Source organism: Balaenoptera acutorostrata, chromosome 11 (assembly GCF_949987535.1).
Source record: "Balaenoptera acutorostrata chromosome 11, mBalAcu1.1, whole genome shotgun sequence".
Taxonomy (NCBI): domain Eukaryota; kingdom Metazoa; phylum Chordata; class Mammalia; order Artiodactyla; family Balaenopteridae; genus Balaenoptera; species Balaenoptera acutorostrata.
In genome coordinates, this window is record NC_080074.1 from 20,008,763 (window position 1) to 20,297,120 (window position 288,358).

General features: G+C 36.5%; 5 protein-coding genes, 1 non-coding gene and 1 pseudogene across 11 annotated transcripts; 5 read left to right on the forward strand and 2 right to left on the reverse strand.

The window, feature by feature from the left end:
- Positions 1 to 36,102: 36,102 nt before the first annotated feature.
- On the forward strand, positions 36,103 to 38,630 carry LOC114238046 (reticulon-3-like; annotated as a pseudogene).
- Positions 38,631 to 74,935: 36,305 nt separating this feature from the next.
- Positions 74,936 to 155,884, reverse strand: PARPBP (PARP1 binding protein). 6 transcript variants are annotated; one of them, XM_007165786.3, is made up of 11 exons: positions 155,687 to 155,865; positions 152,076 to 152,231; positions 141,558 to 141,791; positions 136,227 to 136,334; positions 110,265 to 110,435; positions 108,821 to 108,975; positions 95,431 to 95,614; positions 92,258 to 92,436; positions 89,884 to 89,965; positions 78,348 to 78,483; positions 74,936 to 77,873 (listed from the first exon to the last, which is right to left on the reverse strand). In XM_007165786.3, exons 2-11 carry the CDS (start codon positions 152,226 to 152,228, stop codon positions 77,533 to 77,535), a joined length of 1,743 nt encoding a protein of 580 aa, XP_007165848.1. In that variant the 5' UTR covers positions 152,229 to 152,231; positions 155,687 to 155,865; the 3' UTR covers positions 74,936 to 77,532. The 6 variants fall into 6 exon arrangements, 5 of the variants coding, with proteins under 5 accessions (XP_007165848.1, XP_057412964.1, XP_057412965.1 ...); XM_057556981.1 differs by lacking the exon at positions 141,558 to 141,791; XM_057556982.1 differs by lacking the exon at positions 155,687 to 155,865 and having other exon boundaries at positions 141,558 to 141,786; positions 152,076 to 152,214.
- Positions 76,030 to 76,828, forward strand: PMCH (pro-melanin concentrating hormone). Its single transcript, XM_007165785.2, has 2 exons — positions 76,030 to 76,278; positions 76,622 to 76,828. The coding sequence occupies exons 1-2, from the start codon at positions 76,030 to 76,032 to the stop codon at positions 76,826 to 76,828; spliced, it is 456 nt and encodes a 151-aa protein (XP_007165847.2).
- Positions 155,815 to 198,769, forward strand: NUP37 (nucleoporin 37). Its single transcript, XM_007165787.1, has 10 exons — positions 155,815 to 155,895; positions 157,158 to 157,373; positions 167,628 to 167,752; positions 169,225 to 169,297; positions 171,466 to 171,560; positions 188,311 to 188,401; positions 194,822 to 195,003; positions 195,487 to 195,537; positions 197,930 to 198,023; positions 198,506 to 198,769. The coding sequence occupies exons 2-10, from the start codon at positions 157,218 to 157,220 to the stop codon at positions 198,617 to 198,619; spliced, it is 981 nt and encodes a 326-aa protein (XP_007165849.1). The 5' UTR covers positions 155,815 to 155,895; positions 157,158 to 157,217; the 3' UTR covers positions 198,620 to 198,769.
- Positions 198,770 to 208,030: 9,261 nt separating this feature from the next.
- Positions 208,031 to 279,069, forward strand: WASHC3 (WASH complex subunit 3). Its single transcript, XM_007165789.3, has 7 exons — positions 208,031 to 208,160; positions 208,747 to 208,845; positions 219,122 to 219,187; positions 221,087 to 221,194; positions 224,950 to 225,060; positions 257,063 to 257,127; positions 278,818 to 279,069. The coding sequence occupies exons 1-7, from the start codon at positions 208,110 to 208,112 to the stop codon at positions 278,900 to 278,902; spliced, it is 585 nt and encodes a 194-aa protein (XP_007165851.1). The 5' UTR covers positions 208,031 to 208,109; the 3' UTR covers positions 278,903 to 279,069.
- LOC130709212 (ankyrin repeat and SOCS box protein 11-like) lies at positions 261,627 to 265,205 on the forward strand. The gene has a single exon (XM_057556547.1). The coding sequence runs from the start codon at positions 263,414 to 263,416 to the stop codon at positions 264,263 to 264,265; it is 852 nt and encodes a 283-aa protein (XP_057412530.1). The 5' UTR covers positions 261,627 to 263,413; the 3' UTR covers positions 264,266 to 265,205.
- TRNAW-CCA (transfer RNA tryptophan (anticodon CCA)) lies at positions 262,649 to 262,721 on the reverse strand. Its single transcript has one exon. It is a non-coding gene; the product is annotated as a tRNA-Trp (tRNA).
- Positions 279,070 to 288,358: the final 9,289 nt, after the last annotated feature.

The window sequence follows — 288,358 nt, forward strand, 5'->3', positions numbered from 1 at the left end:
AAAGCTGTCACTGTTTGCAGATGACATGATACTATACATAGAGAATCCTAAAGACTCTACCAGAAAACTACTAGAGCTAATCAATGAATATGGTAAAGTAGCAGGATACAAAATTAATGCACAGAAATCTCTTGCATTCCTATACATTAATGATGAAAAATCTGAAAGAGAAATTAAGGAAACACTCCCATTTACCACTGCAACAAAAAGAATAAAATACCTAGCAATAAACCTACCTAAGGAGACAAAAGAGCTGTATGCAGAAAACTAAAAGACACTGATGAAAGAAATTAAAGATGATACAAACAGATGGAGAGATATACCATGTTCTTAGATTGGAAGTACCAGCATTGTGAGAATGACTATACTACCCAAAGCAATCTACAGATTCAGTGAAATCCCTATCAAACTACCAAGGGCATTTTTCACAGAACTAGAACAAAAAATTTCACAGTTTGTATGGAAACACAAAAGACCCCAAATAGCCAAAGCAATGTTGAGAATGAAAAACAGAGCTGGAGGAATCAGGCTCCCTGACTTCTGATTATACTACAAAGCTACAGTAATCAAGACAGTATGGTACTGTCACAAAAACAGAAATATAGATCAGTGGAAGAGGATAGAAAGCCCAGAGATAAAGCCATGCACATGTGGTCACCTTATTTTTGATAAAGGAGGCAAGAATATACGATGGAGAAAAGACAGCCTCTTCAATAAGTGGTGCTGGGAAAACTGGACAGCTACATGTAAAAGAATGAAATTAGAACACTCCCTAACACCATATACAAAAATAAACTCAAAATGGATTAAAGACCTAAATGTAAGGCAGGACACTATAAAACTCTTAGAGGAAAACATAGGCAGAACACTCTATGACATAAATCACAGCCAGATCCTTTTTGATCCACCTCCTAGAGAAATGGAAATAAAAACAAAAATAAACAAATGGGACCTAATGAACCTTAAAAGCTTTTGCACGGCAAAGGAAACCATAAACTAGACCAAAAGACAACCCTCAGAATGGGAGAAAATATTTGCAAATGAAGCAACTGACGAAGGATTTATCTCCAAAATTTACAAGCAGCTCATGCAGCTCAATATTAAAAAAACAAACAACCCAATCCACAAATGGGGAGAAGACCTAAATAGACATTTCTCCAAAGAAGATATACAGATTGCCAAGAAACTCATGAAAGAATGCTCAACATCACTAATCATTAGAGAAATGCAAATCAAAATGACAATGAGGTATCACCTCACATCAGTCAGAATGGCCATCATCAAAAAATCTACAAACAATAAATGCTGGAGAGGGTGTGGAGGAAAAGGAACCCTCTTGCACTGTTGGTGGGAATGTAAATTGATACAGCCACTATGGAGAACAGTATGGAGGTTCCTTAAAAACTAAAAATGGAACTACCATACAACCCAGAAATCCCACTACTGGGCATATACCCTGAGAAAACCATAATTCAAAAAGAGACATGTACCACAATGTTCATTGCAGCACTATTTACAATAGCCAGGACATGGAAGCAATCTAAGTGTCCATCGAAAGATGAATGGATAAGTGGCACATATATACAATGGAATATTACTCAGCCATAAAAAGAAACGAAACCGAGTTATTTGTAGTGAGGTGGATGGACCTAGAGTCTGTCATACAGAGTGAAGTAAGTCAGAAAGAGAAAAACAAATACCGTATGCTAACACATATATATGGAATCTAAAAAAAAAAAAAAAAAGGTTCTGAAGAACCTAGGGGCAGGACAGGAATAAAGATGCAGACATAGAGAATGGACTTGAGGACATGGGGAGGGGCAAGGGTAAGCTGGGATGAAGTGAGAGAGTGGCATGGACTTACATATACTACCAAATGTAAAATAGATAGCTGGTGGGAAGCAGCCGCATAGTGCTTTGTGACCACCTAGAGGGATGGGATAGGGAGGGTGGGAGGGAGATGCAAGAGGGAGAAGATATGGGGATATATGTATATGTATAGCTGATTCACTTTGTTTTAAAGCAGAAACTAACACACCATTGTAAAGCAATTATACTCCAATAAAGATGTTAAAAAAAAAAGTCACCAGAGGGGCTCAATAGTAAATTTGAACTGGAAGAAGAGGGAATCAGCAAACTTAAAGATAGATTGATAGTGATTATGCAATCCAAATAACAGGAAGAAGGAAGGATGGAGAAGAAATGAACAGAGCTTTAGAGATGTATGGGGCATCCTTGAATATACCAACATATATGTAACAGGAAAACCAGGAGAGGAGAGAGAGAAAAGCAGAAAAAATATTCAAAAAACAGTGGCTGAAAAGGTCCTAAATTTATTGAAAATATTAATCTACACATTCAGGAAGGTCAGTGAGCTCCAAGTGGGATAAATGCAAAGAGATCTACAAACATACACATGATAGTAAAAATGCTGAAAGCCAAAGATTAGGAGAAGATCTTGACTGCAGCAAGAAAAATAATTAGGAAACTGCAATAAGATGAACAGCTAACTTCTCAGCAGAATCATTCGAGGCCAAAAAGCAGTGGGATAACTTATCCAGAGTGCACAGAGGGAAAAAAAAACTATCCACCAAGAATATTATTGATATATCCAACAAATACAAGGAAAAGTAAAGACATTTCCCAATAAACTAAAACAGAAGTTGTTGCTAGCAGACCCACCTTACACAAAATACTAAAAGAAGTTCAGGCTGCAAACAACTGGCCCCCCAGAGTAATTCAAATTTATATGAAATAACAGAGTACCAATAAACATAACTATGTAATTACAAAAGGCAGCATATTTTTTCTCCTCTCTTAACTGATTCTAAAAGTAACTGTATGAAATGCAAATCAAAACTACAGTGAGGTACCCCCTCACGCTGGTCAGAATGGCCATCATTAAACAACTACAGATAACAAATGCTGGAGAGGGTTTGGAGAAAAGTGAACCCTCCTACACTGTTGGTGGGAATGTAAGTTGGTGCAGTCACGGTGGAAAATAGTACGGAGGTTCCTCAGAAAACTAAAAATAGAACTACTGTATGATCCAGCAATCCCACTCCTGGGTGTATATCCAGACAAAACTGTAATTCAAAAAGATATATGCACCTCTATGTTCATAGCAGCACTATTCACAAGAGCAAAGACATGGAAACAATCTAAATGTCCATCAACAGATGAATGGATAAAGATGTGGTACATATATACAATGGAATACTACTCAGCCATAAAAAGATGAATTAATGCCATTTGTAGCAACATGGATACAACTAGAGATGATCATACTAAATGAAGTAAGTCAGAAAGAGAAAGACAAATATCATATGATATCACTTATATGTGGAATCTAAAATGTGACACAAATGAACCTATCTATGAAACGGAAACAGAATCAGGGACATAGAGAATAGACTGGTGGTTGCCAAGGGAGTGGAGGGTGGGAAAGGGTTGGATTGGGAGTTTGGGATTAGCAGATGCAAACTGGTATATATAGAATGGATAAACAACAAGGTCCTACTATATAGCACACGGAACTATATCCAATATCCTGTGATAAACCATAATGGAAAAGAATATGAAAAAGAATGTATATATATGTATAACTGAGTCACTTTGCTGTACAGCAGTAATTAACACAACACTGTAATTCAACTATACTTCAATTAAAAATAAATTTTAAAAAAGTAATTGGGGCTTCCCTGGTGGCGCAGTGGTTGAGAATCTGCCTGCCAATGCAGGGGACACGGGTTCGAGCCCTGGTCTGGGAAGATCCCACATGCCGCGGAGCAACTAGGCCCGTGAGCCACAATTACTGAGCCTGCGCGTCTGGAGCCTGTGCTCCGCAACAAGAGTCCACGATAGTGAGAGGCCCGCGCACTGCGATGAAGAGTGGCCCCCACTTGCCGCAAGTAGGGAAAGCCCTCGCACAGAAACGAAGATCCAACACAACCATAAATAACAAATAAATAAATTAATTAAATTTTTATAAAAAAGTAATTGTATGAAACAACATGTATACAATGTGTTGTTGAACATATAACATAATGGAAATGTAATATATTTGCCAATAACAGAACAAAGGAGATAAGTGGGAGCAAAGCTGTATTGGGCTAAGAAAATGACCCCGGATGAACAAATGATGAAAACCAGAAATCATAAATAAGAAGGCTAATATTACTAAAGATACATACATATATAGATACAATATACTACATATAAATAGCTTGTTCTCTCTCATGAGAGTTGTCACACACACACACACACACACACACACACACACACTTTCATTTCTTTCTTCTCTCAGCTTCTTTAGAAAGAAGACATAATATATTCATATTGGTATATCAATACAATGGAATAATATTCATCTTTAAAAAGAAATGAAGTACTGATACACCCTATAACATGGATGAAACCTGAAAACATTTTGTCAATCACAAAGACCACATGTTGTGTGATTCTGTTTATACAAAATGTCCAGGAAAATCTACATAGACAGAAAATAGATTAGTAGTTGCTTAGGGCTATGGGGGTTGGAGGAATAGGGAGTTGATAGCTAAAGTGCACAGACATCTTTTTGTGGCAATGAAAATGTTCTAAAATTGACTGCAGTGATGGTTGTACAAATCTGTGAATTTTATACTTGAAATGGATGAATTTTATGATAGAGAATTATATCTTAATAAAACTGTTAAATCTTTATATATAACATTACACTGATGTATTAGTTTCCTATGGCTGCTGTAACAAATCACAACAAATCTGATGGCTTAAAACAACATAAATTTATTTATTCTCTCATAGTTTTTGAGGCCAGAAGTCTGAAATCAGTTTCACAGGGTAAAGGTGTTGGTAGGGCCTTGTTCTTTCTGGAGGCCTTAAGAGAGAATCTTTTTCCTTGCCTTTTCTAGCTTTTAGAGGCTACTTGTATCCCATAGTTTGTGGCCCCTTTCTCCATCTTCAAAGTGCATCATCTCAATCTCTGTTTCCATCATCACATGGCCTTCTCTCGTGAGGACCTGTATGATTACATTTGGACCCACCTGGATAATCCAGGATAATCTCCCCATCTCAACATCCTTAACTAATCACATCGTCAAAGTGCCTTTTGCCATATGAGGTTAACATTCACAGATTCCAGGAATTAGGATATGGACATCTTTGGGGAAGCCAATTATTCAGTTTACCACAACTGGTAAATTGGAGACAAAATGGACATTGTAAATGTTGGATCTAGTAGTTGAAAAGGAAAAGCACACACACACAACATTTTCAACACCTCTGTGACCAAATGTTTAGGTTTTTCTCCCACAACAATTCAATTCAGTTTTCTGATGAATACTAACTGGGTATTCTGCAATTCAACTCAATTCTGACATTGTCTACCTTGAGTTAGCATCAGATCCCATAGGTTAAGGGCTCAGTCTCACGAGACTGCTTTCCACTTCACATACCAGTCTCAAGTAGTACGTTCCCAGGTTACCCATACTTCTGGCAGACTTGACTACAAATGAGGAATTCCCATGACACCTTCCTTCTATAATTTACTATGACAGCTCACATAACTCACAGAAATACTTACTTATATTTACCAATTTATTATAAAGGATATGATACAGGATACAGATGAATAGCCAGATGAAGAGGTACATAAGGCAAGGCATATGAGAATGGGTATGGAGTTTCTGTGCCTTCTTTGGGCACACCACCCTCCCAGAATCTCTATGTGTTCTTGTTCACAAAACTAGAAGCTCTCCAAACACCCTACTTTAGAGATGTTTGCAAAGGCTTCATCACATAGGCATGATCAATAATTAACTCAGTCTCTAGCTTCATTCCCCTCCCCAGAGGATGAGGGGTGAAACTAAAAGTTCCAAGCTTCTAATCATCGCTTGGTCTTTCTGGTGAACGGCCCTCATCCAGAAGCCTCTAAGAGATGCCTTGTTAGAACAAAAGATGGTCTTATTGTCTAGGAAATTCCAAGGGATTTAGGAGCTCTATGTCAGGAAACAGGTCAAAGACCAAATATTAGAACAAAAGATGCTCCTAGCACCCCCCTCACTTAGGAAATTACAAAGGTTTTAGGATCTCTGTGCCAGGAACCAAAGGTGAAGACTAAATATATATTTCTTATTATATCAGAATATCACAGAAGTATAAACCCTGAATAGACCAATAATCTTAAAGAAACTGAAACTGAAGAATTATCTCCTTCAAACTCTTTGGGTCTAGCTGGTTCTACTAGAAAGTCAACTAATGTGACCATTTTTTTTGAGATTTCTTTTGTATGAATTGCCACACGGCTTTCTAAAAATCTTTACCAAAGACTCTATCAGGTGTCACTAACTTCCTAAACATATTTCCTACTGGACATTTCCACTCTTACTAAGATGCCTCACAAACACCTCAAACTCAACATAACCAAGACTAAACTCATCATCTTTCCCCTCAACTAGTTATTTCATATATGGTTTCTTATCTTTATCAGTTTTTGAATATATATTTAAAAAAAAAAACAAAACCAACCCCTCTGGCTTAAGCCAAAAGACAACATACTAGTTGCCCGTAAATGAAAAAGTCCAAGGGATAGGATAGCTTCAGGAATGGCTGGATTCAATACTTAAAGGATATCATCAGGATTTTGCTTCTGTCTGTGGGCTTTGCCTTACATTGTGTTGGCTCCATTCTCAGATAGACATACCCTTAGCGCGTTCAAGATAACTACAGTAGCTCTGCAAATTTCCATGTCCATGTCTATTTCAATAGGTCCCACAAAAGCTCTGAGATTCATGCTGACTGTTAACAGCTGAGTTGCTGTAATGTATCTTGAAATGTGTCTAGAAGAATGGGATACACTGATTGGCTCTGCCTGGATCTTGTGCTCCACTCCTGGAAATGGAGGTAGAGACAACTCCATCTAGGAACACATGGATTGAAATTGAGGAGGGGCCTACTCCCGGTTGAAAATTGGGACATAATTACCAAGAATATATGCTGAGTGGCAACAACAACCATTGTCCATCCACTGCAGTGAGTGTTTCCTGTCTTAGCGAATGGTACCATTCACGCGTTCAAGCAAGAAATCTGGGAGTCCATCTTTAGGTCTTCTTTCTCCCGTTTGCTCCACATCCAGCACCCTACTATTACCACAACCTCCTGATTCTCTCCCCATAAATGTCTCTCTGATCTCTCAAGTTCTCTTTATTTTCACTATTACCACTCTAGTTCCAAGCCTCCAACATCTCTCTCCTGCATGCTCTACTGGCATTTTAACTGGCCTCCCTGTATCCACTTTTAATTCACTCTAATACACGATCTACACTGGAATGAGAGGGATCTTTAAGAAACTAAAATCTGAACATGACACCCTCCTCTTCTGTCTCTTCAGTGACTCCTTGTCCTTCTCAGAATAAAGTGGCCTTGTGCACCACCCCCTACCCCCTGCCCTGAACTGTATAGTATATTTGACCAAGCCTCCTTAAGTCCTTAAATGTGCCATGTTCTCTCTCCCCTGAAGAAATTCCTCATAATAGGTCTACTTGAAACTCTATTCGTCCACCCTGTCCACTAGCACATGGCAAACCCATACCCATCCTTCAGATCTTGGCGTAGACATCACTTAGTCCAGAAAAACTTTCCTCATCTCCTTAGTCTGGGTAAGGGGTCCCCCAGTAGGCAACTGTGGCACCCTACCCCACCCCACCATAGTAGTTTTTGTACTGTATTATAACAACCTGTGTATTTGTCTGAATCTTCCACTAAACTGTAAATTCTATAAGAAGAGTAAATATGACTATCTTGTTTGTTGTGGCATCCCCAGAATTTCTAGCACAGTATCAATGTAATAAGTGCTTGATAAATACTTGTTAAAAATAATAGTTAACATTTACTAAGAATTTGCTATGTGCCAGCTACTATTTTAAGTGATTTACATGTGTTAATTCATTCAATCCACAAACACTTAATGCAACTCCCAGTTTATAGATGAGAAAACTGAAGCACAACAGGTTTGAGTGAATTGCGAAGGTTATAGAGCTAAAGATTATAGAACAAGACTTGAATCCAGGAAGTCTGGCTGCAGAATCCAAGTTTTTAACCACTATGCTATATTCTTATGTATATGCAAGCATGCAAAAATGCTGTTCTAGATATTCTGTGGAACACAAAAATGACAAGGGGAGTGGAATAAAAAAGTACATAGATACATAAAATACCCGATGGAGTATTATGTAATACAAGGCTTTCTCTCTTTTAAAACACACAAACAGTAACAAAATCTTTGTTTGGTGAGATGGGATTTGTTCACAGAGAAATATTTCAGTATAAAAATTCCCGAATTCAAAATGTGTTTGTGACTCAATTATACAGTGGCAGTTGATATTTATGTTAAAAATGAAAAATAAAACCAACAAGTTATTCTGGGCACTAAACCATGTTTAAAACTGCTGCATTTATGTTTTTTAAATATTTTTCTATAACTACTAACCTTTCCAACAGGACTAGCTCTGACATTTCTTAAGAATTTCCATGCAAGGCCTATGTTTTTCTGCTTTAAAAGAAACAAAGAGATATTATGACTGTCTGGTACTTCAGTCTATAAATAATTAAAATAAAGGAGACTTCACTCAACATGCCCCCAAATTAAGTTAAATCTTAGGAGAAGTATTTTATAAGCGTATTTAATAACAAAAATTGTTATTATTTAAGCATTACTGTCTGCTTCAAATGTGTTACTTCTCTATTAAAAGAACATTTAATGATTTTTAACTTATTTCATTATAACGCTGTACAAGGTAGTTAATCAAACATATAGAGAATAAAAACACACTTAACATATTCAACTGAAAGAAATGCTGTTGGTGGTATAATTTGTGGGTCTCTGAACCCAGTTTAATGAGCTGTGGTTAAAACAATACACTTTTCAGTGACCAGGAACATCTTCCAAAAGGAAAAATAGCCACTTGCTGATGACAATCTAAAATGCTCTTGGTTCTTTCAAGTTTATAGAACTTTCCTAATAAGTGTAAAATAATAATACTATCTGCTTACATTTGTGGAAAACGATAAGTTAATAGCCTGTAGCATATTCATGATAAATGTAATGTGAGCAAGCTCGATTTCCTCTCTGAAAACTGGAGAGGTGAATGGATTTAATGATACTTAAATAATATTCTTAGAATAGTAAGTGTTAGGATAGTCTGCAGAGGAAATATATATAATCTCATTCTCTAAGAAGTACTTAAAATTGGTCCAACCACTCAAGAGTGAAAGAAGGCTTACCTTAGGGACTGAATTGGATGACCGCCTTTGAAGCTGTAATGAATATAGCAAATGATTAAAAACTTATTTACTAGAGTAAACTTCCAATTAGGGCCTATTTAGGGAAAGATCAATTTGAAACAGATAAAAGGCTGGACTTTAGGATAATTTGAAATAAAGTGCTAGTATTCTGAAGAAATTTTTAGTAATTTGAAAGAATATATTTAACAAAATTTTAGTGAGTAGAGATTCTTAGAATCAAGATTTAATAAAGAATGTAGCAAGGACCCACAATTTGCTTTTCCATTTTGGAAAAGAGTTTATTGCCAGGTTTAAAATGCTCTCTATATTTTTGTTTTAATAACTATTTCCTTAGGAAACCCTTTGTTCATACGTAGCCCAAAGTTAAACTTTCACTCTATCTTACACAAATGGTTACAAATTTTTAATGAATAGAATTTCTATGCATTACAAAATTACCACATGACCATTTCAACATATATGCATGTAATGTCCGCAAAATAACTGGTTCCAAATAGTTCAAGAGTATTACTCTCTAAAACAAAAATGCAAATTCTCAGTAAAAATTATATTTTTTCCTAAGGAAAGAAGTAATGGCTGAAAGAGAAAACAAAATGATCAGGAGTAACAACAAAAATTTTAAACATTACTGTCTGAGTGTTAAACTTGGATAATTTATTCATTAACTTTGTTAGCTGAAGAAAAAGTAATTTTGAGTAGTTACTGTAAAAGGTCAGATGGAAAACAAATTTCTTCTGTGTCAATAGGTTAACAAAATGTTATGCTTGCTGACTCTGTATAAAGAGGGCAACTCAGAGAACACTTGACCTGATTAGCTCATCAGCAGCCCATTAGGAGGTTTTTCTTGGAAAAGAAATGGGGAACCCATTTGCACCATTTTTATTACCTTCCAGATTTTTGTATGCTATTGTATAGCACATGCTTAGCTACTAGTAGGCATTTGATGTGCAATTATTGGAATATCTGAGTTTTGGTTTACAATTTCAGGAATCCTGATGGCTTCTGGGTTCCACAGGAAATAAAAAGGGCAAAATATTTCACACAAATGTTATCTTTGAGATCGACTTCCTTATGTATATACAGATGATTCATTTTCCTCTGTACATCCCAAGATATAAGATAAATGGTATAAGTATTTATTTAATGTTAGTGCTTATCAGCCCCCAATGAGACTCTGAGCTTCTCAAGAATAAAAACTTTGCACCCCAAGTTCTAACACAGTGTCTAACACATTGTAAGTTCAATAAATGTTTTCTGAATGCATTTTTCTACTAACTGGATATTCACAAGTACTTTCAGAAGGAATTTATTCTTCTTAAAGTGGTATCAACAGGTATATCCACATGTCTCTATTTTGCTTTAATCTTTCTCATTTATACACATTTCTCTACTTCTTTTAATGAATAAGAATTAATTAGAGGGGCAGAAAACATCTAAACATCCACACTCCTAAGGCTTGCCTTAGGAATTTTCACTTCTGACGTCTTTTTTGATCCAAATGACTTCTCACGTTTATATATGTGTTAAATATGCTTGTGTACAGGGACTTCCCTGGTGGCGCAGTGGTTGGGAAGTGGTTGGCTGCTCGGGAAGATCCCACATGCCTCGGAGCAGCTGGGCCCGTGCGCCACAACTACTGAGCCTGCGCCCTAGAGCCTGTGAGCCACAACTACTGAGCCCACGTGCCACAACTACTGAAGCCCGCGTGCCTAGAGCCCGTGCTCTGCAACGGGAGAGTCCACCACAATGAGAAGCCCGCGCACTGCAGCAAGGAGTGGCCCCCACTCGCCACAACAAGAGAGAGCCTGCGCAGAGCAAGGAAGACCCAATGCAGCCAAATAAATTAAATAAATAAATTTTTAAAAACAAACAAAAGAAAAACAAAAAAAAATGCTTGTGTACAAATAAAGGGCTAAGGCTTAAGTAGCTTCTTCCTGATGTTTAGGTTAAAAATAAAAATTGTTTGCATGTTTGAATGCTTCAGTTCAACTACTTTATCTTTTATTGTATAGTAGATGCTTACATTCATTTCCTTGGCTAATGCTTTTCAATGGAATTCACCATTTAAATGTTTATTGTTATCTAAGTTTTTTAAATGACTATTAAAATTTTGGAAAATATATCAAATCACAATGGACCAATACAAAGATTCTGAAAACAAGGAAAGATATAAGTACAGTGATTAATAATAGAGATAAAATCATTTTCATAAAAGATTTATACCAGGAAGTAATAGCCAATAAAACCACAAAAATCATAGATTCTAGATTCTATAAGTATATAAAGAAACATGACTTAAAAACAACTAACTACTGAGACAAAAGAGAAGTGGAAAAATAAAGAAAAGCTATAATGAAGTAAGTAATGTCATATAAATACCTTATACATTACTAGAAGTAGAAATTAAAACAGCAACAACACTGCAGGGGGAAAAAAATTACTTATGAGGTGGATAAGCTTGAGAACTCTGAGGACATCTGCTGATCCAGGTAAGATGGAGCTGCAATTTAGATGACATCAAGGGGTGTGGAGAATATAAGTCAAAGGCCACACTCCACCTGACTTGAGAAACCAAGTAGAAAATAAGCACATTAAACTGAAACTCTGAAGTAAGTAAATGCACCTTCCTAACCATAACCCACACACGGGGAACTTGAGGAGGGTGGGATTTCATGCTGAGCAAAGTAGAGAGAGAAAAATAGAATAAGAAAAACCTATCTCTTAAAAATGGTAACCACCAGTGAGCTCTTGCATAGATTTTTAGCCTTAACTCATATCAATAGGGTAGCCCAGAAAACCTCAAGCTAATTTAAAATTTAGTTTAAAGTGGTCCTGGACTGTTTATGCCTCTGGGGATCTGACAGAAACAAATGCAAATACTGACTAGAGGAGACAGCTTCACCCTAAGCCTTAGGGAATCCATACAAATAATATTTCAAGGACAATTGATAGTACATAGTCAAAATAACCAAGCCCACAAAGAAATATGATACCACGAGTGAGAACAGAAACACAAACAGCCAGCAAAAAGAGATCCACAAAAATATCACATAGTGGAATAATCAGGCAAAGATTATATAAAAAAATAGGCTTGCAACATTTGAAGAAATAAGGTCAAGATTGAAAATATCTGAAGGGAAGTAGAAACTATAAAATGTGACCTGCAAGATATGAAAAAAAGTGAAAATATAATATCTAATTTAAAAAATTAAGTTAGATGTATCTAGCAACAGACTGAATAAAGCAAAAGAGAGAATTACTGAATGGGAAAACAAACCTTAAAAATTCACCCAAAATGCAGCATAGCAAAAAAGAGACATACAGAAAATGTGAAATACAAGTAGAGAGACAAAAGAAAATAGAGAGGGCAAAGATTAATTTGATTGGAGAAGGAGAAAAGAGATATATAACAAAGACAATATTTGAAGAAACAGATGACAATTTTCCAGAGATGATGACAGATACACATTTTAAAAACTATAATAAACAATAGGTCTGGATAAAAGAGTTGCAACACAAATAATATGAAAGGGATTAATATCTGGAAAAACAAATAATTCTAACAATCCTATAAGACATTAAAAATTGAGATTGAAAAGGAGTCCAAGAGAAAAATGGGCAAAGGATATGAACAGGCAACTCACATATAAAGAAACCTGAATGGCCAATATACATATAAAAAGATAATCAACTCAGTAGTAATCATCACGATGCAAATTAAAATAATAAGATACTAATTCACACTCACCAAATTAGCAATAATTGTAAAGTTTGAAAAAAACAAGTGTTGAAAAGATTGTGGGGATATCAGTTATTCTCATACACTGCTGATGGAAACATGAATTAGTACAAGCCACTTCAGAGGAATTTGACAGTATCTATTAAAAGTCAAAATGCTCATACCCTATAACCCCAAAATTCCAATTTGAGGACTCTCTCCTAAGAAAAAAATCATCGTTGAGGCATAAGGAGACATTTACAAGCATATTAATTGCAATTTTATTCATAAACAATGAAAAACTGAAAGAAAAGAACATGTCTATTGATAGAGGAATATTATTGTGTATGCATGTATTTGATGGAACACTATGAAACAGTTGAAAGAAACTAACAAGATCTAAAGGTTTCAATCTCAATAGATCTGAAAAGCATACTGTTGAGTGAAGAAGTAAAAAGTCTCTAGAAGCATAAGCACCAAACTCATAACAGTCTGAGGCTGGGGTTTTGAGGAGAGAAAAACAGGTGAAGGAGTAGAGGCAAAGGGATTTACTGTTTCCAAAAGTGAATGTATTCATATTTTGTTGTGTATTAAAAATTAAATTTTTTAAAAGTTTAAGAATGATTAAAAATTAGTAGGCATTACAACAGGAAGTATTCTTGCAAGAGTTTTCAACAATTGTTAAATTTAAATTCAAAGTGCCATCTTTTGCAATGTCATATAGCTTAAGTTCATTATTTGTTATCAGTTAAAGTACATTAATCTGTGCCCAAGGTCTTTGATTCAGCCTTGATTACAATAATAGTTGTAGTGATAGCAATGTGTTTCAATGTTATTTAATGAGAAACTTGGAGTTGTTAACATAAGTGCTTTTAAGAATGCAAAGCATTGAGCTAGCCATTACCCTTTGTTTTAGCTAGGTAATGAAGGAGTTTAGAGAATATTTATATACCAGTTACCATAAAACTGAAATTAAAGCTATACTTATTCTGTATCATGTTATCTTAAAGTGGAATTTCTGCCTAAGTTTACAGAGTAAGACAGCTTTCCTATAATATTCAAAGGTTTGTTTTTAATAATTTCAAGGACTGTTGATTTGTAAAATGTTGAGAATATAAATTCTTGTTATAGGAAACTACATTTTTTACAATGTTGGCCCTAGAGAATTGTCTTTGTTCACATAAAACTGTAAACCATGTTTGTCATAGTTTGCATTTGCTCACTAAGTTTACAATAGTTAAGCACTCCCTCTGACCTTCTCCCAACTCCAATCTTGTTACAATTAACTCAACCAGACTGGATGGCTTCTTTTGAAGAATGAAAAAATATATTTAAGACTTTCTTTCTTGCAGAATTTATTTTTGCGATTAAATAAAACAGCTGATTCAAACATTACTTTGAAGGTACAAAGCAGAATCTTATTCCATTGCACATGATTCATCAGGAACATAATTTAACGTAAAAGTTATAAATGGAATATCAGGATGGCAATTAACAGCCTGCTTTTCTCTTTACAACAGTAAGATTTAAACATAAAAATAAAAACAAAAAAATACTAGGGAAAGCATGAGGTTTAAAAAGAAAATCTCTTGAGTAGGAAAGGTCTGACTAAAACCATAAAAAAAAAGATTGATGAATTCAACTATATACGAATAAAACGTCTAAATTGTCTAAAAAATAAACAACACAAAGTACAAACAATAAACTGAAAGGAAACATTCACAATACAAATTACAAAGGGTTAATTTCATATAATGTATAAAGAATACAAAAAAATCAATAAGAAGAGTGAGCAAAGGTCATAAATAGATAACAGAAAAAGGAATACAGAAGAAAATACAAATTAATTTTTTAATAAAAAGAAAAACTACAGTGAGATACTAATTTTCATTTATCAGATGAGAAAAAAATTTATGTTTGATAATAAGAGAAATCAGGCACTCATACATTGAGGTGGGAATTTCACTTGGTATAATCCATATGAGAGCCACTGAGGAATGTCAAAATTTTAAGTGCACATAATTGTCATTCCTATATTGTCTTCTAGAATTAGTATTCAGGTATATTCAAATAATGTGCAAAGAAGTATGTACAAACAATTCATTGTAGCACTACTCATAATAACAAAAATCTGGAAACAAGCTAAATTCCCATCAGTAGAGATTACTTAAACAAATCATGGAGCATCTCTAGAATGGAATGTCAAACACAGCTATGGAATAATATCCAAGACATCTTGTTATATGGATAAGGCAAGGTACAGAGCCGTGTGTAAAATATGATTGTGGGTCTGTTTTTAGATTATATATACATATGAGAATATGTACACATGATGTCACAGGAAACAAAAAACTGATAGCAGTGGTAGGACTGAGGGGCAAGGGGAGGAGGGAGACATTTTTCATTGTATACTAGCTGATGACTTGAATTTTTTATCAGGTACACATATTACCTGTTTTAAAAATTAATTAATTAAAATTGGAGGGGTGGGGAAAGAATATGTAAGTACATGTAAATGCTTGATAAATTGGACAATTTGGGTACAATATAATTTTCTAGAAGGATTAACTAAAGAATAGCCAAAACCCAGAAACTTTAGGGACATCTAGATAGGGTACATCTGGATAAATAAGAATACATAAATTCATCAGGATAGCAGTATAATTTTATAAATCTGGAATTGCAGCTACATTTCTGTTTATTTGTGTCTAAGCTCTGGGGAGTTTACAAAGTACCAAGATATTGGTGGGGGAGGGAACAGAGAAGATCTAGTGATGGAATCACCTCACTACACAGATATCCACTGAGACATCCACTACCCCAACTGATGTTCAATCATCTCCATACAGCTTAGTAAGAAGTTGTCCTCATTCCTATCTAAATGGCCACTTCAGGATCTGCAGTTCCCTCTGCTTTTTCCATGCCAGGCTGAGAATGCAACAGTCTTCTTTTTTCTCCTGCTTTCATGCCATGCCAAGAAATATGACTCTCTGTGAGACGGGCATGGCTCTATCTTCTTGCACACCAAGGGCAGAATGCCCAAGTCACCTTAGCCATCCTGTCCCCAAGCATCTCTAAAGTCTGACACCTCCCCAACGGTTAGCCTAGAGAATAGGGAGCAGGGGCCTTCTATCCAAGACCCTCTAGATGCTCTGCTTTCATCAGCTCTCCTGCATATAACCTCTCTCCTCTCAGCTCTGGGGAATCTTTCTCTTGTCTGGTACAAAAAGAAGAAGCCATGTTCTTTCTCAATGTTTCTCAGAAATATTTTGTCTATACCCTGGATCTTCTAACTTCACCTAAGGCTTAGTCTTTTAGAACACATAGTTTTTTCTACCATGTTACATCACTTACCTGTGGAAAGGGTCTCAGGGCTGACTTTCCTCTTGGTAATAGAGATTCTAAGAAGAGAAAAAGAACAAAGGTTAGAAGTTCAATATTGACTATTAAGCCACCCCCAAAACAATGGGAGACAAAGTGGTTAGGATGGGGACTTGAACCAAAGCAGTCTGGCTCTAAGGCTTCATACTATGCATGCATTTTTAAAGTGACAATAGGGCTTCCCTGGTGGCGCAGTGGTTGAGAATCCGCCTGCCAATGCAGGGGACACGGGTTCGAGCCCTGGTCTGGGAGGATCCCACATGCCACGGAGCAACTAGGCCCGTGAGCCACAATTACTGAGCCTGCGCATCTGGAGCCTGTGCTCCGCAACAAGAGAGGCCACGATAGTGAGAGGCCCGCGCACCGCGATGAAGAGTGGCCCCCGCTTGCCACAACTAGAGAAAGCCCTCGCACAGAAACGAAGACCCAACACAGCCATAAATAAATAAATAAATAAATAAATAAAGTGACAATAGCCTTTCAAAGCCCCATTGCCTTTAGCATTCTTATTAATCCATGAAATCTGAATGTGTAGCACCTCATACTTAAAGTATTCTGTTCTCATGACCATTCCAGTTTCTGCTCCTTCTTTCTACAGGGAGGCAGCAAAACATAGTGTTTACACTGTGGACCCTGTAGTCTGATACCTATATTCAAATTCTGATCTTCCACTTTTCAGCTATGTGACCATGGGTAAGTTATTCAACCTCTCTATGTATCAGTTTCCTCATTAGTAAAATGGAAATAATAATAGTACATACCTCATAGGATTGTTGCAAGGATCTGACAGGTTCCTAAGTGAGTGCCTGCTACATACTACAGGCTCAGTAAATGTTAGCCACTATTGCTATTAGTAATAACAGCAGTGGCATTATATATTGTCATTATTATTACAGTCTGCACATGGCTACTCAGAAAATACCACTGGTTGTCCACTGCGCCTGCTATTGTCTATTAGAGCAAATTTTCATCTTCAAATGAACTTAGAAGTACTATTTGATGGACAACAGGGAAGTCAGTTGGAGATAAAGACTAATCCCCTGGGTGGTTTTAGAAAACAGATATAGAAGGCAGAATGTAAAAGACACTCTCTTACTTACTTTTACCCCCAGTCAGTGGAAGTTCCCTGTCTCCAAGGTAAATGACACAGTGGGAATGGGTAGAAATATGCTACCATTTACCAGCTCAATCCCACATTCTTCCTCAGGGCTCTTTCCACAATTTGATTACTAGAAATTCCTCCTGGTATAGGCCAGATCTTTGGCCAATATGTCTGGGGTTTAGTGCTACTATAACCTCATATTTCTTCTACTGTCTTCATTAATATTTTAAAGGGGAGTTGGGAGATTGTTTCTCCCCACCCTTCAGTTAGGAGGTTTTATAGGGGAGCAATAGTTATAACCTGAAATTTTTCACTAACGAACTAGACACCTATGAAATTAGTTACCACTCAACATTTCTTCCCACATGTTACGCTAATATCTGCCAACACAGCAATTCAGCCTTCTCAACATTTAACAACACAAAGCAAACAGATTGAAAAGGGAAATTTAGGTCTTGCAAAATGAAAAAGGAAAGATAGTCACCTCAAAGAGAATAATTTGAATATAAAATATGAAACAAGCCTGTTGGGAAAAGTGGTAAAGCCTTTGAAAATGTTTGCCAAAAAAGACTCTATATGATCGCACTAAGAAAAAAAATAAAAAACGTGAAGAGAAATATGTCATATCCTACCAACATAATATTTGTCAGAAAATGTATGCCAAAATACAAGTACTTGATCCATTCCTTGTTTTAAATCAATGCATAGTAATAAGCTAAATTTTGTAATGTGAAATAAAATAAATTAGCTTTAATGATTTTATTTCTTTTTCAAGCTTACGCCCTAATTAAATCTTTTTTCACTATTTATCTTAAAATTTTTGTCACTATTTAAAATGGACTCCTCTTAAAAGTAGGGTTTTTCTAGTACCCATTTTGTACTGATCATGGGGAGTTACTGCGTAACAAATGTGGAATCATAGGGCTTTCAAATGCAAACTAAGTCCCTATTCCTTGTTCTCATTTGAGAATCTCACACAAAATGAAAGTCTTCACTATTTTTCCAAACCTCAAAAAACATTGCACATAGAGAATTAGGTACAATGTGTTCAACTTTTGAACAATGTGTTCAATTTTAAATTATAAGGATGGCCTCAAAGTCATAATATTTGGAAGAAACACTAGACCAAACGTTGTAAAGCTACTTTCCATTAAAATGATTGTTACTATATATATCTCAATTATACATATCTGAAATGTATATGTTTAGAAAACTCAACATAGATTACAGGATTAGGGTTCACTATGGCTTTCTGGCTGGATCTAAGCCTACAGCAGAAATAAAGTTTCTTTTTTCCCTACACACTATCTCCATTAACACGAAAAAAGAAACTAAACAAATCCAGACTAGTTGCTTTGATTAAAACCATAAATTCAGAGTATGCTTTGCAGGCTAACTCTGCTGGGCTAACTATACCTCTGGGGGCCAGACATCATACCACGTGTCTCTGATTCAGATCTTTCCTTGTGGTTGACAAAGAAAAAGGCTCAACATAGAAACAAAAATGGGCTCAACCTTTCTCAAGTCCTGAAGAAAAGCAGGGCAAATTTATTCTTACAGCAAGTCACTTTTTAGATCTGAAAACAACCAGACTCCATGGTTTCTGGCCTAGTTCACTCCTCTCAGATTTCACCATCTAGAATCAAACATCTTTGCCAAAAACACCTTCTTCAATACCGATTAAATTAAAGCAGTATAGCAGAGAAGGAACTGAGATCAGTTCCAATGTTATTGTCTAAAAATTCATGACTAATATGGTAGAGGGTCATGAGTGAGACTAGAATAAAGAATCTAAGACAAACATGCTCAACCTGGGGTCCAAGGGTAGAATTTGAGAAGTTTGTAATCATGGGTGGGAGAAAAAAATTATCTTTTCTTTTTCACTAGACTCTATCTTGACATTTCCCTCAAGTATAAATACAGGCAACACATCACAGCAACATTAGCTGCATCTGTAACTTTGTTACCAATAAAAATCACAAATATTTTATATCACATTATATTTACTACAGATACCTAAAAATATCATTTACTTCAAACTATGGTAGTAGCTAACTTGTTACTAGAATTGCATGGGATGACTGTCTTCCTGCTCACAGATGCTCAGCATGAAACATGGATAACTAACTATTGAGCAACTCTGCAGTTCACAGTAATTCAGCCACCATATTTTCCAAATATTTTCCCATGAAAGCCACATGTTTTCACATAGGAGACCCAGATCCATGTTGCTTTTCAGTATTCCCTACCTATAATTATTGGCCAATCACTGAAAGAGATGAATCAGGTAGTACACCAGAGTTTAATGTTCTCATTTAAGCTAAGCAACAAAAGCCTTTATACTAATACTGTCTTCAATAAATAAAAATTAACTTTAACTTAGCTATATTTTAAATGCATTGTTTTATAATTTCATGTGTTAATAAAGTACATATACGTTGATGCCATGAATTTAATACTTTGATAACTGTATATAAATATAATGTTCTCTTTGTAATTCAGTGTATCTTATTTTATTCATTTAAATTCCACCAGATGGCAAAGAGGCCCTTTGGTACTAAAAAGGTCAAGAGATGTTGACTAACAGATCAAGGCCAAATCTGCTTTTCTCAAGGAAATTTGGGTCAACCAATACAGTCAATTCATATGATATAGGCCAAACATGTTTTTTTCATTGAAATTTTATATAGACTCATCCTCTCCTATACTTCAAGTACAAGCACTAAACTTTTAAATCTGGTAGGTAATTGCTAATAAGCTTTTTCTTTGTTATCACTGCAAGCACTATGAACCAAGGTTGGAACCCTAGAGAATATCTCATTTAAACCCCCTTCTCTAACCATCACCCAACATATTATATAGAATTGCAGACACCAAATTACTTTATCAATATAGAAATACAGGAAATCCCTGTCCATCCATCCTCAGTCGTGCTCAGTAACAGACAGCTTCATTCAATGCTGCCCATACCACCAGGTCTCATGTTAAATCATAGCTCCTAAAAGAGATAGTAAACAGCAGGAAGAATTTTTGAGGCTCAGTTTAGAATGGAATGAATCAAAGAAGAATTCACTGGTATGCTGTTTACAGGACTGTTTTCCCATCTAAGGTCATTTACTGGTTTTTCCCCCACAATGCAATGCACATGTTCCTTTTACTCAGTAAAAGCCTTTCCCTCATTCACCTCTGATAAATGCTCCTGAACTCTTTTCATGCCACTTTCTGCCCTACCTCTCAATAAACCTTAGATTGTGACTTTAAAAGTCTTCAATTTACTGTGACAAATTTTCCCAATTTTACAAATTTTTTTCTTCATTTCTTCTTTGTGCTTCTTCATCTACTCAGTAATCTCTCTAAACCACACTCTGTTTCACTTGTTCATTCCACTACATATATTGACTGCATAAAATGTGCCTCAAGGGATTTACAGTCAGGGGAGAAATATAAAACAAAAATTATTTGGCAAAACACTGTGATGGGTGTTATTACACAGGATTATTTAAAGTGCTATGGAAATATAGAGAATGTACAGATTGGCTCTGTTGGGGAAGGTCACTCAGATTTGGTTCACAGGGAAGGTAATCTCAGAGATAGATCTCAAAGAAAATGGCTTGAAAACACAGAACATACACTGTAATCAGTGATATAACAGGAGAAATATTTTCTGTGCTAAAAAGACATGTCTAAGGTTGAAAGGGCTCTGAAATCAGAGAGAGCGAAAGGTAGTTCTATATAAGAATAAAACTCAAGCTAGGCAAAATAACGTTGAACAGAGAAGACAGAACTTGGTGTTAATCTTGACTCACTCCTCCTGAAACCTCACTAAAATGGGATTAAAGGAGTTTAAGATAAAAAAACTCACAGATATAGAGAATAGCAAAGGAGATGAAAGCAACATGAACTTGGAAACAAGAAAGCAGATGGACAAGTAGAACTGACTAGCAGACCAGAGAAAACTGAAACCAAACTGCCCATGAAGGAAGCCCAGAACTAAAATAATTTGGGCTGCAGAATCCAAGAGAGTCTTAGTAACTGGATTCCTCAGGTATCCCAGAAAGTGAATGTATTGGTGGAGCTAAATGTGGGTGAACTGATTGAAAAGTCGGAACAAGAAGCAGTAGGATTCCTGGGCCACCAGCTCACTCCACCAGTTGAATGACTATTTTTCCCCAACCTTGGCAGAAGTTTGAAGGCTTTCTTCTCTTACATACTGAAATAGACCCTGGACTTAGGAACACCAGGCTCATTGAGAATTGAGGTAAGCTGTGTTACTAAAAGAAAATAAAAAAGGGAAAATAATGGAAAGAACATACTGAACAGTGAAATGTGGGAGCTCCCATTCATAACTTGGTTCCCAGAATACTGGTAGCCAAGATTTTACAACTGTCTGGTAGTGAATTAAAGAATTTTGCTCTGGAGAAATTGATGCACTGGGGGAAAAAAATCATATATCTATACATGATTTTTGATTCTCCCAAAGAAATAGCCCTTTTCTATCACCCAACCATGACGCACACCATTTAAAACCTACACACAAACACACAGATACAGAGCCTCTTAGCTCTTAAATATGATGGGACTACCAAGTTCAACAGACATTTGAGGAAAGACTATAACAGTTAAGGGAAAAACAAAAGCAAACCAAAAGGCAGATGGAGAAATTTGGAGGAACAGGTTCAATAGTGGAAATACAAGAAAACTTCAAAAATAAATTAATATCTTCCATAAGGTAAGATGTTGTAACCATAAACAAAAACAAGATGATAGAAAAAAATTCTTAGAAATTAAAAATATGATAGGACAAATGAAAAATTCAGTAGGATATACTTGAAGAAATCTCCTAGGAAGGATGCCACAAGGTTTTTTGCAATGTTTTCAATTTAGTCTTTCTTCTGCTCAAGCAGACTTTTAAATGTAGAAGGTCCTATTCCATCTTGTGTGTATATCTCATAATCAATACATTAGAAGACAATTCTATATTCATACTTCTTGTATAACATATAGTTTGTTTTTGACAGAAGAGTGATGAAAGTGGACCACCATATTTCTGCTTTCAGCAAGGATTTCTTTTATATTATACTGTGTTATAATTACTTTATTTTCACCCAAATGAAGGGAGTAAACAAAACTTTGTACATTTGTGATTCCTAAGTAGTTCACAGCACTTGTCATGTTTTCTCCTTTGAAACAACCTAAGATAAATGAAGTGGATAATTTTTCAGGAAAATATAAATTGTTAAAGCTAATCCAAGAATACGTAAAATAAAAATCTCAATAAAGCAATAATAATACAATAAACTGGAAAAGATGACCAGATACTCAGTGATATGCTGACCTCTTGAGAGTGGATGGATGGATGTCTTCCCAACTCTGTGTTCAGTGACATTACATTAGTAGCTTGAAATATCCCATGATGGGAGTATTTTCATCACAGAAATTGGCAAAGGCTACAAATCAGGGCTTTTTCTTTTCAGAGAGCCAGTTATTGAACATTTACCGGAACATGCCTGGAATTATCCCTCCATCAGTTCAGGTCCAATGGTTTCCAAGAAAAGTTCTATCAAGCATTCAAAGACAAATAATTACTGTATTATATTTCTTATTATCTATATTTACATTCCTTTCCACATAATCTTCTTTTTTTTAACATCTTTATTAGAATATAATTGCTTTACAATGGTGTGTCAGTTTCTGCTTTATAACAAAGTGAATCAGTTATACATATACATATGTTCCCATATCTCTTCCCTCTTGCATCTCCCTCCACATAATCTTTATATTCATAATTTTATAAGGTCTCCATACTCTCTACCTCCAATCCCCCCTCCCCCCATTCTGATTTGAATTCACTCCAGTTAGGTTTTCATCCCCACCACTCCACTGGAACTGCTGGTGTCAAGGTCATTATGACACCAGTGTTTGATAAATCCAATGATCAGTTTACATTCTTACCTTACTTAACTAATTAGCACAAGTTGACACAGTCAATCATTACCTCTTCCTTGAAACATCTTCACTTGGCTTCTAGGTCATCACATGACACTAGTTTTGCTCCTACCCACTTGATGTTTCTGAATTTGTTGATTCTTCCTCATCTCCCTGATATTTTAAAACTGCCCAAAGGCTCAGTCCTCATATTTCCTCTCAATCTATACCAACTCGTTAGGAGATATCATCCACTTCAAAACTTTATATATATTATTTATGCTAATGAATACCAAATTTATGTCTCCAGCGTGGACCTCATCCTTGAACTCCAATTTCATGTATTCAACAGCCTACCACACTTTGCTATCTGGTTACCTTATAGACATCTCAAATTTGACATGTTTAGACATATAGTTCTCATTATGATGAAGTAATTAGTATCATATCAATATTTATCCTCCCACAATAAACAATTCAAAAATTGAACACAAATAATTATGCAACATATACAAATATTGAATCATTATGTTGTACACCTGCAATTAATATGTCAATTATACTTCAATAAAAAATTGAACAAAAATAAGTGAAGAAACTGCTTTAGGCATTAGACAAAACAATACAAGTGTTGTTCTTGAGAGAGCAAAAATGCATGAGGTGAACATTATATCTCTCTGGCTTTCTGCCTAGGAACACTTTATCAATACAAATAGCAGCACAGAGAGTGGATCACAAATAAAGAGGAGAAATCTTGACACGTAGACAGCAAAGTGAAATTTGTGAGCAAAGGTACCAAAGAAGAGAGAGCTATATAGACTAACCCCTTATATGTGCACAGAGATCCCTTTTAGTCTCTGGATGAATACTAAGTTGTGCATGCACAGAGCAAGACTCCAAAGGGTCTTATAGGAAACAGCTACTTCAGGGCCATGAGATTAATGCAGATTCCAAAGCTCTTACAATACTGAGAGATGTTCCTATTTTCACAAGCCAAATGAAGAGACTTGCCTGAATACCCCAGGCATTTAGTTGCAACCCTAGAATGGACAGATGTTAAGTGAAGACTTATTCTATCACTAGATTAAGGACTATTCTAGACTCTCACAAAGAAAGCTTAAAATCAAGTAGGATCAAGCTGATTGAGTAAATTTCCTGTCAGCCAAAACAAACCTCAACACTGTTTAATGGAAGACATAATCTCAAACATACTCTCGCCAGATTTTCAACAACTTTGCAGCAAAAATGTCTAGCATACAACAAAAAATTACCAAACTGATGAAGAAGCAGGAAAAACTTATTAAAACCCAAAACCAGAAAGAAAAAGTCAGTAGAAACCCAGAGACTGCACTAATGTTGGAATTAAATGACAAGGACTTTACGATAGCAACAGTTGACCCTTGAACAACAGGGCTTTGAACTGCATGAGTCCACCTATACACAAACTTTTTCAATAAATATACAGTCGGCCTTCACACCCGTCTGTTCTGCATCCACGGATTCAATCAACTGTGCATCATGTACTATGTTTACAGTCTGCAGTTGGTTGAATCCGTGGATACAAAACTTGCAGATACAGAGGGCTTACTATAGGACTTGAGCATCTGTGGATTTTGGTATCTACAGTGGAACCAATCCCCTGTGGATACCAAGGGAATACTGTATTATAAATATGTTCAAGTGCTGAGTGAATAGATGTAGAATCTAAAAAGAGAAATAAAAATTAGGGAGAAAAACGGAATGGACATTCTAGAACTCAAAAAAATGTATCTGAAATGAAAAATTCACTGCATAGGCTTAACCACAGACTATTCATTGCAGGGGAAAGATTAGTTTTGGAGATTAGACAAAAGAAAATATATCTAAACCAAAGCTCACAAAAAAGAAAATAAGACTAAAAAAATGAATACAGCCTCAGTGGCCTGTGGAACGATATCAAGTTATCTAACAAATATGTAATTGGAATTCTAGAAGGAAAGGGAAAAGATATTGGAGAAAAAAAAATTAAAGAAACAATGGCCACAAATTCTTCAAGAAGCTCAACTAACTCTAGCCAGATAAACCTAAGAAAAACCACACCTAGGCACATCACAGTCAAATTGCTGAAAACTAAAAAGTAAGTGAAAATATGTAAAGGGACCAGAGAAAAAAGGTACATTACATACAGATGAAAAAGAATGATTGCTCACTTCTCATTAGAAATAGTGCAACCAGGGACTTCCCTGGTGGCTCAGTGGTTAAGAATCCACCTACCAATGCAAGGGACACGGGTTCAAGCCCTAGTCCGGGAAGATCCCACATGCCATGTAGCAGCTAAGCCTGTGCACCACAACTAGTGAGCCTGCGCTCTAGAGCCCACAAGCCACAACTACTGAGACCACATGCCACAACTACTGAAGCCCACGTGCCTAGAGCCTGTGCTCTGCAACAAAGAGAAGCCACCACAATGAGAAGCCCACACACCACAACGAAGAGTAGCCCCCGCTCTCCGCAACTAGAGAAAGCCCACGTGCAGCAACGAAGACCCAACGCAGCCAAAAAATAAATTAATTAGTTAAAAAAAGAAATAGTGCAACCAGATGACAATGAAATGACACCTTTAAAGCACTGAAAGGAAAACATCATTGACCTAGAATTCTACATCCAGAAAAAATATGCTTTGAAATTGGAGGCAAAATAAAGACATAGTCAAATAAAATCTGAGAAAATTCATAAATAGTAGACCTGCACATCAGGCTTGAGGAAAATATCAGACAGAAATTTAGATCTGCGAGGAATGAAGAGTGCCAAAAAATATATGGGCAAATATAAATGACTTTCTAATTTCTCAATTTCTCTAAATATTTGACTATTTAAAGCAAAGATAATAGTTTCCTGTGGGGTTTATAAGATATGTAGAACAATTCATCAGGGAGACATAATTTAAAATGTGTATGCAACCAACAGCAAAGTTGCAAAAGAAATGAAGCAAAAACTAGCAGAACAAAATGAAGGAATGTGTAAGTCTACACTCATAGTTTAAGATATTAGCCCTCTTCTCAGTTATCAATAGAGCAAAAAAAGAAAGAAGCTGGTATTATAAGAAAAAGATTTGAACAATACTGTGACAAGTTTTATTTTCCAAAAATGTCCTCAGCAGTATTTACAGCCTCACATGCTCTTCCAGAACCTCGTCACACCCCCATCAAGAGTTGGAGTCTATTGCCTCTCTTCTTGACTGGATAGACAGTATTCTGTGACTGCCACTACAAATAGAACATGGCAGAAGTAAGCTGTATGACTTCCAAGGCTTAAGTCAAAAAAGGCAATATACCTTCTACCTGGTTTTCTCCCTCTCTCATAACATGCAACTTGAGTGCTTTAAACCAACAGCTTCCCTGAGCCACCATGCTGCAGAGGCCACATAATGAGACCACATTAAAATAGAGAGAGTTGCCTAAGTAGCTTAAGATGATTCCAGCTTCCAGCTTCCAACCCAGCCCCAACTAGCTGATACTGAGTGGAACCTGCCTTTGAGATGTCCGAGCTGATGCTGGGTGGGACATAGTAAACTGTTCCCACTAAGCCTTGCTGAAACAGCAGAATTTGAGCCAAGTAAATGTTGTTGTTTTAAGCCACTAAATATGGGGGACATATGTTGCATAGCCATAGATAACTGAAACGTCTTTACCAGCCAGCATGATCTGACATTTATAGAACACCATACCCAAACAACTACAGAATATTTTAAGTACTCATGGTACATTCATCAGTATAGATCATATATTGGGCATAAACAAGTATCAATGAGTTTAGAAGGATTAAGTCATACTAAATCAAAAATTAATAAAGAGGGAATTCCCTGGTGGTCCAATGGTTAGGACTCTGTGCTTTCACTGTCGTTATGAAAGTCATAACGAGGATAATACCTCATGACTAAGAGGGTTTTATCCCAGGAATGCAAGGTTAGTTGCATTGAAAAATAAACCAATACAATTCACCACATTAACAGAATAAAATGATTTCCTCAATAATTTCCTCGATAGAAGCAGAAAAAGCATTTGACAAAATTAACACTTTCTTGATAAAAAACTCTCAGCAAAATCATAATAAGAGGAAACTCCTTAAACTTATTTCCTTATATTTCCCCTATATTGGCAAGTCTCCCTACTTTAGCCTTTATACTCCTAGAGTCTATTCTCAAGAGAGCAACAAAGTTATCTTGTTAAAATACAATTAGATTAATTTAACTCTTTTGCCCAAAACACTCTGTGGCTCCAAATTTTGCTTCTGCATTTTGCTTGAATTAAAAAGGTATTAACTTAGTTATGTATATCATAATCTCTAAAACAAGCACTAAAAAAATACAAAGAGATATAGCAAGTCAACAAATTAAAATGGATTACCAAAAAAAAAAAAAAAAAGAAGGTAGGAAAAGGAAAAAGGAACAAAACTAGAGGGGACAAGCAAAAAAACAAATAATATAAAGGAGACTTAAATACAACCAATAGTTACATTAATGGTAAATGATTTACATACCAATTAAAAGACAGTGATTGTTAGATGGGAAAATCAAAATATTTTTAATAGACCCAATTACTCATTCTCTACCAAAAAAAAAAAAAAGTCACTTTAACAGTAAAATAGAAGCATTCTTATTATAATCAAGAACAAGTAAAATATGCCTGCCAATTTTGGAAAACTTTGCCAATGCAATTGGGAAAGAAAGCAAATTTAAAAGTACGAATACTGGAAAGAGGAAGAAAAAGTAACATTACTTACAGATGACATCATTGGGTACGTATAAAACTCAACAAAATAATCTGAAAAGCAACTAGGATTTATAAGAAAGATTAGTAGAGCAGTAATTACAAAATAAATAATGCTCAATATTTTCCTACATTCCAGCAACAATAAATTAGAAAATAAATTGAGTTCCTAATAGCAAAACACATATCACCTAAGAGTTAAACTCAAGAGAAATGTGCAGAATCTCTGTGAATAAAACCACAATATTGTTATTGAAGAACATAAAAGAAAGCTTGTCTAAATGGAGAACTATATCATGTTACTGGCTCAGAAGACTTAATATTATCAAGATGTCAATTCTTCCCAAATAAATAAATAAACTCAGTGCAATCCCAGTGGGTTTGAGGATTTATTTTTGGAAACGCAACAAATGATTCTGAAGTTCATCTGGAAGAATAGTAGATGAAACTAAGTGGGAGATTTCAGAAATTATAGTAATGATAGGACTTTGTCCTACTAGACAGTAAAATATATTAATATATAAAATAATAATTAAAATATTGTAGTACTTCCATAAAAACAAGTAAGCAGTGGAAGAAAATTTAGAGTTTAGAACCATTTCTTCATAAGCATAAGATTAATTTGTTAATAGTGGCATCTTAAATCAGTGAGAAAAATAAATTAGTCTATAAATGGTGATGGAGTACTTGACTATCAGTTGTGGGGAAAATAAGCTACATTAATATTCATACTCAATTCAAAACAAATTCCAGACTTATTTGAGATTTAAATAGAAAAACAAGATCTATACCACTAAAGAAATATATATGTGAATATATAATCTTGGTGTGGTAAAGAAAATGATACCCAAGGTATACAGGAAAATATTAAACTTGCTTTATATTTATTCTTATAAATATATTTTTATTTGGCAAAATAGTACATTGAAAATAAAACTAAAACATGCAAATGACTAACTGAGAAAAATACACCTTTAAGAAAAAGCTCGTATTAATCCATAGGAAGTTGACAATGGCACCAAAAGAAAGCAAAAATCACTAACAGACAATAATAGAAAATTCTCAAAAGAAGGTATAATTATTTGCCATGTAATAATGAAAAGTGCAACTTAAGGGGCATACCATGTTAGAATATCAAATAGGCAAATCTCTATATATGTATTAGTAAGGGTACAGGAAAACAGACTGTACTAGTGGAAGAGTAGTATAGATTTGTATAACTTTTTTGAAAAACAGATTGGAATTCTTGAAATTTTGTAAATGTACCATTTAAGGGAGTTAATCCTAACAAAACAATAATGGAGTCCTCTAAATGGATATTCATGGTACCTGATTATAAAATGCCAGAGAAAAAATGGCTCTACCCACATTTTTTTAGAAATCAAAGCAGCAATGAAAAAGAGAGAGAGGTGATCTTTGGTAAAGCTAGGAGATACCAGTAACTTTGAACTATAATATTTGAGAAGGAGCTACCAAATGTAGGGAAAGTCAAACAGGGATGCAGGGAAATGCCTAAAGAGACAGCTGTGGGAGAGGATCTCAAACAAATCAGGCAGAGCACAGTTAACAAGGCACAGGGCACAACATAAGGGGCAACACCACAAGTCTTGTCTGGAACAATGGGAACAGGAGGCCTGGTCTTTAGAGGAAGCTTCTCCAAACCCCATAGAATGGGCAGAGGAGGTAGAAATGAACAAGGAAACACACATTTTTGAGAGAAGCAATATGTCCTTGAGGAAGGTTGAAGGAAATAGATCTTGAATTGTGAGCAGTCCAGAAACTGCTGATTTCTTTGCACTGGGGAGAAATGAAGGTTAAAACAGTATACACACACATACACGCACTGCTGAGCCATAAAGAGCTTTGCTGTGAACCAAAGAAAGTTACTGCTTGCCTGGAACACTGCTCTAGTCTCTTCCCTGAAGAAACCTCTCAAAAATAACTGGAAGAATTCACCTCATTCACAAAAGTAATAAGCAAAAAAGAACCAGCCAAGTATGTATGCAAAGTTATTTCAGGAAAAGGAAGAAAAATGTGGGAAAAATACATGGCAGGTGATGAACACACACCAGAAAAATATGGCTACTGTTCAGATAAAAATGATGACCAAATATATGGTCATAAATATAAGGCACCTAATGAATCAAAGAGCTTAAAGCAGAGAACTGGAGGAGATGAAACACAAGCTGGCAGACTTAAAAAATAAATGAAAAAAAATCCATCAAGAAATCAGGATACATTAAGCAGCACAAAGAGCCATCATCAAAATCACAATAAAGGATAGAAGAACAGGATAGAGAAAAGCAAACAAAGTCATAGATGTGAATTAGAGACAAAAACAAAATCAACACAAAATGAAAAGAAGAAAAAAATAATTTAAAGACGTAATTTTGAAAAACCTAGAAGACTTAAATCTGTAACTTGAACTAGCAATCTGTAACACCCCCCTGCAAAAAAAACCCTTCATGCAATACGATCTACACTAAAACATATCCTAGTGATAGCACTGGACCTCAAAGATGAAAAAAACAAAACAAAAAACTTTGGGCATGCAGGCAAAATGATTCAGTAACCTACAATTTGAGACACATTCCTATTTGTTACCCCTAAATTTCCTCTTATTTCTGGCTGTATAACCACCCAGCTAGACACTGCATCTCCTAACTTTCTTTGCAGTTAGTTAGGGTGGCCATATGAGTATGTTCTGGACAATTGGATACACACTAAAGTGAAGTGTGCAAAATCCTCCAAAATTTAAAGAAAAGCTGCTTTCTCTGAATTTTGCCCCTCTGCCTCTTTTGCAAGCTGGAATGTAGATGTGCCAGCATCCCACCTTTAATCTTGGGGGTGAGAATAATGCGCCCGGGGACAGTGGAGCAACAAGACAGAATAAACTGCTCCCTGGCTAACTATGCAGCAGTTGCTCTGATACCTTAGACCAGCCAGATTGATAGATGAGAGAGATATAAAGTTCAATCTTATTTCAATCATTGTATCTTATACTTTGTTACAGTATCACATTCTTTCTCATACCTAATACAAAGAGAAAAATTAGAGTGGCTTCATACTTCACAACAATATTCAATGCTGGAAGACTAAGATACGATACTTACTGTCTTAGTTAGGGTTGCTCTAGCAGAATATCATACACTGGGTGGCTTATAAACAACATAAATTTATTTCTCACAGTTCTGAAGGCTGGCAGTTCCAAGATAAAGGTGCTGACAGATTTGGTGTCCAGTAAGGGCCTGCTTCCTGGTTTATAGATGGCCATCCTTTCACTGTGTCTCCCTATGGCAGAATAGGTGAGGGAGCTCCCTGGGGTCTTCTTTACTACAGTAATCCCATTCATGAGAGCTCCACCCTCATGACATAATCAACACCCCAAATCCCTACCTTCAAATACCATCACATTAGAGATTAGGTTTCAACAAATAAATTTTGAAGGGACGCAAACAAGGTCCAATCAAAAAGCTATTACAAGATGCAAACTATTATATATAAAATGGATAAACAATAAGGTCCTACTGTATAGCACAGGGAACTATATTCAATATCCTATGATAAATCACAATGGAAAAGAATATGAAAAAGAATGTATATATGTATACCTGAATCACTTTGCTGTACACCAGAAACTAACACAACATTGTAAATCAACTATACTTCAATAAAATAAAAATTTTTTTTTAAATCTATTACAGACAATAAGAGAATTTAATAAAATGCCTAAGTTAAAAATTAATATAAAAATTATTCCAGTTATGGCTTTGATAGACATATTTATATCAAACCAAACCTCCCTACAAAAGCAAACAAACAAAAACCTAGAAAAGTTGGATAAAGTAAAAACTACATCTGTTTGAAAGCATAAGAAACGATCAAGGCAGCCAGGACTTGAGAGGTAAAGCTCTCCAAGAACCAAGAAGTATGTTGAGATAAGCCCCAAATTCTGCTCCACTCTTCCCCTGAATGCATTTGCTGATTCACAAGCAGCGTAGAGTCTAGCATCTGAGAATTGAGCAGAAATGGGCAGGGGCGGCTATGAGGCTAGAAGCTGAACAGAACTTTCTGTGGTCTCACAGGACTAAAGGAAAAAACCTGGAATTCAACAAGACAACTAAGACTTGAGAATCCAAGATCTTCAGAGGGAATGGAAATATATTAAGATGAACCCAACATTCAGCAATGCAATTAACCTCCAGGAATTTGCTCATTTGTAAATAATATGGAGCTGAGAACATAAGAAGCCAAGCAGAAAGTTGCAACCAGGATCCTATATCAGTTTGGTAGGGCTCCCATAACAAAGGACCTCAGACTGTGTGGCTTAAACAACAGAAATTTATTTTCCCACGATTCTGGAGTTTGGAAGTCCAAGATCAAGGAAGGTATTGGCAGAGTTGGTTTCTTCTGAGGCCTCTCTTTTTGTCTGGTAAATGGCTATTTTCTGCCTGTGCTTTCACATGGTCTTCCCTCTGTGCATGGCTATGTCCTAAGCTCCTCGTCGTATATAAGAACGCCAGTCATATTGGATTAGGGCTCAATGTAATGAGCCGTAATACAATATCTTCTAGCCAAAGTTTATATAGGAACATTTAATATTTGCTTCATAAAATGCAATATATTTTTACCAAAATAATGAGCAGGAAAAGCCTCCAGTACTGTGAGTTGGTAAATTCCTGTTAAGTCACGCAGTTTGTGGTATTTTGTTACATCAGCCCTAGCAAATTAATACAGCAAGGTATTACAAGAAAGAGATGAGCTCAGAAAAGAATTGACCACAGTGCAAGCAGGAATAAAAGGGAATATGTCCAGGAATTTGAGGACTTACAGGATTAGAGAAAGCAACTGCTTCTTGATCCCAAATGGTAAAATACATGATTGAGCAATAAATGCTGGTTAAAACTCAGCCTCAAGGCAAGGATCAAACCAAGGGTATGGCCATCATATTCAATTGTTATCTTTGCTGAATAGGTTAAGGTGTCCCAGAGCAAGACTGTGATAACCAGTCAATCTTTTCAGTGATAGCAAATGGCTTACAAAAAAAGAGATTCAGAGCATGATCTCTTTCATCTGAAAAGTGGAGAGACAGCTCTACGAATCCTCAGCTCTCCTCACACCCATAACCCAGACTCAAAGAACAAGCATCAAAACCTTCAACAAATGGGTTATTTGGTAAATAATAGCAACAAGAAAGAGAAGGGGTGGTATTTTTATATGCAGCATAAACTTCAAAGGCAGTATTTTAATCCAAGGAGTTAAAATGATTACAAAATAAGTTCATGAGGAGAGGTCTGTTTTGTCTGCAGTTGCATTCCTACCACCTGACCCAGAACACCTAGACTAGTAGCTGCTCAACAAATATTTGCTGATTGAAAGAATAAGTGCTGAAAATGCAGCCAGAAGAATAATGGCCTTTTCTTTGCTTGCTCCTTCTGGTCCCATGATGGGGAAGGAGGGGGAAAATGGGAAGCCCATTTGAGCAGTATTCTCGAAAAGATTTGGATTTTGTGACAGTAAAATGTGGAGTGAGCTTTTATTTGAAAAGTTTGCATAAGACTAGAGGTTCTTTGACCTTAGCCACTCATAGGCAGCCTTGCCATTCATTTATCATTGCCTCCCTAGTTTACTTCTCCCAGAACTAGTCTGTACATCTTGTGAAGCCCACAGACTTCTATAGTCCAAACCCTTATTTTTCAGCAGATGATACTAATTCACTTTGTTACCGAGAGGATTGAAATTATTCAACATAAGTGTTCTTATCGAATCCTGTTGTCATCTCAGCCCCTAAATTGTGAAGAAGATTGGGACTCTCCAGTATCCATACCATGAATAAGGACATGGCCTTATTTCTAAGGCAGCATATCTGGGTTCACATTTCTCTGCAAAGAGGACATTTTTACTCCTTACATTCATGTAAAATGTCTGTTCTTTTCTGAATTGAAAATTAATGCTCTGGGACTTCCCTGGTGGTGCAGGGTGTCCGCCTGCCAATGCAGGGGACATGGGTTCGATCCCTGGTCCGGGAAGATCCCACATGCCGTGGAGCAACTAAGCCCATCCTCCAGAACTACTGAGCCTGCGCTCTGGAGTCCGTGAGCCACAACTACTGAGCCTGCATGCTGCAACTACTGAAGCCCACACACCTAGAGCCTGTGCTCCAACAAGAGAAGCCACTGCAACGAAGGGTAGCCCCCGCTCTCTGCAACTAGAGAAAGCCTGCGCTCAGCAACAAAGACCCTACGCAGCCAAAAAAAATTTTTTTAATAATTAATTAATTAATTATTTTTAAAAAAGAAAATTAATGTTTTGGTTCTGTGCGTTGCACCTCCCCATCCTCTGCTCCTTCAGACTAAGAAGTCTTTCTCAAGATCTTAAAGATTTCCAGATATAGAAAATTCCCCTTTTTGGCCCTGGCTGTTAGATTAAAAGCATTAAAAGTCCATGTGAACTACCATTACATATTGCATAGGACAGGGAACAAAGGCACTAGAACTTAGTTAAAATCATTCTGCAACATGGGCCGAAGCTGGAACTGCATCTCAAGGTTCTTAATCTTTCACCTACTCTGTTTGCAAACATCCTTGTTCACATTCACTTTCTTGATGTGCACCTTTCTTATGACATCTCTAATCACGTCCTAGTTCTTCTAAAGCCATGAGAGTATTCCAAAAATAATAATATTTTCTATAATGTCTTCATGCTAACTATCATGTATTCACCCAGATATCACCTGGTCATATCCATCCCACAGGTAGCAAGGTGCAATGAATTTAAGCCTCAAATTCTAGTCTGCAGAAATCCAAACTTCTTAAGATCTCTTCTGCTCAGTTCCCCATTATGTCAATTCAGAAGTAAAACTCATCCTCTTCATTAATTCTCATAGAAAAGCCTCCATTCACATAAAACACAAGTTTTGCTGAATATATAGGGACCACAAGGAAGGATCATAGCCTGCACCACAGAGCAAACATCTTATCAACCATTCCTCTTCGCCAGAGTCCTTTCTAGCAATCCCACCACTAGGGATTCCCCTGCTGGCCCTTAACATAAGCAGCACCTAACTTCACGTCTTTCCATAAATTTCTCTTTATTCTTACTCTTCTCCCTCTCCAGAAAACTCAGACCCTGGAGGTTTCACTTGCTCCCTCCAAGGCATTTTTTCCAGACAAATCCTGCTTTGTCTTTTTGTCTTTGGGGGGCTGCACCTTTGATCTACTGAACCAAGATCTACTGAACAATCTCCCCAAATAATTTTTAGGCACACAAAATCACTGCCTTATGATTTAAGGACTAGGGGGAAAAAAACCCAAAAACACTAAAGCTGTTACAAATTTAATTAAATCCAAGCTGTAAGAATGACAGTTTGGTTTCATGCAGCACCTGAAAAGACTTTAGAATTATTTTGACACAGGACAAAGTAAATACTAGTGTCATTTTAGTGGAAGGAACACCAGACTAGGAGTCAAGGCTAATGTGTGACCTTGAGCAAGTTACTTAACATCTCTGGACCTCAGGTTCCTAGGGGAAAATACTGCTTTCCCTACTTAACTCCAAGGACTATTTGAAGGATAAAATGAGATCATGTATGTGAAAACACTTGTAGGAGGAGGGGAAAATAAATAGCTCTCTACAACTGCTAGGTATTATTTCAAAGTCCTGCTTGGGCCTGGAAAATATCAATCTTCTGCATGTTACCAGTGTGCTAGTAAGGCAGCCTGTGGAGTTTCTCAAGAAGCCTGTAGGATCCAAGTTAGGCAGCTCATTGCTCAGGCTGAGTAGCCAGAGAGGGGAATTCTTAATTCAGAGCAGCATCTGTTAGTGATTAAGGTTTCAGAGGCATGTGCCTGAACTGAAGGCAATGCTACAGAATTTGTCATAGCAGCAGTCCCAGTTGTAAAACAGATTCCATCCTTAAAGTGGATATGAAAGGTAAACACGAGAGCATTATTCTGCAAAATCACATGAAACAAGACGGTGCTTGTTTAACGTCCCCCACGGCACACGCACAAGCCCACGTGAGGGGAAACAACAACAGGCAGAGGCTTTGGTGAAAGAAAGAGATCCCCAGGCAACAACCACCACCATCAAACTCAGAAGAGCTCACTTGTATTCTATTAACTGCACATTATATTTGCAAAGTGGGTCTCTTTGGCATTCACTCTCTGACATGTTCTTCCTTGAAGACTCAAGTTTGTTCAAAAAAAAAAAAAGAATCCCCATATCCAAAGATCACTATGAATTCTGTCTGTCAGAGATCGAACTACAGTTAAAGTAAGCATGTTTACTATAACTCAGAAGACATGATGGACTTTGAACAAAGTCCAAAGATCTAGGCCTGGTGTGAAGATTGATCCTAGCACTTCTAGGTGGGCCAGGTGACTGAGAAGTTCTGAGAGTGATTGGGGTGAAAGAAGGGTGGAGGTAGAGTGAGACACCAAGGTTTTTATTAGTGTTATTTTGTGAAAGTGTGCATTTTCTATCTATAAAAGGAGATGTATGTGTGTGCTCGAGTTGAACTTAGAAAGCTTGGAGAGGGGTCTGTTTAAAAATGTAAAGAAAAAGTCAAGACTAGCAGTTTAAGGGGGGTCAGAATTTACTGGTCAAGCTATAAATTTCAGGTACAGAAGGTACGGAAAAAGAAACATGATGTCCCACACCAGGGGAGAGTCCTGGTTTTTATGGGGAACACCTTGAACATACCCAGAAAATCAGCAACTCGAATGGCCTGGCTGGTTTAAGTTCAGTTTTTCTGGAAGCACTTGAAGAGAAAGCAGGGAGAGCTGTACCTATGCCCAAAGCAAGTGACCAATAAGAAAACAGAATAAGAAGCAAAAGCTGACTGTATGATAGATGGATCTAAGGATGATCTTAGTACAAGAAAGCTGCTCCAGGAAAGCAGAGCACTGAGCCTGTAGGCCAGTCACTGAGACCAAAGGAGGAACAGAGGAGACGAACCATAGCCAGTTCTATTTGGTTAGAAGGTTATTTGTTGGTTTGTCTGTTTGCTTGTTTTCCATCAGGAAATGAATGGTCACCTTGTAAACTAAATCTGGCCATAAACCACTTAAATCCATCTTACAGAAACTGCTTCTTTAGGTCATGAAACAGGCTAAAAACTAAAGTTGTGGAAAGCAGCAGAAAGATCATTTAACTAGGACTGAAAAGACCTGGGTTCTAGTCCAAGTTCTGCCAATCGCTGGCTGAGGTGGTGTTGCAGGTCGGGCATTTAGCTTATGTATCTTCTGGAAGCCTGCAGTGGTTGGGGGGGGAGGTTTAGTGGGAGGGGGTAAGGAGAGATGGAAAGATGATCTCCAAGGTCCCATCCAGTGAAAACAGTCATGGTTCCAGTTAGCATATAAAATAATTGAGGAAGTCTGGAAGGTTATATATCAAAACATTACTAGAATCTACCTCAGGGGAATGGGATTAGGGCAGGGGCAGAGAGACAAAAGAAAACAATTAGGGAACCCTTTCAGTGGGGAAAAATGCAAAGGGATAAGGGGTTTTTAAGTGAAATATTAAATAAGAAAAGTTCCAGTTAGCATATAAGATAATAGAGAAAGTCTGGAAGGCTATATATCAAAACATTACTAGTAGTCAGAGTATAAGCACGAACCAGAAGGAGTGAAGGGACTCGGGAGAGCCGACAGTATTTTATTTCCCCTCTTTCTCCCCTGCCCTCCTTGGAAAAGCCCATGGTAGAGCCATTGGAAGCCAGTCAATTCCATCTAAATCCCTTTGTCCTCTGGGGCCCAACCTTCCACATCTAGTGATAGGGGGAGGGGACACGGGAGGGAGTTACCTGGGAACCTGCTCTGTAGCCTCCTTTGCAATACACCATCTGATTTTCTGGCACAAGGTGAAGAAAGCTGAGCTTGGTTCTTGCCCCACACTGATAGTGCTACTTACCCTGGAGATTTCAGCATCATCACTGTGGCTTCTTACATCATCCTGGCTCTCCTCTTTGTCACCATCAGCTTCAGGGTCTACAAGTCTGTCATCCAAGCTGTACAGAAGTCAAAAGGCCATGCAATCAAGCTATTTTGAGAAGTTTTCCATAATTAAGAGAGTGACCCCATCAACAGGGACCCAAAACCCATCATGTGTTTCTTTCTGGTGAAAGATCTGGCTGTCTTCATGTGGCTAATGACCAACGTTAGTGCAGTTCCAGTGGAATCACCCTTCTAATCTTTGCTGAACTGTAAGTTTTCAGTGTTCCAATGAAAAGTACAGACCCCAGACTGATTACTACGTTGTGTCATGAGAATCAGACCAAGTCAGTTGTTGAAGGACCCAAGCAACATTCTCTGGCATTTCAAAGAAAAAAAAAAAAGGAAGAAGCCCATGGAAATTAAAAATTCAGCAGTTACTAAATCACCATTGAACAGTTATAACACTGCACTTGTACCATGAGGGAATATGTCCAGGGTTCACTTCCAAACCCTTTTAATCTGATGTTTTCTCACCTTCTTTCTCTTTACTTTCCATACCAACCTCCAGAATGTGTTAGATTGAAAAGGAATTGATATCTTTGAAATTAAAAGAATATGATTCAAATTAGTAAGTAACCAGAATCTCTAAGGATGGTGGAGCTTTTGCCTGTGGCTTGAAAAGGCAAAGGGTGAAGATAAACACAAAAATGAAAGACAAAACACACCTCTCCAGCTCGTCTATCTAATACCCAAGTATTGGGTTTTAAACCAATTTCTCACAAGAGTTTTATCCTTATTTTCAATTTAAGGAATTATGATTACAAAAAAATTTATTTGGGAGTGGAATAATGACTATCTAGTTAACTTTTATTTATTCCTTGGACTATTCTTACCCTCCTCTGACCTCATCTCCCTGTCTCATATAATATGAGCAACTATACCTATTATCATCTGTCTTCTCCCACCTCACTGATACAAATAACTTTCAATTCTATTAATAACTCATAGGTGATACTGATAATCCCGGAATCCCAAAATACCATCTGATAAATGAGATCGGAAAAAGAAAGTTGGCCCACTGAGCTGACCACCACTCCCTTCCTGCTCCCAATTAGGAAATGAAAAGCTCCACCATTTGGGAAGGTGGTTTCTGTTTCGTTTCCTCTGGACATGAGTTCTGAGCTTGAGTACGAGAAAGGTGCTTCCTACCTTCTTCCCTACCTACCTCAAGCTTAACAGACAAGGCTGTGCTTTTCTTAGGAAATTAAATGTCTGTAATTTCTATAAAAATAATATTAGTAGTTGCCTCTGGGTAAATGGACATGCACGCAGTTCACTGAAAGTTATTTGAGAGGGTATATGTTAGTAATTATAGTCAGGTGATTCATGATTTGGAAAAGGGCTTAGAGAAGAATTTCTAGATGCTCTGTCCCTGATAAAGAAAAAATAGCTACAAAGTGAGAGAAAAAAAAAACCCATAAAAAGATGTAGAGAAAAGGTGGAGTAGATCTAATAAAATAAGTAAATACATTCTCAGCCTCTTTGAGTTGATGATGTTCTTATGCCTAGTTTGAAACTTCATTTACCTTTGAAGCCCAAGGGATGAGACTAAATAAAAAAGACAAGGTCAACATTCTGGTCCACACCAACACTAACTCTGAATCCAAGATGTTGTATGTGGTTGATTAAGGGAGATGTAATTTAAAGATATGAATCCCTAAGCTTATCAAGCCTAGAAAAACAATAATTAAACACATGTTCTGATAACACTAAAAGGAAAAAAATCTCATGAAGTCCATGTAGCTGAGCACTGTCCTAATCTAACTTTCTCCTTTTCACGGGGTCACAGAACCCACAGAGGCAGAAACGAATGGGTTTTGTATAACCCTGGCCTTCATCTAGAGCCTAATTATTTGTTCTCAGAAACTCAAACCACTTCACTATACCCAAGCAGGCCAGAAAGTTTGCAGGTAGAGCTGAGCCAAAGAGTCTGGTTTGGTTATGTGAGCCAAAACACGAGTCGACCCATTTGAGCTGACTAGACACATAGGCAGAAGAAAATACAAAAATTTATATATGTGTGCTGTGTACTTGTACATGTTGGTCTGTGTTGTGTTTGTGTGAATGGTCACTGGGGCTGACAGGGGGTAATGACAGAGTCTTTTCTCTGGCTTGTCTTTTCCTTGGCTCATCTTTACTGTCAGAGGCAGAGCAGCAGTGCTAGATCCTGACTGCCTTAAATTAAATGCCTACCTCATTTCTTGACAAGCAGGAATAGAAATTGCAGTACTCTTTGTTATTTCTGCTGCTGATGAAACTCTTTGAGAGGTGCCCCACCCCCACTTAAAGCATCCTTCTTCTAACCCAAACAGGCTTCCAAGATTCTGTGTAGTACCTGCACCAAGAAAGTTATTATTCATTTATTCAATAAATTTATTAAATAAATGCTTGACCTTTCAGTTACATTGAACTGTGCTAGGCACTGTGAGAATAAAATAAGCAAGTAAAAAAAATGAATAACACAAAATTATAAAATCTAAATGTAGGATAAGAAAACTTTGTTAATAATCTAATGTTTCCTTTACAAAAGCACAATACAAATCTCTCTTTCAAATATATATATATATATACAGACATAGGTATAGGTATAAATATAAATATATAGGTACAGATGAGAGATACAGATAAATAACTTTCCCTGCTACATAAGGATTTTCTTTCTGTAACCATTTAGAAGTTTTTGCACACAGAGGTCTGGCCCTGGACAAAATAGTGAAGTGGGTGGCCTTCACCTTCAGGGCTTCCCAACATTCCTGTAGCTTTTCTGTCCTCTCAGGGTCCATTTTCCTCATGATTACCCTGGCTGCCAAGGGTACTCAACTGTACCCCTTAACTCAGCAGTCCACTGTGGTCCTTGCAAATTCCCTTTCTTCCCATCTCCACTTTCTAAAGTGTGCAGCTCTGTGAGGATGGTTATTCAGATATACCAATTTTGCTAGATTACCAGAAGGCAGCATGGTGCGGTCATAAGCATTGATCCTGGATTGAGCTAAGACAACTCTGTGGAATCCTGGCTCAAATACTTATCAGTTCTGTGATCTTAAACAGCTTACTTAACTTCATGTCCCAGTTTTCTTTTTTTTCTTAAATATTTAGGCTGCGCCAGGTCTTAGTTGCAGCACGTGGGATCTTCGTTGCAGCATGAGGACTTCTTAGTTGTGGCATGCAGTCTTCTTAGTTGCGGCCTGCATGCGGAATCTAGTTCCCCGACCAGGGATCGAACCTGGGTCCCCTGCATTGGGAGCACAGAGTCTTCCCCACTGGACCACCAGGGAAGTCCCCCAGTTTTCTTTTAGGTAAGATTGGGTAAAGAGGGATGGTGGCTAATATCACATTTCATCTAATCTATGATGCCTTCTATTGTCAGTCTCACCATGATTTTACAAGCCACGAGGAAAGAAAAGAATGTTCTAAATTATGCTTGTAAGACACCACTGATTCTAAGATACATCCCAATTTCAATGTCAAAATGTGAAAAAAAATGTACATCTTAAAAATGATTAAATACAATAGTATCAACCTCATAAAGGTATGCTAAGTATTAACTAAGATTTAAGCACTAGAATATTAGCTAATATTATTAAGGTGTTACTCCTGCCAGATAATAAAGTTCATTTTAACAAGGGCTCTTTAAACACAATATACAAAGAGTCACTCAGGGCAGGGTCTGGGGGCTTAGAGCCAATGGAAACATACCTTTGGGGTGGCTTAGACTTTTCGAGGCCCTCATTCAGGTCACACATCTTGAAAGTTATTTGTAGGATTGTTCCTACTCAAAACCTAGTGACACAAATCTGGGATCAGAACTTTTATCACAGTTTAGACAGATTTATCCCTCCATTAAACAGTCAAACTTTTCAAAGGCTTTCCTAATGAGCTGAAGTTTATAGCTGCCCCCCAACAAATCACTTTCCAGGCTTACTAGCTTTCTGATACTCTTTAAGTCTGGAAGTTTAGTCAAAGCACCTATGACTATTTATCCTCAATATTCTAATTTCTGTCATTTGATGTGTTAAATTGAAAAAAAAATGTACAAGTACAAAACAGGAAAGAACATCTTTTTACCACCAGAAAACAGTTATCTTTCAGATGAGTAACATTATAGAACAAGAATAGTTTAGCAAGCACTCTGAATGACATAAATGCCATACATTGATTTATAAATCTAACTTTGTCACCTTTATGTTAAATTCAACACAGAAAATCTATAGATGACACTCATCCAGAAGTTGGATATGATGTACATAACAAATGTAGTACCCATAGAACGTTCTATAAAGCATCGTTCCTTTATAGGTCTTCAGTTTAGTCTGCAGCTTGATAACTTGTTTATGCCAACATGCCTGTCTACTAAGTAGCATACTGACAATGTTGATGTGATTTTTCCAATGATCTGCATTCTAGTGCAACAGTTGACAATATCTTGCCACAACTGTATAACTTCACAAAAGCTTTCATCTCCATCTTGCCAAAAATTTAGTGTCTATTTATAACTAGTCAACCATTTTCAGTGAGTTAGTCCTTTTGCATGTCTTACAGGAACAATATGCTATGATCTAAGTTGGTTAATGAGATAGACTAAAACCCTTCATAGACCTTTGCTCAAAATAAGTCGATCAATTACTTAAGACCCAAGACCTGAGTGATACTGACTAACATCCACCTGCTCAGGCAGAATTTAGGAATAGCACATACCAAAAAACAGTTATTCCAATTTGCAACACAAGTCTGGAATCTTAGTCATCCTACACTCAGCACTTCCTTCTGCTGTACTACTCACGTGGAGTATTTCTTTATATTCTAGGCTCTCCTATTAAACAATATACTTCCTTGAAGATGGAAATTGTACCTTATTCATCTTGGTACATTTATTTACCCTTTCTTCTTCCTTTCCACAATGCTTCATACCTGGTGGAAACTTAAAATTTGTTAAATTGTACATCTCAAACCTTCTACAAATTGATTGTACAGCAGACCCTTGAACAATGCAGGGGTTAAGGATGCTGACCCCCCATGCAGTTGAAAATTCATGTATAACTTTTGATTCCCCCAAAACTAAACTACTAATAGCCTACTGTTCACCAGAAACCTTATCAATGACATAAATAGTTGATTAACATATATTTTGTATGTTATATGTATTATATACTGTATTCTTACAATAAAATAAGCTAGAGAAAAGAAAATGTTATTAAGAAAATCATAAGAAAGAGAAAATACATTTACAGTACTATACTGTATTTATTGATACTATAAGTTTACTTCATCTGTGTACAAGATGAAATCATATGTCAGTACGTACATCAATATTGTCTTATATAATACAAAACATTGTAGATATTATACGTATTACTAACGCTAGATATCAAAAATAAAAATATAATATGAAAAATAAATTCATATTTACTTACAGGTATAACTGAATTCATGAATTGATAATGAAGCAGCAATATGATTGCTTTATGTTAGCCTAGTATAATCGATAAGATTGCTTCACAGTAGCCTAGCCTCTATGCTAATGAATGAATCATTATAAAATTTTTATGGCATACAGTATTACAGTTATATTCATAATACAGTTTTGGAAACATTGTTATATTTTTTTAAAAGCACTTACCTGTTATAATAGGCTGATATGTAGTTTCTCCAGTTACGAGAGAGGCATGCTGTACGGTAATATAATTCTTTGAAAGCAAAGTTATAAAACAGTAATGAAACTAACACTTTATTAATTTTATATTAAATATCACTCACCTTATACCTATGTAATGATAGACTAGTATCTATATATATTTTATGCTTTCATGACATAACTTTTTTCTTATTTTTAAAAATATTTCTAGTCTATGTGGTTTATCTGAGAGTTTTTCAAATTCTTGCAAATTTCCAAAAATTTTTCAATATATTTATTGAAAAAAATCTGTGTGTAAGTGGACCCATGCAGTACAAACTTGTGTTGTTCAAGGGTCAACTGTACGTCCAAAAAAAAAAAAATACTCATTAGTCTATACCAAGTTCTTGCAATTAAAGGTCTAGAAGGACACAACAATGAATCTACTTTCAAGCTTCTGGTAGAGAAGCCTTGAGAGAAGAGATCATGCCATGTAGAACTATAACTAATTCGTCAGAAACAGCTTTCATTAACTCAAAGATTTTTTTCTTGATACCCAGCTATTGTAGACTGAAAAAGTCCTCTAAAAGGACTGTAAATATAAAGCACTTTCCAAGATAATGTGGGTTTAGGAACGCTACTCAGAACTCCCCCTAGACCGTCAGTCCCCCAAAGAGATAGCTATGCCCTCAAGAAACTATGGAGCAGTCTGCTCCCTGCTGGTAAGACTCAAGTCAATCAGCTAAATTAGAGAAATACCCTAGAAATTGACACTGGGATCAAGGAACTGGAAGGACCTTAGAGATCATCTAATGATTCTAGCCAACACCCTCATTTTACAAATGAGTCATTTAAGCCCCAAACTAGCTATATGACTTGACCAAGTTCAGCAAACTTATCAGAGGCAGAAACATGGAGAACCCAAGGGGCTGAATTTATAAAAATATTTTTATTGGGGTGAATTTTTAACCCTATTTGACCAGGACACAAATTGATAAAGTTATCTCCCGAACATGTTATATATGTCAAAAATAATACCCTCTGCTGAGTTTGATGTCACAGAATAACATATCAATCCAATGTCAAATAATAGGCTCTGCACATAAACCTACTCACAATAACAGGGCTCCAGGAGATAATTCCTCAACTCTTGCACTACTTGTGCTGATCCTACTCTAAAGTATATCTCCGCAACTTCAACTATTACTTACATACAGATGATATCAAAATCTTTATTACTAGTCCTGAACTTTGTCAGTCTGTCTATCTCTCACAAAACTGAGCTCTGCATTTTCAACTGCTTACTAAAGAACATGCCATCACCTCAAGAGCAATTAACCTAAAACAAAACCTATTTTTCTCCCCCAACCCCAACCTAAGCGATTTTCCACATTTCTCATTTATGATAATGTTTTGCAACCATTCTCCCTGATACCCAGGTCTCAAATCACACACTAAACCAAAAGATGACATCTTATGTTGTCCCTTTCTTCCCACATCGAATAATCTCACAGTTACATTGATTCTTGCTTCTCTTCCTAATGATGTTTTTCTTTTACATTTCCTTTCCGCTACTGTACACTAGACATTATCATATTTTTTTAGGCAAGTGAAAAACTTTTCTAATCAATTGTCCTACCTTCAGCCACTCCCTTTTCCATCTATTCTACCTATTACTACCAGCATTATCTTCCTAAAACATTATTTCACGATTTCATTCCCCATTTCAAAAATTTAGAATCACTCCTTATAACTATCAGATAAAACCCAGAGTCCTTGGCTAGACTTCCAAACTCTGGTTTCATCCTACCTTTCAAGCTCTAATTCTTCTATATTAATTCTCCCTGTATAAACTGTGTATTTTCAAGCCTCTGATGCCTCGATTCCTCACATCTGAAACAACCTGCTTACTTTACCCCAAATTTGTATACCTTTCAAAAGCCAAGACAAATCTCATATCCTCCATGACTCCTCTGACCATCTCCATCTGGAAATGATTATTTCCTTGTTTGGGACTGACTGCCCCTGACACTTAGTAGGCATTTAACACTCAGATTTATTTCATTTCTTCAACCATTGGTTCACTCCTTAAGCACAGGACTCTACACAGAGTATTTATTGATTGCCCCATTAATAGCTTTGATAAATATTCAGAACCAAATTTTTAAATGCTAAGTTATTAAAGAATGTTATGCTCCTATAGTTCCACTGTTAACTGTAATCATTATGGCATCACTATTTGTTTGGAAAATAGTTCTAGGGAATCTCCAAATTTTGAAAAGTTAACTAGATATATTTACATTCTAAGAAACAGACCCGCTTCCTGTAGTTCTAAAGTTCAAACATAAAGAAGAAAAGGAGTTAATTGTTGATGTCATTAAAGCATAATATTTTAATAATATTTTAACAGAAACACAAAAAAGAAAAATTTCAAGTTATAACAGATATCATTAACCACAGTTCATCGGCTTGTGACTCATATCTGATTTCATGTGAATTAGTTCAAATTTCATAGTAACATGATTCCATGTAATAGCAGAAACAATCACTTAAAAGGATGGTGAATGCTCAATATAATCCAACTAAAATCATTAAATAAATGTATTCCCAATTAAGAGAACCAGCCAGTTTGATAAGAATATGGTTACTTTCAGGAATATTTATGCTATTTGCCAACTGGAACATTGTCAGCTTAGTCACTTAATGGGCCAAATCAAAGTCTCTACCTAAATAAGAAAATGCATACTTTATTAAATTCTCAGTATCTCTGAGTACTCTGAGGCCCCAAATCTTTCTAAAATCCTTTGAGATTGTGTGCTTCAGAACTTCAGCAGGTCCCTGTGATTCTTTACCCCTCCAGGCTGTCTTCCACATCTGCAGAGCTTGAGGCTTGACCTCATTTTGCTCTGCAGTATTTGTTAAGTGAACATCTATAAACAAGGTGAGATACTCTATTGGGTATGTTTAGAAATCAACTGATTTCTAAATTATTTCAGAATAAATCCTTTTTTGATTTCTAAATTATTTCAGAATAAATCCTTTTTTTTCTAAATTATTTCAGAATAAATCCTTTCCAATAATTCCTTTTTTGTATTTTTGTTCTAAGATGTTTTCATTGTTGATTATAGACTGGTCCATAAGATATTTGAGGACAATTTTTTTTTCTATGTTGTATACCCCTGCCTGAAATATATTCTCCTGTGCCAAATATAATGAAGGCACTCAAGAAACAGTCATTAAATTGAATTCTTATCCCTGGAATAAATAAATGGTATCCAAGGAGGATAGGGTCTAAATTATTGGGCTCTCTTTGAAGTGGAAAATTTGTTTCAGAAGTCAACTAGGTAAAGAACTACAGTTGTTCTCCTGGGATGACTTTTGAAATGAAAGCTGACCACGAGGGAGATCACTATGACAGGCCTTAACCCTGTTGGATTTAATCACCTATGAAAGATCTTTCCCTGTTGTGCACATCAGGAGGCTTATAAATTGGATGCAGGCAACTCAATTGCTTTCAAAAGTGAGCTCTCTCTCAAGAAATTGGAAAGAATGGTTTCGTAATTCCTATAGTAAGAGGAGCTGCCACAGTAAAATAGCAGTGCTTGGGGTTAGGTAGGCCCCCTTTCCCAGGCAGATTCCCCAGTAAGTGTTTTTGTTTTTTGGTTTTGTTAAAATAAGATCCAAGTTATGGTTTCATAATTTCCCCGTCACTAGCCCTGAAATGAAGTTACTACAGCCCTTAAACTGGAATGGCTCCACTAGCTGCATAGCAAACCTTTGTCCAAGATTCAAACCAAACTGAATGTTTGAGGGTTTGGGTTGTTTTGAGTTTTCTAAACTTCAAGCTTAAATTTTCATGAACCTTATTGCACTTCCTGATCTTTTCTGGGAGAGAGAGTGGAAAAACTGACCTCTTTGGTGCCAGTGTGAGAAGCGGCCCTCCAAGCGTTGTAACAAGCTGCAGGGAGAGAAGACAGGCCTAGATAGGAATATAGTAAGATGGTCAACTCTGGAACTAATCTTTTAAAAACTTTCTCTGAAGGCTTCTCTTACATTCTATTCTCCTAATACCTACCACTTGATTAAAACATTCAGTGGCAAAACTGAAGTGCAAAGTTTCTAAAAACCATAGCATAATGAAAAAAGCAAGCCAGCAATTTTAGTTCAGACCTGAAATAAAATAGCTATTACCTATCATAACAATCATAAGTAAGAATTAAACAAACATGGCAACATCCTCAATGTCACCTTGGAAAAAGAACTGAATAGAAAAGAGAGGGGTGCCCAGATTTAAGCCTTTGGACTTGGAAGACTCATGGAAATCTACAGACCCCTGGAAACAGAGTAGAATTGTATGAGGAAAAGAAGTGCAAAGAGTAAAGGAAGTAGGAGAAATAAGACTTCATGGCAGAATTATTTGCTGTGGTGAAGACAATGTAAGCCATGGATCAGACATGCAATCAAGAACTGTGTCATTCTCAGTAAGTGTACTGTAGTCTATTCCTGGCTTGGGTGAACGCCAACTCAGGGATCAACCCCATCAATGAGAGCTCCAGAGTTCCATAATGATGGTCAAGAGAGAGTTTCAAGGAAGATTGACCCCCTCCAAAATCAAGGATGAAAAGGGCAACTGTAACCACAACATCCCTAGTACTGTCTCATTTTTCATCACTATGATGATAAGTTGCTCATACAGAAATCCACACTGTGGCTAAATACAAAGTCAAATGCATCTGAAGTTGCCATGAACTTTTGCTTAATAAACAAACATCATACTGACCCAGCCAGAGCCTCTCCCTTAGGAATTGTAAAGGGAGTCATTTGCAAGCAAGCCAAATTCAGAATGAGATGCTCCACAAGCCCTGCTGAACATCCTTATCTTGGAAGTACTGGGACACAGGTCTCCTCACATCTCCTGATAGAATCCCCATAACCAAATATAAACTAGATATTTCTCCAAAGAGCTTAACTAGGGCACGGCTGGTGCATTAGATTCAGATTCTTAATCTCCCTCCCACCACCAACATTAAGGAGATAAAAAATTCTTTCATTCAAATCTTTGTATTATCTTGAACAGTCGTAACCATCTGTAACTGCTCTCTGAAGGAGAGCATGTCCAAACAAAACTGACCATAGGGCAATCATCAGGTGTGGGGAGTTCTAGCATCATGAGGAAAGGGAAAATGCTAGTCACAGACAAAACAGGAATATTGACAATCTAGGAAATAGATTAAATTATGCATCAGTACAAGAGGAGGGAAGTCTCTATCTGGAGCTATGGAATCATCAAGAATCAGTAACAGGATGGCCAGGAATAAAAATAAACTATGTGAGCTACCAATCTCTCCATTAAAGCATATCCCTTATATGAATCATGATATGATTAAAGCCAATAGGGGTGAGTTGTTTTGTTTACAGTTCATTATTTTTATATAACAAAGTTTAATATAGAAAATTTAGAATACAGATAAGCACAAAGAAAAGTAAATATATATAAATACTAAAATCCTACTACCCAGAAATAACACTTAATAGTTTATTTTAGTGTATAATCTTTGAGACACACACACAAATAAACGAATATATGCTTGATGTTTTTAAAAGGTATCCTAAAATGGTTTTATAATTTTTTCATTAAATAACATACTAAAAACATCTTTCCATGTACACAAATGCATACCTACAACATCATCCTTAGTGACAACATAGTATGGCTGTTCCATCATTTGTTCAGCCAATTTCCTATTTATGGTCATTTAAATAGTTTCTAATTTTTCAAAACACATTTTTTCAGAGATGAAAAATAAAAGTGTATTCTTGAGGTAAATTTCATGTTATATGTGTATTGTACCACAATTTTTTTTTCATATTCTTTTCCATTATGGTTTATTACAGGATATTGAACACAGTTCCCTGTGCTGTACAATCGGACCGTGTTGTTTTTCCATTCTATGTATTGATATAATAGTTTGCATCTGCTAGCCCTGAACTTCCAATCCAACCCTCCCTGGCTCCCCCCTCCCCCTTGGTAACCACAAGTCTGTTCCCTATGTCTGTGAGTCTGTTTCTGTTTCATAGACAAGTTCATTCTGTCATATTTTAGATTCCACATATAAGTGATATATGAGATTTGTCTTTTTCTTTCTGACTTACTTTGCTCCATATGATAATCTCTAGGTCCATCCATGTAGCTGCAAATGGCATTGTTTCATTCTTTTTTATGGCTGAATAATATTCCATTATATATATACCACATCTTCTTTATCCATTCATCTCTCAATGGACATTTAGATTGTCAAAACACATTTTGTATATACCTCTTGGCATATTTTCTGGTAATTCCCTTAGAAAGGATTTCTAGATGTGGAATAGTAAAAAATACATATTGGTATTTGGTACAGATTTTCAAATTACCCCCCCAGAAATGTTAGATCAATATATATTTTCACCGGCAGCATATGAGAGTTCTTATTTACCCACATTTTCACCAATCTTAGCTTTTATCATTATTCTAAACCATTGCCAATCTAATAGGAAAACTATAGGAACTTATTGGGGTTTAACTTGCATTTCTTTATTGGTAGGATGGCTTATTTTGAGTTTTGTTGTTGTTCTGCCATATAGGAACCAGATTTGAATATTTACAAGGTATAAATATATTCTCTAATAGTATACATTTGGGATTATATATAGGTCTTTTCCTATCATAAGATCATCTAACCATTTTTATGTTTCCTTCAAGTCCTTTTATAGTTTGGTTTTTCCTAATTTAAATACTTATACATGGACTGGATTTTCCCAAATGGACTAAGAGTTCTAACTTCACTTTTCCCCAAATGGTCAGCCCATTTTCTTAACACCAGTCATTGAATAAAACAAATTTCCTCATTGATTTGAATGCAGTCTTTAGCTTATACTAAATTCTAATAAATATTTGGGTACATTTCTGAGCTTTCCATTAAATTCATTTAACTATCTATTCCTGGCTCTGTAGGTACCCTACTATTTTAATTATTACAGCTTTTAAAAAAAATAAGTTTTATTATCTGGAGGTAAGGCCTTACTCATAACTCTTTTCTTCAAAATGTATAGGCTATTTTCTCCAGTGATCAAGCTTTTTAAAAATTATGGTTTTAATTAGGACTATGTTAAGATTTTTAATAATCTGGGGAGAATTGATATTTTCATAAACCCTCTCCATTTATTCAAGTCTTCTCTTAAATTTCTCAGTAAAAATTTGTCTTTTGTTTTAAGCTTACTTAAAGTTTTTTTTAGGTATTTCATAAGTAGAATATACATTCTAAGCATACTGTTTTATCACTCTGATAAATGGGATCTTATTTTCTATTGAGATATTCCCAGTATATAGCGATGTCAAGAGTCCCCAAGATCACCATCAAGCTCAATGGTTCACTAGGACTCCTATATAGGACTCAGAAGTTGTTATATCCATAATTCTGGTTTATTACAGTGAAAGAATAGAGAGTAAAAGTAGCAAAAGGAAAGCATACGGGGCATTTCCAGAGGAAACCAGACTCCAACTTTCAGATATCCCCTCCCAGTGGAGCCACATGGGACACACTTAATTCCTCCAGTGACAATGTGTGACAATGCAAAGTGTTGCCAACCAGGGAAGCTCTCCCAAGCAGGCTTGAGTGCTTGGGTTTTTTACTGGGGTCATTCATGTAAGCATACAGCACTTGCATCACAGACTTCAGTTACCCAAGCTCCAGATCCCAGAAAGAAAGCAGGTGTTCACCCTAAATCACACTGTTAGCATAAACTATCTGGACAAACTGGTACAGCATGGCTCAAGGCCTCAGGTATGGAAAAACATTATTAGACAGAACATTCCAAGATCTCAGCTCCTAGGAGCCAGCCAAAGGCCAATCTTGAAAATGGGCCTTTCATAGGAAAGTGTAGGGTTTAAGCAACTCAGGCCTGCTGAGTTAACCCTTTCCTACATAATAGGAAAGCTAATGACTTTGTATATTGACATTGGCCAGCTATCATGCTGAAAATATTTGTTTCCATTTCTTTTTTGTTGGTTTTTGTAGTCTTTCTAGCTAGACATTCATATCATCTGTGAACCATAGCAATTTTGTCTCCTGCATTCTGGTAAATACCAAAATATATTTTGTTTCTTGTTATTAAGGCATTTACTGGCATTTCGGGAACAATGGTGAATAATAGTGATAACAATGGGCATCAAGTCTTGTTCCTGTCTGTTTTGGAAATGTTTCAAAGTTACTCATCATATTGGTGTTGGTTTCTGACATATGTTCTCTTTCATGTTGTTTCTAATTTATTTAAAAAAAATTTTTCCCTGGAATTCCCTGGTGGTCCAGTGGTTAGGATTTGGCACCTTCACTGCGGGGGCCTGGGTTCAATCCCTGGTTGGGGAACTAAGATCCCACAAGCCACACAGCGCGGCCAAAAAAAAAAAAAAATTCATGAACAGCTGAGAAATTTAGTCAAATGCTTTAGGGCTATCTGTCAAGATACCCCTAAAGTCAATCACACCTAAGATACTCAAGGAAATAAAATGTGAGCTGAGAATTTTATATCCAGTAAAACCGATCTTCAATGATAAGGGGTACAAATGATTAATAAGATGCAAAAACTCAGGGAACATTATTCCCACAAGTCCTTATTGAGGAATCTACCAGAAAATTAGCATCCTACAACCAAAATGAATAGAGACCCACCAACATAAGTCTAGTAATGAGCATTAAATATACAGTTATTTGTAAAACTAATACTAAATGAGTGTTAGAAGAACAGAGACAGTATGTAATGGTTGTATGTTCAGGTAACGGTCAATTTGTGTACAACTCCAAAAAATGGAGGGAGCATATGCAAAAAATCACACATCTTTAAAAACTCTTCTCAGTAATTATATTGGTAGTGGAAATATTAGTAATGGATTAATATTTTGAGACTGTTATATATATAATTTAAAATAAATAAGTAACTATGAGATATTCTAATATCCTCTGTGTCCTTAAGAACTAGGATTTTTAGCAGGTAGAAAAAAGACAATACAGATAAATACAGAAGAGGTATAGCTGAATTTGAACTGGAAGCATCAATATGACTTCATCACATATTTTATTTAACATGCTGTTTTTATTTCCTCTGTCCCCTGAAGAGTCTTAGGAAAAACGATCAACCCATTAGCAATGAGCATCTCTGCTGCTCAGATTGTGGCACTGAAATTTCAATTCTCACTTCAAGACTTCTTGAAGAAATGACAAATTCCAGGTCTGGGAAAGAACTATACAAGATGAACCTGGAACTTCGTGTCATATCAGATAGCAAGAAAGCTATCAAAGACTCAGGAGTCCATGTAAAAAAGCTCCCATTGGCCAAAAAATGGGACAATTTGAGCTCCAAGTTGGATAATAATCTCAATGGATTGAAACACAGCAAATACGCTTAAATCCATGAATTCATATTGATACTTAGAGAAAAAAAAGTAAATGACCATCTTTTGGAGGATGAAAGGGAAACAACTCATTATTTTCAACATTGTAAATGAAGGAAAATAATCAAGCATTTATCCTATATTTCTTATATACACTGTACCACTATGTAACAAAATATTAGACAAGAGGAATCATCTCTAATAAAATTATTCCAAATAATAAATGAAATAATAAAATTAGAATTAGTGGGCTTCCCTGGTGGCGCAGCGGTTGAGAATCTGCCTGCCAATGCAGGGGACACGGGTTCGAGCCCTGGTCTGGGAAGATCCCACGTGCCGCGGAGCAGCTGGGCCCGTGAGCCACAATTACTGAGCCTGCGCGTCTGGAGTCTGTGCTCCGCAACAAGAGAGGCCGCGATAGTGAGAGGCCCGCGCACCGCGATGAAGAGTGGCCCCCGCTTGCCACAACTAGAGAAAGCCCTTGCACAGAAACGAAGACCCAACACAGCTATAAATAAATAAATAAACAAATACTTTAAAATTAGAATTAGAATATCACCATTTTGAGCCCCCAATTAACTGACCATCAATACCCAACAATAACACAAATAATTATGCGACTCTTGATTAGAAAAAAAAAAACCTTACCCTCTTGCCAAAGGGATCAAACGTGAGTCTTATTAAGTCTCTGGATCCAACAACCAATTTGCATGAATAAGGAGGGCAAATAAATATGTTGAACTTCACCATGAGTACATAATCACCAAAATGCTGTCTGTGGGAAATTCTACAGATCAAATATTTTGGGTTTATCAACAGATAACTGTAAGAAAAAGAAAAAGATGGGGAGGAAATCTATATACTAAAAAAGACTTAAAAGACACCATTTTCTTCAATAAGCAAAGACTAAATGATGATGTATAGTCATGCACACCTGAATATTCAAAGTACACAGAAATTCAAAAAACTAGTTACTGTAAAAATAATAATAGTGGTTACTTCTAGGGGCTCACTGGGGGTTGAGATTGAAACTGGGCACACAGGGGCTTGTGAGATGTATGAAAAAGTTCTATTGCTTTGCCTGAGTGGTAGTTATTTTATCTTATAGTTCATTATAAATGTATAATTTGTATGGGTTCTCTTTTCTATATTTGTGTATTATTTTACAATAAAATAGCAAAAAAATTCACTAAATGTGTTACTTGCATATATTTTACTGGTCAAATATGAATTGCCTTTTTAAAACAGGTACTTAGCAAATGTTACTGTTGTATTTTAAAATGAGGAACTGAACTCTATAAAGAAATAATTCCAGTTTGCATGATGATTTCCTTCATCGAATGGCATTAATCATTCATGCTAGTATAATGTTATCCTGGATTAATATGGACATGATAGACTTCTACTCAAGAAAGATAAGTCAATACGATTCATTTCATTAAGACTTACTGGATACTTACTATGTGCTTGATTTTTCTTTCCTGAATGAATGATACTTCAGGTCACAGGAAATATTTGACTAGCTATGGTCAAACAAAACTGACCAAAAATACTTCATTACCTTAACCAGTTTTCTCTTCATAAAAGTAGAAAGTATATTTTCTAGCTTCCCATATAGCTACATTTAAGTCACATTCATGAAAGCTGACTCATCAGCAATTTCACTCTTAAAACAGCAGGGCTTTTCCACCTGCCTACCTTTCACCAACAGTAATAGTTGCTAGGCAGTGGGCAAGACTGTAAGCCGCCAGTACAATACCCACACTCTCAACTTTCCCTACTAACAGAATTTCAATACTATTTGGGGTGCCAATTGGATCTAGCTAAAAATTACTTCCTGGCTTCCCTTACAATAAGGAGTGATTGTGTGAGAGGTAGCCAGACCACCTTGTGGGGCTTTCAACTCACATGTGCCCTTTTGCCTCTCCCCACTTCCACCTCCTTCCAGTCAGGAATACATATGTGATGACTGGAGTTGCAACAACTACCATGGCAGCCTTGGGGAAGGAATCCAGTACTAATCATAGCCCAGATGAGAGAACCTAGTTTCTGGTGACGTCATGGAGCCGCCACAGGGGCCCTGTTCTGATTATCCCCAGACTCCCCTTTGCATAGGAAAATAAATCCCCCAATTTACTTAAATGCCTCTATTGTGAATCTCTGTTACTCAGCTAATTATTAACCAAAGCAATAATCCCTGATTATTATGAGTATCAGCAGTGTCAGTGTCCAACAATAAAAAGTACATACAGATCCACCACTTTAGAGAAGTCCAAATGAAGTTGCAAAAAATAATAATAATAATAATAATCCTCAAGAGGTGGAAATTACACTTCATCTCTCCTTCCATATTAAAGAAGGGGTACTAGGACTGAACAGCATAAGCAAGATGTGATAATTTGAAGGGGAAAATGGAATTTAAATAATCAACAATGATAAAGTACCAATCTTCATGGTTTAGCTTCTAGAACTTTCTATTGAATGTCACTGGCAACATCAGCAGTGGCATCAAAAATATTTATTAGGTATCTGATTAACTGCAAATTACACAGAGTTAAGTACTGTTTCAATGAATCTGACAGCACGATCTCTGCCTCCTAGGGAACGTTCATGTGTGCACATGTCACAACATCTGAAGAGCTTCAAAGACACAATGATTGCCATTAACAAGAAAAACATACTTTCTGGCAACTTCCAGGACACATCATTTCTTTCCATCATTGGCAAGACCTTGGCTGGAATTCTTTTGGATCAGCTACTGCTCAATGATGGCAACTGTGTACTACCGGAATAACTGTGGCTTTAAACCACAGGGCAACTGACATAATCTTTGCTCTATGTCAGAAATAAGAAAAATACAGAAAACAGCCTGAATATTACTAAATTTATTGACTGCACTGAAAATTTTGATGTTGTCTGTAGACCTCAACTATGAATTACTATGTAGCTTTTTGGGACTGCAATTTGTCAGGATCTAAGAAGCTGGTGGTACTGTGCACCTTAATTAATCAACAGTCATTTAAACAGCTACTATACACCCAGCACTATGCAGATTACAGTTATTTTTATGATTGTCTATTTAATGAATATCTCTCCCACTAGAATACAAACTTCATATAGAAGAGCCTGAGGCTATCTTGTCCACTACTGAATTCTCAGTGCCTAGCACAGTGCCTGGCATATATTATTAGATACACAATAACCACTTGTTGAATGAATAAATGTACAAGGAAATTACAAGACACAATACTTTCATTTCCCCACTAGAGAGACAAAACATAAAATAACATCTTATTATCTAGATTAATCTTCACAGTTCCCACTGTCTAGGGCAGTGCATCCAACAGAACTTTTTTACAATGATGAAAATGTTCTATGACTACATTGTCCATCCAATATGATAGCCACAAGCCATATGTGGCAACTGAGCACTTCAAACGTGGTTAGTGCAACTACACTACGTTACCCTGTCCTCATCTTATGCTATATAGCCTCATTTGGTTTTTATTAAAATTTCAATTAAGAATTTGTGGGAGTTTGAAATAGCAAATGGGGAATTCTAACTTATGCCCTTCCAATAAACAATGTCCCTTTTCCCCTGGTAGTACTGCCCCCAAAATATACACAACTAAATGAAATCCAAGAAAGATGGTTAACAGGTTGTTTGCCTGGGAATTCCACTCCACCAAGTTGTGGTTAAAGAAAGGGTAGAAGAGAGTTTAGCCATCTTTAACTATACAGAGAACTAACAACATTTCAAGTACACAATATTAAAGTTATAAAATCAAACATTTAGAATACAAATAAATCCATGGAAATAATATCTCCATAATAGTGTTAGGTAGGCAGGCTGTATCCCAGCTCAGTCTGTGCTGGATGGTTAATGGGACTGTCACATTGCAGCACATTTATTCAATTATTCAATATATGTTTACCGAGCGCTAACTATGTACCAAACCTATTTAAAGCACTAGGGATACAGCAAGGAACAAACTGATATAATCCCCGTCCTCACGGAATTTACATTTTGGTGGATAGAGACATCCAATCAACAAAGAAATAAGTAAAATATATAGCATGTCACGTGTTACTAAGTTCTATGGAGAAGAAGCAGGTAAAAGGGGCAGGGTGTAGAGGGAAATGGCTGGCTAGGGAAAACCTTACTGAAAAGATGACATTTGAGACAAAATTTGGAGATAAAGGGGCAAGCCAGCAGATACCTGAGGAAAGAGAGTTCAGGCAAGGAAAGAGCAAGTTCAAGGAACTTGCATGTTCCCAGAACAGCAAATAATAGGCTAATGTGCCTAAAGATGAGTGAGCAAATTTAGGAGTGTAGAAGAAGAGATCAGAAAGTCAGAGAGGGCACCAGATCAAGAAGCGCTTGGAAAGCAATATAAGGACCTTGAATATAATTCTAAGAATGATGGGAAACCTTCAGAGGATTTTGAAGAGGCAAGTGAAGTGATCTGACTTGCATTTTTAAAGGTGTACTCTGCGTGCAATATTGAAGAGACTGTTGAGGTCCAAGGTGGGGTACAGAATGGAACAAAACTGACAAAATTCCGGGCCCTCAGTTCCCTTACATTCTAACAGACCTGAAGCAGCTACTTCTCAATCTTACAAAGGACTTTTCTTAATTCATTGTTTTAATTATGCAATATATACAACTGGTTAAAAGCTGATCTCATGGATACTTGCAACAACAACAAATGGTAGATAAGCAGTTGCTTCTACTAAAAGCTTCTAAAGGAGATTTGTCAAGTATATTCTGCACTGAGCAAGATAACAGGAAGAGGCTAGCTAGCTGGTTCGACATACATAGATATCTAAAGAGGGGGTGGGTGTCTCCATAATCTTTCCCAGCCAATTCATGTTTCATAAAAAGGTCTTGACTACCAAACTATTATATTACCAAAAGAAGGTCTACTTAAAATAAGACGATACATTTGCAGCAACATGGATGGACCTAGAGATTATCATATTAAGCGAAGTAAGTGAGACAAATATCATATCACTTGTATGTGGAATCTAAAAAAATTATACAAATGAACTTACTTACAAAACAGAAATAGACTCACAGACAGAGAAAACAAACTTATGGTTACCAAAGGGATAGCGGGGAGGTGGGGGGAGAGATAAATTAGGAGTTGGGGATTAACATATACATACTACTATATATAAAATAGATAAACAACAAGGACATACTGTATAGCACAGGGAACTATATTCAACATCTTGTAATAACCTATAATGGAAAAGAATCTTAAAAAGTATATGTGTGTGTGTGTGTGTATGTGTGTAACTGAATCACTCTGCTGTACACTTGAAACTAACACAACATTGTAAATTAACTTACTTCAATTTAAAAAATGGTTAAAAAAAAAAGGCTATAAAGATTCATGATTTCTACTCTGATTCACATCATCCAGAAATCTCCGGTTTTCCTGGAAATGTTAATAGCCAAAAGAAATCTCACAGCAATTATTTTAAAATAACAGCAGCAGCAGCAGAGAAACTATATATGAAGTGGTTAAGAGGACAGACTCATGAGACACTGTCTGAGTTGACTCTTACCCTAACCACTTTCTAGATGTACGATCCTGAGAAAGTGGCTTAGTCTCTACCTCATAGGGTTGTTGTGAGGATTAAATTAGCTAAAATACAAATTGTGCTTAGCACAAAGCTTGGCACATTGGAAATGCTCAGTAGGTATTGCTTTACAAATGTAATGATATTTACTGAACATTTACTATGTCCCAGGAACAACTAAGTGCTTACATATCAATTCTCACAACAATCTTCTGCAGTAGGTACCAACATTACCTGCATTTTGCAGGAGAGAAACTAAGCAGAGAGGTTAAGTAACATGGTCACATGCATACAGTAAGTGGCAAAACTTGAGATGCAAACCCAGACACTCTGGCTCCACAGCACAGGATCTTAAACGATGCTATTCTGCCTCCCACATGCTAGAGTTTATCATATCTATACTTGTGGTAGGCCAAAAAATACTGTCACCCCCCCCCCCCCCCCCGTAAATGTATTCATGTCAAATCTCTGAATGAAACCTTATTAGGGGAAAAACCATCTTTGTAGATGTGACTAAAGTTAAGGATCTTGAGATTAAGAGGTAATCCTAGATTATCCTGGTGGGCTCTAAATGCCATCACATGAATAAAAGAGGGGCAGAGGGATATTAGGGACAGACACACAGAGGACAGACACAGAGAAGACCATGTCAGAGCCTGTGGAGGGAGTGTGGCCCTGCCTACAGCTTGACTTCAGACTTCTGGCCTCCAGAACTATGAAAAGCACATTTCTGTTGTTTCAAGCCATCAAGTCTATGGAAATCTGTTACAGCAGCCCTAGGAAATCAATACAATACTCTATCATATTCTAGAACCTATCATACCTTGTCCCATCTGTCCTCTTAATAAAAATTTATTCATACATTTATCTTTTACTTATTGAAAGTCTATTATATGCCAGACTCTATTCTTGATATTGGGGATAAAAAAACAAGGTCCCTACCTCAGGGATATTGGGGGAGATGGACAATAAACATGTAAACAAATAAGTTTAGAAAATAATAAGCACAGTGAAGAAAATAAAGAGTGAAATGGAATAGGGAATAACTGGGAAGAAGGTTCCCCTAGGCAGTGGAGACAAGGAAGCAATCTCAGAAAGTAGGACATTAAGAACCTCCTGACGATGCCCACACAAATAACAGGAGGAAGATGCTCCTGACAGAGGGGACAGCAGGGCAAAGATCTTAAGCCAAAAGTTATCTTGGCATTTAAGAGAACAAAAAGAAGGCCAATGTGGCTGGAGAGTAATGAAAGAAGTAGGGAAGAATAAGAAATAAACTTAGCAAGGGAGGCATGGGCCAGGCCAAGTAGGACATTTGCATCAATTATCTACTGCTACAGTAATGCTATGTCACACACAAAACTTCATCCTATAGCTTGTGCTTCTGGAGTCTGCTGGGAGTCTGCCAGGAAGCACTGCTGACCTCAATTGGACTTGCTCTAAAGTCTGTTATTTGAATGGATGTCTGCTGAGGATGGCCTCAGCTGTGACAACTGGGGCTCTGCTCTGTGTGGTCCTCTCTGCAGCAGGCTAGCAGGGGAATGTTCTCATGGTGATGGCAGAGGTTCAAGAGGGAATCCCGCAACGTGCAAGACTGCTTCATTAGTTAAAGCAAGTCACCTACCTGAGGCCAAAGTCAAGGAGTGGGCAGGTCACCCTGCCCAAGATGGGAAAGCAAAATTACATAGTACGGATATAGGAAACAATGAATGATTGAAGCTATCGATGCAAGCTTCTGCAGATATGTAGGGCCTTGATAAACGAATAAATATTAACTAACAATTATTTTCTAAATGGGATGATTATGCATTACAAAAGTAGGAGTTAAGAAAAAGAGAAAGGTCTTGAAGAATATTTGAGATTTAGATGGGTGGAGAGACAAGATGAGGGAGTTCTAAGAGTGGAGAAAAACATGAACAAATTTGTGATGGCACAAAAGAGCACTGTACCTAAATAGAAAGAAAAGAATGGCATGTAAATCAATATCAAGATGCTTCTATCTTATCTAATCTCTACCACAAACAGAAGAAAATGAAGTAGAAAAACTGAATCTCATATTCATCCTACATAGGAGAAACCACTGCATTTCAAAATGTTGTGAGAGTCTAGAGTTCTCAACACGATAATCAGGAATGTCTAAGGGCTTGAGACAGTCATGAGAGTACAAACACTAGGATTCCTAACATGTGCGACAATGAAGATTCAATGCAGTATTTACCAAAATGGTGAGGAAGCCTGAAATTATGAATCAGTGTATACAATGTAATAATCCTTTTTGGTAACCCAATATTAAGAGCTATCATCAGATTGTTATTTTGGAAGGATGCTATCATATGACACCAAAATTGCCAAGAATCAAAACAATATCCAAGAATCATCTTGGCAAGAAATTGAAAAATTTGGCCAGAAACATAATCTCAAGCATGTTCATATAACTCTTAATGTTACTTATATCTTGATTTGTTGCATTAAAGTTGTAAGGCAATTATCAAGATATTAGTCTAAGCTCTAAAAACTGGTAATGCATAATTCACTAGAACTGGCTCTTCATTTGGCTCTTTAAAAAATGTTATTAATTGTGCTTATATGACACTAATAGCAACATATCATCTAGTTATGAGACTCAGGGAAAAGCCAGTCCACTAGCCTTTGTAGACGGAGATGAATTCAAATGTTTACACAGTTAACTAAAAGGAGGAAAGTGTACGCAAGGCAGGCCCATAACTCAAATACATACTATAGCAATAGTATTTAAATCAATTAACCCACATTTAGCAGCTGCAACAGTGGAACAAACCTTGAGGATACCAATGTTCCCACTCACCTGGTCTCATATTCACTGGACTAATTCCTGTAGAGCATCATCAACTCCCCACATCTCCCACCTACCACCCCACAAATCCACTGCACTAAGCATGGTGGGAAGAACCCCTACCCAACCCCACTGTTAGAGCAAAACTGAAGAGCTTTATGGTCTCCACAACTCTCAGCTGAGCCCCATATACATGAAGAATCTCTAAGCACTCCCTGCAAGGCTGGGTTCTGAATCCAGCCTTGAATCTCTCCTCTGAACCCTCAAATTAAAGACAGACTAAAACTGATTTTTCCTGGAAAGAATGGAGACAACTCAGCATACAGATTCAAACTCTTTCAGAAGTGTAACCTCCTAATTCCAACTGCTGAATTTTGAGTGGCATAAATGCCCACCAGGAGATATCCTTCCCTGCCAACTACATAAACATGAGCGAGAGAGAGAGAGAGAGAGAGAGAGAGAGAGAAATCCCCTTCTAAGGAAACACCTGGACTAATTCTCTTGCCAGACAAATCTACCACTCCATATACCATTATCCTTGCTCTCCATCCAAATATGAGCCACTCTAGTCATCTATCTCCCCCACACTCTCATCTCCAAATGGCTCTGTGCTTCCCCTCTCCTCCCTTTCCACTCTTCTGCGTAATCAACACCCTTCTGGCCTTCTCCACTTCAGTGATCTTTTTAGCACCACACATACTTAAGTGTTGGGAATGGGAATGAATCTCATTTTTACTCCAGTCAATAGCTTGTAAAACCTCCTGTTAGTTCAATCCCACAAATTCAGTATGCCACTTCTTTCTCTTGCTTATCACCATGCTATAATGTCTTCCATTTTAAAAAGAAATCTTCCCTTTGCACCACAAGCTTTTCTGCCCGCAGCCCAATTTTTCTGCATTCCTCAGTGTAAACTGTTGGCATATTGCTTATATTCACCATTGCCACTTATTCTCTTCCCATTCTTTCTTAAATCCTCTCCTACTGGGATTTGGTCTCTACCAGAGTCACTGAGAAACTTCATTAAGGTCACCAGTGGCTAGCGCGCGTCCAAATCAAAGATAAATTCTCAGTTCTCATCTTACTCACCCAGCAGCACTGGACACAGCTGATCACTGTGCTTTTCTTCATTTATTGAGACGATCATGTCTTTTCTCCTTTATTCATTTAATGTGATGAATTTAATTGACGTTTTCAAAAGTTAAACCACTTTACATTGCTGAAATAAACTTCATCTCGTCGTGAAATGTGACCTTTTTCATATAACTGGATTGTGTTTGATAATATTTTGCTTAGAATTTTTACATCTATGTTCATGAGAAAGATTGGCCTATAATTTTCCCTTCTTATAACATCCTGGTCAGGTTTTGGTACCAAGTTTATGCTAGACTCATAAAGAGAGTAAGTAAATGTATCAGGATTCAATCAGAGAAACAGAACCACACACACATATATGCATGTATACTTATATATAAACATACACGATTTGTTACAGGGATTTGATATTGTGCAACTGTGGAAGCGAATTAAGCAGTCTTCATAAGATTCTTTCATCTGATGCTGGAGTCCACAGGGCCTCAAACAGTTGAAAAGGAAAGATGGATGTAAAGTAGGGAAGAGCAAGGACAAGCTGGAATCCACAAGCAAGTTGAAACCAATAAGGACAGACTGAAACTCTTATCAGATCTTGCTGCATCTGACATTGATGATTTGGATGTCCTGCAGGAAAGTTAGTGCCCTTTATCACAGAACTACACACATGCACATATCCCAGGAGTCAGAGAAATGGAAAGTGGATTCAGGGGAATTGCAGGCCTGACTGCTGCCCCAAGCCAAACAGGTGAGCCGACAGGTAAGCAATACCATGTATGAGTTACAAAATGGTCACTGTTTCATTTCTATCCTCCAAATCTCACACAAGAATGTCTCTTGTGGCCCACTCCAACTAGGACAGAAATTTTGGAAAGTGTAACTGAGGCTAGGCAAGTTGATACATTACAGAGTTACACAGAAACTGTTCCTCTTTTCTTACTTTCTGACACTTTTTGTAAGATTGTTATTATTGTTTGGAAGAATTTATCAGTGAAGTCATTTGGGCCTAGAGTTTTCTTTGTGACAAAGCGTTTTAATTTATAGATTCAATTTCCTTAATAGATATAGAAATATTTAAATTTTCTATTTCTTCTTGTGCCAGTGTTATGTCTCTTTGTCTACAACATTTGTCTAGTTCAGGGGTCAGCAAACTATGGCCCTCAGGCTGTCTGTATTCGTAAATAAAGTTTTACTGGGACACAGCTATACCCAATCATCACATATTGTGCATGGCTGATTTTGTGCTGCAGTGGAAGAGTTGAGCAGATGCAACTGTATAATCTACAAAGCCTGAAATATTTACCATCTGGCCCTTTATAGAAAAAAGTTTTGCCAATCCCTGATCCATCTCATCTAAATTTGACAATTTCTTTGCAAAAAGTTGTTCATAATACTCACTATCTAACGTCTATAAGATCTGTAGCAATGTTCCCTTTTTACATACCTGATATTAGTTGTGTGTGTCCTTCTTTCTTGATCAGTCTTGCTACAAGTCATCAATTTACTAATCTTTTAGCTTTGTTAAATTTTTCTATTGTATGATTGCATTCTATTTTATTGATTCCTGCTCTTATATTTAATAATTCCTTATATTTTCTTTGGGTTTACTTTGCTATTCTTTCACTAATTCCTTCAGATGTAAGCTTAAATCATTGATGTTTCCAATCTTTTTTATTTTCCAAAATATGCCTTTTAGAGCTATGTATTTCCTTATAAGCACGTATTAACTGAATCCCACAAGTTATGCTGTGTTTTCATTATCACCAGTTCAAAATATCTTCTAATTTATATTGTGATTGTTTTCTTGAACCACACATTATTCAAAAGTATGTTGGTTAATATTTAAACATTTGTAGATAGTCTTAGATATTTTTCTGTTATTCATTTCTAGTTTAATAATTCCAGTGTGATAAGAGAATATACTCTACGATTTCAAACATGAAATTTGTTGAGACATAGAATATCCAAATCAGTCTTGAAAATGAACCGAGTTGAGTCATTTACACTCTTGACTTCAATATTACTCTAAAACTACAGTAATCAAGATAATATGGTACTGAGATAAGCACCAGTTAGATCAATAAACAAATTAGAGGGCCCAAAAATAGGTCTGTACTTTTGGTCACTTAATTTTTGACAAAGGCACCAAAGCAACAAAATAGGGGAAGGAGAATCTTTTCAACAAATGGTGCCTAAACAGCTTGATATCCATATGAGAAAAGGAACTTAATCCCTACCTCACACTCACACCATACACAAAAATTAATTTGAAGTGGATCAAGGACCTAAATGTAAAAGTTAAAACCATAAAGCTTTTAGACGAAGTATAGGGGGATATCTTCATGTCTCAAACATGTTGAGTGGAAGAAGCCTTACACAAAAGATTACATACTGCATAATTCCAAAACAGGCAAAACTAATTCACAGTGGGAAAAATCAGAACAGTGATTTCCTCAGAGCTGAAGGTTGGGGTGAGGAGTGGAGGTGGGTGAGTAGTGGCAATTAACTATGAAGAGGCAAGAGATAACTTTCTGGGGTGATGACAATGTCTTATCTTGAGTGTAGGTTACATAGGTATATGCATTTATCAAAACTCAGGAAACATATACTTGTGATTTGTACATTTTATTTTTTGTAAATTTTACCTTGAAAGAAAAAAACTGTAAACAAATATTAAAAGCTAGTTAATGACATGCATGTTGAAGTAATTCGTGGAAAGTGTACTAATGTATGTAATATATTTTGAAGTGCATTAAAAGAACAAGATGATTACTAGAGGGATAGAAAGATGGACAGATAATAAAACAAGTACACTAATAAATTAATGGTAGAATCTAGGTGGAGGTATATGGGTTTTTCACTGTATAAATTTGAGAAGGAATTCTAAGTTTATTTATATCTTTTGATAATATAAATGAGCAATCTTGGTTTTAAGACTCATAAAATTAGCCATTAAGAAATTCAGGGTTCTAAGTAAAATAATGACCAATCTCTAATTTGGGTTGCATTGAATTTATTGGCATCACATGGCAAAGATATGTTAATTAAAGGAAAGAGAAATTCGAAAAAGTGATTTACACATATATGGTGTTAGTAGTAGTTCTTTAGAAAATGAAGATGGCATTTGATATAAACTTTTTGCCTTTCCAAGGTTTTCTGAACCACCCAAGCCCATCTGGCAATAGTTTTTCTTCTTCAAAGTTCCTTTCTACCACTTGGGGACACTTAATTTTCAGCATCGATGGAAAAGAAATCTACTATGCTCCATTGCACATCAGAGTAACCAATGTTTAAAAAAAATTATCATTTAAAAAAATTGGAAACTATCTCCGTAATTAAATGGTTATGGGAAAACCTCATAACGTTCAGAGACTATGACAATTTAAGCAAAATAAAGGAAAACATTAACTTTTCTAAACTGTCAAAATGGTTTGGATTTGGTCCCAATTTTGGGTGAAGATCAGCCAAACCAATTCATCTGGTGGAAATTTAAAACAAAATACATAATTGTTAATATTTATTACACTTCCAGAACAACAGCTAAGAAAAAAGGTTACCATTAATGAGGACTTTTGTAGATTCAACAGCCACCTGCAAAGCAGGTTCATACCCTGGGAAACAAACCAGGGCACAATTAACAACATTAAAAAAATAAGGCAGCCCTAAGAGCAAAGAAGTCAGAGGACTTCGAAGGCTTTTATTTATAAATACACTCTCAGGAAACATGTACCTAATTAGATTTAAATAGTCCCCAAGAGAATTAGCAGCTAACTACGCCCATCTCTGATCAAATATACTAAAGAAATCAGAATATTAAACACCACCATTTAAGAATTTGAAATATAGCCCCATAAAACGAGTTTAAAAGGAAATAATTTAATATGCAATTCCATATACATTTTGTGCAAATGGATTCAAATTCCCTTGCAGAGAGAATTTTCCACTAAAGAATGAATTGAGATGTCCATTTCCAGCAATATGGCAGACTACTTGTATAGAGAACACCTCTCAGTAAAAAACTGAAAATGCTAAGTATGGCTGGACCGGTGGTAAAATAAGAAAAACCGCAGAAGGCCAGAAAAGAGAAAGTGCAATATTCCACAGGGGTTAACAAGGATTAGAGCCTGCATTTGCTCAGAGATCCTGTGAATTCCTGGTGGCTTAGCACCTGGTTTTAATGGCCCACATGTGCTGGAAGAGAAGACAGCACATGTGGGCCGTAGAAGGAAACATGCCTGTGTCAGGAATGGCTCTGAGAAGAAGTTGGGGGGGGCGGGGGGGGAGGGGAATTATATACACACACACAACTCAGAGAATTCCTAACGACAAAAGAATACTCACTAAGTTTGGTACTTGTACTAACTCTGTGGCCTGAAAAGCCTCAAGAAGAAATTTTGGTTTAAAGTGGCCCTGGAAGGACTTCCCTGGTGGTCCAGTGGTTAAGAATCCGCCTTCCAATGCAGGGGACGCAGGTTCAATCCCTGGTCGGGGAACTAAAATCCCACATGCTGCAGGGCAACTAAGCCCGTACACCTCAACTACTGGGCCCACGCGCCTCAACTAGAGAGCCCATGTGCCGCAAACTACAGAGCCCACACGCTCTAGAGCTCATGTGCCACAACTACAGAGCCCACGTGCCACAACGAACAGCCCACGCTGCAACGAAAGATCCAGAATGTCGCAACGAAGATCCCGCGTGCCTCAAATAAGACCCGACACGGCCAAAAAAACCCATAAAATAAAGTGGTCCTGGATTGGTACTGCTCCAGGCACCTGGCAGAAGAAAACACAGGAATTTCAAAAATTCCTTTGGATGCAGCTCAATGAATACAGGAACAAAATGAAAATTCACTAAACACATGAAGAAGACACTATGAGCTAGGATCAGCAGAAGTAACAAACTGCAGAATCAAATAAGCAAATATAGGAGACACTTGAATAACTAGGTACAAATATAAAATGTTTAAAGATAAAAATAAATAAATGTTTAATAGATTTAAGACAATAAAATAGATAGAAAATATGAATAAAAAATAGAAAACCATAATTGAACCAGGCAGATCTGAAAAGAAACCAACTACAACTTTTAAAAAATATAAGAAGTTAAACTAAAAGCTCAATACACAGGTTAAACAGCAGATTAAATACAAGTGAAAGTGTACTGGTGAACTGGAATACAACTCTGAAGAAATTATTTAAAGTGCAGCACACAGAGAGAAAGAGAAAAATAGGAAACAGAGGTTATAAGATATGGAGGATAGAGTGAGCAGGCAGGCCCAATATATATCTACTGGGAATTCCAGAAGAAGAAACAAGAGAACAGGGGAGAAGAAATAGTCAAAGAAATAATAACTAATACTTTTCCAGAATTCATGAAAAACATCAACCCTCATATTCAAGAATCTAAACCAGGATAAATTATAAGAAATTCATGCCCAGAAACATCATGTAAAACTGCAGAACAATGAAGTCAAAGAGAAGATTTTAAAAGCAGCTAGATAGAATACAGAGATTACATATAAAGGAATCATGATTAAAACCAATAGCTGAATTCTCTGCAGTAACAATGAAAACCAGAAGAATTGAAGCAATAATAAAGTACTAAGAGAAAACAATTGTCAACTGAGTAATTTTATAGTCATGAAAATATTTTTCAAGAACAATAGCAAGAGACATTTAATTAAAACAAAACAAAACTTAGTTTATTATTAACAGAACTTCACTAAGTTAGCATCTAACTTAGTATACTTCAGGAACATGTACTTCAGAAAGAAGATAAATGATTGTCCAAAGAAAGATCTCAGATATAAAAGGAAATGGTGAGGAAAAGAAAAGTAAACTTGTAGGTAAATCTAAACCAATGTTAACTGTATAAAATAATAAAATAATCCCTAATTTGTTTCATTAAAAAAATCAAGATAGAACTTAAATCTTTGAAAATAATAGCATACAAATTAGGAATAGTGGTGACCAGAGTTAAGGATTTTCAGGTCTTCACATTATTTGCGAGGAGGACAAAAGTACTGATTAACTTTAAATGTAAATAACTGAAGATGATATTAAAATGTCTAGGGTACCCTTTAAAAGAATGAGAAATAGATTAAACTTAAATCAGAAGGCAAGAAAGGGAAGGAGGAAACATATTAGAACAAATAAAAATCACAAAAGAAGACAGTAGTACTGAATATTAGTAATTCAGTAAACAGAATAAATGTAAATGGACTAAACTCTCCAAGACAAAGAAGGTCAGACAAAAAATTCCAAATTCAGCTATATGATATTTTCAACAGACACATATAAGACATACAGATGATACAGGAAAAGTGATAGTAATAAACACATTATTAAAGGTAGAGAGGGTCATGATACATGGTTTGGTTTATGGGAAAGACAAAACAATCTCTAATTTGAATGTCCTAATAACATAAGCTCAAAATAAATGAAGCAAAAATTACAAACTACAAATAGAATTAGATAAACCCATTATCATAGTGAAAGATTTGCAAATATCTCTCTCAGTAACTGATAGTTCATGCAGACAAAAAAATCAATAAGACATAGAAGATTTGAACAACATATTATCATGTTTCATCTTCTAGACACAAACAGAACTCTGCTTTCAAAAATAATGTATACATAGGGCTTCCCTGGTGGTGCAGTGGTTAAGAATCCACCTACCAATGCAAGGGACATGGGTTTGACCCCTGGTCCAGGAAGATCCCACATGCCGCAGAGCAACTAAGCCCGTGTGCCACAACTACTGAGCCTGCTCTATAGAGCCCACAAGCCACAACTACTGAGCCCACATGCCACAACTACTGAAGACTGCGTGCCTAGAGCCCATGCTCCGCAACAAGAGAAGCCACCGCAATAAGAAGCCCGTGCACCACAATGAAGAGTGGCCCCCACTTGCCACAACTAGAAAAAACCCACATGCAGCAATGAAGACCCACTGCAGCCAAAAATAAATAAATAAATAAATTTATAAAAAAGAAAATAATGTATACATATTCTTTTCAAGAATTTTCAGAACTTTTACACAAAATAAAGATATCATAGGCCATAAGGCAAGTTTCTGTATGTTGAACCATAAGAAATTACTATTTGTATGTCAAAAAGAGCTGAAAATCATCACTTGCACATACTTCAATCTAATACTGATTTCAATTACTCTATAATTTATAGAACAAGATTTCTGACAACAACTCAATTTGGTTGGAACTTGGTATCCTCTCCCCCAAAGTTTCAATTCCCATATATTCTAAATGCTAAAAATATCTAAGTAATTAATGGGTTGAAGAAGAAATAATAATGAAAATTATAAAAACTTGGAATTAAACATTGAATATTCTACCTATCAAAACTGTGGGACTTAGGGACTTCCCTGGAGGTCCAATGGTTAAGACTGTGCACTCCCAACGCATAGGGCAAGGGTTCGATCCCTGGTCGGGGAACTAAGATCCCGCATGCCGCAGGGCACAGCCAAAAAAAAAAAAAAAAATTGTGGGACTCAATAAAAATGATACATAAAGGGAGATGTATAATCTTTAATGCTGGTATTTTTTAAAAGTCTAAATATTAATGAGTTATTCTAAATTAGTAAGTTAGAAAAATAGTAAAATGAACCTCAAATTTAAGAAATAATAAAAAGCAGAAATTAACAAAATAGAAAAAATATATAGTGAAGATCAACAAAGCCAAAAGGTTTTTTAAAGGCCAGCAAAATTGATAAAACTATAGCAAGCCTGATCAAATTACAGAGGCAGAGGAGAGGGGCAGAGACCAAGAGATCACAAATAAGCATAATTAGAATGAAATATAACTACAGATGAAGCGAGGCTTAAAATATTTAGAAGAAAATATCATAACTAACTTTACACTAGAATATTTGAAAACAAGAGAAATGGACAAATTCTATAAAAATTTAAATTCCTAAAACAAACTAAAAAAGAAACAGAGAAGCTGAATGTTCCTACAGCTCTGAAAAAAGTGAATCAACCATTAAGCCCACCAAAAAAACACCAAGCCCACATCACTTTACAGGAGAAAAAAAAAAGGAATAAACCCTGCCCCCTGCTTCATTTTATGAAGCTAGTACAACCTTAATGCCTTGGCAGACAAAGGCAATAGAAGAAAGGGAAATTACAGATCAATCTCGCTCATGATAATAAGTGAAAAATATATAAATCAAATATTACCAAATTGAATATAATGATATTTTAAAAGATTTGTTTCATAAACACATGGTTGCTTTAACATGAGAAAAATCTGTTCATTTTCTCAATGAAACACTGAAGGAGAAAAAGTATGATTGTTTCAATAGATACAGAAAAAGTATTCAATAACATTCAACAATTCATGATAAAAGTTATTAGTAAGCCAGAAATAGAAAAGAACATCCTGCAAGTTATAAAGGGTGTCTACAAAAAAATCTAGAGCAATCATATTCGATGGTGAAAAGTTAAAAGAATTCTCTGTAAAATCAGTAATACTGCAGAGATGTCTGTTATCTCCATGTCCAACATTTACAGAAGGTTTTAGTCAGTCTGTTTGCACACGTGGACAGACACACAGATAAACACACACAAACACACACACTTGCAAGAAGGAAATAAAATGTCATTATTTTATTATTTATATCAACTGTCTTCATGGAAAACCTTAAAGAGTTAATACATTTATAAACTACTGAATTAAATAATAATAATAATAATTATTATTATTAGGGAATTAAAGACTTTAACAAGTTTTTTGTATATAAGAGCACTAAACAAAAGCCAACTGCATGTGTACAAACCAGCAATAATGTTAGAAAAGGTATTTTAAAACATACAATTTATAATAACTAAAAATAAGGAGCTTAATTATAATTAAATTATGAACAATTATAAATCTTGCAACAAAAGATAAGCAAGAACTTTATGAAGAAAAAAACAAAATGTCATTAAAAGATTAAAGAAGATCTAAATAAATATGGATAAATATCTTTGTACTTTGTATTCATGTTCGTGAATAAGAAAATAAATTATCTACCAATGGCATTTTTCACAGAACTAGAACAAAACATTTCACAATTTGTATGGAAACACAAAAGACCCCGAATAGCCAAAGCAATCTTGAGAAAGAAAACGGAGCTGGAGGAATCAGGCTCCCTGACTTCAGACGACACTACAAAGCTACAGTAATCAAGACAGTCTGGTACTGGCACAAAAACAGAAATATAGATCAATGGAACAGGATAGAAAGCCCAGAGATAAACCCACACACATATGGTCACCTTATCTTTGAGAAAGGAGGCAAGCATATACAATGGAGAAAAGACAGCCTCTTCAATAAGTGGTGCTGGGAAAACTGGACAGCTACATGTAAAAGAATGAAATTAGAACACTCCCTAACACCATATACAAAAATAAACTCAAAATGGATTAAAGACCTAAATGTAAGGCCAGACACTATAAAACTCTTAGAGGAAAACATAGGCAGAACACTCTATGACATAAATCACAGCAAGATCCTTTTTGACCCACCTCCTAGAGAAATGGAAATAAAAACAAAAATAAACAAATGGGACCTAATGAAACTTAAAAGCTTTTGCACAGCAAAGGAAACCATAAACAAGACGAAAAGACAACCCTCAGAATGGGAGCAAATATTTGCAAACGAAGCAACTGACAAAGGATTGATTAATCTCCAAAATATACAAACAGTTCATGCAGCTCAATATCAAAAAAACAAACAACCCAATCCAAAAATGGGCAGAAGACCTAAATAGACATTTCTCCAAAGAAGATATACAGATTTCCAGCAAACACATGAAAGGATGCTCAACATCACTAATCATTAGAGAAATGCAAATCAAAACTACAATGAGGTATCACCTCACACTGATCAGAATGGCCATCATCAGAAAATCTATAAACAATAAATGCTGGAGAGGGTTTGGAGAAAAGGGAACCCTCTGGCACTGTTGGTGGGAATGTAAATTGATACAGCCACTATGGAGAACAGTATGGAGGTTCCTTACAAAACTAAAAATAGAACTACCATGTGACCCAGCAATCCCACTACTGGGCATATACCCTGAGAAAACCATAATTCAAAAAGAGTCATGTACCACAATATTCACTGCAGCACTATTTACAATAGCCAGGACATGGAAGCAACCTAAGTGTCCATCGACAGATGAATGGATAAAGAAGATGTGGCACATATACACAATGGAATATTACTCACCCATAAAAAGAAACGAAATTGAACTATTTGTAGTGAGGTGGATGGACCTAGAGTCTGTCATACAGAGTGAAATAAGTCAGAAAGAGAAAAACAAATACCGTATGCTAACACATATATATGGAATATAAAAAAAAAATTTGTTCTGAAGAACCTAGGGGCAGGACAGGAATAAAGATGCAGACATAGAGAATGGACTTGAGGACATGGGGAGAGGGAAAGGTAAGCTGGGATGAAGTGAGAGAGTGGCATGGACATATATATACTACCAAATGTAAAATAGATAGCTAGTGGGAAGCAGCCGCATAGCACAGGGAGAACAACTGGTTGCTTTGTGACCACCTAGAGGGGTGGGATATGGAGGATGGGAGGGAGATGCAAGAAGGAGGGGACATGGGGATATATGTATACATATAGCTGATTCACTTTGTTATACAGCAGAAACTAGCACAACATTGTAAAGCAATTATACTCCAATAAAGATGTTAAAAAAAAATGAAGATTCTAAAAAAAAAAAAAAAGTGTCAATTCCCCTCCAAAATTAATCTATAGAACAGATGCAATTCCCTTCAAAATCCCATCAAGACTTGTCACAAAACTTGAAAAACTGATTTTAAGACTTATATGGGGGACTTCCCTGGTGGCGCACTGGCTAAGAAGCCGCCTACCCATGCAGGGGACATGGGATCGATCCCTGGTCTGGGAAAATCCCACATGCTGTGGAGCAACTAAGCCTGTGCACCACAACCACTGAGCCTGCGCTCTAGAACCCACAAGCCACAACTACTGAGCCCGCGTGCCACAACTACTGAAGCCCTCATGCCTAGAGCCTGTGCTCCGCAACAAGAGAAGCCACTGCAATGAGAAGCCCGCGCACTTCAACAAGGAGTAGCCCCTGCTCACCACAAGTACTGAGTGCCCACGTGCAGCAACGAAGACCCAACACAGCCGATTTATATGGAAAAGAAATGGACAAAAATAGCCAAGGAACTGCTATAGACGAAAAACTGGTGACTGAGTAGGGGGGCTGAGAAACTTGACTTACCAGATATCAAAAGTTATTTTAAAGTTGTAATAATAATACTGTAGATTTGGCAGTGGAATAGAGAGTTCAGAAAGAGACCTACACATGTATAGAAACCTAATATACTGCAGAGATGGCATTGCAGATTAGTGGAGACAGGATGAATTATTCAAGAAATATATAAGGACATTAAAAAAAAAAAAAGGTAATGAAGAACCTAGGGGCAAGACAGGAATAAAGACACAGACCTACTAGAGAATGGACTTGAGGACACGGGGAGGGGGAAGGGTAAGCTGGGACAAAGTGAGAGAGTGGCATGGGCATATATACACTACCAAATGTAAAACAGATAGCTAGTGGGAAGCAGCCGCATAGCACAGGGGGATCAGCTCGATGCTTTGTGACCACCTAGAGGGGTGGAATAGGGAGGGTGGGAGGGAGGGAGACACAAGTGGGAAGAGATATGGGGATATATGTATATGTATAACTGATTCACTTTGTTATAAAGCAGAAACTAACACACCACTGTAAAGCAACTATACTCCAATAAAGATGTTAAAAAAAAAAAGAAATATATAAGGACATTTGGAAAAAGTTAAAATTTCTTTCTCACACACAAGATTCTAGATGAATTAAAAATTTAAATGTGAAAGTCAAAACATTTAAACTTTTAGAATATATAGAAGTATGTTAATGATCTCAGGGTTTGGAAGGATTTCCAAATAACATATTATAAATACTAACCATAAAAAGCAAAAAAAAAAAAAGAAATTTAAACATTAAAATTAAGGAGTTTAGTTCACCAAAAGACACCATGAAGTGGTTCAAAAGATAATGAAGTGTGAGATGAAATGTGAGAAAAAATACAATATTTAAAACATATACAACTAACAAAGAATTAATATCCAGCATATATAAAGAACTCCCATGAATCAACAAGAAAAACCCAAACAATCTGATAGAGAAAAAAACAAATTTTTCTTTAAAAGTCATTTTACTTAAGCATATGAAAAGGCATCCAACGTCTTTGGTAATTAGAGAAATAAACAGTAAAAGCACAATAAGATACCCAAGTGTTAACTAGAACCTGGAGCAGTAAGAACTCTCATACCCTGCAGGTGGGAGTTTAAAGTGGTTACTACTATTCTGTAACCATTTTGGCATTAATAAAGCTGACATGTACATACTCCAAGACCCAGCAATTCCATAACTAGAAATATACCCTAGAAAAACTATTGCACATATATACCAGAAGACATATACAAGAACGTATTCTCTTACTCTACGGGGTCAACATTACAAATTAACTCTGAAATGTTTAATTAAAAATCATACAACATACTCATTATCCAAAATTAACATTTATGGAGCACATAAATATTCTCTTCATGGACTTCTTATTCATTAATTGCTAAACTCATTAATAAATATCAGTAATACCCTTTTGTAAATACAGAGATAAAACACACCTGACAGGTCAATTTTAGATATAACATGAATGACTTTTTGTTCATACTGACAGGCATATATACTTTAAACACCAAAGACTATTCCAAGCATTTATGGGAAAAAATACTTTCTGAAGATTATTTCAACTTCATCAGGATTAAATGTATTTAAACTTTGACCCTTATTATCCTGAGTGAAAGAAATAACTTTAGTTTTAATATTTTACTTAATCAGAAAATAAAGAGGAGGGAACAATATGAATAAACAAGAATATGGAGAGCCTGATGTCCTGTGGTCTTCCTTAATAACAACCCATTTTCAAGAGACTATAATCTCCTCAACAGAAGCTTTCTACCAAGGATCTTAATCAGATTCTGAGAAAATTCACACTCAAAATAAACAATACGCCACTAGAACCCAAACAGTGTTAAGTATTAGCAGCTATACAAAAAGTTAGCTTCTATCTAATGAGTCATTTTTAAAATGATGAAAGTCTTAAGTCTTTCAAGTGCTTTCTATTCAAGCTGGAAAATATATAAAGGTAGGAATCATTTACAAAGCAGGTTGAGAAATTTTACTTCAATTTACACATCCTTGTGTGACTCTATGCAAACATCAAACTAAGAATGGCAAAAATGAGTTTCTCTTCCTACATATTAATACTAACTTTTTCTTTGCTTTCTCAAGGTGTTTCGCCTTCAGCCTCCAAGTCAATAAGAAATTTAGAAGATGACATGGTATTTAAAACGCTGAGGCTGGGGAAAGCCTTTCAGAAGGAAGATACTGAAGAAAAATCAATTGTTGTTCCTTCCCTGGAGGAATATAAAAATGATGAGAGCAATTTCATGAATGATGAGGAAAACAAAAATTCAAAGGTAAGTGGCATTGTGACTTATCCTTTTTTTCAATGGAAATTTGAATGATTTTTATGAATCCTTTGGAAGTAAAGTCGATACTTTTATAAGCAGAAGTATGTGAAAAAAGTCACAATATGCATTAGGACAACTGATCAAATTTCCTACATACCAGGTTGTTCTTCCATTCTGGAAAACATCTCTTATTCAAAAGGTTTTTAATCCCTGAAAACCTTGTATCTAAAATATTTTTTAGAGTCAAAACAGTGTAGAGCATCTTTGATCAATAAGAATATTACACAATTGTATCATAGTTCTATTCCCAATAAGACAGCTAAAACACAAATCAACCTTTTCTTTACAGAATGCAGGTTCCAAACACAATTTCTTAAATCATGGTCTGCCACTGAATCTGGCTATAAAACCTTATCTTGCACTAAAAGGATCTGTAGCTTTTCCAGCTGAGAATGAAGTTCAAAATACTGAACCAATACAAGAAAAGAGAGAAATTGCGGATGAAGAAAACTCAGCTAAATTTCCTATAGGAAGGAGAGATTTTGACAGTGAGTAGTCTTTTTAAAATTCAATTCTTATATCTTAATACCATAAAATAGAACTCTGAGTTTAATTGAATTTGGGTCCAATCATGACAAAATCAAACAAGACCATGGTTCAATTTACTTGATATTAAGTGACCCCTGCAAAAGATGTGAAATTAAAAAGTATTTAATTAGTTACTATAATTAGTTATTAGTTACCATAATTTTGATTTACTCAGAATTAGCTATACTAGATCCATTCTTTCATTTCTAATCAATTTTGTGTGATACTAGTCCTTTAAACAATTTAAGCTTTTTTTTCCTTCAGTGCTCAGGTGTATGCTGGGAAGAGTCTATCGACCTTGCTGGCAAGTCTGATACCTGTTGGCCCACGTCATCATTTCAGAAGAAAACAAAATCATTTAATTGCCTGTGGGGAAAAATGCCCTTAATGTTACTATGACTTGTATTATTTTAAATGTCTGTTTTCAAAGAAAGTAGTATTAAGATATACCTAAATGATATGCTTTACCTGTGCATTAAACTTTGTGAATATTCTGCATAATTATGACTTACTAGTATTTTTTTAAAAATGCTTAACATGCTAACCTTACATACACTGCAGACCAAAATAATAAAGCACCATAATTTGCACCTTGATCTCTTAAAAATTAAGTAGATGCCTTTGGTGAATGGTTTTATATATACATAAATCTAAAGAACATAAAAGACAAATTCATAGTCTAAAAAACTGAGTTAACTTTGTCTGGCCAGTAATCAATTTGTCCTTGGCGGTACATTTGTTGCTTTTTGCAACTCTAACTAGTTTGCCATCTAATTTACTCTGCAAATTTTTTGATGCCTTAGGTATCTTAACATTTTTGTGTTGAGGTGGTTCGTTTCCATTATCACAGGGAATATTTTCATCATCCAAATCCACCTGTTTCCTTTTTGAACTTTTATTTCCTGTCTGACTAATTGATTTTCTTGCCACCTTTTCATTTTTACTTCTGTCCAGATGAACATTTCCAGAACTTGTTCCAATTGTTGGTCTTCCAACAGATGAATTTACACCTCCTGTTATGCAAGATGAAAAGAGGAAAGAAATTATATAATACTTAAAATTATTACACATGAGGATTTTACAAAAAACTTTTTAAATGGCTAAAGAATATTTTAAAACTTATGATTTACAATCAAATAATGATATAAATTACATGATGAACAAATACAGCTATATTACTATCACATTTCTTTTCATTTTACCATATCATTTTTCATCCCTACAAACAATAAATTTGCTTTGTCTGAATGCATAACACTTAATCCTTAAACGCTACAAGTTATTTCTTAAATACATTTAGTTAAATCAAACTGAGTCTTATTCCTATACATATATTTGTACTTAGATATAACTTTTTAAATAAACTCAGGTCTATAAAAATATAAACCTTTACATTGCAAAAAAAAAAATCTAGTTTTACTTAAGTTAAAACCAATTAGTACACTAGAATTGAATTGTTATTAAATTGCTCAAATAAGGTCAATTACCAGAAAGGTCATTTTCCATGTGAAGAACACACAAAGGCTTTGATGCTGAATTAACATTATTCCACTTATCCTTGCTTATCATGCAGTCATCTTTGTAAGTACAAGCAAACTGAGATCTAATTAAGGTTTGCTTCATCTGGTAACAGGAAGAAAGAAGAAAATATGCAATTTATCCTTTATTTTTATTTAGTTTTTCATATAGATAGAAATATACTCTGTAGTCACTGAGGTATCATAAAAATTTCCCTTAAATATTTCATTATCTGCAAGAACTTTTAATCCTTGATGTTTCATAGTTTGCAAACTCATTCATTGCTACAACTAGCATTTTTGTTCTTTTCAGTAATACTAGCTTTGTGTATATTTTTGATAATTTTTGTAAAAGCTTAGGAAAATCAATTATAAACTCTTCAAAGGCCTTTGTTACACATTCCTATGTCTGAGATGCTTTAGAAAGTGGTTTTATTATGTTTAGTAATGATATACATGATATATGTAATCCTAGAAAAATACAAGTTTTCCATCTTGAAGAATTACAGAGTACAACTCTTTTAGGAAAAAATAGCATATGGAATTCAAGAAATTAGAGAAATTAAGGAAGGGAGAAATGCTAGGATGAAAAAGAAAAATAAGAGAAGGTGAAAGAAACAAAGATAGGAAACTAACAAAGAAAGTGAAAGATAAAACAAAGTGGTGAATGAAAGGCATTATTTCTTAATTAAAAACATGAATATTTAGAAAATTAAGAAATATGATTTGATTATATCATTCTAAGAAGATGTGACCAAGTGATTTAATAGTTGAGTATTCAAAGTATACTCCTGTAATTATCTTCAAACATGACAAATAGGAGAAAATTAGAAAGCTAAATTTAATTCTTAAGCACTGAAAAGGATGCCAAGAAAGTATTTTTGGAAATGTATTCTGCAAACATAAAACCAGTGGCTGTTTTAGGGAGAGAACTTAATTTCAGAACAAAAGTAATCTACACAGATAATGCAAATTTCAACAATTGCAGCTGCTGTGTAATGCCATTTGGTTATAATAGGGAGATTTCTCCAAATAATTAGAAATCATCTCAAATCTTTTTCAGAAATAGACAAAGCTTATTTCAAATACATGATTAAATAAAGAGGACTTCAACAATTCAAAAATTAATACTTCAAAGTATAACTACATTATGCTGAATAATACTCACAGAGCATGTATTGATACAGTTCACGAAGTCTAAAACAGCATAACTCTATATTATACATTCAGTAATTATACACTATGCTATATATTCAGAACGATAACTACATTAACCCACTCAGATGTTTGCAGAGATACCAGCAGTGAAATCCACTGACTGTATTTTAGAAGAAATCAGAATAGTCTCCAGTCCAGCTGCTCCATAAAAGCAAGTTTTCTCAGGATGACAAATTTTATATCTTTCTGAGTAATGGTGTCTATGAGAGCCTCTAGCTCCCAGAGGACTAAAAGTTATATTTAATTTGCTTGAAGATGTAGACAATTAGAATTTATCTTCCATTTAAGCACAAAAATACACAAAATTGAAAAAAATGTGAAAATGTAAAAGATGAAAAACGATTTTTTTTAGAAGTGAAATACAGTAGGCTCTTGATAATGAATGGAGCTATAGCCCAATATCTTCATGAATCCACATGAATGCAACTACTATTATATAGTTTCTACCATGAGATGCCCTAAAATATAACTGAAGGTTTTAACTAGGCCTTTTTGGACTTTATTAATTCCATAAGTAGAGAATTAAAACAATTAATAAAGCTATTAAAATAAATTTTGTTAATAAAATAAACTTTATATTATATTACATCATATCATCACTGTAGTAAATTATCCAAAAACATTTATTACCATCTACAAAACCAATACTAACCGCTGACATCTTTTTATACATTTCTTTCATTTCGCCAGAGTGATTACTTATAGAAAATGATAAACTTATTGCTTATGGAGAGTTATAAAGAGTATGGTAAGGCCATGAAAGTAAATGGATGTTAAGTGGCTGGCAAGGATCGCTCCCGTAATATCCAGATAGTGATGGCACCTACAGGTGGCTTGGGGGACTAGAGCCTCCCACCACAAAACCTTCATCAGTACCACTCATAAAGCACGCTAAATAAAAATACAGTAATTATATTACTTAATACAGACAACTGATGCTTTCTCAATCTCATGCTGCATGTGAATAAAAATTTCTTTAGAAAGCTGGCATTTTTATTAATTTTAAACATACATCTGAGTAAAAAGCTTTCTTTGCTATGTAAATACAGTCGCAAAATAAGTTCAATAAGCCCTTCTGACAGCTAGATTTCTTATCCTTAGGCCCCCCCATAGAGAAATTCTCTAGCCCTTAGTGACAGTAGGGCAGTTTCAGAAAACTAGAGTTAGAAGGCAATGGATTCTTAAAATACTGATTATGGGTTGAGATGTGAAAGAAAATCAGTTAACCACTATATTTACCATGAAAAATATTATTTATAAACATATCAAAACACAAGAGAGAACCACAATGGTTCTATGGCAATCTTGGAATACTTACATCCAAAAGTAGTAACTGAGAGTAGTTATATTGAGGGTGTTTTTTTTTCTTTTTTGTAAAAGATTATATGTGCGTTTTTTCCCTGCCCTGTACAAAGATCTTTTTTATCAATTACCACTTATTAAGTTCCAACTATGTGACAGGCACACAGTATACTAAAGAGATTACTAGGATGGCTTCCATAATCACAAAGACATTCTACTTATAAAATTTGCTGTTGACACACAGCTGGAAGAAATAATAAATAAATTGGATAATAGAATCAAGATTGAAAAGATCTCAGAAGGCTAGAACCATAAGTAGAAAATAATAAGATGAAAATGAATGAGGATAAACAAAGTCCTGTATTTAAGTTCAAAATATCAATTACAGATGTACAGGATGAGGAGAACCTGACTTAAAAACAACATATGAAATAAAGACCTAGAGATTTTAACTGATCATGAACTTGACTGGAGCCAACAATGTGATGTCCAACTAAGAAACCCGCACAAAGAAACAAGATGATGTGATGGAAAAGGCATCAGATTTGCGGTCAAAAGACCTGGCTTCTAATACTGGCCCTATCACTTACTAAGTAGATGATCTTGGGTAAACCTCTAAACCTCTCACTTATCCACATATAAATGGGAATATTTACCTCATAGAGTTGTGAGGATTAAATGAAGTTAAAAATATGAAACAGCTATGTAACTCTAAAGATATATGTAGATACTATACAGTTATTAATGTAGTAACATATAAAGAAAGTACTCCTATAGAGTAAGAAATCTGTTGAATTAGGTTTCTCAGGACCTGGCCAACCCTAAAATGATTCTAGGAATGCAGCTCAAAAAATGAACTTACAATCAGCTTCTTCATTTTGGTTATTAAAACAATACAAGCTACATTGACTTGTATTTATAACTTAAAAGAGATTGCTTTTCCTTTGTTCATAAAAGTTGAATTTTTCTGCACAAGATTAGTGGCTGCATAGAATTGAGATTACTTCCTGTTGCAAATCTTCCAAATCTCTCTGTGTATTTGATTTGGAATCACAAATAAGCAAAACAATTCCCTTTTGAAAGTGCTTTTGAAGTACTTAACAACTAAGAATAATGTCCAGATTCATACATGGCTGTTAAAATCATTTTATGTTCAAGTCACATGAGAGAAAAAGATTCAAAGTTTTCCTTTGTAGAGTGATTTCCCCCCTTTGGAAAGATTTCTATCCACAGTAAAATTGCAATGAACTTCAAACTTGCCAAGAATTGGAAAAGTCCTTTTGCCACAAGCTCTTTTTAAATTGAAATTATTAGTAGGTTCCCAGTTTGAGGAAAATAGTACTTCACATAGGAAAGCCTGACTCCAGTTAAATTAAGACAAATGAGTCAAAATATTGAAAAGTCACAGAAACCTCAGTTAGCTGTATTAATAAGAAAATGAAATTTCTAAGCCCCCATTATAGCGGGGGCTATAAATTTTATCAACAAGTTTGGAAAAGGAAATTACTCAACATACCTATTAAATATATAACTAAAAAGAAATATTCAAAATTCACCTTTTCATTCTTACATTATCACATTTTCAAAAGAACAGAGATTTGCTACTCTTAATGGCATATGAATTTGTAAGTATATCAAATGATGACTATTATAATTACTATGCCTTCATTTACACTTTGGAAACAGCATAAACTTTGAAGTCTTACACCTGAATACAACCACTGCTCTGTTACTTACTAGGTATATGGTCTGGAAAATAAAGCCTTCTAGATTTCAACAAGGATTAATTGGAATGAGGAATATAAAATACCTAGTATAACACTTGACACTTAGAAGGTACGCAATAAATCCCAACCTCATTACTTCAGCCAAAACAAGTTCAAATTTTAGTTCAGACTAATACAAACATCCCATTTTCATTCTAATGAAAAATGCTGCTCATTCCCTTAAAGCCTTTGCTTAATGTCACCTTCTCAAAGAGACCTGTACTGATCATTCCCTTTAAAACCAAAACACACACAAAGGAACACACTCTCCTTATCCCCCTCCCCAGCTTTATTTCCCACCATAGCACTGATAACCTTCTAATATACCATATAATTCACTTGTTTGTTTTGTTTATTATCTGCCTCTCCCAACTAAAAGGTAAGCTCCATGAACAAAACCTTAGTTTGCCAACTGATGGCCTGCTCTGGCCCTCTTCATCACACAGGGTGAGGAATAAGTCCACAGGGACTTGGATATGCCCACTAGGAGACTATGACTCCTCCTTTTAGATCCTGTTCCAAGAACCTGGTACCCCAGAATTCCCTGCTTAAACTGCCTAGGCACTGGGCCAGCACTGGCCTCCTCCTCTAGAAAGGGCTGATTGTTTACGACAAGGGTGATAGGGAGTGGGATGTATACATTTCTGGGTGGAGTGTGTCTAAGAGTATGGAACAGAACCAGGATTAAAAAGATTGCGGGGGTAGACCAGGGGTTTCCATTTATGTTCTTGCACCCTAGTCCCACAAATATTGGGGGACAACTTGCCCATCAGGGCAGGGGTTTTTGTCTGTTTTGTTTGCTGATATATTTACAGTGCCTAGGACAGAGTCTGGTATCCAGGAGGCATTTAATACATGTTTGCTCAGTGCATTAATTAAGTAAAATTATAACACACTCTAACAGGTGTATGCAAGCAGAAGGTATGAGGGAACAGAAACCAAGAGTAAACAAAAGCTTGGAGGTAGAAAAAGCTGTACGGAGAGTAAAGAAACCACAGCACACAGAAATGAGAGTAGACTGGTAAAGAACAGTTAAAGCACCCTAAGGACAAAGCTCTGATATATCAATAGAAAAACAAGTACAGAGTAAACTCTACTCTGTTCAATAGAGTAAGAAAACCATTTGGTACAGAAACAAGAGAGAGGTATACACACAGTTACATCACATTTAAGTACAGAGAAGCGTGCAGCTGAAGTCCTTAAGCCCCATTATATCCACCATTCCTTTCAAGTTCTTAAACATCCCACCTTTCTTAGGTTCTCATGCACATATCCTTACAATAAGCCCCACAAAAAGTAACTGTTCCTTAAAACCACAAAAGCCACACCTTCCTTAACCTTGCCCCACATTATTTATTCACTTATTTTGTTCACTATGGAATGCACAGCCTCTTTATACTAGGTAAGACAATCTAATACTTTTTCATCAGGTTGTTTGCTCCACCTGAAATGTTCTCTTCCATCTTCTCTCCCTATTTAAATCCTATTTATTCTAATCTCTCATGGTCAGAGCATCATTTCCCCTACTTATTATGGGTCTTCAGTTATTGCATTTGTGTGTATCTTTAATCCACTAGAAATGCAACTGTTTAATATGCTGGCCATGTGTAGCTAATTAATTAAAATTAAATAGAATTAAAAATCGAGTTCCTCAGTTGCAGTACCACATTTCAAGTGCTCAAAAGTTACACGTGGCTAGCACCTACAGTACTGGATAGCACAAATTACAGAACATTTCCACAGAAGTTCTACTAGAGAACACTGCTCTGGAAAGAAGCTTTACAATCTATGTCCTGTGGCACATACATGAAGGGCAGATGAATTTTCAAAGGACTCAGGGACATTTTTTAGTTTGCTGTGTCCGTAATATTGGAACCCATATGCAACTGTACATTATTAAAGGAAACCACACATCTGTTCCTCACAGCTTCTAACTACTACCTGATGTGAAAGGACCAATTAAGCTTTGGAAAACATTACAATCATTATATCTTCAAATACTATTTCAATCCTATTTTCTCCTCTCGTTCTGAGGATCCAGTTAGGCATATGTTAGACATTTTCTGTGTCCTACTCTTCTCTTCTGCTTTTTTATTCTGTATTCTCTCTTTGCTTTAGTTTGGACTTTTTTCTAATGACTTATCTTCACGTCCACTATGCTACCTAATGCTATGTCTGGTCTACTATTAAATTCACCTAGGGACTTCCCTGACGGTCCAGTGGTTAAGACATTTGAATGCACTGAGTGCGGGTTCAACTCCTGGTTGGGAAGCTAAGATCCCACATGCCTCGGGGCCAAAAAAAACCATAAAAAAGAAGCAATATTGAAACAAATTCAATAAAGACTTTAAAAATGGTCCACATCAAAAAAATCTTTAAAATAAATAAATAAATTCACCTAATGAATTATTAATTTTAGATAATGTTTTTACAGTTCTGGAATGTCTATTTGGTTCTGATTTAAAATTTTTGATTCTTGGGAGTTCCTGGTGGTCTGGTGGTTAGGATTTGGCATTTTAACTGCCATGGCCCAGGTTCAATCCCTGGTCAGGGAACTGAGATCCCGCAAGCTGTGCAGCTTGCCAAAAAAGAAAAAAATTTAAAAAATTGATTCTCTGTTGGAATTTCCCAATTTTTCATCCATTTTGCCCTTTTCCTTTAATTACCTTTAAATGTTAAAAAAAAAATTAATTCCTTGTCAGCTGATTCCAGTAGCTGGGTCATTTGTGAGTCTGCCTCTATTGTTAGTTTTTTCTCTTGATTAAAGGACAAGTCTTCCTGTCTCTTCTCATGTCCAGTATATAAAGGAACTATAGAGGCTCCAGATGAAATCTTCTATCAAGAAAGGTTTCCCTTGTCTCTGTTAGGCAGACACAGAGAGGGGCTGATAACCGCAATGCCGCCAGGGACTGACCTGAGTCAAAGCTGGGTTGCAGTTGTCATAACTCGTATTTGACTTCTGGTTCTTAACCTCTTCTTCGGGAATGTCCCTCCCAAGCTTTCAACTGAGAGACTTGTGGATCTCTATCATCTCTGACCTGAAAGTCTGGGGGATTCAGTCTGTCTTTCAAAGGTTTTTACATTGTGTTCTTTGGTCCCCCAACCCACTTCATTTCCAAACGTGGCAAATATCTTGAGAAGGCAACAGCCATGTGTTTGAGCCAGGTCACATTCCTCAACAGGAGCCTTGTCTTCTGAGCTACTGCAAGACCACAGGTGATTTTAGTATACTGGATTGAGGCTCCTTAACCTCCCACTCAGCTCCAAAATTCAGCATAGGTGCCGTAGGTAGAAATAACTGTGCATTCAGAGCCACAAAGTTTCCAAATTGTTGCCAGCCCCTCAAGACACCAAAATATTTGTTAGTTCCTCTTTCCGTCAGTGAGTTCCTTTACATGGGCCAAGATCAATCCTTGGCTCATACCCAAAATTGGAAAAATAATCCCAGGGAAGAAAACTCTGATAATAGACTGTTCACCTCAGAAGGACTTTACCCTCTCCAGATTTTTAGTTTATTTAAATTGTTTTGCTTACATAGCTTTCTTATGCCTTTTAAATATATTTTCCCCAACTTATCTGCCTTTTATCTTGTTATTGTAGCAGAAATGGTGTCTTCCCATGATCGACTACATCCTAGTTAGAAACAGAAGCCTCCAAGTCTGAGTGATTTCTTGATTCTGTTTCCTCCTTATTTGACAGCATTTTACTTGCTCCTCAGTTACATTTTGAAGGCTGCATATTTTCTGTTATCCCTCATTTTTCTGTAGCCTGAAGAACGGTGGAGGCAAAAGTAATGTTCAGTTGAGGAGATAGGCAATCTGAAAAAATTTCTGGGTTGGTTCCTCACTTTCTTCTAAGAATTTATTATGTATTATATGTACTATAAAAAGTCCCTCTACTTAGAGGCTGTATTTCATTCAAATGGAAGAGGATCATTTGGATAATTTCCACAATTCAGTATGCAGCACTAGAGCCTTCACTGTGTCAATGTGTAAATCCGAGTTCATTTTCCACATTACTATGCAGTTGCCACTTCTACTATTTCTCTAAGAAGAAAATAAAAAGAACACACAGTTGGCTTCTCAGTTTTGGAAATATTTTAGTGATAATTCTCAGGACTTTGTCAACTCACTAGCACACTATGTGGAGACTGGGGCTAGATTAAGTTGCTAAATCATGTTGTGCCTTTTCCCTCTGAAATCTTCAGTTTCCTTCCTTGGCCATCATTTCTGAAGTTTATTGTATCCAATTAAATTATTTTCTGTTGTTTGCTCTTGGTGAATATTTTTGCTAGTTTTTGCTATTTTGTACTCATTTTAAGTATTAGGGGAAGGAAATTCTAATTGAACTCAATACACCATTTTATTTGGATATACTCAGTTTTGGAATACCCTAAAGGTTAAACATGGATGTCTAATTTTCCAACACCATGAGCACTGTACTGCCTGGCTGCTTATAATAGGTACCAGAGTTAGAGCCAGTCTATTTTTTCCAACGACCTATGTCCTAATTTTCACTGTCCCAACTATGCCAACTTTTAAAGATCTAGTATTTTTCTGATCCACTGACTTAACTTATTAAGTTAATGGTGATGATTATTCAGACATACATATAATACGGAGGAAAACACTAGACTCAGAATAAGGAAAAGATATGTATATACAACTTATCAGTTGTGTCTGAAAAGCAAAATACGGCTAAATCAAGCTGGAAGGAATAAAACTAATTAATTTACAGGGACCTAAGAAGGTAAATGTCTCCTTGAAAGATCTTATAATAAAAAGGTATGAAGGTACTTGCATAAATCGCTTGGAAACTGGGGTAAGAATGGGAAGAAAGCATTCTCTAAAGGTTCCTACCAAACCCATGAAGGTTCAGGAAGAACCTTCTAATTTCCTTCCCAGGGGAATTTATTTGACCACCATAGACAATTTTCCAAATAAGCTACAGTAGAAAATAAAACTTGAGCATTTCAAATGAGTTAATGAACACTTTCCAAAGTAGTTTCATAGGATTTGGGGATCAGGAGTGCCTATTTCTATTTATGAACAAGGAAATGAAAACCCAAGAAAAGTTAATTTGTCCCAAATAATAATGACATGGATATTTCACAATCAAGTATGATCTACAACATCAAAATTCTAGGTTCTCTAATAGTATCTACCTTTGTCTTTCCAAGACAGTTTTTCAAGTGTAGATCATATATCCTTTCCATGATTAAAAAGAGAATTAAATGCCAAAAGAGAAAAAGTAACAGGATAATAAGGTAACAAGCTGTTAAACTACTTTTCCATAGTTACTTAGTAGTAAATATTAGCAGCATTTTTTGTTATTCCAGCAAGTACTCGATCTGGCCATGGCTCAGCTGTATACCTGGCTAAACCAATTATTTCCATACTTTGCTTTCATAAAGAGTACTGTACTATAAAATATAACCATAAACACCAATTCCTTCCTTTCTCTATTGCCATTTAGTTTCAGAGCTATGTGGACTAAGCCAGCTCCACTATCAAGTAATGGAAGCAATGTAATTATAGTCTCATTAGTATTTATCCATGGCTTTGCACAATGGCATAAAATATTTCCTGGTAGTTATGATATCTTGGATACGGTGCTTTCTCAAGGATTTTGATCTCCTCATCTATAAATGAGACTGAATCAGATACTGTCTCTTCTACCTCCCAAAACTTTACAAATTTGTTCATAAATTTTACAGTAATTAGTTGACTCTTACCAATTTCTAAAAACACCTTCTCATTATTCAGACAGATCTTTTCATTTTGATTTACTTAGCTTAACAAAATATCCCAATGATCTTTATTTTTATTTTTTTAAATTTTTACCTGAATTTATTACATATAGAAGATTGCATAGGAAGATAACTTTTATCGTTAATCTATTAGGTTCCAGACAATTTTCTAAGTAGTTTACAGATATTTACTTCACTGTTTAATGGTAGTACTTGAATTTTTTTTTTAACATCTTTATTGGAGTATAATTGCTTTACAACGTTGTGTTAGTTTCTGCTGTATAACAAAGTGAATCAGCTATATGTATAAATATATCCCCATATCCCCTCCCTCTTGCATCTCCCAATGATTTTTAAATGAAAATATTAAAGTTTGTCAGTAGCCATAGCAAGGAAAAATTAAAGAATTTGTTACATTTCTGTTTCTAATCAAGTCCAAAGGATAGATGTTTTTTCAAAAATCTTACACCTTGACTACAAGTACTTAGGTTAATATAACAAAGAATTGACAAGTTTTTTCACAGAAAAATTACATAAAAATCAATGATGTATTCCATAGATGTTAACTACTAACAGCTACTAATAACCAATAAGAAGATAAGACTTATTCATCTAAATAAACTAAATGGATCTGGGGTATGTAGAAGAAACAGATAACTAAAGGCTTTGCTAATTGGGACTAACCTTCCAAATGTGAATATAAAGAACAAATTAGAGTTCTCAAAGTTATATCAAAAGATGAATAATTATTTGATAATTTAAGGATAATTGTAAATTTTACATGAAAATTTTGTTGAACAAATGAATGAATTCCCAACCATAGAACAGTGTCTGGCACATAGCAGATACCCAATAAATGTAGGCTGAATAAATCAATGAGTTAAAAACAAGCTTCTTTTTTGAAAAATAAGACCAAGAAAAAGTTAAGTGCCTAAAAACATGTTATTGACTACTTATAGGCACAAATGTTTCAAATGAGAACTGGGATACTCAGTTCAAACCAAGTGAAAATATAAAGAATAGCTCTAGTCAATGAACAATGTGAAATGTTCTCCTTGTCTCAATCCAAAATCAATTATATTCTGCCATATGTCTTCAGATGGGAACAAAACTGAAATTATATGGACTCTCAAGATTCAGTTTAAGATATTAGAAATGTAAATGAGAAAACCATGTCCTCTTTATTTTCCCCCTCATTCACTGAACACATATTTATTGAACACTTACCATAGCAGGTGCTTATTCCTTTCCTTCTTTTAGGTCCAAGGTATTGAATAAACCAGAGATAGATTAGACAAGATTGTATTAAAAGGAAAGTTTCCGTATGTCAACTGTCATAACTTATTTTCCATTTAATCCCTATTGTTCCATGTATAATGTATGTTTATAATACCCAGCTCAGCTTTATATATTTATTCTTCTAAAAGTAAACCGATTTTTATCATTTTCATGACAATACATTAAATTGTACCTTAATTGTTTTCTCTTGCACTGACATATGGATACGTTCCCTTAGGGGTTTCATCGATGAATTATTCACTTGTGTGGGAGATCTAGTCCAAAAAAAGCAAAAATTTATAAACCAAAGTAGCTTTTAAACTAGTTTACACCTCTCCGCTACCCAAAAGCAGTTAGAGAATAAAAGTTTATTCTGAACAACTGAACCTAGTTGCTTACAATACTATTTAAAAGTGTCCATATTCGTATTCTGAGAGTTCTAAATACTAATAATTTGCTTAATTAATTAATTCAGTCACTAAATATTTGAGCTTCTACTATATGTAAGGCACTGTATAAGATGTTGTGAAGAATAGAAAGTTCATTCATTCACTGGCTCTGAATTCAGGCATCTTGATCTAAGTAAGGGAAATAAGATATCCACATAACTAAAATTCAAAATAAAAAAGGACAGATGCCATAGCAGGGAAATTCAAAAAAGAAAAGCATAGTTTAGAAATAGGAGGGTCAGAGAAGACACGATAGAGAAGGAGACACTGGCAATTTGGAGCCAGACAAACATGGATTCCTCAGTAAATTCCTTTTTAGCTTAATAGAGCCAGAGTCATAACCCCTTTGAGTCAAAAGGCCATTACATAAGAATAAAGGGGGCTTCCCTGGTGGTGCAGTGGTTAAGAATCCACCTGCCAATGCAGGGGACATGGGTTGGAGCCCTGGTCCGGGAAGATCCCACATGCCTCGGAGCAACTAAGCCCCTGAGCCACAACTACCGAGCCTGCACTCTAGAGCCCGCGAGCCACAACTACTGAGCCCATGTGCTACAACTACTGAAGCCCGTGTGCCTAGAGCCCGTGCTCTGAAACAAGAGAAGCCGCCGCTATGAGAAGCCCATGCACCGCAACAAAGAGTAGTCCCCGCTCGCCACAACTAGAGAAAGCCCGTGTGCAGCAACGAAGACCCAAAGCAGCTAAAAATAAATAAATTAAATATATAAATTTATTTTTTAAAAAAAGAATAAAGGATAGTCTATTCTAAGAAAGACTAGTTTATAACCCTACACTGACTTACATTCATATACATTGTCCTTAATTTTATCATTTCAATGCAGACCATTAAAAATATACTTTACCATGGACTGGTACTTGTCTGCACAATGACAATTGAAAATGCTAAGGTAACTATAAACGTGTTTGGCCACATGATTGAGTATAGAAAAATACCTCTTTAAAATGGATGTGGGGATTAATTTTATTTAGAAAATCCTACAAACACAAAATAACTTTCTCTAAGAAAATGACAGAATTCAATCTAAGAGAAAATCTAAATCATTTATATTTCTACCTAAAAGCAAATATTGTTAAACAGAAGTAAGTTGACAGGAGGAAAAAACAAAGGTTCATTTTCTTTATACTCTTTTCTGGGATTCCAACACAGGGTATAAGTAAATCATTGATAAAATAAATTTTCACTGCAAAGGAATTAGAAGACAACACTGAATGATAGAGCATTATAAAGTTTCTCTTTAAAGAGAAAAGATAGTGAAGCACAGGAAACAATCATAGATAGATATGAACAATTTTAGACTAAAATCAGATTTCTAAAAAGTAGCTCAAGCAGAAAATAGAAAAGATCAAACAGGACAATTTTGTAAAAATCCTCCACAATGTAATAATACAATTTTAAATGGTTGTTCTAAAATTTTAAATGTTCCTATAAATGAATGTTCATTAATTAAAAATATCACCAACTCAGTGTTTGACTGAATTGTTGTTAAAACTGGTGAGTATCAATGTCTTGCACAGAATACTAACAGTAATTTAGTATTTTCTTCATAATGCGATGAAAAACAAGTAAATGTCAATTCCAGTGTTAAGTCTGGTGTATACCAACTCTCCTATTCTCAGGCAAAATAGCACAATCTTTGGAGCAGAGACCTCAGGTTCTGGAGAAAGACACCTTTGCTGCTTGCTAACTTAGACAAATTGCTTACTATCTCTCTCAAGTCTCTAATTCTTCACTTATAAATTGGGGATACTACTAAAAGAGATTGCTGTGAGGGCTGATATAAGTGAAAGCATTTAGCAAAGTTTTTGACACAAATATCTATACAAATATTTCCAAAGCAAAAAACAAGAACAAAAAAACAAAAACAAAAAACACCAGTCATACTCTCACAAAATATTACTTTTATATATAACTCCCTCACATTCAAATGTTCAATCTCCCTTTAACTAACTTTTGTTTTTTCTCTTCATACTTTTCTGTAGTTCCCAAGTTTCCTAACCATAGCATGTATTTCTTTTATAACAAATGAGGTGTTTTTTTCAAAAATTTCCTTTATAGACTTAAGTTAATATTCACATACATATAACTTCCACATTACTTACCTAAAAAGTGTAAGAATAGAAGTTCCATTATGATGAATTGTGTTTTCATCGTCATATAAAAGCTCTGCTTTGTTTTTGGTAGGAGCACTGGCTGCTTCTTCATCCAAAAGAACTAGTAAAGTTTTCACAGTATCTCTGCCACAGTATGCAGTGCCATGGTTTATGGCATGAGATTTTGGCTAGAACAAGAAACAATTTCAAATAAATGTAATAATCACCCCAGCTGGGTCAATCAGCCACTCTTTTCCATTTCATGTGCTATTGTTCTCCTTCCTCTTCTATTAAGCTATTAAAAAATCAGCCATGAGAAGTGGCTCTAAGGCATGTGAATATTTATCCCTCAAGCCATAATAAAATCAATCTTATGAACCTCCAGAAGCACAAAAAATATAGAAAATAGTATCATCAAAGGAAGACATTACATTTTCGTCAAAATAACATTAGGCTTTAAGTCAGAAAGTTTAGCTACAATCTATGTGATCTCAGCCTCGTGACTTAACCTCTTTGTATACTGATATTTTTTCTCTCTTATACCAGAAGTGAGATTCTGGCGATCTGAATACCAACCCCACAGATGAATGTAAAGATCTACTCAAATGCAAAAATAAAAAAACTAGTTGACCTTCATTCATTCAGTAATCACCCATAAGCACATACTAAGTCCCAAGAATTGTGTTTGAAGCTAAGGCTACAAAGGTAAAAACTAGTGCCTCAAGGAACCCGTAGGTTCTTTTATAAAATAAATAAGTAACCAATAATGGCATTACAGACTGCTAAGTGCTATTTCCTTTTTTTTAAATAAATTTATTTATTTATTTGTTTGTTTGTTTTTGGCTGCATTGGGTGTTCGTGTCCGTTGCTGTGTGCGGGCTTTCTCTAGTTGCAGCGAGTGTGGGCTACTCTTCGTTGGAGTGCGCAGGCTTCTCTTGTTGTGGAGCACCGGCTCTAGGCGTGCGGGCTTCAGTAGTTGTGGCGCACGGGCTTAGTTGCTCCACGGCATGTGGGATCTTCCCGGACCAGGGATCAAACTCGTGTCCCCTGCATTGGCAGGCGATTCTTAATCACTGAGCCACCAGGGAAGTCCCCTCAGTGCTATTTCGAAAAGAATGTATAAATTGTGCAGTGGGAGCACACCAAAAGGTCATGATCAATTTACCCTGGGATCAAGGATGGCTTCATAGAGGAGACACAAAGGGGTAAGAGAGAACATGGTATTTTCAGAGACTACATGGCATGAAATGGCTGAAGAACAGGGTAACAGAGAGGGAGTCATGTGAGATAAGCCTGGGAAAGCATTGTATATCAGACAAAGAAGTTGTAAGTCAATCTGTTACAAGGTTAAAATCTCTTCCTTTATTAAGCAAGGAAATAAAATGATACTATTTACATTTAGAAAAATGACAGCAATGATGGAAATGTGTCAAATATTTATATTCCAGGGTAAGACTCTTATTAAATCTGGAGACAGGACCACAAATTAAGAGACTGTAATAGTCCAGCTCAGAAATGAAGAAGGTAGTAGCAGTGAACTAAAACAGTAGCTGTGGAGATAAAGAAAAAGCAGATTAAAAGGGGGAGAGCTGGAAAAACTTAGTAACTAGATAGAAGAATAGGGAAAATATATGATAAGATAATATTACACATAGACACATGTAAGAACAAACTCTGATGGCATTTCTGGCCGGGTTCATACCAACTAACCAGTTGTATGTGCTGTAAACCTCTGGGAAAGTTGCTTAACCTCACTGTGCCTCAGTTAAATCATTGGTAAAATAGGGATAATGAGAGTGCCTAACCCATAGGGTTGTTGGACATTGTGCTTAAATATCAGAGTCGCCCTTTTGAGGGCATCTGTTATAGTTGTACCACTTTCCTCAGGTTTCATCAACATGGTCTTGGCCTCCTTTCTCTACTTGGCTGACTCAGGCTACCAAGTGAACTGTAATGTATAGCTACACCAGAATTTTAACAAATTGCCTATCACAATCTGGTGCTTGACATATATTTTTCATTAGTACCAAAGAAGTCCATACTGTTTAATACTAACTTCATTGAGAATTACTGATTCGTATTTTTCAAAGATGTCTAATTTGGTTGAAAACATAAAATTAAGAACCAGGTTGTCTGCATCTTTATTTCTTGTCACAGGAAATGGGAGAGATTGGTGCTCTTAACTATCTGAGTTGTGACAGTTCCTGATTTATACTTATAATAAAACCTGGTTGTCATTTGAGCCAAGCTGTCATAGGAAGTGTTAACACACATGAAATATGTGGGGAAATAATTCAGAATCTCCCCCATGTCCCGCCTTCAAGTTAAACTAAAAACACGCATTGTTATAGAAAATAGTGCCTGAGGGCTGCGGAAAAATAAGTGAATCATAAAAATTAAGCAAAAGTCTTTCTTCATACACGGGCTATCACAATTATACCTAATAAAAAGGGGATTTTGTTACCTGAACAATTAAACTGCAACAAATGAATTACTATAACACGTACTCCAAAATTCTGTTCTAGAACTAAAAACATGGTAGTCAATTTCTCCTATAAAACTATAGTTTTAATACTTTATAATGTCTGACTATCTATGTAAGAAAAACAAGAAAGAGGTAAATTTTCTGGAATATATAATTAAACAATTACTAAGTATAGGAAAAATTCCTAATGTCTGCAGTAAACCGGCAATGGAGGTAGTAAAAAGAGATCATGGAAATAGAAAAATTCTATAAAAGAAAAATAAACTGCTGAATAGAAACTATTTCTGCTGTTGTTCTATGGAGTGCCTAGTACTGGGGTCATAACCAGAGACACCAGACTCTTATTTTATACCTGATTAAATGGGAAAATAATTGTTTTATAAAAATAATTATTGAAAAATATGACAAAACACCTTAATATGCATCAAGAACTATAAATTTCTAGTGCTACAAGGGATACTGAAGATTATCCAATGTGCTTCTTTAACAAACAGAGACAATTTGGCTCATAGAGGTTATGATTTACCCAAGTCGAACATAATCCTGCATAATCTATTGAGAAACTTATATTTTCAACATCTTATAACAGAGGAAACACATTCTTCTGACTTAAGTAGCAATTGTAAACCACTTCTACAGCAAGTAGAAGATATAATGTTTTGTACAGAAGGATAATGAAAAATAAAAACCTCATTACCCGTGCAGGACTGATGTCAGTGGTACTAAGAGCTAAATCTCCTTGTTGAGAATTGATAATACTTTTAATCCTCAAATCCAAATCTTGAGCAACTTCCTCTACTGCTTTATAAAAAGGATCCCTGCTGTTCTGGCCTTTAATCAGCTGCATCTTTATCACTGAGAGTATCCGACCCCCTGCAATACTGAAAATAGAAATAAGATCACTTTTATAATAGTATTAGAGATATCAATATGCTTATAAGCTTGAAAATATAATTCTCAGAGTTAATCAACACTTTTCAAATAATATGGCTTTAATCTTAGAAATCAAACAGTAATACATTTAAGAAAAGGATGAGAACCATTAGAAACAAAATTTTAAAGTTTTTCTAAAAGCAAGTTATTTCAGTAAGGTAAGTTACTTCTTCCTTGATTTGAAAGCTAGGGGAAATAATTTAGTTATATATGATATATGATAAAAGATTCAGATGCAGTTATATACATGCAATATACTTCAAATACATACCTTTAGGTACAACTAAGATAACATAAACTACCTCTCATTGAATACCTAAAATCCTACATAACTTAATCTTTTTTTTTAAACATCTTTATTGGAGTATAATTGCTTTACAATGGTGTGTTAGTTTCTGCTTTATAACAAAGTGAATCAGCTCCACATATACATATATCCCCATATCTCCTCCCTCTTGCGTCTCCCACCCTCCCTATCCCACCTTTCTAGGTGGTCACAAAGCACCGAGCTGATCTCCCTGTGCTATGTGGCTGCTTCCCACTAGCTATCGATTTTACATTTGGTAGTGTATATATGTCCATGCCACTCTCTCACTTCATCCCAGCTTACCCTTCTTCCCCCTCTCCATGTCCTCAAGTCCATTCTCTAATAGGTCTGCATCTTTATTCCTATCCTGCCCCTAGGTTCTTCATAACCTTTTTTTTTTTTTTAGATTCCATATATATGTGTTAGCATACGGTATTTGTTTTTCTCTTTCTGACTTACTTCACTCTGTATGACAGACTCTAGGTCCATCCACCTCACTACAAATAGTTCAATTTCGTTTCTTTTTATGGCTGAGTAATATTCCATTGTACATATGTGCCACATCTTCTTTATCCATTCATCTGTCGATGGACACTTAGGTTGTTTCCATGTCCTGACTATTGTAAACAGAGCTGCAATGAACATTGTGGTACATGACTCTTTTTGAATTACAGTTTTCTCAGGGTATATGCCCAGCTCTATTTTTAGTTTTTTAAGGAACCTCCATACTGTTCTCCATAGTGGCTGTACCAATTTACATTCCCACCAACAGTGCAAGAGGGTTCCCTTTTCTCCACACCCTCTCCAGCATTTATTGTTTGTAGATTTTTTGATGATGGCCATTCTGACCGGTGTGAGGTGATACCTCACTGTAGTTCTGATTTGCATTTCTCTAATGAGTAGTGATGTTGAGCATCCTTTCGTGTGTTTGTTGGCAATCTGTATATCTTCTTTGGAGAAATGTCTATTTAGGTCTTCTGCCCATTTTTGGATTGGGTTGTTTGTTTTTTTGATATTGAGGTGCATGAGCTGCTTGTAAATTTTGGAGATTAATCCTCTGTCAGTTGCTTCATTTGCAAATATTTTCTCCCATTCTGAGGGTTGTCTTTTCATCTTGTTTATGGTTTCCTTTGCTGTGCAAAAGCTTTGAAGTTCCATTAGGTCCCATCTGTTTATTTTTGTTTTTATTTCCATTTCTCTAGGAGGTGGGTCAAGAAGGATCTTGCTGTGATGTATGTCATAGAGTGTTCTGCCTATGTTTTCCTCTAAGAGTTTTATAGTGTCTGGCCTTACATTTAGGTCTTTAATCCATTTTGAGTTTATTTTTGTGTATGGTGTTAGGGAGTGTTCTAACTTCATTCTTTTACATGTAGCTGTCCAGTTTTCCCAGCACCACTTATTGAAGAAACTGTCTTAGCAATGAATTTGGTAAAGTAGCAGGATACAAAATTAATGCACAGAAATCTCTAGCATTCCTGTACACTAATGATAAGGTTACATAACTTAATCTTTAAACCAATTCAATAAGCATTATTACCCATAAATTACAGATGAAAAAATTGAGTCTCAAAAAGGTTTAACAGCTTGTCCAAGAATACACAGTGTTTGTTCTGGGCTAGGAAGAAGGTGATAAGGAAGGAGACTGACCTGAAATACATGATAATGCACTCTAACATGAGAAGGGTTATTATACGGAAGAGGAAATTAAACTAGTTAATACTAATCTAAAGGAAACCAGAGACTGGACCAATTATGGCCAACAGACAAGTATTTTTAAAAACATGAAATCAACTGTTTCTTTATACTGAGCCTGAACCTCAATGAATTTGGGTTGCAGTTCCTGCTCTAGAAGGCTGACCTAAAACCAATGTGAGAAGGAGGAAGGATTTTGGTCCATTACAAGGAAGACATTAAAGGTGTCCAACAATAAAAGAAGGCTGTTTTTTGAAGTTAAGAGATCTCCATCCCTAGAGGTATCCCTGGAAAGGCTGCACAGTATCTAATGAGAAAGTGGTGTGGTCTGGCTATGGAGTCAGACAACCTAAGCACACATCACAACTCCCTCACTTTCTACCTTGAATATGCTATTTAACCACTCTGTGACTTTTACAGTAGCCTAAAGGAAATTATGAATAGTTCTCATCCTCACTGCCTTATTGCCAGGCTTTATGTTTTAGGAAAGAAGCCAGGTTCCCTAACGACACTGGAAACATGATTGTTCATATACAAATAGCTTGTCCAAATAGAGAAGGAAAGTTAGAAGAAAACTGCAGAGAGTGCATTACATCAGTATCTTCCAAATTTGCCTGATCATCAGAATCATACTCAGCATTTGTTTAAAATATCAGCTCCAGTGAGTACACCTCCACCTGGAGGGCAGGCCAGCTCTAAAAGGGAGAAAGAGGCTGAGGGAACCATACCCAGTTCTTTTAATCTTACCAGTTATGAGTCGGGAGGAACGAATGAAGGGTAGGGAGAGAAATGTAGTGTTTTGTGGAAGAAGTTCGTCCACATGGACACATGAAGCCAGAGAAAAAGGAGGTCCCCTCACTAATAAATGGGTCTAAAATATAGGAGGTGTAATGCAAATACTAACAATGTAACTGGTTAATATCTGAAAGGGAGATTAGTAGATTAGTCTCTGCTGATACAAAGAACTCACTCAATGATTTGCTAATTTCAGTGCATTGTTATCCTTCTTAGGGGTATAGGGGCTCACCTATATGTCATCTGCTGAGCTTGATGTGGATTATGGCCAAACAGCCCTATGTTAGAGTCTGGCCAGAGCACATATAATAAAAAGGGCCTGATTCGTGAAAAATAAAAAATAAGTAAAAAATAGAAAATAAAATAAAATAAAATATCAGCTCCAGATCCCATCCTACTGAATCACAATCTCCAGACAAGGATACTAAATAGCTGCATTTCTTTTGAAGATATCACAGGTGATTCTTATGACTAGACAAGCTTGGGAAACATTTCATGAAAAAATTAGCTCCTTGAGAAAGGAAACATATTTTACTAATCATCATACAAACTTGGCACACAGAAGAAATAATTGATATCTCTACTGAATAAATGACTGCTATCACACATAACAGTGTGAAGTTTTTACTTGTAAGATAAAAGATATGTATTTTACCCTTTTTCATATTATTATTATTATTTGCAGTAGAAAAGCACTTAAGAGTTTCAACTTACACTATGGCAGACTAGTTACTTTAGGGGAACATTCCACTAAGCTTGGTAAGAATCGGGGGAAATCTCCAAGTACCACCCAATTTCTTCCCTAAAAAATTGACAAAAGCTGGAATGGAAAGTTGGAAGCTGTGAGTGGTAAGCAGGATGAATGGGGGTTTTCATGAAGACAAAAATCTCTAGTAGCAACATGATCAGGATGCAAACCCTGAGTGGGAGAGAGATTTCCACACTGAGTCTGAACCTTCCAAGGGGGAAGGTAGCTAGTATAGCTTTTATTAGATTTATTCTATGTATTTTATATTTTTGAAGTTTTAAAAAAAAAAACATTTTCTGTTTGGTTTTGACGTAGAAATACAATTGCTTTTTTTAATTGATCTGTGCCCAGCAACACTGTGAAACTCTACCATTAATTTTAATAATTTGCCTTTAGATTCTTGGAGTTTACTACATATACAATCATATTATCACTAAATAGAGTTTTATTTCTTCCTTCTCAATTGTTATATCTCCTATTTCTTTTTCTTGCCTTACTACACTGAATTGGACATCCAATATTATGCTGAAAAGAACTGAGAACAGGAACTCTTGTCTTGTTCTAAATCTTAAATAATGTGCTAAAACATTTTACCAAGTAGGTTTTCATAGAAACCCTATATCAAGTTAAAGCCCTCATTCTTAGTTCATTTTATGCTGAAAGGGTAGTAGCCCTACAGGTTGGGTATGTCCCAACAGACACCTCACCTTGGGCAGTCCCTGGGCTTTGTCCCCTCAGACTTTAGTGACTATAAGAACAGACCCTCCAGATCACCAAATTCAGCAAGTTCTTTCAAAATAAAAGCTGGTTTCCCTTCTTGACTTCCCTCTCTGACTTTCTTCCTTCCCCCAGTTTCTGGCCTATTTTCATTGCATTCACCTACTCATCAATGCATTTAAGTACTTCATAAATATGTTGTCCAGCAGTATTAATTATTTTCAGTGGAAGGGTCAATCAGGGGACCTAGCCTGCTATACATCTGTAATCAGAAGTCTGAATAGACTCTTAAGAATTATTTTATGTAAACAGGCACTCTCTTTTCCAACTGGCTTTTTCTTAATTTTCAATTAAAAACACAGAAAATAATTGGATGAAATGTAGCCAAAATGAAAACATAGTTAACACTATGTGCTTTTTCTGGGAAGTAATCTCTAATGGAAGAGTTTTGGAAAAGATTCAGAAGGATAATCAAATATGAAAGAGTGCCACAGCATCAGTTATAAGAACAAAAAAGAAAAAAAAAGCTTTCAGTGCTATTGAAGGTAAAAGTCACCTTTGCCCTCTTTTCCCATTCCTTCTATAAGAACAAATATTCTAAATTTTAAAGATGATATAATCCCCTGAATGAACTGTATTTAGGAAAAATTCATAAGATTTGTATTTCAGTTGCTTGCCAAGCTCAGCATTTTGACCCTTAGCAAAATACCGCAAACACCAGTGCTATGACTAGTCTATTGCTATACGTTCACTACAAGAGCCAACATCAGCTCTTCAAATACCTGCTCAGCAACATAGCATAATTCAAATTCTTGCCTCTAGAGCCTAGAAACTCCTGAAGTTTTAACCCAAATGATGCCAGGACATTTGTCATAGGCACTGGGGATACAAAATGAATAAAAGATTTCTTTTTAAGAGGTCACGATTGATCAGTTGATACAATGAGATACCAAAGGTACAGAGGGGATTTAAGTGGGGAGGTAAGAGAAGAAGGAGGTCTTCAGGAAAGCATCCCAGAAGATATGACTACTCTGGATAAACATTAATAGAAGAATTTAGGTGAGAAAGAGGTTAACTGCAGTTCCTGACTGCTAAATGGATCACATTCCTGGTGGCACAGTGGTTGAGAGTCTGCCTGCTAATGCAGGGGACACGGGTTCGAGCCCTGGTATGGGAGGATCCCACATGCGGCGGAGCAATTGGGCCCGTGAGCCACAACTGCTGAGCCTGCGCGTCTGGAGCCTGTGCCCCGCAACGGGAGGGGCCGCGACAGTGAGAGGCCCGCGCACCGCGATGAAGAGTGGCCCCCGCAACACGATGAAGAGTGGCCCCCACTTGCCGCAACTAGAGAAAGCCCTCGCATGAAACGAAGACCCAACACGGCTAAAAATAAATAAATAAATAAAGCAGCTATTAATTAAAAAAAAAAAAAAAAAAAAGCTCTGGGGCAGAAACAGAAAAATGAAGCTAGTGAGGAAAAACACAATTAAATCCCCAAGACTGAATCAAAACATAGTGACTGAAAGAGAACAATAAGCAATAATACAAATAATGGGTAATATTTTAATGAATTACTGACTATCTTTACTATATAGAATGACTTGTCTTTTCCCTACCATCTTTAAGAATTTGATAACTATTTGCTAAATAAATTATATCTTTAAAAATTAAATGTGATTAAAGGTACTACATGAAATGTATCAAAAATGATTCTGAAATATTTTTAAATGAGAAATGTAACATTAGGATTCTGGACTGGATAATTTCAGCTAGGCTTAACATTCTATGAATACATAATATATAGTCCAATAAATATAATGCAGGTGTGTACTAAATAGTTGTTATGTAATAAAATTGAAATATAGAATTTTAAACATTTGAACAACAGGGTACTAACTGATTTATGTAACCTGAAACTCCTAATTTAAGATGTTTTTCAGGTGAAAGTACAGCATGTATTTTATGGTGGCATCTACTGGCAAAGTGTAGAAATGCAGCCATACTATAGCTAAGATGGTCTGATGAAAAGCTGGCAGCAGAGAGGTAAGTGTGATTTGGATTCCTCCCCTGACCATTCCTTGGACTCAAAGATTATTGTGATTCCCTACCACCACCACCACCCTATTATAAGACAAGTAGTACAAACTTACACTCAGCTACAAGGGTTAAATACATTTTTATCTCTGAGTTTTAAGGTTGAGGGACAGAGGCCAGGGTGAGATACAATCAGGAGGTAGAGAGTATAGAATATGTACACCATACTGAGGTTTCTGGATTTTTATCCTGTACCTAATATGGAATCACTGAAGGATTTTAATTATGGCAGTAACATCTGCTGCTTTGAAAAGACCACTGGCAGCAGTGAGGACAACAGGATGGGGCAACTCAAGACTGGAGGCAGAATTAACAACTTGGAGATAAGTAAAAAAAGTCCAGGCAAGAAAGGATGAAAGTCTGAAAACAGACTTTCCATAAAAAATGGAAATAAGATAGTAGCTATAGGAATAGAGATAAAAGAAAGAATATGAAAAATGTTAAGTAAGAAGAATTGATGGATCTTAGTGAATGAAGGCCAGCACATGGAAGCAACCTAAGTGTCCACTGACAGATGAATGGATGCGGCACATATATACAATGGAATATTACTCAGCCGTAAAAAGAAACAAAATTGAGTTATCTGTAGTGAGGTGGATGGACCCAGAGACTGTAAGACAGAGTGAAGTAAGTCAGAAAAACAAATACCATATGCTATCACATATATATGGAATCTAAAAAAATAAAAAAGGTTCTGAAGAACCTAGGGGCAGAACAGGAATAAAGATGCAGACATAGAGAATGGACTTGAGGACATGGGGAGGGGGAAGGGTAAGCTGGGACGAAGTGAGAGAATGGCATGGACATATATACACTACCAAATGTAAAATCGATAGCTAGTGGGAAGCAGCCGCATAGCACAGGGAGATCAGTTCAGTGCTTTGCGACGACCTAGAGGGGTGGGATACGGAGGATGGGAGGGAGGTTCAAGAGGGAGGGGATATGGGGATATAGGTATGCATATGGCTGATTCATTTTGTTGTACAACAGAAACTAACACAGTATTGTGAAGAAATTATACTCCAATAAAGATGTACTAAAATAATAATAATAATAATAAAAAAATATGTTCCAAATTTCTGCTTGGGCAGCTGGAGGCAGAAAGGCTTCATCAACCTGGGTACTTTGGGAGGAGGTACCCGTCAAGCAGGTACGCAGGGAAAGATGAAGATTTAGTTTGGGAGATGCTAAGTTTGAGTTTCATTTGACGTAACAACCTATAGGTACATAAATATATATTTTGGAAACTCAGGAAAGAGTTTGGATTTCACTGAAATATGGATTTAGAATTTGCATATATGCAGTCAGAGAGGTAAGTAGAAAATAAGAAAACAAAATATCAGAAGTTATGGGAAAAAGAGTTCTAAAAGAAAAAATGATCAAACTTCAGGACTCAAAAGAGACCAGAGGCTATGTCAACTAGAAGATCATAAATGATCTTTTGCAGAACAGCTTCAGTAGAGTGGAAAAGTGAGTAAGTGTGAGTCAGTTAAACACAGACAAGTAAATAAGTATTGAGTGCCTACTCTGTGCCAGAAACTGTGCTAGGGCTAGGGATACTAGTGAAGAACATCAATAACGCCCTCATAGAGTTTACAGCCTCATGAGACATATTCAAGATATTTTAAATCATTAGAAATTGGGAAGTGGAATAAAAGACAGTATTTTTTCAAGAATTTGAGCTATAAAAGGAAGGAACTGACAAAAGCAGACGATGATTTGTTGTTTTTTCTTATAATCTTTATAGACTGTGGCTAAAGGACTAGTAGAAGTTGAAATTATGAGACAAAATGAATAACCAATGAAACATTGTCCCAATAGGTTACCCATACTATAGGAAATATCCTGCCTTCTCCCCCTCTGGACTTCATTTCACCACCATTCTCCATGTCTGGTTAACTCCTTCAAGTTCATCCTTCAAGATTAAGCTCAACTGTTAACAAACATCCAGGTAAACACTCCTGACACTCTTATCCCTGACTCCCACAAACTAGGTCAATTGTCCTTTCCTCTGTACATCTTTCCATTATTACATAAATAGAATACATGTTGTAAGTTTTTGATAACTTTACTATTTATAATCATGAAATGCATATATACTTAACATATGCAAAAATCACCTTACAGAAGAAAATAGAGACTGCTCAGATGGACTATTTAAACACCCACTTCTTCAGTATCGTCCCTCGAACACAGAGTAATTGCTCATTATGACCAAACAGGATATTCAAAATAGATGGCTGCTAAATTGAAGAACTGAAGTGTACCCTAGGTGCCTCTAAAACGTACTTCTATCCTTTTGTACAAAAGTGTATGTATGGATGTACTTTTACCCTGTTAACTTACCCCAACTAGAAATTCCTCCAAAAAGGAATGTAATTATAACAAATTACATTGGATTGAATATATGTACTTATATCTGCTCCCTCCTAAAGTGCCACTAAAGTGACAAAAAGGAAAATGTTTTAAATCCATAAAGAAAAACAGAATGGGAGAGGAGACAATAGTCAAGAGCAGAGGCATATCATGAAAGTACAGAAAGACGAAGAGCAGATGGAAAGGTGATAACTGACTACCCAGAACACAGAAAGCTACAATATAAGTTAACTGCTAAGAGAGACACCAATAAGAAGTAATCTCAGAAATTGAAGGCAATACTGAAGGCTATGGTGAAGGTGTCATTGCAAATAAGAAAGCTGGTTGACAGTCTATGTGAGGAACACTTAGACCCCTGAATCTCCTCTCTTATTCTGAGCAATCAGGCTAGTGCACTTCTGTCACCTCAGCATGGAAAGCAGGATTACTCTGAAGAAACTAAGCCAGAGAGGCTCCAGACCTATAGGTACCAATGACTGAAAACAGAGGGACTGAGCAAAAGTCTACATATTGAACTGGGCAGCTCAGCATCAACCTCAAATCCCAGAATACTGCTAGCCAGACTTACTGCTTTCAGAAAGAGATTAAAGGATGCCACTGTGGAAATTTGGGGGTAAGTTGCAAAGAAAAGACCTGCAGTTATTGACATTTGGAGAATCCCCAATAGAAGAGCCAAGTGGCTACTATGCTATAATGAAGTCCACTATATAGAGCTGCTAATCAGCTTTATAGGGTCTCATTCCTAAATATGAAACAACAGTCCAGAATCACCCTACATTTTAGGAACACCTTTGACATGAAAGAGGGCAAAAGAAACAAAAAGAAAAACATTCAACTAGATACAACAAAGACTATCCAGGTAGCAGATAAAAAATGATCATATAAATTAAATAACCTTGGAGAAATAAATGAAGCATAAGATCACATACAATCAAATGTGAGAATAATGATATTTATCTCCCATTTACTTTAGAGAGCTACTTGAGCAAAATAAGGGGTTTAACCAATTAAAAATAAAGTCATGGAATCCTGGAAACAAGGTAGAGACAAAGAAAATTCACAAGGTGATGAAGCTTCATGGCTGACACTCTGAAACAGGCCTAGCAAGCAAAAGTATACAGACTGAATGAAGAAGATAGATGACTCTCCAGAAGGAATGTCTTCAATGGCAAAAATCAGAACTGATAGATGACCTAATAAAAAAGAAGAAATTGTATAGTTTCATTGGCAAACTTGATAAAGAATTGATAATAAATATATAAGAAGCAAAGCAAGAGAAAAAAGTAGATAATCATTGACTCTAGAAAAAACCAAAAATGTATACAAGAAAGGAAGTATAATAACAGTATATAACATAGCTTAGCTGTAGGCAATAATTACAGAGTTATAATAATGTAAACTCTAAAATATGATTTAACCTGATACTGTGGTATAACTATATTAGAAGGAGAGAAGAAGAGAAGTGTGTGTATGTGTCTGTGTGTGTGGTAGGAGGGGGAGAGGAAAAGAGGAGTATTGGGAGGTTGGTGAGTGGGTGGCAAATCCTCATCTTCCATGGTAGGAAGTTAATAAATAATGTCTAAAATTGAAACTCAAAATTAGCTGCATAGACCAACAAGGGCTTAATATTCAAGATACAGACAGCTCATATAACTCAGTATCAAAAAACAAATCAACCAATCAAAAATTGGGCAGAAGACTTGAATAGACATTTTCCCAAACAAGACATACAGATGCCTAACACGCACATGAAAAGATGCTCAACATCGCTAATTATTAGAGAAATGCAAATCAAAACCACAATAAGGTATCACCTCACACCTGTCAGAATGGCTATCATCAAAAAGTCTACAAATAACAAGTGTTGGAGAGGATGTGGAGATAAGGGAATCTCAAACACTGTTGCTGGGAATGTAAACTGGTGCGGCCACCATGGAAGACAGTATGGAGGTTCCTTAAAAAACTAAAAATAGGGGCTTCCCTGGTGGTGCAGTGGTTGAGAATCTGCCTGCCAATGCAGGGGACACGGGTTCGAGCCCTGGTCTGGGAAGATCCCACATGCCACGGAGCAACTGGGCCCGTGAGCCACAATTGCTGAGCCTGCGCGTCTGGAGCCTGTGCTCCGCAGCAAGAGAGGCCGCGATGGTGAGAGGCCCGCGCACCGCGATGAAGAGTGGTCCCCACTTGCCGCAGCTGGAGAAGGCCCTCGCACAGAAACGAAGACCCAACACAGTCATAAATAAATAAATAAATAAATAAATAAATAAATAACGTGAATTTCTTAAAAAAAAAAAAAAGAAAGAAATCACTTCCAAATGGAATAATTAAAATGGTTTGTTAGAATTTAAAAAAAAAAAAAAAAACTAAAAATAGAACTACCATATGATCCGACAATTCTACTCCTGGGTATGTATCTGGAAAAAATGAAAACACTAATTCGGAAAGATATATGCACCCCAATATTCAGAGAAGCACTATTTACAATAGCCAAGACATGGAAGCAACCGTAGTGCTTAATCGAACAGCTAAGAATGAAATATTGCCATTTGCAACAATGTGGATAGACACAGAGAATATTATGCTTAGTGAAGTAAGTCAGACAGAGAAAGACAAATACTAAATGATATCACTCATATGTGCAATCTAAAAAAATAAAGACAAATAAACATATACACAAAACAGAAACAGACTCACAGACATAGAAAACTAGTTTATGGTTACCAAAGGGGAGGGGGGGAGGGATAAATTAGGAGTACAGGATTAATAGATACAAACTACTATACATAAAATAGATAAGCAACAAGGATTTACTGTATAGCACAGGGAATTATACCCAATATCTTATAATAACCTATAATGTAATATAAACTGCAGAAATACTGAATCACTATGCTGTATACCTGACACTAACATGATACTGTAAATCAACTATAGTTCAATAAAAATTTTAAAAATAGCTGCATAAAAATTTCATTTAAATGAGGTAAATACAGAAATAAACACATAAAAATATTGAAAGTCAATTCCTCTGAGGATTTTATTACTATAAGTCTATAGTACCATTTGACTTCAACAAAATATATCTATTTTGCTTTGCTAAAAATACAGTATTCTTTAAAATTAATTATCTGCTATCTCAGAAGAAATGGCTGGCCAATATATTATTTAGAAGTTCAGATGTCACTGATGTTGACTATAAGTCATATTCAAACCCTCTTCCAAATTCACTTCGTTGTAATAGATATCCACATAAGAAGACAGAAGGAAACAATTCAGAATAAAATCCTGAAAAAAATTCTTCTTGGAATCTTAAAATGGAAAGACGTTTCATAGAATAAGATATAGCGATTAAGAGAATGGGTTCCTGGGTCAGAAATGAATTCAGATCCCAACTCTGCTACTTACTAACAATGTGACTAAGGTAAGTTACACCAGTGCTTCAGTTTCTTGCTCTCTAAACTGAGTATTTATCTAGCAACTACAATGTAAGGTTTTTTTAATGATCAAATGATAATCCCAATAAAGAGTTCAGTGTAATGTCTGACACATAGTAAGTGTTCAATAAATACCAGCTATTTTTATTAGTACTATGCTATGGCATACCCACCAAACTGACAATGATCTCCCATGATTGCTAGCATATACAACCCACTTCTGCCTCCACAAATTAATCTAAAATTAACTCACCATAAAATATACCAGTATTATAAATGAGTCTATCTGATTAAAAACACCTCTTAATTCCAATATCATTTAAAAACAAATTCCAAATGAATCAAAAATTTATGCATAAGAAAATGAAAAAAAAACCTAGCAGAAAATAGAATATAAAATTCATCATATTTTTTATCAATTTCCTGACTCATTCTTGGTATGAGTTTCCTTTATTGCTAAATAAAAAGTTTAAAGAAATTATCTATTCAGTCATTCCCAATCCTCAAAAATCTATTTCTTCCAGAAAAAAAGTGAATGGTAAGCCCTCTTCTCTAGTCAAATTTAATTTGAACATGCCATTTGACTTTGGCAAAAATTTTAGAATCACAGATAAGCAGAAATTTAGGGGGAAAGGTCATGTGATTATAATTTATTAATCTAGATATTTATTAATTGAAGTATAGTTGATTAACAATGTCGTGTTAGTTTCTGGAGTACAGTAAAGCGATTCTTTTCCATTATAGTTTATCACAGGATATTGAATATAGTTCCCTGTGCTATATAGTAGGACATTGTTGTTTACCTACTTTATATATAGTAGTTTGTATCTGCTAATCCCAAACTCCTAATTTATCCCTCCCTCATCTAGATATTTTGTTTCTTCTTCCTAGTTTAGTCTGATGCTTGGTCATTTCAATAGCTCTTAATTTTTAATCTACCTCTGATTCTGTGAAGTTTTAAAGACAGACTAATAACACACATTTGTCATACCTTGGATTTGGTATTTCTCCAAGAATTTCATCTAATTTGTCAATGAAATTAATAAAATTAGACAATCCTTTTATATGTGTCCTTAGAGGATCAGATGGTGATGGTGCATATCCTTTCCCTCCAAGCTCTATTGTTCTAATAAATGATGTAGCCACCTATGAATTAAAACAAATAATTTGGTTATGTTTAATGATTTAGTAAGTTAAAACTACACCTTATTTTATGAAGCTAGGCACATTTACATATTTCTAGGTACACAGGTAAAGAGAAGCACTTTTTATAACTCATGCCACATTTTCATTCAGAAGCAAATAATCAAAGAAACAACTGTCACGTAGAATTCATGCCAGCAAGGGTGATGGCAACACAGGTGGAGATTGAGACTGAGGAGCCAAGGCAGGGACAATTAAGGGCGTAAGAATATGTTCATAAGAGTATATCATTGTTGGGAATTCCCTGGCGGTCCAGTGGTCAGGACTCTGCGCTTCCACTGCAGGGGGCTCCGGTTCGATCCCTGGACTACGATCCCGCAAGCCGCACAGCATGGCCAAAAAAAAAAGAGTATATCACTGTCTATAAAGAATTAGACAGTGATATTCTATAAAAAATAAATATATTCTTAAATAGACTGACTACTGGCCACTGGAATTGTTATATGGAACAAAGGAATTTTTCTGTGTCAATTGTGTTGATTTATTCAAAGTTGAACAATTAATTCAACTCTTCCAAGCCTTAGCTTCTTTATTTGTAAAATAAAGATTTAGACTAGATTCACTAAGCCCCATCTAGCTTTCACATTTTAGGATCATTTGATCATGTGTAGTTCAAAAGGTCTTGCCTTTACAATGATAAAAATACATATATAATATGATGGCTATACATTAGGCCATCTCCATCAAAGACAAAATGTTCTAAAGCTGTATTTTCCAAAGCATATCCTAAGAAAGGAAAAATCTATGAAATTTAAATAATCTGGGGAAAGTTCCATGGTTAAATAACTTAGGAAACGACAGGTTAAATAACAAGGTTAACTTAAGCAGATTTCTTTATGGTAGGACTTCTTGGAAGAAGTATACATGCATTACACATATCCAGTAAGAGTATACACGATTTCCAACTTTTTGCCCTTGGAAACATTTATTCAAAGAGCATTGAACAGGAACTTTTGCCTCTGAAAATAATTTATTCAAGGAGAATCTAACAGGGCTAGCACTCCGCAGAACACATGTAGGGAAACAGAGCTTTAGAGAAATTCTCCCTCATGAACTTTGAAGGATATAGTAAAAAACAAAACTACCACGGATTTTCAAATACATGACATAGAACACATATTCACAGTTTAAAAGTTGCTCTATCATAGTTACAAGAATTCTATATTAAGGTACATGGATCCACTGTTCAGAGAGTCTTTAAAATAAATATTGAAAATGTAACATGTCCATACCAAAAAGATAGACATCTGTTTCTCTCGAGCAGCATGTTTCAAATGAGTGAAGGCTTCTCTTCCAAGTCCTCTATCAGGAATATTGAGAATATGAGCCAGAGCCAAGTCATTCTTTGAATTCACTAGCAGGTTTAAATATGAGTAGATAATTTTCTTTGCTAGTAACTGTACCTGTGCAATAAAATATTTTCTTTATTGAAGATTTCTAAATTCATAAATAATCTTTTTATTTATTTTTTATTGAAGTATACGTGATTTACAATGCTGTGCCAATCTCTGCTGTGCAGCAAAGTGACTCAGTTATACACACATAGACATTCTTTCATATTCTTTTCCATTATGGTTTATCACAGGATATTGAATATAGTTCCCCATGCTATACAGTAGGACCTTGTTGTTTATCCATTCTAAATGTAATAGTTTGCATCTACCAACCCCAAACTCCCAGTCCATCCCTCTCCTTCCCCATCTCACCCTTGGCAACCACAAGTCTGTTCTCTATATCTATGAGTCGGTTTTTGTTTTGTAGATAAACTTATTTGTGCCATATTTTAGATTTCACATATAAGTGATATCATATGGTATTTGTCTTTCTCTTTCTGACTTACTTCACTTAGTGTGATAATCTCTAGTTGTACCCATGTTGCTGCAAATGGCATTATTTCGTTATTTTTTATGGTTGAGTAGTATTCCATTGTATACACGTACCACATCTTTATCCATTCACCTGTCGATGGACATTTAGGTTGTTTCCATGTTTTGGCTATTGTGAACAGTGCTGCTATGAATATAGGGGTGCACGTATCTTTCGGAACTATAGTTTTGTCCAGGTATACTCCCAGGAGTGGGATTGCTGGATCATATGGTAACTCTATTTTCAGCTTTCTGAGGAACCTCCATACTGTTTTCCATAGGGGCTGTACCAACTTACATTCCCACCAACAGTGTTGTAGGCTTCCCTTTTCTCCACACCCTCTCCAGCATTTGTTATTTGTAGACATTTTAATGATGCCCATTCTGACCAGTGTGAGGTGGTACCTCATTGGAGTTGTTTTTTTTTTTTTAACGTCTTTATTAGAGTATAATTGCTTTACAATGGTGTGTTAGTTTCTGCTGTATAACAAAGTGAATCAGTTATACATATATCCCCATATCTCTTCCCTCTTGCGTCTCCCTCCCTCCCACCCTCCTTATCCCGCCCCTCTAGGTGGTCACAAAGCACAGAGCTGATCTCCCTGTGCTATGCGGCTGCTTCCCACTAGCTATTGATTTTACATTTGGTAGTATATATAAGTCCACGCCACTCACTCTCTCACTTCGAACCAGCTTACCCTTCTCCCTCCCCGTGTCCTCAAGTCCATTCTCTAGTAGGTCTGCATCTTTATTCCTGTCCTGCCCCTAGGTTCTTCAGAAACTTTTTTTTTTTTTTAGATTCCATATATATGTGTTAGCATACGGTATTTGTTTTTCTCTTTCTGACTTATTTCACTCTGTATGACAGACTCTAGGTCCATCCACCTCACTACAAATAGTTCAATTTCGTTTCTTTTTAAGGCTGAGTAATATTCCATTGTATATATGTGCCACATCTTCTTTATCCATTCATCTGTCAATGGACACTTAGGTTGCTTCCATGTCCTGACTATTGTAAATAGAGCTGCAATGAACATTGTGGTACATGACTCTTTTTGAATTATGGTTTTCTCAGGGTATATGCCCAGTAGTGGGATTGCTGGGTTGTATGGTAGTTCTATTTTTAGTTTTTTAAGGAACCTCCATACTGTTCTCCATAGTGACTGTATCAATTTACATTTCCACCAACAGTGCAAAAGTGTTCCCTTTCCTCCACACCCTCGCCAGCATTTACTGTTTGTAGATATTTTGATGATGGCCATTCTGACTGGTATGAGGTGATACCTCATTGTAGTTTTGATTTGCGTTTCTCTAATAATTAGTGATGTTGGGCATCTTTTCAAGTGCCTACTGGCCATCTGTAGGTCTTCTTTGGAGAAATGTCTAGTAAGGTCTTCTGCCCATTTTTTGATTGGGTTGTTTATTTTTTTGTTGTTGAGTTGTATGAGCTGTTTATATATTTTGGAGATTAAGCCCTTGCCTGTCATATCATTTGCAAATATTTTCTCCCATTCCAATAATCTTTTTTTAATATGCAGTAAAAATACTTATGATCATTCAATGACAATATCTCACTCAGCTCTTTGGGAAAAGAGAATTGCCATATAAACCAAAAGCTTGGGTTGAACAATGAACATGTCCTGGCTCGTGAAACCAACTTGCCACCAGTGAGAATCTATAAGTAAATAACAACTATCATAACTGTTGGAAAATGTCTCTTAGAAAATGATATAAAACATACAGCTGCATTTCTTATGAGACCTTATCTCATTTCCCTACATACATTTGCCATTAAATAATCACCAACAATGAAGCTCCCTGAAGCGTAGGGCATGGGCCAACTGGCACCATTTGGTCCTATACCCATGTCTCTTTACAGGGCAAGATATAAGGGCTGAAGTTAAATTGTTAAATTTCTGAAGAATTACTAGATACTGACTTTCACAATACCAAATAACCAACTAAGTATTAAAATAAAGAGATTCAACCAAATGTTAGCAAATAATAGCAGGTAGTTGATGTTGACATTAACTGGCCTAAAACAGAGCTATAGACTGTTCAAACACAAGATAAATAACATTTGTGAGAACTTGATAGGGGCAACAGTTCTTTCATATATACGGCACTTGTCCTTCACAGTCAAGTGATAAACTAGGGTATTCAATGATCTTTTTCTTAAAATTAGCTAACTATAGCTTTTCAAGGCCTTGCAACTTCTAGTACTACAGAAGTGATACTGTGAACTCCCACAGGTAACAACTACAAAATATTAGGTAAAATTTTTAAAACATAACTATGTAAAGACACTGGAAAGCATCCAAAAAGCAGACACAAGCTGGAGGAGAATTTAATGTTAGAAGAACTGCAACAAGAAGGGTAAGAATTGCAAGTTTGTGGTTATTCAAGGCCCTACAACTTCCAGTAATGGGGGAGATGCAACTGATCATGTGAACCCCTTAAATAACAAACATTAAAATTTTTTTTTAAATGACTAATTGGTTTTTATTGTTCAATCAGAGGAACATTTTGTTGAAATTTGCCCGATTGCCCTTTTTGTCTCTTTGACACACTGAATGGGATTAGCTGGTGTTCAGGGCATTAGATCTGGAAAGAATTTCAAAAGCCCACACAGCAGACCCCAAGGTGGTGGGGGAATTATGGTTGAAGAAAAGTATCAATATATGGACTCTGATGACTAGGAGATGACAGCAATGTTCTTCCAAATGAACAAACAAGGTGGATGCTTCAGAGTTGGGCCTCCTATCAAACCAGTTTGAGAAATCACACTACAATAATTTATACTTTACACTTGACAAATATTAAATAAAAAATTTTAAATAGTATTTAAAGACACTGGAAAGTGTCCAAAAAATAGAGGCTGGAGGAACATTTAGTTTTAAAAGAACTGCAATAAGAAGGGTATGAATTAAGTTTGTGGTTTACTGGCCCAAGTTTCATGACTATAGAAGTGACTAAAGGTGCCAGAGATTAGAATTCAGAGCTGGGAAAACAGTTAGAAATTTAAAGGAGGAAATCCTGGAAACAATTGAGAGCATAAATAGCCAAAACCCCTAGCTGACAGCAAAACTATGCAAGCATGGGGAAGATTCCAGGGGGTCCGTCAAAAACACAGACAGAAAACAGAAAGAAATATATTAGAAAGATTGAGCTATAAAGAACCAGAGCTATGCGTCTGAAGGTTTGCTAAACTGAGTGCACTCTACAACTGTGTATAGCTTAAGTGGCAGAAAACTGAAGCTGAACAGGCTTGAAATGTTAAGTATACAAAGCCAAAACCTGTCAGAATAACTGGAAAATTCATGAAAATCCCTAGGAAAAAGGAATCCACAGAAATAAGCTCCATATCTCCCCCAAATGCTTGGCTGACTGCCAAATTTGGCAGGCAGAGGGAAGGCTTACAAAAGCCAAGCTAAAAAAACCAGCAAAGGGAAACTATAAGAACAGATATCCAATGCATACCACCAAGGAAACAAACTATGAAGTTGGAATCTAGGCAAGTTACCTGCCTACTAGAAAAAAAAACCAATGTTCCTCAGAAGAACATGAGAAAAGACTTGAGTTGCTATAAAATATTACCTGAAATGTCTGGGTTTCATCCAAAAATTACTAGACAATCAAAGAAAAAGGACTGTGACCCCTTCTTAGGATAAAAAGCAGTCAATAGAAAATGTCACCAAGTGGACCTACATGTTAGATTTAGCAGACAGAACATCAAAGCATCTGCTATAAATATAGTGGAAAAACTAAACTAAAATGTGTTCAATGAATTAAAGGAAACTATGTTATCAGTGACTTAATAGAGGAATGAGAACTGAAAAGTGGACACTATAAAGAGACAATTCTAGAGATAAAAAGTACAATAACTGAAACAAAATTTGCTTGGTGTGCTCAACAGCAACTTGAAGAAAGTGAAAGAAACTATCAGTGCACTATATCAGTGATATAGATATATCAATAGAAATTACCAAATCTGAAAAACAAAAGAGAAAAAACAAAAAAGAAGAAGGAACCAAAGAGATCTGTGGGTCAATTTAAACAAGTCCAACGTACATGTAACTGAAATCCCTGCAGAGGAGTGAAAAACACAGAAAAAATATTTGCCGCAATTATGGCAAAAAGCATCCCAAATTTGGTGGAAAACATCAATTTATAGATCCAAGAAGTTACTCAAGTAGGAAAACACAAAGGAAATCACTCCTTTACACTTATAATCAAACTCTGACATCGAAAGATAAAAAATCTTAAGAGCAGCCAGAGCAAAATGACACATTACATACAGAGGAACAATAGTAAGGTTAATAGAACATCAAAAATTAAGTATGTAAGAGAGAAGACATTGAAACAACATATTATATGTGCTGAAAAACGATCTTAAAAATTACTTTACAATTACAATAGTCAAGATAGTACAGTATTGATTTCTTTCCCATGGCAGAAACTTGGAACCCAGGTGACATTCAGTCTTAATTTTCTTATTTCCTTTGAGGCACTAAGGGGTGCTTCCCTCTTATTTTCTAATATTGGGTTGGCCAGAAAGTTCGTTCATGTTGTTCTGTACCATCTTACAGACAAACTCGAACGAACTTTTTGGCCAGCCCAATAGATACATTAAACAACAGAAAAACATGTTTTTATGAACAAAGACTTCTCACAGGAGTATCCATTTTCTTGAAAACAGCACACAAATCTTGCTGTAAATTGCCAATGTTACAATTTAATTCTACGTTTCTTCTGTGAAAGAAGGAAAAAAATATTGCTTATATAATGAGTGTCAGGAAGTTTTCAGGCCCATAAAGAGAAACTTAACCTGTCTTCTTATAAACAGTAATATATAGCATTCTAATATAAAAATATTACAATTTAGTCATTCCCCTAATGAGGGGCATTTAGATTCCTCCAAATTTTATTATAAGCATTGCTGCATGTATATTCTGATACTGATCTCCCTGCATATATGTTGAGTGTTTTTATAGTACTGCTGGGATTATAGAGAATGTACTTTTTTATTATTTTAATACATACTGCCAAGTGTCCTTCACTTGTACCTATTTATACCCCCACCAACAGTGTAGGAGAATTCCCATTTTCCTATATCCTGGCCAATATTTAATGTTATAAAACTTTAAAAGTTTTACCTATTTCCTCTGATTACCTGGAAGACTAGGAATCTTTTTAAAAATGTGTTGGCCATCTTTATTTCTTTTCCTGTTAACTGACTGCTCTTTCTTTTGCATGGCTTTCTATTGTGTAATTTGTTTGCTTTTTTCTTATTAATAGTAGTTCTTTTTATATTCTAGATTTTAACCCTCATATATTATGCCCTGGCAAAGATCTTCTCTCAGTCTGTTTCTTATATTTTACCACTGTTAATAGAATAGGTCAAGAAATTTTACATTTTGTAATTATCAAATTCATTAATCTTTTCCCTAATTTTTTTTGCTTTCTGGGTCTTAAGAATCCTTCTCAACCTTAAGAATATAAACGTTTCCTTTGAATAAGTTAATATAAATTGTAAAAAAAAACCAATAAAGCACAGTATTTACAAAGGGACACTCAGATCAATGAAACAGAATAGAGTACAGAAAGAGAACTAACACAGATATTGCCATTTGATTTTTGATAAAGGTGCAACAGAAGCAATAAGGAAAGAACAGTCTTTACAATAATTGGTGTGGGAGCAACTGGTCATCCATATGCAAAACAAATGAACCTCACCTAAACCTCACACCTTTTATAAAAATTAACTCAAAGTAGATCACAGACCTAATTACAGTATAAAATTATAAAACTTTCAGAAGAAAACATAGGAGAATATCTTCATGACTTGGAATTAGGAAGACTTATTAGATATGACAGCAAAAGTACAAAACATAATAGAAAAAATAAATGATAAATTGGATTTCATCAAAATTAAATTCCTTGCATGAAATTCTCTCCTTATTCTCACCCTCTCAACTACTTTCACCATGCTCTGGAATCCTGTTTGTTTTTAATTCTTAGATGTTGCTCCCAGAATGTTCACTAGAAATCCTCTCCTTGCCTATTACCTTGAGAACAGACTCACAAATGCTAAACTCAACTTATGCTCAAAACTTATGAAATTCATAAGTCATTCACTGACTGATAACTTAGCTAAAGACCCAATAATTTATCATCTGTAAACTCTAACAAAATATTTCCCTTATTAAAATTAAGATTTCTTAAAAAAAAAGATTTCTTCATATTCTGTCTAATCACATTTAAATTAAGAAGCACAAAAGTGAGTTAAAACGTAGAAATAAAACTTACAAATCAATAGGAAGTCTCTCAGACAGTTATTAAGGAAGTTTCAAGTCCATATACATCTTAAAAGCACTTTTAAAGATAACATGCTTTGGGATTATTTAACTTTCATGTAAACAACAATTCTTAAACACGGAAGGCAGTCAGGGACAATTTAAAAAACCTCAATGGACAGGAAAAGGTTACCTTAAACATGGACTCAAAATATACTCTAAGCAAACTTCATTAAAACAAAAAGTTTGATATGAACTCTATGAAACTATTTTTCTTAAATATTAAAGATACTAAATGTTACATTTGAAGAGAGGCTCTCTGATTTTCCAGTATAAAGAAGCAATTCACATATTCTCTTTCTTATCACCCTGTTATAACTCTGCATATCAACCAATTATAATTCTCTGCATAAATATTAATACTGTCTGATACTTTGTCTATTTTATTAATCTTTCTACTATTTTATGAGTCCCCTGAGAGCAAATGATGTATTCTCAGGTCCTAAAAGAATGACTGGCATTAGAGCAGGTAATCAATCCATTCTTATTAATAGGTTCTCAATCAGCTTTTTTTCAATGATAAATGAAAGAAATATTAATACATGTATTTGCCCCCTTTAGATATTTCAAAATTGAAACTATTGATCAAAACTTATCAGGAAGTTGGGATCAAATAACTGCTCATATATTTTTATTACATTGCCTTAAAAAAAAAAGTACTAAGATACAACTAAATTAAAATAATCTTTAAGATCTTTCTTAAAATGATCAAGGGATCAATCCAAGAAGAAGATATAACAATTGTAAATATTTATGCACCCAACATACACGCACTTCAATACATAAGGCAAATGCTAACAGCCATAAAAGGGGAACTCGACAGTAACACAATAATACTAGGGGACTATAACACCCCACATTCACCAATGGACAGATCATTCAAAATGAAAATGAATAAGAAAACACAAGCTTTAATAATACATTAAACAAGAAGGACTTAACTGATATTTATAGGACATTCCATCCAAAAACAACAGAATACACTTTCTTCTCAAGTGCTCATGGAACATTCTCAGGATAGAATATATCTTGGGTCACAAATCAAGCCTTGGTAAATTTAAGAAAATTGAAATCGTATCAAGTATCTTTTCGGACCAGAACGCTATGAGACTAGATATCAATTAGAGGAAAAAACCGTAAAAACATACAAACACACGGAGGCTAAACAATACACTACTAAATAACGAAGAGATCACTGAAGAACTCAAAGAGGAAATCAAAAAATACCTAGAAACAAATGCCAATGAAAACACAATAACCTAAAACCTATGGGATGCAGCAAAAGCAGTGCTAAGAGGGAAGTTTATAGCAATACACCCTACCTCAAGAACAAGAAAAATCTCAAATAAACAACCTAACCTTACACCTAAAGCAATTAGAGAAAGAAGAACAAAACAAACCCAAAGTTAGCAGAAGGAAAAAATCAAAAAGATCAGATCAGAAATACATGAAAAAGAGAAGAAGAGCCACAATCCTGCAGCCTGTGGAACAAAAACCACATTCACAGAAAGATAGACAAGATGAAAAGGCAGAGGGCTATCTACCAGATGAAGGAACAAGATAAAACACCAGAAAATCAACTAAATGAAGTGGAGATTGGCAAAATTCCAGAAAAACAATTCAGAATAATGATAGTGAAGATGATCCAGGACCTTGGAAAAAGAATGGAGGCAAAGATCGAGAAGATGCAAGAAATGTATAACAAAGACCTAGAAGAATTAAAGAACAAACAAACAGAGATGAACAATACAATAACTGAAATGAAAACTACACTAGAAGGAATCCATAGCAGAATAACTGAGGCAGAAGAACGGATAAGTGACCTGGAAGACAGAATGGTGGAATACACTGCTGCAGAACAGAATAAAGAAAAAAGAATGAAAAGAAATGAGGACAGCCTAAGAGACCTCTGGGACAACATTAACGCAACAACATTCGCATTATAGGGGTCCCAGAAGGAGAAGAGAGAGAGAATGGACCACAGAAAATATCTGAAGAGATTATAGTCGAAAACTCCCCTAACATGGGAAAGGAAATAGCCACCCAAGTCCAGGAAGCACAGAGAATCCCATACAGGATAAACCCAAGAAGAAACACGCCAAGACACATAGTAATCAAATTGGCAAAAATTAAAGACGAAGAAAAATTATTGAAAGCAACAAGGGAAAAATGGCAAATAACATACAAGGGAACTCCCTTACGGTTAACAGCTGATTTCTCAGCAGAAACTCTACAAGCCAGAAGGGAGTGGCATGATAGACTTAAAGTGATGAAAAGGAAGAACCTACAACCAAGATTACTCTACCCAGCAAGGATCTCATTCAGATTCGATGGAGAAATCAAAAGCTTTACAGACAAGCAAAAGCTAAGAGAATTCAGCACCACCAAACCAGCTCTACAACAAATGCTAAAGGAACTTCTCTAAGTGGGAAGCACAAGAGAAGAAAAGGACCTACAAAAAAAACCCAAAACGATTAAGAAAATGGTCATAGGAACATACATATCGATAATTACCTTAAACGTGAAAGGATTAAATGCTCCAACCAACAGACACAGGCTTGCTGAATGGATACAAAAACAAGACCCATCTATATGCTGTTTACAAGAGACCCACTTCAGACCTAGGGACACATGCAGACTGAAAGTGAGGGGATGGAAAAAGATATTCCATGCAAATGGAAATCAAAAGAAAGCTGGAGTAGCTATACACATATGAGATAAAATAGATTTTAAAATAAAGAATGTTACAAGAGACAAGGAAGGACACTACATAATGATCAAGGGGCCAATCCAAGAAGAAGATATAACAATTAAAAATATATATGCACCCAACATAGGAGCACCTCAATATAAGGCAACTGCTAACAGCTATAAAAGAGGAAATCGACAATAACACAATAATAGTGGGGGACTTTAACACCTCACTTACACCAATGGACAGATCATCCAAAATGAAAATAAATACGGAAACAGAAGCTTTAAACGACACAATAAACCAGATAGATTTAATTGATATTTATAGGACATTCCATCCAAAAACAGCAGATTACACTTTCTTCTCAATTGTGCATGGAACATTCTCCAGGATAGATCACATCTTGGGTCACAAATCAAGCCACAGTAAATTTAACAAAATTGTAATCATATCAAGCGTCTTTTCTGACCACAACACTATGAGATTAGAAATGCATACAGGGAAAAAAACGTAAAAAAACACAAACACATGGAGGCTAAACAATACGTTACTAAATAACCAAGAGATCACTGAAGAAATCAAAGAGGAAATAAAAAAATACCTAGAGACAAATGACAATGAAAACACGACGATCCAAAACCTGTGGGATGCAGCAAAAGCAGTTCTAAGAGGGAAGTTTATAGCTATACAAGCCTACCTCAAGAAACAAGAAAAAACTCAAACAATCTAACCTTACACCTAAAGGAACTAAAGAAAGAAGAACAAGCAAAATGCAAAGTTAGCATAAGGAAAGAAATCATAAAGATAAGAGCAGAAATAAATGAAATAGAAACAAAGAAAAAAATAGCAAAGATCAATAAAACTAAAAGCTGGTTCTTTGAGAAGATAAACAAAACTGACAAACCACTAGCCAGACTCATCAAGAAAAAGGGAGAGGACTCAAATCAATAACATTAGAAATGAAAAAGAAGATACAACAGACACTGCAGAAATACAAAACATCCTAAGAGACTACTATAAGCAACTCTAGGCCAATAAAATGGACAACCTGGAAGAAATGGACAAATTCTTAGAAAGGTATAACCTCCCAAGACTGAACCAGGAAGAAATAGAAAATATGAACAGACCAATCACAAATAATGAAATTGAAACTGTGATTAAAAATCTTCCAACAAACAAAAGTCCAGGACCAGATGGCTTCACAGGTGAATTCTATCAAATATTTAGAGAAGAGCTAACACCCATCCTTCTCAAACTCTTCCAAAATATTGCAGAGGAAGGAACACTCCCAAACTCATTCTATGAGGCCACCATCACCCTGATACCAAAACCAGACAAAGATATCACAAAAAAAGAAAACTACAGACCAATATCACTGATGAATATAGATGCAAAAATCCTGAACAAAATACTAGCAAACAGAATCCAGCAACACATTAAAAGGATCATACACCATGATCAATTGGGATTTATCCCAGGGATGCAACGATTCTTCAATATACGCAAATCAATCAATGTGATACACCATAGTAACAAACTGAAGAATAAAAACCGTATGATCATCTCAATAGATGCAGAAAAAGCTTTTGACAAAATTCAACACCTATTTATGATCAAAACTCTCCAGAAAGTGGGCATAGAGGGAACCTACCTCAACATAATAAAGGCCATATATGACAAACCCACAGCAAACATCATTCTCAATGGTGAAAAACTGAAAGCATTTCCTCTAAGATCAGGAACAAGACAAGGTTGCCCACTCTCACTACTATTATTCAACATAGTTTTGGAAGTCCTAGCCACGGCAATCAGAGAAGAAAAAGAAATGAAAGGAATACAAATTGGAAAAGAAGAAGTAAAACTGTCACTGTTTGCAGATGACATGATACTATACATAGAGAATCCTAAAGATGCCACCAGAAAACTACTAGAGCTAATCAATGAATTTGGTAAAGTTGCAGGATACAAAATTAATGCACAGAAATCTCTTGCATTCTTATACACTAATGATGAAAAATCTGAAAGTGAAATTAAGGAAACACTCCCATATACCGTTGCAACAAAAAGAATAAAATACCTAGGAATAAACTTACCTAGGGAGACAAGAGACCTGTATGCAGAAAACTATAAGACACTGATGAAAGAAATTAAAGATGATACCAACAGATGGAGAGATATACCGTGTTCTTGGATTGGAAGAATCAATATTGTGAAAATGACTATACTACCCAAAGCAATCTGCAGATTCAATGCAATCTCTATGAAATTACCAATGGCATTTTTTATGGAACTAGAACAAAAAATCTTAAAATTTGTACGGAGACACAAAAGACCCCAAATAGCCAAAGCAGTCTTGAGGGAAAAAAACAGAGCTGGAGGAATCAGACTCCCTGACTTCAGACTCCCTACTCTAAAGCTACAGGAATCAAGACAATATGGTACTGGCACAAACAGAAACATAGATCAATGGAACAAGAAAGAAAGCCCAGAGATAAACCCACGCACCTACGGTCAACTAATCTATGACAAAGGAGGCCAGGATATACAATGGAGAAAAGACAGTCTCTTCAATAAGTGGTGCTGGGAAAACTGGACAGCTACATGTAAAAGAATGAAATTAGAACACTCCCTAACACCATACACAAAAATAAATTCAAAATGGATTCGAGACCCAAATGTAAGACCAGACACTATAAAACTCTTAGAGGAAAACATAGGAAGAACACTCTTTGACATAAATCACAGCAAGATCTTTTTTCATCCACCTCCTAGAGTAATGGAAATAAACACAAAAATAAACAAATGGGACCTAATGAAACTTAAAAGCTTTTGCACAGCAAAGGAAACCATAAACAAAACGAAAAGACAACCCTCAGAATGGGAGAAAATATTTGCAAACATATCAACGGACAAAGGATTAATCTCCAAAATGTATAAACAGCTCATGCAGCTCAATATTAAAGAAACAAACAACCCAATCCAAAAATGGGCAGAAGACCTAAATAGACATTTCTCCAAAGAAGACATACAGATGGCCAAGAAGCACATGAAAAGCTGCTCAACATCACTAATTATTAGAGAAATGCAAATCAAAACTACACTGAGGTATCACCTCACACCAGTTAGAATGGGCATCATCAGAAAATCTACAAACAACAAATGCTGGAGAGGGTGTGGAGAAAAGGGAACCCTCTTGCACTGTTGGTGGGAATGTAAATTGATACAGCCACTATGGAGAACAGTATGGAGGTTCCTTAAAAAACTAAAAATAGAATTACCATATCACCCAGCAATCCCACTACTGGGCATATACCCAGAGAAAACCATAATTCAAAAAGACACATGCACCCCAATGTTCATTGCAGCGCTATTTACAATAGCCAGGTCATGGAAGCAACCTAAATGCCTATCGACAGACAAATGGATAAAGAAGTTGTGGTACATATATACGATGGAATATTACTCAGCCATAAAAAGGAACGAAATTGAGTCATTTGTTGACACGTGGATGGATCTAGAGACTGTCATACAGAGTGAAGTAAGTCAGAAAGAGAAAAACAAATATCGTATATTAACGCATGTATGTGGAACCTAGAAAAATGGTACAGATGAACCGGTTTGCAGGGCAGAAGTTGAGACACAGATGTAGAGAACAAACGTATGGACACCAAGGGGGGAAAACCACGGTGGGGTGGGGATGGTGGTGTGCTGAATTGGGCGATTGGTATTGACGTGTATACACTGATGTGTATAAAATTGATGACTAATTAGAACCTGCAGTATAAGAAAACAAATAAACAAAAAAAACAACTAATACTAAACTTTCTTTGGGTTATTTATATGGAAATATGTTAATATAAATGTTTCAGACATTACCTGAAATTTCTAAAAATCTTATATGTTCTGGTATAATGTTATAAGTCATAATTATAGTTATTACTTTAAAATGTATATCTCAGAAATAACTAAATTTCCTTGTCAATTGCATTATTATGAACTTTCATCAAATCTTTAACCGTGGTCATTTTTAAGTCTTTTGTCATTTACAGACAGTTCTGGGTGTACTCTGATGCTTTTGCAAAAATGTTCCTATAAAAGAGTTTCATCTTCAAGGAATTCATGGAAAAGACTCTGACAAGTACAGGTTTCTGGTAACTGACTATACTGCTGACCTGAATGAACAAGCATTTTCAGAACTCTAATGGAAAACTGATGAATTCATAAAAGTGCTAACAAAAGATCAAGATAAAAAAAATTAATTACATGGGACTGAGTGAACTGATGAGGATGATTATAATTTTTGTGACTTTCTGTTTGAATTAAAAAAAAGAAAGAAAGAAGGAAAGAAAGAGGGAAAGAGAGAAAGAGAGAGAGAGAAAGAGAGAGGGAAGGAAGGAGGGAGGAAGGAAGGGAGGGAGGAAGGAAGGAAGGAAGCAAGGAAGGAAAGAAGGAAGGAAGGGAGAAAGAGAGAGAGAGAAAGAGAGAGAGAGAAGGAAGGAGGGAGGGAGGAAGGAAGGAAGGAAGGAAGGAAGCAAGGAAGGAAAGAAGGAAGGAAGGGAGAAAGAGAGAGAGAGAAAGAGAGAGAGAGAAGGAAGGAGGGAGGGAGGAAGGAAGGAAGGAAGCAAGGAAGGAAAGGAGGAAGGAAGGGAGAAAGAGAGAAAGAGAGGGAGGGAAGGGGGGAGGGAAGGGGGAGGGAAGGGGGGAGGGAAGGGGGAGGGAAGGGGGAGGGAGGGAGGGAGAGGGGAAGGAAGGAAGGAAGGAAGGGAGAAAGAAAGAAAGAAAGGAAGGAAGGAAGGAAGGGAGAAAGAAAGGAAGAAAGAAAGAAAAGGAAGAAGAGAGTCTTCTAGTAGTGAGTTGAATACTTGGGGAGGCACAAAAATCTTTAAGAACCCTAGGTTACCATTAATGCTAGAGAAACAGAGAGTAATAAATGAAATGTTTTTCAGCATTTTTTGAAAGTTTTTTTTTCTTCTTTAAATAAGTAGTATATTACTCTCTGGGGACTCAACTTACCCTCATACTACTCCTGAAACTGGAAGATTATTTTATAGGGTAGAACATACTACTGCTAATATTAAGTATTATTGTTGTTATTGTTATTACTATTATTATTAATAGTAGTAGGTTACTTTTCATATTTAAAGTGCTTTCACATATATTTAAAAAAAAAGATATGTCCTAAAATTTTATAAAATAAGGTATAACATAGTTTTCTGCTTTATTTCAAAAGTCCTTTTATCTTTACTTTCACAGTAAATCATAATACTTCATGTGAATCTATAATATAAAGTTTCCATTTTAACGTCACAGTGCAATAGTCTGTCTAAAACATACAAGAAGCATGACACAATTTCCCAAAAATCAAAGCAGAGGAAAGAGATACTCACATTGTAATCAGAAATTCCTTTACTCTTTCTACATTTAATTTCATGCAATCTCTGTTTCACTGTGCTTCTGCTGTCCAAAAATAATGAGAGTTTACTAATATGTATATGTCTGATCCTTATTGGGTACAAAACCAGGGCTTAAACTCCCACATCTACCACTTGTTCTTAAAGACTAGCAAATTCTGTCCTTCTGATCTGTGATGTTAGGCAAACATCAGGGAAAAACATCTTGGAGTCCTCACAGTTAGAGTGTTTCTTTTAACTCATGGCTGCAATTGGAAATCTATCCCTATCATTATGGTCAGATAACATGGCAGTTATGGTTTCCCTGCTCTTGTATTTGCAAGTGGGTTTTAAAGAGGCTCTCTGGAAAAGCATTCCACATAAATACAGTTATGATGTCCAGAAGCAAGGGCTTAAATTGAAAAAATCCACAAGATTGAAGCTTTTACCCAGATACCAAAAATAAAGATACTGTTCCATTTATCTGTTTAATAAACTGATTCTATCCATACCACAAAATATTTGCAATGTTTGTTTAGAAGTTGAACAATTTAATTTAAGCTTTTTGACAACTTCAAGTTTCTTTTCCTAACCCTTAACTATTACTGAAATGCATATGTTCAATCTCAATTTGAATAAAGTCAGTTTTTCTAAACTGATATTAAAATTTATGCAAGTATTGCTTTTATTTGTCAACAAATAAATTCTTACATATAATGAACAAAAAAGATTGGACTAGAACTAATATACTCATAGAAATTTTTTATTTAACTGATTATTTTCTTTTCAGGCCTTTATTCTGTTTTTCCCTTCATTACTTCAGAACTTCTAAAGCAATAGTTTAGTACCTCAGGGAAAAATAAAATAAAGTAAAATAAAATAAGGAAACAAAAATATTGTTTCTGCAGTCCATTTCATTCATCTGCTTGAGGCACTGGTGTGACATTAGTAAGCATTTGGTGATCAAAATATATCTTTTTAAGACTGTAGCCCAAAAAGTCACTTTGGAATTTTAATAGAAATAAAATACTTTGCAAAAGAAAAATCAGAAGTCTGCAAGTAACAGAAAAATGGTTGAGAGGATGGCTGCTATTTCAATAGTCCTCATAAAATCTAATCCATCAGCTAACTGGTAGATAAAATTCTCTTAGAAAATATAATCCAAGAAGGCAAAAGATAAAAGTAGAGGATTAACACCACAAAACTACCATTGTTTTTTAAATGAGAAAACTATATGCTTACAATGAAGACCCTTCAGTTTCTATATACTGTAGTTCTTTTTCATGGCTATCCCTTTAAGATTTTTTTTATCATAAAATAAGTTTATTGATGATAACTTTATATAATTTACCATTGGTATTTGATGTTACAAACATTAGGGTGTTTGAGATATGCAGGATCCTTATATCAATATGTAACTGGGGACTTTCCTGGTGGCGCAGTGGTTAAGAATCAGCCTGCCAATGCAGGAGACACGGGTTCCATCCCTGGTCCGGGAAGATCCCACATGCCGTGGAGCAACTAAGCTCATGCGCCACAACTACTGAGTCTGTGCTCTAGAGCCTGCGAGCCACAACTATTGAAGCCCGCACGCCTAGAGCCCATGCTCCGCAATGAGAAGCCATCTCAATGAGAAGCCCGTGCACCGCAATGAAGAGTAGCCCCCGCTCTCTGCAACTAGAGAAAGCCCGCGCCCAGCAACGAAGACCCAACACAGCCAAAAATAAATAATAAATAAATAAATGTAACTGGCATAAACCCCATAATTTGAGCTCTCTTAATTGCTTCCGTAATTTCTTTTTGTTTCTTCCACTAAGACCTATTATGTCCCTTCCATAAATTCATCTAGTAAATGGAGAAATAAACTGAGAAAAAAGCTGTACATTCTTATAATCTACCAATGTTCCACACAAGATACATTTTCTATGAGGCTCCTTATAAGGATTTTCCATTGGAATGGGCAGGTCCTCACTGCTGGTTATTTAGGTCATTTTAAATGTACAAATTAGTTCATTCCTCTTAAATAAAAGGCACAATAACAATTATTGTTTCCTCCCTGTAGCCTGTAAGAATGTACTCCTAAAAAAAAAAAAAAAAAGAGTGTACTCCTGAAGTATCACTGAGAAAAGACCACTCAATTTGGTAAACATCTTGTCAAGGTAGGAGAAACAAACAATGAGAATGTAAGCAATAAATGAATGTAAAGCAACAGAAAACAGTTACAATCACTAAAAGAAACCATGCCTAAGCAGGAAACAATCAAAGGTGGGCTTGGGATACTTTCTTGTACCAGAAAAGAGGGAAGTGCTCAAAAGTCTAATAGGGCATGTAAAAAAGATACAGAAGCCAGCATGAAGGGGACTCCTACATTTTAGCATCAAAGATTAATGAGTAATTGATTTTAAAACTCTGAATAAATAAAAATCCATGAGTCCATAGTAATGTAAACACACATAAAAAGAGAAACATAAACAGAAATAAAAACATCTAATTTTCTTCCTATAAGTAAATATTACACTAGCTCCTAAACTGGTAATTAAAGAGAAAGAATTAAGTAGTGACCCTGCCATTTTTAGGGAACTGTACTTCATCCCAGTTAATAAGATAAAGATCTTCTTTACTGAGAAATGGCAGCAAATTAGTGTAAAGACATGATAGAGTTGGAAAGTAACCATTCTGCAAACTCTAAAGAAATAACTGATTCAGACAAGGATCATCAGTGCATGCTCAAAACCATTCGGTGAAAGGTTGCTGGGAAACAGTGTCAGAGTATCACTAGATCTTTTTTGACAGCAAAAGAAAAACTACATCTTTATATTGGGAAGACCTCACAAATTCAGGATAACTTGAGTTTGTGTCTCCTAGAGTGATACAAAATGAAATACTCAGCATCAGTTATGAAGTATTTCATAGATTAGATTGCTCAGTCTAAGCAAGCATTTAGATGTTTCCAGTTTATTGGAAATAGAGGAACAAGTTAAATAATACCAATATGAACTCAACAGATAAATAACAAGAGAAAAAAAAAACCTGAGGAGAATTCTAAGAGTCTAAAGAGACATAAAACCCATTACAGGGACAAATGGAGAAATTTGAATAGGGAAAATAGTAAATGAATGATATTAGGGAATACTTCAGTTTTCTTATATATGATAATGGTATTGTGGTTCTGTCCTTATTTTCAGGAAGGGATATGCTGAAGAATTTTAGGGATTAAGTGTCATGATGTCAGCAATTTAACTTTCAAATAGGACAGAAAAAATATGAGATGCAGATATAAACTACATTATTAAGTCTAAGAAGTAGGTATACAAGTATTTGAGAGAGTGATCAAATACATTTTTAAAAGTGCAATCTGGGGAATTCCCTGGCTGTCCAGTGGTTAGGACTCCACGCCTTCACTGCCAAGGGCCGGGGTTCAATTCCTGGTTGAGGAACTAAGATCCCACAAGCCTCGCTGTGAGACCAAAAAAAAAAAAAAAAGAAAAAAATTGCTATCTGTAGAGCATGGGACTTAAGGGAGAATCTGCCTTAGCAATGTTTCCAGAAAATAAAGAAAGTGATTCATCAAATGCATTAACTTATTGGAGCATTTGACTTGGAAGTAGGCATATTCTAGATGTTTTACATAACATATTTTTATTTTATTTATTTTTTGAATTTAATTTTATTTATTTTTTTATACAGCGGGTTCCTATTAGTTATCCATTTTACACACATCAGTGTATACATGTCAATCCCAATCACCCAATTCATCACACCACCCCCCCACTTTCCCCCCCTTGGTGTCCATACATTTGTTCTCTACATCTATGTCTCAATTTCTGTCCTGCAAACCAGTTCATCTGTATCATTTTTCTAGGTTCCACATACATGTGTTAATATACGATATTTCTTTTTCTCTTTGACTTACTTCACTCTGTATGACAGTCTCTAGATCCATCCAAGTCTCTACAAATGACCCAATTTTGTTCCTTTTTATAGCTGGGTACTATTCCATTGTATATATGTGCCACATCTTCTTTATCCATTCATCTGTCAATGGGCATTTAGGTTGTTTCCATGACCTGGCTATTATAAATAGTGCTGCAATGAACATGGGGGTGCATGACTCTTTCTGAATTATGGTTTTCTCTGGGTATATGCCCAGTAGTGGGATTGCTGGGTGATATGGTAATTCTATTTTTCGTTTTTTAAGGAACCTCCGTACTGTTCTCCATAGTGGCTGTATCAATATACATTCCCACCAACAGTGCAAGAGGGTTCCCTTTTCTCCACACCCTCTCCAGCATTTGTTGCTTATAGATTTTCTGATGATGCCCATTCTAACTGGTGTGAGGTGATGCCTCATTGTAGTTTTGATTTGCATTTCTCTAATAATTAGTGATGTTGGGCAGCTTTTCATGTGCTTCTTGGCCATCTGTATGTCTTCTTTGGAGAAATGTCTATTTAGGTCTTCTGCCCATTTTTGGATTGGGTTGTTTGTTTCTTTAATATTGAGCTGCATGAGTTGTTTATATATTTTAGAGATTAATCTTTTGTCCGTTGATTTGTTTGCAAATATTTTCTCCCATTCTGAGGGTTGTCTTTTCATCTTGTTTATGGTTTCCTTTGCTGTGCAAAAGCTTTTAAGTTTCATTAGGTCCCATTTGTTTATTTTTGTGTTTATTTCCATTACTCTAGGAGGTGGATGAAAAAAGATCTTGCTGTGATTTATGTCAAAGAGTGTTCTTCCTATGTTTTCCTCTAAGAGTTTTATAGTGTCTGGTCTTACATTTAGGTCTCGAATCCATTTTGAGTTTATTTTTGTGTATGGTGTTAGGAAGTGTTCTAATTTCATTCTTTTACATGTAGCTGTCCAGTTTTCCCAGCACCACTTATTGAAGAGACTGTCTTTTCTCCATTGTATATCCTTGCCACCTTTGTCATAGATCAGTTGACCATAGGTGCGTGGGCTTATCTCTGGGCTTTCTATCCTGTTCCACTGATCTATGTTTCTGTTTTTGTGCCAGTACCATATTGTCTTGATTACTGTAGCTTCATAGTATAGTCTGAAGTCAGGGAGTCTGATTCCTCCAGCTCCGTTTTTTTCCCTCAAAACTGCTTTGGTTATTTGGGGTCTTTTGTGTCTCCATACAAATTTTAAGATTTTTTGTTCTAGTTCCATAAAGAATGCCATTGGTAATTTGATAGGGATTGCATTGAATCTGTAGATTGCTTTGGGTAGTACACTCATTTTCACAATATTGATTCTTCCAATCCAAGAACACGGTATATCTCTCCATCTGTTGGTATCATCTTTAATTTCTTTCATCAGTGTCTTATAGTTTTCTGCATACAGGTCTTTTGTCACCTTAGGTAAGTTTATTCCTAGGTATTTTATTCTTTTTGTTGCACTGGTAAATGGAAGTGTTTCCTTGATTTCTCTTTCAGATTTTTCATCATTAGTGTATAAGAATGCAAGAGATTTCTGTGCATTAATTTTGTATCCTGCAACTTTACCAAATTCATTGATTAGCTCTAGTAGTTTTCTGGTGGCATCTTTAGGATTCTCTATGTATAGTATCATGTCATCTGCAAACAGTGACAGTTTTACTTCTTCTTTTCCTATTTGTATTCGTTTTATTTCTTTTTCTTCTATGATTGCTGTGCCTAGGAGTTCCAAAACTATGTTGAATAATAGTGGTGAGAGTGGGCAACCTTGTCTTGTTCCTGATCTTAGAGGAAATGCTTTCAGTTTTTCACCATTGAGAATGATGTTTGCTGTGGGTTTGTCGTATATGGCCTTTATTATGTTGAGGTAGGTTCCCTCTATGCCCACTTTCTGGAGAGTTTTTATCATAAATGGGTGTTGAATTTTGTCAAAAGCTTTTTCTGCATCTATTGAGATGATCATACGGTTTTTATTCTTCAATTTGTTACTATGGTGTATCACACTGATTGATTTGCATATACTGAAGAATCGTTGCATCCCTGGGATAAATCCCACTTGATCATGGTGTATGATCCTTTTACTGTGTTGATGGATTCTGTTGCTAGTATTTTGTTCAGGATTTTTGCATCTATATTCATCAGTGATATTGGTCTGTAATTTTCTTTTTTTGTAGTATCTTGGCCTGGTTTTGGTATCAGGGTGATGGTGGCCTCGTAGAATGAGTTTGGGAGTGTTCCTTCCTCCGCAAGATTTTGGAAGACTTTGAGAAGGATGGGTATTAGCTCTTCTCTAAATGTTTGATAGAATTCACCTGTGAAGCCATCTGGTCCTGGACTTTTGTTTGTTGGAAGATTTTTAATCACAGTTTCAATTTCATTATTTGTGATTAGTCTGTTCATATTTTCTATTTCTTCCTGGTTCAGTCTTGGGAGGTTATACCTTTCTAAGAATTTGTCCATTTCTTCCAGGTTGTCCATTTTATTGGCACAGAATTTCTTGTAGTAATCTCTTAGGATGCTTTGTATTTCTGCAGTCTGTTGTAACTGCTCCTTTTTCATTTCTAATTTTATTGTTTTGAGTCCTCTCCCTCTTGGTGAGTCTGACTAATGGGTTATCAATTTTGTTTATCCTCACAAAGAACCAGCTTTTAGTTTTTTGTTTGTTTGTTTGTTTGTTTTAAAGGCATGTTTTTCTTTTTTTTTTTAATTTTTATTTATTTATGGCTGTGTTGGGTCTTCGTTTCTGTGCGAGGGCTTTCTCTAGTTGTGGCAAGCGGGGGCCACTCTTCATCGCGGTGCGCAGGCCTCTCACTATTGCGGCCTCTCTTGTTGTGGAGCACAGGTTCCAGATGCGCAGGCTCAGTAATTGTGGCTCACGGGCCCAGCCGCTCTGCGGCATGTGGGATCTTCCCAGACCAGGGCTCGAACCCGTGTCCTCTGCATTGGCAGGCGGATTCTCAACCACTGCGCCACCAGGGAAGCCCCAGCTTTTAGTTTTATTGATCTTTGCTATTTTTTTCTTTGTTTCTATTTCATTTATTTCTGCTCTGATCTTTATGATTTCTTTCCTTATGCTAACTTTGGGTTTTGTTTGTTCTTCTTTCTCTAGTTCCTTCAGGTGTAAGGTTAGCTTGTTTATTTGAGTTTTTCTTGTTTCTTGAGGTAGGCTTGTATAGCTACAGACTTCCCTCTTAGAACTGCTTTTGCTGCATCCCACAGGTTTTGGATCATCGTGTTTTCATTGTCATTTGTCTCTAGGTATTTTTTAATTTCCTCTTTGATTTCCTCAGTGATCACTTGGTTATTTAGTAACGTACTGTTTAGCCTCCATGTGTTTGTGTTCTTTACGTTTTTTTCCCTGTAATTGATTTCTAATCTCATAGTGTTGTGGTCAGAAAAGACGCTTGATATGATTTCAATTATCTTAAATTTACCGAGGCTTGATTTGTGACCCAAGATGTGATCTATCCTGGAGAATGTTCTGTGCTCACTTGAGAAGAAAGTGTGATCTTCTGTTTTTGGATGGAATGTCCTATAAATATCAATTAAATCTATCTGGTCTATTGTGTCATTTAAAGCTTGTGTTTCCTTATTAATTTTCTGTTTAGATGATCTGTCCATTGGTGTAAGTGACGTTTTAAAGTCTCCCACTATTATTGTGTCACTGTCGATTTCCTCTTTTACAGCTGTTAGCAGTTGCCTTATGTATTGAATGGCGCCTATGTTGGGTGCGTATATATTTATAATTGTTATATCATCTTCTTGGATTGATCCCTTGATCATTATGTAGTGTCCTTCCTTGTCTCTTGTAACATACTTTATTTTAAACTCTATTTTATCTGATATGAGTATTACTACTCCAGCTTTCTTTTGATTTCCATTTGCATGGAATATCTTTTTCCATCCCCTCACTTTCAGTCTGCATGTGTCCCTAGGTCTGAAGTTGGTCTCTTGTAGACAGAATATAGATGGGTCTTGTTTTTGTATCCATTCAGCCAGCCTGTGTCTTTTGGTTGGAGCATTTAATCCTTTCACGTTTAAGGTAATTATCGATATGTATGTTCCTATGACCATTTTCTTAATTGTTTTGGGTTTGTTTTTGTAGCTCCTTTTCTTCTCTTGTGTTCCCCACTTAGAGAAGTTCCTTTAGTATTTGTTGTAGAGCTGGTTTGGTGGTGCTGAATTCTCTTAGCTTTTGCTTGTCTGTAAAGCTTTTGATTTCTCCATCGAATCTGAATGAGATCCTTGCTGGGTAGAGTAATCTTGGTTGTAGGTTCTTCTCTTTCATCACTTTAAGTATATCATGCCACTCCCTTCTGCCTTGTAGAGTTTCTGCTGAGAAATCAGCTGTTAACCTTATGGGAGTTCCCTTGTATGTTATTTGCCGTTTTTCCCTTGCTGCTTTCAATAATTTTTCTTTGTCTTTAATGTTTGCCAATTTGATTACTATGTGTCTCGGCGTGTTTCTCCTTGGGTTTATCCTGTATGGGATTCTCTGTGCTTCCTGGACTTGGGTGGCTAGTTCCTTTCCCATGTTATGAGAGTTTTCGACTAAAATCGCTTCAAATATTTTCTTGGGTCCTTTCTCTCTCTGTTCTCCTTCTGGAATCCTTATAATGCGAATGTTGTTGCATTCAATGTTGTCCCAGAGGTCTTGTAGACTGTCTTCATTTCTTTTCATTCTTTTTTCTTTATTCTGTTCTGCAGCAGTGAATTCCACCCTTCTGTCTTCCAGGTCACTTATCCGTTCTTGCCTCAGTTATTCTGCTATTGATTCCTTCTAGTGTATTTTTCATTTCAATTATTTTATTGTTCATCTCTGTTTGTTCTCTAATTCTTCTAGGTCTTTGTTAAACATTTCTTGCATCTTCTCGATCTTTGCCTCCATTCTTTTACTGAGGTCCTGGATCATCTTCACTATCATTATTCTGAATTCTTTTTCTGGAAGGTTGCCTATCTCCACTTCATTTAGTTGTTTTTCTGGGGTTTTATCTTTTTCCTTCATCTGGTAGATAGCCCTCTGCCTTTTCATCTTGTCTATCTTTCTATGAATGTGGTTTTTGTTCCACAGGCTGCAGGATTATAGTTCTTCTTGCTTCTGCTGTCTGCCCTCTGGTGGATAAGGCTATCTAAGAGGCTTGTGCAAGTTTCCTGATGGGAGGGACTGATGGTGGGTAGTGCTGGATGTTGCTCTGGTGGGCAGAGCTCAGTAAAACTTTAATCAGCTTGCCTGCTGATGGGTGGGGCTGTGTCCCCTCCCCGTTGGTTGTTTGGCCTGAGGTGACCCAACACTGGAGCCTACCCGGGCTCTTTGGTGGGGCTAATGGCGGACGCTGGGAGGGCTCATGCCAAAGAGTACTTCCCAGCACTTCTGCTGCCAGTGTCCTTGTCCTCACGGTGAGACAGAGCCACCCCCCGCCTCTGCAGGAGACCCCTCAACACTAGCAGGTAGGTCTGGTTCAGTCTCTGTTGGGTCACTGCTCCTTCCCTGGGTCCCAATGCGCACACTACTTTGTGTGTGCCCTCCAAGAGTGGAGTCTTTGTTTCCCCCAGTCCTGTCGAAGTCCTGCAATCAATTCCCACTAGCCTTCAAAGTCTGATTATGTAGGAATTCCTCCTCCCGTTGCCAGACCCCCAGGTTCTGAAGCCTGACGTGGGGCTCAGAGGCTTCACTCCAGTGGGTGGACTTCTGTGGTATAAGTGTTCTCCAGTTTATGGGTCACCCCAGCAGGTATGGGATTTGATTTTATTGTGATTGTGCCCCTCCTACCATCTCATTGTGGCTTCTCCTTTGTCTTTGGATGTGGGGTATCCTTTTTGGTGAGTTCCAGTGTCTTCCTGTCTATGATTTTTCAGCAGTTAGTTGTGATTCCAGTGTTCTCGCAAGAGGGAGTGAGAGCACGTCCTTCTACTCCGCCATCTTGAACCAATCTCACATAACATATTTTTATATATGCTCTTTCCAGTACTCTTTACCTTTCATCTTGTGAATGGTAATTTTACTAAGAAACTTTCATAAACACAACTCCCATGGTTAGTGAGGAATTACTACATGTATTTAGGTACCTAGAATAGTGTTCAGCTGAAGGTAAATTATATTAAACCAAACCTGTACTACTTTTCTGTGGTTTGTTTGGACAACAAATCCTGTTATCAGAACTCATGATGCATCAGCTATTCTACTGCAAAGAGTAGAAACAGATTTTTTAAAGAGTAGAGAACACAACATATTTTCCTAAGAATCAACCATTTAAAATGCTAACTGTGGGACCTCCCTGGTGGCACAGAGGTTAAGGATCTGCCTGACAATGCGGGGGACACGGGTTCGAGCCCTGGTCTGGGAAGATCCCACATGCCGTGCAGCAACTAAGCCCACGCACCACAACTACTGAGCCTGTGCTCTAGAGCCCGCATCCCACAACTACTGAGCCCGCGTGCCACAACTACTGCAGCCCATGTGCCAGGAGCCCATGCTCTGCAACAAGAGAAGCCACTGCAATGAGAAGCCCACACACCGCAAGCAAGAGTAGCCCCCACTCGCCACAACTAGAGAAAGCCAGTGCGCACAGCAACAAAGACACAACACGGCCAAAAATAAATAAATAAATAAATAAATAAGCATATTACTAAATGAAAAAAAGTAAAATAAAATACTGTGAAGTATACCAAATGCAAAAATTCAGAGAACTCTGGCAACCTGTACCATCCACTACTTTTCCAATAGTGATACCTATTTTTGCACAGTGCCTGTTACCATGGCCCAAAACCATGAATAAACTGATTATTATCATGCTCTTGCCAGTCTCCAATGTACTACTCTTCACAAATTTTTTTTATTTAAGCAAATTTAAAACTTTTTAAAAATTAAAAAATAAAAAGTAACTGTAACATACAAATTCATAGTGATTTGAAGAGGATCATATCCTGCTTTTATTTACTCACAATTTAGCCATACCTTTTCATTATCCTGGTTGTGTTTACTCATTGGTGACACTGGTTCAGAAAAATCAGTTTCATCATCTACTGCATACTGTCTGCCAGACAGAAAATCCCGTAGTTGACTCTGTAAGAAATAGAAGATGTTACTAACAAAATGCTACGCCAACTGTAAAAAATATTTCACACCTAGCTCTACTTAGTGTCTCTGATGTTCCAGTGTACAGCACATTACCTGGCTTCTGTTGGCAGTCCATAATATACATGGAATTAAATTTCCTAACAATCTGTTTCCAATGGCACCTGTACTCAAAGAGTTTTACAAGTTCAGGGTTAAAAGATGACCTTGGAAATTTCATCTGAGCCTTTCATTTGTATGGAAGAAAGTCTTAGCTAATGCCCACAATAAATGCTTCATTTTGGAATATACATAAGTAAATCTATTTTCCTAAGCACCACAATATTTCAAACAAAATAAGAGTTTCCATGAAAAAATAATTTATAAAGTGATATTTGCTTTCAGCCTGACACACTACTCAACATCTCCATATTATTTCATTTATTCTAAGGGACTGAAGATTATACAGGTATGTACAAACACAAACACACACACAATTCCTAATAAGTAAACTTGAAGGAAAGGGACAAACTGAATTAACAAAGCCCAGTGAGATACCGCAAAATTATAACTAAAGTAACTCACCAATATATACTCCTTAAAAAGAAATAGCATTTGCCACAATTCTACTGATATGATAGATAAGCTGGTACTCATAAAGAGTTAATCAAGAGATGAAAAAACAAACAAACTAGAAAGCCTAGGATTTTGTTGTTTATAACATATACAATTTTTCAATCTCAAAATTCAAGATCACCAAAATAAGAATTTACTATTTATCAAATTTTGAATAATGGTAGTCCTCACACTTGTGGTTCTTATGTTTTCAGAAGAGATGCTGAAAGCAAAGTTTTATTTTTCCATAAACACAATATTATTTTTAGAAATGGGAGCATATTACCTTCTAGTTAAAAAACGTTTTCATATTTAATTACATGCAAAGTACATTATTCTAGATCAGTTCGTTGGGTGTCAAAGTATGGTCCAAGTACTTCTGAGGTCCTTAAGACCCATTCAGGGGATCTGGGAAGTCCTCCTTTTCCAACTATGTATCAATGTGAATCTGAATTTTTCCTGATATACTTCAATCAAACTAACTTACCAAATAGAAGCAGACATGTGAATCCAGGTATTTTCTATCACACATGATATTAAAGATACTCATAAAAATGTAAAACAATGTCACTATTCTCACAATTTTTTTCTTTTTGGAAAATAAAGTTATTCTTCATAACATGTTATTCATATTAAAATGTAATAGGTTGAATATCAGTATTTTAATAACTGATAAACATTTTAAACATTTGTCAATTTTAATTTTTAATATGAAAAATATCAATAGATATAATCCACATAAACAAAATCTCCTTCTGGTCCTAAATAATTGTTAGTGTAAAGCGGTTCCTAGACCTCAAAGTTAGACAAGGACTCTAGATAATATAGCATAAAGCTTTCTGAGGCAAGATAAAAATCACAATATATTTGCTGTGATACACTATTAATTTCACTAATTTGTATCTTTACTGATTTGACAGGTTGTTACTCACTGTATTTTTATCCTCTTATTAATTTGGAAGATGTACAGTATTTTTCCATTCCATTAATAGTTACCTTTACTCTCCCTGTACTCAAATCAGACTCATATTTCTCTATCCTTTTTTAAAAGTGATAATGCCTGCTACTTACCTCTAACAAACTACGAAGTTTAGCAGTTTTAATTCTAAACTAGTATCAGAATCTCTCTTAGTGTAAGTCTTCCATTTTAGCTCACATATTCCCAGTCCATCCTTATCATTTTAACTGCACATACACACTCCAAGTTTTAGTGCTCACTACCATCTTTCCCTAGATAGACCGCTGCTTCAGTTCATCTGTTTAATTATTTGTCTTTGGAAAGGTAAATGCTTCACATGAGGTATGATGATGACATTCTTTAAATTTTTGCATATCCTCACAAATCCTTCCTTAACTTGGCTGATAAATGATATCTTGGTTGAGGATGGAATTCTTAGGTCACTTTCAGGACATGTTATTTAATTTTTTGTTCTTTTTAAATAACTTGTCCTTTCTGCCAGGAAATTACGAGTTCAGGAATTTTACCAGGATATGTCTAGGTATGTGTCATTTCTCATCAATTAAGCCTGGAACTTCATAAACACTCCTTAGAGGAGACTCAGGAAAATATTTATTATAACAAATGTAGTTGTAACAAATATATGATTTATTTTATCATGGCCTCTTTTGCATCTGTTCTTTTTTCTCCTTCTGGAACTCCTAACGTTTACATGTTAAATCCTCTAGATCTAGCCTCCAAGTTTCTTAACTTTTCCCTCTTTGTTTCTTTATGTTTTTTACTCTGTGCTTTACTTATTGTACTTGACTTTCAGGATACTAATTTGAGTCTGAATTCATCTGTTACACTGAGAAAACTTTTCTTCTTTTTTTTTAATGTCTAGAAAGTCTTATGTTTAGGTATATACTTGAATTTCCTTGAGTACTTATTATTTCGCTGGATTCAATTTGCTCTCATTCCCTTCGAGCAGCTCTATTTTGTTAGGCATGTGTGTTCTTAGGTGATTCATCTTTCTGGCCACTGAGACCCCTTAGGTGACTGTTGCTTCTCTTCACTGGCTCTTTGGGGCTCAGCTGACTGTTGAGGTACATTAAGTGATGACAGTTCTACAAGTAATGGCAGTTGAAATGGTCTCTACTCCTTATGGAGCAGCAGTGGAGAAATAAGCAAGCTGCCAGTCACCTGCTTAGGCAGAAAAAAAGTCTTCTTGTGGTCTCTCAAGCCTCACCAACAGTAAGACCATCCATTCAGCTACTTCGCAGCTTCTTGAGAGTAAAGGAACCCTGGCACACTCATAGAAGGCATTTATTGACCTTCCTCAGATTTCTGAGGGCCGCTAAGCTCTTCTCAGGATCTACCACTTCTGCTCCTCAGCCCAGGTCTCTGATTTTGTCCTCCAGATAATTGCTCAGTTCATGAGAGCAATCTCTGTAACAACTCTCCCTACTTACAGTCCAGTTAGAATCCAAGGACTTCTATGCTCCCAGATGCCCATGGGCCCTGCATCCATGTTCCTCAGGAGAGGAATTATAAAAGTAGGAAACAAAGAGGAAAGGGCTATCATTCAAATTATGTTCCCAGAACTTCCCTGTCTTACCTTTATCTTAATTCCTCTTAATTCTTACCTTATTTAGGCTACAATAAATCAAAACCAAAAAAGCTTATTAGGATCATGATATTTCAGGACCCTGAAATTCAGAAATGTTTAGAACTTTCTGATACGTATCTTTAAAGATATTTTTAGCATAAATTAGGGTTACATTTAGCATATTTTTGAAAAGTCGCTCTAGGGATATTTTCCTGCTCACTTTTTCCTCACTGCAAATTTCCTTTGGTAACATAAGTATCAGAGATCAAGTTGTTAGCCTTCTAAGATTTAAATGCAGAAAATTTTCTACTTCATATATTACCATCTCAGCAGCTCCCACTTCATTCCTGATGTTTTGCAAAGGAGACATATTGATATTTGGAGACAGAACTTCCTCAAATGTAGAACCTTACATATCTCACACTATAAGCTGGTTCACTTAAATGAAGAAACTTATTAGAGGACTTATAGGCAAAGGATAAAATGAAAACAAAGACCTCAGGCAGATTATACTCTCACTGGCTTATCAGAAACTCATGTTTGTTGTTCCTACAATCTAATACTTGTGTTTGATTAACCTCTCTAAATTGACTCTGTGAAAAGTAGTTAAAAATCGTCTCTACAGGTAAGCATATAAAACATAACTAGAGAGGAATAAAAAAACTGTCTTCACTCACAAGCATCCTTATCATGGTGTGGGTGAGTATGTGTGGGTATGCATGTACAAGTGTGTGCGTGTATTTTGAGAAAGTTACAAAAAGGCAAAGGTTTCCATGACAGTCCAATGAGGCAAAGACAACAAACCGCCTGCCAGTATCCATTCTCCCCTTCTTCCTTAGTATCAGAGCTTTCTTTTTTCTTCTGGCATATTACTACCCAGAATAAAGAGTATATTCTCCATCCTTGCTAGCATGTTGGTCTGGCCATATGACTAAGCTTTGGTTAATGAGATGGAAGCAAAAGAGCTACATCTCTTTCAAAGGAAAAGCGAGTGCGGTGCTCCCTTACTACTTCCTGCTGCATGAAATGCTGATACAATGTCTGGAGCTCCAACAGCTATCTTGGACCACAAATGATCTTGAGGGTAGAAGTCAAGAACTAAGATAGGAGAGCAGCCTGACAGTAAAATCCTAGGTACTATCTGATAACCATGAACTTATCATATCAGTCCTAGAGGCTAACCTTTTGACATCTTTTATAAAAGAATGAAACAAACTTCCATTGTCTTAAACAACTGTTATTGTGGAGGTTTCTATTCTAAGCAGACAAAACATTATTCCCAAGTATCAGATAGAAATATTTATAAAATATTTTAATATCTGAGGAAATCCAGTAAACATTTTCTTCTAGTTATGGCTACAATTATTCTTTTATTACCACTGTTTAATTACTACTTTAGTGGCACTTGGTATATGTTAAGATAAAGAAACATATTTTCAATACTTTAAAACAAACTAGATATGTTCAAATATATTCTAAAACAGTTTATCAACTATAATGTAGACAAAACGAAACTGCAAGGGATGCTACTCCATTAACTTTAAAATTTATACTCTATAAAAAAAAATAAGGCAGTGAATGTGTCTGCAAAAAAAAAGGAATAGTGTATTACCTCATGTATATTGCATCATACTATCCTCATGAAATGATACTCTATCTTAGTAAAAACTATTATTAATCCATAGAAAGAGTCATAGCAATCATTTATACAATATATGCCAAATGAACAGATTCACGTTAAACCAAGAAAATAAAATACAAAATCAATCCCTGACATAATTCAACAAGAAATCACGTACTTGGTACGGATTTATTAAAAATGTTTTGATCTAATAAGTAGCTGTTCTTATATTTCAACCAAATAATAACACAAATTCAACAAAATTTACCACCAAAATATTTCTCTCAAGTAATGACTAGCTTTCAAGTAGCTAAATTTTCCATTCTTAACATGATCCAAAAAGCAAAAGCATTATCAAGTTACTATAAATGCTGATCCATCATTTAAAGTAAAAATAAATCTAGCCAAATTTTAATTTGATTAAGATAAAATTATTTTAAAAATACTTACAGGAGATATGTTCGCATAATTTTCATAATTAGAAGTCAAAACATTACATTTTTTATAAACATCAATCATATCTAACATGTTACTGTTCTTTAAGAAATCATCATAAATCTTCCTAATGTTCTCATAATGGTCAATCACTTTCATATTTTCAACTGGTAAGTTCAATTTCTCATGTAGTAAGTATTTCCAGGTCAGTAAGACATCGCTGAGAGAGACTGTAAATTCTCCACTGTACTGAAAGAGATAATGCCAAAAATAAAATGATAAAGTTGGATGCTAGATATTCATTAACTTACAATTAAGATAGAAAGTACAAACTGAATTTTGTCATAGAAAAGTCTACATTGAATTCCTGTGGATTTTAAAAGAACATCAAAGTTGAGCTATGGAATAATTTTAAAACCAGATATAAAAGAAAAAGATTTTGATGATTTTTAAAAATATGAACAACTATAATAAGTTTGCACATGACAAATTTAGCAAATATAGTCATCTTATTTCCTGAACTTCACTAAATTTCTTCTACCCAAAGTGGGGAGATGGGTGAGCAGTGAACTTAAGTGCTATTGACTGGGGGAACATTTGATTCTGTTAATACTTAGTTCCTTTTAGTTCTTTTTGCTAATGTATTTTTAACCTCTTATTTAAAACTGTCATGTCATACTGAATTCCTACATATCACATTATTCCAAGTGTTAGTCTTAATGCATGAACATAAAAATTAAATTTTAAAAAATTATGTTTTATTTCATTATTATTTCAGAAAGCAAAATATCGGTGCTAAAATTTGGGGTCAGAAAAGAATTTTGAATCTTCCCTGCTCATCATCACACTAAACTATAACAAACAAGTGCTAAGAAGCCATAGTCAGGTTTCTTTCTATAAGTTGTCAGATGTTACTAATCAGGCAAAATTGTTCGTTTTTTCCTCTTCTTCAATATCTACATGATAAATTATCTCAGTGGACATGTTGAAGATTTTTTTAAATTGACTGCATTCTGTTCCACTTAATATCTCAGATATTAATAATGGTGCCCTCCAAAACATGCTAGACCTAATTCAGTAAAAAAATTCTAACTCCTCCTTTCTGTAGCATGAGTAACAAATATTTTTAAGTATCCACACGTGGTTTTGAGATACAGATTTTGCTGCCCTCTTCCATAGTTAATATGTTAGTAGTTTCCGCTAACACCAATATCTTTCCATTAATAGCATTTAAAAAATAGGTGCATATTTAAATAGTGCTAGTCATTGGAACTAAATTGTAACATCATCTTTAGCCAATGAAGAAGAATAGAAAGAAATCAAACAGAGCCAAATAATATATTATTTTCTACATATCTGACTCTTTCAAATCTCTATATCTTTTATAAAGATATTTTCTAACTACTATCCAAATTTAAGACAAGGTGTCCAAACTGCCTTAAAATAATTAACTCTTTACTCAACCATATGGAGGCAACTAAGGAAATTATCTTTATTGTCCTTGGAGTAGAGACCTGTTATATAAAAATTATGAAAATTAATTACATTTCATGAAACTAGTTCAATGAACAACCAAAAGAATCAGTAACTCTCAAACACTGGACCCATAACCCAAATGTAAGACAGATTTGTAATATCTCAGCATTGCATCAAAACTGTATACTTTACTTCCCAATCTCACAAAGGTTACATACCATAAAATTTCCAAGTGGTATTTAAGTTAAATAAATCCAGTTATTTAGAGTTTCAAAACTAAATTGTGTTATCTCAAAAATTCCTAAAAATTATTTTGGTATAACATCCTTCATGTTAAAAATAAATTAAGATTTTGCCTAATATAAATGTACAAATCTCATCCCAATGACTATAACTAGTTAAAGTAAAACTATACAAGCTCTTGATCTTGTGAGAAAAGGTTTTTGACTAGATTAACAGTGTTTATACTGGGATTATAAAAACATTTTAAATCCAAATAAAAATGCACTCCAAATATCAGTTTTCATGATCAGGTGCCCACCATGACAGCATAATCTGTTATTCAAACCAGTAACAACTGATTGAGAGGGTCTGCGGTCAAATCAGAAAATGTTTTGCTAGGAAAACATGCCAGCTGGCTAATATCGGAAGGAAGTTCAAAATGTTCAATGCTTTAGTTCTCTGATGGACATAAGAAGGATTGTATTTCACAAGAATAAAATGAGAAAAATGGAGAGCTACGTTTTATCAGAGCACTTGTACTTTTTACATTTTACCAAAGTTACTTTTATAATTATTCAAAATTTTAAATAAACTTTACATTTTTAACTAACTGGAATTCTTGTTATGGAAAGAGAAAAGATAACAGGTTTACTTAAGAGCATTAATTGGCTGTGTGACCTTGAGTAAGATACTGAAATCCCTCTGAGTCAGCTTCCTTGGTTATAAAGTAAGACTGTACAGATTAAATAACACCTGATAAATGTTAGGTAATCAAAACTGTCAGTTTCCTTTCTCTTTTCTTATTCAAAGTAAAATAATTATTTGTTTGTTGGGGGAAGGGTGGTAGATAAATGTAATACAATTTTAAAAAGTTTCTTCTTATTTGTTATGTCACTGTTGGATCATTTTCAAATCTGACAGTCAGCTACAGGTGCTGTGATTGCTTCCTATGAAGCTATAAAATTAATAGCTTTGTTTCATCCAAACGACCATTTGTAATGTTCTTAAGGCTACTTAAGGTGAATAATAGCCTTAATAACATAATGGCCAGACAAATTAAAACTATGAAGCCAATTCCGAAGAAAAGAAAGGCTAAAATTTTATTTGCAATGTAGTAATGAAGTTATACATATTTGCCACATAACGAAGTTAATAATCCTCAGTGAATCTATAATAGGTTAAATCTTTAGCGGTATTAAAACTGCTAGAGAGGTGTTGTATTATTTAAGCTAAAACATCCCCCCACCTAAGAAAATATTCCAAGACCCTAAAACTCAAAAGTTATTTTCTTTCTCCCCACTAAATCAGTTAAGAAAACAAGCACACCAATAAACAGACTAACAACTCTACCAGGTATTCAAAGGTTTCATTGTAGTCAAATGTTATTGTAAGGACTATTACTTTAGGGACCTATGTTCTCAAACTTCAGAGAATTAAAAACCTAAATAGAGCTCAAAGCAGAGGGTGGAAAATATAGGTGAAGGATATATACAACCAACTCCACCTTTTTATTACTATCTGCTACTTATGAATGCACCTGCAGGCAAGTGTATGTTGTTTCACATTGCCAAGTGACTTGAAGTCTGAGCACAGATGGGGATGCCTGAGCTGACTCTGTACATGAAGAATTAAAGTAAAACTGACCCACAACCCACCATCTCCACTGCACACGTGCATGCATATACACATGAACTTGGAAAAGTTTAGTTGCAATTCATCTTTCCTCTTCTTTCCCACCCAGAGTCTGAATTTTCACAGTGAATTAAGTGAATTAACAAGTAGAAAATTAACAAGTAGAAAGAGATACCGGGGCTTCCCTGGTGGCGCAGTGGTTGAGAATCTGCCTGCCAATGCAGGGGACACGGGTTCGAGCCCTGGTCTGGGAAGATCCCACATGCCGCGGAGCAACTAGGCCCGTGAGCCACAACTACTGAGCCTGCGCATCTGGAGCCTGTGCTCCGCAACAAGAGAGGCCGCGATAGTGAGAGGCCCGCGCATCGCGATGAAGAGTGGCCCCCACTTGCCACAGCTAGAGAAAGCCCTCGCACAGAAACGAAGACCCAACACAGCCATAAATTAATTAATTAATTAATTTTAAAAAAATAGTAAGGTTATAAAAAAAAAAAAAGAGATACTGAGTGAATGCTACACAGACAAATCCTGAAGAAAAAGTGACTTGTATTGAATATTTCAGTATGTCAAAATTTTTACAATAAGAACTAAATTTTCTTCAGGGTATATTTCACTCAGCTTGTGGATATATTTTTTTAATTATTCATAAACAAACAAACAAAGGAGGTGATTTGAACATGGTCTGTTTGATTCCAGAACAATAGTCCTCAACCACTATTCAATAATGATTCTTAATAATTTCACTTTCTCTCTCTCCTTATTTTCTAGTGCATGGTCACCGAGGTTTAACCTTCAGCTAGCCCATTCCATTATACAATATCCTCATAATCTATTATTTACCTTAGTACCATTTCTTCAGATTACTAAAGAAGGACAGAATTTTTAAAAAATGCTCAGGCAGTAAAACTGGCAAGACTTGAAAATGAATTACAAAGGGGAGCAAAGGAAAGAGACCCTATGATGATCCTTAGGTATCTAGCTTCAGTGACTGACTGTGGAAGGTAAGGTAGGTAAGTTGAGGAAGCAAACAATGTGATCTACTTTTAAAAATTGATGTGGAGACAGTAATCAAGGTAAAATGTCCAGCGAGTACTTGACCATACCAGAGTAGGACTCAGAGAGGTCTAGCATATGAATACTGGTGAAACAGGGAATATATCCAGTGAAAGTGGGTAAACGGAGCACACTGGAAGATATCAACAAAGTATATAACAAGAGAGTATCTAAAATATATGTAGAACTCTTTCAAAGAGTGAGAAAGAGACAAAAATAAGTCGACAGTAAAATAAGCATAGAAAATGAATAGACAGTTTAAGAAAAGGATACCTAAATGGTCAGATAAGAATTTTAAAAGGTGCTAAATGCTCTAGCTAGCAGAAAAATCAAAATGAAGTATCACTTTTTTTCTTTTCTAATGAAGTTTGATAACACCTAATATGGAGAGAAATAAGAAAATGGTACTCTCCTACACTGTTGACATAAATGTCAATTCTAACAGCCAAGTTGAAGAGCAGTATGGAAGTATCAAGGCAAATTAAAGATGTATCTACTATATGACCCACTGAGTATGGGGCTTAGATTACCTCTTGCTCAGTGCACAGACATCTCATTTCAGTGCAAAACTGTAATACCAAACAACTTCAAACAACCCAAAAGTCCATCTACGAATAAAATGTATCTGTCACACAAAGGATGACTGTTAAAATGAATAAATCGTATCAAATTTTCTGTCTATCAGTACCTAACGAAGTCCTGAAAACAATGTTGGATGATAAAAACAAGACGCAGAAAAATGTATACCATTTGTTATAATTTTATTTTTTTTTATTTTTTATTTTTTAAATAATTCCTTAATTTTTTTTTTAAATTAATTAATTTATTTACTTATTTATTTTTGGCTGTGTTGGGTCTTCATTTCTGCGCGAGGGCTTTCTCTAGTTGTGGCAAGCGGGGGCCACTCTTCATCGCGGTGCGCGGACCTCTCACTATCGCGGCCTCTCTTGTTGCGGAGCACGGGCTCCAGACGCGCAGGCTCAGTAGTTGTGGCTCACGGGCCCAGTCGCTCCGCGGCATGTGGGATCCTCCCAGACCAGGGCTCGAACCCGTGTCCGCTGCATTGGCAGGCAGATTCTCAACCACTGCACCACCAGGGAAGCCCATTTGTTATAATTTTAAAACAGACACGCTAACAGTGCAATTTGTACAACTGGATATACAGAGAAGCCCCTCCTGGTATAAAATACCTAAAATTACAGGAGAAAATAGGAAAACTTTTATTAAGCATGACTGAATTGTCCATAAGAGAAGAGAAATTACAAAAGGCAAAAGCAGTGAAAAAGTGCCAATGCAGAAGAGTAAGCAAATGGCAGGGTGTGTGTTTCCCTGGTGTCTACCACTCCCTGGCATTTAAGAACCTGATTTTTATGAACTCTGAGCACAAGGTTTAGGAGACAAAGCTGACCATAAGAAGGCAGGAAGCTGGATCAGAAACATTCCTTGCCCACCTGCCATATAAAGCCAAAAGCCCCTAAAGATCAACACTCTTACTGTGTCCGCTAGAACAAAATCTGCCCAGCAGAAGGTGATGGTAGAGATACTTGCTGGTGAAGAGATTTCTGAAGCAGTCTCAGCATTGTGCTTACCTCTCTGGGTAATCTTCACTTAGATTTTTGCCTAATACTTAGTTTCTGCTGAGATAGGGGAAACCAGTCATCTACCTTGGCAGAAAATTGGGGGTTTATTCCCTGGACAGGGTAAAATAGTCTCTGGACTGAAAAATCCAGTTGAGGAAGAGAACCCAAATGAAAATCATAGGAATCACATGACATTTTATATTCTAAATTTTGACACACTTTTCAGGCACCCATCAAATAGGCAGCTCAACTTTACACCCTTCATGCAGGAGGAAAGAAGACTGTTATCCGAGGAAACTGTTCCAAAAGGGATATCCTAAAGATATCAACATCAAAGCTTCCCCAACCAAATGGCCCAGTAAGATGAGGTTGACAAGCCCTAACCCTGCACAAAGAGCTTCCAATAAACATTTTAGTGCTCCACTTAAATATAGGTGGATGGCCAAGGATCACCATGAAGGAAGTCTCTAATCAGAAGAAAGGAAGTCTTTCCCAAATAAAACTAACAAAAACAAGGAACTTGGAGGAAACACATTATGCAAGAAGATGAAAACCTCAACAAAATATTATTAATAGTCTCAAAGGAGAAAATATTAGACCCAGGAAGCAATAACAGTATGACATTATAAAAAGAGAACAAAAAAGGGCTCTTAGAAATAAAGAGGACATTAGCAGAAAATCTAATAATTATCTCACCATTAAGCTAAAAAACTATTAAATGTTGAATCTTTGACTATTGGTTGAAAGAAAAGTAAAACAAGGTGAATGGATAAATAAACTGATACATCCATATAACGGAATATCATGCACTGCTAAAAAGAAATGAGCTATCACACCATGAAAACACACAGAGGAACCTTAAATGCATATTACTAAATGAAAGAAGTCAATCTGAAAAGGCTACATACTATGTTCCAACTATGTGACACTCTGAAAAAGGCAGAACTATGGTGACAGTAAAAAGATCAGTGGTTTCCAGGGATTGGGGAGAGGGAAAGATGAATAGTAGAGCACAGAGGGTTTTTAGGGCAGTGAAACTATCCCATACATACTATAATGGTGGACATATATCATTATACATTTGTCAAAACCCACAGAATGTACAACACCAAGAGTGTTTAGGGGTAAAGATTCAGGATGTCTGCTACTTACTATCATATGGTTCATATAGAATAATAATAATATGCATGTATATATATATGTTTACATGTAATACATACATGTGATATTTATATTTATATACACATATGAAATATTAAAAGAATAATGAGGCAAATGTGGCAAAATGTTAATAATTAATGAATCTAAGTGAAGGGCATACAGGAGTTCAGGGTACTATTCTTGTTACTTTTCTAGAAGTTTAACATTTTTTTCAAAATAAAAAGTCAAAAAAGTGCTACTTCCATTTTTTTTTAACATACCTATGTAAAATTTATCTTTAGCAATATTGTGATTAAAAACAAGGAACAGACAAATTGTACATGTAACCACGACTGTCCCCCTCTTCCCCCTTCAGCTACACGGGCCCTTTTGCATTTTCTCAAATTCTATCTGCAGTCTGGAGCCAATGTGCAGTCTTCAGCCATGGGGCCTCTGCATATGCAGTTTCTCCATCCTCATCCTGGCCCCCACTCCCTTGCCTAATTAACCCCTTTCCCTCCTTTAGGGCTCAGCTTTATCTCTCTGACCAGGTCAACTCCCTGGTCGAATAGCATCATAAACTTCTTTTTTTTTTTTAATTAATTTATTTTATTTATTCTTTTTTTTTGGCTGCATTGGGTCTTCGTTACTGCGTGCAGGCTTTCTCTAGTTGAGGCGAGCAGGGGCTACTCTTCATGGCAGTGCACAGGCTTTTCATTGCAGTGGCTTCTCTTGTTGCGGAGCATGGGGTCTAGGCGTGTGGGCTTCAGTAGCTGTGGCACATGGGCTCAGTCGTTGTGGCTCACAGGCTCTAGAGCGCAGGCTCAGTAGTTATGGCGCACAGGCTTAGTTGCTCCGCGGCATGTGGGATCTTCCCAGACCAGGGCTTGATCCCATGTCCCCTGCATTGGCAGGCGGATTCTTAACCACTGAGCCACCAGGGAAGCCCCAAACCTCTTCTTCTGATAGCTTTAATTTTACACTTATTTGTATTACTCTCTACTTAATGTCTGTCTCACCTATTAGGCAATAAGCTTCACAAAGGCAAGAGACATGTCAAGTTTTGGTCACCATTCTAACCCAACACTTATCACAATGCCTGGCACATAGTAGAAGCTGAAAAAAAGAAATCTGGGGCTTCCCTTTTTTTTTTTTTTTTTTGCAGTATACAATTTTTTCTTATTTTAAGACTGGAATAAACTTTAAGAAGAAGGAAGTAAACGAAATCTGGGGCAAGGAGGAAGAAAGGGAAGAAATTAACATGTATATAGACAGCTAAACAGTTGTACTGGCCTCCTTGCTATGCCTTGAACATGCCAGGCATTTTCTACCTCAGGGCTCTTGCATCTGCTGTTCCCTTTGCTTGGTAGTCCCTTCCCACAAAAATTTCCACAACTCTTCCTTCTTCCCCTCTTTCAAATCTTTGTTCAGATGGCATCATCTTGATGAGGCCTTCCTTGACTACCCTATTCCAAATCGCAAGAACTCTCCCACCCCAAACTCTAAACACTCCTTAGTAGAATCTCTATTTTATTTTCCTCTGCAGCACTTATTATGACCTAAAATGCTAAATATCTTATTTATTAGAGAATTATCTGTCTCTCCTCACTAGAAGATAAATCCCATAAGAGCAGGTATTTCTTTCAGTGCTATATTCCTAGAATATATATATTCTTAGAATAACGTTATTCTAAGAACTTAATAAATGTGTGGAAAGAATAACTGACTACCTAAGATAGAATTTTGTCAAAATTTTTCTATGTTCAAAATTTATCTTAATATACATTGTTTTAAATATGCAAAACAGCAAACTATCCACCCTTAGGAAAAACTATCTCTTGTTTTAAGATTATAGAATTCCTAATTTTCAGGTGTTAAATTATTCTTCCTTTTTCAAAATGATGGTTCTAGTCACTATTTTTTCTCAATGGCTTTATGTGCTAACATGAGAAATGTTCAAATCTGGCAATATCCAATTTGGGGGGAAATTTTATTGGTATATGAAATCTAAAAGTCTGGGAACTAGTGACATATAGGATTAAAATAATTCAGCAGGGACTTCCCTGGCAGTCCAGTAGTTAAGACTCCACGCTTCCAATGCAGGGGGCACGGCTTCGATCCCTAGCTGGGGAACTAAGATCCCACAAGCTGCGTGGTACAGTCAAAAAAAAAAAAAAATCATCAGAATGCCATTTCACTATCTAGCCCAACAGACCTATTGAAACCATTCCACCTTTCAAAAATCTTCTTCTCTAGTCAAGACAGTCTCCTTACCATTTTCAAACCATCATGATTTTAATCCCCCTGTATGCTTCCTCTGAACTGCCTTTTCCCTTCCTTCATCGCTTCTTTAAATTCTTCCCATCCAAAGACTTCCCTCCTTTAAGTATATTATGTAAAATCCAAGAAGGCTTTCCTTACCACTCCAGCCTACATTCATCCTTCTCTCATCTGAATGCCTCTAGCCCCTTAGGTAGAGCTTATTCCAAACACTGGTTTGGCCCAAGCCAACTGTGTAAGAATCACTTCAGATTAAAAAAAGATTAAAAGGTTAAAAAAAAGACAATTTCCAGGGTCTCAGTGCAGATTAGGAAAATCAGTGTCCAAGACTGGAGTACAGAAGCCAGTATTTTTTAAAAGCACTCCCAAATGATTCTGCTTCACAGCCTGGCTTAGGAATAATTAATCTATACCACAGAGCCTGAAATTAGTCATAAAATACTTGGATTAAATAAACATTATTGGGCTTCCCTGGTGGCGCAGTGGTTGAGAACCTGCCTGCTAATGCAGGGGACACGGGTTCGAGCCCTGGTCTGGAAAGATTCCCACATGCCGCGGAGCAACTAGGCCCGTGAGCCACAACTACTGAGCCTGCGCGTCTGAAGCCTATGCTCTGCAACAAGAGAGGCCACGATAGTGAGAGGCCCGCGCACTGCAATGAAGAGTGGCCCCCGCTTGCCGCAACCAGAGGAAGCCCTCACACAGAAACGAAGACCCAACACAGCCAAATAAATAAATAAATAAATAAATAATTAAAGGTGCTAATAATTTTTAAAAAAATAAATAAATAACATTATTTATGTGTGCTTTCTAGAACTTTTCAGGGAAGAAGTCTTATCAAATAAAAATAATTTTTAACCATAGTGATCATAATAGTTGTATGTTTACCTTAAGATTTTAAATTAAATATCAAATGTGCATGTCCCATGTCAAATTATACATATAAAAGCCTTAATTTTGAAACAAATCATTTCAAATACAATTGTAATATTTTGACAAATATATGCAGAGGCATTTGTGAATACAGTATATTGATATTTTCATAGGAGAGCATATACTGCAAAGAAATTAATGTAATTAAGTTTATTCAAATGGGCAGCAAACAAAATTCACTTAAAAAAAAAAGTTAACCTAAATACAGTCTACTAACCTGTTTGTTGTTCTCTGCCATGGAAAGCTGCAATGCCAAGAGCATGGAGTCTGCACCACATACAGTAGTTCTCTCAGAGTTACAAAAAGTGTGCCAGTTCCTTCTGAACTCTTTAATCATATCCAAGACAGACTTCCCATTAAGCACAGCCATCCTCTTAAAGTAAGACAGAAGGCAATGTTAAAAAGCCTTATTTTAATTGGAAATTGATATTTAACATGTATAAGGAAGAAGAGTTACAGAAAAATAAATAGTGAACAAGAGGTCATTTCATATTTACTAAGATTGCTTTTAATTAAATTTAGGAAAACAGAATAATACAGTTTCTGCCCAATCGTATTTTCCTCTCCTCTAGTTTTCTTAAGCCAAATCTTTGAAAATAACAAAATCCAACCTTCAATCTGAAAATTCATACAAAACAGATAAATGCAAATTCTGCAAACATAATTGTACACACAAACATAGCTAATTCAAGCTGTATTTTTAAAAATACTTATTTTGAGACAGATGGTAACATCTATGGTAGAATGCAAAACAAAAAATTTCCTCCCATCCCTATATTGTCCCAAAAGGGATGGTCTATTTTCCACCCCTTTGAATCTGGGTCAGCCTTGTGACTTGATTTGACCAATAGAATGTGGCAAGAATGACATCATGGGAGTTCCGAGCCTAGATCTAGTTCCAAAAGGCCCATGCAGAAAAGAGTTAATATAGCAGGCCTGACTACTACCCTTTGAAAAGCCTGCTTACAGGGTTGGCCCTTGGTTGGCATCTGGGAACTTAGATTTCAGGACGATTTCCTGTAAGAATGGTTCACTGTGCCTAAACTATTTGTATAAATAATATAGCTTATGCTGAACATATGCTTTTCTTTTGAGTATGGAATTTGGGAACATAGAGGATACCTACATGTTCAGACCCCGGTAAAATCCCTGGGCACTGAATCTCTAAAGAGCTTCCCTGACAGATAATATTTCATGTGTTGTTGTAACTTGTTGCTGGTAGAATTAAGTATATCCTGTGCGACTCCACTAAGAGAAGACTTTTGGAGGCTTGTGCCTGATCTCCCCTGGACTTCACCCCATGTATCAATACCTTCTCCCTTTGCTGATTTTGCTTGGCATCAGTACAACTATATGCTGAGTCCCCTGAGTCCTCTTAGCAAATTATTCAACCTGAGGCGATCTTGGGGACCTCCTGACACAGGCCTTGCAGTTTTAGCTCTTACTCTCTTGCTACTCTCAGAATGACATATGAAGAAGTGCCAGTTAGCCTGCGGGAAAGGCCATATGGAGGAGAACCAAGGCACTCCAGGTGACAACCAATACCAACTCAAAGATATGTGAGTGAGGCTATCTTAGATTATCTAGACCCAGTCAACCTGCCAGATGAAATACAGCACCATAAGTGATCCTAGGCAAGACCGGCAGAACCACATAACTAAGTCCAGCCCAAATCGCTGATCCACAAAATCATAAACATTTTAAATCGTTGTTGTTTTAAAGCCACTAAATTTCAGAGTGCTTTGCTACACAGCAATAGATAACCAATACAGTAATAGCTAATATTTAGAAGCTTTCTTGGTGCCAGATACTTTTCAAAAGCTTAATATTTATTACCTTATTCAATCTTCACAGGAGTCCTATGAAGAAGGTCTATTATTATCCTCATTTTACATCTGAAGAAAGCAATACCCTATGCCACTCAGCTAGCAAATGGCGAAATAGACCTAAATCCAAGATGCCGAAGTCCAAAAGCTGTGCTCTTAAATCACTGTATTACATAACTTCCCCTGATAGACAAAGGCCTTTCAAAATAATTGGATGTAGTTCCAATGTTTTATATACTCAAGCCTATATGAGGCAGCCAATTCCTTTCTCTGAGCGTACAGACATGCCTCTAAACCTTTTTTTCCCTACTTCCTTTTAAGTACCCCAGTCTCCAACACAGTCACATGCCATTATCTTATTTGGGGTATTTTACTGTACACATTCCCATTTACTTACTCCTCTGTTATCTTTTTCTTCTTCTTTTATGTGGCATAAACAGAATCCAGGATGTTTACCAGGTATCTTGGATTTGTATGATCAAAAAAATGGGCATGCGCCATTTACAAAATAATAATTTATAGATATAATCAGTGATGCAATGTAAAGATACAGGTAGAAGACTATAAATTAAAATATCTATAAAACTATATATCCTAGTAAATAATAAAATTCTCTTCAAAATATCCCCTTCATCTCTTAAAAGAAAAAAAACGTAAAGTGAAGAAATAAAGCTTCAGTGATATGACTAGTTTGCCTAAAATCAATCTTCAGTAGTAAATTATTTACTGGTATTATTTGAAGATACTATGAGTTCAGATTGCTCATAATGAAGACTGATCTGGAACTAGACTGTTCTGAATTCTGGCTCCACCACTTACAAGCTCTGAGACCTTCTCCAAGTTATGTCACCTCTCCCTGTCTCAGCTTCCTTGTACTGTACTGAAGATGAACATAATACTACTCCTATCTCACAGGGTTTTGTGAAAAGTAAATGACATAAATACAAGGTAAGCTTTTATAACTATGCCTGGCACATGTAAAAGTGAATCTCATCGAAGGGTCAGCATACTTTTGGAAAGGTTCAAATAGTAAACTTTTGAGGCGTTCAGGCCATCGGGTCTCTTACAACTACTCAACTTGACCTTGCAGTGTGAAACTAGCCACAGACAATACATAAACAAATGAGTATAGCCGGGCTTCAGCAAAACTTTACAGAAACTGAAATTTGAATATCATAATAATTTTCACATGTCACAAAATATTATTCTTCTCTTGATTTTTTTTTCAACCATCCAAACATGTAAAAGCCATTCTTAGCTCAGGAACTGTCTGCACAAAAACAGGTAGTGCCACTAGTTTGCCAAGCTTGGTCTAGCCTCAACTCTTCCAGTAGCTAGCTGGCTGTGTGAGCCCAGACAATAAGCCTTACACCTGACTGCCTAGGTAGAGATATAATACTTTCCACAAATCAATGAGACAACGAATATGCAAGCATTCTGAATGTCAGGCTGAACTATACAAAAAGCTCTGATGAGCCTAAATTTCTTCACCTGTAAAACGGTGAAGATTATCTCCTACCTCATAAAATTAGGAGATGTTAGTGAGGCAAGTAAATAATCCACCTAGTGCCGGGCACTTAGTAGATGCTCAATAAAAAAAAAAAAAAGGGCGTCGTTGCTGTTCACGGTCAGAATGCAGGTCCTAACAGTTCCTTGGGAGGATATAACAGGGAGAGGGCGAAAGCAGCGGAATTGTAGTCTACGTACGTTTTAGGATTGGAACCCTGGTTTCCTGCCTAACTAATGAATCTAAGTAGGGCTCTGTGAGCCTTATTCTTCCAGTCAGCAGATGATCCCTCAGGACCTTTCAGCTCCATCACTGGAACCTACGAACTCTGTTCAACACCCCCAGACCAAACCAGGCCCCAGTGCAAAGACACTGCACAAATAATACCGTAGACGGTCACATGGCTCTCTGCTGTTACCGAAAAACCCCCTCACAAGCCGCGCTTGAATCACCACTTAAAGTGTGACAGGCGGGCGAGGAGGAGGCGACACTCACCTGGCTCGGGGGAGAACCGAGAGGTGCAGACTCGCCTGAAGAAAGCTCCAACCCGACTGCTGAGAGTGACCGCGGGTTTACATTTTAAATCTCGCGGGAGGGTCGGGGAGCCAATCGCAGGTCCCGCCCTCTGACCCGGAAGCAGAAGTGGCGCGCAGCAGCCCCTGGCGAAGATTAGCTCCCCTCTAGCTGTTTCCAGACGCCCTCAGGTGCGTATCGCGCGTGAGCCCAAGGGGCAGCTCCTCTGTGCTCCCGGCCACCCCGCGCCTCTACTCTATCTCTGGGAGTTCCTCCTCTCCCCGGGCCGTTCCCCACCCCTCTTCCCTCCGACCTCGGGCTCCGGGAGGTGGTAGCGGGGTCTCGCGGGACTTGCCTGGCACCGGGAGCGGTGTCGGGGCTCTGCCGGGACTTCTCTTGTTCCCTCCCTCCTCTGTCTTAGCAGTTTTAGAGGGGCAAGTCCAGCCCGCCTTGTACAGTGAGACCCTGAGACTGTAATTAGACTGAGCACTACTTTAATGAGCAATTAGGGACCGAGTTTCCGGATCTGGAATCTTTTGCACTTCCCACACCGATATCTTACCTGTTGGTCACCCTTAACAATTTTCAGTCCCCTTAAGGTTACTAGTTTATAGATTCCCGAGGTGGAACTCATCTCATATGATTCTCAGTAAATACTCATCAGGTATTTGATGTGTTTGTTATCGAGCCCAGATGTTTTCAGGACAACTCCTGCCGTCCAATTAAAAAAGCAAAACAACAACAACAAAAACTGATCTCCTTAGAATCCATAAGTCTCATCTGGGAATGCTACTTCCAGAATGCCCACCAGCCCATGAAACGTTAGTTGAAGTTTTGTGCCTGGCCTTATGAATATTATTTTTGTATCCCATGTTGGCACTCCTTCCTCCAGATCGTATATTTTGTATCTGCTTATATTATAGCACTTTTCACACTGAATCATAAATAACCCTGGATTGTGAGCTCCTTCAAGGCAGGAGTCTGTGTTTTTCTTCTCTAGTACTGGTGTCCAACACTTAGGAAGGTCTCAAATTCTGGCTCCTCTTATGAGCGTGGAAAGCTAGTTAACCATCTAAAGTCTCGATTTCTTCATCTGTAAAATGGGGATCAGAGTTAGCACCTCCCTCTTAGGCTTGTGCAAGTATTAGATGTGATAATGTCAGTAAAATACTTAACGTGGCACCTGCAAATAGTGCTCCATGAATTTTACCTATCATTAATTTTTTATGAATATATTTACTATTAATGTGATTCCATCTTTAAGTACTCACTGTATCTTTTAAACAATCTAAACAGAATTTTGTGGTGACTTATTCTGCAAGTATCATTCACAAAGTATATGAATAAGTAATTTTTTTTTGATCTGCCTGTAGTCACATCCTTATTTTGATTAATTGTGTAAAGTAATCCTTTGACGGTTTCTGTCTAACTACTTCTGTGCTGTAATCCACAGTTCCGTGACCTTGTCCAATAGAAGGCTATTTTTACAGCTGTACGAGTTCTGCCATCCAGGATGAAGCAAGATGCCACAAGAAATGCTGCCTACACTGTGGATTGCGAAGATTATGTGCATGTGGTAGAATTCAATCCCTTCGAGAGTGGGGATTCAGGAAACCTAATTGCATATGGTGGCAATAATTTCGTGGTCATTGGCACATGTACATTTCAGGTTAGTGTACAAAACTGCAGTGAATGACAGTGAAGATATTTCACTGATAAGAAAACTTATACAAACTTTGGTAAACTTTGGCTAAACTTCAAAAGTATATTGAGTTTGAATGTTTAAAAAAAAAATGATATGAAGAACTACTGAGAAAGACATTCCCAGTAATATATACCTGATACTTGTGCAAACATTGAATAAGTAGTGAAAAAGAATATAGTTGACCCTTGAACAACATGGGTTTGAACTGCATGGTTCACTTATACATGGACTTTTTTCAATAGTAAATATTAGGATACTATAGGATTTTTTTTAAATTAATTAATTTATTTATTATTTATTTTTGGGTGCCTTGGGTCTTCGCTGCTGTGTGTGGGCTTTCTCTAGTTGCGGCGAGCGCGGGCTTCTCATTGCGGCGGCTTCCTGTCGTGGAGCACAGGCTCCAGGCGCACAGGCCCCAGCAGCTGTGGCACGCGGGCTTCAGCAGTTGTGGCTCACGGACTGTAGAGCGCAGGCTCAGCAGTTGTGGCGCATGGGCCCAGCTGCTCCGCGGCATGCGGGATCCTCCCAGACCAGGGCTCGAACCCATGTCCCCTGCACTGGCAAGCGGGTTCCCAACCACTGCGCCACCAGGGAAGCCCCACTATAGGATCTTAAGTTAGTTGAATCTGCAAATGCCAAGGAGCTGCCCACAGGGAGGGCCTAGTGCAAGTTATAATATGATTTTCGACTGCGAGGAGGGTCATCGCCCTAACTCCTGTTGTTGTTCAGGGGCAAGCCTATGTATATAAGGCTTCTCTTGTGCCTCGTGATTAGAAATGGAATATTCTGGTAATTGAAGTTTATGATTAACTGAACATATGTACAGGGAAAAATATCAATTCGATGAGATCTGATTAATTACTAAATCCAGCTTTTCTATTGATACATTTCAGTTTAACATAGGAAACAAGCTAGTATTGAGAGCTTAAAAAACAATCCTCCAGGAGATTTTATAGCTATGATGATATTCAGCTTTCCTATTAATATGCTGTCATACTTTTTATACATCTAGAGTATACAAAGTGTGAGATCATACTCATTGAACAGTCAGTTTAATTTATTTTATTTATTTATTTATTTATTTTTGGCTGTGCTGGGTCTTCGGTTCGTGCGAGGGCTTTCTCTAGTTGCGGCAAGTGGGGGCCACTCTTCATCGCGGTGCGGGGACCGCTCTTCATCGCGGTGCGTGGGCCTTTCACTATCGCGGCCCCTCCCGTTGCGGGGCACAGGCTCCAGACGCGCAGGCTCAGCAGCTGTGGCTCACGGGCCCAGCTGCTCCGTGGCATGTGGGATCTTCCCAGACCAGGGCTCGAACCCGTGTCTCCTGCATTAGCAGGCAGATTCTCAACCACTGCGCCACCAGGGAAGCCCGAACAGTCAGTTTAACATAGTCATTAAGACAATGACTCTGGAGCCAAAATGGCTAGGTTTTTACTCCTTCCTGGCTTTACCTCTTAATAGCTATATGGCCTTGAACAGGTACTTAACCTCGCTTCTATAAAAATGAGGAAAATAATACACTGGACCCTTGAACAATGCAGAGGTGAAGGGTGCCAATGAGTGTGGTCAAAATCCAGGTGTAACTATAGTACCCTGGTTCCTCATACGTGGATTCAACCAACAGCTGATCATATAATCCTAAAGTATGTATGTATGGAAAAAAATCTGCATGTAAGTGGATCCGCACAGTTCAAACTCATGTTGTTCAAGGGTCAACTGCACTTAATAGGGTTTTGTGAGAATGTCATGAGTTAGCATGTACAGTTCCTGGAAGGCATCTGACACATTTAATACATATGTATGTTTTAGCTATCATTGATTTGGTCATTGGTGACACTCAGGCACAACCCCATATTTAATGGTGTGGTGCACACCATCTTTTCTCACAAGAAAGCTAGTTCTACATGTAAGAGAGACTTTGAACAATGAGAGGTCAACCCTCAGGAATCTCTGGTTAATCCTTTGTTTATTAGAATGTTATTCATGGAACACTATTTCCAAAATTGAGGTTAATCAATGAGGTAATTTGACAGAGACCAATTTTCAAAGATTTAAACTTTATCACCAAAGTGATGTTATAAACATTGTAAATATTATTTCCTCTTTTACTGAGAAGGCAGTTCAGTATCTTACAGTATTTTGACATCATAAATTCAGTTTAGCATTTTACAGTGCAATAAATGTATTAGGTTATACATAATTAGACTGTGTGTATATTTATCCTAAAGAGAAAGTATGAATTAAAAGCTTCAGTTTGTTGGTGTCTGCGTAGAATACAAAAGCTCTTCCATTATCCCATGTTGTCTCTTAGGGTTGGGGTAGGAATTTCTAGCTTTTAAGCTAAATATGGTCCTCGACCTAATTTCAGCTGGACTATCAGGTTAGGATCATAAAAAGTCACGTGATTAACAGAAATAATGTAACACAGTCTTGAAAAAGACTGAAGGGAAACCATTTTTCTAATACAGGCTACTAACCTACAAAAGAAGAAAGCAGCCCCCTACAGATAAAATTGATATTTTGCTTCATTACTTTTATTTTATTTTTTTTTTTTAATTTTTATTTATTTATTTATTTATTTATTTATTTATTTATTTTTGGCTGTGCTGGGTCTTTGGTTCGTGCGAGGGCTTTCTCCAGTTGCGGCAAGTGGGGGCCACTCTTCATCGCGGTGCGGGGACCGCTCTTCATCGCGGTGCGCGGGCCTTTCACTATCGCGGCCCCTCCCGTCGCGGGGCACAGGCTCCAGAAGCGCAAGCTCAGCAGCCGTGGCTCACGGGCCCAGCCGCTCCGCGGCATGTGGGATCCTCCCAGACCAGGGCTCGAACCCGTGTCTCCTGCATTAGCAGGCAGATTCTCAACCACTGCGCCACCAGGGAAGCCCACTTCATTACTTTTAAAATTAATAGCAGTAAACATAGAATTGTATTCAAAAGTACTGAAAAAATATGCTTTAGCACTAGTTTATGTTCAGCTAAAAAACGTTGAGGGAGAAAGTCAAAAAGGAAGAAGAAATAAGGAAAAAAGAAAAGGCAGAGGTGATGGGTGGCAGAGGGAAAATGACAAAATGAGAAAAAAAATGAGTGAAAACATTTGTATTGCTCTGTTATGGTTTGTGGTCATATGCATTTTCGTTGTTGATCCTCAGACCTGTGAAGCTGGCAATATGGGTCTTACCCCCAGATAACCTAAGGAAAGAATTGGATTTTTATTAATTTAGCAAGTAGTGAACACAAATTATATCCTGTGCCACGTACTGGAGATACAGTTAAACAACTGTCCCTGTCCTCACGGAGTTTCCATTCTACTTCAAAGAAGTTCAGGGATTTATCTGACTAGTAACTGAAGAAACAAGATCTAAATCTCATTTTTATACCCCTGTTCTTTTCCTTCTATGCTGCTATTCAGATAGGTTGAAGCCGTAGTTCAAACAGTTCTGGAGGAGAATTGAGTTTCAGTAATTTGCCATTGGGGATTCAGATTGCTTCTTTTGAAGTTATTTTTTATCTAATTAAGAAGCGTTTAAACACTGTTCCTATTCTCTCACGTTAGGACCTTCAGGTTCTGTAGCACTGAATTTCTTATCTTGAGAAAAAACTAAAGTTGAATTGAAAGATTTCCACATTCCTGTCAGAAAGGCAATCCTCATTCTAAGACTGTTAGGAAAACACTGCTGATGTAGTAAATGTGAATTTCAACAAAGCATTTTTCAGAATCTGGTGGTGTTCTTTTGAATATGTTGGAAATTTGAGCCAAATGATAGTACTATTGATTGGTGTCATGTATTTGTCAAATACTCACTGAGTGCAGATCAGGTGCTGGGAACTGGTGATACATACTTTAAAAAAGCAAGGACCCTGTCCTCAAGGAGATGTTTAAATGTAAAGCAATGCAATAAGATAACTGCTATAAAAGTAAAGGGCAGAGGGAGCATGAAAGTTTCTAAATCTGTTCAAAAGGTCATCAGTAATAAATGGCAACCTCTTCTTGGACTTGGATGAGAACACTTGACTTAGGCAAGCACATTGAATTTACATAGAACATGAAGTTGAAAAGGATACCTAATGCTTTGGATGACAGACTCATTTAACAAATTTTTATTGAACACCTGTTGTATGCTGGATCTGCTCAGAATCCAAATATTGTTTAATAGATTGGATTAATGGGCCAAAAGTTGACCAAGCTAAAATTTAATAAAGATGAATATAAAGTCTTAAAATGATAGACTGCTAGAGCTAGAAGGGAGAGTTGTGACTTACAGTTTTTAGTCACCTGGATGTTCACCATGAATCAGTGCGATGATTAAACTGCCAGAGGAAGTTAATTCAGTGCTGTCCAACAGAAATATAATGTGAGCCACAAATATAAATTTAAATGTAGTAACCACATTTTGAAATGTAAAAAGTAGATGAAATTAATTTTATTAATATATTTTTTACCCAGCATATCCAAAATATTTTATGTGCACCAATATAAAAATTACTAATGAGATACTTCTATATTCTTTTTATACTACATCTTTGAAATCTGGTGTGGATTTTGCACTTTATAAAGTGTTCATGTCTCAGCTTGAACTAACCACATTTCAAGTGCTTAATAGCCCCGTGTTACTATGGCTGCCATACTGGACAGAACAACTCCATATCCTCCTCTGTACATTGACAGTAATATTTAGTGTTTACTTCAGTTCTTAGCAGTGTATTATGATTCAAAGGAGATAATGTATTTGAAGACAAATTTCAGAGTGGTGTTAAAAAGTTTAAAACTGTCATGTGAAAGAGAGATTAGACTCAGAATAGTAACTGTTTTTTATGTTATTTGTCAGTTCTATTTGAGTGGAGTTGTTGCTTATAATGCTTTAAGACTGATGCTGAAACTGCTTCTTTGAGTGTGTTCACCTAGGGGAGATCATCTATGGCCAGATATTTGCTGTCACTGAATTAGACTACCTCATTGATGGTTCCAGAGAGCAGAATTTGGAGCAATGAATAGAATTTACATGGAAACAGATTTTGGTTTAATGTTAAAGAGAACTCTTCGAATAATTAGAACTACCCCCCAAATTGAATAAGCTCCCCCCCAAAATAGCTAGTTCCCTCTCACTTGAAAATGTTTAGAGAAGGGTTGTGCAAACTTTTTTCAAATGGCCTACTAGAGATTTAAGCATTAGATGAAAGAAGTAGACTAGGTAAACTTTACAGTCTCATCCAACTAAAATTCTGTATCTGGCCTTAGATGGGTGTGGCAGGAGGGCCTGCCAATTTCAAGCCCTTAGAGTAGCCCTTTCACCAGCCTGGCGTTGCCCCAACCTCAAATAACGCTGGAGCCTTGTGTGAGGATTTGTATTATAGCAAGTTTTCCAAGGTATCTTAATTTCCTGCCTATACAGTACTGCCTACACCCCAGACTAAACCCAAAATAGCATTCATCTCTGCCTATACCACACACACACCCTGGCCTTTTAGTTGGCTCAATGGCAGACATTGCTGCCAGGAAAAAAAGGTTTCACTGGTAGTACATAAAACTCAGGCTGTACAGTCCCTGGGATTTCTTTATCCCCACGACCACCCGATAACTCCATATATACCTTCGATAACAAATTACGGGACGTAATTATCAATACTGTTGTTACAGTAGCAAAATAATGTGTGTTTTGATGGTAAAAACTTCATTTTTAGAAGATTGATTTGTCAAGTGTGGAAAAACAGATGTAACCCAAACTATGAAGTCAGATATGATTAGGCTCCTAACCATACTTTTAAATTACTTAGTGATTGCTGCCTTGGGATGTCTGGCTGTTAGCTATACAGTTATTACACAGACAAATTATGAAGTAATAAAATTTGACAGTTTTTCTTTCCTTGATAAATGCATTTCTGTTTCCTTTTTTCATTTATGGAAAAACTTTTTTCTGTTAAGCTCACCTGAAATTTAAAGTTATTTTCAAGGGGTATCTGAATCACATAGAGAAAGATGTATGTAATATATTTGTGAGATGACTGCTAGGATTGCAAAGGCTATCCTGGAAAAATGAACACATCCACTAGGATTCAATTAAAGTACACATTATAAAACTTTGGATTTAGATTCAGGATGAATGGAATTCTTAGAACAGTCCTTCACATAATTTCTATCTGTACAGACATATGTATTCAATTAAATATCAAGTTTCACCTACTCTGGATTTTTTCCCTGATCCTATTTTATAATCTTAGAAACTTTTATGGCGAATAACTATAGTCAACACAGAAGATTCCTTGGGCAAATTTGTCATGAAAAATTGTGCTTTAGTCTCAAGACCCATTTAGGGTTTTGATTTAAATAACAAAACAATGATTATTTTTAAAATTGCAATATTTTAAGCTTATAAAGCATGTTTTAAAATATGTATTATCATTATAAGGTATAAAGAATAATAATAATAGATCCCTGTATACCTACTACCTAGTTTAAGAAAGGGAACATTAGCAATTCCTTTGAAGCCCCCTGGGTTTTCTTTCCTTACCGCCTTTTCTTCTCATCCCCAAGGTGTAACCATGTCTGAAATTTTGTTTTTCTTCAGAGTTACCATGTGTAGGTATTGCAAATCAGCATACTGTTTTTCATGTTTTAAACTTTATATCAGTGAAATTATTCTGTATTATGTTCTTCTACTGTTTGTTATTGACAGTATATTTGTTAGATTCCTCTATGTCAAAATTCATATATCTTCATTGTAGTATGGTGTTTTATAATATGAACATACCACAATTGATCTATTCCTCTATCGCATAGTATTTTGCTATTGAAAACATTGCCAATATGCATATTCTTGTGTCTTCTGTTTGAGTTTTGTTACCCCCTCCTTTCATCTTTTTTCTCCCTGATAGTTTGGAAGTTTTACGTGTTGTTTCTCTTCTTTTAATGGTTACCATAGATATTTTAATATGCATCCTTAATTAGACAGTGTTAAAATTAATATCTTTAACTTCTTCATGAACAAAGCAAGGACCTTTGACACTTGAACTGTCACCCCCTACAGACTTATTGTTATATTTTAGTTCTCTATCATTTTTCTTTTCATTTTACCCCACAAATTCAGTATTGTTTTATGTGACTAGTATTTGATAGATTTACCCGCATGTTTGCCTTTGATTTTTTTACTCACTGTTCCTTACATCTCAGGCCTGCCTTCTGGGGTCAATTTTCTTTACCTAAAAGCACATCCTTTACTACAAGAAAAAGTTTAAACTTTTTCTGTGAAGGGCCAGGTAGTAAATATTTTAAGCTTTGCCAGGCCATTTAAGGTGTCTGTTGCAAATTATTCTTTGTTTTTTACAACTCTTTAAAAATATAAAAATGATTCTCAACTTGTGGGCCATACCAAACCAGACCATAGACCAGATTTGGCCTCTTAGCCATAGTTTGTCAGCCTCTGCTTTTGGAGATCCTTTAGTGAGACTTCACTGATGCCAACCCTTGGTTTTGGTTTTTATGAAAATATCTTTAAGACAGCTTCATTCTTGAGAAACAGTTTTGTTGTGGCTACAATTCAGCAGTTTTTCCTGTCATTTTGAAGATATTCCACTGTCTGCCTGCATTTGTTTCTGCTAAGAAGTCAATGGTTGTTCTAATTATTACTCTTATAGGAAACCTGTCTTTTCTTTCTGGCTACTATTTCTAAGATACCTCTCTCACTCTCTTCCCTTCTCTCTCCCTCTCCCCCTCACATATATGCACACACCTATATATACACACACATATGTATATATCATGAGAGTTTGTGTGTTCTGAAGTTTTACTATGTTGTGTCTAACTGCAGATTTTTTTTTAAGCTGCCTAGGATTTATTGTTCTTTCTAAATATGCATATTGGTACCTTTAGTCAAGTATGATGAATCTTTCGCCATTATCTCTTCAAATATTGACTCTTCCCCTATTCCCTCTACTCATTTCTTCTACAACCCGAATTAGATATATGGTGGAACTTCTCACTGAATCCCTCTTAACATTTTTTTTGTCTTCTCTTAGCTGCATTCTGAATAATTTTTTCAAATCTGTCTTCCAGCTCCTCTAAGCATTGATTTTTTTTTTTCTCATTATGGTATTTTTATCCAGACATTTTTATTTAGCTCCTTTTAAAATCTGTCTGGTCATTTTGGGTAATCTCTTGTTGCTTACTCATATTTTTTGATTACCTCCTCTAGATCCTTATAAATACATCTTTTTTGTATCTAATTTTGTAAAATATTTATTTATTTATTTATTTATGGCTGTGTCAGGTCTTAGTTGCGGCACACGGGATCTTTCGTTGCAGCACGGGACCTCTTCGTTGCAGTGTGTGGGCTTCTCTCTAGTTGTGGCGCGCGGGCTCAGTAGTTGCAGCACACACGGGCTCTCTAATTGTGGCACTTGGGCTCCAGAGCGTGTGGGCTCAGTAGTTGTGGCGTGCAGGCTCAGTTGCCTTATGGCATGTGGGGTATTAGTTCCCAACCAGGGATTGAACCCGTGTCCCCTGCGTTGGAGGTGGATTCTTAAACCACTGGACTACCAGGGAAGTCCCTGTATCTAATTTTTTAATCTAATGTCTCCAGGTTGATTCTTCTGTTTGTGTTTGTGGTACTTTGTTTTCATATGTAGTAGTGTGTGCAGGTAAGATCATATCTGATTAAACTATATCTGTCAGAACTCTATGAGACCTGTGTAGAGGAAGTTCACCCAAAGAGAATTTGCCTTTGTCAAGTGCTTGGGGCCACTATCAACATATGGACATTTTTAAATTGTCATTTTCTGGAGCACATAGTTAGTGTGAATTCCAGCCCCACACTCACGTTAGGGCCAGCCAATGGTTGAGATTTCTCACAAGTGACTTTTTCTCTTTCTTGGCCTTCACCCATGGTACATATTTTGCATGGCACTTTTGGTTTCGGGGGTTTTCTTCCCCTACTTCCCCTTTAAAGGTCCTGGATCTATGCAGAGGTCTCTGATCTGCATCCCTCTTTGTTCAGGCACTAAGTTTTGTCTTCCATCCCCTACAAACTGAAGCTGTTAGTTATTGGATGTGGGCAGATGTCCTTAAGATAGCTTTATGCCTTGGTGCTCAGTTGCTTCTCTGGATTTGGATTTTTGCATTATTTTTGTAGTCAGAAAGCTTTTCTGGTTATTGTCCATATTGCCAGACAGAAATGACTTTTTAAAATTCATTTTTTTCTTCATCTTGCCATGAGAATAAACTGAAATCATTTTAGTAGTACTAAGCCAAGGCGATAAGCTGACTTTATTAAACATCTTACCCGGAATCAAATATCCAAAAGACTAATCAGATCATTATTTGCATATTCACTATTCACAGAGTGTAATAGTATATAGTATAGATGAATAGTTTGTAACATCCCACACATGTATCGTGCCATGTATAATACTACGTGAAAATTATTGATACTCATTATAATGACTTCGAGGCATCATAAGGCACAAAGTATCTTGTACATAATATGTTCAGTATATATTTTTTATATTGTCACTTGATAATCCATGCATGGTAATTCATTTACCTAGAATATTCTGATTCTTAGAGCATTCCATTTTCATTGTGTTTGCTGTGAAATGTATTTACTATTAGGAATAAAATGTCTCCTAAGGGGGCTTCCCTGGTGGCGCAGTGGTTGAGAATCTGCCTGCTAATGCAGGGGACACGGGTTCGAGCCCTGGTCTGGGAAGATCCCACATGCCACGGAGCAGCTGGGCCCGTGAGCCACAATTGCTGAGCCTGCGCGTCTGGAGCCTGTGCCCCGTGACGGGAGGGGCCGCGATAGAGAAAGGCCCGCGCACCGCGATGAAGAGCGGTCCCCGCACCGCGATGAAGAGTGGCCCCCGCTTGCCGCAACTGGAGAAAGCCCTCGCACGAACCGAAGACCCAACACAGCCAAAAATAAATAAATAAATAAATAAATAAATAAGAAAATCCTTTAAAAAAAAAAAAAATGTCTCCTAAGTAAGATAAAGTATAACCAGTATATTGTTTGTTTTTAGTTACCTTAGAGTTATTTTGTGAGGCTTAGACAGCTTCAGATATTTTTGTTGTTGTTCAGTAAACTAGTTACATCTTAATATCTGATCTGCTTTTGAACTTCTCAAAAGAATATTCATGGACCCCTGATAGATTCTTCATTATAATGAATACACAGTTTTATATTGTTTGTTCTCATAACTTATTAAAACATTTACTGTGTATGCTTAGGAAGAAGAAGCAGACATTGAAGGAATTCAGTATAAAACACTACGAACATTTCACCATGGAGTCAGGGTTGATGGCATAGCTTGGAGCCCAGAGACTAGACTTAATTCATTGCCTCCAGTAATCAAGTAAGTTTAACATTGTCAAGGAAAGGCAAAAGATTAGAAAATTTCAGCTCTGGTTTTAAATACTTTACAACAGCATAGTCCCAGTTGTGGGGAGAAGAGCTACAGTTGACGCCTGAACAACGTGGCAGGGGGTGGTTATAACCTGGGTATAATTTATAAACAGCACTCTCTATCTGAGGTTCCTCCACATCTGAGGATTCAACCGACCACAGACTGTGTATTAGTTACTATCGAAAAATATCCACATATAAATAGACCTGTGGAGTTCAAACTCATGTTGTTCAAGGGTCAATTTGTACTTTATTTCCCTACAACTTTTAATTTCATCTCCGAGAAAGCCTTGGACAAGAGAAGGCATTTCCCTGCTGGCTTTGATCTATTTCTTCCAATGGCTCTTAACTAATCATTGAAAAGGCATGGTAGCAGAGATCTACCAACATATCCAGGTCTATAGATTAGGAGCCTTCTTTAATTTAAACTTTATTTAAATTAAATAAACTTAGAGGACTTCCATGGCAGTCCAGTGGTTAAGACTCTGCGTTTCCACTGCAGGGGGCACGGGTTTGATCCCTGGTCAGAGAACTAAGATCCCGTATGCCACGCGGCTCAGCCAAAAAAATAAATAAATAAAATTAATTAATTAATTAAACTAAATGTATTAGTTGAGAAAAAATGGTTAACTTTAATGCAGTCAGAACTTGAGAAATTTAGATCCATATGATACTCATTTATCTGAAGACAATTGGAAATAAACTTTGTTTTCCAATATATAAATATAACTTCTATTTCTTCCTCAGCCATAATCTGACATGCTGAGAATCTAAAAATTTTAGGATTGAAGGCAAACTAGTTAAAAAATAGTTGTTTATTGATTAGATTTTGTTTTTTAATGTAACATACATTGATGTACTTCTAAACAGTACCTTAAATGTTATGGTCAGTGTGAATAATACTCCAGCTTTTAGTAGATAGAAGTATATCAGCTTTTATAGGTATAAAAAGACTATCATCTTCTGTCTGATTTATTGAATTCAATATATCTTAAAGCAAGAAGGCTTATGGATAACTGAAGAAGGCAAAGACTAAGATGTATAACTATTTTTAATATCTAAAACTATTAACTATTTTAATATCTAATATTGACCTAGCTAAATAAAGATGCCCATCCTTTTCTGCCTTTAAGAAAAAGTTAAACATTAAATTCATGTGGTGATTTATAATAAAATTCTACACGTTTCTTATTGAAGAGACAAATCCAATATACTAATTTTTGTGTGTTTTCCAAAGATATTTAAGTGCCTCCTACTTTGAGTAATAGTTGTAATAACACTTTTTACAGCAGAACCACAGCATCCCCTTTCTGCCCGAATAAAAACATGATTATGAGTTATGAAAACAGCTTTGGTGGTTGGAGGTGGGGAGAACTTTCACTTAGGCTAAAATTGGGTTTGTTTTCATTTTCTTACTTCCAGATTTTGCACTTCTGCTGCTGATATGAAAATTAGATTATTTACTTCAGACCTTCAAGATAAAAATGAATACAAGGTATGTTGACAAGTATAATTTGTAAATCCTTATTTTAAAACATTTATTATTTTTGCTTTTTTAATTAGATTTATCCCAATTTAAAATGACTTTATGGTTACCTTTAAAATATGTAGTTTAGAATCTCATTTACTCTATTTTAGGCTGTAGTAAGTAACTAGGATCATAGTAAAGACTGCAGATTATAAATCTGATATCACTTATTAAAATATTAGGTAGACACAGTAAATGAGGGAGAAGTAGAAATTCAGTATAATAGACATGAACACACATAGAGTAAGAGTTGAACTTCAAGGGAACAAACACAGTACAGCATAGTGAGAGACAGGACTACAAAGTGGCTAAAAGCACAGACACAGGAGCCAGACCACCTGGGTTTGAAGCCCAGCTCTACCACTTTAGTAATAGTGTGACTTTGGTCAAATTCCCAATCTCTTTGTGCTCATTTCCTTACCTGTAAAGTGGAGATGATCATAGCTTCTGCCTCATAAGTCAGACAAAGACAAATACTATGTGATCTCACTTATGGGAGGAATTTTTTTAAAAGCTGAACTCATAGAAACTGAATAGAATGGTGGTCGTCAGGGCCTGGGGAGTGTGGGTAATGGGGAGATGATGATTGAAGGGTATGGACTTCCAGTTATAAGTGGAATAAGTTCTGGGGATCTACTGTACATCATGATGAGTATAGTTAACAAGTATACTGTATTATATACTTGAAAGTTGCTAAGAGAGTAGAATGTTCTCACCACAAAACAAAAATGGTAATTTTATGAGGTGATAGAGGTATTAACTAACCCTATTGTGGTAGTCATTTCACTAATGCTATTATGGTAATCGTTTCACAATATATATGTATATCAAATCATCATGTTGTATACCTTAGACTTACACAGTGTTATATATCTCAATAAAGTGGGGGGGGGGGGAGTTCATTAAATAAATACCTCTCAGTTTGGATTGAAACCGAATCATGTTTTTTATAAGAACAGTATTGCCTTCTTGACTTTCTAGTAAATCAAAACTATGAATAATGTTATAAAACAAAGATAAACTATAAACCTGTCCAATCATTTAGAAAACAGTAAAAGTTATGCTCTAAACTGTATACAATGGGCTATATACAATTTTACCATAATACAGTGCACTGTATATATTAATTTAAAGCTGTATCAGTGACTGTCTGTACAAATGGCACATAAAACTTTGACTCATCAAAAGTCAATAGTTACTAACAATTATTGTTAGTTATAATAGACATTAAATATTTAATGTTAATTTGATTTGGCTTGTAGACTGTGACATAAGCTTTGAAGTATGATTTGGAGGACCTGGGTTTGTTAAACTTACACAGGAATGTTTGAATCAAATCCTTTTTTTTCCTAATTACATATTTCCAAATAGTAAGCAGTACCAAATAGAACCACTTTATTAATCTTACAACTGAGATCAAATACAAGTGTTTGGAAGGAAAATAGGAAGCAAGAACAATATCCATTAAAATATTTAAATATCTGATATCTGACAGACCTGTTTAGGATTTCAGTTGTAAAGATTTAGACTGATTGGACCTGCCTGCTTGCATAGTCCTCTACCTTATAATTTCCCATTTATTTCTTCTGTGGCCAGAAGAGAATTGCTGGGTTGTTGTGATAATGGGCTTATAATACTAGCTGTCTCCAGTGCTGGCAGTCACATTGAGCAAGTGAATAAAGACAGTAGAAGGTGAAGTCCATGCTATGTGTTTATTAGGGAGCAGCCAGTGTACAGAGCAGCAGGTATGAGGTAAAAAATCGAAGGGGACTCTATTTCAGAGCCCCAGAAAGTTCTTCTAGCTTTAACTTTTATTTAACCTTTATGTAATAAGTGAGAAATGAGGTGACATGAGGACAGGTACAGTTTTAAAAAAAAAAAAGTCTGTTTTTGTAAGAAATGCATACTAGAAAAGAAAAATCAAGCTAATAACAGTGTGTTGAATGATCAGCTTCTTTCCAAGATAAACCTTCTAGAAAGGTGGGTGTATAAATCATGTTTTAAAAATAGCAGATTGCTTAAGAAATATTTATAGAAAAGAGAAGCATGCAGTGAAAGCAATGAAGTAAAAATATTAGGTAGGAATATTGTAGGTTATTTTCCTGTGTTCTTACTAACTTTTCCCCTTATGTCAGGTTTTAGAGGGCCATTCAGATTTCATTAATGGTTTGGTATTTGATCCCAAAGAAGGCCAAGAAATTGCAAGTGTGAGTGATGATCATACCTGCAGGTATGTTGCTTATATAAGTTACAGCCAAATTTTTGAATTTTCATCTTATTTTAATGAGAATTACATTTTAAAAATTAGAGAAAATGTAAACTTCTATATATATTCCACAAAATGTTATAAAAGAAGCATACTTTACTTAAAATGTAAGTATGACACCAACATAAGTTTCAAAACCAGTGAGTTGAGTTCTTATCCCATTTAATGGAAACTTCCCTTGCTGATTCATGGGTGCCTCTCTGCCTCTTATTTTAGATTTGCACATTTATGAAATCTAAATACATATTAGGTCAAACAGTGGACACAATCAATAGGATAATAAAAGGCATTTGCCATATTGTGAAGTTATTTCATAGATCCTATCTGATAAGTTAGTGTTTAATAATGAACTGAGAATCTCATTTGCTAGAGCAAGACTCGCGGGAAATTTAGTGTTTTGACAAATTCGAAAGTCTCTGTATAAAGTTTTTCTGTAGATACAATACATTACAATATCACATTCTTCCACCTCACCCCCTAGTTTGGAACAGATGAGGTGGCTATAATGTTTTAATAGTGCCTAAAGCTGGAGAATATCACAAGTAAAGAACGAGATGAAGAGCAAGAGTAGGAGGTGGAAATAAGCTGAAGAGTCAGGAGTGAAGCAGTCATTAGACGAGTGCCCGTTGCTTCATTTGCTTTGACAGTACTGTGAGCAAAAAGAACCACCAAAAAAAACAAAAACAGAAACGCTGCTCTGCTATTTTGCATAGCTTTAATGTTTGATAAAGGTATGACAAAATCATTAGTATTAGTAAATACTTGTATACATGTAAAACTACTAAATATGTGTCCTTTCACATTGGAAGTAAAGCCACCAGCTTCTTCTTAAATTTTAATCTTCTCAATAGCTTGTCTTTTTAAAGTTATAGAGTCATAGGCCATTATTTTTTATAAAATTTTCATGTCAAGGACATGAAAGATTTACATGACATTAAGATTGTAGGGTCCCAAGTGTTAAAAAAAACTAAGTTTGTATAGAGACGGAAAAGTAAGTGGGGCCATTTTTAATGTAAAACTTAAATTAGATCACTAGAAAGAAATAATGACGTTTTAATTCTCTAACACACGGAGCATCCTAGTCACAAGCATTTGGAATAATGAAACCTGAGAAGGGGGAAAATGAGTGTCTTTACAAGCCAAGGAATAGCCTCTGAATAGTGAACAACAGCCAGAGAGACCTGGGATTACATTCAGAGATCTGTGATTTTTTTCTTGTAGGAGACTTTGGGATTTTCATAGAATAGTAAAATTGTCCTAAAATATAGGGGACTGACAGAGGGTGGCCAGCTTTTTGTCAAGTGAGAAGAATTTTTTAAAGTTCTGCTGCCTTCTATTATTACCATTATTTTATTTAAAAAAGAACATTATTACTCTAAAAAGGAGAAGAAACTTAACTTCAAAGTAAGTCCTTTAATTTAAATAAATTTAACTTTTTGAAATTTACTATGTTGCTCCTAATTGTCTTACTTTGCTAGGCTGTGGTTGATGGTGTTACTGTTCAGTGAATACTTATTCTCCCTTCCCCGCTCCTGTGGAAGGAGCTTTTCCCACTTCGTTGGGCTTAGCCATGTGACTTGTTTAAGCCAGTGTAATGTTAGCAGGTGTGACTCAAGCAGACACTTTAAATGTTTTACATGGTTTGTCCTGACCAACTGTCCTTTGTCTTCTCCTATAATATAAGCATGTCCTAGATAGCTACTGGCCCCAGAATGCAAAGCACATTAAGCAGATATGGAACCATCTGGCATTATGAAATAGAACTTCCCACAGACCCATGAGCAAGAAATGTATGCTTATTTTTCTAAGTCTCTGAGATTTTGGAGGTTGGTAACATCATTGTAGCAATAGCTGGAGAGCTAAATTTAGAATTTATCAGCTTAATTTGCCAACCAGAAGGGCATTTCTGATTGGCTTTTAAAGTCAAATTTCTTGGGCTGAAAGCTAAACAATATAGATAAGATTTTTAACAGAAACAGAAGATATAAGTAAATCAAGTTTAAGGAAGAGTAGTAACATACACTCTCAAAGTAACAAAGGAAAGAAGGAATTCTGAGGGGACAAACTACAACAGAAAAATGTTTCAGTACAACTGTCTTCATTAACTCAAAGTACAGAATTGCCAAGTTACGAATAAAGACACCAGCCAAATGGCAGCTGTGCAATTTGGGCAGATGAAATAGCCATTTACATCCCAGAAATCATTCCTGTCACTGTACTAAAGTAATGCCTACCATAGTCTGGGTCTCTATGTTGTTTGTAAAGATACCTTAGTGATATCCTTGTCCAATCATACTCAAAGCCTATGTCATCTTGGGAGGAGTATTATATGCTGGTGATACCATGCTTTAAAATGACATGCTAAATAGAATAACTAGACTGAAGTTCAGTAAAGAAGTAGAGGATTTTAACAACATTTTAAACCAACTAGACATATACAAAACACTCCACACACTCCCAACATCAGCAGAATACACATTCTTCTCAAGTGTACCTGGAACACTCTTTAGAATAAACCATATGTTAGTCCTCAAAATAAATCTACGTAATTTTTTTAAAGATTGAAATCATACAAAGTATCTTCTTTGATCACAGTGGAATGAACTAGAAATCATTAACAGAAGGAAAATAGAACATCTACAGATACATGGAAATTAAATAACACACTGTCATTAATTAGCCAGTGGGTCAAGAAGGAAATCACAAGGGAAATTAGAAAATACCTTGAGATGAGTGAAAATGAAAACACAACATACAGAATTTATGGGATGCAGTACAAGCAGTGCTCAGAGGGAAATTTATAGCTGTGAGCACCTACATTAAAAAGAAGAAAGAGCTCAAATCAGTAACCTAAATTGACACCTTAAGAAGCTAGAAAAAAAGAATAAAGACACCCAAAGCTAGCAGAAGTAAGGAAATAATAAAGATTAGAGCAGAGATGAACAACATAGGGAATGGAAAACAATAGAATCAATGACACCAAAAGATGTTTCTTTGAAAAGATATAACAAAATTAACATATATAGCTAAAACATATTATAGCTAAAATTAATTAGCTAGACAGACGAAGAGAAAACACTACAAATGGTAAAATCAGAAAAAGTGGGGACATTACTACCAACCTTACAGAAATGAAAAGGATTATAAGAGAATACTATGAATAGTTATACACCAACAAATTAGATAACCTAGGTGACATGGACAAATTCCTGGAAACATGAAACTGCCAAAACTCAAGGAAAAAATAGAAAATCTGAATAAACTTATAGCAAATAAAGAAATTGAATCAGTAATCAAAAATTTCCCAACAAAGAAAGGCCAGGACAGGATTCTTCACTGGTAAATTCTACCAGACATTTAAAGAAGAGTTAACCACCAGTCTCTCAAATGCTTTCAGAAAGTAGAATAGGAAGAAACACTTTCTAACTCATTCTGTAAGGCCAGCATTATCCTGATACCAAAACCAGACAAAGACATCCCCCAAAAAGAAAATTGCACACCAATATTCTTTATAAATACAGATGCAGAATCCTCAACAACATCCAGCTAAAACTAGAAAACTCTGAGAAGAAAACCAGCAAATCTTTATGACCTTGGATTTGGCAATGGTTTCTTAAATATGACACCAAAAACACATTTATTAAAAATTAATAAATAAATTGGACTTCATCAAAATTTAAAACTCTTGGACACCAGAGGACCCTATCAAGAGAGTGAAAAGACATCCCACTAAATGGGAGAAAATATTTGCAAATTATATATCTGATAAGGGTCTTATACAAGATATGCAAGGAACTCTTATAATTCAACAATAAAGAGACAAACAACCTAATCAAAAAATGGGCAAAGGACATGAGTAGACAATTGTCTAGAGAAGATATACAAGTAGCCAACAAGCACGTGAAAAGATGTTGAATGTCATTAGGGAAATGCAAATCAAAAACAAAGTGAAATACCACTAATACTCACTAAAATAACTGTAAACAAAAAGTCAGAAAAAAAACAAGTGTTGAAGAATGTGAAGAAACTGAAACCCTCATAGTTTTCTGGCAGGAATGTAAAATGGTGCAGCCGGCATGGAATAGAGTTTGGCAGTTCCTCAAAAAGTTAAACATGTGACCCAGCATTTCCAATCCTAGGTATATATCCAAAAGAATTAAAAACAGGTGTTCATTCAGACAAAAACTTGTAAAGGAATATTCCTAGCAGCACTATTTACAGTAGCCAAAAGGTGGAAGCAACCCAGATATGCATCAGTAAATGAAAGGACAAACAAAATGTGGTGTATCCATACACTGAAATAGTATTCAGCTATAAAAAAAGAATGAAATACAGATACATGCTACACCATGGGTGAAACTTGAAAACGCTATGCTAAGTAAAAGAAGCCAGACATAAAATAGTCTGTGATTCCATTATATAAAATCTCCAGAAGAAGCAAATCCATAGAAACAAAACAGATGGTGGTTGCCAGGAAGTTGGAGGACAAGAACTTAGGAGTGACTGCTTAATGGGTACAGTGTTTCCTTTTGGAATAATGAAAATGTTCTAGAACTAAATAGTGGTGGTGGTTGCAGAACACTGTGAATGTGCCAAGTGTCCCTGTACACTTTAAAATGATTAAAATGGGGAGTAAAATAAGTGAATAAAAATTTTCAAATACTAAGCTTTATTATGTAGTCCTACAATATGGAGCAGTGCTACAGTATGGATTCTTAAACATTTTGTACTATAAAGAGCAGAAGAAAGGTTTCTCTGACTGTGCCAACTCAAAAAACATTATTTTAAATACATTGTTGATCTGTGCATATTTTCTGATGTTTGACTCTGGCATTTTCAAGGAGACACAGTATTATAATCAGCTGAGAGATTTGTGGCCTTAGGGACACCATTTCAAAACAATCTGTCCCCTGAGCAGGTTCATAAAGCTTATGTGTTTTGTTGAAAATTTCCAAATTCTGAATCAGAATGAAGATAGTCTCACTTGTACTAGTGTGTCAGTCTATCCATTAAAAAGTTATCACTTGTTTATCTCTTGATATAGAGAATAAATGTATAGAGAATAAATTAATATAGAGACTAGTTCATTCAGTCAGTAAATATCAAGTGTCTACTATGTGCCAGGTACTGTGCTGGGTACTTGGTGATCACTGATACATTTTTAAACCTGTGAATAATCATTTCAGAACCATTTTAATCTTCTCTAAGACTGACAAAAGTATTTTATTTTCTATAAATGAATTACAGTATTAATAAGTAAATATTACTAAATATTTTATGGAATGCCTTACTGCATACTAACCAACACTAAGTGCCTTACCTATGTAAATTTGTTTAATTTTTACAGCAACTCCAAGATAGGTTCAATTTTTACCCTCATTTTACAAGATGGGAAGGCAGGGCATAGAGAGGCTAATAATTTGTGGAAAGAGACATAACTATTAAAGAGAGGAACTCAGATATCAAGCAGTGTGGCTCTAGTACCTGCACTCTTAATTCACTCACTCTTCTGCCTGAGTGGCTTTTTTTTTTTTTTTTGGCTGTGTTGTCTTCCTTGCTGCACAGAGGCTTTCTCCAATTGCAGCGAACGGGGGCTACTCTTCATTGCGGTGCGTGGGCTTCTCATTGCAGTGGCTTCTCTTGTGGCAGAGCATGGGCTCTAAGTGTGCGGGCTTCAGTGGTTGCAGAGCACGCTGGCTCAGCAGTTGTGGCTTGCAGGCTCCAGAGCACAGGCTCAGTAGTTGTGACGAACGGGCTTAGTTGCTCCCCAGCATGTGGGATCTTCCCGGATCAGGGCTCAAACCCGTGTCCCCTGCATTGGTAGGCAGATTCTTAACCACTGCACCAGCAGGGAAGCCCCTGAGTGGCAATTTTCAAATTCATCCTGAGAAGATGGTATTTGTATCTAATAATATTTTAGATGTTTATTACTTCTCTGCATTCTCTAATATGACTTCATTTTTATCTAAGATTCCATCTAGTTTTAGTATTCTATAATCTCTGCAAGTTTATAAGAAAATTGAGTTCTCATTTAACTCAGTGGTTCTTTATCAGTCCCAAAACCCCCTTCTTAAACAAACATTTTCTAATGTCTACTATATAATCTTAAATGAAACTCATGGAAAATATAACCTATCAAAATATATAATTGTAAAAAATATTATTTTAATTGTACTACATTTCTGTTAAATGCTAATAATAATATTTTAAATAAAATAGTATTTTAACTATATTACACATTTCTATAAAAAACAGATTGTTATAGGATAACAGCGCAGTGTATATGCTCAGATACGACTGCATAAGAAGAAATAGTGAAGTGTAGTCTGTCACTCTTTACAAGGAATAAATTTGAGTATCAGAAAAATAAGATAACAGGAAAATGTAAGGCAGAGAGACAAAGCTGCCAAGTTACACAGTTCCAGGGATATGGCTTGCAGAGTACGATGTAAATAGTGCCATCTGGAGTTTTGCAATGTCATAGCCTTGGGCAAAACTAGTTATTAGAATAAAAACTCAAGTCAGTAGTAATTTTTAAAATTTTACAATGGGAAGTGAAAGAGTATGGAAATAATGCTAATCAAAATAGAAATAACATGACAAGACAAATTATAGGATATCACGTTGAAAAAATAAGGAAGGATAACATTCTTGCAAATCAGCCAGTTTTTACATGGATAGTATCAAAATAATTCACTGTTATGTCAGGGGATGGAGTACTAACAAAATTGCAAAAAACATATCTCCTATCTTGAAATGGCCCCACCTTTTGAGGTATTTCTAAATTTTACTGTGATATTCAAAAGTCATCTAGAATGTCTAGCATCCCTGGTTACCTTTCACTAAACGCTTGTAGCACCCCAATCATTAGGATAACCAAAAATGTCCCCTAGGTGTTAGAATCCCCCCCCTGCTGAGAATCGCTGATTTAGATAATAAGTGACCAGGCCCTATTCTAAGTGTTTTATATGAATTAATTCATTTAATCCTCAAAAACCTTATTTGGTAGATTCTCTTATTCAAGAAGTTTTAGTCTTTTTATATTATTGAAAAAGCAGGTGTTCACATTACCTGTATGTTCTGATCAAAATCAAACATTATGTCGGGTTTAATAAAATTGATAGAATTATACTTAGTGTCATGTCTACAGATGTATTATCTTCTGTTTGTGAAGAATTTATAATTTTTTAAAAGATACCTTTGCTAAAACGTTCTAGTACCAGTTCCTGAAATGAAGATGTCATGTTCCTTCTTCATATGTCATTAGCCCAGTTTTCATATGAGGAACAAGAGTAAGGAGAAATGGAGTTTTGTAGAGGATGAGGAAAATTATCCTAGAGTAGACTGCTCTGGCCTTTTCACTAATAAGTTATTTTGCAAGGCCAGCCATGCTTTATTACCTTAGAGTCATCTCAGCACAAGAAGAGAGCCCTTGTGTTAGGTATTCAGTGAGTAAGTGGGTGAAGGAATGAATAAAATTCTGTATCTGTCACCACATCTTTATTAAAAAGATGCCATTACCAAAGCATCTGACAGGAGATGTGTTTAAGAAAAGAAATTCCCAAGTAAATCATAGGATTGCTAGGCATTCGGCCTCATGTGCTACACCATTTCTTTCTTCTTTTTTTTTTTTTTTAAATTTATTTATTTATTTTTGGCTGTGTTGGGTCTTCGTTGCTGTGTGCGGGCTTTCTCTAGCTGCGGCGAGGCGAAGCTACACTTCGTTGCGGTGCACCAGCTTCTCATTGCAGTGGCTTCTCTTACTGCACAGCACGGGCTCTAGGCGCGTGAGCTTCAGTAGTTGTGGCACACGGGCTCAGTAGTTGTGGCGCACGGGCTTAGTTGCTCTGCGGCATGTGGGATCTTCCCCAACCAGGATTTGAACCTGTGTCCCCTGCATTGGCAGGCAGATTCTTAACCACTGCGCCACCAGGGAAGTCCCTACACCATTTCTTTTATGGTCCCTCATCAAGTCCACCATATACAGGTATGCCATATATACACATATATATATGCACAGGAAAATACAAATACTAGTACTTCAAATTATGACCCAGCATTATCCAAAGAAGGTTAAAATTATTACAGTATTTGAGAGGTAAATAAGTGCATATTTAGAAAAATTTATTATCCCCTACTTCCAAAAGAAGGTAAAATGGTGTTTAAGTATTTAATGGGTTAAGCTTATTATTTTAAAAACTCACTAATACAGAACATCTCATTCCCAGTCAGTGCCAAATAACAGATGTTCTTGTATATTAAAAACAGTACTGTTCTGTAAGAACAAGTCAGACCAACAAGTATTTATTAAACACGTTTAGTATAGCCAACATTTAGTACTTTGGGGGATACAGAAGAAATAGAAGACCCAGTACTCACTGTAACTACAAAGGATGTCAGAACTAAATCCATTTCCTCCTCCTCCTCCTCCTCCTCCCTAATAATCTTTTAAAATATTAGATAAAATTTATGGTGAAGGAAAATTGGCTTTTAGAAACCAAGGAATTCTTAGTTTAAGACTAAAATAATAGAGGCATGTAATGTACCATTCACTTTGTCTGTGAAACTTGGGATATTAGTAGTTGCCATGTTCTAGCTGTCATCATTTTTAACAAGAATGGGAGAAAGGGTGGGAAATAAAAAATGATCTTTCTTTTTTTAGAAATATAACCAAATTACTGGATAAGGGAATACTAAATTACATACGATATTCACTCAGTAGTGTCATTTTTTTTAAATTATTACAAGAGAAAAAGAATGTTTATCAGATATCTTATATGTATCCCATGGTAGCTGAGTTCTTTCCATATCACTTCTGCTCATGTATATTTGAGTCTTCAAGATCCATAGTTAAGGCGGACTGTTCTCCCCCAACCCCACCCCAGTTGAGATCACAAAGTAAGTGATCTTTTTAAAAATAGTCCCTGGTGGCGCAGTGGTTAAGAATCCACCTGCCAATGCGGGAGACACAGGTTCGATCCCTGGTCCAGGAAGAATCCCACATGCTGCGGATTAACTAAGCCCGTGCACCACAACTACTGAACCCACGTGCCTAGAGCCTGTGCTCTGCAACAAGAGAAGCCACTGCAATGAGAAGTCCGTGCACTGCAACGAAGAGTAGCCCCCACTTGCCACAACTAGAGAAAGCCTGCGCACAGCAATGAAGACCCAATGCAGACAAAAAATAAATTTAAAAAAAATTTTTTTTTAATAAATAAAAATAGTCCTTGTGTGGGAAACAGAGAAAGAAAGGGACTGAGAGCCTTCTGAAGGTAAGCCAATGAAGCATTCTTTGGGAGATCAGTCTCCATTTAGGAGCAGTTAAACTATGCCTGAATAATTACAGGTACAAAGTAAAATCAGAAGAATCTGTATTATTCATTATAATGTTATGGTTAAATAATTCCAGAAAAAAAGTTTTCTGCTTGTCTTCTAAAATTCCCTCTAGTTTTTTATAGCATTTTGAATCAAGATCAATCATTGCATAGTTCTAATAAGAGATTTAACAGTGAAATAAGAGACAATTTGTGTTGAGTTTACCTCTAGTGAATGAAACATAAGGATTCAATGTCTTTATAAGAAACATCCAAAAATTCTAGTAAAACCTTTTGATCACATTTGCAGATCTTCTTTAATTCAAGGCAATGAAATAGGGTGTTAATGAAAGATTATAATAGAGTAAAAGTTATAAAATGATGAAAGAATTTTCTGAAATTTTATATGATCGTGAACTGGTAATACCACTGTCTAGTATTTAACTCTCTGTTCTCTCATGTGCTCTCGTAGATGAAATATAAAACCAGTACTTCAAAGTGTATTACCATATCATTGATCGCAGTAACTTTAAGCTTGCTTTATGTAGCCATTGTGTGGTTGTAATAAGTGAATTGTATAAATGAGAATCATATCCATGAACATTTTTCAGGTTTATTTTGAAAGTCCATTTATGTAACTGTTAAAGAGTACCTTCCCTCCTTTATAGCATATAGTCAAATTTCAGTTGCCAAGTATATCAAAATTTTTCTTGGAAATAATGAAAGGCTAGTATTTCCTGGGTAGTATTACTGGTGTTTGTGTTAAGGTTTATGCTAGTTAAAGGAAAAGTCCTTTTATTCTGAATTCCTTGAAGATGAAATAACTAAATACGATCTGTTTTGAAAACTACCATATGGTATTTCTTTGCAGTTGAGAGTTTAATACTGAGGTTTTTTTTTTTTAATCTTTATTGGAATATAATTGCTTTACAATGGTGTGTTAGTTTCTGCTGTATAACAAAGTGAATCAGCTATACATAAACATATATCCCCATATCTCCTCCCTCTTGCGTCTTCCTCCCACCCTCCCTATCCCACCCCTCTACATGGACACAAAGCACCGAACTGATCTCCCTGTGCTATGCGGCTGCTTCCCACTAGCTATCTATTTTACATTTGGTAGTATATATATGTCCATGCCACTCTCTCACTTTGTCCCACCTTAGCCTTCTCCCTCCCCGTGTTTGAGGTTTATTTTTAAATATGACAAAATATCTCACAATTCCTATCCTTCAAAAATCTGTTTGTCTACGTAAGTTGAATAAGATGTCAGTTCTCCTCTGGGGTGGCCTCAGGTAGTGTCTCACCTCTGTGATGATAAATTGGTAGTTTCTGCTGCATTTGTTTATAGTTTTAAGGAAAAATGAAGGAACAGCATGTAAGCTTGTAAGATTTTTTTTAACCCCTCCAAGCCTTCATGAAGATGTACAATAGTAGATTGGTTTTTGAACGGTATAGTTGGTTTATTAGTGTTATATTTGAAACAGGCCACTTCCTGTGCCCTTCAAAACACACACAGTCTTTGATTATTGACTCTATTTTTGACTCATAATTTTTAATTATTGAAGGATAAAATAGTAAGCATAAGCAATTGTTTTTCATCCTTATAATTCTTCTTACTCTCATCAGTAAAATTTCTAATAATCCACTTCATTTATTATTACTACTACTTGCTTAGTAGTATGAAGTATTTTTTAAAAAAGCAGAATTAGTCTAATCTTATTTCTGAATATATTTGAAATACATATACTGAAAGTACCCTTTGCAAAATTCTTATTTTATGCTGTCATGCCATTTTGTCACCTCCACTGTTAAAGCTTTTGCCTAGCTATCAAAGTTTTCTATAGTCTAAGCCACAAGCTGACAGTTTATTTACCACTGTAACCTACCATATCCCTATCAAGATTTGTCTACCTAATCCCTCAATTTGTGCATTCAATTATATGGTTCCCTACCTCTGAACTCCTTTTGCACTTAAAACCAAATATTTAGCAGTAAATAATTTTGTAATTTGTTTCATCTTTCTTCCTATTTGTGTGTTCACTTACTTAGGAAATATACCATGTTTTCCCCTCTTTTGAATTATCCATAGCATGATGAGTTACTTAGTGATCAATTACTAGGAAATGGGGGGGCGGGGGGAATCTTCATTTTGCTATCACAAACTCAGTGAAAAACATGTTTCTTGTCTAAGAATGTTGGAGGTCCCTTTCCTATCCCCAGTAACATTGTAAAGTGCCTTCTTATCTTTATAAATACATCTAGGTATTACTTTTGTTCTTGCTTTCATATTTAATTAATCAATACAGTGATTCATGTGATCCAGTCATATCTTTTAGAAAGATTGTGGTTTGTATTTTTTGCTTTACCAGTTAAAGAGGGCCAAATGGATACAGATGTTGTCATTTAATGTCATCCATCCCTTCTTTTGTCTGTGTTGTCATAAACATTTGGTAGCAGAAATTTCCTTCTACAATGAACTCCTTAACAGACAATGAGCTGCCAATTAAAAATGAAGAACAAACAAATGAACTAGTATTACCCAGGAAATTTCCTTTTGAATTTTCAGAGGGAACATCTCCCTCTACTAATTGTGAATGCAAAAGACCCTTGAGAATATGTAGGCTATCCCATATATGCCAACACCCAATTTATGAGACCTTTTCATTAATTAAATGGGACAATTACATTTAAATACCATGTGGTTAAGAATACTTAATGTTCTGTTGAAAAGCACTCAACCTGAAATAAGGCAATAATTTTAACAATAAACTACCAAAAGTAAGGTAAATGTAATTCATAATCTTAGATGTGGATATCTCTTCACCCCTACATTTTACAACTAAATCTGAGAGTTCTACTTAAGACCACAGAGTTGGGAGGGGTGGAGGCGTCTGTTACACTTGGATTCAAATTGTATCAAAACTCACTTTATTTATGTCAGCAGATTAACTTTACCTTAAAAGCTTTAGTTTTGAAATTTCCCTTGCAAACATTTAAATAGGTATACATATATGTTTTATATAGCTCCTGAGTTTTGGTCAAAGTAGTTTAATTTGATGTTATATTTTTATACTTTTTATAAAGGGTCTGTTATGTTTCCATGTGTTTGATTATGTGTGTTAAGGTTATAAACCCTTACAGCTTTTCTCTTTCTGTGATATACCATTTTCCTGAAAAGTATGCTTCTGTGGCTATAATTAACTTTTAGGTAATTTTATTTATTATAAACAAATATACTAGCAACAAATTTGGAAATATGAAAATGTGAATTTATGATTTTTTTTCCTATTACAGTAGAAACTCTCTTATCTGACATGGTCCAAACCAGTAGCTCCTTAGATTAACGAAAAAGTCAGCAAACTCAGGAAATCATTTTAAAGGAATGTCTACCTACCTTATTTTAATATATAATGTATCTATGAAAATTTGCCAATTTGCCAGTCTTTTGATATTAGACCTAGGCTTGTTGTTTTTCTTAAGTTATGAGTCCATTGATTTGCATTAGACCTCTTTTTTGCCTGAACCACACCTAGTGTCTACAATGAAAACATTTGCTAAGCAGTCGTAATTCAAATATATCTAGATTTTTATTTTACTTGTTTTTGTAACTATCATGCATACCTAATTTAAGAGCTTTTTTTTTTCATTTAGAAACTTACCTTTATTTGGCTGCCATCAACTTAGTTCCATTGAAACAGCTCTTTCACATTCATATTGTCAGCTTATATAATATTAATTATGTAATTACACTAATAAGCATGGGTTTACATCACTTACAAACAGCAGTTCACTAAGCAAAAAACCCATATTCCTTCAAGGTAAGCCTACAACAAATACACACGTGAGCTATTAGAAAGTAACCTTCTTGTTCTTGACAGTTCTGCTGAGAGAAAAAGGAGTCTGTCAGAAGGAGGTCAATTAAGGGAGTCTTTACTATACATTGTGTTCACTACATTTTAAAACTGATGGAAATTTTTTCATACACAGATACATGAAAATAACTAAAATGCAAGAAAAAAGGGGGATGATTTGAGAAATCAGCCTTACAAATAAGCCCAGCTGAAAAGTTGTGCCTTTTGCCATTAAGACAAATGATGCTTTTAAGATTGTTTTGTCAGAAAATTTGTCAAAGAAAGTTTAGACTTTTTCAGTTGGTGATTAAAAAGAAATATGGAAAAAAGAAAAAAAGATAAATGAGGTACAGCCAGTCTGGAAACCTATTTCACAATACCTGCTAATGTTGAACATATCTGTAAGCTATGATCCAGCAATTTCACGCCTAGCAGGTACCCAGCAGGTGGAGGGAGAGGGTGGGGAGATGTGGGCGTGTGTCTGTGTAAGGGGGAGGGAATGGTGTGTGGGTGTCTATATTCACTAAAAGACATGTACAGGAAGGATTATAGCAGGATTATTGGTAATGACCATAAATTAGAAACAACCTAAATGTCTGTCAACAGTAGAATGAGTAAATACATGGCAGTGTACTTAATTAATGGACTACTATGTACAGCAATGAGAATGAACAAAATACAACATGCAACAGTGTTGGTAAATCTCACAAGATTTAATGATGAGTGAAAGATGCTGGGACTTCCCTGGTGGGGCAGTGGTTAAGAATCCACCTGCCAATGCAGGAGGCACGGGTTCAGTCCCTGGTCCGGGAAGATCCCACATGCCGTGGAGCAACTAAGCCAGTGCGCCACAACTGCTGAGCCCACGTGCCACAACTACTGAAGCCCACGCACCTAGAGCCCATGCTCTGCAACAAGAGAAGCCACCACAATGAGAAGCCCGCGCACCGCAACAAAGAGTAGCCCCCACTCGCCACAACTAGAGAAAGCCCGCATGCAGCAACGAAGGCCCAACAAAGCCAAAAATAAATTTAAAAAAATTTTTTTTAATATATTAAAAAAGAAAGATGCCAGACCAAGCAAATACATTCTGTAGTATTTTCCATAGGATTCCATCTTTATGATGTTCCTAACCAGCATATGTAAGCTATGGTGTTAGACGTCAGGATGGTGGGTACTTTTTGTGAGAAGGGAAGGAAATAGGACTGGAAGGAAGCACAGATGACTTCTGGAGTTCTGGAAATACTATCTTAATTGGGGTGCTTTCTTCAAGTGTGTTCTCTTTGAGCTGTATGCTTCAGATTTGTGTATTTTTATTATATATGGTATACTGCAAAAAATGTATCAAAAAAAGAGGAATGTGACTTCATCTGATGGAACTAATATTAACTAGATGAGACATGCAGTAAAGACACAGGAAAATAAGTTGAGCTCCACAAAAGGATTTAAGAAGAGCTTAATTATGGAATCTATCAAAAAGGGAAATAAGACTTAACAACTTAAAGTGTACCATCTGTAGCTAATTTAGTTATAATAACTCATTTCAGCCCAATTTGTTGTATTTTGCATATTTAGTACTTGGATCATGCAACTGCTGAGAATTATATAATAAGCATATAATTATAAGCTGTAAATCATTTTATCCTAGTCCTGGAAAGTCATTTGGATTACCCTTCTCATTTTTAAATCAGTTTTTGTTGGTGGTTTGTTTTTGGGTTTTATTTCCCCCAAAAAGTATGTCAGGTTCTGTTCAGGTTAAGTACTGTTTAAAAATTAGACTAAAATTTGGTTCATTGGACAGGAATATACTTCATTAATGGACCTGTTTTATAGAATATCTTTATCCATGTTTTTTTTAATCTCTTTGGTTTCCTTCATTTGAAAAGGAAAAAACCATGAAAATATTCTGTGTATTTATTCACTATAATAGCAAACAAAAATCAAATACATATTAGAATAAGATCAAAAGAATGGAGCCTTTAAACCATTCTCTCATGGGATTCACTGAATATGCAAGACAAATTTCTGCTGTTTCAATGGTGGTAAAATATGTGCTAGCCCAGCACTTTATTACGTAAAAGGCAATAGAGAAGAAAGAAATATTCGGTTGCCATAACTAATAATCTTATTTATTGTGGGAAGTGAAATACAATTGAATAAATCCATGGTAAATGTGATTCCCCTCTTCAATTAAATTGTAATTGTCTCCCTGTATAGTAAATACAGATAAAAGTATTGATTTGGCAAGAGAAAAGTGTATGCTGCTAAATTATTTAATGAAGTAGATAATCATTTTTAAAAACATTTTTGTTAGTTTATATGTAACGAGGATATTTCAAGATTGGAGATCCTGTAATTTCTATAAAAAGGAAAAAATTTTTTAAATGATGTGGTTTGGCACAGAATAGTAGTGGCATTGTTCAATAAATATGTCTTCTTTCTTTGAAATAAAAGTTTGCCTCAACTTTAAAAACACATTCTCTAAGTTTCTTGAAATTGTTTTATGGTCCCTAATGAGATATGAACTATAAAACCTAGAAGAAAAAGTCCAGGGCATTCTAATGAATGCATTCGGTTCTTAAGGACCAGACGGTGTGGGCACTTTGCCAGCCACCCATCACCTTCTGTCTCCTGCCATGCTAACTCTGTGCCACACTCTGTACCAGTGAGATATAACAATAGCTGAGTGTGAAGAGTGATCTAGAAATGAGCAGTCTGGTTGGGGAATAAGACTTCTCACAACAGAGCCATTACTGAGACTTCTGAATGTTGATCTCCACTCTGGGTATGGGAAAAAAATTGAGACGGAACTTGAGTAGGTTGGTTGTTGTTACTCTGGATTTGTAAGTATTGAGGAGAGGGAGAGTAGGAGGAACCAGGTGCTTGTTCCTTCAGCCCTTCTATCCTTTAATCTGGTAGCTAGCAATCAAGGCCCCTTTTGAGAAGAACTGGGGAAGTGAGCCAGATCAGAAAAGGTAAAAGATAAGAAGTAGCCCCTGGCATGGGAACTCAAAGGCAGAAGGAATAAGCAACTATGGGAAATTACTATCTCCCTAAATTCACATCACTTCATACTAGCTTCTTTATATGCTATTTTTAAAATGGGAGCATTGGGGTAGGGGAGGGGGTACAGGTGTATGTTTTAAGCACCCCTGGTAGAAATTATTGTTAATCGAAGTGACTGCTGAAGTTGGAATGCAACCTGATTAGTGACCTAGAAACTTCAAGATCCTGTCCACAAAATAAAAGAGTTCATGAATAATTTAATTTGGTTACTGTGTTAGTGTTGCCGTACTAGATTAATTAGAGAGAAAATGTATGTGACTGTTTTTCCATTATTGAGTGTGGTAAAACTTAAATTCTTCATACTACTTTTACATTTTCTAAAATAATTATAATTTTGTTATAATTTTCTTTAAAGGATATGCTTTAAATACAGATGTCTACCCTATAATCTCTAGTTGATAGCTTTGAAAAAATTTATGGAAATTTCATTTTTTTAGTAATTATCAAAACTTTAACATTATGCTCCTATTCTTTTATTAGGATTTGGAACTTGGAAGGAATACAGACAGCTCATTTTCTTCTTCGTTCCCCTGGAATGAGCGTGTGCTGGCATCCTGAGGAAAGTTTTAAGGTTATTATTTATAACTTAGCTTTCTTCTATCTAACTGAAAAGACATATACATGTGTAATACTTGCACACATAGAGGAGAAAAATCAATGACTTTTTCCACCTCAGAGACTCTTTTTTTTTTTTTTTTTAAAGGAATAAATGTGGTTTTTTGTACATGTTTTAATTGGGCTATTCTCTTACTGTTGAGTTTTGAGAGTTCTTTTTTTAAATTTATTTATTTATTTTTGGCTGTGTTGGGTCTTCGTTTCTGTGTGAGGGCTTTCTCTAGTTGCGGCGAGTGGGGGCCACTCTTCATCACGGTGCGCGGGCCTCTCACTGTCGCGGCCTCTCTTGTTGCGGCCTCTCTTGTTGTGGAGCACAGGCTCCAGACGCGCAGGCTCAGTAGTTGTGGCTCATGGGCCTAGTTGCTCCGTGGCATGTGGGATCTTCCCAGACCAGGGCTTGAACCCGTGTCCCCTGCATTGGCAGGTGGATTCTCAACCACTGCACCACCAGGGAAGCCCTCAGAGACTCTTAATTAGCACAAATGCATTTGGATTAATCTAGAACCTTAAAAGTTCTCTGTAATTAAGTTTTTATTTGACAATCATCATCTATAAATGGCATTTATTCAGAGTACACTTTTCATGCCCTCTGATAGGTTATGATCTAAAAACTAATGCCCAGACTATCTAGTAAGCAGTATTTGTTTAAAAAAAGTTAAATCCATGTTCGTGAGCCATAGTTTACAAACAGAAAGCATCAGTGGCTTAAGGCAAATTTGACCTAGCTGCAGTGGTATTCAATTCCTATTCATAGTAAAGCTTTCTAAAATTCAAAAATACACTGTGAGTTATTATCAATTGACCTTAACTTAATTTCATTGAGAAGATAGGAGCCGTTCACCAAGAGTTCTCTCATTTGCCAGTATCTTCTCTTGGGGATTGCTCTATTTTATCCTTCCCTAGGATCTAAGAAGTTGCCACGTTCATCTTCTTAAAGTTAGTCCTTCCACTGTCTGGAGTTCATGTTAGTTCTTAGGCATCCTGCTTTTCATAGCCCTGTAATGTCTTCATACTTCTCCATGAATCTTTTCTGTCCTCACACTTGCACAAAAAGGTAGCCTTGATTAATCATGGCAGAAACTTACATAGTACCTATATATGCTTGGCTCATTGTCAGCATCTCATATTAAGTTAGGTCATTTAATCCACATGGGAACCTTATGAGATGGGTACTGTGATGATTTCATTTTACAGATAAGGAGACCAAAGCTCAGAGAAGTTAAGTAACTTGCCCAAGTTCACACAGCTACTAACTGGAAAAATTGGCATGTGTACCCAAGCAACCTCCTCCATATGTCTTGCTCTTAACCATTACGTTCTTCTGTTTCCCCTTTTTAGTCTATCTTCTTCACACCTTTTATTTCTGAATATTTGAACCCATCACTTAACACATCTTAACTTCAGTTCCTCTTTCCCTATCCCTTGATCTAACTCTTTAATCTTATTCAGTCTCCTCTACTCTCTCAAAAGTCATCAGTGATATTTTTAACAAATCCAATGGGCTTTTCTTCCATTCTTAGTCTCAAGGCAGCTTTTTATACTATTGATCACTTCTGCCTTGAAACCCTGCTCACTTGGTCTTTAAAACTGCATTATTCTCATCCTCTTGAGCATCTATGCATGTATATTCCCTTTTTCTTCCTCCACTGCTAACTCTTCTTTCACCATGTATTTGTAAATTGTTGTAAGGAGTAGTTCTCACCCATACTATACCCTTTATTATAATAGAGGATAAAGGAATGAATAAAGTCCTTGTCATTGAGTTACACACTGACTTATAAGTAAGAAAAACATGTATATACAGTTACACAGATTTTAAGTGTTGGAATCAAAATCTTGTTAAGTAGAATGATGACATAAGTTTTAATCAGATCTGCTCACAGCCTTCAAGATAATCCTGAGCCGAGATGCCCCAGACTACATAAGTGTGTTCTCTGGGATTCCATGAAAACTTGTTTCAGGCCTGTTGGATATTTTATCAGTAGAATTATATTCTGTATGTGTACATGAGCGCAATTTTCTGATTTATTCATATTACATATATAGGGATTATTTCCATGTGTAAGTAAATCTTATTTCTGAATCCAGGTCCTAAATTTTATGTCTAGATTTCTCCCCTGTAGCAGTGAGTCTACTTGAAGCATAATCAAGGAATCTACCAAAATGTTAATATTACCATATATAAATATCATAGGCCACTTTTTAAAAACTGTGACCTAAAAAAAAAACCAAAAACTGTGACCTAGTTGAGAAATGAGGATGTTTATTATAACCTCTGTCCCAAAACTTATATCTTAATTTATGGTTATTTGAGATCCCTTTCTTCCATATGCTTTAAGTTAATTTCTATTATTCTTCTATATAACACTGAAATTTCACCCTACCCCATCTCCTTTTTTTTTATTGTTCCCATGACTTCAGAATGTTGGGAAATCCCTGCTCTAAATCGCATCAACTCAAATATCCTGAAATCATCTTTGGTATCTTCCTTTCCTATATGCAAATGTTTCCAGGTCTTTTAAGTTTTTCTTCACTGTCACTACAGTACATTCCTCTTGGTCATTAATGTGTATTCTCACCTTTCTATTCTCACAAGTCATCCTTGCCAGTCCTTGTTTCTAAAATCTTTGGCTCTTCAATCTGATTCTTCTTGCCTACTTCAGTTAGACTAATATTTAAATATCAGTTTCATCGTGTCACTACTAAACTCAAAAACCTGAAATTACAGAAAGGCAACACAGAGTAGCAGTTAAAGGTATGGACTCTTGAGTTAACTACCCGGAGTCAAATCCCAGTTTCACCAGTTACTAGCTATATGATCTCTGGCAGGTTACAAAACCTCTCTCAATCACTACCTTCAATTCCTCATCTTATAAAATGGAAGCTCATGAAGATTAAATGAGTGAACACTTATAAAGTCCTTAAAAGAAAACCTGATACATAATAAGCACTCAGTCAATTTCAGCTGCTTGTCATTGTTGACACTATTATTACTACTGAAACAATCTAGTGGTTCTCATTGGTCTGCCATATCAGATGAAGCCCAGAATTTTTGTTCTGTTATGCTTGGTCTTGATGAAAATGAGGGAGCCAGAGAAGAAAGAGAGATGGGTCCATGATCACCTATCTCATAAAATTCTTATGAAAATCTTGAGAGATATAAAGTACACAAAAGAGCCATGTAATGTGGAAAGCACAAAGCAAACACTAGCATTTAGTAGTAAAGTTAATAGGGAATTCCCTGGCAGTCCAGTGGTTAGGACTCAGCACTTTCACTGCCGGGGCCTGGGTTTGATCCCTGGTTGGGGATCCCACAAGGTGCGTGGCGATACATCACCATCACCATCATCATCATCATCATCATCATCATCATCATCAAGTTACAAAAGTCAGAAGATCTCTAGAAGCGAAGCTCTTAAGTCCAATAAACCACAGTTGGAGCTAGGATTTCATCAGGTGGTAATAACAGAAGCAAGCATTTAGGATGTCATGGGATCAGAGGGTTTGGACTGAGGACATCCTTTTCTCTGACCCTAAGAGAAAAGAGGTTAGAGCTGCCAAATGAAATGAGGTGTAACAATCAACATTTGTTGAATGCTTTCTCAGTGCCAGGAGCTATGCTGAGTACTTCATGTAAGTTCTCTCATATAATTTCACAAATACTCTCAGGTTGGTAGCATTATTCTATCTATTTTGTAGGTAAGAAAACTGAAGCACCAAAAGATTAATTTGCCCTAGATCACACAGTCACAGATTTGACCTCAGTCTGATTCAAGTACTACAGTGTTCCTTGCTATTTGAGATATTTCCCCTGTGAAAAGTCAGTACAAATTACTGTTTATGGTTCTGAAAAGTCCTACAAGAAGAATTCCCCTGTAATGTTTTTAGATCCAGCAATTCTGAAACTTAAAAAATTAACTTTTTTACTCTATCTGCTCTTTCAACAACAACAACAAATAAAAGTCACCATTGAGCACAGTTTTAGAAACAGTAAATAACCAAAATAATTTTTTTTTGCTAGAAAGTAGTTTTCAATCTGACTTCAAACTATAATAGCTAATGTTTTTTGAGTGCCTACTCTGTGCTAAAGCAGTTCTAAGCGCTTTAACATGTACAGTTGACCCTTGAACAACATGGATTTGAACTACACAGATCCACTTATACACAGATTTTTTTTCAGTAGTAAATACTACAGTACTAAATGATCTTTGGTTCGTTGAAACTGCAGATGCAGGAACCGTGGATAGGGAGGAACCGCAGATACAGAGGGCCAACTATAAGTTATATACAGATTTTCAGCAGTGCAGAGGGTCAGTTGCCCTAAGGCTCTCCCCACCTTGTTCAAGGGTCAACTGTATTAAACTGGTACCATCCTCCCCAACAGCCCTATGAAGCAGATACTGTATTAGCCCCGTGTGCTCAAGGTCTTACAGTCCCTGAGAGCGGAACCAGGTAGCCTGACTGAAGAAGCTGCACTCGTAACCCCCCGTGCTTTATTGGCTCTCCTGGCTTAGGTCCTGGGCCAGATAGACTTGGCCCTTCCATCGTTCATAAGTTATACCTGAAATTCTCAAGATTTTTATATAGACAGGCTCAAAGTCTCAAGTATTTTTACTAGGTCCAGGTAAGTCTTCGTTGGTCTCCTCCCATTTCCCGTCCTTCCCCACCCTTGACTATACATAGCACACCAGACCACTTATCAATCTTGATAATCTAGTCTTGTAGTAAGGAACATGTGCACTGTAGTTAGACCTGGGTTCAGACCTGAGTTCAAATCCAGGCTCTGCCACAGGCTAGTGGTGAGACCTTCAACAAGTTATTTTAATCACTCTGCACCTCAGTCTCCTTTCTGAAAAATGGGATTAATGATAGCAATTTCCTCAGATAGTGGTTATGAGGATTAAATAAGGCATGGCATGTAAAGCTCAATGTTGCACTTGTTTTTGTTGTATATTTGTCATTGACTTCCTGTTATTGAAAATAGTTTTATTTACTTTTTTAAAGATTTTTTGATGTGGACCTTTTTTTTTTAAGTCTTTATTGAATTTGTTACAATATTGCTTCTGTTCCTTCTATTGGTTCTTTGGCCCTGAGGCATGTGGGATCTTAGCTCCTCAACCTGGGATCTAACCTGCACTCCCTGCATTGCAAAGTGAAGTCCTAACCACTGGACCACCAGGGAAGTCCCGAGAATAGTTTTAAATTACACCTTTTCTCTTAAGAATCCCCTAATTTTAAAGACTACCCATGTTCTAAATAATCACTGCTTCTTTTGCATCCCACTGCACTGTATTTCGCCTAAAATCATGAACAGTTTTTTTTCAAATTCTCTTCCCTAGATGGAAAGTTTCTTGAGATCCAGCATCGTGTCTTTTACCGTGGACTTCTGTTGAACATAGCATAGTGTTTTACATATACATGTGTGTATACAGTAGATCTTCATTATCCACAGATTCCACATTTGCAAATTTGCCTACTCACTAAAATTTATTTGTAACCCCAAAATCAACACCATCACACTTTGACAGTCACAGACATGCACAGAGCAACAAAAAATTTGAGTTGGCTAATGTGCACATTCCCAGCTAAGGCTGAATAAGGCAGTACTCTGCCTTCTTGTTTTAGCTCTCATATTGTAAACAAGTATCCTATTCATAGTCTATTTAGTGCCACATTTTTATGCTTTTTGTTGGCAGTTTCTTTCACTGTGTAAAATGGCCCCCAAGCACACTGCTAAAGAGCTACCTAGTGTTTCTAAGTGCAGGAAGGCTGTGATATGCCTTATGGAGAAAATACGTGTTAGGTAAGCTTTGTTCAGGCATGAGTTACAGTGCTGCTGCCTGTGAGTTCTATGTTAATGAATCAATATATATTAAATAAGACGTCTTTAAACAGAAACACACAAGATTATGTATTGATCAGTTGACAAAAATGTGATCAGAGACTCATAGAACTGAACCCTTTAATTTCCTTTAGGATCAGTGGTTTGATACCCGCTAATTCAGTGTTTGCAGCAACTTTATAGAACCTTACCTACTGTGAATAACTCGTGTGTGTGTGTATGTATAATTTACCTAGAATGAATCTTTAGGCTGATCTCTTCTTCCTGGTGACCATACATAATCATTTAAAATTGTATCCAATTTTCTTATGTCTGTCTTTTGCCCGTTTACTATGAGATTTTTTAATATTTGATAGAGATTTTTACCTAGGCTTGTCTTATTTCCTTTGCATTTGATCTCCGATTTGTAATATATGCAAATGTTTACATTTTACTATATGTACGACATTGAATCTCTGCCTCCTTCTCAGATTTAGTAAATTAGGTGGTTAGTAAATTAGGTGGTTGAATTTTCTTTATTTTTCTGTCTTACAGTTGATGGTTGCAGAGAAGAATGGAACAATTCGGTTTTATGATCTTTTGGCTCAACAGGCTATTTTATCTCTTGAATCAGAACAGATGCCATTAATGTCAGCACACTGGTGCTTAAAAAACACCTTCAAAGTTGGAGCTGTTGCAGGGAATGATTGGTTAATTTGGGATATTACTCGGTCCAGGTACTTCCTTAGTATATTTATCTATTGCTTACCAAAAAATCAGTCACTATTGCTGTATGATCCATTGACCCATTCTTGTATACCTGGGCCACACTATAGAGCAAAAGCAAGTCTTTCCTGTAGAAGGGCCAGAGCTATGGGCTTCTATGTAACAGAGATGGCTTTTACAGATTTACTTTGAGAATAACAAAGAAAAATGGCAGAGGAGGAGATCTTTGATCTGAGCAGTGTTTACTTATGTTAAAAAAAGAAGAAAAAACACTGACCCTGTTGAATGATGGTGTTCTGCAATGGTTCTAAATCATGTTTATGTCTTTATCATATTTCAGCTATTTTAATTCAGTGCTTATTTGGAATTTTGCCACAGTTTACATACCTTGGGCATTGTGTTCTTTAAAGAGAAAATACTTTTTAAACCTTAATTTAAGTCCCTCTACTTAAGACCAACACGTAATTCATAAAACATAAAATATTATCTTTTAGTTACCCTCAAGATAAGAGACCTGTCCACATGGATCGAGCCTGCTTATTCAGGTAATGTACCATTTTTGTTGGGGTTATAATTTCATTTTCTGAATTTGGTTACTTTGCTCATGCTGCACCAACTCCTGGAATACTTTCCCAGTCCTCTCCTTTGCACTGATTTTTTTCTTTTTCTCTGATTCTTTTATAAATGGATGTTTTACTTTCCTAACTAAGTCTTTGCTTTTATCTTTTGGTCTGGGTGAGAGATTGTTTTCCAATATTTTCTTTGAAAATTTTTATAAAATACAAAATGTTGCCACTCCACCAATGCCACCTCAACAATTTGAAGCATATGCTTTCTTATTTTTTGTGCTGATAAAGACGTAAAATGTAGGTGGACCCACGTTTATGCATATGAACTACATTGTTCTTTAAATGAGAACACACTGGATATTATATATCTGTGACCTTTTTTCCATGTAAATTAATGTACTTGTTCTTTTTCATTCATTTTTATGTAATACTGCATTGTATAGTGTAGTCATTAGGGTGCTTTCGGCCTCAGGAAAATTTACTAACAGAGACTAAAGTCACTAGAACATTTATTATGTGCTGTATTTCATCAAATCTAAAATACCCCCAATAAAATTGTAGAACCTGGGGACACTATTATTTTATGTATTCCTAAGAAAAAAATATATTCAACTAAATGTAAGAATGCCATAGATTATAAGATGCATCCTGATTTCAGAGATATGAGCAAATACACATTTTAAAATCAACAAAACTATAGACTCACAGACATAGAAAACAAACTTATGGTTACCAAAGGGGAAAGGGGGGTGGGGGAGGGATAAATTAGGAGTTTGGGATTAACACATACACAGTACTATATATAAAATAGATAACCAACAAGGACCTACTATATAGCATAGAGAACTATACTCAATATTTTGTAATAACTTATAAGGGAAAGAAATACATATATATATATATATATATATATATATATATATATATATGTATGTATTTGTAACTGAATCACCGTGCTGTACCCCTGAAACTAGCACGATATTGTAAATCAACTATACTTCAGTTTTAAACATTTTTCTTCCAGTTGCTAAAAAGAAAATCAACGAACTGTGGTACCTAAGTCTGGAGGAGGCGGTCTGAGGATTGGTTTAGTAGCTTACTGATGTCATTAAGAGTTCAGACCTTTCCCTCTGCCAGCCTCAACGACAGGCTTTGGCTTCTTGCTTCCCAATCACAAGATGGCTGCCAGAGTTCCAGGCACCATAGCCTCATACCACATTGTCCAAAATAAGAGGAGACGAAGGAGCACCCCTTTTATTGGGGGTTGCTGTCTTTGCCTTATACCAGTTGTGTCTCATCCCTTGGGGTTAGACACACTGTGCCAGAACATATTTGGGGTTCAGTTAGCACAGAAAAAAGGCAGAATGGCTGGCTGTTGGACAAGCAACACATAATGTCTGCCACACATTAAAATAATAACTAGACTTTAGCGGGGTTTTTGTTTGTTTTTTGTCAAGGAATCTTTTTTTTTCCCCCTTGTACCTCCCCTACTGCACTTATTATAGTGCTGGGCTTGTTGCTGGAGCTCCATTAACACTTGATCATTCATTATATTCCAATATCTATGATGCCTTAATACTTGAATATTTAAACATCTATATATTCCAGGTGTTTACATGATTCCAAGGAGTTTAAACTCATAAGTTTATCACTAATTTTAAAACAAATGTCAGTAAGAACATTAAATGTATGGGGTTTTTTTAATGTATTGCACTGTGAAATATTTTCTATCTGTCTCATTCCTTGTTTGTATCTCCTATCATACTGTCAGCCTTTTCGTTATAAGAAAGGAACTGCTTGGGCTTCCCTGGTGGTGCAGTGGTTGGGAGTCTGCCTGCCAATGCAGGGGACACGGGTTCGAGCCCTGGTCTGAGAGGATCCCGCATGCCGCGGAGCAACTAGGCCCGTGAGCCACAATTGCTGAGCCTGCGCGTCTGGAGCCTGTGCTCCGCAACAAGAGAGGCCGCGATAGTGAGAGGCCCGCGCACCGCGATGAGGAGTGGCCCCCACTTGCCGCAACTGGGGAGAGCCCAGTTGCCTCGCACGGGGGCAAAAACCCAACACAGCCATAAATAATAAATAAATAAATAAATATTTTTTTTTTAAAAAGAAAGGAACTGCTAACCTTGTGTAATTTTGTAATTTAACAAAGTGGCACATGATAAGTAAGCACTTAATAAATATTCACAGAATGAGAAAATATTTATAGCTAACTTCCCTGGAATTCCCAGTCTGATTGTAAAGCCATATTATCAAATTTAGGGTTATAAAATTATCATTTTTGTATAAAAAGAAATAACCAATCTTAGAAAAGCATATAGTTGTCTGTAGGATTTTGTACTGATTTTCATCCTTTGTCTTTTCTTAGGTGGTCCACAATTAATGAAAACTTGTTTGCAACCACTGGTTATCCTGGAAAAATGGCAAGCCAGTTTCAAATTCATCATTTAGGACACCCTCAGGTAATGTGGAGATGTTTGGTGGCATATGTGGTTTTAAATTTGTGTTTTCTACTTTTCTCCTTATAGCCCCCCAGATTTGTAATGTGTAACTAAAACATTTATGAATATCTATTACCTGCTTAAATTGGAAAGAGAAAGCATTTTTTGATGTTTAAATCACCAGTGGTAACAGGCTTTTTGCCAATATTCATGTAAGAAGCATTTTATTTCTTCTATTTCCTTCTTCATTAAATGTAATAAGTTTGCTTGCTTGGTTGGTTTAGACTGCAAAAATGTTAGAATCTGGACTGCACCAATTATTCATAGATTATTTGTATCCTTCTAATGTGTACTTCACCTCTGAGGGAGCACATTTTTTAATTCTGTTTGCACTATTAAAAAAAAGACAATTTTTCAATGCATTTCTTATTTTTGAAGGGTAGTTTTTATTTATTAATGTCGGTAATGTATTGAGCTTCTTTAATTCTTCACATATCCTATAGCCCATCCTTGTTGGTTCTGTAGCCGTTGGATCTGGCCTTTCCTGGCATAGAAGTCTCCCACTGTGTGCAATCGGAGGAGACCACAAGCTGTTATTTTGGGTGACTGAAATGTAAAATAAATTTTCTGTGTACTTAGATCCATAAAACTGTATTTTTAGTACGTATTTTGGAGAATTCCTTATTTTTGTATCAAATATATACTGTAAGATCTAGAAATGTTCCAATTGCTTTTTTTAAATAAAATGTTGATGGTTTGAAAAATTATTTTCCTACTCTATTCTGTGTGTATTTTTTTTTTTTTAGTCATCTTTAAGACTACAGTTGACTCAGCAGCTCTAGAAAAGAGATGATTAAGGAAACATAATGCTTTTGACTTTATCACAGGACTTTCCAAAGTGTATCCTATCTTCTATACCTTAAATACATACTGTTTTCCTAATTCTCAAAGACACAAACATTTACAAAAGGAAAAAAAGGTCTCTCCTTTCAGTATTACTCTGGAAATGGTTGAATGTACATGTGGGGATGAATGTATATGCATTTTTGTTAGCAACCTATATATGTAGGGGTCTTATTACAACTTCCTCAGTAATTATAAAGGATTATTATTCAACTTAATATAAGAAATGATTCTCAATTTCTTTAAAATGTGACTCATTACGTAACTCAACCCTATTTATTTACTATATGCAAATTCCTTTTGACTGGACCTCTCAGCGTTCTCAGAACATCTGATATATGGGATAAAGCTTACCTTGAAAAATAACTTATGATTTAATACCTTTAACAGCCTCCGCCTTTTATAAATCTTCACCATTCTTACCAAACTTAAATGTTTTTGAGATGGCACCTAGTGGCAGTAGAACTATATTCACGCTCCTCAAGATCATTGAAGTAAACATTGTGTAAGACAGCCATGTCGCATCATGATCTAATCAGAAGAGTATAATAGAGCTAAATAAATTTCTGCAAACTCTGCATTCCTGCAAGTTAATGCCCTCTCTGAAGTTGCATTTCATGCTGTAAAATGGAGATAGGAATCACTGTCTCATGAAGTTACTGTGAGGATTAAGTGAAGGTGAATGAAAATACCTAATATGTCTCACACAGTTCAGGGATTTGTAGGTATTATTAATTTTTTCAGAGATGGATAGTTCTTGTTTTTGAAGAACTGGAAATTTATTTTTAATTAATAATGCCAATAAATATTTTTTACTCAAGTTTTCATAAGATGTCTTAAATAAGTATCTTATGAAATCAAAATTATCTTTAAGAGCTATGGAATTGCTGCAGGTAATTTTTTTTTTAATTTAGTAAAATTTTGTAATCATGTAGATGTTTGGTATAAACTGTTGCATTTGTTAAATTACAGATGAAATATTGTACAGCATAGCAATTCCCAAGTTAATTATTTAATACAGTAAAATACTATTACCAAATATTAAAAATATTTTCTTTTACCCCTTCATAAGCAGATTTTGAACTTAAGGCAAAGGTGAGGAACTTTTGACGTGGTTCCCTTTAACAGTCTCTGTGATGGGACAGAGAACCCTAAAAGCATCAAGAAGGGGCAAATAATTTGTAAGAATTTGTCATTTCAGGGTGTATTTCAAAAGTGACAAATTGGGCCAGTATATTTGAAAATTGTCTTATACTTAGAAAAGTTGACTTAGGAATTGAGTGGGCTTAGGAATGGAGATTGGAGAAGTGAGTATGTTGGGGCTTGGGTATCTGGGTATTTAGGAAATCCTCTGGAAAAAGGTTTATAAAAGTTGTCTGATGAAATTACCCAGTGGAGCTACTGTCTTAGGGGACAAGTGGGGAAAAAAACTGTAAATACAGTTATGCCAAAGAGAGGCAGGAAGTGTTACCCTCAAAGAGGGAAAATGGTGGTTACATTTGTAAATTAAGGTGACTGAGATAAGACAGTCTCAAGAAATGAGAGGAATGTCTTTAGCTCTTAGTTTCAGGAGTGGTATACATTTTATACTGAGTAAGCATTGAGAATTCTAACCTTCCTTTCTTTAGATCTCATATACAGGCTATCTGATGATTTTCCAGCTTCCACTTTGTTGCTAAACTTTAGTGTGTTCAATTACTTTAAATGGTATAATGATATTCTTTTTCCTTAGTAAACTTTGTTCTTAGATAACTATGTTTAAATTAGACTGAAACAGGAGGAAATGTTTAATGGGGAAGTAATTATTGGTCATCACTTCTAATTCCTGATAAATAATATGAGATCTGATTGTGTGTGTGTTTGTGTGTTGTAGTTTTTCCTTGTTTGTTTATAAATATGCCTAAGAGGTTTTTCTTCTGTTGAAATTGTTTTCCTCAGGATTGCTTCACTTACAAACATTTTAGAAAGAAAAAAATGTTGTGCTTATGTTCTAAAACTTGTGTTATTTAGGACTGTTGAAGCAAAAGTCAGGATATCACAAATCTGCAAGATGTCAGGACTAAATCTACACTTTCAAAATGATGGGATCATAAGTCTCATTTTATTTTTATGATTTGGCTTGTATGTTGTGAATATTTCAATGTCTCTCCCATGCCAAAAACACAAAATCGCACACCCATGCTCGCCAATTTGTTTTACTTTGGTAATTTGTGACTACATATTGACACTGACCTAGAAATGTTCCTGTTGCTGTTTTAAATCTCATGTCAGTGGAGAAGAAATTGAAATCTGGTTTGCACATTTGTGTCTGGTTTTTTGTAATTGTCCAAAATCTGACATTATCCCAAAAATGCTGATTGGGAAGTTATGAGACAGTATTGTGCCCAAGACTAATTTCTGAAGAGAGAAGAAGTTATTTGCTCCAAATTATTCCCCATATTTTTCTGTAGCTCAAAGAGTTAAACTCAGTTTAACCCAACTTTAGACCATACCAGTAATACCCTTAGTTCTGGGCCCAAATAAAATATTTTAAAGTAAAAATGAACATTATGATGGTCCATTTCCACATATTCCTGGTAAGAGCCTGGTCAGGTCTTCAGAAGCAGCATTCTGTTCCAGTATATCTTTATTAAGCTGTTGGTATGCTCAACAACAGGGACAGGAGAGAACACTCTGTTTCTTTAATCTAACACCTTGCTCATTCAAAAACATTTATTTTTAACAAGGCATTGGAAAAGAATTTCAAAACAGCTCACATTTGTTTCTGATTATACATTTAAAGAAATATGCCATATAAAACATAGGTAGTTTTGTTTTGTTGTTATTATTAACATGGCTTTAATTTATAGCAACCATTTGTTCACTAAGCGCAGTAACACAACAAAATAATTAGGATATCAGCTTTGACGATCTCATTTCACAAAAGCAAAACGGAATACACATTTGATGACATATCCATTACTCAAACTCAACCAGTTTCTTTTGCATGCATGGATACAGACTTCATGGGAAATCAAAAGCCTTGAATCTTCTTGCTGACCTTTTCAGCTGTTCTTTGAACTACCTTAGTAAAAACAATTGTTGCCCTTATGAGGATCAAATTACGTTTGCCTGGAAATTTCTTTGGATGAGCTTATTTCTGTTTAACTCATGTCTTTGTTATAAAGTTGTTTGCCTTCTCGACTAATTTTTAACAGAATACACTACCTTGGGACTTGTAACACTTACATGAGCTTATAAAATCCATATGAACAATGGTAAGTGAAAGGGGAGGGCCACCAAGTTTCTCAGCCTTTGCCAACAATTTGAGTAACCCAATAGATTTAAAGGTGTATGAAATAAGCATTTCTACCAACTGCATTTTTTAGTGCTATATTGAGTTGAGTGCCTATTTCCTTCCTTTGTAGTAAAAGACAATAAATGCTGCTGGTCTCTTCGCTTCTAATGGTGGTTAAACACAAAACTTTGATCTTTCTTATAAACACAGCTGTTGTCTTATCACTGAGCCAAATCCAGACAAGATTAGACTTTGGCCAAAATTAAGGTTAATCTCTGCAACCATCTCAAGAAGAGCTTTCTAATCCTGTTTTAGGAAATCTCTGTTTTTGAGACTGTATAAAGGAAATAAGCCCCAGACAACTAACCTCTAAAATAAGCCAGAGGCAACTAATGATAAATTATACTGCGGTGATAAAGCAGGTAGAAACTGTCTATAAACAAATTAGTTCATTTTAGTTCATTTTTACTTAAACTATAACTGTAAGAAATGAATTTCTTAGCTGACATTAAGTTTAAACCAGACCAATATAAGTTACTTTTTAAAGAACTTTCTACCATCTTTTCTTCCTTTAATGCTCTTTGGTTAATTGCTGGTTCTTTCTGCCACTAGTACTAATGAAAACTAGATGTTTACTTATTACAGATAAAATAACTCAGGTATATTTTATCGTAATAATTGTATAATAGCTTAGCTCACTTTGGTTTCCAGCCTACAAAAAAGGGGGCAGGGGGTTCCCATTAAGATTTAGACTCTCTGGAATTTTAAATACTTTGCTAAATGTTCTGTAGGGCTGATTCTCCTGAGAGTTGGACACAAGTGCCTCAAGCTGTGTTGTGAACAGCTAATGTTGCATTTCTCTCCAAATTGATGTACCGTGGAGAACATCTGTGCAAGCATCCCTCACTTGAAATCCATAGAGTTCTAGTAAGATTTCCCTGGCACTTAATTTTGAGCAAGTACAGGACCTGATCTTATATACAGCTACTTCAGAAGTCTCACCCCATCCTGGACCTCCCCACCAAATACATTAAACCCCAAACCCTTGGAGCAGTTCTGGAATTCTGTCAGTGTTTTTGACCTATTCCTTTCCCTATCATTCCACCCACCTACCACAGTAGCTGTGTTTACATGTGTGTATAATCTTTATAAAACCTGGGTCCCAACCTGTTGATGGCAAATAACTGGGAAGATATGATATTATTGAAAGGGTTTCTCAATAGTCATATTACCACCATCACAATCCTCTTTTTCCTTTGAAGCCATGAACTCCTGGGGTCCTGAGATAACATAGACTGCCCCCAGACCAAACTGCCCACATAATTCTAGCAGACATTGACTTCAGGCATCCTGCCAGTTCCCCACTTCCTCCCCCAAAACACCCATTAACAGGTAGTAGGAGGAATCAACCTGCCAATGAACCCTTCCCTCCAGTTCAAAGAGAGTGGCTTTTGAAGATCTCAGTCAGAATCTTGAGAGGGTTAAAAAGTTCCCTCATGCCAAGGTGTGCCTGTCATCTCAATATCTATTTTGTGACCACAGGTTTGGCTCTAGTTCAGATGAAAGCCAGAATACTTTAATTATTCCTGCCTATGTAAAAAGTAAAAGGCAAGATTTTCTAAAGCAATATATTATAGGAAAACTAATAGAACCTGGCCTGGAAAATAAAAACGAGTGAAATACTATCTTTGAATGAAAATTTGGGATTTTAAGATGAATTTCTCAATATAGTTAACCCATTTCCATTTAATATTCCCATTTTAAATCCTCAACAATGTGTATGTATTTGTTCAATGAATATTAAGTATCGAGCCACAATCATCTGGGGTTCCTCAAATTTTTTTCTATTAAAAAGGGCTTCTCATACTGGAAAATATTGTGAACCACCTTCCTAGTCTAATTGGCTCACACTCTCCGGCCCAGTCATTTTTAAAAAGGTAATAGCAAAAAATTAATTAATTAATTAATTAATTAATTAAAATAAATAAAAAGGTAATAGGAAAGGTTCTAACATGATCATTTTGAATTCTAGAAACAAGGCTACAGGAAGAAATGTTTATATTGAACCTACAGAGTAGTGTTAAGTGATTTTATGAGGTTGTGATTCAAAATAACCTGACCTCTTTAAGGAGTCCAGGTGCTGAGTCATTTACGGAAACTGCCAGAGGAGGTTAATTGGAAGCAGCTGATAGTGGCATCATTTGCTTTTTTTTTTTTTTTTTTTTAATAAATGGAGAGGGTTATTCTATGAAGAGGACAGAGTACTACAGAAGGTGTACAAAGCAAATGACTGAGGCCCACCTCATTTATACCCCCACCAATGGGGAAAAAAATCTGACAGTGAATTTAAGATAAAATACCCTGGCTCTATAAAAATAGTAACGGTTAGTTCCAAGAAGAGTGATTGTGGGTGACATTTTTCCTTCCTATGCTTTTTTCTTTATGTTTTCCATAAATAAATATTTCACTCTTATAATAAATTCTTTTTTTTTTTTTTTTTCCGGCCACGCTGCGAGGCTTGCAGGATCTTAGTTCCGCAACCCCAGGGAATCCAACCTGGGCCCCAGCAGTGAAAGCGCTGAGTCCCAACCACTGGATCACTGGATTGCCAGGGAATTCCCTATAATAAATTCTTAACTTAAAAATAAGCAGATACTGCTATCTATCATGTGCATGGCTCTGTAATAGGTATAAGGGAATATAAAATGGAAACTGGCCTCTGATCTCAAAGAAATTACAAATAGGTTGGCAATACCACATGGTCACAATGTGCTAGGTATCAAATGAGGGATGAAAGCAAGGAGCTTTATATGGATTAAGAGAAGTGGCACTTTACAAGACACTTGGATTTGGGAGGGGCACCAGTTCCTCTAAAGCGGGGCACAATGTTTTAGGGGTTATTAAAACAAGAGGTTTGATTGAGAGTCTGGATGAGGAATGATTATGAGGTAGGAGATAGATGGGCCTCTGGGCCAGACAGCTGGTGGTTGTCCAGTGGAGTAAAATTGAAGCTTTGTTCTCACCCAGACACTCCAAGGACAAAGCTAGTGGCAGAAGCTGAGCTCTGCTAAAGTAAAGAGATAAGGTGCCCACTCCCGAGGTCAAGGAAAACTTCCCTGTCTACACATGTGCAGGAAGGCTCCTTAGGTGTCAAAAAGGGAGGGGGCGCCACCCCATAATATTTGTGGACATGCACCCACAGGCCTCTGCGGTGGGATCCATCTTAGCAAAAAGTTGCACAGACATCTTGGGGAGGGTCCTAAGACCAGTCACTTGTGAAAAAAGAAACACCATAACTGGCCAAAGATAAACAAAGACCCGGGAGGACTGTCCTATGTAAGTGATTTAAATCACTTCTTTACTGTGCTGCTCCTCATTAGGGGGGGACACCCACACACTTTCTTTCTGGGTGTGTATTTCTCCCTTGCTTCTGACTTAAATAGTTTCTCTGTGTGTTGTGTCTCTAATAATAAACTTTGTACCTGTTTTGCAGTTTTTGCCTCCTTGAAATATTTTTGCTTTCCAATGGGGTAAGAATCAGGGAACTTTGCTTCTAGCCAATAGCCCCTGGTAGACTGGCGGCTAGGTTCAGTCCCTGGACAGGGAAATAAGATCCTTCTTCAAGACGACTGTCCCTCCTAGAACAATCAGACTCTCCCTCCCAAATACCTTCCCCATGGTTTGCATAGCCAGGCAGCTACTCCTTCCCCTCTGATCCCTTCTTGAGAAACTGAATGAGACTCTACACCTAGGAGTGAGGTGCCTTGCTGAAACTATTACCTGAAAGGTCACATACTGAAGGATGAGTGTTCTGTGTTTTCTTGGATTCTGTAATTGTCTTTTTAGCATCTATTCATCACAGGAACAGTTATATTAACTATATTTTCTTAATTTCTGTATCGCTGAAGCTCTGGCATTTGGGGACTTACAGACCCTGGGAAAGACTGCCTCTCCCAGGGCTAGCTAATTCCCCAAGATAGTCAAACAATTTACTTGGAAGCATGTTTTTCATATGCAAACCAACCAGTCCAGCCCATTACCCCCAACCACCTCCTTATCTAAACTCTCCTACATCAAGCCAATATTTCCACTGCCCTAAATCAACCCAGGGCCAGGTACAGACAACAGGGACAACTCTTATGCCCCAAAGCCCACTGGAATCATTCATACCAGCCAATTTTCACCTGTTTCTCCTGCCCTGACTTGCCTTTCCCAAAGAAATTCCAGTAAAGGATCTGGCCTAGGCTTTCCCCTGGTTCCTGCCTCTGTCTGCCTCCTAACCCAAATCTGGTGTTTCCCCTATGGCCTTGTGTGGCATGGTAGGTCCCCTTCTCTTGGGAAATGTAACACATTCTTTCAATGGCAATTACCTCTCTGTCATCACTCAGTCATCTCCATAAATTAAAGTCCCTGGGTACAACGCAGCAAAAGGACATTTCCCCACACCCCCTTAAAGAAAGCAGGCTTCCTTAGTCATTAGGTTATATGCTGTTTTATTGGGGACCCCCTAACTGTAAATATCTTCAGATCTCTTCTCTTGAGGTAGTCCACTTTTTAGGGAGGAATCCTGTCTACTGCCTAGAGGACATAAGCCTACAACCCAACTTTCAGAGTGAAGTTAGGAAAGGCACAATTAAAAGGAGGAGCCTGAAACAATGGATTCTTAACTAGGCTAGATTATAACTAGCCTAGAATGAGTAACTAGGCTAGAATTCCTTTACTTAACCAAGTCCCAATAGATGATTTGTATCACTCCTGAGGGATGGGTGTAGCAGGGATAGGGGACATTTAAATTTATTTTCCCACTATTATGAACCAACACTATACCCCTCTAACTATTCATCCTGAAGCAGAGCAGGAAAAAACCCTTAGGAAGCCAATGATCATCACTCCCCACCCCCCTGCCCCCCAAGAACTGATTCATGATAAAATTAGTGATTTTCTAGTTATCTGCTATGAAAAGAAAGATAACTATTCAAAAATTCTTAAAACTTTTAAAATTTAATGGATATATGCAGGTGGCATTTAAAGTCTCTGCCCTTTGAAATCAGTATTCATTACAATTTACTTGTTTTGTCTCCAAAATTCACTATAGTAAGTGAAATCCAATGAGAGAGAGAGCCTGGAGGAAGGAGTGTATATTTCAGAGGATTTCTGGCAGTTGACCAAGACTTCTAGCTATAGATTGTTTTTAACAGCCCTGGAATTTCAGTTAAGTTGTGAGTGGCGCTGCTGTCAGAAGCTATGGATGACTGATGAACAGTAATCATCACGGATCCTAGGAGGCAGAGGACACTCCCACTTTTCTATTAACTAGAAATTACATCTTATAGCATTGCATTTGTCTTTTTTTTTTAAGAACCCAAACCACTTTGAAAAAACATTTTTGTCAATTGTCCGACTGAGGATAATGTTTCTGTAGTTCTTTAGATAGATACATATGCTCAATCTGATTCAGTCTGTATTCACCACAGGGACTAGCAGAGTATCTGGCACTTAATCGGTTAAAATATATATATGTATATATATTTCTTTTGATTAACGAATGAATTAGCTGCGTATATAGCAGAAGAGACTAAGCAGCGATAACCTCAAACAGACGCGATGCTTTACTTTTTGGGGGGTGGGGTGGCAGGGGGAGAGGCTTTTTAAGATTTTGCTGTGATTGCAGCCTTGCTGCACCCGACGCCCCTCGTTCGACGTAACAATCCGGAGCTAGAACTATCAATCCCAGACTGCCGTGCGAAGGGGCGGGCTCCCCGGGAGCCGCCGAGTGATTGGCGGGGGGAGGCGTTTCCTTCCGGCGGGAAGGGCCCGGGAGGCGGGGACTAGGGGAGGCCTTCGGACACTATTACCGGGTTGGGCGGGGCGGGCCGGGGCGGGGAGGGGTTTGTGGGTGAGCCCTGGGTCCCCCGCCCGCTGAGGAGATGGATGAGGATGGGCTTCCTCTCATGGGGTCAGGCATAGACCTGACTAAGGTTTGTAAAAGAAGGAGTTGGACTTCGGCGACCTGGGAGGAGGATGGGGAAGGGACGCCGGGTTCCCAGAGAGACCTCCCCCCCCCCCGCCCCGTGTCTCTTTTTGCTCAACCCTGGCCTGGGCCTGTCTTCCACCTCTCTCGGGAGGGAGAGTCCCACAGTCCACATTAAAAAGGGGTCCCTCCCGAGCTGTCTAAGGGGGGCGGGGGTAATTTGCCTCTCCCAGCCTTCGCTTCCCGGGTCACGAGTCCCTATCCTCAAGGGTGAAGCGCTGGCGACACGGGCCGGTTCCGACCTCTAACCCTACCTCTTTTATTCGGCCCTTGAGTTTTTCGTGTGTTTCTGTGTGTTTCCTTTACCTGCGAAAGTTCACACCTGTGAATCCAGAGCGCATTCTCAAACTTTGCAGCCTCTGTCACCTTCGGACACCCCACCCCTACAGTTTAGGAAAACAAGTTAATGACTCTTGGCAGTACTTTCAGTAACTCATCTCACACAGCAAAACGCCCCGTTATTATTAATATTCAGGGGATAGTACGGTGTACGTTCCTCCTGTATGGATCATGTTTATTTTTACGTGACACAGGTGCCAGCTATTCAACAGAAAAGAACGGTGGCATTTCTAAACCAGTTTGTGGTGCACACTGTACAGTTCCTCAACCGATTTTCTACAGTTTGTGAGGAGGTAGGTCCTGTGATACTCGTTTAGTGAGTAGCCCAGATGTCACCTTGCACTTCTGAAGGTAACAAATGAGTGAAACAAGAATTACAGTCTATGTATTCATGTACCATAACCTCTTGTCAACCAGTTATTATGTTAACATACCTTAAATCCTCTTTGCTTCTCTTACCATCATTTCTACAGCCCATCTCTGCTGAATTAATTTTCTAGAAACTTTGTGAAATAGTTCAGGAAGGTTTATTGTGGTTAAAGAAAGCAAAAGGGATTCCAAGATTTCACAGTTAAAGACATCTTTTATTTTGAAATTGGTTATGTTTCTCTTACCCCAAAGATTACATTTTAAGTATACATTCAGTTTCAGTTTATATTAAAATTATTTTACATTGCTTGATCCAGAAGATGATGGGGAGGTAGCCTAGAAACATAACTTGGGCATCAAATATCATTATGGAAATTAAAAAAAAAATACTTTCTGCAAATGACTTGTGAAATAAGGATTAAGTAACCCAGTTACAGATGAGGTACCAGATCCAGGGACTCCTGTCTTATAAAAAGCTAAACAAGAGAGTGGGGAGGAAAATGGGAAGCATGGGTTGAAATTGGGTTTAAGAAAGGAGAAAGAGGACAAGGAAATAGAACAACAGTCGTCTGAAACCAAAAGGTGTTCTTTATCAGTCTTCTTTACCACTTGAGGATCATGTTAAACCTTAGGGCTCCATTTTGGTGTCGTGAACTTCCTGTGTGCTGAAGTTACTGTTTGCCATTTGACTGAGTATCCTCCACAATCAAGTCCTTGAATAGAGACTGTTCATAGAGGGGTGGTTGCTGCCTAAAAAGTGTGGGAGTCAAGATTGTTGTCATTGGGGACATTCTTGTGTACTAGGAACAGGATACATACACATACTTGAATACTAAAGAAGATCATTGACTGTGCTCTGTCCATAGACTAGAGAAAAGCCCCACACTGGTATGATAGTATTTCTCTGTAGGCTTGCAAATTCTGCTTTACAAAAGTTCAGTGACCACTTAAAGCTAAATGCCCTTTCAAGGATGCTTTATACAGAAATTAAAATGATTTCACTCAGAAGTCAAGGCCTGCTGCAGGAAATACCCTGAGAATACCCAGAGACTTCCCAGTCCTAGCCAGTCTCCTACTTTTTTGTACAATGTATGATGTATCTTCATTCCAGATGCATTTTGATTGGCACAATAGCAATGTTCTCAAGAAGTTAAACTAGTGAATACCAATTTTTGTCAGTTTAATTATTGTTAACTGATGCTTGTTAAGCTATTATAAAAGTCCTGTGATTAATTTTTTAAAACAAAGCAAATAGGACTTCCCTCATGGCGCAGTGGTTAAGAATCCGCCTGCCAATGCAGGGGACGTGGTTTCGAGCCCTGGTCTGGGAAGATCCCACATGCCACGGAGCAGCTAAGCCCGTGCGCCACAACTACTGAGCCTGCGCTCTAGAGCCCGCGAGCCACAACTACTGAAGCCCACGCGCCTAGAGCCCATGCTCCACAACAAGAGAAGCCACCGCAATGAGAAGCCCGCGCACTGCAATGAAGAGTAGACCCCGCTCGCCGCAACTAGAGAAAGCCCGCGTGCAGCAACAAAGACCCAATGCAGCCAAAAGTGAATAAATAAAATAAATTTATAATAAAATAAAATAAAACAACACACCCCCCCAAAAAATAGGGAGAATGGGGGAAAATGAGATAATTCACAGTTGAGTCAAACAATATTCAGTTCATTCTGTCTTATAAATAATATGAGGTAGAGCCTTAGCGTATAGTTTTTGTTAGATATATTAATAAAAACTGCATGGAGACAGGAAAACTATTTTAACTTGTATAAGGTTGCAGCTGTTGTTTTTGTTTAGTTGTCAAAATCACTTCTGCCTTCTCATTAAGACAAAGGAAATTGAAATGTGATATGATGATTGATAGAGTAAGAGGCTCAAGTCAATATTTTTTATCTAACAAGCTCAGAGTCTAGGTGCTTGCTTCCCTGAGTTTTATCTTGGACTGCTGCCTCTATAAATGGCATAAAGAATTGACTGACTGAAAAGGAGTAAGCCAAGGATTTAGCCCTTCACTTTGTATACCACGGTAGGGTGGAGAAGTATCTGGAGAGAGACTATTCCAGGATTGTTAGCAGAGAAGGGCGAATACTCCATCCCCATACTTCTCATCTCCAGTTTAAAAAGTAAACAACAACAAAACAACCAACAAACACATCTGTGAAAGCAGCTTCATAGAGCTGCCCTGAGGTAGGGATAGCCCCGCACCTTTGTAGGGCCTAACAGTTTTCAGTGCCTGGGGAGTGAGTGTTATTTGCTGAAGACTAAATCAAATATAATAATTGTCTTTTGTTTATTGATTGCTTATGCATTATCAAAGCCTCGTGATTCACTCTTTCCCCCCTTCTATTCCTCTCTCCACTACCCCACAAAACAGTTGGCTGTTTTGACTATATCACTATTTCCTATTTCTTCCTTGAACTCTAGAAAAAATTTTGTTGATCAAAAATTCATGAAAGTTAAAGGTAGCTTATGCCTTTTTCTCCTTAATGGATGATAATCTAGGGTTAACTGTAACTCATTATTTAGAATTCATATTGTAGCAGTTTGGATGTTTATGTCAGTTGTAGACTTTTTATCAATACTTGGTGTGATGACAATAACTAATATTTATTGTGTGCTTATTGTGTGGTAGGCATCGTACTAAGTGCTTTACATGTATTTAATCATCATAGATGAGCTCTTTGAGAGAGGTCCAATTATCTCTTTTTTAGAAATACAGAAACTGAGATGTAGAGAGGTTTAAATCATTTGCTTAGTCGTTTATTCATTCACTCATCATGTATTTGAGTGCATAGTATTTATGGCTGCAGTAGCTGCTCTAACTTGCCCACAGTCCGACAGCTAGAAAGTAAAAGCTGTGATTCCAACTCTGATCTATTAACTGGTAAAAACAAAACTGTCTCAGTCTTCTGTTGCACCATCTGATCTGAGTATGATGCATATTTACATCATTTTCAAGGGAGAGACTGCAGTGTCTTCTTTAAAGCTATTTCAAAATTTAGTTTTTAGATTTGTATTCTCTTCTTTACTATCCCATGTCTATTTGATATAATGTCTTTTTGATATGATAAACTCCAAGGATATAATATAGGTATTCAAACACGAAGTGTCGTTTTCTCCTGAGTTAAGATCAATGTAGTTTTCCAAAATGGGTTGTTATTTGTTTATAGCACCTGTTAGACCTGTGGTCCTTGTTTAGTTAAAGCCTTAAACAAGAACCAAAACAACTCTGTTTCCCTCAATAAAAAATGAACCTCAGTTATTACTTTTTGAACTGGAAGTGAACTGGAGGAAAAAGAAAACCTGGTAGGTTTTGGTTTGTTTTGGGTGGGTTTGGGTTTTTTTTTTTTTTTTGAGGGGTGGGGGTTGATCTGGGGGTTTTTTGTTTGTTGGTTTTGGTTTTTTCACATAATCTGGTTTGAACCAAACCCAAACAGTAACTTCAGTCACAGCTAAACTCAAATGGGAATTAAATTTGAAACCAATTGCTAGGGCTCTTTCTTCATCACTAATACCGGTTTTAAAGTTATCTGAGAAAGAGAAAAGTGAAGAACATAGCTTTTTAAAAACTTTCTGGATACTGAGCCACTTTGTAACTCTTCTAATGACTAGAACCAAGGTAGGAGAAAAGTTAGAAGACAGAGAAAGGAAAGTAGTTGAATCAGACCCAAGTGGCAGAGTTACTTAGGGTCATCTCTTCTTCCCTCACAAGTCTCCAGTAAGCATTTCTATTCTGGCCCTTATCAGCAAAATCTTGTGGAAGTCCACTGGGACTGCAGATTTTAAATGGAGGACGACACAAGTTCTATGCATAGCACAGATAAGACTGAGCAGAAATTTAACCTTATTGTGAAGCTTAAAGTTAAAAGTACTCAATATCAATAAACAGGGCAGTCAGGTGTGTTACTCTGACTCCGACTTGTAACATGTCTAGAATACTGGGGTTTTAGTCATTTTTTAAATATTCTAAAATGTTTCTTTTTTAAAAAATCTTTAAGTACAGGCAAAAAGTGCTGAGAATTTTCATACGACCCAAAAAAAACTACATCCAGTTTTTAAGCCCACTATCAGACTTAACCTTCAACCAAATAATGTTTTGCTTAAAACCCTATTTTCTTTTAAATTAATTAATTAATTAATTAATGGCTGTGTTGGGTCTTCATTTCTGTGCGAGGGCTTTCTCTAGTTGTGGCAAGCGGGGGCCACTCTTCATCGCGGTGCGCGGGCCTCTCACTATCGCGGCCTCTCTTGTTGCGGAGCACAGGCTCCAGACGCGCAGGCTCAGTAATTGTGGCTCACGGGTCTAGTTGCTCCGCGGCATGTGGGATCTTCCCAGACCAGGGCTCGAACCCGTGTCCCCTGCATTGACAGGCAGATTCTCAACCACTGCGCCACCAGGGAAGCCCAAAACCCTATTTTCTGCTACAACTTTTACAACTGCTTTTATAACTTTTACAACTGCTGGGTTTAAGTGTCTGATGAAGCTTAGTAAAACCGTGGATTGCTTCCCTCTCTGGTTTCCAGGACATATTCAACCGAAAGTGGTATACCAAGAGATCCATTAATTTAAAATACTGTTTCTTGGGGCTTCCCTGGTGGCGCAGTGGTTGAGAATCTGCCTGCCAGTGCAGGGAACGTGGGTTCGAGCCCTGGTCTGGGAGGATCCCGCATGCTGCGGAGCAACTAGGCCCGTGAGCCACAATTTATGAGCCTGCGTGTCTAGAACCTGTGCCCCGCAACAAGAGAGGCCGCGACAGTAAAAGGCCCGCGCACCGCGATGAAGAGTGGCCCCCACTTGCCGCAGCTAGAGAAAGCCCTCGCACAGAAACGAAGACCCAACACAGCCAAAAAAAAAAACTTAATTAATTAATTAAAAAAAAATAAAATACTGTTTCTCTTTTAAAGAACTGGATATGCAAATTGGATATTTTACAAACCTGAAATACCACAGTGGGTTTTTTTTTCATGTTTAACTGTTAACTCCATATTTCTTCCTTTGTCTTTTTTTTTCTCTTCAATAAAATGCACTGCCTTAGGAATAGGCGGGTGATGGATGCATCAAGAAGTTTTCAACTTATCTGAGAAACTAGATACCTTGTATTTTCCCCTCTTGTCTCAAATCAAGGTATTTCAGGTTTGCTTTAAATCCTTATAAAGAGGATGGATGGTTAAATGGATGGGAAAGATTGTTACCTTTCTGTTTCCTCTCTGCTGAAACTTTCAGAGGTGGGGACAGTTACTGTTATTGATCATGTTACTTATAATATATCCGTGGTCATCTACACTTCAGAGTAGTAGTTCTCAACCAGGGGACATTTGGCAATGTCTAGAGATGTTTTTAGTTGTCACAATTGGGGAGTTTTTGTGGCATTTAGTGGGTAGAGGGCAGAGATTCTGCTAAACATCCTGTAGTGTACAGGATAGCCCTTTACAACAAAGAATTATCCAGCCCAAAATGTCAATAGAGCCAAGGTTGAGAAACCTACTTTATGGTGGTCTAGGGGTTTAGAAGGAAAATGCAGAAAACATAAACATCTTAGAAATGAGCTTCAGCAGCCCATAAATGAAGCCAGGTGTATTTTGTCAAGTGACAGTGGCTTTCTAAAAAGTACATATTTATGTGTGTTATAGCAATAATTACATGGGAACAGACTCAAAAACATTTATTATGCTGAATAATCTTTGAAAAGCAGAGGTTCTTAATTGTGCCATGGATCCTTTGGCAGTCTAGTGAAATGAAATTAATGTTTTTAAGCGCATAAAATAAAATGTGTAGGATTACAAAAGATACCAATTACATACTTAAAAACTCAAAATCGTGATATAGTAATATATCCTTTATTAAAGCATTAAGTTGTATAACAGGTAACATATTTAATATTTAGACTCTCAAAAACCAGCTCTAGAGAAGATAGATAACAGCTTTATGGTTAATTTAAAAAACATGATTTATCCACAGCAAAGATCTTCCCTAGCCAAGAGGAAAAGCCTTTTGTTGATCTGATTTTCAGAAAATCATTTACATAGTGGTTCTAAATTTGGGGTACATGAACTTGGATGGGGGAAAAAACTCATGTATATATATTTTTTTACCTTTAACTTAAATTTCACATTTTCTTTAAATTTGGTCAACAGAAATCACAGTAGTATTAGGACCTATGACTCTCACCAATAGAAAGCACAGATCTTTTTTTTATTAAATTACAGTTGTTTCAGATTTCTTTAGACTTCACAATTACCGTTGTTTCTAGATTAGATATCAAGAATATTCAGATAAATTATAACTAATTAAAATATATTGATGCTTAGATCAGTGTCTTTCATGTCTTGCATGAATAAATCATTCATATAATCTTGTTTTATTAAAAAACCAGGTCATTTCATTTTGGTGAGGTTTTGATAATAGTAGATGAAAGTAGGTAAAATGAGTGCTGAAGCAAAAGACTGACATACCAGATGAATCTGCATCCAAAAAAAATTGGAAATTACTGCTCTGGAAAGTATAACTTTTTTTTCCCAAGCCTCTTTAATCTTCCTTATCAACAAGTAGTTTTCTGAATAAACATTTTCATCCTTATTCCTTTATTTTCTAAGACTAGTATTTCAATCCTTAGCCTATCTTGTGTGAACACTTGAGTATGCATTTAAAGACAATTTATGATCTAATCCTGAAAAAAATGTTAATACCTATCTTTTTAAATAATTCCAGATAAATAGCATCTATTTTAGGAAATTTGATCAGAAAAATTTGATTCCCAGTATTCAGCACAATAGCATCTTAGTTTTAGTGAGAAGCAGGTTGATCATTTATTAGCTTTGAATAACAAAAATTATATCTATGCAATACTCAGGAATTTTCCATCTTTTTAAAAAAATTAATTAAACTTTATTTTTTAGAGCAGTTTTAGGTTCACAGCAAAATTGAGCAGAAAGTATAGCGTTCCCATTTATTCCTCGACGCCCGCTCCCAACCCTTGTGCACAACCTTCCCCATTATCAACATGCCCCACTGGCATGGTACATTTATTACAATCAGTTTGTTACAGTCTGCATTGACACATCAACACCCAGAGTCTATGGCATCATGCTTTAAGAAGCTGAAATTCTTTCAAAAATATTTAGTATCTGGAGTTGGAGTGTTTCAGTTCAGATTATTTTACTTGTATAAAGACTCAGTTTTCTCATCTTTAAAAGAGAAATGCAAATCAAAACTACAATGAGGTATCACCTCACTGGTCAGAATGGCCATCGTCAAAAAATCTACAAACAATAAATGCTGGAGAGGGTGTGGAGAAAAGGGAACCCTCCTGCACTGTCGGAGGGAATGTAAATTGATACAGCCACTGTGGAGAACAGTATGGAGGTTCCTTAAAAAACTAAAAATAGAACTACCGTATGAGCCAGCAATCCCACTACTGGGCATATACCCTGAGAAAACCATAATTCAGAAAGTCACTTGTACCCCAATGTTCATTGCAGCACTATTTACAATAGCCAGGACATGGAAACAACCTAAATGTCCATCGACTGATGAATGGATAAAGGAGATGTGGTACATATATATAATGGAATATTACTCAGCCATAAAAACGAACGAAATTAGGTTGTTTTTAGAGATGTGGATGGACCTAGAGTCTGTCATACAGAGTGAGGTAAGTCAGAAAAACAAATATCGCATATTAACACATATATGTGGAATCTAGAAAAATGGTACAGATGAACCTATTTGCAGGGCAGGAATAGAGATGCAGATGTAGAGAACAGATATGTGGACACGGGTAGGGGGGAAGGGGAGGGTGGGATGAATTGGAAGATTAGTTTTGACAAAAATACACTACCATGTGTAAAATAGATAGCTAGTGAGAACCTGCTGTGTATCACAGGGAGCTCAGCTTGGTGCTCTGTGATGACCTAGATGATGGGATGAGGGGGAAGGAGGGGATATATATACATATAGCTGAGTCACTTTATTGTAAAGCAATTATACTCCAATAAAAATAAATTAATTAATTAATTAAATAAAAAATAAAATTGGCATCATAGGGACTTCCCTGGAGGTCCAGTGGTTAAGACTTTGCCTTCCAATGCAGGGGGTGCAGGTTTGATCCCTGGTTGGGGGGCTAAGATCCCTAATGCCTCACAGCCAAAAAACATAAAACAGAAGCAGTATTGTAACAAATTCAGTAAAGACTTTAAAAAATGGTCCACAGGGACTTCCCTGGTGACGCAGTGGTTAAGAATCCCCCTGCCAATTCAGGGGACACGGGTTCAAGCCCTGGTCCGAGAAGATCCCACATGCTGCTGAGCAACTAAACCCGTGCACCACAACTACCGAGGCTGCGCTCTAGAGCCCACAAGCCACAACCACTGAGCCTGCATGCTGCAACTACTGAAGCCTGCGAGCCTAGAGTCCATGCTCCGCAACAAGAGAAGCCTGCGCACCGCAACGAGGAATAGCCCCCTCTCACCGCAACTAGAGAAAGCCCGCACGCAGCAACAAAGACCCAACGCAGCCAAAAATGAAATAAATAAATAAATAAATAAATTTATTTTTAAAAAAAATGGTCCACATCTACAAAATAATTGGCATCATAATAGTTTCTACTTCATAGACTTGGTGTGAGATTTCAAATGATACTTGCATATACAGTGTAGCATACTAAGGTAAATGCTCAGATGTTTACAGTGATGATGATGATTGCTTAAAAGTACATATTTATATAAATATATTAATATATTACATATTTATATAATATATATAAATTATGAATTTTTAATTCATTTTTTCTTTTTATGTGTTCACTTATTTTAATCAAAACAATGTATGCATTTTAAAATAAGTTAGAAATTATCATTCATTTTACAAATTAGCTTGCTGTGGGATTTCTGCAGTTACTAAGCTTCTGCAGTGAATTAAATGACTGATTTGTCAAAATTTAATTTCCGTGATTTTCAGGAAAACATGTATAATTTGGAGAGGAATTTATCCATATGATGTTTTATAAGCCTGTGTTTATACTTGTATCAATGCCTTATGTAAACACATTCTAGAAATCAAGGTTAAACTTTACTTCAAATGCCATTAAAACTAGATTCTAATGTTTTATTTCTAAATTATATCTTTGTAGATATCAAGAATGCTCATCTAAAAAATAGGTGTCTTGTGAAGAAGTACTAACTACTCTATGGTTGCTTTCAGTTTTCTCCCCCTCTAAATACGGGCAAAATGATTATTTCTTGGGGTGTTAAAATTCTGCTTATGAGTTAGTCAAGATCTTGATAATATCCCAGAAAGCAATCAGAATGCTGCACATCTGCCAACTAGTAAACTGGCCAACTGCTTGTAGGCTGTGTCACTAATAATGTTTAGGATGAGGGAGTTTTAAATAAATGTTCTTATGGATCATATTTTATGATGTTACTTTTATTTGTGTGGGAGTATATATATGGCTAATTTAATTTTACAGAATAACTAGAGCATGGTAAGCTCTTGGTTCTGGTTTATCTTGGATTTTGATGGTAGGTTGATTCCCTTTGCTTTTTAGTATTCTTTCTTATTTTTTCTCTTTGTTTTAGTTCTTTCCAACATTACCTACTCATCTTACAGTTTCATCCTTTTTTACTTTTCAAACTTGAAAAGTTTGTATTTGGGACTAATTGTATATATTTATGTGTTTAAGTAATTTATAAAGGCACATCCTGTTCCATTCTGTTTTGGGCTAATTTTTATTCTTGTGTTCTGTGAAGAATTCCTTCATTCAACAACAAATAATTATTAGGCTTCTGTTAAGTGTCCAGTACTGTTCTGGGCACTAGGGGTATAACAGTGAATAAAAACCTTTGTCCTCAGAGGAGTTTACATTCTGGTCCCAATGATTGATTATGGCTCTGATAATGAGTTTGATAAGGCTGAAAATGTAACTTTTTCTTTTCTGTGAATACAGCTTTATAAAATAACCATGAAGCATGCTAATGAAGTTAATAGAATACTTGAGTTCTCATTCTTACTCATATAAATAAGAGAGTAGTATATTAGAAAATCACAAATATTTAAACCATAGTTTTTATTATTTTCAAATCTGCCATTTGTTATCCTTGTTAACGGTTTATTTTAATCAGACTTTTTTTTTTTTTCTTTTTCTTTTTTTTTCCCTTTGGACTTCATTCTTTTGTTTCTAATCTTTCTTTTCCAGAAACTGGCAGACCTTTCTCTTCGTATCCAGCAAATTGAAACAACTCTCAATATTTTAGATGCAAAGGTTTGTATTTCTGAATAATTTATAGGATAAACTTTGCTCTACATATACCAACTGTCTCAGTCACACTTAACTTTAATTGCATTTAGAAATGAATTCAATTTAGCTCCTGCATCCATGAAGTGGTGCAGTGTGTTCTTTTGTTTAATTTATTATAATTGCAAAGGAAATGATCTTCATTATGAACCACTGAGTCTGTTTAAATGTACACGTGGGTCAAGGTTTTCTTTCATTATTTGAATCAAAAGCATAATGAGTAACATGTTAACAAATTGAACTGTTACATAGTTTACTTCATTTGATGGAAAACTCACAGTTATCTTAATAGTAATCATTGATAACACAGGAAAAATTATGTAAAACTTTACATGTCTCCAGAGCAAAATTTGGAGAAAATATCACCTATTTTCCATTTGTAAATATATTAAATGCTAAAGTAAAGAATACCAATTTTGATGTCAGAAATTACAAAAGATAACTTTTTATCTTATAAAAGCAAAAATAGAAGGTTGTTTTGATTTGAAAGCTTGCAGGTTTTGTGTGCTTTTCTTTTATATAAAATAATGGAGATGCTAGTATATTTTTGTGACTTTGTCCTTTTTTTTAACATCTTTATTGGAGTATAATTGCTTTACAATGGTGTGTTAGTTTCTGCTTTATAACAAAGTGAATCAGCTATACATATGTGACTTTGTCCTTTTATCCAAAAGTTTGATCTGAAAAAGTATGTATTGAATATTTATAAGGAAGTGAAATGACTAATATCTTTTAATATAAGGATCAGAATGTCTAGCTTGTACTTTCTACATCTTCCTGTGGACTTCAGCCACTGTATTTCCCTCAGAACATTTCTTTAGCTTGTAATTTAGGATACTTGGCCTTGAACATGTTCAAGATAGTCTCTTAGTAGCCATACCCACTTGAAACTATTTGGGCCATAGCCACTGCACTAAATACTGTCATCAGTCAACAGTTCTCAATGAATATTGCTGCTTCAGATCTTATTACCATTGGTTTTTCATTATTCTTTATAGTGAATATGTGTATTATTTTAATGTTTGTGGAATCCTTAAGTTAGAGTTCAAGGTCACAAGTTAAGTTGCCATATGGACAGATTAAACTTAATTTTTTCCATGGCCATAGAGTTAATCCTCAAAGTTAGCCAAACATTTGACAAATGTATATTCATTGATATCAGGATGAAATCAGAAAAGAGGGTTTGCATGGATCTTGCAAATCCAACCTGAAATGCTTAACCACTGACACTATGCTCATTTTTTGTGTATGAAAAATAATGCATTTTAGTAATGCATTATTTAGTAATGCATTCAGTGATGTTACTAAAGAAAAAAAAGGAATAAGCTGTATCATACATTAAAATGTGGCAAGAGTTTTCTCATTTCCCAGATTATTCAAACTTAAAATGTGCTACAAAGCACTTTTTGAGGGGTAACAAAATATGTTTAATAAAAATCTTTTTACAACTTTGTGAGGTAAGTTTTCTTATCCCCACTTTACAAGTGAGGAAATTGAGGCCTAGGACGATTTACACAAGGTCACATATTTTGTGACTTAGACCTAGGCAATCTGACTCCAAATCCCATGCTCTCATTCCTTACACTAGGATTCCTTAGATTTTAAAAATAATTCCTGAGTAAGAATGGTGATATGCTAAATTAGATTGGTGAGAAATTCTTCAAAAATATTTTATTTGTGAATGCCTTTCACTTTTAAGTAGTTTATGGCATGGAGAATTTAAACCAAAGATGAAATTTTATAAACCTATTTCTATAGGCTTAAAAACTTATGACAACTATTTAAAACACACACACACACTTAGAAACTTAGTGTTTAAGAACCTAATATTATCCTCATATACCAACATTAATTTTCTTTTCTCAGTTGTCATCTATCCCAGGGCTAGATGATGTCACATTTGAAGTATCTCCTGTAAGTGTCACTAGGATCACAAATGAAACACATTCTGAAACCACTTCAGAGCAATCACAGGTAAGTATTTAAGTTCCAGGAAACATGAGCAGATATCTTGGTTGAACCAAATAGACCTAATCAGCTGGTTTGAAGAAAGAAGTTAAATAAAAATGTAACACTTTGAATAGTAATATTTTAAACTTTAAGATAGAAAATGAAGTTTGAAAAAAAGTTATTAGCTTTTCATTTGTTATTTTGAAGGGCTTCCTGAAGTTAATATTTTTCTTGCCTATAAAAAAAAGAAAACCTATACAGAACTAGGAAAAATCTTGAATTGTTTTCTTCAAGTTCACTATGGAAATATTTTTCTTAGTTCTTATAAGAAATATATCTTTTAAATGTTTTATTATAAAAACTTTCAAACGTGAACAAAAATAGAATAGTACAATGAATACCCAAATGCCCATTACCTGGATTCACCAGTTAAGATTTTGTTGCAAATGCTTCATCTTTTATTGTCACTTACTGAAGTGAATTCCGAGCATCATGTTATTTCACCCCTGTATAATTCCTTGTGAAAAGTTCTGAAATTTTCTTGTGTAACCACAATGCCTTTATCATATACAATATAATTAACAATAATTCCCTGGTAATATCTAACTCCTTGTTGCCTGAAGTCTGCTCCGTGGGCCAGCAGCCTCAGAATCACCCGAGGGCTTGTTAGAAATGCGGGATCTCAAGTTCTACCCCAGACTTACGGAATCAGAATCTGCATTTTAACAAGATTCCTGTGTGATTTGTAGACTCTTGAAATTTGAGAGATCCTGATCTAAGAAATACCGGTTGTCTTAAAAAGTGTGTTTTGGGAGTTGATTTGTTTAAATCAACGTCCTAGTAAGACCCATGCTTTGTGTTTGTTTCTTATGTCTTAATGTTCATTTATGCTCTGTATAAATTTAAATTTTATATGACTTTTTATTTCAAGAAATAAAAATTCTTTGTTGTTTAAGAACAGATAATCTCTAGTGTATCTCAGTGAGGTATTAAAATCCAAAATAAAATAATCACTAAAATGTTGGTCTAACAAGTAATACCAAACAAGCAGACTTCCTATCTATATGGAATTCTGCATTTGTACCTGGAGGTACTTTTCACAGGATATTTTTTAGATCATGATGGTGTTGACCATGATGATAATAACTAAACATGTAAAGGTTTTTTACTGTGTGAGGCATGCTTAGTGCTTTTTATAAATTAAGTCAATTCTCACAACAGCCCTGTGTTTACAGATATGTCAAATGAGGTACACAGAGGTTAAGTAACTTGCTGAAGGTCAAACAGTAAGAGCTGGAATTTTAACCCAGGCAATCTGGTGTCAAGAATCCTAGTTCTTATATGCTACACTGCACTGTCTCCAGCACCTGTGTTGAACTTGTTAAACAGATTGAGTACATGTGGTGCAAGGCCCTGTGGGAGAAGCCATATATTTAGAGATATTATGTATTTGGGGAATGAATTAGATGACCATTTACTTAATAATTAGATATTAGAAAATTAAACATCCACTTAATATAACAAATTCCATTATGATGGCCACTGGAATATATATAATATACAAGAGTAAATCCAGATGTTTAGAGGAGTTTAACTTCACAAGGTTTTTTCAGTTAAAGATGGACCATCCTTTCTCTAGAACAAGGCATGTGTAAAAAATATTAAATGTTTCCACCCTACCTAGTAATTATTCTTTGGAGGATACTAACTGTCATATGTTTCTATAAATTTCTAAAGTGGTATCTAACTTTTAATATTAATTTTTCCAGGTGTTATTATGCATGCCATCTATAATGTGTATTTTAAAACTTACACAGTTGTGTTGGTCTTGCCTATTTAAGGTCTCAAAAAATTGATTATGAGTAATCACAACTGAATTATCTAAAATTCAGAATGACCTGATAGTCTGGCAGTTTTATTTTAAAATAGTATATTAATTCATTTGGAGAATTTATGAAGTGTTATTGGCTTCCTGAGTTTTAAAAATGTCCTAAAATTGTGTCTTGATTGGATTAATAAAATCAGCATGTTCAGCATGTTCTTAATATTGAAATCAACTTTTTAATTTCTTCTCCATTGTTTTTAGTTGGTATATTTTATGTAAAATGTTTTGAAATGGACTGAAGTATTGCTTAACAATTTCAATTGACTGACATTACAGTCAACTCACTTATCAGAGAAAGGATAATCGTGAACTTTTTTTTTAATCATCCATTCATTGCATTCTCCAATCTATTGATATGTATGAGTCAAAGACCCAAGGTTTGCATGCTGATTTTTCTGCAACTTTAATTTCATGGTTCAGATCTTATCATTACTCACAATAGAACATCCAACTGTGCAGATTGAGATTAATTTGAGAATAAAATGAAGGACAGTTGAGAAGTATGATAGAGGATTTGAGTCATTCAAATAGCAAAGGTGTAAGACCTGATATAATTAAACCTTGTTGAGGTCTTAGTTATTAGGCCAAAGTTAAAGGCTGAGTTTTAAAATCCATTGGTCTTATATGTAATTATCATTTGCTCCATTGTGCTACTGTATGAGTTTATTGTCCCTATTTTTTTAAAAGCATACTTGGGTCTTGTTTGAATTTTTTATTTAATTAAATGTTTTGGACAGTTTGTAATTATGTATTTTACAGATGAATGTGTATATAAACATATATATACACACACATACACACACACGTGCGTGCACACTTTTGTACACTTGACACTGTCATATAATAGGAGTAACCTAAAGGATTTTTGGATGTTTTATTTGCTTCAGCATTTAAAAGAGATTTAATTTATATTTGAATTATCTGAGGAAAAACCTTAACATATAATTCATATTCTAAAAACTATGACTACTTAAAGATTTTTTTGATTTATTTACATTTCAGCATAGATATGTAGACATAAAATTGATTTTATTCAGTTAAGGAACTTATTCTTAATGCTAACATACAGATAGTGAGTGAGAATTCACTAACTAGACTTACTCTAAATGTTTAGGTTGATAGAAAAATCAAGAACTGTATATAGACAGTCCTAGCTTTGCACTTAAGTGAAGATAGGGTTCCAATATGGACAAGTTTCAGTTAACATCGTACCATGCAAAGTTGAGAACTGCCTATATGATAAAAACATTTTTGTCCATAAAGACCATTCCCCAGTATTCTTCATTATAAGTAGTAATTTTTATAATGTTAATAATTTCATCAGTAGCTGAAATATATAAAAACATAATTTTGTCTGAGAAATGGGTTTCTCTTCCACAGATTCTTCAGGCATTGCCTTTAAAGATGTTAGAATAGCTGTATCCGCTTAGAACAAGATTATTCAATGAATGAGGAATGTAATTGTGTAGACGGTATAGATACCCAGAAAATCAATTTTCTGTCCGCTACAGTTGAACAGTTGACAAATCAGATAGCTTTATTAGCTTTATTAAAAGTTTTATTAAAATAATAGGTCCATCAATAATTCATGTTTTATATCAGCACTTGGGACAAGTAAAGCAGAATTCTAATTTTTTAATGCCATGAATATATTTACATCTTTATGGAACAATATAGTGTTGATATTAAGTGTAACTTCCTCTGAAATCATATTTAAGTATTTGTAAATATTTGGAAACATATATCCCATAATTAAATTATTGGTAAATTTAGAAATATGATTTTTTTCTGATATTGATTGCTTTAGAATTATAAAAAGAAACATCCCTTTTAAGTAACATGACGGACCCCTTTTGTGAATTGTCTAAAGATTTATATGCAATACTCTCTACAGCTGAACAGTTTGCAAGACTCTGGACCACAGGAAACTGAAGTAACACCAGAAAATATCTTAACTGTAGCCAAGGATCCAAGATATGCCAGATATCTCAAAATGGTTCAAGTGGTAAGCTAATTTGGTCTGTCTTCTCTGTCTAGCAGCCTCCTCTGAAATTCTTAACCCTGGAGGTTTCATTGTTATTTTTTCAATCTGAGAAATCTGCTAAACCGAGTGACCAAGTTTTCTACTCTCTTACTTCTTTTCTATGTTTAATGAATGCCCTGATAAAGAGTAAGCAGGAGTCAAATCTTTCTAATTAAAACTGACCTCACACTTCAAATTAACATAGTTTAGTATAGATTTATGTAAATTTTTTGCTTTACATAATCTTTGTAAATCTTGGATGTATCAGATAGAGGAATGAAAGTGGACTATTCACTTAGTAAATCGTATGGCTTTAGCTTAATTTCCTGTATGCTAACACAAATGGTTTTTTGTGTATTTTTATTCTGAATTTCACCTGTCAATAGTTTGGTTCATAGAAAAGAGCATAAGTCACTTGGCCATGTAAGGTAATGCTTTTAATATTATGACTTGAGAATGTGTATTTTTTCTAAGAAATCATTACATGGTATGATGCAAAAAAGTACAACACAATATTTGCTCTTCTATAACAGCAGAAGTTAATTTCATTCCTGTAGAAAGTCCTATTACAGTAGTTAAAGGAGCTAGCTGTCCATTTTTCAGTTGATCAAAAAATTAATGCTTCTGTAAAATTATGTTATCAGGCAAAAGATGGACTGATATTAAAGAAGAACAGTTTTGCTGTTCTTGGCATTATTTATCACCAAAATAACTTAAAAGCTAAGACTGTCTGACAACCAGAAAGAGTAGGTTGGCTTATTTAGAAGCTACATTGGTGACAATGGGGAGAAGAAAGTACATTCACTTTTTCTAGCTGTCAGAAGTAGCTGTGTCACTTTCAAAATTCTTCATTGACAGTCAAAGCTCTGGGCTTTAGGCTTTGGCGACAAAAACAGACTTTGGGTTGAAAATATATAAATTTTTTAAACTAATAAAAGTAAAATAGAGCTAGTTTGAGTGTGAATCATGATAAATGAATTTTTAAAACTAAAACCCAGGAAAGCTTAAGCTAAGCTTAAAATATGGACTGTTAAAAACTATGTCTTTGACACTTTCAAACAAAAGATGAAAAGTTTCAGAGTAACTCTGAAAGGCTTTTTATTTAGTCTCTTCTTGCCTAACCTATATAAAATAGGAAATGGGAAAATCTACTTGACATCTATGACTGCCTTGAAATATTTGATAAAAGACCACATCTTAGGATAACTGTTATATTCTTAATACATTGCCTCTGACTTTACAAGAATTTGAAAAATCCTTATTTTCCTTTTCAGTATTAATCCACTGTCCTTTTATTCCACAAATATTTATTAAACACTTACCCTAAGGTACCATATTAGATATTGTCTAGATTTATTTAGCCAACTAAGGTTTCCAGACACCACTTGTCAATTTTATTTTTGTTATTAATTACTTAGACAAATTTCATTGCTTTTCAGAATTTCATATATAATATATATCATATGTTTGCATGTATATATGTAAATGATTCTTTACATATTTATTCTTCTAATCATGTAGTTTACCATCTCACTAGGAATAAAAGCCAAAGTCCTTCAGAGGCCCATGAGATGCTATACAATTTAGTTCCCTAATTACCTTTCTAATCTCATATCTTCACTCACTCTGCTCCAGCTCTACTGTACTCCTTGATGTTCCTTGAATAGATATATGGACAGTCGCGTGTCTCGGGGCCTTTGCATCAGTTCTCTCTACCTGAAACACTTTTCCCAAATATCTTTATGGTTTGCTCCCTCTCTTCCTTCAAATATTTGCAGAAATGTTACCTTCTTTCTAGTCCCATTCCTTTTACTCCTTCCCTACTATATTTTTCTACATATAACCATCTAATTATATGCAAAATACTACATATTTTACGTACATTGTTTGTGTCTCTGCTGCTCCTAGAATATACACCTTTTTGTTTACTGCCCTATTCCCAGTTCCTAGAACCATACCTGTCACATAGTATTTACCTATGAATGAAAATGACGGTATTTTTCTCTATACTGTTTTAATTTTTGATAGGTTTTGGTGATAGATTTCTTTTTTACACTAGCTCAGTGGTTTTTAGAGTAAAAAACTTGTTCAAGATATAGGTTTCTGGTTCCCACCCTACTAAATGAGAATCTCTGCAGTTGGAACTCAGAGCCAGAGCATACGTGCTTTGAGAAATGCTCTTCTGATTAAGAACTGTTTAAAAATATTTTACACTGTTTTTTATTTTTTTATAAATTTATTTATTTAATTTACTTTTGGCTGCGTTGGGTCTCCGTTGCTGTGCACAGACTTTCTCTAGTTGTGGCGAGCGGGGGCTACTCTTCATTGCAGTGCGCAGGCTTCTCATTGCAGTGGCTTCTCTTTTTGCGGAGCACAGGCTCTAGGCACGCGGGCTTCAGTAGTTGTGGCACGTGGGCTCAGTAGTTGTGGCTTGCGGGCTCTAGAGTGCAGGCTCAGTAGCTGTGGTGCACGGACTTAGTTGCTCCGTGGCATGTGAGATCTTCCCAGACCAGGGCTCGAACCCGTGTCCCCTGCATTGGCAGGCAGATTCTTAACCACTGCACCACCAGGAAAGCCCCTTTACACTGTTTTATAACACCAAATAATTTTTATCTCAAAACATTTAAGAAGTAATCAATTGTTAGTTTTATTTCTTATTTTTTAATCTAATTCTATAGCAGTATCTGGCACTTAGCTTTTTGCTTGGTGTCACCATGAGCAGGGGTTTAATTTTTTCTGCTTCAGACTTTTTGATGTTTTTAGCCCAATTTCCTTGATTTTAGTCCTTTGCCTCCCTTCTGCCTTTGGTACGGGTGTTTCTAATTCCTGAACATTTCCAGTGTTCTGGAAGTGCTGCTTCTTTGTGGTATCCTCCTCTCCAGGCACATGGACTTGGCCTTCCTTTGCTATGCTAAGTCATCATTCTTTTATCTGCTTTTAATTTCCATGTATTGTGGTTCGTGTATGCCTCTTAGTCATTAAAATTGGAGTTCGTGTTTTTTCTTTTTGCCTTATTGTTTGGGGGTAATAATTTTCAAGAAGAAAGCAGGGACCAACATCTTTCCTTTGAAATTATAAGTTCATCCAAGTTAAATTTAATTTTATTGTTTTTAGTTCATTGTGCCAACCTGTATCCCAGAATCTTATTACCCAACTTTTGTTTCCTACTGCTCCCTGTCCTACATTTCATTCTTCAGACAAAACCACAAAACTTTCTCAATATAAGCTCCATGCTTTCCCACCTCTGAATCTAGATCCCCCTTCTCTTGACCACTACATGTCCAAATTCTACTCATCTGACATGTTCCTATGAACACTTTAACTAAATTATCCCAGATTCTGAACCCACCAACACATAAAGCCAGAAGTGATATCTCCCTTCATCTATCTGTCCAACCACTTTATCTGTATTTTTTCTCACTTCATATCTTGTTCTTTGATAATTTTAAAATATTTTTATCTACTTGTGTTGAAAAGGAAATGAGTGGAAGAACTATATCTTGATCGATCTTTGTATTCACTTTAACACCTTACCTAAAAAGGTGCTCAATCAATATTTGTTTTTTTGTTGATGGTTTTTTGTTTGTTTTGTTTGTTTTTTGGTTGTTTGGTTTTTTTTTTGGCCGAGCTGTGCGGCATGTAGGGATCTTTCTTCCCTGACCAGGGATCAAACCGGTGCCCACTGCACTGGACTGCCAGGGAAGTCCCAATATTTGTTGAATGTACTATTTTATCCTGCATATTATAACTCTCTTTCTCAACTTTGTGTCCCCCAGAAATGTATAAATGTCCTCGTATTTCGTCAAGTTACTGATTTAAAATGTTTTGTAGAACCAAACCAAGAATAGACCAAGTAGAGGTCTCCCTCAAGGTTGATATGAACCCGCCAATCATTATTCTTTCGATGATAGTTATTAAGCCATCTATAAATCCACTATTTGTCCTGTTTCCTAAGAATATCATGGGTGACTGTCAAAATATCCAACCAGAGATGTAGCAACATGTTTGACAATGCCCAGGATTGTCTTTCTTTGGCATGGTCACTAATAGAGTTCCTATCACTTCTGCATCATCATTCAGTTCTGGCTTTTTGTTTAAATATAAGTATGAAATCGTTAAATCAGTTCCCCTCATTGCTTTCTCTATTTGTTGGAGGATGAAATTTTCAACAAGGTAACTTAGGAATTTATCAGATGCTCTGATTTGAACAAAATTAAGCTGCCAGTACAGGTAAAGAGCTAATGTCTCCACCCATCATGGCAGTATCTTATCCTTGTGCTTGTTTGCAACATGTTTTAGGAAAACTTGACCTAAATCCTCCATCTGTTCAGGTGGCCAAAAAGTATGTTCCTTCTGATAGTACAACTATTGCCTTCCTTTAACCTCATTTAGGGATTCCTTTATCCCATGTTCAAGAATTTCCATATACATGTGTATGTATTGGTTTAAAGGTATCTTCCGACTTCCATTATAAAACATTGTAAGGTACTCCTTTCAAATGCCAGTTCCCATTCATGGATTCCTAAGTGTTAATCCCTGAGATTTACTTATGTTGAAATTTCAGGTTTGCTATATACAAATAGACACACATACTTTTTTTTAAGCTATTGGATTTGTTTTCTATTTGTTTATATCTCTTCTCTTAATCAGTACCTGATAGTTCTTTTACTCTGCTTTTCTCCCCTGTGGTGTTATTATTGTTCATAGTCTTACAGTTTTAATTGAGGAATTTTTTTATCCTTTTGATTTCAGTTTAAAGCCCCTTGATCATACCTATGGGTCTTGCTAAGCATAAAATTTTGGTTCTTCTGAACTACTTAACACTTTTCCAGGAGTATAATCATTCTAGTGTCATAAGTCATCACCTAAAATATTGATTCAGCAGCATCTGCATAGCTAGTTGTGTTTCCTGTATCTGTATTTTTACAAAACTATAACTTTAAAGAACAAATTACGATACTACCCTGCTTTAGAAAATGCCTCACAGAAGTAGAGAAGAGTCATTAGAGACCCATTGCAATCTGTATTATTGAATATTCCAATTTCTGTCATTGACATGGGAAGAATCTAGATAGCTTTGTATCTCTATACTCCAGGATAGTAAATTGCCTTCCTGTTTTTTTGTGTTAGTCTTCTATGCTGTTTATTCTTCCAAGGTGATTCAGTTCCTTGAGAGTGACTGAGAACAAACAAGGTTCAGAGGGATATAGGTAGAAAGAAAAACAAATTTGATGTAAGAGCCTAACCCCAGCTAATTCTAGAGGGTAGCTTTATTAGAAATTGCCTTATCAATACTAGAAAGTGTTTCACTTTCCCAAAAAGATTGTAGATTTTCATTAAAATGCCCAATTTTTCTCAACCTCAGAGGGTGACTAAGGTTTCTCTTGCTTACCATCACTAAAAATTTAGTTTTAGTTGTTAACGTGGAGAAAGGCCATATCAGCATAATTCATCAAATGAGTTCTGTTTTGTCTATTGGTATGATCTCAAGTAGTTTATGACCCACCATACCATTACTATGGATGCATGTTATCAAAGCTGAATTTTAGAAGCCTACATTCTGGAATTCAGGGAATTGTTTGTATCAACAAAAGGAAAGATAGCATGGTCTCCAGAAAACCTGTCTTTCTGAAAAAATCACTATATACCAACAATATAAAAATCTACTCCTAAGATCCCCCAAATAACCATTCTGTACCCAAAAGGGAATTAACAGTGCCACAAGTTCTCTCCGCTACTAAGGACAGTAATAGGATTTCTTTCATTTTTAATTGCCTTTATATTTTTGTCATTTAAAAATACGAGTTGCTGCTCCATAAGCAGAGTCTTTCTTATACCTGTAATTCCACATATGCTTAGTTTCTCATCTTTTTCCAAAATATAATATTCTTCCACTCAGCATCTTAATACTTAGTAAGTCCTCAACCCTCTTGTAATCTTTTCTCTTCCTTCCTTCCTGAATTGTTATTTAGTACTATGTCATTCTCTCTCATAAGACAGTGAGTGTGTTTCTCAAGCACTTTCAGCTTCTCCACTTGTATAAAAGTTTGAATTTGCTGACTACCCATGTAGTGATCACTCACTTCAGATAGAAAGACATAGAAAGTCCTGTAACTTACAAACCCTGATGTTTTAAAAAAAAATTCGGGCTTTCTGGGTATCAGGATGAACTACAGTCTGTTTTGGCTTTCTTTGTAAGCTGCCCTGAAAACTTCCTCTTCCTGGGTCCTAGATATCTCCTGGAATGTATTGCTTTTATATTTGCCTTTCCTCACTTGTCACATACCTGTAAATCTACTTTAGAGACTAGGTAATTAAAACTGCTTAATATAAACTCCTTTAAACAGAAGCCAACAAAATCTTTCAAATGTCACAAGTACCAATGCACAGAAAAATAAGCTGTGCCCTTCTTTTTGGTCTCTGTACCTTTTTCTGTCACCCCTGGATTACTACCTTCTGTGAGGTACAAAATGATTACAGTTCCAGGACGTAGTTACCTATGAGACAATTTGAATGCCTCAGGGTACACACCAAGATCTTTACTTCGTACTTCTGGGATGCAACATGCTATATAGTTTCTTAGCTTTGTCATGCAATCCTGTGTGACCATATTCAGACCATATTGGCTCTTAAGGTCTCAGTCCCCTCAAACATAAAATGATATCTAAAGTTCTCTCTACATTTATGATCCATTAATTGATCTCCAAATTTGGATCTCATTATTAATGAATGTTTCTGGAACACCTGCTGGCGTTTACTGGTTTGTTTTTTTTTTTCCTTTTAAAGCAAGTTTTTTTTTTTTTTTTTTTTAGGTCCCACTTGTTTATTTTTGTTTTTATTTCCATTACTCTAGGAGGTGGATCAAAAAAGATCTTGCTGTGATTTATGTCAAAGAGTGTTCTTCCTATGTTTTCCTCTAAGAGTTTTATAGTGTCCAGTCTTATATTTAGGTCTCTAATCCATTTTGAGTTTATTTTTGTGTATGGTGTTAGGGAGTATTCTAATTTCATTCTTTTACATGTAGCTGTCCAGTTTTCCCAGCACCACTTATTGAAGAGACTGTCTTTTCTCCATTGTATATCTTTGCCTCCTTTGTCATAGATTAGTTGACCATAGGTGTGTGGGTTAATCTCTGGGCTTTCTATCTTGTTCCATTGATCTATGTTTCTGTTTTTGTGCCAGTACCATATTGTCTTGATTACTGTAGCTTTGTAGTATAGTCTGAAGTCAGGGAGTCTGATTCCTCCAGCTCCATTTTTTTCCCTCAAGACTGCTTTGGCTATTGGGGGGTCTTTTGTGTCTCCATACAAATTTTAAGATGATTTGTTCTAGCTCTGTAAAAAATGCCATTGGTAATTTGATAGGGATTGCATTGAATCTGTAGAGTGCTTTGGGTAGTATACTCATTTTCACAATGTTGATTCTTCCAATCCAAGAACATGGTATATCTCTCCATCTGTTGGTGTCATCTTTAATTTCTTTCATCAGTGTCTTATAGTTTTCTGCATACAGGTCTTTTGTCTCCCTAGGTAGGTTTATTCCTAGGTATTTTATTCTTTTTGTTGCAATGGTAAATGGGAGTGTTTCCTTAATTTCTCTTTCAGATTTTTCATCATTAGTGTATAGGAATGCAAGAGATTTTTGTGCATTAATTTTGTATCCTGCAACTTTACCATATTCATTAATTAGCTCTAGCAGTTTTCTGGTGGCAGTTTTAGGATTCTCTATGTATAGTATCATGTCATCCGCAAACAGTGACAGTTTTACTTCTTGTTTTCCAATTTGTATTCCTTTTATTTCTTTTTCTTCTCTGATTGCCGTGGCTAGGACTTCCAGAACTATGTTGAATAATAGTGGTGAGAGTGGACATCCTTGTCTCGTTCCTGATCTTAGAGGAAATGCTTTCAGTTTTTCACCATTGAGAATGATGTTTGCTGTGGGTTTGTCATATATGGCCTTTATTATGTTGAGGTAGGTTCCTTCTATGCCCACTTTCTGGAGAGTTTTTATCAGAAATGGGTGTTGAATTTTGTCAAAAGCTTTTTCTGCATCTATTGAGATGATCATATGGTTTTTATTCTTCAATTTGTTAATATGGTGTATCACATTGATTGATTTGCGTATATTGAAGAATCCTTGCATCCCTGGGGTAAATCCCACTTGATCGTGGTGTATGATCCTTTTAATGTGTTGATGGATTCTGTTTGCTAGTATTTTGTTGAGGATTTTTGCATCTATATTCATCAGTGATATTGGTCTGTAATTTTCTTTTTTTGTAGTGTCTTTGTCTGGTTTTGGTATCAGGGTGATGGTGGCCTCATAGAATGAGTTTGGGAGTGTTCCTTCCTCTGCAATTTTTTGGAAGAGTTTGAGAAGGATGGGTGTTAGCTCTTCTCTAAATGTTTGATAGCATTCACCTGTGAAGCCATCTGGTCCTGGACTTTTGTTTGTTGGAAGATTTTTAATCACAGTTTCAATTTCATTACTTGTGATTGGTCTGTTCATATTTTCTGTTTCTTCCTGGTTCAGTCTTGGAAGGTTATACCTTTCTAAGAAATGGTCCATTTCTTCCAGGTTGTCCACTTTATTGGCATAGAGTTGCTTGTAGTAGTCTCTTAGGATGCTTTGTATTTCTGCGGTGTCTGTTGTAACTTCTCCTTTTTCATTTCTGATTTTATTGATTTGAGTCCTCTCCCTCTTTTTCTTGATGAGTCTGGCTAATGGCTTATCAATTTTGTTTATCTTCTCAAAGAACCAACTTTTAGTTTTATTGACCTTTGCTATTGTTTTCTTTGTTTCTATTTCATTTATTTCTGCTCTGATCTTTATGATTTCTTTCCTTCTGCTAACTTTGGGTTTTGTTTGTTCTTCTTTCTCTAGTTTCTTTAGGTGTAAGGTTAGATTGTTTACTTGAGATTTTTCTTGTTTCTTTAGGTAGGCTTGTATAGCTATAAACTTCCCTCTTAGAACTGCTTTTGCTGCATCCCATAGGTTTTGGGTTGTCGTGTTTTCATTGTCATTTGTCTCTAGGTATTTTTTTATTTCCTCTTTGATTTCTTCAGTGATCTCTTGGTTATTTAGTAACGTATTGTTTAGCCTCCATGTGTTTGTCTTTTTTACGTTTTTTTCCCTGTAATTCATTTCTAATCTCATAGTGTTGTGGTCAGAAAAGATGCTTGATATGATTTCAATTTTCTTAAATTTACTGAGGCTTGATTTGTGACCCAAGATGTGATCTATCCTGGAGAATGTTCCGTGCGCACTTGAGAAGAACGTGTAATCTGCTGTTTTTGGATAGAATGTCCTATATATATCAATTAAATCTATCTGGTCTGTTGTGTCATTTACAGCTTCTGTTTCCTTATTTATTTTCATTTTGGATGATCTGTCCATTGGTGTAAGTGAGGTGTTAAAGTCCCCCACTATTATTGTGTTACTGTCGATTTCCTCTTTTATAGCTGTTAGCAGTTGCCTTATGTATTGAGGTGCTCCTATGTTGGGTGCATATATATTTATAATTGTTATATCTTCTTCTTGGATTGATCCCTGGATCATTATGTAGTGTCCTTCCTTGTCTCTTGTAACATTCTTTATTTTAAAGTCTATTTTATCTGATATGAGTATAGCTACTCCAGCTTTCTTTTGATTTCCATTTGCATGGAATATCTTTTTCCATCCCCTCACTTTCAGTCTGTATGTGTCCCTAGGTCTGAAGTGGGTCTCTTGTAGACAGCATATATATGGGTCTTGTTTTTGTATCCATTCAGCCAGTCTATGTCTTTTGGTTGGGGCATTTAATCCATTCACGTTTAAGGTAATTATCGATATGTATGTTCCTATGACCATTTTCTTAATTGTTTTGGGTGTGTTTTTGTAGGTCCTTTTCTTCTCTTGTGTTTCCCACTTAGAGAAGTTCCTTTAGCATTTGTTGTAGAGCTGGTTTGGTGGTGCTGAATTCTCTTAGCTTTTGCTTGTCTGTAAAGCTTTTGATTTCTCCATCAAATCTAAATGAGATCCTTGCCGGGTAGAGTAATCTTGGTTGTAGGTTCTTCCCTTTCATCACTTTAAGTCTATCATGCCACTCCCTTCTGGCTTGTAGAGTTTCTGCTGAGAAATCAGCTGTTAACCTTATGGGAGTTCCCTTGTATGTTATTTGTCGTTTTTCCTTGCTGCTTTCAATAATTTTTCGTTGTCTTTAATTTTTGCCATTTTGATTACTATGTGTCTTGGCGTGTTTCTCCTTGGGTTTATTCTGTATGGGACTCTCTTTGCTTCCTGGACTTGGGTGGCTATTTCCTTTCCCATGTTAGGGAAGTTTTCGACTATAATCTCTTCAAATATTTTCTCTGGTCCTTTCTCTCTCTCTTCTCCTTCTGGGACCCCTATAATGCGAATGTTGTTGCGTTTCATGTTGTCCCAGAGGTCTCTTAGGCTGTCTTCATTTCTTTTCATTCTTTTCTCTTTAGTCTGTTCCGCAGCAGTGAATTCCACCATTCTGTCTTCCAGGTCACTTATCCGTTCTTCTGCCTCAGTTATTCTGCTATTGATTCCTTCTAGTGTAGTTTTCATTTCAGTTATTGTATTGGTCATCTCTGTTTGTTTGTTCTTTAATTCTTCTAGGTCTTTGTTAATCATTTCTTGCATCTTCTCAATCTTTGCCTCCATTCTTATTCCGAGGTCCTGGATCATCTTCACTATCATTATTCTGAATTCTTTTTCTGGAAGGTTGCCTATCTCCACTTCATTTAGTTGTTTTTCTGGGGTTTTTTCTTGTTCCTTCATCTGGTACATAGCCCTCTGCCTTTTCATCTTGTCTATCTTTCTGTAACTGTGGTTTTTGGTCCACAGGCTGCAGGATTGTAGTTTTTCTTGCTTCTGCTGTCTGCCCTCTGGTGGTTGAGGCTATCTAAGAGGCTTGATGGGAGGCTCTCTAAAGCAAGTTTTACAGAAGATATTTCAGTGAGTGATAATGTTGTGTTCCAAATATGGCAGGTAATTGATTCTGATTTAATGTTTGTTGTCATAATAGTGCAGCACAAGTCTTTACTAAATTATATGTTGCATTTATAACATAACTGGAATTGTGTGCATAGATCACTTTTCCAACAGTTCTCCCCTTTTTACTGGCAGAGCTTGGTGAATCCTTTGCCAGTAATAAATTGTGCATTGGGAAAATTCGACTTCCACATCAAGAAGCTAATGACTTGTATTTTTTGAAACCATATTTGCCAATACAGTCTCTTTGGACACTTAGTTTTTTTTAAAAAGCTCTATTTTCTTTGGCTGGCTTAAAATGTGAATTGAATAATCTTGGTTCTGGTGGTTCTGATGCATCTGTTGCCAGCAGTGGATGTTGGCCTGGGGAAATGTGAGTTCCATTACCTAAGGAAAGAATCTTCAACTGATTATTAAAAATGTTCATCAAGAAATTATATACCTTGGACCTGGGGAAACTAATCAAGCATGAAGTAGAGTACTCTTTAGATAAGGTATAGTGTTTTAAGAGTAATTAAGGGCTTTAAAACCTTGTTTGGGACATGACCCACATGTGACTTCCCATGGTCTAGAGAGTTCCAGGGTAGGTTCCTCATCAGTGATTGGCAGTATAGTCAAAAGGAGGAGCTACTGGTTCATATATAGTCAGAGCTATGGAAAACACTGGTGCAGATTTAGTTTAACAATTATATGATATTTTTTATTTTTATTTTTAATTCTGTAGGTATTTTAATATGTGTTTTGTTTATAATAGCTAAAGTTTACTAACCAGTATCAAGGTCAGTATTTATTAATTACATAAAGGTTTGGGGGCAGACAATTTCCTCTGGTGTTTTAGCATCACACTGTTCATTGAAGGTAAAAGCTAGCATGTACAATGATTGATTTCCCACACATACGAATGTAGATAAAGAAAAGATACAGGCGAACATACATGTCTGTTTAATTAGTTGTGTAATTTAGCCAGCTTTGAAAATTGAAAAGGGAAAATACTTTATCCTTCTCAGTTCCATTTCCATTTGACTATAAAAGAGATAAGCAAAGCTTAGCAGAATGGTAAACTGCATGAGTAGTAACTTTGAGTTGGCATAAGTGGAGCTCAAGTGACCACAGTTGTCCTGCTTCCTCTACATTCTATCTTGCATCAAATGCAAGAAGGATTGGATAGAGATTTTCCCTAAGGCAGAAAACAGTGACAGTTAGCTGCCAATTGAGAGCCCCTGAGGTAACAGCCTATGCTTTGCCATGGCCTGAGTATCTGGAAAACCTAGAAACGGGTACTTTTTGTTGTATCTTTGGCAAAAAACAAACAAACAAAGAAACAAAACAAAACAAAAACTACCCAAATTACTTATTCTCTGCTAAAGTCAGTGAACTAACCTCTAAGGAAACCATGTGTAAAGAATTATTATGCCAGTTTTCCAGATTATGATTTTTCAATATTATGGCTTCCTTTTGAATCCTTCCCAAGTTTCCTTGAAATTGAAAGTTAGGGAGGCCAGAACCAGTCATACCATGTACACATTTAAGGTTAAGAAGTATTGCTTTATGACGTATTTACCCTTTTGTTTATTCCTTATTTTATTTTTCTCATATATTTTTGTTAGAGAGCAGTAAACAATATTGCTAAATTCAGGTTTTAAATTTCTTGCTTTCCTGATGTATTTGTTTTCCTGATTTCTTGTTTTCCTTAGAACACTGAAGGGAAAACACATAGTGGGCAGACCCTACAAAGTTAGATGGTTGTCAGTATCCATTTGGTAATATTATATGCACCTGCCTTGATGCTTATCTGTTCCTCACATTTTCTTCACTAATACCACTTTTGCCATAATCATACAGCTCAGAATATTTTAATGCTTGCATATTTTCCATTATAGCTATCCTTGTGTGGCATTCAATTGCCATGAAAGTAATTTTTTTTAAGTTTCTTCGCACCTCTTTTTTTTTTTTGGTTGTGTTGTGTCTTTGTTGCGGCGCATGGGCTCTTTGTTGTGGTGTGCAGGCTTCCCTCTAGTTGTGGTGCACGGGCTCCAGAGCACGCGGGCTCAGTAGTTGTGGCATGCGGGCCTCATGTGTCATGTGGGATCTTGGTTACCCGACCAGGGATCGAACCTGCGTCCCCTGCATTGGAAAGCGGATTCTTAACCACTGGACCGTAAGGGAAGTCTCGCCATGCAAGTATTGATTTGAATAATTTGTTTATAGGAACTAGTTGTTTAACCATAACTGTTTTTATTTATGGTGCTTATAAGCTCTGGAAAATATATACATATTTTGAACTGTGAACTTCAGGAAGGTTTAGAATTCTCAGTCATATTTGATGAATGGTCATACATCAACAAGCCAGTGTACACAGATGCCAGTTTCTCTTAGAGTTGTAGGGGGATATTTGGTTGCTGCATGAATTCTTTGATTTTTAGTAATGTATCAGATAATTTAAATTAATTTAAATAAAACAAAATTTAAAGGAGTGAGTGCAACATAAGAGAATTTGGGCACAAAATAATCTTCTTTTAAAAATAATTCATAAGGTAATAAATTTAGGATGCTAAATTTGTCAAATCAGTTTTTCTTAAAACTGTATATGAAGAGATTATATTTCTTTAGGAATTTATTCTCCATATCATATTTTTGTATCATCAGTATCATAAATAAAGTAATTTAGATAATGTGTGGGACAGCATATCTGAAACAGTCCTTTCAAGCCAAAACATTTAATTATTTATTTCAGTTTATTTATTTTGCTAAGTGCCAAAAAAATTTACTTCATCTGCCTTAAATTCATTATAACACCATAACTATGCACTTCTCCCCACAAAAGAAAGAAAAAGTAGTAGAAGTAAGCAATCAAATACAGGGGAGAGAACTTTTAGAGGGTAAGCTTAAGGTAGTTTTGAATTTAATAGGAATTTCATTTAAATGATATATAAAATGGAAACCAATAAAGACCAGGGGATTTAGCAGAAAAATATTTTTATCTTTTGACTTCATATCTTTCATTCCAACTAATTTAAACAACTCCTTAACTCTTATGATAGAAGTTGTGACAAAAGCAACAGTACATCGCTATTAAAGTTCATAAGGAAGGTTTTGAAGATTGCTAACAATGACAGTTTTTATACTTGCTGAAATGTGCAGTATATAGTTCTTTTACTCTGAAACCGACTATAAAATTTTAGTTACCCAACTTTGATTTTTCAGTGCCCTTTTATTTTTTTTCCTACTGACCACCTTTGCCAGAAATAAGGGCCCTCACATAAAAGTTTTTACAGATTGGCGAGGAGGAAATAATAGTAGTGTAAATTAAGTAGTTACTTCATTAGATTTACTCTTTTTAGAAATATTGTGATTCTCACCTTAACTATAGATTAGTCTGTCTAAGACTGTGTAAATTAATGGGAGAAAAAGTAAAGACCAGAGGAGCAGATGAGCTATAATAACGAAGTGGGCTCACCTCAGGTGGGAGAGAAGTGTCTTAGAGGTTTTAAAGGCCATCAGCTTGAGGAAGACATTTTAGCACCGTATTCTGACAAGGATCTCAGTGAAAGCACTCGTAATGGGGTGGAGGCCTGGTGCAGAAGATACTTGGTTTTGAAGGGATCACAACATCATTTGTAAGTTAATCTTTTGGTAAGTATTATTTTACAATTTGGAGAAAATGCTAATATGTTAACTGTATGTTTTAAAAAAAATAAAGTACATTTCAAAATATTGAATTTTATTGGGAGAAAATGAATGAAAATTATCTATTCCTCTACCGGAGGATATCTACATCTTTTGTATTTATCTTAATACTGCAATTTTTAAAAATATCTCCAGATGTAAATATATCTTACCAAAGTCTTTCATAATGTAAGGCAGCATCCTAACTTTTCTTTTCTTGTTCTTTTCCTAGCCCAAGTTCACAAATGATTTTTATTCAGTTGGTTGGTTAGACCATGTGCTGATGACCCATTGATTCATTGCCCTTCATTGTGGTTCTGAACCCACATGTAATGCCCAGTCTTGGTCATCTCTCTTTGAGTAGGTTCCTATGGATCCCTAAGAGCATTTAATGAAAGACTCACAACACACCAGTTTAAACACATTACCACTGTCGGAAAACTACTTCAAAAGTGAATATTCTGTGGTTTTGATCAGTAGAATCATCCTTATAGTTAAATACTAAGAATTCTATTATGTATAGCTTTTATTACCATATTTACAGATATTTCATTAAGTCCTCTTTAATAGACACATATAGTGATAATGTTTTCAAAAACTGAACAAGATGCCATCTGAATTTATTATATTGATACTTTTAAGTAGCAAATTCCAAAATGATTTGCTATAGAAATTCTTTTAAAGTTTTTATTCCTGGAAAGTAAAAGTATAATTAAATTTAGAAAATTCTGTTAATACATATTTCAGAGAACAAATATCATTTGAGTGAAATAAGGGATAGCAAAGCTGTAGTGTAACTGACATGTTTATAATGGAGTTCTAGCATTAATTAACCTATCATAGCAAGACTTTAAATTTTAGATATTATCTTTGCTTTATAATGAAGGGAGGAAAATGGGTCTTCCACAGCACCAAATTACTCTGAAATTAACAAATATTTGAGTAGCTACAAAGAAAACACCATGCACTCTTTTGGTCATTACATCTAATATTTATCACGTTAAAATAATATCCAGGGGAAAAATGAACACATGGGGAAATTGATACAGCTGTATTTTGAATTGTCTCATGACAATAGATCCCTCACTTTTTGAAATAATTTCTTTAAGGGTTTTTCTTGATAAGCATTTAGGTTAACTTTAGTTCCCATTTCTAAAAGGCACAGATGGAACTGCTAACATGTATTTATTTTATGAATAAAGTAATAGTAACTGCCTGGGCCCTGGTCCTCATGGCCAGTGTCATTTTTGTCCATTTTATCATGTGATTTGTTCTTACATCCTTAAAGATATCTGATGGGCAGTCAGTGAGAAATACTTTCTCACTGGGATACTAATCTCTTGAGATAATCATTGAAAAAGGAATAATTTACTGTTAGCTCCATAGAAACCACTGTATATAGTGCTAGTCAAGATTTGTGAGCTTCCTTTTGACCACATATTTAGGTTCAAATTAATGACCCTTGGTGGCAACAGTATCTGATACTGTAATATCAGAGTATAGCATTTTCTAAATCTGTACAAGTCATTAGAAATAAAGCTTCCCTTTTTTTTAGGTAGCCATCGTCCACTTTACAGTGATTAAGAGGTTTATTTAAATTAATTTTGTATCCCTTCATGGAAAGCTTCCAGAAGGAGATAATTGACCATGTGATTGTTTTTGTTATGATTGTTCAGTAAACATTTATTATCTATTATATAGATTATTTCACCTGAAAATTTTATTCTAAATATAACACCTTACTAATATGATTCATAAAATGCAATATAGGTATTTTATATATAGCACTGTTGAAAATCAGAAGGCAAAGAAATGGTTGAGTCCATTTCACTAAGTTAAAATTTAACTAAACGAAGCCTGATTGGAGGACTGGCTGCTTTTTTCCAACCCATAACATCTTTTCATTTCCTACTGATTCTTTCTTCCTTCAAATAAAAAAAGTACTATCCACCTACCAACTCAATAGATCTTTTCTTTATTGTTTACCTAAGTAGGGAAAAAAACTTCATATTTTCCATCTTTCATAACTGTATTGTGATTAAAGCTCATATACTTAGAGGAAAAAACTTGAAAATATAAGGAGTATTATTATTATTTTTTAAACATCTTTATTGGAGTATAATTGCTTTGCAATGGTGTGTTAGTTTCTGCTTTATAACAAAGTGAATCAGCTGTATGTATACATATATCCCCATATCCCCTCCCTCTTGCGCTCCCTCCCACCCTCCCTACCTCACCCCTCTAGGTGGTCACAAAGCACAGAGCTGATCTCCCTGTGCTATGTGGCTGCTTCCCACTGGCTATCTATTTTACATTTGGTAGTGTAAATATGTCCATGCCACTCTCTCACTGCGTCCCAGCTTACCCTTCCCCCTCCCCGTGTCCTCAAGTCCATTCTCTACGTCTGCGTCTTTATTCCTGTCCTGCCCCTAGGTTCTTTAGAACCTTTTTTTTTTTTTAGATTCCATATATATGTGTTAGCATACTGTATTTGTTTTTCTCTTTCTGACTTACTTCACTCTGTATGACAGACTCTAGGTCCATCCACCTCACTACAGATAGTTCAATTTTGCTTTTTTTTTTAATAAATTTATTTATTTTATTTTATTTTTATTTTTGGCTGTGTTGGGTCTTCGTTGCTGTGCACGGGCTTTCTCTAGTTGCCGTGAGCAGGGGCTACTCTTCATTGTGGTGCACGCGCTTCTCATCACAGTGGCTTCTCTTGTTGTGGAGCACGGGCTCTAGGTGTATGGGCTTCAGTAGTTGTGGCACGCAGGCTCAGTAGTTGTGGCTCACGGGCTCTAGAGCTCAGGCTCAGTAGTTGTGGCGCACGGGCTTAGTTGCTCCGCAGCATGTGGGATCTTCCCCCTGGACCAGGGCTCGAACCCGTGTCCCCTGCATTGGCAGGTGGATTCTTAACCACTGTGCCACCAGGGAATCCCTCGTTTCTTTTTATGGCTGAGTAATATTCCATTGTATATATGTGCCACATCTTTTTTTTTTTTAACATCTTTATTGGAGTATAATTGCTTTACCATGGTGTGTTAGTTTCTGCTGTATAACAAAGTGAATCAGCTATACATGTACATATATCCCCATATCTCTTCCCTCTTGCGTCTCCCTCCCTCCCACCCTCCCTATCCCACCCCTCTAGGTGGTCACAAAGCACTGAGCTGATCTCCCTGTGCTATGCGGCTGCTTCCCACTAGCTATTGGTTTTACATTTGGTAGTGTATATATGTCAGTGCTACTCTCTCACTTCATCCCAGCTTACCCTTCCCCCTCCCCGTGTCCTCAAGTCCATTCTCTAGTAGGTCTGCGTCTTTATTCCCATCCGGCCCCTAGGTTCTCTGGAGCCATTTTTTTTTTTTTTTTTTTTTAGATTCCGTACATATGTGTTAGTATACGGTATTTGTTTTTCTCTTTCTGACTTACTTCACTCTGTATGAGACCCTAGGTCCATCTACCTCACTGCAAGTAACTCAATTTTGTTTCTTTTTAAGGCTGAGTAATATTCCATTGTATATATGTGCCACATCCATTCATCTGTCAGTGGACACTTAGGTTCCTTCCATGTCCTGGCTATTGTAAATAGTGCTGCACTGAACATTGTGGTACATGACTCTTTTTGAATTATGGTTTTCTCAGGGTATATGCCCAGTAGTGGGATTGCTGGGTTGTATGGGAGTCCTATTTTTAGTTTTTTAAGGAACCTCCGGAGTATTATTATTTTTAAAAAGGGAAGTCATTTCTATTAGATTGAGTAAGGGTTTTTTTCCCCTTCTAATCTAAAACTTTAGGAGAATTTCAACATGATTTATAAAGGAATTTAGTATCTTGGCTTTCATTAACATAATAACAAATAAATGTAAATATTGGCAGTCCTATAAGCCTCCAACAGTTTTCGTGATATAAGAAAGTAGTGTTTAACTATTAGTGTTGCCATCGTAATTTCATTAGTGTGGCTTCTTTACACACTTTCTCCAGTGACGCAAATACAGACATGATTTTTTGGAACATCAGACTTATGGCTGCCTTCTCGCTTCTTCATTACTTATGTTGGACAAACTGCCATTATCACTTGCCAAAAATAATCCCACAGTTCAGTAGACTTCAGTTTTAAGGTCTCTCATGTCCTCCTTAGACCACCAGTAGCTTTGTCTCTTGGAAATCAGAAATTGGACACTTCTTTTTGATGTTTAACAAACCAGACTCCGTTTCTTAACGTCTAAGGAAGAATATAGCAAAACAACAAATTTTCTAAGCAACATCTCTGGAAACATAGCAGCAAATCTCTTTGGAATGCGTCCTTTGGAACATAGGCCAAATTATTTTTATATCGAGCTTTTAATCAGATTTGTATTAAGGTGATGATAATAGTAAAGTCTTTAATAGGGTAAGATATTATAGTTATATGTATTTTCCTTTATCTATATTCATATACAGAAATGACTAAAGACTCACCAAACTTTGGTAATATCTGTATTCTTGTGATGTAACCAGCTTCAAGAAACTAAGGATAAAATATGGAGCTTATAGATTCAGACTTCTCTTATTCTTATACTGTAACCAATTTCATGAAACTAATGATAAAATAGGAAGCTTATCAAATTTCACCAACTTCCCTGTTCCCCAGTTCTCCCTTCCCACCCACTTCTCCCCCTCTCCAACCCCATACCACTTTCTCTGCTGTATTTCAGGAAACTTTTTTCAATCCTCACTTCTCCTTCCTTCTATTTTCTCGGCTTTATAACTTATTTATATAACCTTTCCAATGATATCCTGTGGATTATGCTAAAGTATAATAAATAAATCACATAGTTGAGTTTGTCGAAAGACCTTATACCATCAAACCATAGTTAATAAAAACTGAGAGGTCTTTTTAAAGTATGACCTTAACTCTGCTCTTTTTCCCATTTCTCCCTAGCACTTCAGAGTTTTTTTAATGAAATGTTTCAAACTCTTAACTTTCCCTGTTATACTAAAGAGTTGAGTGACATTTAATTATCAAGTAAAAATTTCAAACCTTGTAGTTCATTCAAGTAGTCAGCTTTCTCCTCTACTATTAAAATTAAATAATTTTTATTACAAAGTTATTATTAAGTACATTTTATTTCAAAATCTTTCTCTCAAGTCTTAGCTCCAGATAATATATTTTTAAAGTGGTGCAAATTGTAATCTTGTGCTTACTTTATTCCAAATGTAAGAGTCTGTTCATGCTGGTTGCCCCAAAGCAAGTAATTGCTTTTTTTCTATCTTTCATTTATCCTTAAACCTCATAAGCTAACGAAAGATCCGAAGTTTCATCTTCTAGCTTCTTTGTCTTCTTAACCTACCATATTTCACTTTTCAGAATACCTTAAAGATTGCCCCATGGAACAGTATTTCTTTCAGAAGTATGGTTTTCAAGAGAATTCTATGATGATGCATCTATTTTCATCCATCTAGTATTTAGGTTGCATTTAAACTGTTGTTCGCAGACGTAGAGAATGAACTTGAGGACACGGGGAGGGGGAAGGGTAAGCTGGAACGAAGTGAGAGAGTAGCACTGACATATATACACTACCAAATGTAAAATATATAGCTAGTGGGAAGTAGCCGCATAGCATAGGGAGGGTGGGAGGCAGACGCAAGAGGGAGGGGATATGGGGATATATGTATACGTATAGCTGATTTACTTTGTTATACAGCAGAAACTAACACACCATTGTAAAGCAATTATGATGTTAAAAAAATAGTGTCTTGTTATTGGAGTCTTAATAGATTATATTTTACCAATTTATAATATAAAACATAACAGTTGTGAAAATGAATGTATAGATGGGCCTGTAAATGGCAGCCTTGCCTCTTTCAGGAGAGAGTCTTCTTGGTAACCTGTGAATTTGGAAAAAAAAAAAAAAGCCTTTGCTTTCCCAACCTCCTGTAACCTAGCAAGCTGTAGAGAACTTGGACTTTTTCTCCTCCATAGCCAAAATAAGAGATTATGGTTGTAGAAGGCATCTTATGACTCTTTCTACAACAGTCTTTTTTGGGCTTTTTTTTTTTAAGTGAGGATTAAATTTTTAATACATTTTCTGATTTTATAAATGAGGATTGTAGTTAATAGTCTGAACTTAATTTGGCAAGATGTGTAACATTTCTATGAGAGATACATGGTCATTAATTTTGAAAGCTCTGCATATTGAATTTATAATCCATTTGACTCTAATATTTTTTACATATACTTGCCTGTATCTCAACGCAGATTTATTGGATGAAATGTAAGATAAAATCAGCATTTTGGAGGGAAATAGCTGGACAAGTATATATTTGTTCTTTAAAATATTTTTGGAACAAGCTTACGTATGGATAGATTATTTGAAAATTTATATATATATTTCTGAGTCTTTGTGTTTTTTATTTTAAATAAGCTCCTGTCCCCTCTTCAAGACTCACTTCAGCAAATTCTTTGCTGGTCCTCAACTCAGTCTGCCTTTCCTTGGGTCTAACCTTGCCCATTATGCAGGTCTCTGTTATCAATTTTATGACTGTATTGTGATCATCTTTTTAACGCATCTATTAGACTGTACTCTCTGAGGGCAGGGGCTGATTATGTTGTTATTTTCTCAGCATAAAGCACTGTGCTGCCACTGTGGTGTTAAACATTGAGGTGTGGGATTGTGATATCAGAATTCTACCGCTAACCCCAGTAAATTTATTTCTAACCCTGTAAGATCCCTGAGACCAGAAAACACACAATGGACAACTGCAGAAGAAAGCAAGGGAACCTCATCTGGGTTAGTGCAGAAACTTCAGGGTAGGGCTCTGTGAAATTGGACGGGAGCATCAGAGCTCCTAAAGGGCCTCTTCTATACCTTAGGTTCAAAACTGAATGTCACAACTGGCTAGTGACAAGGGAGGGCCAAAGAGAAGAGTATGCAACAGCGTAGAGAGGTGATTGAGCTTTTTCCCATGTGGACTCTGGCTCAGCTTACCCTTTCTGCATGTGGGATGAAAAGGTATGAGGGAGAGGGTCCCAACCATGTGTACAGCCCTTTAAAGCATGGTGACCCCACTTACTTTTTTTTTTTTTTTTTCCGTAGGGCTAGATTTTGAATCTTTCAGGATTTTAACTTTTCAGAAATGGCTTTTTCCCAGTCGCAACTGAATGATAAGAGAAAAGGAATGCAATTAGCTCATAACCACAGAACTAAGGAGGCCTTAGGCTAATGTCCCTTTTTTTTTTTTTAAACATCTTTATTGAAGTATAATTGCTTCACAATGGTGTGTTAGTTTCTGCTTTATAACAAAGTGAATCAGCTACACATATACACACGTTCCCATATCTCCTCCCTCCCGCATCTCCCTCCCTCCCACCCTCCCCATCCCACCCCCCCAGGCGGTCACAAAGCACCGAGCTGATCTCCCTGTGCTATGTGGCTGCTTCCCACTAGCTATCTGTCTTACATTTGGTAGTGTATATATGTCCATGACACTCTCTCACCCTGTCACATCTCACCCCTCCCCCTCCCCATATCCTCAAGTCCATTCTTTAGTAGGTCTGTGTCTTTATTCCCATCTTGCCACTAGGTTCTTCATGACCTTTTTTCTTTTTTTCCTTAGATTCCATATATATGTGTTAGCATACTGTATTTGTTTTTCTCTTTCTGACTTACTTCACTCTGTATGACAGACTCTAACTCCATCCACCTCATTACAAATACCTCCATTTCATTTCTTTTTATGGCTGAGTAATATTCCATTGTATATATGTGCCACATCTTCTTTATCCATTCATCCGATGATGGACACTTAGGTTGCTTCCATGTCCTGGCTATTGTAAATAGAGCTGCAATGAACATTTTGGTACATGACTCTTTTTGAATTATGGTTTTCTCAGGGTATATGCCCAGTAGTGGGATTGCTGGGTCATGTGGTAGTTCTATTTTTAGTTTTTTAAGGAACCTCCATACTGTTCTCCATAGTGGTTGTATCAATTTACATTCCCACCAACAGTGCAAGAGGGCTCCCTTTTCTCCACACCCTCTCCAGCATTTATTGTTTGTAGATTTTTTGATGATGGCCATTCTGACCGGTGCGAGATGATACCTCATTGTAGTTTTGATTTGCATTTCTCTAATGATTAATGATGTTGAGCATTCTTTCATGTGTCTGTTGGCCATCTGTATATCTTCTTTGGAGAAATGTCTATTTAGGTCTTCTGCCCATTTTTGGATTCGGTTGTTTGTTTTTTTGTTATTGAGCTGCATGAGCTGCTTGTAAATCTTGGAAATTAATCCTTTGTCAGTTGCTTCATTGCAAATATTTTCTCCCATTCTGAGGGTTGTCTATTGGTCTTGTTTATGGTTTCCTTTGCTGTGCAAAAGCTTTTAAGTTTCATTAGGTCTCATTTGTTTATTTTTGTTTTTATTTCCATTTCTCTAGGAGGTGGGTCAAAAAGGATCTTGCTGTGATGTATGTCATAGAGTGTTCTGCCTATGTTTTCCTCTAAGAGTTTGATAGTGTCTGGCTTTACACTTAGGTCTTTAATCCATTTTGAGTTTATTTTTGTGTATGGTGTTAGGGAGTGTTCTAATTTCATACTTTTACATGTACCTGTCCAATTTTCCCAGCACCACGTATCGAAGAGGCTGTCTTTTCTCCACTGTATATGCTTGCCTCCTTTATCAAAGATAAGGTGACCATATGTGCGTGGGTTTATCTCTGGGCTTTCTATCCTGTTCCATTGATCTATATTTCTGTTTTTGTGCCAGTACCAAACTGTCTTGATTACTGTAGCTTTGTAATATAGTCTGAAGTCAGGGAGCCTGATTCCTCCAGCTCCCTTTTTCGTTCTCAAGATTGCTTTGGCTATTCGGGGTCTTTTGTGTCTCCATACAAATTGTGAAATTTTTTGTTCTAGTTCTGTGAAAAATGCCAGTGGTAGTTTGATAGGGATTGCATTGAATCTGTAGATTGCTTTGGGTAGTAGAGTCATTTTCACAATGTTGATTCTTCCAATCCAAGAACATGGTATATCTCTCTATCTATTTGTATCATCTTTAATTTCTTTCATCAGTGTCCTATAATTTTCTGCATACAGGTCTTTTGTCTCCTTAGGTAGGTTTATTCCTAGATATTTTATTCTTTTTGTTGCAATGGTAAACGGGAGTGTTTTCTTAATTTCACTTTCAGATTTTTCATCATTAGTATATAGGAATGCGAGAGATTTCTGTGCATTAATTTTGTATCCTGCTACTTTACCAAATTCATTGATTAGCTCTAGAAGTTTTCTGGTGGCAGTTTTAGGATTCTCTATATATAGTATCATGTCATCTGCAAACAGTGACAGCTTTACTTCTTCTTTTCCGATTTGGATTCCTTTTATTTCTTTTTCTTCTCTGATTGCTGTGGCTAACACTTCCAAAACTATGTTGAATAATAGTGGTGAGAGTGGGCAACCTTGTCTTGTTCCTGATCTTAGTGGAAATGGTTTCAGTTTTTCACCATTGAGGACGATGTTGGCTGTGGGTTTGTCATATATGGCCTTTATTATGTTGAGGAAAGTTCCCTCTATGCCTACTTTCTGCAGGGCTTTTATCATAAATAGGTGTTGAATTTTGTTGAAAGCTTTCTCTGCATCTATTGAGATGATCATATGGTTTTTCTCCTTCAATTTGTTAATATGATGTATCACGTTGATTGATTTGCGTATATTGAAGAATCCTTGCATTCCTGGAATAAACCCCACTTGATCATGGTGTATAATCCTTTTAATGTGCTGTTGGATTCTGTTTGCTAGTATTTTGTTGAGGATTTTTGCATCTATGTTCATCAGTGATATTGGCCTGTAGTTTTCTTTCTGTGTGACATCTTTGTCTGGTTTTGGTATCAGGGTGATGGTGACCTCATAGAATGAGTTGGGGAGTGTTCCCCCCTCTGCAATATTTTGGAAGAGTTTGAGAAGGATAGGTGTTAGCTCTTCTCTAAATGTTTGATAGAATTCGCCTGTGAAGCCATCTGGTCCTGGGCTTTCGTTTGTTGGAAGATTTTTAATCACAGTTTCAATTTCAGTGCTTGTGATTGGTTTGTTCATATTTTCTATTTCTTCCTGGTTCAGTCTCAGCAGGTTGTGCATTTCTAAGAATCTGTCCATTTCTTCCAGGTTGTCCATTTTATTGGCATAGAGTTGCTTGTAGTAATCTCTCATGATCGTTTGTATTTCTGCAGTGTCAGTGGTTACTTCTCCTTTTTCATTTCTAATTCTATTGATTTGAGTCTTCTGCCTTTTTCTCTTGATGAGCCTGGCTAATGGTTTATCAATTTTGTTTATCTTCTCAAAGAACCAGCTTTTAGTTTCATTGATTTTTGCTATTGTTTCCTTCATTTCTTTTTCATTTATTTCTGATCTGATCTTTATGATTTCTTTCCTTCCGCTAGCTTTGGGGTTTTTTTGCTCTTCTTTCTCTAATTGCTTTAGATGCAAGGTTAGGTTGTTTATTTGAGATGTTTCCTGTTTCTTGACGTAGGCTTGTATTGCTATAAACTTCCCTCTTAGAACTGCTTTTGCTGCATCCCATAGGTTTTGGGTCGTCGTGTCTCCATTGTTATTTGTTTCTAGGTATTTTTTGATTTCCCCTTTGATTTCTTCAGTGATCACTTCGTTATTAAGTAGTGTATTGTTTAGCCTCCATGTGTTTGTATTTTTTACAGATCTTTTCCTGTAATTGATATCTAGTCTCATAGCGTTGTGGTCGGAAAAGATACTTGATACGATTTCAGTTTTCTTAAATTTACCAAGGCTTGATTTGTGACCCAAGATATGATCTATCCTGGAGAATATTCCATGAGCACTTGAGAAAAATGTGTATTCTGTTGCTTTTGGGTGGACTGTCCTATAAATATCAATTAAGTCCATCTTGTTTAATGTATCATTTAAAGCTTGTGTTTCCTTCTTTATTTTCATTTTGGATGATCTGTCCATTGGTGAAAGTGGGGTGTTAAAGTCCTCTACTATGATTGTGTTGCTGTCGATTTTCCCTTTTATGGCTGTTAGTATTTGCCTTATGTATTGAGGTGTTCCTATGTTGGGTGCACAAATATTTACAATTGTTATATCTTCTTCTTGGATCGATCCCTTGATCATTATGTAGTGTCCTTCTTTGTCTCTTGTAATAGTCTTTATTTTAAAGTCTATTTTGTCTGATATGAGAACTGCTACTCCAGCTTTCTTTTGATTTCCATTTGCATGGAATATCTTTTTCCATCCCCTCACTTTCAGTCTGTATGTGTCCCTAGGTCTGAAGTGGGTCTCTTGTAGACAGCATATATACGGGTCTTGTTTTTGTATCCATTCAGCCAGTCTGTGTCTTTTGGTGGGAGCATTTAATCCATTTACATTTAAGGTAATTCTCAATATGTATGTTCCTATTCCCATTTTCTTAAATGTTTTGGGTTTGTTATTGTAGGTGTTTTCCTTCTCTTGTGTTTCTTGCCTAGAGAAGTTCCTTTAGCATTTGTGGTAAAGCTGGTTTGGTGGTGCTGAACTCTCTCAGCTTTTGCTTGTCTGTAAAGGTTTTAATTTCTCCATCAAATCTGAATGAGATCCTTGCAGGGTAGAGTAATCTTGGTTGTAGGTTTTTCTCCTTCATCACTTTAAATATGTCCTGCCACTCCCTTCTGGCTTGCGGAGTTTCTGCTGAAAGATCACCTGTTAACCTTATGGGGATTCCCTTGTGTGTTATTTGTTGTTTTTCCCTTGCTGCTTTTAATATGTTTTCTTTATATTTAATTTTTGATAGTTTGATTAATATGTGTCTTGGCATGTTTCTCCTTGGATTTATCCTGTATGGGACTCTCTGTGCTTCCAGGACTTGATTAACTATTTCCTTTCCCATATTAGGGAAGTTTTCAACTATAATCTCTTCAAATATTTTCTCGGTCCCTTTCTTTTTCTCTTCTTCTTCTGGGACCCCTATAATTCAAATGTTGGTGCGTTTAATCTTGTCCCAGAGGTCTTTGAGACTGTCCTCAGTTCTTTTCATTCTTTTTTCTTTATTCTGCTCTGCAGTAGTTATTTCCACTATTTTATCTTCCAGGTCACTTATCCGTTCTTCTGCCTCAGTTATTCTGCTATTGATCCCTTCTAGAGTATTTTTAATTTCATTTATTGTGTTGTTCATCGTTGCTTGTTTACTCTTTAGTTCTTCTAGGTCCTTTTAAATGTTTCTTGCATTTGTCTATTCTATTTCCAAGATTTTGGATCATCTTTACTATCATTATCCTGAATTCTTTTTCAGGTAGACTGCCTATTTTCTCTTCATTTGTTAGGTCTGGTGTGTTTTTACCTTGCTCCGTCATCTGCTGTGTGTTTTTCTGTCTTCTCATTTTGCTTATCTTACTGTGTTTGGGGTCTCCTTTTCGCAGGCTGCAGGTTCGTAGTTCCCGTTGTTTTTGGTGTCTGTCCCCAGTGGCTAAGGCTGGTTCAGTGGGTTGTGTAGGCTTCCTGGTGGAGGGGACTAGTGCCTGTGTTCTGGTGGATGAGGCTGGATCTTGTCTTTCTGGTGGGCACGTCCACGTCTGGTGGTGTGTTTTGGGGTGTCTGTGGCCTTATTATGATTTTAGGCAGCCTCTCTGCTAATGGATGGGTTTGTGTTCCTGTCTTGCTAGTTGTTTGGCATAGGGTGTCCAGCACTGTAGCTTGCTGGTCGTTGAATGAAGCTGGGTCTTGGTGTTGAGATGGAGATCTCTGGGAGATTTTCACCCTTTGGTATTACGTGGAGCTGGGAGGTCTCTTGTGGACCAGTGTCCTGAAGTTGGCTCTCCCACCTCAGAGGCACAGCCCTGATGCCTGGCTGGAGCACCAAGAGCCTTTCATCCACATGGCTCAGAATAAAAGGGAGAAAAAATAGAAAGAAAGAAAGAAAGAAAGAGGATAAAATAAAATAAAATAAAGCTGTTATAATTAAAAAATAAGAAAAAAATTATTAAGAATAAATGTATTCAGAAAAAAATTTTTTTTTAATTTTTAAAAACAGATTTATTAATTTTTTATAGTAAAAAATAAGAAAAAAATTATTAATAAAAAATTAAGAAAAAATTTAATTTTTTAAAATAAAAAATATGAAAAAACTTATTAAAATTTTTTTTAATTTCTAAAAATAGAAAATAAGGAAAAAATTATTAAGAAAACATTTATTAGGAAAAAAAGATTTTTTAAGTAAAAAAGAAAAAAAAACAAACAGACCTAACCCTAGGACTAATGGTGAAAGCAAAGCTATACAGAGAAAATCTCACCCAGAAGCATACACATATACACTCACAAAAAAAGGAAAAGGGGAAAAATTAATATCTCCTGCTCCCAGAGTCCACCTCCTGAATTTGGGATGATTCGTTGTCTATTCAGGTATTCAACAGATGCAGGCACATCAAGTTGTTTGTGGAGCTTTAATCCGCTGCTTCTGAGGCTGCTGGGAGAGATTTCCCTTTCTCTTCTTTGTTCGTACAGCTCCCCGGGTTCAGGTTTGGATTTGGACCTGCCTCTGCATGTAGGTCGCCTGAGGGCGTCTGTTACCCGCCCAGACAGAACGGGGTTAAAGGAGCAGCTGCTTCGGGGGCTTTGGCTCACTCAGGACGGGGGGGAGGGAGGGGCACGGATGCGGGGCGAGCCTGCAGCGGCAGAGGCCAGCGTGACGTTGCAGCAGCCTGAGGCGCGCGCGCCGTGCATTCTCCTGGCGAAGTTGTCCCTGGATCACGGGACCCTGGCCATGGCGGGCTGCACTGTCTCCCAAGAGGGGCGGTGTGGAGAGTGACCTGTGCTCGCACACAGGCTTCTTGGTGGCGGCAGCAGCAGCCTTAGCATCTCCTGCCCGTCTCTGGGGTCTGCGCTGATAACCGCGGCTCGCGCCCGCCTCTGGGGTCCACGCTGATAGCTGCGGCTCGCGCCCGTCTCTGGAGTTCGTTTAGGCGGCGCTCTGACTCCCCTCTCCTTGCGCGCCGCGAAACAAAGAGGCAAGAAAAAGTCTCTTGCCTCTCGGCAGCTGCAGACTTTTTCCCGGACTCCCTCCCGGCTAGCTGTGGTGCGCTAACCCCTTCAGGCTGTGTTCACACCGCCAACCCCAGTCCTCTCCCTGCGATCGGACCGAAGCCCGAGCCTCAGCTCCCAGCCCCCGCCCGCCCCGGCGGGTGAGCAGACAAGCCTCTCGGGCTGGTGAGTGCTACTCAGCACCGATCATCCGTGCGGGAATCTCTCTGCTTTGCCCTCCGCACCCCTGTGGCTGCGCTGTCCTCCGTGGCTCCGAAGCTTCCCCCCTCTGCCACCCGCAGTCTCTGCCCACGAAGGGGCTTCCTAGTGTGTGGAAACCTTTCCTCCTTCACGGCTCCCTCCCACTGGTGCAGGTCCCGTCCCTATTCTTTTGTCTCTGTTATTTCTTTTTTCTTTTGCCCTACCCAAGTACGTGGGGAGTTTCTTGCCTTTTGGGAGGTCTGACGTCTTCTGCCAGCGTTCAGTGGGTGTTCTGTAGGAGCAGTTCCACATGTAGATGTATTTCTACTGTATCTGTGGGAAGGAAGGTGGTCTCCGCGTCTTACTCTTCCGCCATCTTGCCCCTCTGTCCATCCCCACTTACTTTTGAAGGTGGTATAATCAAGGTGCTGAAATTTAACACATCTGATTAGTGTTTCCTCATCTTTTGGGGAAGAGGAGGAGTTGACAAAGAGACTTGATTGCATCTTCTCTCCTTAAAGCTTTATAAGTGAGCTTTCAATCAATGTTTATTTATACATCAAATTAGTCCCCTTTTCAAGTAAATTTGTATTTATTTCTGACATATCCTCTTCTTACTGTTTTGATGTTCTTATCCTGAACTTCGAAATTCACATGTTCTCAATGTTTTTGTGACTTATACACTTCTAGGATTATCATTACATGGTGTTTGTATTGGTATAGAGAAGATGTGTAATATAATCCCAAGAGAGTTCTTGAATTCTATTTGACCTTTTTGCATAATATGTCCAAGTGAAATTGGACCATTTGCTTATGAAAAGAGCATTGACATAGCTATACTTAAGAGTAGAAAGCTCTGAAATCTTTATTTGAAAAGACATTTATTCATATTGTTAAGTATTCACGGCACCATCCCAGCCAAGGCCTTAATCATTTGACTTATCAATGTTTTCTTTCTTTTGGTGATATAAGAAGAGTGAGAATATGATATCTGGCTTCTATCCAGCAGAATTAGTAATAGATAAGCTCAAATGATTTAATCTGGGCTTATGTGGTACTAGATAGCACTGATTCCATTAAGTCAGTTAAAATGTATACCTTATTAGATTATTCAAGTGCTATGCACATACTAATATAAAAGCAAAATAAGAGCTATTTTAAATAATGAACCATCTGAAAGGAGGCTTTTTTTCCTGGCTTCTATTTTTTATTTTTGCCAGTTTTATTGAGAAATAATTGACATACATCACTGAAAAGTTTAAGGTGTACAGCATGATGGTTTGATTCACGTATATTGTGAAATGATCACCACAGTAGGTTTAGTTAATACCCATCACCTCATATAGATACAATAAAAAGAAAAGAAAAAAAATTCACCTGTGATGAGAACTCGCAGGATCTACTCTGTTAACACTGCTGTATGATATCAGGAAAAGTTATCTATCGTCATCATGTTGTACATTACATGCCTAGTACTTACTTATTTTATAACTAAGTTTGTACCTTTTGACCATCTTCCTCCAATTCCTCCTACCTCCACCCTCTGCCTCTGGTAACCACAAGTCTGATCTCTTTTTCTATGAGTTTGGTTTTTTTGTTTTGTTTTTAGATTCCATATATAAGTGAGATCGAACAGTATTTGTCTTTCTCTGTCTGACTTATTTCACCTAGCATTATGCCTTCAAGATCCACCCATGTTGTCACAAACGGTAGGATTTTCCTGTTTTTTATGGCTGAATAATATTCCATTGTGTATATATACACTCTATCCATTCATCCTTCAGTGGACACCTAGGTTGTTTCCATGTCTTGGCTATTGTAAATAGTGCTGCTATGAATATGGGGATGCAGACATCTTTTCAAGTTGGTGTTTCTGGGTTTTTTGGATATACCCCCAGAACTGGAATTGCTCAATCATATGGTAGTTCTATTTTTAATTTTTTGAGAAAACTTCATACTGTTTTCCACAGTGGCTGTACCAACTTACAATCTCACAAACAGTGCGCAGGGTTTTCTCTTCTCCACATCCATGCCAGCATTTGTTATCTCTTGTCTTTTGATCATGGCCATTCTAACAGGCATGAGGTGATATCTCATTGTGATTTTAATTCACGTTTCCCTAGTGACTAGTGATGTTGAGCATCTTTTCATGTATCTGTTGGCCATTCATATATCTTCTTTGGAAAAATGTCTATTCAGGTTCTTTGCCCATTTTTTAATTGAATTATTTGGTTTTTTGCTCGAGTTGTATGAGTTCTTTATATATTTTGGATGTTAACCTCTTACCAGATACATGGTTTGCAAATATTTTTTCCCATTTCATAGGTTGTCTTCCCACTTTTTTTTTTAATAAATTTATTTACTTTATTTATTTTATTTATTTTATTTTTGGCTGCATTGGGTCTTTGTTGCTGCGCACGGGCTTTCTCTAGTTGCGGCGAGTGGGGGCTACTCTTCATTGCTGTGCGTGGGCTCTGATCACGGTGGCTTCTCTTGTTGCAGAGCACAGGCTCTAGGTGCACAGGCTCAGGAGTTGTGGCACATGGGCTTAGTTGCTCCGCAGCATGTGGGATCTTCCATACCAGGGCTTGAACCCGTGTCCCCTGCACTGGCAGACGGATTCTTAACCACTGCACCACCAGGGAATCCCAGTTTTCCCACTTTGTTGATGGTTTCTTTTGCTGTGTAGCTTTGTAGCTACGTGTAGCTTGATGTAGTCTCACTTGTTTATTTTTTACTTTGTCCCTTATGCTTTAGGTATGATTTCCATAATATCATTACTAGACCCATGTCAAGGAGCTTTCTTTCTATGTTTTCTTCTAGGAGTTTCATAGTTTCAGGTCTTTCATTTAAGTCTTTAATCCATTTCAAGTTAATTTTTATGAGTAGTACAAGATATAGGGGTCAAGTTTTATTCTTTTATGTGTGAATATCCAATTTTCCCAGCACCATTTATTGAAGAGACTGTTTTCTCCATTGAGTATTCTTGGCTCCCTTGTCAAATATTTGTTGCTTGGGTTTATTTCTGGGCTTTCAATTCTGTTCCATTGGTTTATTTGTCTGTTTTTATGAAGGAGGTATATTTAATTATTGAATTATTATCTTGTGTTCTTTGCTTAGGGTGTTCCAGTCATGGCAATAAGAAACAAAATGATATCAGAAGGACTAGACCCAGATCTTCTTGAGTAAGTAATTCTTCTAATATAATGATATTACTGCCAAGATGCTGAGTTTATCAGTGATAATAAAAATATTTCAAGCTCTGTATGTTTTTCCTATACAGTGTTTTATGGTTGAGGAGACCACCTTCTTAAACAGTGCCTCTGCTATGTTTAAAAAGTGAAAAATCTATGCTATGCTACTAAAACTAGCCTTAAGACATTTTAGGAGTAGTTTTAATAGATTGATGATGAATCTGTATATGCAAAAGGGATGGAATTTGATGACAGTTTTGTTGCACAGCAGTAGTGTCCATAAGAAGCAGTGCTCTTTTTCTTCCCATGCTACTTTTTTCCTCCCTCCCTCCCTCCTTCCCTCCATCTCTCTCTTTCTCTCTTGAATTATCTGTAGTTTTTTATTTAAGACCTTAGTATATAGGAAATTTACTCTACATGATCTAGGTTGAGCCAGATGGGGAAATAAACAGAGTAACTCTAAGTCCACAGTAATGGTTATTAGAAACTAGATATTGTTTTGTGTGAGTTTTATAAAAAAATTTTTGAGAAATGCTGAAAATTTGTGGCTCAGAAATTTGACAGTAATTTACTCCATCCAGGCAAAGCTCATCCTGGGTAAAATATATCATAATGGATTATTCAGAACTAGTCTCCTTTGCAAGTATCTAGACACTTGTAAAGAGTCTTTCCAGTTTGGGATTTTAGTTCACCCCAATGTATTTAGCTATGGTAGCTATGCAGGCATTCATACTGTACTAGCAGTATACTTTGGAATTTTTCTTGGCTCTCAGCCCTTCAAGAAAATGTATGCATTTTTTCCCTCATATATGCAATCTTTTCCTCATGTTTTATCTTTCAAAATATGAAATTTAAGAATTCTTTAGAAGTCTGCAAGAACAGATTTCCCACATGTATCTCCATTTAGTATGTATTTCAGTAGCAAACAGTTCAAGTACAATGGTATAATTGGTAATTTGAACTAAAGCATCTCCAGGATATTTGGCATTTGCTCTGGAAATTGTTTCTGACACACTTTAAAAGCAGATGGATTGTGACATATACTTTAATGTGAATTGAACATATGGGTCCAATCCATTTTGGTACTCATTGGAATATATGTTATAAATATATTTAACATTGACTATGACCTCTTTTTTGCTTCTGGAAATACACAGTAGACCTTCTATACTAACAGAGAGCTAAAATGACCTTTAAAATCATGATTTTTCTCTCTAGAGAAAATGTAATAAATGGAAAACTTAACAGCCCTATAAGCAGCCCTATAAGCCCTATAATCCAATCCCTTTACCCCCTACTGGCTTCACTTCATCCCCTGCCCAGCCTAAACCTACTTCATTATCCTTTACTTCAACCATCTACCCACACTGGCAACTTGAAAGTCACCCTTGATTCTGCCCTCCTCTCTACCCCTTAACATGTCAGTCACTGTGATTTTCTCTTTTTTAATCTCTCACATCTGACCACATGCCTCCATGCCATTGCTGTTTAGTTCAAGCCCTCATCGTTTTTCACCTGAATTATTATAATAACTCCTGATTGGTTTTCCTATTCTCTTTCAATCTGTCACTAAAAACTTAGTGGATCTCTTTATATAGTTCATCTGTTCATACATACAAATCTTTCTGTGATTCTCCACTGCCTTTAACATATAGCCTAACATCTTAGAATTGCAAATAAATGCTTTTATCATCAAGACTCTAGCTTCATTTCTTGCCATTCATCCTTACTTCCCTATCTCCTGCAGCTGTAGCAAACTACTGGCAGTTCTCTGAATGTATCATTATCCTGGTGTCTTTGAATGTTTGTATTCCTCCCCATGGAACTTCCTTCCCCCATCTTAAATGGCCAGGCTGACTTCATATTCTTAAAGAGTCCATTTAGGTATCCAGTGGTTAAGAATCCGACTTCCAATGCAGGGGACGGGGTTTCGATCCCTGGTCAGGGAACTAAGATCCCACATGCCGTGGGGCAACTAAGCCCATGTACCACAACTACTGAGCCCAAGTGCCACAACTAGAGAGCCCACGTGCTCTGGAGCCTGCCACAACTACTGAGCCCATGCACCTCAACTACTGAGCCTGCACGCTCTGGAGCCTGCACGCCACAACTAGAGAGAAGCCTGCGCGCTGCGACGAAAGATCCTGCGTGCCACAACTAAGCCCAACGCAGCCAAAAATAAATAAATAAATATTAAAAAAGAAAAAAAGAAGTCCATGGATGACAACCAAGGGGAGAACCTCCAGGACCCCCAATACTTCCTTGATATATCTCACTTAGCAAGTTTGAGGGCATGTCATTGTCTGTAAACGTTGAGAAACATTCAGTTGCAAAGTGGTGCCAAGTTTTAGGGTAGAATTCCAGTAACAGTTAACATTGTCTTAACAGAAAAGCTGTTCCTCAACCACAGCCTGGAACCTGAATTCTGACCCATTACCTCATAAGTACATGCCATTGGTCACAAGGGGCGCTGGTTGGAATAGGGCGACTCACTATAACCTATCACCACTACCACTAGAAAACCAGCTCCCACTACATTTAGCTACATATAAGTGGAATCAATCACCTTGTTAAGGAGGAATTCTGGCACTTTGGGAATCATGTTTACATAAAAGTTAAGGAACCTCGCCTTGAGGGGAAAGTCTGAGATGATAAAGGAGAAGAAAATGTGCCATCCAAGGAAAGAATGAACTTTTATTTAGAATCTTATGTATGTATTTAGCCTCAGCCAAGAGCTTTCAGTAAAGACTGTTCTTCTGTCTTTTAAGGTATAAACATACACTTTTTCTATTAGCTTTAGGTAGTAAGACAGATTCATATTACTGTAAGAAGAAATAGTCTAGATTCTGTTTGCACTGAGCAAAGAGCAAAACTGAGGTTAATATAGAAATAAATACTGATCAGAAAATACATTGTTATTCAGTTGGCTTGTGTATATAACAGTTTGGAAGCTGACAGTACGTAATTTTGCTATGTTTTTTTTTTGTTTATTTTTTAACATCTTTATTGGAGTATAATTGCTTTACAATGTTGTGTTAGTTTCTGCTGTATAACAAAGTGAATCAGCTATATATATACATATTTCCCCATATACCTTCCCTCTTGCTTCTCCCTCCCACCCTCCCTATCCTGCCCCTCTAGGTGGTCACAAAGCACCAAGCTGATCTCCCTGTGCTATGTGGCTGCTTCCCACTAGCTATCTATTTTACATTTGGTAGTGTATATATGTCCATGCCACTCTCTCACTTTGTCCCAGCTTACCCTTCCCCGTCCCCATGTCTTCAAGTCCATTCTCTACGTCTGCATCTTGATTCCTGAGGTGGATGGACCTAGAGTCTGTCATACAGAGTGAAGTAAGTCAGAAAGAGAAAAACAAATACTGTATGCTAACACATATATATGGAATCTAAAAAAAATGGTTCTGATGAACCTAGGGAGAGTATCAGTTTACCTGATAAGGGAGAAGAGAGCCTGGCTATTTTCCTTCAAAAATGACTATCACTGAATTTTAGAAAGTCTATAAAACTGAAGAAAATGCCTGATAATTACCAAATAAATAGTATTAGTTAGCTACTTCTGAGTGATTATTTAATATTCTTAAAAATCCAAGTTTTTGAAAATAACAATAGTGCTTATATAACCAAGAATTAGTTCTGTTTAGCTTGTAAAAATTAGTAAAAAAAAAAAAAGAAAAAAAAAATGCCGTGAAATCAAAAGATATGTGAAAGAGTATCTTTTTCACCATCATACTCAAAAGAGTTTAAGGGGAAAGAAAATGGAAAATTTTAAGTTTTATCTGTTTTAGAAATATAGAACAGGTAAATCATGCCATATAAATTTTTTCAATCAATGCCTAGATTTTTCTTACCAGAAAAAAAAAATGTTTCTCCCTATCCTGTTCTATGCTTACATTTATGTCCCATAACTAAGGTTACTATTATTACCTAGTAATTACTACTTTTACTACTCCAACATAAATAGACTAGCCTCTGGACCTGTCCATGAAGAGACGAAATTCATGATGGTTAAGGCTCAGGCTAAGGCAGACTTTAGAAATGGTCTGCTTGCTGGGGTCTGGATTCTGCCCTGCCACTTTCTAGCTATATGACCCTGGACTAATTACCTAATCTGTTCATCAGTTTCCTCATCAGTAAATGGGGAATAGAAGAGTTGACCCTTTATAGAGTTGTTCAGACTAAGTAAGAGAATGATGTAAGCACTTAGCACAGCTCTGGACAAGCAGTAAATGTTAAGTAAATGTTAGTTGTGATTTATGAATGTTTTAACAGAGGAATCTGTAGCAAGTTCTAAACAATTGGATTTACCAGGCTTTTGGATCCCAACTTGTTTAGAGTCCTGTCGTTGCCTGTATACCACGGTGTTCTCAACAAAGACATATTTAACGTACACAGAGTAATTATCCTTTTGAGTTATACTCTCTGTTTTCCCAAACTGAAAAATCTATATTTTAAACTTTGTAGTAAAGAACAGACTTCTGGGGCTTCCCTGGTGGCGCAGTGGTTAAGAATCCTCCTGCCAATGCAGGGGGCACGGGTTCGAGCCCTGGTCCGGGAGGATCCCACGTGCCGCGGAGCCACTAAGCCCATGCACCACAACTACTGAGGCTGCACTCTAGAGCCCGTGAGCCACAACTACTGACCCCGTGTGCCACAACTACTGAAGCCTGCGCACCTAGAGCCTGTGCTCAGCAGAAAGAGAAGCCACCACAATGAGAATCTCGCGCACTGCAACAAAGAGTAGTCCCCGCTCACCGCAACTAGAGAAAGCCTGCGTGCAGCAACGAAGACCCAACACAGCCAAGAATAAATAAGTAAAATAAATATAAAAAATAAAAAAGTAAAGAACAGACTTCTGAAATTGAAATTTAACTGGTCACACTCTTAATATTAGTAGGAGGGTGCAGTTTGTAGCATACTGATTTGGCTAAAGAAAGCAAGTTACTTTGCAGGCTTTAAACAGAACCAGCTCAGTTGGCATTTGTCCTGGACTTATCTATTCAAAATACATTTATACCCTCCTCCCAGCCTGTGGAATGACCATGATTATGGTTGCCAGAAATAGAAGTAACCACCTCAGCCTTATCACTGAGACAAGAGGAGATTTATTAGTGTTAACCAAACAGACACTGGAAAACAAGAAAACTTAATTATATTTAAGGCATATCCAGCAGATTTTCATGCCCTCTAATGGAATACCTTATCTGCCAATGATCTTCGTCTGTCTCGTGCTACAGAACAATATAATGGATTAAAGGTTGGGTTTTGGCTGGTTAAGGATAGAATTGATCTCAATTCCCCGACTGAACAATTCCCAAAATAGTTTTTTTTGTTTTTTTGTCTTTAATATTTATTTTATTTATTTATTTGGCTGCACCGGGTCTTAGTTGTGGCATGGGGGATCTTCTTTGCAGCATGCGGGATCTTTAGTTGCGGCATGGAGGATCTTTATTTGCAGCACGCAGGATCTTTTAGTTGCGACATGCGGGATCTAGTTCCCTGACCAGGGATTGAACCTGGGCCCCCTGCATTGGGAGCATGGAGTCTTAACCACTGGACCACCAGGGAAGTCCCCCAAAATAGGTTTTTTCACTCGTTCCATTTTTTTAGTTTTTGCTGAGCTGGGATTCCATTCAGGGTAATTACCAGTCCTGGGCCACTGGCGGCAGACTGACTAGAAAGTATAGGACAGAAAAAAACAATGTCAGAAAATTGTGATTAGTCCACTGTTGGAGACCTTGATCACAAGAGTAAGAAATAATAAAAATATCAAAGAGGTGGTGTTAAAAAGCAGTTGTGGGTCTTCCCTGGTGGCTCAGTGGTTAAGAATCTGCCTGCCAATGCAGGTGACACGGGTTCGAGCCCTGGTCTGGGAAGATCCCACATGCCGTGGAGCAACTAAGCCCATGCCCCACAACTACTGAGCCTGTGCTCTAGAGCCCACGAGCCACAACTACTGAGCCCGTGTGCCACAACTACTGAAGCCCACACGCCTAGAGCCTGTGCTCTGCAACGAGAAGCCATCTCAATGAGAAGCCCGCGCACCGCAACGAAGAGTAGCCCCTGCTTGCTGTAACTAGAGAAAAAGCCCGCGCGCAGCAACAAAAGACCCAACGCAGACAAAACTAAAATAAATAAATTTATTTTTTAAAAAAAAGAATCAGTTGTGGTCTTCCAGTGTCTACCAAGCAAGAGATAGAGAGTTGCTGGGAAGTAAAGAACCCCAAGATAAACAGCAGAAACCCATCTTACCAGCCAGGATGGCTGGCTTCCTTTTTCTTTATGCTATTAGACATTACATTGTTTCTCTGGCTGTGGGAATCTGCCACAGAGTCCCACAAAGGGCGGGACATACCTGTCTTGATGGACATTCAGAAATGGAAAGACCGACCCGCCGTGGGGTGCACAGGCCTGGCCCCATCGGCGCCCATATTCTTGGATGGTCGGGAAGACACTGCTGGTTACCCCTCTCTTCAGCCTCCATGTCCCTGTGCCAACGTTTAGATAAGGTCAATGGGGTGACAGTTCACGGAGCCACGCCCCTCTTCAGTGCTTGCTGCAGTGGCAGCACTGCGTGCGTCAACGTGCTGCTGGAGTTTGGAGCCAAGGCCCTGCTCGAGGTGCACCTGGCTTCACCCATCCACGAGGCAGTAAAGAGAGGTAATAGAGAATGCATGGAGATTCTGCTGGCAAATAACGTTAACATTGACCAGGAAGTGCCTCACCTTGGAATTCCCCTGTATGTGGCTTGCAACTATCAGAGGCTAGACTGTGTGAAGAAGCTTCTAGAATTAGGAGCCAATGTTGACCACGGCCAGTGGCTGGACACCCCCCTCCATGCCGCCGTGAAGCAGAACAGTGTGGAAATCATCCACCTGCTGATAGACTGCGGGGCTAACCTCAAGTGCAGAAACGCTCAGGGCAAAAGTGCGCTTCATCTGGCAGCTCCGAAAAGCGGTGTGGAGCAGGTTCTCCTGCTCCGGGAAGGCCCGCCTGCTCTTTCCCAGCTGTGCCGCCTGTGTGTCCGGAAGTGCTTGGGTCGCATCTGTCATCAGACCATCCACAAACTGTATCTGCCGGAGCCCCTGGAAAAATTCCTCCTATGCCAGTAGTCCCAACTGTCCACGGGAAGATACTTGGAAATAAACAGGTTGTTGCCTGCTGTACCCAGGGTACCTAGTGTAACACCCAACAGCTAGACTCTCAAATGAGCTAAGCTACTTAGAGCACATCCCTGATGGACTGGCACACGGGAATGAAAACTCCTGGTTAGTTTAATGTTCTCTTTAACCAAGGGGCAATCAGAAACTTTTCTGTTTTTAGCTCTTGTTGTTAAGAAACTTTACAAAATTGCGAAGTAGGGTGAAATTAATAGGCTGTTTTTCAAGATTCATGATCTTCGATTATCTAAGGATTACCGTTCTGAATAGCGTGTAGACACATATAAATCTGGGTGGATAAGATTAGGATGAATATAAGTATTCCAAGATGGGTTCCTGATTTAGTTCTTCCCTTCTTCCCCCTTTCTTTCTTTCCTTCCATGAATAAATCTCTGCGTGAAATTTTTTTTAAATAAAAAAATTTTTTAATTAATTAATTAAAAAGAAAGAAATGGAAAGACCAAGGTATGTGTAGTTTGAGTAAATGTAATGCCGAAGTAAGTCTTACTGGTTACTATGTAATAGCAAAGTCAAAATTGTCTTTTTTTTTTTTTAACTACCCCAAATGTCTTTATATAGTCACTGCAATCTCAGTTCAGTAATTCAGTGTTTTGCTATTTCCTTAAGACCACTTATTGCCATTGCATAGAGCTCTGAGAACAACACTAATTGACAAGTATCATGTGATGTTAAAACTTTGTATGTGCTCTAGTTGATATTGAAAAGTGATTTGAATGGTAACTATTGCACCCTCTCCCCACAATCCTCCTACTCAGCAATAGTTTTACTAACAATGTTTTTGGCACTTAATCTGCTTTAAATTCAACTGTTTTAAATTTAAAGAAAATGAAAAATATCTTTAAGCTATTTACCTACATAAATAAATGTTTTTCCAAAGAATGTTTATGATGTTTGGTGTTCTTAAAGTGGCTGTGGTTTTAAACACAAATATAAATATCTCTTTAATGAAAACAAATCAGACCAATGATATTTTTATTTTAAGACTCATTTTATGTACAGTATCAGAAAAACTAACTCAAACTAGCTTAAGCAAAAAGGGAAGTTACTGAGTCACATACCTAAGAAGTCTAAGTAGGACATAACGAGGGGCGCAGCGCCAGCAGTACTGGCTGGCTGGTGCTCCCTCTCTCCTGGCACCTCTGTCCACCTTCACTCCTTGGCATAATCATCCACTTCTCTCCTACTGCTGATGAGCTTCCTCCTGGAAAACAAGGAATTCGCAAATAATATTTGCTTTATATGGTAAATGGCTATAATATTGCTAGTTTTTGCCAACTGAAAGGAAAGAGAGCCCCTTTTCCATAATCCAAGGCTCATTTCTGGGGAAGCATTCTGATTGTCCGTGCTTGGGTTTTGAGCACTCCCTTGAATTGATCTCTTTCCAGGTAAAGAGCTTCTGACCTGCCAGGCCTGGATTATGTGACTGTAACAAAGAAAGAGTATAAGGAAAGGATGAGGGCAATAGGGATTGTGGTCGGTAGTCTTATTTATTCCCATAAATGGGAGGAAGGTGACAAATAAAATGCACACAGCATCTGGTATGCTAAAAAGTACTGATTTGAATATGGTTAGTACTTCCTTCTCCTTTCCTTTCTAAATTTTGGCTCACTTTTAGCTGAGGTCAACCTAATAACTTCTTTGAAAATACTTCTTTTTAAACAAATTAAACTTAGTAAAGAGTTTAAAGTTATATTTTAAAAAATTTTGCTTTTACTAAGACTTTTTTTTTTTTTACTAAGACTTTTATTGATAATCTTGATGCCACAAATTATATAAATATGCTTATTGAAATGTCGCTACCAAGCTAGTGTTTTTTATTGTAACTACTAAAGGTTGAGATTTTAGAAAAATATGCATGATAAATCATGAATATACTTATGACTTTATATATTTTTCTGCATTTTGCTGATGTACTCTTTTTTAGTGATTCACTTATATGTTTAAAATATTGAGAGGATTATGCAGTCTTCATTTTCAGATTTTAGTAATGAAGTGTAGCCAGTAGTTTAAAGTAGCAACCTTTTTAAACATATCTTTAAAACAACTTTCTATGAAGAAACTTACAACAAACGTTTCATATATATATATAGGGTCAAGCAAGAGCAATTCTGATCATAACATAAAAAGCCAAATTTCTGTTCCCCCTAAGAATATGAATATCCAGTCTGGAAATGATGTTGTGAGTTTTATTATTACATTAACATTTGTAAAGCTTTTATAAGTTATAAAATGCTTTCATATATTACCTCATTTGAGTCTCACGATTTTTGAAGTTTTTCTCTTTTATGTACAAAAGGAACTCTAGTGTGTAGCTTTTCTTTTGTTTTCATAGCAATTCCAATTCAAAATAGCTTTAAATTTCTTTTCTTTTCTTTTCTTTATTTATTTTTGGCTGCGTTGGGTCTTCATTGCTGTGCACGGGCTTTCTCTAGTTGCGGTGAGTGGGGGCTGCTCTTTGTTGCGGTGCGTGGGCTTCTCATTGCGGTAGCTTCTCTTGTTGCAGAGCACGGACTCTAGGTGTGTGGGCTTCAGTAGTTGTGGTGCACGGGCCCAGTAGTTGTGGCACATGGGCTTAGTTGCTCCGTGGCATGTGGGATCTTCCCAGACCAGGGCTCGAACCCGTGTCCCCTGCACTGGCAGATGGATTCTTAACCACTGCGCCACCAGGGAAGCCCTAAATTTATTTTAAAATGAATGAGGGCAAACAAAAAAAGTATTGGTGAGAATGTGAACGTTGTGCACTGTGGGTGGGAGTGTAAAATGATGTAACTACTATGGAAAACAGTATGGCAATTTCTCCAAAAATTAGGCATAGAATTACCATTTGATCCAGCAATTCCACTTCTGGTTATATACCCAAAAGAAGTGAAAGCAGGGACTCAAACAGATACTTGTATACTCGTGTTCATAGCAGCATTTTTCACAATAGCCCAAAGGTGGAAACAACCCAAATGTCCATCCACAAGTGAATGGGTAAACAAAACGTAGTATGTGCATACAATGGAGTATTACTCATCCTTAAACTGGAAGGAAATTCTGATACATGCTGCAACATGGATGAATCTTGAAGATATGATAAATAAAATAAGCCAGTCACAAAAAGACAAATATTACATGATTCCACTTATATGAGGTACTTAGAGTAGACAAATTCATAGAGACAGAAAGTAATGGAGTGTTTGTCAGGGGCTGGAAGGATAGAGAAATGAGGAGTTATCATTTAATTGGTACAGCGTTTCAGTTTTGCAAGATGAAAAGAATTCTGGAGGTGGATAGTGGTGATGATTGCACAACACTGTGAGTATACTCAACACTACTGAACTGTACACTTTAAAATGGTTAAGAGGGTAAATTTTATGTTATGTCTATCATACCACAATAAAAGAAATGAAAAAAAGAAAAAAATGAATGAGGACAGAGAATAACAAGTGTTGACAAGGATATGGAGAAATTTTAACCCTCATATTCTGCTGGTGGAAATGTAAAATGGTGCATCCACTGTGGAAAAAAGTTTGACAGTTCCTCAAAAAGTTAAACATGGAGCTACCATATGACCCAGCAGTTCCACTCCTAGGTTTATACTTGAGTATTGAAAACATACATTCACACAAAAACTTGTACACAGATGTTCCTAGCAGTATTATTCATAACATCCAAAAAGTAGAAATAACCTAATGTTCATCAACTGATGAATGGATAAGCAAATGTGGTATATCCATGCAATGGAATAATATTCAGCCATAAAAAGGAATGAAGTACTGATAAAGCTACAACATGGATGAACCTTGAAAACATTATGCTAAGTGAAAGAAGCCAGACCCAAAGGCTGAATATCCTTGATCCTATTTATATGAAATGTCCTGAATAGGCAAATCCATAGACACAGAAACGTCGATTCATGGTTGTCAGAGGATGAGGGTAAAAGGAAATGGAGAGTGTCTGCTAATTGGTTTTGGGTTTCGTTTTGGAGTAATGAAAATGTTCTGGAATTAGATAGTGGTAATGTTTTCACAACCTTGTGAATATACTAAGAAACACTAATTTGTACAATTTTAAATGGTGAATTTTATGGTATGTGAATTATACCTCAATTAAAAAATAAATGACTACTTAAGTGTCCATCAACTGATGAATGGTTAAAGAAGATGTAGTATATATGTCCAATGGAATACTACTAAGCTGTACAAAAAAATGAAATTTTGCCATTTGGATGGACTTGAAGGGTATTATGCTAAGTGAAATAAGTCAGGCAGAGAAAGACAAATACTGTATGATATCACTTGTACCTGGAATTTAAAAAACACAACAAACTAGTGAGTATAACAATAAAGAAGCAAACTCACAGTTATAGAGAACAAACTAGTGGTTACCAGTGGGGAGAGAGAAGGGGGAGGGACAATATAGAGGTAGGGGATTAAAAGGTACAGACTATTACATATAACATAAATAAGCTACAAGGATATATTGTACAGCACAGGGTATATAGCCAATATTTTATAATAGCTATAAATGGAGTATAACCTTTAAAAATTATGAATCACTCCATTGTACACCTGTAATTTATATAATACTGTACATTAACTATACTTCAATTAAAAAAATGAAATGATTACTTAAGATTCCTAAACTTAGTTGTGTAATTTCAGTGAAAGCTTACATTTCATATAACTTCTCCCCACCCTCCACCTGTTGCCCCTGCCAAATGACCTAATCTCATCTTACTGTTGTACCCAAGTTACTTTACACCCTAGCTACCGAAAGACTTATAGGTCCCAAATGTACTGTGCTGCACCATTCCCATTCTTTTCTTTACTCACAATACTCTCATCCCCACTTACTCCCACATTTTCTGTTTCTGCCAAATTCATACCCATCCCACACCCCTTCACAAGTGTCTCCACCTCTCTGAAGTCTTCTGTGACCAACCCTAGTAGAGTGAATTACCTTTTCTTTTCAAACAACTGTAGTTAGTACAACTATATTTTTGTGTGTCACACTGTATTACAATAATTTGTTTGCATTTCTGTCTCCCCCACTAAATTATCAGCTTCTTCAGAGCAGGAACTGCTTGTTATTCATCTCTGTACCTCCAGCACCTAACACAGTTCTTGGCAAGTAGTAGGTGCATGATAGATGAGAATAATAATAGATAACCTTTATTTAATATACTTACTATGTGCCACATATTACTCAGTATACTTTACATTTAGTAAATCATCTTAATCATCACAATAATCCCATCAGTCAGTTGGGTACACAGTGTGGTTAAATAGCTTCCCCAAAGTTGCTCAACAGGCACATAGTAAGGCTAGGATTTAAATCCAAGCAATCTAGCTCCAGAATCTGGGTTCTTAACCACTATGCTATATAGCATCGCATATATTAAAAAATGGTTACACACAAAAATTAATTTTATAATTTCACTCCATTCTAGGCCTAAGCTGCTTTTATCATTCTTTTTTTTTTTAACATCTTTATTGGAGTATAATTGCTTTACAATGGTGTGTTAGTTTCTGCTGTATAACAAAGTGAATCAGTTATACATATACATATGTTCCCATATCTCTTCCCTCTTGCATCTCCTTCCCTCCCACCCTCCCTGTCCCACCCCTCTAGGTGATCACAAAGCACCGAGCTGATCTCCCTGTGCTATGCGGCTGCTTCCCAGTAGCTATCTATTTTACATTTGGTAGTGTATATATGTCTGTGCCACTCTCTCACTTTGTCACAGCTTACCCTTCCCCCTCACCATATCCTCAAGTCCATTCTCTAGTAGGTCTGTGTCTTTATTCCTGTCTTACCACTAGGTTCTTCATGACTGTTTTTTTTTTCCCCTTAGATTCCATATATATGTGTTAGCATACTGTATTTGTTTTTCTGTTTCTGACTTACTTCACTCTGTATGACAGACTCTAACTCCATCCACCTCACTACAAATAACTCCATTTCGTTTCTTTTTATGGCTGAGTAATATTCCATTGTATATATGTGCCACATCTTCTTTATCCATTCATCCGATGATGGACACTTAGATTGCTTCCATGTCCTGGCTATTGTAAATAGAGCTGCAATGAACATTTTGGTACATGACTCTTTTTGAATTATGGTTTTCTCAGGGTATATGCCCAGTAGTGGGATTGCTGGGTCGTATGGTAGTTCTATTTTTAGTTTTTTAAGGAACCTCCATACTGTTCTCCATAGTGGCTGTATCAATTTACATTCCCACCAACAGTGCAAGAGTGTTCCCTTTTCTCCACACCCTCTCCAGCATTTATTGTTTCTAGATTTTTTGATGATGGCCATTCTGACCGGTGTGAGATGATATCTCATTGTAGTTTTGATTTCCATTTCTCTAATGATTAATGATGTTAAGCATTCTTTCATGTGTTTGTTGGCAATCTGTATATCTCCTTTGGAGAAATGTCTATTTAGATCTCCTGCCCATTTTTGGATTGAGTTGTTTGTTTTTTTGATATTGAGGTGCATGAGCTGCTTGTATATTTTGGAGATTAATACTTTGTCAGTTGCTTCATTTGCAAATATTTTCTCCCATTCTGAGGGTTGTCTTTTGGTCTTGTTTATGGTTTCCTTTGCTGTGCAAAAGCTTTTAAGTTTCATTAGGTCCCATTTGTTTATTTGTGTTTTTACTTCCATTTCTCTAGGAGCTGGGTCAAAAAGGATCTTGCTATGATTTATATCATAGAGTGTTCTGCCTATGTTTTCCTCTAAGAGTTTGATAGTGTCTGGTCTTACATTTAGGTCTTTAATCCATTTTGAGTTTATTTTTGTGTATGGTGTCAGGGAGTGTTCTAATTTCATACTTTTACATGTAGCTGTCCACTTTTCTCAGCACCACGTATTGAAGAGGCTGTCTTTTCTCCACTGTATATGCTTGCCTCCTTTATCAAAGATAAGGTGACCATATGTGCGTGGGTTTATCTCTGGGCTTTCTATCCTGTTCCATTGATCTATATTTCTCTTTTTGTGCCAGTACCATACTGTCTTGATTACTGAAGCTTTGTAGTATAGTCTGAAGTCAGGGAGCCTGATTCCTCCAGCTCCGTTTTTCTTTCTCAGGATTGCTTTGGCTATTCGGGGTCTTTTGTGTTTCCATACAAATTGTGAAATTTTTTGTTCTAGTTCTGTGAAAAATGCCAGTGGTAGTTTGATAGAGATTGCATTGAATCTGCAGATTGCTTTGGGTAGTAGAATCATTTTCACAATGTTGATTCTTGCAATCCAAGAACATGGTATATCTCTCCATCTATTTGTATCATCTTTAATTTCTTTCATCAGTGTCTTATAATTTTCTGCATACAGGTCTTTTGTCTCCTTAGGTAGGTTTATTCCTAGATATTTTATTCTTTTTGTTGCAGTGGTAAATGGGAGTGTTTTCTTCATTTCACTTTCAGATTTTTCATCATTAGTGTATAGGAATGCAAGAGATTTCTGTGCATTAATTTTGTATCCTGCTACTTTACCAAATTCATTGATTAGCTCTAGTAGTTTTCTGGTAGCATCTTTAGGATTCTCTGTGTATAGTATCATGTCGTCTGCAAACAGTGACAGTTTTACTTCTTCTTTTCCGATTCGGATTCCTTTTATTTCTTTCTCTTCTCTGATTGCTGTGGCTAAAACTTCCAGAATAATGTTGAATAATAGTGGTGAGAGTGGGCAACCTTGTCTTGTTCCTGATCTTAGTGGAAATGGTTTCAGTTTTTCACCATTGAGGTCGATGTTGGCTGTGGGTTTGTCCTATATGGCCTTTATTATGTTGAGGAAAGTTCCCTCTATGCCTACTTTCTGCAGGGCTTTTATCATAAATGGGTGTTGAATTTTGTTGAAAGCTTTCTCTGCATCTATTGAGATGATCATATGGTTTTTCTCCTTCAGTTTGTTAATATGGTGTATCACGTTGATTGATTTGTGTATATTGAAGAATCCTTGCATTCCTGGAATAAACCCCACTTGATCATGGTGTATGATCCTTTTAATGTGCTGTTGGATTCCGTTTGCTAGTATTTTGTTGAGGATTTTTGCATGTATGTTCATCAGTGTTATTGGCCTGTAGTTTTCCTTTTTTGTGACATCTTTGTCTGGTTTTGGTATCAGGGTGATGGTGGCCTCACAGAATGAGTTTGGGAGTGTTCCTCCCTCTGCAATATTTTGGAAGAGTTTGAGAAGGATAGGTGTTAGCTCTTCTCTAAATGTTTGATAGAATTCACCTGTAAAGCCATCTGGTCCTGGGCTTTTGTTTGTTGGAAGATTTTTAATCACAGTTTCAATTTCAGTGCTTGTGATTAGTCTGTTCATATTTTCTATTTCTTCCTGGTTCAGTCTCAGTAGGTTGTGCATTTCTAAGAATCTGTCCATTTCTTCCAGGTTGTCCATTTTATTGGCATAGAGTTGCTTGTAGTAATCTCTCATGATCGTTTGTATTTCTGCAGTGTCAGTGGTTACTTCTCCTTTTTCATTTCTAATTCTATTGATTTGAGTCTTATCCCTTTTTTTCTTGATGAGTCTGGCTAATGTTTTATCAATTTTGTTTATCTTCTCAAAGAACCAGCTTTTAGTTTTATTAATCTTTGCTGTCATTTCCTTCATTTCTTTTTCATTTATTTCCGATCTGATCTTTATGATTTCTTTCCTTCTGCTAACTTTGGGGTTTTTTTGTTCTTTCTCTAATTGCTTTAGGTGCAAGGTTAGGTTGTTTTTTTGAGACGTTTCCTGTTTCTTAACGTAGGATTGTATTGCTATAAACTTCCCTCTTAGAATTGCTTTTGCTGCATCCCATAGGTTTTGGGTCGTCGTATCTCCATTGTCATTTGTTTCTAGGTATTTATTGATTTCCCCTTTGATTTCTTCAGCGATCACTTCGTTATTAAGTAGTGTATTGTGTAGCCTCCATGTGTTTGTATTTTTTACAGATCTTTTCCTGTAATTGATATCTAGTCTCATAGCGTTGTGGTCGGAAAAGATACTTGATACGATTTCAGTTTTCTTAAATTTACCAAGGCTTGATTTGTGACCCAAGATATGATCTATCCTGGAGAATGTTCCATGAGCACTTGAGAAAAATGTGTATTCTGTTGCTTTTGGGTGGACTGTCCTATAAATATCAATTAAGTCCATCTTGTTTAATGTATCATTTAAAGCTTGTGTTTCCTTCTTTATTTTCATTTTGGATGATCTGTCCATTGGTGAAAGTGGGGTGTTAAAGTCCTCTACTATGATTGTGTTGCTGTCGATTTTCCCTTTTATGGCTGTTAGTATTTGCCTTATGTATTGAGGTGTTCCTATGTTGGGTGCACAAATATTTACAATTGTTATATCTTCTTCTTGGATCGATCCCTTGATCATTATGTAGTGTCCTTCTTTGTCTCTTGTAATAGTCTTTATTTTAAAGTCTATTTTGTCTGATATGAGAACTGCTACTCCAGCTTTCTTTTGATTTCCATTTGCATGGAATATCTTTTTCCATCCCCTCACTTTCAGTCTGTATGTGTCCCTAGGTCTGAAGTGGGTCTCTTGTAGACAGCATATATACGGGTCTTGTTTTTGTATCCATTCAGCCAGTCTGTGTCTTTTGGTGGGAGCATTTAATCCATTTACATTTAAGGTAATTCTCGATATGTATGTTCCTATTCCCATTTTCTTAAATGTTTTGGGTTTGTTATTGTAGGTGTTTTCCTTCTCTTGTGTTTCTTGCCTAGAGAAGTTCCTTTAGCATTTGTGGTAAAGCTGGTTTGGTGGTGCTGAACTCTCTCAGCTTTTGCTTGTCTGTAAAGGTTTTAATTTCTCCATCAAATCTGAATGAGATCCTTGCAGGGTAGAGTAATCTTGGTTGTAGGTTTTTCTCCTTCATCACTTTAAATATGTCCTGCCACTCCCTTCTGGCTTGCGGAGTTTCTGCTGAAAGATCACCTGTTAACCTTATGGGGATTCCCTTGTGTGTTATTTGTTGTTTTTCCCTTGCTGCTTTTAATATGTTTTCTTTATATTTAATTTTTGATAGTTTGATTAATATGTGTCTTGGCATGTTTCTCCTTGGATTTATCCTGTATGGGACTCTCTGTGCTTCCAGGACTTGATTAACTATTTCCTTTCCCATATTAGGGAAGTTTTCAACTATAATCTCTTCAAATATTTTCTCGGTCCCTTTCTTTTTCTCTTCTTCTTCTGGGACCCCTATAATTCAAATGTTGGTGCGTTTAATCTTGTCCCAGAGGTCTTTGAGACTGTCCTCAGTTCTTTTCATTCTTTTTTCTTTATTCTGCTCTGCAGTAGTTATTTCCACTATTTTATCTTCCAGGTCACTTATCCATTCTTCTGCCTCAGTTATTCTGCTATTGATCCCTTCTAGAGTATTTTTAATTTCATTTATTGTGTTGTTCATCGTTGCTTGTTTACTCTTTAGTTCTTCTAGGTCCTTTTAAATGTTTCTTGCATTTGTCTATTCTATTTCCAAGATTTTGGATCATCTTTACTATCATTATCCTGAATTCTTTTTCAGGTAGACTGCCTATTTTCTCTTCATTTGTTAGGTCTGGTGTGTTTTTACCTTGCTCCGTCATCTGCTGTGTGTTTTTCTGTCTTCTCATTTTGCTTATCTTACTGTGTTTGGGGTCTCCTTTTCGCAGGCTGCAGGTTCGTAGTTCCCGTTGTTTTTGGTGTCTGTCCCCAGTGGCTAAGGCTGGTTCAGTGGGTTGTGTAGGCTTCCTGGTGGAGGGGACTAGTGCCTGTGTTCTGGTGGATGAGGCTGGATCTTGTCTTTCTGGTGGGCACGTCCACGTCTGGTGGTGTGTTTTGGGGTGTCTGTGGCCTTATTATGATTTTAGGCAGCCTCTCTGCTAATGGATGGGTTTGTGTTCCTGTCTTGCTAGTTGTTTGGCATAGGGTGTCCAGCACTGTAGCTTGCTGGTCGTTGAATGAAGCTGGGTCTTGGTGTTGAGATGGAGATCTCTGGGAGATTTTCACCCTTTGGTATTACGTGGAGCTGGGAGGTCTCTTGTGGACCAGTGTCCTGAAGTTGGCTCTCCCACCTCAGAGGCACAGCCCTGATGCCTGGCTGGAGCACCAAGAGCCTTTCATCCACATGGCTCAGAATAAAAGGGAGAAAAAATAGAAAGAAAGAAAGAAAGAGGATAAAATAAAATAAAATAAAGTAAGATAAAATAAAATAAAGTTATTAAAATAAAAAATAATTATTAAGAAATAAAATTTTTTAAAGTAAAAAAAAATGGACAGACAGAACCCTAGGACAAATGGTGAAAGCAAAGCTATACAGAAAGAATCTCACACAGAAGCTTACACATACACACTCACAAAAAGAGGAAAAGGGGAAGAATTAATATCTCCTGCTCCCAGAGTCCCCCTCCTGAATTTGGGATGATTCGTTGTCTATTCAGGTATTCTACAGATGCAGGCACATCAAGTTGATTGTGGAGCTTTAATCCGCTGCTCCTGAGGCTGCTGGGAGAAATTCCCCTTTCTCTTCTTTATTCGCACAGCTCCCGGGGTTCAGCTTTGCATTTGGACCCGCCTCTGCGTGTAGGTCGTCTGAGGGCGTCTTTTCTTCGCTCAGACAGGACGGGGTTCAAGTAGCAGCTGCTTCAGAAGCTCTGGCTCACTCACGGCATGGGGAGGGAGGGGTAAAGAAGGGGGGGGAGCCTGCGGTGGCAGAGGCCAGTGGGACATTGCATCAGCCTGAGGCTTTCTCCCGGGAAAGTTGTCCCTGGATCACGGGACCCTGGCAGTGGCGGGCTGCACAGGCTCCCGGGAGGGGAGGTGTGGGTAGTGACCTGTGCTTGCATACAGGCTTTTTGGTGGCAGCAGCACCAGCCTTAGCATCCCAGGCCCATCTCTGGGGTCCGCGCTGATAGCTGCGGCTCGCGCCCATCTCTGGAGCTCCTTTAAGCAGTGCTCTTAATCCCCTCTCCTCGCACACCAGGAAACAAAGAGGGAAGAAAACGTCTCTTGCCTCTTCAGCAGCTCCAGCTATCATTTTCTTAAGTAGCATTTATGTTAGGGGAGTTATGTACATTGTTTTATTTGTTTGAGTTGCAATAGATACTAATATAATTTTGAAGTAGTATTCAAATAATTTCCTCTGGTAATGTTTTCCTTTTTAATAAAATGAACACAGTAAGGAATCATGTATATAGCAAAGAGAAGTTTACTGGGGACAGTGTGCCCAGTATTTATGCCCACTAGTTTTAGAGTTCTTGCTTCTATGGAGAATGATGAAGACTGTGGTCCTGTGTTAGTATTTTAGGCAGATGGAACATCAGTCAAAACCTATAAATGCTGGGACTTCCCTAGTGGTCCAGTGGGTACGACTGTGCTCCCAATGCAGGGGGCCCAGATTCAATCCCTGGTGGGGGAACTAGATCCCGCATGCATGCTGCAACTAAGAGTCTGCATGCCGGGGCTTCCCTGGTGGTGCAGTGGTTAAGAATCCGCCTGCCAATGCAGGGAACATGGGTTCGAGCCCTGGTCCGGGAAGATCCCACATGCTGCGGAGCAGCTAAGCCCGTGTGCCACAACTACTGAGCCTGTGCTCTAGAGCCCACAAACCACAACTACTGAAGCCTGCACGCCTAGAGCTGGTGCTCCACAACAAGAGAAGCACTGAGATAAGAAGCCTGCACACCGCAATGAAGAGTAACCCCCGCTCGCTGCAACTAGAGAAAGCCCGCATACAGCAATGAAGACCCAACACAGCCAAAAATAAAATAAAAAATAAATAAATTTATTAAAAAAAAAAAAAGGAGTCCGCATGCCACAACTGAGAAATCCACGTGCTGCAACTAAGATCCCGCGTGCCACAACTAAGACCTGGTGCAGCCAAAATAAATAAATAAGTAAGTAAGTAAGTATGTACGTACATACATACAAATAAAACCTATAAATGCTGTACCCAGCTTTAAAGTTTTATTGTACTGAGTACATGTGACTTCCTCATAGGCATAATCTAAAATATCGCAGCAGAGCAAATGGGGTTATGTTTGACCGATTGCTAGGGAGCAATGCCAGCATTTCTTCTGTTTCGTAGCATGACAGATATGATATTAAAAAGTATACGTCAAAACTCAGCCATAATTTATAATAACTAAAGGTAAATAGGAGACTATACTTTCTTATTTTAGTAATAGTAATTATATTTGTGGCAAAGAAGAATTTTATTTGTTGGTGTCCTAAATCTTTAATAAGGATCAAGGAGCCTGAGGGAGAAATAAGTCTTGTAGCTTTTTTTTTTTTTAATTTTATAGCTACTTTATTTATTTATTTATTTATTTTTGGCTGTGTTGGGTCTTCGGTTCGTGCGAGGGCTTTCTCTGGTTACGGCAAGTGGGGGCCACTCTTCATCGCGGTGCGGGGACCGCTCTTCATCGCGGTGCGCGGGCCTTTCACTATCGCGGCCCCTCCCGTTGCGGGGCACAGGCTCCAGACGCGCAGGCTCAGTAGCTGTGGCTCACGGGCCCAGCTGCTCCGTGGCATGTGGGATCTTCCCAGACCAGGGCTCGAACCCGTGTCCCCTGCATTAGCAGGCAGATTCTCAACCACTGCGCCACCAGGGAAGCCCCAGTCTTGTAGCTTTTTTATTAAAACAGAGCAGGTATATTATTCTTCCTTTCCCTCTTAGTTTCCCCAAGTATACTTTATTTGCTTAACTTACTTCCTTGGTTAGATTGAATAGGGCCTGAGTGTTAGTGCTGCCATACTGATTAAATGATTTACTGACAAACACTATGGAGCCTATCTAGTTGACTGTTTTAATGACACCATTAAATTTCATGTGGTTTATTATAGCACATCTCTGCAAAACTGGAGTCTAACCATTCTCACATTTTCTTGTTGTGCTTAGGGAATCTTCAAGACATTATTTTTACCAACTCATTCTTCTTATATTCTTTCTCTGATGATAAAACATATAAGTGAAAACATTCAGCAGACATTAAGAACTTTCTTTGACAGGCACTCTCTTCCCCCGCAAAATTTCCATATTGCCTGTGTTTCTTAATGGCCATTCTTGAACTCTCTTCCATTTTAAAACTGCTCCCTGCAGCTTTCCTGAACATGAAGATTTTCTTTTTCTTTCCACTTCTAGCTTCCTTTCTCTGTACCTCATGGATACTTGGAGGCTGCAAGGATTTAGCACTGGTCATGCCAGCCTCTCCAGATCGCATCTCTGTCTGTAGTTAGGTCTCCATGGTAATGAGAAGCAGAAAGTGCTGAAGTAGCACACTGTGTAAGGACTGGCAGGAGAAAACAGTGCCGTGGCCTGTACAGGAATAGCACTGAATCCCCATGGTGCTGGAGAAGCCAGCGAGAAGCGCGCTGTGGCGGAAAGCAGGAGACTCTCAGTTAAGGACGCAGATTTGGCAGATTTATTAGCAGCAGTATTCTAGGATGAACCTAATATACAGTTAGTGCTTTTTTTCAAATGGAAAAAACATTAAAATTTTTTTCTTATCTTTTAGGAGACCAGATGCTCCAGTGCCTGACGGTGAAGGTGAAAAAAATATAGAAGAAAGTTCAGACAGCGAATCTTCTTTTAGTGACTAAGCTTAATGTTGATAACAATTACATATACATGTGTTGGTGCACATTTACATTCTATAAGAAAGAGAGCCTGAACTTTAACTCTTAGTCATAAAAACATCAAATGGCTACATATCCACCACCAAGCTTCCTCTATGTTAAAAAATAAATAAATAAAGCATTTATAATAAGCTGGCAGTATGTCTTGTTACCAAAATAAAGGACCCTGAACTGAAAAATAGAATAGCCTAAATAAAGTACTCAGAGTATTTGAGGGATGCAATGAGCATCTAAAATGAAGTCAATGTGAGTTTAGTGATCAAAAATAGACTCAATGCAAAACAAAAAAGTGAATTTGGCTAAATGAATTATTCAATTTTTGTGAATATTTTAGCATGAAAAGTATTATGTACATTTGTATCATAAGAGTTGTTAAAGAAATTTCTGGCAGAAAGTAATACTGGATTGAAATTTTCTGTGACAGCTGGAGGCTTATATATCATATTTATTGTGGATCTGGAACTTATTGGTAGTATTTATTAGCATGTAAAGCTTTTCACAACTTGGCCATTAGTTCATGTACTGTCAAAGTCAGATATTATATTTAGCATCAAATAGAAATTGAATTGAAAGTAGTTTCAGTGTTGTTCAGAGTGAGCTGATAGCAGAAGTTGACAAAGGGATGTGATGTGGGGCAAAAGAGATGTTTGCTGCTGTCTACCCCTTGCCTATTCAGAACTGAGTCCAGTGTTAAGTCTACTCCATTACCAGATCTTCAGAATGATGACCAGCCACAGTCTGTAGACGACTACACAGGAGGATTAGTGAGACAAGCTGTAGTTCCTCGTGCTACAACTGAACTCAAGACCAAAACTCATCCATCATCTCTTTCCTGCACCACCCACTTGAGACTTTCCTTGCTCTCTTCCAGAAATTCAGCAGGTCTAGTTTGGTTGAGTGACCCAGACCTTCATCCCTTCAGAGATGGGCCTTGGTTACTTTGCCCCTTTTAGGCTATGATTATCACATTTGTCTGTTTGCTGTTCACACCAGGTATAGAAGCATCCAGAATCACCCCAATGAATCGCCTGAGTTCCAGACACATCCTCCTTGTTTCATTTTGTAATTGTAATCCTAGCTCTCCATGTTAACCAACATATTAACTCTCTTTTCTTGCCTATTGTCCCACAGACATGAGCAGCCCAACAGGATCAGTTTGGCAGCAGTAGCTTCAGTTCTGTAGAAATCTTACTGTGCTTCTTGATAGAAATGTGCTAGCTTTTTCCTCTTCCCCTGTCTAGGAAACAGGACCTCCAATTCAGCAGAGCCTAAGGTGGTAGGGATGGGTAGCACAATTCTGCAAGTAGGTTACTGAGAATGGTGGTAGGAAGGGCCAGTCCTGTTTCTATCCTCTTGGCTCCTAGACCCATAAATTCTAGCAGCTGGGGACATGGAATCACATACTGGCCTTTGGTATAGTGCATGTTTCACTTCCTGGAAAACAGCACCCCAGACCTGCAGGCTGTATCTCTGAGCTGGTGTCTAAGCAGATGCTGTAATAGTCCATTTCGTTGTTCTGTTAGATTGACTGCTTCTGGATAATGCTGCATATGATAGGATCTTGGATCCAGTAATTCATGTTGCTCTTCATTTACTACAAAATAGTTCCTCGATCTGAGGTAATATAATTCAAGATACCTTATTTGTAATAAGCATTTTTTTTTTTTTTGCGTTCTGTAGACTATCAGATAGTAATGATGACAGAGGTACTGATGGAAGGGAAAACAAGCCTGAATTAAGAATACAAATTAGTTAACAATAGAAAAGAATTGCTTCCTCCTCCAAGGTGGAAGGAAATTAATGTAAACAACTTGCTCCCATGTGGCTAATTTATCTCTTGAAGGAGTGTTACCAGAGTCATTGGTTTCTGCTGCTGACAGATCACGTGTTCAGCAGTGATATAACTCCATCAGCCTTAGACAAAGCTCAAGCTGTCGGGTCTATGCCTAGCCTCTATCTCTGCCACCATGATTACTTCACTTATGGGTTTGTTGTGTAAGCCTGGAGTGGTCAAGGGCAAGGCTGGCTGAAATCACTAAGAATCATCCTGTCCACCTATCTTTGCCTCCTCAGGTTAGTACTCTTTTATTGACATTCCGTGATACAAAAATCTACACACTTTTCTATAATCAAGACTGTGTTTATCCTTAACTCAGGCCACATCTTTCTCCATCACCGTGAATGACCAAGTGTACTGTTTGAAGCTCTATCAGGAAGATTTTTCATTTTTCCCTCACCACTGATCCTTCCAGGCACCTCTGAGAGGATACAGTGTGGAAGCCAGCCATTTCTGGCTCACACCAAGATATCAAGCTGGTCTACCCATGAACAAGACCCACATTTTCCTTCTCTGTCATCTGGTATGTTAATATTGCAGAAATAGCCTTACTTCTTCACTTCTCCCTGTCTCCATGCCATTTCCCATAAAATTTTCACTGCCTTCCCACTCTGCGTGGAGTATTCTGCCTCACCTTTGGACTCTGAACTTAGCCATGTGATATTCTTTGGGTCAATGGAATGTTAGCAAATTTGATCCAAGCAGAAGCTTGAAAAATACTTGGGTAATTGGTCTTGCCTTCTCTTGCGCCTCTGATATAGAAACATGACTGGGATAGTCTGATGGAGAATGAGAGGTGTGTGGAGCAGAGCTAAGCTGTTGTAGTCACATAGCAGCCAAACCCAAGATGTGAGCAAGCCCAGCCAAGATCAGAAAATCTGCCTAACCAATTCCCAGCTGGCCCTAGATGCCTGAATAATAAATGCTCACTGTTGAGTCTCAAAGTTTTTTTGGTTATTTATTACATAGCATTATTGTAGCAATAAATACTGATACAACTGACCATAGGGGATTCCCCAGGGATCATAGGAGTAGGTTGAAGGAGATGCATTAGTCCATGAGAGGTAAATGATATGGGAATCGATACTGCTTGCCCGTGTAACTTACATGTGCCCTCTGGACTTGCTCAGGCTCGATCCCAAATGTATCATTTCCATCCAAATAATGGATTGTTACTGCTACTGTCTGACCCTATGATACGATGAACCTGATAACACCTAGCTCATGACGGGCAGCTCCAATTAATAACTTGATGTCATATATAAGCAGATTCTCAATTTCTGCCAGGCGCAGAGGCATGCCAAGGGTTGCTTTTCAAACAATGATGAGGCAGCCCTTTGTTCCAGAACCTAATGTCTGTACTGTTAATCATCTGTTGGAGCTTGCCAGAGATGCTGTACAATGTTCTACCACAGATACTTGTAACATCAATGGATAATCAGTCATATAGTCTGAGCAGGAGGGCAGCTCACATCACAACCTGAGCCTGCAGCAGAGTCCTCTCTCTTGCCCTGGGCCCCACTTGAAACTAGCAGCCTTCTAACTCTCCCCATAAATGGGTGAGAGCAGCATTTAGCTTCAAAAGTCAAAGTCCCCAACACTGTACCTTTTTCTTAATGGTAGAGGGTGCAAGTTCAATAACTTGTCCTTCACTTGGAGGCATGTCCCAGCATCCTCCAGACCATTGGACCCCTAAAATCTGCAGGGGTCCAAATCTTCCATCCTCTGGCTTGTGTGTGTCTTATAGTGCACAAAGAGTCCTTTCCACTTCCTCTTCATCAGATCTGATTAGCCTGATTTACCAATATAGAGGACCAGCATGAGATTCTGTGGAATAACAAGATGAACAAGATCCCTGCAGACTACACCATGGGAGAGAGGGTAGGAGAGTTAACATAGCGCTGTGACAATAGGTTAACGTGCATTGTGCTATCCTTCCCGTGTAAATATAAAGTCTTTTGATATTCTTAATGATTGAAAAAAAGTTTGTCAGATCAGCAGCCACATACCATGCCAGAGTTCGCACTGATATGTTCCGGGAAAAGAATGCACCACCTCTGCATTCTTTAAGTCTTTGAAGGTGGTACTAATCTCTGCAGTTCTACTCAGAGTGCAATATTGTTTTTGGTTTACTATCTTGGCTGGGGTGGAGGGGTGCAATTTTAAGGATTTCTGCTTGATCCTCCCCATATAATGGATTTTATTCCATAGGGCAGGGAACCAATGTGAAACTGTTAAGATTCCAAGTATGCACTTAGAGACCAGGGAAATAGCCACAGGGACCCATCTGGATCAGTTGAAACTACTGTAAGATGGACTTCATTTATGACCCGGCATCCATAAGCTCCCACTTTAATTGAGGGACAGTGACGACGTTTTAGATCACTCGATATCAAGTCTATTCAGCACGCTCTTATCCAACTACCTTTGAAAGGATTGCATTGTACAGTTACTTTAATAAGTGGCTTATGGTACTTTAGAGAAAGAGTGGGCAGATATTTATTCTGTATGCTTGGAGTGGCATAAGTAGCATTTTTCAAAGGGCATTGGCCTCCTTTTCAATTGATGGACATGAAATGATAGTTACAGGATAACACTTTTGCATTATAGCAGTTGACATCAACTTTCTGCTCTCCGGCTCTTGCTTTTTTGGATAAAACTTGCACCCTAGTCTACTGCCTTCTACCTTGAACATGAGCTACACTGTGCTCCCTGAACACCAAGGAACCTTGGTTGCCACTTCAGCCTTGCTGCCACTTTGCCAGTGATGGTTGGAATACCACTACCTGCCTCCTGCCATTATAGAATTCTATTATCTCAATTAGTACAAGAGAGCCCAATTCTGTGACATCATTTCCTACTATGAATCCTGGTCTAGATACCACTAATTTTCTCAAATATATCATTGCCATTCTCATTCATACAATCTTTATTGCCTTAGTAAAGAGAGTGTTCTCTGGGCTCTTCCTGGGAAAATTATAGGTTGGTTCTCTTGACACGTGACATAAATCCATTCTGACATTCCCACCTCTCTGAGCCACTGACCTCTTCTTCATTACTTTGACAAGGCAATTCCAGCGTCTCCATCTCATTTAGTGTAGGCCACCAAGATTCAAGAAGCCATCCCAACAGCCTATTAACACCAAGTGTCCTTGCCAGGATGTTAAATCTTGAGTCATAAGAGAGTGCTCCCATGTCAATAAACTCTCCTCTATCCAGTCCAATATTCTGCCACTCTGGTCCAGCACATTCAAGATCTATTCCCACACATATTCTTTAAATTCCTGCCAGTAATGATTAACTAGTTCCTAAAATTCTTTCAGTAAAGCTATCTCTTCCCAGATCAAGAACTATATTTTCTCTCTCAGCTAAAACTTGGCATTAGTTATTCTTCTCATGGCAATGGGAGGAAACAAGTTCAATCTTGAGGTAGTAAGAGTCATCTTACAAGACATCTACTTCAGGTGAACACTGTGTGTGGTCTCTAGGTAAGGGGAGGCTGCTCTCCTCTAGAGAGGGAGAAAGAGCTGCTTTGGCTGGTGTGGAAGGTTCAGAGAAAACCAGGAATTCAAGCTCCTCAAGCATATCCACCCAAATTTTCTCACTGCAAGTCTCAGTCTCTCTCCTCTGATACCAGGGCTGTGACACTAGCAAAGGAGACTTGTGGAGGCTGCACATTTTATCTCCTTTGCAGCTCTGCCACCCTTACAGTTACACTCTGAGCCTGATTTTCACTACAGAAGTCCTATGGCTAAGGAGATAATGGTCTCTTTAAATACTGCCAAGGTGACCTTTTGGCTTTCAGTGTGCCCTAAGATGATAGTTGGCTGATCTGAGTTTGTTACTTGCTTCCTTTTTTCAAGGCTTCCAAGGCAGATAACAAATGCTAATCAATTCCACAATCCTTTGCCCCCCAAACCATTCTAGTGACAGAGCTACTGGATAACCCATTTCTTCTTATCCCATTCCATCACAGGTGAGATTCCTAGGCATTGTGATGCAGACAGGGATTACCACCATCCTGCTTATCCTAGCAATAAGGTAAGTGATCCCATTCCAGAATCCCATCCTAATGATCTGCTTTCAAGGATCACTCTCATACCAAAGTCATATGTTATATTCCTCCTAAAACAGACCTTGAGACAAACATTTAGGTGCAAGTAGATGATTTGTGAACTAATCCCAGGAAGCAGGAGTAAGAGAGCAGGAAGAATGAGAGAGGGAAGAAAATGTAACACAAGGATATTATCAAGATTGCCATTGTGAATGCTTGGGAGTTGATTCCAGGACCAGCACCTCTTTAGAAATGAGCAGGTGTCTCTCAGAACTGTCCACCAGAAGGACTAGAGGCTAGATCATATGTCCGCTATCCCTGGACCCATTGGTTGAGGACATTTCTCGTCTACACTTAGGGGGTACATTTGCATTTAGGCCTCGGGGGCTCCCATGGCCTAGAAAAGGACACTTTGTCAGTAAGTGGAGAGATGGGGCACTCATATGAGATGAGTTGTTGTCACTAAAAGGTGAGTCTGAGATTGGGGTGAACTGTCAACTACAGCTGTGGCTGAAATCCAAGATGGGCCTAGGGGAAGAGTTGCAGGGCACCACTAGAAGCATCAGCTACAGGTTCCAAAACACCAAACTTACCTGAACTTACCTTTATTTAAAATGTACAGTTTTCTTCTTGGATATAAAGACAAAGTGGATGGTAAGCCACACTCAAGATTTCCAGAACTTTTTCATCAAAATTTTTAGTTTTAAAAATCTTCCAAGAATGAGCAAAGGATAAACAATGGCTAAATCTATATCTTTATAGTATGTTGTAATTATAATATGATTTTTAAAGGTTTCCTTTTAAACATACACCACAGAGTTCCTCTGTGAAACTTTTATATCTGAACTAGAGCGTGGCTCCCGTTAAAGAATAAAGTGTGCCCGTGTGCTGATGAAGAGTGCCCAGACAACATAACGTTCAGTAAAACTGCTTTGTTTCTGATCAAATTCTTCCCCGAAACAAGCTTGATTTCCAGAATTCGTGAAGAACTTAAATTCCACAATTTAATCCTGTGCTTTAAACAGCTGCTGCAATGATGCCAAGGTGTCTTTTCAAAAACATTCAATTTTACCTTTCTTGTTAGTAAGATTAATAAACAATAGGAATGATACTAAAGCAAGTGCCACTCTGACTTTGATTTTGGATAGGTAGCTTTAAATAAAACATTTATCTTCCTTTGGAACATGGAGTGTAAAGATTTTATCTGTGACTCCATTTCTTCTCTTCCCCAAACAGTATTACTTTCAATTGGCAGCTTACAAGTAAATAAATTTGGAAAAAACTCATTTTACAATATCTACAAATTATTTACTAGGCATCTGGGTATACTTATGTTTAAATTAATATAATTAGATTAAAGCACCTTAAAAGTAAATACTTTGTTTCACAGTTAACATCGCAAACTTTTTTTTTCACAGTAAGTCCTAAGTATTGGAATAATAGCATTCTAGAAGAAATCTTAGCAAAATGTCTAGTCTAATTGCCTCATTTTTACCAGTGAATGAATTGAAGCCCAGAGGAGTCGAATGATTCCCTCAAATGTAAGAAAGAAAAGAGGTTTATTCATATAAACAGAAGTGCTTAATCTATCAGTAGTATTCTTATCTTAAATATTAATACTATTAGTTATTCATACAAAAGCAAATTACTTAAAATTTCAGTAATCTTATTAAAATTTCACATTGTAATCTTCAAAATAGAGTTGTGAAAAAATTTTTATACTTAAGGATATTCTAACATCAATATTTCAATTTTTTCACTTATATTAAAATATGTGACCCTGTGGCAATCAAGTAAAGCTACTTCTACATTTTCTTAGGGACATCTTAACCATACTGGTTTATACATTGCTATACTGTCATTCTAGTTTTCCAAATCAAACCTTAGAAGTTTCTAAGAACCTGGCAGTATAGTTTTTTTTTTTCATAAATTTATTTATTTTTGGCTGCACTGGGTCTTCATTGCTCTGCACAGGCTTTCTCTAGTTGCGGTGAGCAGGGGCTATTCTTCGTTGCGGTGCACGGACTTCTTGTTGTGGTGGCTTCTTGTTGCGGAGCACGGGCTCTAGGTGCACGGGCTTCAGTAGTTGTGGCATGTGGGCTCAGTAGTTGTGGCTCGCGGGCTCTAAAGCACAGGCTCAGTAGTTGTGGCGCATGGGCTTAGTTCCTCCGCGGCATGTGGGATCTTCCCAGACCAGGGATCGAACCCGTGACCCCTGCATTGGCAGGCGGACTCAACCACTGTGCCACCAGGGAAGTCCTGGCAGCATAGTTTTTAAATGGCCTATGTAAACACACACTACCTAGATAGCAAAATTTTTAAAACCCCAAGGGTAAAATCTATGACAAAATTCCATGAAAGATACAAACTATCAAAAATCACTCCAAAAGAAATAAATAATTTGAACAGCCTTATATTTACAGAAGAAATTGAACTTACAGTTAAAAACATTCCCATAAAGAAAACTGGACACCCACGTGGATTCACTGGTGAATCCTACCAAACATTTAAGGAAGAAATAATGCCAATTCTACACAAACTCTTCCAGAACACTGAAAAGGGAAAACTACCTCTATGAGACCAACATTAATAGGATACCAAAAGCAGACAGACATTACAATAAAAGAAAATTATAGACTAATATCCTTCATGAAAACAGAGGTAAATATCTTTAAAATGTCTTAACGAATTGAATCTGACATCATAGAAGATGTACAGATGTCCAATAAAAATATGAAAATTGCTCATCATCATGTATCATTAGGGAATTGCAGATTAAAACAACAATGTGATTATACCACATAGCTATTCGAATGACTAAAATCCAAAATACTGATAACACTAAATTCCAGGAAGGATGCAGATTAACAGTAACCCTCATTCATTGCTGATGAGAATGCAAAATAGTACAACCCCTTTGAAAAACAGCTTGGCATTTTCTTACAAAGCTAAACATAGTTTTATCATACAGCAAGCATGCTCCTAGATATTTACCCATGAATGTTTACAGCAGCTTTATTCATAATTCCCCAAACTGGAAGTAACCAAGGTTTCTTTCAATAGGTAAATGAATAAACAAACTCTAATATATTTATACAATGGAATATTATTTGGCAATAATAAGAAATGAATTACCAAACCAGGGAAAGACACAGAGGAACCTTAAATGTATGTTTCTAAGTGAAAGAAAGCCAGTCTAAAAATGCTACATGTTATGTGATTTAAACTATATGACATTTTGGAGAAGCCAAAATTACAGAGATAGTAAAAGATCATTAGTTGTCAGGATGTGAGGGGAGGGAAGGTAGGACTGAACAGGTGAAGCACAGGGCATTCTTAGGGTAATTAAACTATTCTGTATGAAACTATGATGATGGACACATACCATTATTTATTTCTCAAAACCCATAGAACTATACAACACGGAGTGAACTTAATATAAACTATGGACTAGTTAATGATAATATATCAATACTGGTTCATTAATTGTAACAAAAAATTGTTTTGTTAATTATAACAAATGAGTCAC

Excerpts from the sequence above, each read along its gene's own strand:
- PMCH (XM_007165785.2), top strand. The coding sequence starts at position 76,030 with ATGGCAAAAATGAGTTTCTCTTCCTACATATTAATACTAACTTTTTCT. Across the intron at positions 76,279-76,621 it reads AGGAAAACAAAAATTCAAAG|AATGCAGGTTCCAAACACAA; the intron begins GTAAGTGGCATT and ends TTTTCTTTACAG.
- PARPBP (XM_007165786.3), bottom strand. The coding sequence starts at position 152,228 with ATGGCTGTGCTTAATGGGAAGTCTGTCTTGGATATGATTAAAGAGTTC. Across the intron at positions 141,792-152,075 it reads TGGCAGAGAACAACAAACAG|TACAGTGGAGAATTTACAGT; the intron begins GTTAGTAGACTG and ends TATCTCTTTCAG. Across the intron at positions 110,436-136,226 it reads ACAACCAGGATAATGAAAAG|GTACAGTTACTAGCAAAGAA; the intron begins GTATGGCTAAAT and ends TTTATTGCACAG.
- NUP37 (XM_007165787.1), top strand. The coding sequence starts at position 157,218 with ATGAAGCAAGATGCCACAAGAAATGCTGCCTACACTGTGGATTGCGAA. Across the intron at positions 169,298-171,465 it reads AAGATAAAAATGAATACAAG|GTTTTAGAGGGCCATTCAGA; the intron begins GTATGTTGACAA and ends CCCTTATGTCAG. Across the intron at positions 195,538-197,929 it reads GATCGAGCCTGCTTATTCAG|GTGGTCCACAATTAATGAAA; the intron begins GTAATGTACCAT and ends GTCTTTTCTTAG.
- WASHC3 (XM_007165789.3), top strand. The coding sequence starts at position 208,110 with ATGGATGAGGATGGGCTTCCTCTCATGGGGTCAGGCATAGACCTGACT. Across the intron at positions 208,161-208,746 it reads CAGGCATAGACCTGACTAAG|GTGCCAGCTATTCAACAGAA; the intron begins GTTTGTAAAAGA and ends TACGTGACACAG. Across the intron at positions 257,128-278,817 it reads CTAGACCCAGATCTTCTTGA|GAGACCAGATGCTCCAGTGC; the intron begins GTAAGTAATTCT and ends CTTATCTTTTAG.
- LOC130709212 (XM_057556547.1), top strand. The coding sequence starts at position 263,414 with ATGGCTGGCTTCCTTTTTCTTTATGCTATTAGACATTACATTGTTTCT.